The sequence below is a fragment of the Biomphalaria glabrata genome, chromosome 8 (genome assembly GCF_947242115.1).
Source record: "Biomphalaria glabrata chromosome 8, xgBioGlab47.1, whole genome shotgun sequence".
Lineage (NCBI taxonomy): Eukaryota > Metazoa > Mollusca > Gastropoda > Planorbidae > Biomphalaria > Biomphalaria glabrata.
Genome location: NC_074718.1, coordinates 29140123 through 29410845, shown reverse-complemented (window position 1 = coordinate 29410845; position 270723 = coordinate 29140123). Strand labels below are relative to the sequence as shown.

General features: G+C 37.5%; 1 protein-coding gene across 2 annotated transcripts; it reads right to left on the bottom strand.

Moving 5' to 3' along the window:
• Positions 1-45857: 45857 nt before the first annotated feature.
• Positions 45858-252375, bottom strand: LOC106074359 (protocadherin gamma-B2-like). 2 transcript variants are annotated; one of them, XM_056038028.1, is made up of 6 exons: positions 251915-252375; positions 189613-191075; positions 187487-187708; positions 182650-184434; positions 50714-50837; positions 45858-49768 (listed from the first exon to the last, which is right to left on the bottom strand). In XM_056038028.1, the coding sequence occupies exons 2-6, from the start codon at positions 190408-190410 to the stop codon at positions 49098-49100; spliced, it is 3600 nt and encodes a 1199-aa protein (XP_055894003.1). In that variant the 5' UTR covers positions 190411-191075; positions 251915-252375; the 3' UTR covers positions 45858-49097. The 2 variants fall into 2 exon arrangements, with proteins under 2 accessions (XP_055894003.1, XP_013090579.2); XM_013235125.2 differs by having other exon boundaries at positions 45858-49771; positions 251915-252374.
• Between the last annotated feature and the right edge of the window lie 18348 nt (positions 252376-270723).

The following is a 270723-nucleotide window of genomic DNA, read 5'->3' as shown; positions in this document are numbered from 1 at the left end:
GAGGGTTGAATGTTATCTCACTGCTACTTAGAGGGTTGAATGTTATCTCACTGCTACTTAGAGGGTTGAATGTTATCTCACTGCTACTTAGAGGGTTGAACGTTATCTCACTGCTACTTAGAGGGTTGAATGTTATCTCACTGCTACTTAGAGGGTTGAATGTTATCTCACTGCTACTTAAATGTTGAACGTTATCTCACTGCTACTTAGACATGTGTAGAGGGTTGAACGTTATCTCACTGCTACTTAGACATGTGTAGAGGGTTGAATGTTATCTCACTGCTACTTAGACATGTGTAGAGGGTTGAACGTTATCTCACTGCTACTTAGACATGTGTAGAGGGTTGAATGTTATCTCACTGCTACTTAGACATGTGTAGAGGGTTGAATGTTATCTCACTGCTACTTAGACATGTGTAGAGGGTTGAACGTTATCTCACTGCTACTTAGACATGTGTAGAGGGTTGAACGTTATCTCACTGCTACTTAGACATGTGTAGAGGGTTGAACGTTATCTCACTGCTACTTAGACATGTGTAGAGGGTTGAACGTTATCTCACTGCTACTTAGACATGTGTAGAGGGTTGAACGTTATCTCACTGCTACTTAGACATGTGTAGAGGGTTGAACGTTATCTCACTGCTACTTAGACATGTGTAGAGGGTTGAACGTTATCTCACTGCTACTTAGACATGTGTAGAGGGTTGAATGTTATCTCACTGCTACTTAGACATGTGTAGAGGGTTGAATGTTATCTCACTGCTACTTAGACATGTGTAGAGGGTTGAATGTTATCTCACTGCTACTTAGACATGTGTAGAGGGTTGAATGTTACCTCACTGCTACTTAGACATGTGTAGAGGGTTGAACGTTATCTCACTGCTACTTAGACATGTGTAGAGGGTTGAACGTTATCTCACTGCTACTTAGACATGTGTAGAGGGTTGAACGTTATCTCACTGCTACTTAGACATGTGTAGAGGGTTGAATGTTATCTCACTGCTACTTAGACATGTGTAGAGGGTTGAATGTTATCTCACTGCTACTTAGACATGTGTAGAGGGTTGAATGTTATCTCACTGCTACTTAGACATGTGTAGAGGGTTGAATGTTATCTCACTGCTACTTAGACATGTGTAGAGGGTTGAATGTTACCTCACTGCTACTTAGACATGTGTAGAGGGTTGAACGTTATCTCACTGCTACTTAGACATGTGTAGAGGGTTGAACGTTATCTCACTGCTACTTAGACATGTGTAGAGGGTTGAATGTTATCTCACTGCTACTTAGACATGTGTAGAGGGTTGAATGTTATCTCACTGCTACTTAGACATGTGTAGAGGGTTGAACGTTATCTCACTGCTACTTAGACATGTGTAGAGGGTTGAACGTTATCTCACTGCTACTTAGACATGTGTAGAGGGTTGAACGTTATCTCACTGCTACTTAGACATGTGTAGAGGGTTGAACGTTATCTCACTGCTACTTAGACATGTGTAGAGGGTTGAACGTTATCTCACTGATACTTAGACATGTGTAGAGGGTTGAACGTTATCTCACTGCTACTTAGACATGTGTAGAGGGTTGAACGTTATCTCACTGCTACTTAGACATGTGTAGAGGGTTGAACGTTATCTCACTGCTACTTAGACATGTGTAGAGGGTTGAACGTTATCTCACTGCTACTTAGACATGTGTAGAGGGTTGAATGTTATCTCACTGCTACTTAGACATGTGTAGAGGGTTGAATGTTATCTCACTGCTACTTAGACGTGTGTAGAGGGTTGAATGTTATCTCACTGCTACTTAGACGTGTGTAGAGGGTTGAATGTTATCTCACTGCTACTTAGACGTGTGTAGAGGGTTGAATGTTATCTCACTGCTACTTAGACGTGTGTAGAGGGTTGAATGTTATCTCACTGCTACTTAGACATGTGTAGAGGGTTGAATGTTATCTCACTGCTACTTAGACATGTGTAGAGGGTTGAATGTTATCTCACTGCTACTTAGACATGTGTAGAGGGTTGAATGTTATCTCACTGCTACTTAGACATGTGTAGAGGGTTGAACGTTATCTCACTGCTACTTAGACATGTGTAGAGGTTTGAATGTTATCTCACTGCTACTTAGACATGTGTAGAGGGTTGAATGTTATCTCACTGCTACTTAGACATGTGTAGAGGGTTGAATGTTATCTCACTGCTACTTAGACATGTGTAGAGGGTTGAACGTTATCTCACTGCTACTTAGACATGTGTAGAGGGTTGAATGTTATCTCACTGCTACTTAGACATGTGTAGAGGGTTGAATGTTATCTCACTGCTACTTAGACATGTGTAGAGGGTTGAACGTTATCTCACTGCTACTTAGACATGTGTAGAGGGTTGAATGTTATCTCACTGCTACTTAGACATGTGTAGAGGGTTGAACGTTATCTCACTGCTACTTAGACATGTGTAGAGGGTTGAACGTTATCTCACTGCTACTTAGAGGGTTGAACGTTATCTCACTGCTACTTAGAGGGTTGAACGTTACTCAAGCTTAACATCAGAGGGAGAACATTGCAGCGATGATAGCGCGCATCTGTCCATGATTCTATCTTCTTAGAACTAAAAAAAAATATGCAACTAAGTTTGATGAAGTCGGGCCCGTCAAGCTAAATGCGTTCAAACCTCTAGAGCGAACATGTTGTAGGTGGCTCGTTGTTGTCACCTTAAAGACTGCACATGCAAGGGCTCTCAGTCTCTCACTGGTCATATTTCGTGTTGCTGAGATCTCACTTAACTCCCCTTCTGGTACGTCTGCTATCAAGCAAACAGTCTTGTATAGTAATTTAACTTGAGAATCTTGCTGTAAATATGCTTTTTATCCAGCGGCTACGACCGTTATTTTTACAAATCTTAAATCAAATCACTCTTTCTGTATGTCTGTCTGACTGGTAAACGTTTGTACACAATATTTCTCCCACACCCAATTTCGGATCAAGTTGAAACATATAGACAAGATTCAAATCAAAAAAAAAAATGAACCAATTAGTCAATTAACTATTGGTAATTAATGATTTTGTTTGATATCGAATAAGGGAAATAACTTTTACACTATTTAAGAGATATAGTTTTAAGTACGGAGCTCTTTCCCTTAGATAAGCTTTGTTTTTTTAATGGATTTGACAACATTATGTTAATATTTGCTTTCAGGGGCGACACTCTATACACACACTAGCCCACTTTTCTTATTTACACCCGCGAGTAATGTAAGACTAAAACTGCTTTATTGATCCTTATGAAAATTTGTTGTGATTACAAGGACTCTTTTCTCATATAAAGACAACACAACAGAAAATACACATAAATGGAACAGACACAACATAAAGAGTTCATTCAACGACTACATACAGGCATCTTGGCACTTTTCATGTTCCCTGATCAACAAGTGGCGGTGATATAGTCTGACCGAGTGAGGTACGAACGAGTTTTTGTATCGCTCTGTTCTTGTTTTGATTGACAGCAGTCGCCCACTTCGCGATTTCTCTACACATTTTTTTTTATATAAAACTTCATTGGAAAATGTTTTGTCAAAAACGAGCACAAAAAGAACTGAACTTTGTACGAGGAAGGCTGGATCAGTTTAACCATTGCAACAAGACGGCTGTAGAGGCGGCCTTAGCAGTGTGCGAAACCCAGGGCGAGTGACATACGCGTGCCAGGGAGCTGTAAGCGTAGCCGTAGACTGTATACCGTAACAATGTAACACAACACCCTAAAGGCTTTTGTTATTGTTACAAAACTCTTACTTTTAAAGCTTTGTTATATATTAGTTTACGAAAAGTAATAGAATTGTTCTGCTTGTAAGATTTTGTCCCCATTACTCTAATAATCATTAAGTGACCTTTAATCAACGTAACTAATGATTCAGAAAGAATATTTTTGCTTGAAAATTAACAAATTAGATACTAATTTTTGATATCGTAGGTCACCACTTATGGCCAACTTTGTGACTTTGATTTTTAGATCTGTCATAGTGTCATACATTGTACAACGTCCAGGATAATTTCTGTGTGTATGAAAGTTAATAGTGGCAATGTCTCCAATGTCTCTAGTTTATATCTAGTGTCAAAATCAAAAGGTTATCATAGCAACAGCTGGAAATCATATCAACTTTCAGTTCTTTCACTATTTAATACAACATAGCACTATCCTTTGACCTTATCAAATGAAAAATAGATTAATTAAGTTAAGCAATCACCGAATGTAATATCAACCAGAAGTGGGCGTTCCGGGCCGCGGTCTCGAAGAGACATCGCTTTTCAACCCCCACGGGACGTCTGTAAATAATATTTTGTGCTTTAAATTGTAAAACTCTTATATGCGATCTATTGATCCTTCTTAAAGCTTGAAGATCTTATCTGTTCTTTGATGCCAATGTCTCCGAATATCAAGTCATTGTCTCCGAATAGCAAGTCAATGTCTCCGAATAGCAAGTCAATGTCTCCGAATAGAAAGTCAATGTCTCCGAATATCAAGTCATTGTCTCCGAATAGCAAGTCAATGTCTCCGAATAGAAAGTCAATGTCTCCGAATAGCAATTCAATGTCTCCGAATAGCAAGTCAATGTCTCCGAATATTTAAGCGGCCTCAGTTTTTCGCTTTATCAAGCATGTCAAGGACGTGGTAAGTTTATTAATAGGCTTTGTAATGATTGTCAGCCGCAGGTCCTGCGTATGCCATACGCCACTGCTGGGGTCAACTGACAACTAAACAACCCTGATAATAAATTTAGATAAACGGCTTCCTGGTTTTGACAGGACTTCGGACTATCGTCTTGGTAGTCCCGAGTTCGAATTCTACCAGTGTTCATCCTCTTTCTGTAGGCGGTTTGGAATGAGACATAATAATGTTCTTTTCTGAAGGAAATTCCGAAACTTGCAGAATAAACAAAGCGATTATGAAATTAAAGGTATTATCCCCCCTTTCTTTTGGAGCGGGGCAATGTAAATATATGATTGAATAAAATTGTTCTCGCTAAAAGTTATTATCTATGAGTGATCTATTAGCGACATATCATTCGTTAGGTGCACCTTATTAATTTTTAAATGGGATGAGTCGAATTTTCTTGGTACCAATGATGATGCCTCTCACAACATAGATACAGACTGAAATGGATTCTTTTTCAGAAAAGTTACTGCGTTACCGAACATCACTACACGATATTCCGTTTGATTCCTTCCTTATGATTGACAAGAAGCACATACTCTAGAACAGCGTTTCTCAAACTGGGTAGGGTGGGGATGTGCGACGAGCTAACAATGGGGAGGGGGAGCACTAATAATTTGTTTTTAAATTTTCGCGCGAATCGCAAGATCGATTCTTTTGCATAGACATAACAATGCGTCTTCTCCAATACTATTCAATATTATCCTGAGTTCTATTGAAAACTTTTGCGTGAAAGAAAAACAAACGTACACTAAAAGATTATTTGACTCCCATCTAGCCTATTAGGAACGTTCACACTTTGCTGCCAGGTCGCTCTTCAGTAGAGGCCTAAGCTTACAGCTTCTTAAGTCACGTGATCGGCTTTCTTTTTATTCAGTGTAGCAGAAACACGCCAGGAGAAGGAGTTTCTTCTGAGTGCAGGAAAACGTTTGGCGAAGTGGTTTCTGGAAGTCTGGAGGAGCTCATCGTGCTCAGACCTCCTAGCCGGCAAGATCGGGGGTTGTTGTTGCTGGTTGTTGACTTGTAGCACCAAACTGTCTCTAGACAATTAACACGTCCTAAGCGTTATGTATCTTAACTAATAAAACTTCTAATAACTTAATAACTTCCTTTTGTGAACAAACTAGACATAGCTTTATTTATAATATAGACAAAATCAACTTGTGATTATTGATATAATGTAGTAGACTTTAGTGATAATATTTCTAAACAAAATCTCACTAAAAACTCCCTACAATAATACAACCTTTCAGTCTCACGTTCAGAAGTCGTCTCCCTTAACTAAGACCAAGTGACGACACTGCAACCTATGTTGCATCATTCACAACCAATCGCTAACGTCTTCCCACCGTCGCCATATAAACACACACACACACACACACACATTCCATAACAGGGGTGGATGTTTGATGTGGGCTCATAAGTGAAATTCAAGAAACACGGTATTACCAGTGGCGTCACTGTGGGGTGCGGTCCGCATCTGGTGGCACCTACCAGAGGGTGACACCCAAGTCTGAAAAATGCACTTTTTCAAAATGCAACTTTAAAAAATAAAAATTACTTTTTCGAATTTCCCTCACAGTTTAGTATCAACATGTCACCAAACTTTTAAAAAATTTAATCCTTTTTGACTTGTAATCTTCCTATTATGAGAAAGATAATGCGTTGTAGACTCCAGGAGAAACAGTTTCTGAAACTCAGAAATGTAGAAAAACGCTTGGCGCACGGGGCTTGGCCCCGGACAACTCTGCATGAACATAAGGCGCTTCCCCAAACATCTTATCAGACCAGTTGAGTGGTGAACGTTGAACTCAATGTTTCTCAAATCAATAATTGTACATTTTAAATTTATGTAATCACTTTCGATAAAATGTCAAAAACAAAGACATTTAAGATTGTAATACAGTGTATAGCCAATCAATGAATTAGTTTAAAGTTTTATTGTTAAACATAAAGAAACAAAATAAAGAAGAGTTGTTTGTTTTTTTAGGGGATGATTATTTTTTCCTTGGGAGGGGTGACACCCTGAGCTTACCGCACCGGGTGACATCGACCATAGTGACGCCACTGGGTATTACCATATGTGTGAATAAACTTTGTCTTAATTAATAGTCATTGGTAAAAATAAAAAAAAAAAAAAACAACAACATTGGAAGGGCAGCAAGAAACTATATAAATTAATATAAAACTTGATACGCAAATAATTTAGCGTTTCAGCCTTAGCATTAGCGAGGTCACGGGTTCGACATTCGTTTTCTCTTCATTATCCGTCCAACAGTGCATTGTCTAATACCATTCAACTTCTGTGTGGGCTACATGTGTTTAGCTAGAGCGAATGTTTATTTATATCGTCACTGTCACCGCTGAGAAATAAAACGGCATTGAAATGAATGAAGTTCAGGCGAGAGACAAAAAAAAAAACGACTCCGGAAAAGTTGGAGCGGAGATTTATAGCGAAAGAAAACGGGGAAATGAAATGAGAGAAAGGGGGACAGAGAGAGAGAGAGAGAGACACAGAGAGAGAGAGAGAGAGAGAGAGAAAGAGAGAGAGAGACAGAGAGAGAGAGACATAGACAGAGAGAGAGAGAGAGACAGAGAGAAAGAGAGAGAGAGAAAGAGAGAGAGAGACAGAGAGAGAGAGACATAGACAGAGAGAGAGAGAGAGAGACAGAGAGAAAGAGAGAGAGAAAGAGAGAGAGAGACAGAGAGAGAGAGACATAGACAGAGAGAGAGAGAGAGAGAGAGAGAAAGAGAGAGTGAGATAGAGAGAGAGAGAGAGAGAGACAGAGAGAGAAAGAGAGAGAGACAGAGAGAGAGAGAGAGACAGAGACATAGAGAGAGAGAGAGAGAGAGAGAGAGAGAGAGAGAGAGTCAGACTGGTCAGATAGAGCAATCGAAAGAGTTCTTTTCTTTCATTAAAAACAAAAATCTGCTATTGCGGCAAAGTTCATGTCTAGTAATGAGCCAAGAGAAACAAAGTTCATGTCTAGTAATGAGCCAAGCGAAACAAAGTTATGTCTAGTGATGAGCCAAGTGAAACAAAGTTCATGTCTAGTAATGAGCCAAGCGAAACAAAGTTATGTCTAGTAATGAGCCAAGTGAAACAAAGCTCATGTCTAGTAATGAGCCAAGTGAAACAAAGTTATGTCTAGTAATGAGCAAAGCGAAACAAAGTTATGTCTAGTAATGAGCCAAGAGAAACAAAGTTCATGTCTAGTAATGAGCCAAGTGAAACAAAGCTCATGTCTAGTAATGAGCCAAGTGAAACAAAGTTATGTCTAGTAATGAGCCAAGCGAAACAAAGTTATGTCTAGTAATGAGCCAAGTAAAACAAAGTTATGTCTAGTAATGAGCCAAGTGAAACAAAGTTCATGTCTAGTAATGAGCCAAGCGAAACAAAGTTATGTCTAGTAATGAGCCAAGCGAAACAAAGTTCATGTCTAGTAATGAGCCAAGCGAAACAAAGTTCATGTCTAGTAATGAGCCAAGCGAAACAAAGTTATGTCTAGTGATGAGCCAAGCGAAACAAAGTTATGTCTAGTAATGAGCCAAGCGAAACAAAGTTCATGTCTAGTAATGAGCCAAGCGAAACAAAGTTCATGTCTAGTGATGAGCCAAGTGAAACAAAGTTATGTCTAGTGATGAGCCAAGTGAAACAAAGTTCATGTCTAGTGATGAGCCAAGTGAAACAAAGTTCATGTCTAGTGATGAGCCAAGTGAAATAAAGTTCATGTCTAGTAATGAGCCAAGTGAAACAAAGCTCATGTCTAGTAATGAGCCAAGTGAAACAAAGTTATGTCTAGTAATGAGCCAAGCGAAACAAAGTTATGTCTAGTAATGAGCCAAGAGAAACAAAGTTCATGTCTAGTGATGAGCCAAGAGAAACAAAGTTCATGTCTAGTAATGAGCCAAGAGAAACAAAGTTCATGTCTAGTGATGAGCCAAGAGAAACAAAGTTCATGTCTAGTGATGAGCCAAGAGAAACAAAGTTCATGTCTAGTGATGAGCCAAGCGAAACAAAGTTCATGTCTAGTAATGAGCCAAGAGAAACAAAGTTCATGTCTAGTGATGAGCCAAGAGAAACAAAGTTCATGTCTAGTAATGAGCCAAGAGAAACAAAGTTCATGTCTAGTGATGAGCCAAGAGAAACAAAGTTCATGTCTAGTAATGAGCCAAGAGAAACAAAGTTCATGTCTAGTAATGAGCCAAGAGAAACAAAGTTCATGTCTAGTAATGAGCCAAGTGAAACAACGTTCATGTCTAGTGATGAGTTTGATTTGCACTAAGAGACCCAGTTAACACTCACTGACCTAAACCTTTGTCGTGACATTGTTTATGTGTGCACATTACATTTGGTAATTGGGAACTGCAAGATACTCAGAGATGGTCGTGACAGATTCCCTTTACTCTGACCTTGGAGTCCTATTTCAATGTCATCCTAAAACGTTGTCTTTATATTCAATCAGCAGTAAAAAAAAACGCAAAATATTTTAAAAAATTACTTAAAAACCGCAGAGCGAAGAGTGAGTACCTCCCAATTGCAACCGTATCTCTCAATACTGTATGGTTTATCTTTTTTTTCTATATCAAAGAAATAATGAATTAACACTAGTTCATTAACTAATTTATTAATTTTTAAAATTGATTCATGGGTTGTCATCGAAAATGAATTATTGTGCAAGATTTCATTTTAACTTGAGCCGAGAATGGAGAGTGTGAGAAGAAATATGTACAAGAAAGTGACTTGACTTACTATTTCATTCAATCTATACATGGCGGCTGAGTGCTACAGATAGAGGGGTCTCGGAAGACTGTGATTTTCAACTTCGGGATTTTTGACGCCAGTACTACGATCAACCGTTTTACTTTTCTCCAACTATTGTAAGTTGGGTGGACTCAAGGGCGTCCTAAAAATCCAGAAAATCAAAATATCAGTCTTCACCGAGATTCGAACCCATAACCTCTCCGTTCAGATGCCAAGCGCTTCACCATTCAGCCACCAAGCCACATTACATCCTCTTTAACCGTTGGCTAGAGAAATAGATGAGCATCCCCTGCCACCCATAGATCGCAAGGCCTGGCCTCTTACCTTGATTAAAGCACACATTATTTGTGTAAATAGAAAATAAGTAGTGTTTTCTTTCTTCAGCTAGAGTTCACTATATGCATTGACTGTGGATTTTAGTTTCAAATCCGGAGGTCCCTCTCTACAAACAGAAAAATCCCTTCATAAGGCAGAGCGACTTATTTCTAACGAGGTGACTCGTGGGATACAGTTTCACACGAGGAGATAAATAGTGAAAGGGGGAAGAAGAAAATACATGGAATAATCAGGGCAGAGAAAGGCCCATCACTCTGCGAGATAGATCTTAGTTTATTACGTGCACAGCCATGTTTCATTGAGACAGCTTATTTAGGAGCTAATATGGCTGCCTTGAGGTGGGGCGGGGGCACAGCTTATTTAGGAGCTAATATGGCTGCCTTGAGGTGGGGGGGGGGGCCACATGTCAAACGTTTTCTCTTAGATAAACAAAAGAAAGGCTGTGGGAACAATATTAAAACAAACAATATCCAAGGTTGTATTAGATTGGCTGGGGGTGGGGGAAACCATTAGAGTTGCTTTCTAAAGACATTTATAAGTCGTCGGTTGATACTGTCACTATGTTATATAAGACATGTTTCATGTTATTGCTATTTGTATGTCTTCTAAAGACTTTATGCGACTTTTTACACAGCTTATATCAACTCATTGTGTCTGTCTGGTCAAAAGTTGTTCATGTTATTTCTCCCACATGCAATCTCGGATGAAGCTGAAACTTTGCACAATTGTTTCTTTTCCTGACAACACAAGAATAAAAAAAAAAATTAACCATATAGTTAATTAATTATTGGTAATTAATCATTTTGTTTGGTATGTCAAACAAGGCAAAGAATTTGTACTTGACTGAAGTGGTGGTATTAACTAAATTAATTCCCTTTATTGGTCGTTGTCTGAGTCTTAGTGAACATAACATGAAAAAAAAGGACCAGCGTATAGAAACAACAGATAACTATACAATCTTCTATGTTCATAAGCTCTCCAATAGCAGAGGGGTTACCGTGTAGGCTATTACAAATTTAACTACATGATTGAGCCAAACTAATTGATGGAACTAGGCTTAATATAAGCTTTGTTATTTTTTTATATTGTTTTTTTTAAATATTTTCTTGTTAATACGGCGGACAGATCCTTCACCACATAAACTACAGAGGTTACTTAAAAAGATAAGATAATTACGTGCTACGCATGTCAAAGGTCAATCTAGTCGTGCATGTTTATCAGTTACTTAAACTTTGCAAAGTCGTTGGTTACGCTGGCTGATTCAGGCAACCCGATCCATGCTCTAACGGCTCTAGGGAAGAAGAAGAACTTGTATACATTTATCCTAGCATATGGAATAAGAAGCCTGCATTAATCGTTTTTTTGAATAGAAATACACACTAGATTAATACTTAAATAAAGACACATTTATTATTCCATATGCTAAGACAAATTCATACAAGTGCTCCTTCTTCATTATTGCCATTGGAGCATGGAAAAGGTTGTCTGAACCAGTCTGGAAAACCAATGACTTAAAGTCTATAACAAGCTTGACTACATGAACGCATGGACACGAATAGGACGTAGTAATCTTCTCTTTGATGGAATGTCTGTATAAGATACTAGCCTGATAATACCCGCGGGCCTTGGTTTGTGTACTACCGATACATTCATATCAAATATGGGGATTTATAGTACGGATTTTACCCATTTGTTAAAAGTTTCTTTAAAAGAGATAAATTTAGTTATAAAAAAGGGTTTACCCGATTTGTAAAAAAAAAAAAAAAGGTACTTTAAAAGAGGTACAATTAAGTAATTTTTGTCTGTTTTTAGGGCCCTGGCCTTGCGGTTGTGGTGGTAACATTAAACGTACACTACGGCCAATTATGCCAAGTTTGATTTCTATGATAACATAATACTGTTGTTATATTGCATAACTACTAAGATGAAGAGTACAAATCTTGATATGTCAACTGAACATTTGTAAAATGTACTACATGCATTTCATATATAAATAATATTCGAATGCAATCTTATAGGGTAAGTTATGTCATAGAAAGGTAATGCATAAGTTAACACTATTGATATGTCATAGAAAGGTAATGCATAAGTTAACACTATTGATATGTCCTAGAAAGGTAATGCATAAGTTAACACTATTGATATGTCATAGAAAGGTAATGCATAAGTTAACACTATTGATATGTCATAGAAAGGTAATGCATAAGTTAACACTATTGATATGTCATAGAAAGGTAACGCATAAGTTAACACTATTGATATGCCATCTAAAGGTAATGCGTAATTTAATAGCCTTGATATCTCATCTAAATGTAATGTATAATTTAACATTAATTTGTGATCTAAGTATTTAGTCATAACGTAATGATATTGCGTCATCCAAGCAAATTCCAAAGTCAATACTGCTGAAGTGCTGCTGTCATTATTCTGTTAAACTATCTTCTAAAACCATAAGTCAAAGATTAATACTGTTGACAAGACTAATAATCTGTCTCTCATAACCAGTGGACCAACAAAAAGACTAAAATTACAGACCGGATCGCCCCCCGCGTTCAGAATTACTACGAAACGAAACGAACTTCCACTTAATTATATATACAATGTAACGAATGCCAAAAATGTATTTTTCGTCAATAAGTTTGGAATACCAATAGGTCTACTGTACTTTTCTTACAACTATTGATTTATATTCATTATTTAGGTTTAATGTAATTTAAATCAAAATGTGCTCATCAATCAATCTATGTGATAGATAGATAGATAGACATGAATATAGATAGATAAACAGATAGATAGATAGATAGATAGATAGATAGATAGATAGATAGATAGATAGATAGATAGATAGATAGATAGATAGATAGATAGATTGATGGATGGATGGATGGATGGATGGATGGATATATAGATATCACATTAAAAATAAAACACAAGAAATTGTACAACTTAATAAAATTATTGTCTTAGCATTTGAAATTTTATGAAGAAATTGTTAATAAAAAAATATAACGACAAACGAAATACGCAATAACAGGACATAACTTATGTTATGTAGCAATGTTTAGTAATTATACTAAAAATATGAAAAAGCCGACTTTGATCAAGCAAATACTTGTCTTTAAAAAATGACTTTAAAAAATTATTTTTTTTAACTTACCAAGAAAATCATTAAATTCTATACCTTGTATTTTTTTGAAAAAAAAAAAATTTTGAACGCTTAAACTTTATCTCTTAAAGTGACTGCATTGAAAATTAGATCTAACACATTAACTCCCAGGCTGAAATCCCTTCAGGACAACTAATACACGTAGTCGCTATGTCATGGCAACGCGTAACTAATATTATATTCGCTGCTTCTGCAAAAAAGGGGGGTACAACTGTGTCATCCAATCCCACCCGGAATCACCGTGCTGCTCGTTTCGCATTGGGAATACCCGCTGGGCACTGGACAATTACTTGATGATGACGTCGTAAACCCTGGACGCTAAAAGTGATTTTCCGAGACGTGAGAATTCCTTAGTCTTATCAAGTTAAGAGTGCTTAGAGCTTTGGAAAGAGGGTTAAAAGTCAGAGGGGAGGGGAGGGAATTGAAAGAAAGCAAATCAAAGGCTAATATAAAAAAAAATAGCGTCCAACTAAAAAAAAATTTTGTTGAAATTTCTTTTGTTTTTTACAAAGCTAATATCAACTTACTCTGTCTGGTAACAAAATTGTGTACACGTTATTTCTCCCACACCCATTCTCGGATCAAGAGACAATTTCGGACAATTGGCATAGACAAGACACGAATAAATTAAAAAAATTCAACAATAAATTACTTGTAATTCATTGTTTTTTAATAGCAACAATGGAAACTAATACCTCAGTATTCACAGATATGGCTAAATTTGTTGGGTTTAGTCCCCTTTAATAATTGTTAACTCTATTTCTCACTCACGCATTCTCTGATCAAGTAGATAATTTATAAAAATTATTGTACCTAACAAGTCACGAATCAATAAACAAAAAATCTCAATTAGTCAATTAATTATTGGTGTCTATTTTGTTTTATATCGAATAACGGAAATAACTTGTACATTATTGAAAGATTTTTAAGGACGGAACTCGTCCCCTTTAGCTTTTTTTTTTTTTTAAGATTTTTAAAAATATTTTGCTTGTTAAATATTGCACTTTTAACTATAAGTCACTAGCAGTCGTGTTGTTATTTTGTTTCATGACTCTTACAAGTCAATTCTGTGCTCTGTAAGCTGAACATCAGTGAAAGTTGCCATTGTGGTCAGCAGACAATGCCGACTATGACCGTCAAAAATGTTTTTTCCATCAAGATTCCCGAACAAGGCGTTGGCCCCCCAACACCACTATAGAAGAAAAACTTTATGTAGAGTTGCCAGATCAGGAAACCACTGCGCAATTCATCTCAGATATTGGTCTAGTCAACTGAACCCTTCAACATAATAATGAGAACGCAGAGGAAGTAAATCCGTATCAGGTCCAAACTAATTTAGATCTTTAGGAGAGAGTTTCGCCAAACCTGTGACTATCAAAAGGGTCCATATCATTGAATGTATCTCTTAAGCTGTAGATGAATTAAAGGTAAGGCACACTTGTGTAAGGATAAGGGTTAGTTGTGCTGTGACCTCTTATGTGGAAAACTAAACTATGTGGAGAAAACAAGTCTAATTGACTAAGTGACTTTGCAAAGTAAGTCTCTCTCTTTCTCTCTCTCTCTTTCTCTTGCTCAAAGTTTTAGGTCAAACAGATGCATTCACCATTCAGATGGTTTCAATCGGCAGAGCACAGTGGCACCCAGACAAAAAAAGCTTAACATTTTAAACTAATAATATACTAATAAAAATTTCTATTTTTAGGAGTACTTGAGTAGTTCAGTGGCTAAACACGTCGACCTTCCATCATGGAGGCTCGACTTGGAATTGAGACTTGAGTAACTTTTTAAACTGACTTGACAACTTCTAATAGTGCTCTCGGCTCAAGCATGAAAAGGTAAGGTCTACAGATAAACTGAACGGCTTATCCTTTTCGCACAAAAAACCTATATGGTATTAAATGCATTTGTTTTTAATCTAGTCATTTAAAATTAATTGATTGAAAATTGATTGAAAATTGATTGATGCTATTTCACTCGATATAAGCGATTTTTTTAAAAAAAAAAAGCTTATATCAACTCACTCTATGTTGCTGGCAAAAGTTTGTTCACGTTATTTCTCCCACAACCAATCTCGGATCAAGTTGGAAATTTGCACAATTGTACCTGCCTAAACAGAAATCAATAAGAAAAATCAACCAATTAGTTCATTAACTATTGGAAATTAATGTTTTTTTTGTTTGGTATCGAACAAGGGAAAGAAATTGTACTTAACTGATTTGTGGTACAAGTTGAACTAGTCCCCCTGAGGAGGCATGAGCCCTGATTTCGAATTCAACTCGTACAACCTTTTTTATAATGCATTTTAAAAGGGATCCTCATTCCGCCCCTCCCTTTACCAACTGGTCCAGACAAGTGATAGGATCATAGCGCACCAAGAAAGAATGAAATTGCCCTAAACAAAAACAGTTGGTAAAATATTTCTAATAGCAGAGATTTATCATTGTTAGATCTATTACACATTTAATTACATTTCTGATCCAAACTGTTTGATACAAACAGTAAAGTTCCTCTTCAGACCTAATGATCTATGGGGCAGATGATGTAAAGGTCATCTGTTTCTATATGGCCTACGGTTAACGAGGGTGCCATGTGAGCAACACGACGACTAACCGCAATAGAGCTGGGTGGACTCAGAGGCATCCTAAAGATCCCTTAGTAAAAAACCCAGTCTTCACCAGGATTCGATCCCGGGACCGACGGTTCGGAAGTCAAGTGCTTTACCTCTCAGTCACCGCGCATCCTACCACTTCATATACATTTTCTATCTATCTATCTATCTATCTATCTATCTATCTATCTATCTATCTATCTATCTATCTATCTATCTATCTATCTATCTATCTTTCTTTCTATCTAAATAAACAAATAAATAAATAATAAATAAACAAATATAGATTAAAAGATTGTTCACTGATACTGATACTTGTGTTGGTTTATATTTACATGCAGAAATCTGGACAACTGGATAACAGTTTAAATTATGAACTTTATCGAAATTGTGAATGGCCTAGAAATAAATGATTTCAAAAAGAGACAAATAAATGTCATGGCCGGTATCAATTACTGAGATTAATTTAGGGACTCTCTCCAAGCATAGAACATACACTTATATCATATTTCCTAGGAGTCATTCTACTAATGACAAATCGATGTTCTGTTTCGACATAGTGTTCTGTACATTCCAATTGGAAGACAACATCGTACACGTAATAAGAAAACCTAACTTCATTAGCCAGTTGAAAGTTCATGTGTGGTTGTGTACTTGAGAGAGTGGAACTAGACGTTACATTCAGTCACTCAGTGCCGGATCTAGACTTGATAAGGCCCTAAGCTATTTACTATATAGGTCCCTAACAGAAGGCCATTTATTTATTTGCCTTTTCTTCCAAACAATATTGGGGGGGGGGGGGGGGGGCAGGCCCTGGTTACATTAAATGATTAAATCGATCTCTGTTTTTTTTTGTTTTGAGTTAACGGTTTGTATCTTTTATTCACCAGCACTGTTACTATAATTTTGTTTAACTTTGTACTATCATTTGTACTTGTTTTTGTAGCCACTGTCGTAGATATTTTTAAATTTAATGTAAAAAAGAAATTGTGAACAGAGTTGAAATTATGACACTATTAAAAAAAAAAATAAAAGAACGCCAAGCCTGAAAAACGAAATCATTACAAGGCTCCTTCAAAGAGTAGCCAGCTTGAAGCCTACATGACATTGTTTAATGTTTTGACAGTAATCACCAAGAAAATTGTTGTACATTCTGATGGAAGGTTCTTTAATCACGTGATATTACGGTTGTGCCAGAATCAATAAGGACGCTGGGACTGTTGTCATTGAAATGTTTTGGTGACGTGGATAATTGAACTCTACATTAGGAACGTCTCGGAAATAGCACTTTGACTGTCCTAGCGTTTGTTCATATTTAAAAGACAAAATTAGCACTTTGACTGTCCTAGCGTTTGTTCATATTTAAAAGACAAAATTAGCACTTTGACTGTCCTAGCGTTTGTTCATATTTAAAAGACAAAATTAGCACTTTCTGAATATGCATGTTGTTGTTTTTTGAATCGATAACCCAGGGGTCTAGCTAGGATTTTCCCATCATTTGGGGACCCGGCGGGCTTGACCTCTTTGGGTGCCCCTGTATTTTGCATAATATTTAATATTTAATGTAAAAGACACTTCAGGGGGCCCGGGGAATTTTCAAATTATGCCCCCCCCCTCTTCTCACCCTACCCTAGCTATGCCAATGCGATAACCAATAATGTTATTAAGAAAACAAATTTTAAGTCTAGTCGATTTCCTTATCAGAACTGTAGTGTTTTTCTTAAAGCCAATTTACTCATGCTGTGAAAAAACAAAACATTTACTAAAGATAAACTATAGTTTTAATTTTGAAATGTATACTAAAATAATGACTATGTTATAATTTAATGATTTTTTAAAATAATAGTACAAGTATTTTCTTATAATGAAGGTAATATTCCTATCGCAATACATTTAAAACCTTGCTAAGAAATCATTTAAGCCTAGAGGAAATCAGTTAGTATACATTGTGCGTATGTTAATTAATGGCAATGTCTTCGATTCCAGTGTTCAAGGATGAGTGCAGTGTTTCACATGACCTCGCAAACCCTGTTGTGACCTGCATATTTTCCCGCATCTCGTGCAGACAAAGCTGTTGTACGCCGGCTATCTATTTAAGATTTCTTTCCGTCCTCTGCGCTTATCTTCAGTCAAGGCTTTCTATGGGTCTCAAATGTGGTGTCCGCAGTCTTTGTGAGAACTCTCGAACTGTCTCTTTCAGGGGCAATCATCTGCCAGCTACTTTTCTCTATGCCAGTGAGGGTGAAATGGCCTCTGAGTTAATATTTATAGTGCTTCTGGGGGTACTTCTGTTACGCCGTCTCCTTTTAAGCTCGTCAAAGAAGGTCGCCTCTAGCATATATAAATATAAAATGTAATTTCAATAAAATAATTAGATATAATCGGCCTCTGTGAGTTAGAATATTCACAAATTACACACAATTATACAACCATACTACAATCTTTACTAATACTGTATTAAAGTTATAAGTACATCATATGATATATTTAAAAGTTTCTAGTAAATTGTCAAAAGTAGTGTAAATCTTTGAAGTCATTGTAGATCTTTTTGCAGCTGATGAAACTATATCCTCAGGACATTCTATAACGTCTGATACGTCGGAGAGCTTATATATGAGAGAGAGAGAGAGAGAGAGAGAGAGAGAGGTCTCGGTAAGTTACCGCGTATAGACCTGTCGATAGTACTAGTCGATTGACAGCCCATTTAAGGATCCTCGCCCCCCTCCCCCCCCTCAGACCTATCTCCCGGCAGTCCCTCTCTGTCAAGTCCTTTCTCGCTCCAGACGACACGACTTGTGACAAATAGAAATAGACCAACAAGATCAGAGATGTAAACTTCTGTGTGTTCTGGTCATGTGCCGCGCTTACCCCCCTCCCCCCTTTTTCCGTTTTTTGTGTGTTCCGGTCACCTCGTAGTCTCCACAGAGAAAATGTGACCAGATCACTTCTGAGTTAGTGCTTGTGCGTGACGTCACTAGCTTTGTGGACGTCAGTGACTTTAGAAGAATCAGCCCTTGCTTACTCTGGGCTTGGTAGAGTCGTCCCTCTTGTTTTCTTTTCTTATCTCTTCTTCCTGTTCGCGCATAATTCCTTTCGGGAAATTGTATTTCTTATTGTAACAAATAAATACAAATGAGGGATGGTTTTTCTTTTTCATTTAAATGTCATAAATGTTGCCAGATTTGAAATGATGAGACTGTTAGGAAATCAATAAGAAATGCCAAGATTGAAAGAAAAAAAATCATTACTGGGCTCCTTTAGGACAGAGAGAGAGAGAAAGAGAGAGAGAGAGTGAGAGAGAGAGAGAGAGAGAGATTGAGAGACAGAGATTGAGAGAGAGAGGAGGGTGGGGGAGGAAAGAGGGAGTGCGTGTTAGATTATTATGATGAAAAAAAAACATCGATATTTTTCATTTCTACAACGATCTAGTTATTAATTACAAAATGAATAATGAATTTTTACCCTTTTTTAATTATTATTGTAAAAAGGCTATCGCACCTAATGAAATAGCTATTGTGAAATACATGTCCTGGCAGTCAAACAAAAGCTCCAGTTCAGAAACAAATACAGATGCTGCTCGAAATGTCTTGAAATTGATATAACACCCAGTGGTCTTGACGTCTTTCCATTTGAAGTGATAAAATGCGTTTCCTCTTTATATTTACCCCATGGCAAACACAACATCACACGGAGAACTTTTCAATTAGACATTTGTTTATTTGTGTTTCTGTCTGTCTACAAATTAGTAACGTTTTCTTTTTTTTGGAAACGACTTTTTTAGTATTAACTAGTTTCCAGTTAGAGATCATCGCTTGGCCGTGTAGCAGCTAAATAACTGTTAGTGAACTAAACTCTGAGACATTTTATTGTTCGGCTTTTGAAAGTTGAATGCGTTAAATAATAAGAGCGTTAAAGTCTCATTTCTCATTCCATATGCTAGCACATAAGTGCTTTTCCTTTCTTAATGTCATTTGAGCAAGGAATGAGCTGCCTAAATCAGACAGTATAAACCAATGACTTTGTAGAGTTAAAGTGTCTAATAAACTTATACTACTGGATTAACATATGAATGAGCGTAGGACGTAATTATCTTCTTTTAGAAGGAACATTTGTAATTTATTTGATAAGACAGCAGGTTTAATGAAGCATGAATCTGTAAAAAATGTTATTTCAACTCAGCGTTCCGTTTTTCTTTTTATACCAGTATATCGATGTCTTTATACCAGTGTATTAATGTCTTTATACCAGTGTATCAATGTCTTTATACCAGTGTATCAATGTCTTTATATCATTATATCAACGTCTTTATACCAGTGTATCAATGTCTTCATACCAGTGTATCAATGTCTTTATACCAACATATCAATGTAATAGGCAAGAAGCTTAAAAAGAGTATTGAAGCCTGAGTTATTTTCAATTAAATCTAAATTGCCTTCAAAATACAAAATAAAATAAAACAAGAACTGAGCTACAAACATTTTTTGTGTGTTAATTCCGTCCTATTTTATAGGCTCAGCACATGCCCGAATGACAGATGTGTGATAAAAGCTTTCAAACGGCAAGCTCTTATTAGCCCGGACAATCCCGACATGCAGCACTTCAAACTACTTTCACTTTGCCGTAACTACAGAAAAAAATTGAAACTAATGAATCGGAAATCTTCCATAATTACCAAGCAGCGTTCAAGTCCAGCTTTAGGTCAACCTGATCGCGAGGTCTGTCATACGATCAATAAGAAACCCTAAAGGCAAACTGATACGTCTAGAAAAACAAAATACCACGACTTGAAATTCCTTATTAAAATTCCTGCACGTTCAAATACTTAAAAATTGATAAATGCACCTAAAAGTACTCGAGTTATTTTTAGACTTGATATCATATAATATGCTGAATACTCGAAAGGCTGTAATTCCCTAATTATCTAATTATCCGATTACATTAAAGCACCACGCGATACGCCCTGTGGCAATTTTGTACAGAGATCGACAGGTATGAGCGGCATCGTTTCGTACGTGGACGAACTAGTATCGACCCGTTCCAATTTTGCTGTGCTCTAAGAACGAAAAAATCGATTTAAAACAAAATTGACTTTAAGGGGAAAAAATGCTTGTTTTTACTCATCTAATCTGATTGTGATCAGAAAGCAATGTTGAATTATGGGATAGTTTCAACGCGAGCTCATCTGTTCTGTTTAACCTTTTGAAGTTTTGAAATGACTTTTCTAAGCATAAGATTAAAGGCATCGCAAAAGAAAAGAAATCAAAGGATCCGGGACTAGTAACGTTACGGCAATTATTATTGTTATATTTTATTTTTTAATTTGAGTCCCATGTGACTATGTATTATTAATATATTTTTTTTTGAAGTGGCTACAATGTTAACAATCTGAAATGCTAATAAGTTCATGACGATGGATTAAAAGGTAAGTTTAAATATAATCCTTGAAGTAGTTACCTGGTGAGAGTCTTGCAAGAAACAAAATATCAAGATTTGATTTAATTAAACAGGCCGTAAGGTGTTACACTCATTAACAGGAGAAGGCTCAAAGGTGAACAACAGGTGCTTCAATCAGTAAGCTTCGGTCAGGAGGCGCTCGTTAGTCTTGGCTGGCTGTCCACCTAAGAGAAGGGAATATCTGAATCCAAACCCCTATCATAAGAAAGGCCTCGGGATTAGACCCTGGGGAAAAATTAAGAGCCAGCGACTCGTGGGCAGTTTACAGTACACAGGTCTACAACCTTGCAGAACTTACGAAGCCACTGATCTCAAACTGTATCGGCACCTACCGTTCCTTTTGAAACATCGGCTGCCTGGAGGGGGTGACATCGATCCGATCATAGCTAATGCCCAGCCGCGGTTCCATTGGACTCAAAAGCTGGAACAACCCAGTATTTGTACAATGCTTAATTAATTTATACATGTCGTAGGTCAACGATAGACTTTGAGCTGTCAGCCTTGATTTCACCTCCCCCACCCCATAAGCCTGCTCTGCCTGAGACATCATGTCACGCAAAAGGTCCTTGACATTCATACTTGGGTAAATGTCTCGTGCTTAACAGACCCACTATGTCATGACCCGACCCTTAGAGTTCTCGACTCAAACGTAATCATCTTTTGTCGGTCCTGATACACGGTAGCCCCCCTTGACTTTTTCTGCCCCTCACCCCTCCTCTCTCATCATTCTCTTTCTAGTCCTCCATTCTTTACATGCCGTGTTGGTCATCTCTGGTCAGCTGTTTCCAAGTCACGTGCCGACTGACCTCTTGTAGTCTGTCCAGGAGAGTAAAAGCTGAAATTTGATTGTGCTCGATCATACCGACATGCATTTCACGCGCTCCTACATTTGTTTCCACCCCTTCCCATGTTCCCCACCCTTTATAAATTGCTCACTTCCGGAGGCACTCACACTCTGGTTAGTTGACTCATCAAGCATGCCACCAAGAGGTCCTTGTCTTCGACCCGCCACCGCACCAGGCTCCCCATCACTGCCCACTGTTAAATGCCGTCGAAGCAGCTATAACCAATAAACGTCTCTCGGTGTTGACCAGCAAGCGGTGGTCATTTCATGATAGTCATGTGTCCAGTCCAAGTGTTAAGAGAAGAATTAATGAGGGTCGATTCATTATACGATGTAGGGCGAGACTCAGCTTGTTTCATTTATTGTCAAAGATCAAAAGTATAATACAACCTTTCAACTACAACCTTTCAACTACAACCTTTCAACTGTCTCAAACTAATAATACTACCAGTGGCGTAGCTAGGAATTAGCCATCATTTGAGGGGCGGAGGGTGATCTACATTCCCCCCCCCCTCAAATATGGGCCCGGGGGGACTTTTCAATTCTCCCCATCCCTTCTCTTACCCTAGCTACGTCTCTGAATACTGCTAATCATTATCTTCATTATCTGTTAGGAAATGTGTTCTACAATTGTGCATTACATATAACAATACATGTTAGAGAAAAAAAACCAATGTATACAATAGTAAACAAAACACACGCTCATAGCACAGTTTCTACTAAACATTAGAAATGAAACTTATAAAAGTAAGTTACAAAATGTTATGTTTTTATGCTTCAAATCTTTATAACTTACTAACTATTAACATCTATTTCAAACATGAAAGCTATACATAATGTAAGCATAAACAAACACTCTTTGTTTCATTATTTGAACATTTTACCCTCACATAGGCGATATAAGATACCGTTCACAAAACAAATAGACAGAAGAATTCCCTTGTTCTTTTAGCAATTGATGCATTTTGAATCAACTGAAACAAAATAAGACTGAAAAAAAAAAAAAAACAATCATTACTTAATTTTTGTTTGTATCAACTCTGTCTGTCTGTCTGTAAGTCTGGTTAAAAGTTTGTAGACGTTATTTCTCCGATAACCAATCTTGGATCAAGCTGAATTTTGTACAATTATTTCTTTTACCTGACAAATGGAGAATCGATAAAAAAAAAACAACAACAATAAGTTAGTAAACTATTTGTAATTAATTATAATGGTTGGTATCTTAAACAAGGGAATGAAATTATACTTGACTTAAAAGGTGGTGTTAGTTGAATTAGTCCCCTTTATACTTTGTAGAGAGAAAATTTGAAAATAACAACGGATAGCTATTAAACATTCTATTTTCATAAGCACTCCCCTGGCACAGTGGTTACCGTGCACTCAATAAGGCTGATGAGGCTTTGGCCATCGAATTCGAAATCAGGTCGTTCACCTTCAGCTTTTTTTTTTAAATTCTAAAGGCATTTAAAAAACGATCACCCAGATACTCACTTCTTTTTCCCCCCACACCTTTCCAACTGATCCAGACAAGTGATAGGATCAGAGCGTATTGAGAAAGCTAAAAGCATGAAATTGAGCTAGACAAAAAATATTTGTCATCGCGCAGATTTATTAAAGTTAGTCTAGATTTCTCTAGATCAATTACAGATTTAATTACATTACTAATCAAAACGAATTGATACAACTGCACGTAGTGTAAGCTTTTTTTTTTTTTGTTAAGTATTTTTATGTTTTTCTTGTTTTACTTCTAAAGATTCTATTCAAAAGTGTTTGCACTGAACATGGAACATAGTTCTGAAAATAATCTTTGATACCTAAAAAACCTAACCACCAGTAGGCCAGAGCATCTACATGTCCATTCATAAACCTATCTGCATGTCCATTCATAAACCTATGTGCATGTCCATTCATAAACCTATCTGCATGTCCATTCATAAACCTATCTACATGTCCATTCATAAACCTATCTACATGTCCATTCATAAACCTATCTGCATGTCCATTTCATAAACCTATCTGCATTTCCATTCATAAACCTATCTACATGTCCATTCATAAACCTATCTACATGTCCATTCATAAACCTATCTGCATGTCCATTCATAAACCTATCTACATGTCCATTCATAAACCTATGTGCATGTCCATTCATAAACCTATGTGCATGTCCATTCATAAACCTATCTGCATGTCCATTCATAAACCTATGTGCATGTCCATTCATAAACCTATCTACATGTCCATTCATAAACCTATCTACATGTCCATTCATAAACCTATCTGCATGTCCATTCATAAACCTATCTGCATGTCCATTCATAAACCTATCTGCATGTCCATTCATAAACCTATCTGCATGTTTATTCATAAACCTATCTACATGTCTATTCATAAACCTATCTGCATGTCCATTCATTCCTACTACTTTATAATTCTCCCCCCGTGCACATATTTGTTAAAGGCACTCTAAAGATAAATGAGCCACTACTTAATCTAATTAAAAGGGCTACACGAAATTAATAAAATTCAGGGGAAGAAAAAAATAGCTGAGAAGGGGAGGTCAGTGGTCAGAAACTCATCTCTCATCCCTTGAGCTCCTAAAATTAGCTCCCTTTGACATGCTCTCACATGTTATAATCTTTTCCATTTGCAGCGGTTGTTCAGCGTGACAGTACAGGACAAAGACTCACTAAATAAGGACTCGTCACACAAATGTGCAGTTAGTGGAATAATGCTGAAGTCTTGGGTGTCGCAAAATTTCAGTTTTTTTGTTTTTTTTTTTAAATATTATTGAATAAATTTTCCATTTCACATGGGAAGAATTTCGAACTTTTTCAGCAGATACAACAGTGTTATGAAATAAAGAATAAAATTTATTTTTTAACAGAAAAAAAAACAACAACAACGGACTACGAAGGACTGCTACGTTAAGATCTCAATACTTTAAAGCGCTATTGAAAATCTGAACATTTGCGGATACTGTGGCTTTTTAAATCAAACTATCTTAACATTCATGTACACCATTTTTAAATCACAATTTAAAATTCTTATATACATTGGTGATTTTAACATGTACACAGTACGATTACTCCACGCCATAGCATATGGTATGTTTCAATTATACAACAAGAGCCTCTAAGTCAGGTGTTCTCAACCTGTGGGTCCAGACCCCCTTGGGGGTCGGATGACGATCTGCCAGGGGTCGCCTAAGACCATTAAAATTATGGATTTTTATGTTCTAACGTCAGGAGACAGAGTTTTAATGAGCTCATTAATAGCAATGTGTTAGACAACATTGGATTAAGTGTTGTCAGTCATAGCCCGATTTGTCTGTGTTGCACCTTTTCTTACATTTCCAATAATATATTTTTGAGAACCATGACATTTAGAGCCTGTCAGTTATCAAGTCTAAATGCAGATCTTGCAAAGACTGCTCCGGGAAATATGTACGTATGTATCACATATCATGCTTTTTTTTTTAAATAGTCACATAAAAGTATGCAACATAAAAAGGTAAATAAGAAATAGAACAGTAAATAAATCTTTGTCAGAAAGATGCAATTTTATTTATTTATAATGTAATCATAATGAGGGCTATTTACTTCAAGACTAGAAGGACAATTGTTTCGTCATGAAGCCTCAAACTTTGGCAATGCAGATCAAATGTTGACATTAAGTGAACTGTTTTTGAACATTATGAAAAGCACAGTTACTTAGGCAATGTGATTTTAACAGTTGGGGGTCGCCGACTTGTAGCGAATCGTAAAAAGGGGCCGCCGACTTTAAAAGGTTGAGAACCGCTGCTCTAGGTGCTATATCATCCCTTGGACATCTGTAAACACGTTCACCTTCACATATTCCTTAGTCAGGTAAACTATTGGGGCACAACACATGATCTGTCAACCGTCTTTATCCATGCCTCTCTGTCGTTTGCCTTGGATAGATTCTCCTTCGCTGACAGGTCCACTATATTCCTTTATGTCGTTTTTTCCATCACTTTCTCTGTCTGCCTCTTCTTCTTTCTCCTGATATAATTCTCTGAATGAAGGTTTTAGCTAGTCCCGAGGACCCCCTTGATATGGTCTTAAAGCGCGTTATTTCATTAAAAATAAATAACCTACTATTTATATTGCATGCACCTAGATACAACTATTTTTTACCAGATGGTAGACCATCCGGTGGACATAATATATGCAGTAGTCGGTTTTAATGTTCGCTAACAGAATGCGTCCAGTAAATGGTTTAGTCCAAAGATAAGATTTCAACGTTGATAAATTGTTTCAATAACTTTAATACTATTTCTTCTATCAGCTTGCATTCTCTTTATGAAATAAAACAAGCAAAGAACTAATAACAAAACAACAACAAAGCTTATATTGAGTAAAAGGAGAGGACCGAGCAGTTGCTGCCATATCTCTAAGTATTGCATGTATTATCTTCCCTTTTTGTGTATAAAACAAAATTAATTAATCACCACTAATTGATTAACTGATCGGTATATTTTAAAAAATAGATTGATGTTTTGTCCTCGACAATTAATAATTATGAAAAATTTCAGCTTGATCTTCCTATATACAACGTATTTTGCTAATGAATGTTAGATTTTGAAAAATTACCCCCCCCCCTCTTTTTTCTTAGAAAAACTCCCGCTTTAGCAAATGTATAAATCTACTAGACTTAATAATATTTTAATAATAGGCCTTTAGAAGACGTAGAAGACAGTTGCGCAAAATGCTCTTGAACGTATATTAATTTATTAAACTCTTTCATGAATAGGGCCTTCGAATCACGAAAACGGCTCTAACGATTTTACTAAAAATATTACAATACAAAGGTGCTAGATAAAAAAAAAAGTGTGCAAGCTCCTATTCCTTTTTTTTTTCAAACTCTATTGAGTTGATAGCATCAGGGCCGGCCGTAACATTTGCGGAGCCCTATCCGAAACGGATTGCGCGGGGCCCAGTCTGGGTAGGGGTACAAATAATAAGTGAAAATTAAGATTTTGTATTAGAAAATAAATTCATCTTGGCATTTTATTCATTCTTTACTTAGCACAAAATCACGATCAAATTAACTTTCAAACCTTTTGTGTAGTCATAGTGTATATCATCAAACTTCTGTTTCCTACATAGATCAAGCTCAATAGCAATAGCGAGGATTGCCAAATGGTTCAATCTATCTTCGTGAATTGTTGACCTCAAGTAAATGAATGACACCCCAATATGAGAAATGTGTCTATTTTCAGGATATTTTTTTGTTTGTTTTCAGATTGCCATCTGCTTGTGTTATAAGTTATAATGGGGTATAATTTCATAATTTACACCAAGAATTAGAGCGGCGCCTATGAATGTGCGGGGCCTATGAAAGTGGTTGCAGTGGTCTAAGGATAGCATGAATATGAACTCAACATTGACCGACTGGTAATCAAGTGTTAAGCAATAACGACATTAATGAATCTGGAGAGAAAAAAAATGACCACATAATTATTTTTTCTTTAAATTAAAAATAAATATAAAAATTTAACATTACGAAAAAAAAAATACGCAGGCGAATCGCTCATCACCTCAGTGACCTTGAACTCTTCCAATCAACCCCTGGCTTATATCGGCACTCGACGAGGGAACACAAAAAAAGTGTAAATAGAGACACCCCCCTTCCCTGCTGACTGGAATTCCGATATTGTCATTAACTGGCGCCCCGCGCCCTCAGTCTAAGTGACAAAGAGCTGCTCACCACGAAACTCCTCAACTGACTCCCACCTTGCCCTCATCCTTACCCACAGTTATACGCCCTGGTGTGTGTGTGTGAATTGTTGTGTGTGTGTATATATGTGTTAAGGTTTGTGAGGGTGTTTTTGCTTTGTGCGTCGTGTTGAAAGATTTGCTAGGCAAATATTAGAAGCGGTTCCAGGACTTAGGGAAAAAAAGAAATTATAATCGTTATGTGTACATGGGCGGAGACAACCCTGCCCACCTTATTGAGTGAAAGAAGGATTATTGAGAGAGAGAGAGAGAGAGAGGAGGAGGAGGAGGAGAGTGTGAGTAGAAAGTGGAAATAGATTATTTCTGTAATTATTGTGTTAGAATTATTGACACGAACGTATCTATTCAAACCTGTTCTCGGGACGAATGTCTTTAATTGAGCATGCCGCGAGGGTCACGGAGAAAAGAAAAAAGAGAGAAACCGGAAGATGAAAAAAGGAAAGACTCTCTTTCGCCGTGCTGTACGCTGGGACTGTGGCTCCGAGTTCCACATAAAACATGAATACATATGGGCAGCGTTAGCATCCATTCCCTGGCGAGCCACGTACACAGACTGGCGTTACGTCGACACGTCATAATAACAAATGATGCTAAATAAGACATAAGAAATCTCATACCTTGCAACTTGCTGTTGATGTCAACATACAAACAGGATTCGCCCAAACAATAAATATACAATATTCTTCTAGAAACGTTTGTATCTATAATATCCGAATGGAATCTGATTCCTTGCAGAGCTAAGTCCATGCTTGAAAACGACTCATTATTTCTATGCTAGATTTCCCCGCCGGCATGGCCCGGAATTTCGATCCCGTAACATGTCAAATAAAGTGCTACATGGCTCAGTGCGAGCGAAAGAAAGCGAGGGAGACATGTGGCATGGCATAGAGTACTAAGTATATCTGCCTATTTCAGTTAATTAAATACATTAATATTTTTAAGTTGAAAAAAAAAACATTACTAGTAATTTAAAAAGAACAGCACATTTATATACTAATTTTTAACAGTTTGTAACAAATCTTAACTTTGCATGGGGATGGCTATATGCAAAAAGTATCAATACAATAATTTCATTATTATGATGTGATCTTCCTAAACTTTTAATAGAATGTGTTGTCAAGCAGCACAAGTTTATGTGGGAAATATTAGTTCAACAGGATAACACAAAGTTGTCGATTTTTCAATTTTTGTTGGTTTACTATGAGCAGAGTGTGAGACTCAGGTTGTTGGTTTGAAGTTGTGAAAACGTCAATATAAGTGACCCTATTATCCTCCTGGATGGTTGCGAGACTAAGAAAAATATTAGACAATAAAAAGAATTAAAAATCTTGGAATATTCGAATATTACAAAGTTAAACATTGCTGTGTTGAACATTACTAGTAAAAATATTGCAGGGTCAAACATTGTTGGGTAAGTTATTAATGTTTTGCGTAATGTTTTACTGCCATATTGTCAGTTTTTAGAATCATTTTGTTTTTCTAGAAAATATTTTTGGAGACACCGAATGGGAAAAGCCACTATACCATTTTTGTGTTTTGTATGCAGGGCCGGTCCTAACGAATGCGGGGCCCTATGCGAAACTGATTGCGCGGGGCCTAGTCTGTGTGGCAATAAGGATGATAAATAAAAATTAAGATTTTGTATTAGAAAAAAATCGACTTTGCATTTTATTCATTCTTTACTAAGTACAAAATAGCAATCAAATTAACTTTACTTTACGAACCTTGCAACCAATGGCAGATTTATAAGCCAATGACTATAAAAGTAAATAAGGTATTGGAACTTTCGGTTAAGGTGAAAATTCGTCCGATTATTACATTTTATTACATGAAAGCTGACAAAGCCTTTTTTTATCGCACGTAGGTTTGGCGTTTTCCTTAATAAATGACATCCACAAATGACAATTTTGTCTATTTTTCAGGAGATTTTTATAAATTATCAGGAGATTTTTATGAGTTTTCAGGAGATTTTAATAAATGCAGGACATTTCCATGAATTTTTCGTATAAATTTTGCAATTTAATATTTACACATAGAATTAGCGCGGGGCCTATGAAAGCGCGGGGCCCACTGCGACCGCATAGGTTGCAGTGGCCTAAGACCGGCCCTGTTTGTATGTCCCTCTGTCAGGTTCCAATCTATGAAACTAAAAAGCGTTGTTGAAAATCAGAAAATCTGCATATATTTTGTACTGTGCTTCAAATAGGTGCAACGGATACTGTAAGCCCTTAAGTCTTCTGAACACGAACATTTTTGTTGTATCAATTATGTAAACCTCATCATCATCATTCGATACATTTGTACTTTGACTTTATGTACACCTCATCATCATCATTCGATACATTTGTACTTTGACTTTATGTACACCTCATCATCATCATTCGATACATTTGTACTTTGACTTTATGTACACCTCATCATCATCATTCCATACATTTGTACTTTGACTTTCGTGGTAGGGGAGAAGGGAGCTGTTGGTTGTTACAGTTCACTTAACAGAATTCCTTTACATCTAATAATAAACTGACAGGGTTGCAATGTTTAACAATAAAATACACTGTATGTGTGTATACATCTTGTGTGTGTGTGTTTGTATTAGGGTATTTGTGTGTATTTCGTACTAATGTAAAATCGTATTACGAGATTAAAAAAACAACTATTCAGTTCTAATCAATATAAAACTAGCATTAAGTTTTCATTATTTAATTAGAGCTTCTTCAAAATGACCCGAGGCAGTTGAAGTGACGCATTGAGCTAAAGCTATAGCGTTTGTAGATAGTTATAATAGAGCATTATATGTGTGTATGGTTGTCACGTGGATGTTTGCTTGTAGATCTACGTGTTTGTACAAGAGTGTCTCTCTTTCTTGCACTCTATTCATCCAACCATGCATTCGTGAGTTCATTCATTCATCCACTCTATCTATCTATCTATCTATCTATCTATCTATCTATCTATCTATCTATCTATCTATCTATCTATCTATCGGCCTATCTATTTATCTTTCGGCCTATCTATCTGTCTATCTCTCTGCCCATCTGTCCGTCTGTCATTCCGTCCGTCCATCCGACTGTCTTTCTATATCTATCTATCTATCTATCTATCTATCTATCTATCTATCTATCTATCTATCTATCTATCTATCTATCTATCTATCTATCTATCTATCTAATTATACAACTTTCAGGCTAAAGATCAACAAGGCAACATTTATCTATTGTTTACACCCCCATATTAACACGCCTGGTCTATTCGGTTCCACATTATTCCCCGGGTCATTTCTACTGCCCTAGTGGGAATCATCCAACAAGGACTAGAGACCAATACCACCATTGGACTAAAACAAACACACGGACCTAGGATTAGTAGGGATCAGACATCGGTTCGAGATGGCCATCACAGATGTTAGAGTCGTTAAAACTCCCCGCTCCCACCCCAGGCTATTTCCACCTCCAAACCACCCGCTCCCGCTGCATTTGTATCACCGATCATTACATTTCCAGTTAATGGCGCCCGATATGAAATAAAGCCAAGTGTCTTGCAAGACAGAGAGCTTGGACACTGTCCATCGGATTATTAAAATGATGACGAATCGACTTCAGATTACCCTCCTGCCTTTTTATTGAGATTCATATTCCTACCATTGTAGGCCTTTTCATTTTCTGTACTCCTTCCAATCTGTCTATCCATTCTCGCGAAGTCCATCTCAGCTCTAGCAGATTAATAATATACAGTAAAAAAAATATGATGGATCTTGTATATAACTGTAGGGCTGATTATGTGTGGCTGTATTTAATACGTATGGCCATTGCCTAGATGAATGGCGAAATCCTGCAGCCGCAATTGAAAAGGGGAAAAAAATATGTAGTTAGCATCAGGAAGCTCTTGGTTTCAGCAAATTATTGCGAAGGGGATAGGGAGGGGACTTCTCAAAAGTATTTCTTTCGGATGTTCTGCCTTAATGATTGTAATGGATTGTAGTGAATAGTGATTGATGCATGTACCCTGTCTTCCATAGTCAATGTGCACTGAACCGTGGCTTTACTCTCGCGTTGTCGCAAGTCAGAGAAAAATTAAAAGAAACAGACGCAAAATACTAGCGTGAAATTAATTACAAACAAATGTTCATGTTACAGCGTTCTACAACATCTGTATTTCAATAGCTCCTTAGAAACTACCATAATTTCTCCCCACGTCTAGGTGTCCCTGTGTTCAGCTGTAGTTACAAACAAACAACCTACTTAACAACTCGATCAAAATACAGAAACTTTATTTACCTTCATAACACATATCACACGTTGGTCTCTCTGTGCTCTAAAAAACTGCAACACACTTCCGGTCATTCGCGCATACGTTCCAACTGACATACATCTGTAAAAATAGATTATACACACATGCAGACATTCATCTGTGACAATTCACATTTTTAAAAATATATTTTAAGATTTCTTTAGAATCTACTTCAGTTTTTTTATGAGGAAAGAGTCCTTGTAATCACAACAAATTTCTATAAGGATCAATAAAGCAACCTTAGTCTTAGTACCGTTAGTGCATAGAGCTTGAAAAGGTATCAGTAATTACGTGTGGGAGAAGGTTGTGATCACAGAATAAAAGACAATATAATTTCCATCTATTTGGTGTTATTGTGTCTGTGTCTTGATAGAAAATTTAACCCTAAAGTTTCCACAAGTTGTTTTTTTTTTTTACATAATTTTTAGCCCCAATGTAGCTCCAAACTGGTTCAGTAGGCTGGCTATATGTAAGACTTTCATTTAAATTGCGTTCATTCTTACTTTAAGGAATGACACTCACGTCATTTATTACTGGATTTGTTTGTCTCCCTAGAGATTAAAGATTTATAAAACAAATTTACTGAAAAAAAAAAATTCTCATAATTTTTAAACTGAAGTTAGCAAAGAATTAACAAAACAACCCAGCTCCTCCTTTATGAAACTGATAGTGATCTCTAATTTCTCAATCTATTTTTTTTTCTGAATTCTTGAGTATTAAAAAGGAGTCTCTACATTTCAAGTTCTTCTATTGCAGTCCAGCTAATTTCTACATGCGCAAAATATACATGAGCGTCTATTGATTTTATTCATCTCTTTACTAAATACTAAGAGCTATTTCAGTCGAGTGTGGTAATACCCGCTAAAAGCGTGTTAAAAATTATAACGTCAAACCAGAGTTTTCTCTGTGTGGCCCAATCGGCTAGTAATTGTTTTTTTTCCAAAAATATATACATAAACTGTCCGATTTCTTGGGAAATCGTTAGAGCCGTTTTCAAAATCCGTGTCAACCCATTGTCCGCCCTGAAGAACTGTAAAAAAGTATTGAAAAGAAACTATAAAGCATTATTAAACTCTTCCAAAGAAAAATGAAAAGCATCAATTTCCAAAACAGTTACTTTTTCAAATAAATTCCTACTTCCTAACTTTATAAATCCGATTTCGTCATAGCATTTACTGTTGCTCGAAATAGATCTGAAGACTTCTAATGGCCAAGTGGGAATATATTTTTTAAAAATAATTAATAATTAAAAGTACATAAACGTTCTGTTACTATTATATCAAGCTGATTACATGACAACAATATTTAGCAACAGTTGATACACATTCCCTTAATCTCAAGCATCAGTTGATACACTCCTCCTTTATCTTTACCATCTCTAACATTAGTTTATGTACACATTCCCGAGCTGATCCATTAGTTAATACACATCTTCTTCATCTCTACCATCAGTTAATACATTACTCCTTCAGCTCTACCATCAGTTGATACATTACTCCTTCATCTCTACCATCAGTTAATACATTACTCCTTCAGCTTTACCATCAGTTGATACATTACTCCTTCAGCTTTACCATCAGTTGATACATTACTCCTTCAGCTTTACCATCAGTTGATACATTACTCCTTCAGCTCTACCATCAGTTGATACATTACTCCTTCATCTCTACCATCAGTTGATACATTACTCCTTCAGCTTTACCATCAGTTGATACATTACTCCTTCAGCTCTACCATCAGATGATACATTACTCCTTCATCTCTACCATCAGTTGATACATTACTCCTTCATCTCTACCATCAGTTGATACATTACTCCTTCAGCTCTACCATCAGTTGATACATTACTCCTTCATCTCTACCATCAGTTGATACATTACTCATTCAGCTCTACCATCAGTTGATACATTACTCCTTCATCTCTACCATCAGTTGATACATTACTCCTTCATCTCTACCATCAGGTGATACATTACTCCTTCATCTCTACCATCAGTTGATACATTACTCCTTCAGCTCTACCATCAGTTGATACATTACTCCTTCATCTCTACCATCAGTTGATACATTACTCCTTCAGCTTTACCATCAGTTGATACATTACTCCTTCAGCTTTACCATCAGTTGATACATTACTCCTTCAGCTTTACCATCAGTTGATACATTAATCTTTCAGCTCTACCATCAGTTGATACATTACTCCTTCAGCTTTACCATCAGTTGATACATTACTCCTTCAGCTCTACCATTAGTTGATACATTACTCCTTCATCTCTACCATCAATTGATACATTACTCCTTCAGCTTTACCATCAGTTGATACATTACTCCTTCAGCTCTACCATCAGTTGATACATTACTCCTTCAGCTTTACCATCAGTTGATACATTACTCCTTCAGCTTTACCACCAGTTGATACATTACTCCTTCAGCTTTACCATCAGTTGATACATTACTCCTTCAGCTCTACCATCAGTTGATACATTACTCCTTCATCTCTACCATCATTTGATACATTACTCCTTCAGCTTTACCATCAGTTGATACATTACTCCTTCAGCTCTACCATCAGTTGATACATTACTCCTTCATCTCTACCATCAGTTGATACATAACTCCTTCATATCTACCATCAGTTGATACATTACTCCTTCAACTCTACCATCAGTTGATACATTACTCCTTCAGCTCTACCATCAGTTGATACATTACTCCTTCAGCTCTACCATCAGTTAATACATTACTCCTTCATCTCTACCATCAGTTAATACATTACTCCTTCAGCTCTACCATCAGTTAATACATTACTCCTTCATCTCTACCATCAGTTGATACATTACTCCTTCAGCTCTAACATCAGTTGATACATTACTTCTTCATCTCTACCATCAGTTAATACATTACTCCTTCAGCTTTACCATCAGTTGATACATTACTCCTTCAGCTCTACCATCAGTTGATACATTACTCCTTCATCTCTACCATCAGTTGATACATTACTCCTTCAGCTTTCCCATCAGTTGATACATTACTCTTTCAGCTCTACCATCAGTTGATACATTACTCCTTCATCTCTACCATCAGTTGATACATTACTCCTTCATCTCTACCATCAGTTGATACATTACTCCTTCAGCTCTACCATCAGTTGATACATTACTCCTTCATCTCTACCATCAGTTGATACATTACTCATTCAGCTCTACCATCAGTTGATACATTACTCCTTCATCTCTACCATCAGTTGATACATTACTCCTTCATCTCTACCATCAGGTGATACATTACTCCTTCATCTCTACCATCAGTTGATACATTACTCCTTCAGCTCTACCATCAGTTGATACATTACTTCTTCATCTCTACCATCAGTTGATAAATTACTCCTTCAGCTCTACCATAAGTTGATACATTACTCCTTCATCTCTACCATCAGTTAATACATTACTCCTTCAGCTTTACCATCAGTTGATACATTACTCCTTCAGCTTTACCATCAGTTGATACATTACTCCTTCAGCTTTACCATCAGTTGATACATTACTCTTTCAGCTCTACCATCAGTTGATACATTACTCCTTCATCTTTACCATCAGTTGATACATTACTCCTTCAGCTCTACCATCAGTTGATACATTACTCCTTCATCTCTACCATCAATTGATACATTACTCCTTCAGCTTTACCATCAGTTGATACATTACTCCTTCATCTCTACCATCAATTGATACATTACTCCTTCAGCTTTACCATCAGTTGATACATTACTCCTTCAGCTCTACCATCAGTTGATACATTACTCCTTCAGCTTTACCATCAGTTGATACATTACTCCTTCAGCTTTACCATCAGTTGATACATTACTCCTTCAGCTTTACCATCAGTTGATACATTACTCCTTCAGCTCTACCATCAGTTGATACATTACTCCTTCATCTCTACCATCATTTGATACATTACTCCTTCAGCTTTACCATCAGTTGATACATTACTCCTTCAGCTCTACCATCAGTTGATACATTACTCCTTCATCTCTACCATCAGTTGATACATTACTCCTTCATCTCTACCATCAGTTGATACATTACTCCTTCAGCTCTACCATCAGTTGATACATTACTCCTTCAGCTCTACCATCAGTTGATACATTACTCTTTCAGCTCTACCATCAGTTGATACATTACTCCTTCAGCTCTACCATCAGTTGATACATTACTCCTTCATCTCTACCATCAGTTGATACATTACTCCTTCAGCTTTACCATCAGTTGATACATTACTCCTTCAGCTCTACCATCAGTTGATACATTACTCCTTCATCTCTACCATCAGTTGATACATTACTCCTTCAGCTTTTCCATCAGTTGATACATTACTCTTTCAGCTCTACCATCAGTTGATACATTACTCCTTCATCTCTACCATCAGTTGATACATTACTCCTTCATCTCTACCATCAGTTGATACATTACTCCTTCAGCTCTACCATCAGTTGATACATTACTCCTTCATCTCTACCATCAGTTGATACATTACTCATTCAGCTCTACCATCAGTTGATACATTACTCCTTCATCTCTACCATCAGTTGATACATTACTCCTTCATCTCTACCATCAGGTGATACATTACTCCTTCATCTCTACCATCAGTTGATACATTACTCCTTCAGCTCTACCATCAGTTGATACATTACTCCTTCATCTCTACCATCAGTTGATAAATTACTCCTTCAGCTCTACCATCAGTTGATACATTACTCCTTCATCTCTACCATCAGTTAATACATTACTCCTTCAGCTTTACCATCAGTTGATACATTACTCCTTCAGCTTTACCATCAGTTGATACATTACTCCTTCAGCTTTACCATCAGTTGATACATTACTCTTTCAGCTCTACCATCAGTTGATACATTACTCCTTCATCTTTACCATCAGTTGATACATTACTCCTTCAGCTCTACCATCAGTTGATACATTACTCCTTCATCTCTACCATCAATTGATACATTACTCCTTCAGCTTTACCATCAGTTGATACATTACTCCTTCATCTCTACCATCAATTGATACATTACTCCTTCAGCTTTACCATCAGTTGATACATTACTCCTTCAGCTCTACCATCAGTTGATACATTACTCCTTCAGCTTTACCATCAGTTGATACATTACTCCTTCAGCTTTACCATCAGTTGATACATTACTCCTTCAGCTTTACCATCAGTTGATACATTACTCCTTCAGCTCTACCATCAGTTGATACATTACTCCTTCATCTCTACCATCATTTGATACATTACTCCTTCAGCTTTACCATCAGTTGATACATTACTCCTTCAGCTCTACCATCAGTTGATACATTACTCCTTCATCTCTACCATCAGTTGATACATTACTCCTTCATCTCTACCATCAGTTGATACATTACTCCTTCATCTCTACCATCAGTTGATACATTACTCCTTTAGCTCTACCATCAGTTGATACATTACTCCTTCAGCTCTACCATCAGTTGATACATTACTCCTTCATCTCTACCATCAGTTAATACATTACTCCTTCAGCTCTACCATCAGTTGATACATTACTCTTTCATCTCTACCATCAGTTAATACATTACTCCTTCATCTCTACCATCAGTTGATACATTACTCCTTCAGCTCTACCATCAGTTGATATATTACTCCTTCAGCTTTACCATCAGTTGATACATTACTCCTTCAGCTCTACCATCAGTTGATACATTACTCCTTCAGCTCTACCATCAGTTGATACATTACTCCTTCATCTCTACCTTCAGTTAATACATTACTCCTTCAGCTTTACCATCAGTTGATACATTACTCCTTCATCTCTACCATCAGTTGATACATTACTCCTTCAGCTCTACCATCAGTTGATACATATCCATATCTCCTTAGCTCTGACATTAGATAATATACACATTCTCGAGCTTCTTTATTTGTAAATACACATCACCTCTACCATCAGTCAATACACATCCTCTTCATCTCTACCATCAGTTAGTACACTGCGCCTTCAGCTTTACCATCAGTTGATACTCATCTTTCCGATCACAAACATCAGCGGATACTCAGCACTTTACTCTTGACTCTGTAACTATGAACGCATTTGAACGTCAATGTTGGACGCAAGCCACGCCCATTGAAGAGCTCAAATGTCAGTACAAAGAAATCTAGAAGTAGCAAACATGTAAACAAACAAAAAACAAAAAGACATTCTTTCTCACAGACGCACACACAGACACACACACACACACTAGTCACCCAAAACGCTCACTTCAGAGATTGATCTAGATCTTGTAATGTGATGACCCGACACGTGAGTCAGCAAGATTGGCCACGTCCATCTTAACCGGTCAGCTAGCTCCTGTCCATCTGGGCAGGCGGCCGGACAGTAAAGTGACCATCTTTATGACAGTTTTATCTGACGGGGTCGTGAAATGCAAGATAACAGTGTATGATCAATGGCCACAAAATGGTGGCCGTAAAAAACACACCACCAGCTCTATCACTCCACACACACACACGCGCTCTATCACTCATCTCTCCACACACACACACGCTCTATCACTCATCTCTCCACACACACACACACGCTCGCGAGTGCTCACACAGTCCGCGAAATCTCGACGTCTGATCGTTCCGCTCCCACCGCTTCGGACACAAAAGCACCGCGTGGACTATAATAAATACTGACCAGACTTGGCCACTGGTCAAGTGATTTTACTAAATGAAGGTTAGAAAAAAAAACTGCACTCAATAACCTTTTTTTTAAAGGCGTAAGAGTGTTCTGAGCGGTCGAGGGTTTGAATTTCTCGTCATTTTTGGCAAGATTGAGGGACCTTTAAAAATGTGTACAGTTGAAGAGTTTCTGACGCCACATTTGGAGATAAGGGTCAGGAAAGTGTGTCTATAAAAACCATTCTTCAGTAAAGGTATACAATATATAGATCTAGCACCCTTCTCGTACTCCTGCAAAGACTCAGGGGACGAGGTTGTATTTCAAGTATCTTCAAAACTTATATTTGACATTTAGTAAATTATGTATATTTTTTTTTAAATGTATATCAGTAAAAAGAAACACAACAACCACATAGGATTTTAAATGGCTCAGGGAGGCAAATATGTTGGACAAGAGATATGGGAAATCAGTTACACTTAAAATTGTAATCTAATATATAAAGCAGAATGTTTGGCCTATGTATGTATGTATGTATGTATGTATGTATGTATGTATGTATGTATGTATGTATGTATGTATGTATGTATGTATGTATGTGTCACAACGTGTGTTGTGGTGCCGGGGATTTCGCTTGGATTAAAATAGTTGAATAAATGACGATCTAGGATTCACAATAAAAGATTCTTTGTTAAAACACAACTCTGGAACTTTATTTAAATATAAAACGTAAGTACAGCTTATGTACAAGTTACAGATCAACAAGCACAAATAACATTACAAAGGCTTTAAATCAGAGCTCTTAGAAAACGCGACTGTCTACTAGGAAATTCTTTCATCGACTGGCGTTCTTTCTACTCTCGTCAATTCTCTGGCGCTAAAATGTCTTTATTTATTTTCAAATCAACCAATAGATTTGCAACATCGTAATTACGTCTCGGGTAAAACCTGAGGCGCTGTCAAGGATCTAGATTTGTGGGGTAATTCCTGAGGCCCAGTCAAGGGTTTATATTTCTATTTACACATAAGCTTTTAAATGTGAAATATACAAATAAATCTATAATGGCATCTGTGACAGTATGTATGTATGTATGTATGTATGTATGTATGTATGTATGTATGTATGTATGTATGTATATATGTATGTATGTATGTATGTATGTATGTATGTGTGTATGTATGTATGTATGTATGTATGTATGTGTGTATGTAGGTATGTATGTATGTATGTCCCCGTATAGAAATAAAAATCGCTTGACTAATCTTGAAAAAACTTGGCAGAAATGTTCCTTGGGTACCAACTTAGACCGTAGTGTATGTATTGTAGCCCTAAAACAAACTTAAGACCCTCAAAAAAAAAGTTGACAGGCTCTATTAAAGCTATAGTATTTTATGGATCTAGGTCATGTTTACAATGTTGACATGAGAAAAGATCGAAAGGATTTTGATCTAGATCTAATTTTAAGAACTAAACTTTGCACGCAGTGGCGTAACTAAGGGGGGGGGATGGGGGGGGAGAATTTTAAAATCCCCCCGGGCCCCTACCTAGGGGGGGGGGCCCAAATGGGTGTCCGAAATTTATTTGTAAATACATAAATTAATATACTTGATTGACAAATAGTGTCAACGGGTGTCTTTTTTTAACAACATTTATGGATTAAATTTATCACAAAGACTAAACCTAAATATTTTAAAAATATTTTTGCCGCAGAGATCAATTTTTTAATACGGGTGTCTGTTTCTATTTTAAACTTTGTTGCCACGAATAAAACTGCATGATATACAGCGAATTCCAGGTATCTTGTTACCTTTACTAATAATAGATCTAAATGGCTACACTAATTAACATTGAAGCAAAATTTACAGAATCGAGTATAACTAAAAGTTATTCTTAACAATGCTAAAATTGTCCATTATTCGGGTTTGGCGTCTATAATTTCAGAATTAAACTTCACACTCGAGTTATTACCCCTTTATTCATCTTTTCTCAATCCAATGGAAACTCTCTTTTTATTTACATCTAATGATCTAATCCTTTTGCTTTCGCACAAAACATAAACAAAAAATAATGACGTAATATCATATAATATTAATACATCCTTCCTATTGAAGTTATTATCACACCTTCCTTTTAAAGTTTTTTGATAGTGATATCTACTAGCAGGGCCGGCCCTAGCATTTGCGGGGCCCTATGCGAAACGGATCGCGCGAGCCTAGTCTGGGTAGGGATAAGCATAATGTCAAAATTATTTTTTTTTTATTAGAAAATAGGCCTACTTTCGTCTTTGCAATAAATTTTTATCAAATGAAAGCTCGCAATGCCACTTTTTATTTATTGGCACCCCAAAATGTCAATTTCGTCTATTCTTTAGGAGATTTGAATAAATTCAAAAAAAGTTCAGGACTTTATCGTATATTTTGCCTTTTCATGAGATTTCCTGGAGGCCCTGAAAAATCAGGAGGTCGCGAAAACCCTGTTATTTTATATACGTTATAATTGTTTAATTTAATAATGTACACTTGGAATTAGCGCGGGGCCTATGAAAGCGCGGCGCCCACTGCGACCGGCACTGTCTACTAGGAACTTTAACAATTCTTCCACTTCTGGTTGTCTTGACTGAACAAGTTCTCTAGACGTTGGTCTATAACTGTCTGTTTCGTTTGTTGCAACTGTTTGCAGTTCATTGTCTTCATCGGTATCATAGTACCCAGAGATGTCTTCATCGAAACTCTTATTTAAAAAGCGTTGATTTCTTCTGTATGTTTTTCCATTGTTTGTCTTTATGATGTAAGATCTGGGTGCTTAAATTTTTTTTATGACAACTGCTTTCTGCCATGTTTGACCTAGACGAACTCTCCGACAGAAAAATCTTTAGGTAGTCTTGCTTTTGCATCGTATTTCACTTAGCTTTTCATCTGTCGTTCGTTGAGTAATGTCTCTGCATTTTCAGCTACCAATGGTTTCAATAGTTTGTGATCAGTTGGAATGATTCCCTGAGTCTTCTACTCGTCACCAGTTGTGATGGTGAATACGGCAGTCCACTTATCGGAGTATTTCTATACTCGAGCATAACGAGATATGGATCTTTCCCACTTTTGTATACTCTGAATCCTTTTGCTTTCGCACAAAACATAAACAACCAACAATGACGTAATGCCATATAATATTAGCACAGAATCTTCTTCATGCAGTGGAAAATTAAGAATTTTTTGCCTATCTGGAATTCTGGTCAAAGCTCCTGTGCCCAATTAATATAGTTAGGAAGAAACTACAAAAGTCTGGACTGCATATACGGGAATCTGCTCAAGAAATTAGTACTTTCATGCTTTCTGCAAAATGATGAGAAACTGACAAAAACCCAATCCACCGAAAAAGCAAAAGAAGGTAGTGAATACTATGGATTCCCTGTAATCAAAACAACCATATGAAAGAAAAGACTTGATGGGAAGTTGAGTTCTAATGTAGGAGTGTCAATACAACTGCAATTCAAACGTGCTGTGACAGAAGTGCTGGACAGATTTCATATGGAGATGAAGGGCAGATTCCAAAGGCTGGAAAGAAAATGGATACCTTTGGGTTTCTTCTTGAACCAAGACACCTGTTAGATGAAGACACGCTTGTGAAAAATGTGCTACTTTTCCTGTTTGTATGATGAAATAAATGGAAAATCGCTTTTTCAATTATGTCATTGATGCACGAGCACTTTTCATCAACAAACAGTAATACAATAACCAATAGACATATTGAGGAAACAGGCTTCATATGGTAATTACGTGTGCTCAGACTTTGCAAACTCCTCCAAATACCGCTAACTCAGGCCACTTCCATTACGTCATGTGAGAGATCATTCTCAAAGCTCAAGCTCATCAAAAAGTATCTCAGGAGCACACTGACGCAAGAAAGGCTTATCATGGTTTTAATGTCAGTGAAGTCACAAATACTAGAAAGTATCGATGTAGTTGATGTTATAGATGTCTTTGCTGCACAGAATGCACGACGTGAAGCGATATCAATTTAGATTTGTCACTTGTGCATTATTTAACTTATAAACAAAGGTATTATTCATTAAAAGAGTCTTGATGATTACTTTTTGTTAAGTTTACTGATATACTGAACCAATTTGATTTGTGGCTTATATATTTTTGCGTACATTATCTCATGTCATATGTCGAATGTCAAAATGCAAGGGGCCCCCAAAGAGGTCAATCCCCCCGGGCCCCCAAATCCCTAGTTACGCCCCTGTTTGCACGTATAGTTTTTTTTTTTTTTGGACACATGAAAATACAAAATATAGTTTATTGATTTCATTATTTAATAAAATTAACCTTCAAATTTGTGTTTCAAAAGCATTTTTACATTAATTCGTTATTTATATCTGCGAATTTAGATATCCCGATGCAAATTCTTTCATTAGACATTACCAAATGGTTACACATTAACACATCTCTCTACTGAGTCTATTCCTAGGTCTAGGTCTAAAACTCTAATTCAACTCTAAGATGATAGAACTTCTCTTCGCAAAGATAGTTTTATACTTTAACACATGAACAAACTAACTATAGTCCCTTCATTTCATATTTTAATCAAATTAACATTCAAATTTGTTTTTCTAAAGCATTTTTAGTACATTCGTTCGCTGTTCGCTAAAGCTGCGTAGCCGTGTTGAGATAGTCCTATATTCATTCATGAAAAAAGGTCACGCATGTGCAGAGCAAAGCCTTCACGCAACACAGAATAAACTCTAAAAAAGCCAATTTTTAACTCTAGATTAGTCTAGATCTAGATCTATGTCTACCTCAAGATCTAATTTATACTTTAACACATGAACATACAAAATTAAGTCTATTCATTTCAAATTTTAATCAAATATATGTAGGCCTACAAGCAAATGTTTTAATTTGACAAAATGGATTTAAGTAGATTAGCTATTTTGATTTGATGGCTTCATTCATACTATTTTTACATTTACACATTCGCTTTATTTATTACATTATTATTTCATTTAAATGTTTTAAAAACACTCTCAGTGACTATATCGACAGTAATACGCAAATAAAGACCCGCGTGTCGTGGGTAAAATATGTCTAGTTGTATTATATTTAAGGGGGACGTGTGATTAATATAGAGTCGTAGGTGTGTAAAGAAACATTTGACTTGTGTTAATCCTGTTATAAGTAACATAATTACAGTCAATTGTTGCGCTGTGAATAAAGTTTTATGTCTGTAAAGACAATCATTTATAAGTTTAATCATACAATATAGCGTTAGCATAATGGTGTCAGAGGAGGACACATACAGAGGTCTAGCGCAAAGTTTTTATTGTATTAGAGATGTGGCCGACGACTTATAAGAATGATGAGTTTCTGGATGAGTGGCAAACGTGCTTGGCTACCAAACAGACTAGAGCTCACACTCCGAGCTAAGAAACTTTCTCCCAGATATCCCCCTCCCCCACATGTCCACAACAGTAATTGGACCACAGCGCACTGAGAACGCTACAGGTATGTAAGACACGCTATACAAAAGCATTAAAAACAGACAATGATCATCTCCGACTAAGATATTGACTCAAATGTCATGCTTCTATCATACAATAAAAACGTGCTGTATGTGCGTTAAAGTTATTATGTGTGTGTTTATTCTTTAAAAAAATGTGCTTCCGTAACGAGGCTGATAAGCGTTGTTTGAAGAAGGTGTCCAACAGTTAAAATAATCGTTTTGACTTGTTCCCCTCTTGTTAACTGTGATACTCCAGGCATACGCTTGAAGGGATTTGACAAATAAAATGTAAAAAGAAAACCGTAAAAATTACGTAAAGAAAGCAACAAAGCTTATTGGTTGTATCAATTAGTTTGTATTGGCCATTCTATTGTGCTGAAGCATTGTCTACACATAATAAATCTGTGCGATTAGAAATATTTTTTAACAAATGTTTTTGTTTAGCTTTTGGCTTTCTCAATGCGCTATGATCCTATCACTTATCTGAACCAGTCGGGAAAAGGAGAGGGAAATAGGGGGTATCTTCCACTCAAGGCTCGAGTCCCCAAGGGGATTAGATCAACTTATACCACCACATCTATCAAGTACGATTTCTATTCCTTGTTCAAAATTACCAAACAAAATTATTAATTACCAACAGTTAATTAAGTAATTTTTAAAAATTGATTCTTGTGTTGTCAGGTAAAGGAAATTATCGCGCAAAATTTTAGCTTAATCCGAGATTGGGTGTGGGAGAAATAACGTATACAAACTTTTTATCATACAGAGTGAGTTGATATAAGCTTTGTAATAAAAGTAATAAAAAAACAAAGCGTATCTAAGGGAAATAAATCCACACTTGCAACTATAAATACAAAGATCTTTGAGATATCCAACATATGGTCGCTATCGAATAAAGCATTTTTATCAATTATAAATGTGAGAATTATTAAACTCTATCCTGGTTTACATTGAACCATATCTTTATATTATTTAATTCATTAAATATATACGAAAAACAACAATACAGCAATAACAATAATATATAGGGTAGGGTGTTGTTGTTGATAGTTTGAAGTTTATAGTTTCTGATATTCTAGAATTATTCTAGATGTATGTACCTGCCTTTTTACCTACCTGAGTGAACCACTTGGAGGACCGCTTCTGATTGTGTGATTTCACACAAACTATTTTTGAAATCTTGAATTTCTGTTGTGTCTTGGGACAGAATCTAAGACGTCAGTTTTCTCTTGAGATTTGAATCTACAGAGGTAGCAACAATTAAGTTAAACACAAAAAACAATAAAAAAAAATCCCAGCAATAAAGTACTTGAATTTCTTCAATATATATTGTCTCTCTATATGCAATTCGTTGAGCAATCTAATAAGCAGTGAAGCTTCCAAAAATATATCAAACGTTTAGAAATAAATCCAAGTTCCAAAACTCTTACCGTCTAAGTGTATTGATCCTAACCAGGATTTTAATATATATTTGAATATTTTATTGAAAAAAGTAAATTATTCTATAGAGCAAATATTTGAACAAGTCTCTTAACGTTAAATAGACGTTGCAGTATTTTCCTGTAATGCGTTGTAAATAACACCTTTAGCAACATCAACATGTTCATTATAATTACTCTGTAATGTCTTCTATCTTCCTATTTGGTTTTGTAAACATATTTTAATAAAAAATTGAAATACAAAGAAAAAAAAAACGATAAAAAACAAGAGTGGATTAAAGTTTTTCTTTTTCTTTATTATTTCATTCAATCAGAAATTGAAATCAGACCACACACACACACACTTTGTTAAACTCTGGTTTTGTTTAATAGACATCAGTTGGAACATAAAATAATAGACATGTTTTATAGTTAATACGTTTGCTTGTTTGTTGATGAAGATTTTTGGGAGTGTTTCCATTTGATCAGTGCTTGATTTAGCTATATGCAACATAAACTATAGCTTAGAGCCCCCAGCCCCCTCTCTTGCTTGGGGGAGAGGAGGCGAACATTGTTTTTAACACAAAGCATATATCCATATTTAATCCGTCATACTGTTTTAGGGGTTACTCTTGTGAGCATTAATTTTGCGTAGAGCCTATTGACAAAGGCAGTGGTGGAAAAACCCATTTTTGATTCAACTAAATAATCTAGAGATTAACTAATGGGAAACAAAAACCAATCTTGGAGTGACGCCAATGCTTTCAGATTACCTTGTGGTGGACAAAGACCCATCTTTGGGTGACGACACTGCTTTCAGCTTACCTAGTGGTGGACAAACCTATCTTTGAGTGAGCTAAATAATCTAGAGATTAACTAGTGTGGGGGACAAAAACGCCACTGTTTCAGCTTAATTCGTGATAACCCATATTTGAGAGACGGCCACTATTTAGAGCTTACCTGGAGGGGGGGGGGGAGAAACCCATATTTGAGTGACTCCACTGCTTTGAGTTTATGAAGTTGGGGACGAACATATCTTTGAGAGACGCCACTGTGTTGGGTGACTCATCTGTCATTGGGAATGAAATTTTTCATTTTTTTTCCTTGGCATGTGTGTGTGCTTGTGTGTGTGCTTGTGTGTGTGAGTGCAATTTGATACAAGTCATTAGAGCGATTTTTTTTTTAAACATGAATAATTAGGATCAGGTGGGATAGTGATATTTAGCCAAATCAAATTTATCACACTGACAGCTTATACAAAACCATTCAGCTCCACAGACACTCAGACAAACATTCAGCTCCACAGACACTCAGACAAACATTCAACTCTACAGACACTCAGACAAACATTCAGCTCTACAGAGGAACAGACAAACAAAAACACAGACATCAAAAATAAAATCCCCCATTAGACCTTGACCTCGAATATGACATAACTGTTTTTACAGAGAACAATGATGTCTCGTCTGGTCTTCATTAGACATAGACATTTGCTATAACAAAGAGCATAGAAATTATAATGTTATAAAAACAAATCCTGAACTGACAAGACTAGTCATTATCTAGTCATTATCTAGTCATTATCTAGTCATTATCTAGTCATTATCTACACAATAAGAATAAGAAAGAATCACATTTCCTAATTACGACATGTATAATTTAGCCAATTAGTAAGAAGCATTGTTTTTCTTGTATTTTTCATAATGATTAACTGTGTAGATGCCCACATCCCCATACGATATTCAAATACCAAATGTAATACATTAATTGAAATGTATATTTGTATTCAAAATTCAACACTATCTCACAAAAGTTAATGGCACATTAGAGGAGGGTCACAAAAGAATGAATACCGACACTAGAACTATTAGTGGTCATTACAACTTCAAATATTTCCACTCATGGCACATTCCAGAACGGACGTGCTTCATCCATTACTCTAATTAATATTTTTGTTTTGATGGAATAGAATGATATCAGATTAATTGAGTGATACAGCGAGAACACTTTGAAGTGAAAGTTCATTATTCTTTCATTGTGAGCAATTTATTTTTCAAACCACAGACTCTCACTCCGCAGACTAAACACGAAGGTGAGGAATTGAAGAATTCTTGACTAGAAGTTGAATGATAGAAGGGCAACTAAACTCTAGGACCAATAAAGACAACAATGGTGAGAACTAGGGTTGACTATTTGACATGGACCCAATGTGGCCTGGCTAAATTATGCTTTTAGTTTTCTTTGTCAACTATGCTTCACGTTCTGAATTAGACTCTGGCTTCCGAACCAATCTCTGACATGTTCATAAATAGAACCCTACATGATAACATTACTCCGCACTTAGAACCATCTTGTACACTTAGATTTCTGAATTAAACAGCAATTTGCCATCAAGAGTCCGCAATTATATCTATTCACTTCACTTTTAACTAGACTCCACTTTTGACTAGACTCCACTTTTAACTAGACTCCACTTTTAACTAGACTCCACTTTTTAGACGCCACTTTTTTTTTTTTATTAAACACCACTTGTCAACCTCCACTTTGGTAACTTGGCCAACATAGAAATTATGACTTTGATATTTTAACCCTTAAAATGCTGAACTTTTTTACAAGAGTGCATACACAATGGAATAACAATTCTTGAGTTAAGAGACTAAAACTACCAGACGCGTCTAAAGGGTTAAAAAACGTTTGTTTCAAAGCTAATTTAATTAAAGGAAATTGAATTATTTGTTTATTGTTTGGTAACGCATCCCCTACATTCATAGCCAAGTGGTGTATGTACCAAGTGAAGAGAGAGAGAGAGAGAGAGAGAGAGTGCGACTGGGGAGTGGAGAGACAGAGGGGGTTCATTTTACAATCACTTATTATTATACAATGAACGCAAGTACACAGAAATCATACCCTAGGCAGACCATTATGTCATATATCGTGTTTTGAAATAAAGCAATCAAAATATTCTAGGTGAAAAGAAAATCAATAATTAGTTCACATGTTTGAACAAAATTTTCAAAAATATTTTTTTTTTTAGAAAAATCTTATAATAATTACACATTTATCTCAAAATATGTGAATTTGTATTTATCTCACGATATGATTGAGTCGACTTTCTTGTTGACTCGGTAGAGATTAAGCAAGCATATACACTGAAGAAAACAATGAATACATTAAAGTATGTCATGTCAGGAGTTCAAGGCCACACAATATACGTCATATTTATTTTTTTCCACCTTCAGATGAAAATTTTTTTTATAAAAGGTTCACGCCAAAACTATTTCGGCTGGGTGGAATCAAAAGTCACCTTGACATTTGAATATTTTATTGTATTTGATGTTATATTTTTTTTAACTCGAGTTCCATCAGCGAGGTTTAAAAAACATAAGTGGGATATTGACGAAACGGAAGCTGTCTTGTATTTATTTTGTTTTGTTACATGTGTGTTCCTTGCAAATGATGATCGTAATAGTTTTTAAGAAAATCAGTGATGACGAGAACATTTTAAAAAATATATATTTGTTTTGTTTCGCAATTTTTTAGGCAACTGAAAAACTTGGTACAGGAAGTCCATCATCGAAATCATTCTCTGGATTTATTGTGTAACTTCCGGAAGTTGTTGTATTGTCGTCATCATCCTGACTTTTTGGACGGGCGCCGTACGGACGCTGGTGGCTAGTGGTGCTACTGGTGTAGCCGCTGGGAACGCTTCTGGTTGAGGAGAGTTCTGGCTGGAGGTTCATCTTCTGGGCCAGGTCCCAGGTCTTCAGATTCTGGGTGGTGAGACCGGTCTGGAATGTGACCTTCTTGCCCGATCCGGGCTCACTCCTCTCTGGGATGTCGTCCGGGTAGTGGCCCGGCCCGAAACTGGATGCGGTGGAAGGCTGCGACCAGTAACTGTCATTGGACAGATTCTTCTGCTGCGCAGGATGATGCGGAGACCCCTGGAGGCTCTGGGGGCCTTGAGGATAACCCGTATGCCGACCGTGGCGCAACTTATCGTTGAGCGGCCGACCTGCGTGGGCCATTGTCTGAACCTCGCGGCCTCCGTACACGCCTTTGTCCCGGCGATCGCTGACCGGAAGTGTTCTAGGAGAAAACGTTTCAAAGGCGATGACTTCTCTGTCACCATAGTCTGCGTAGTCAGACTGGATGAAGCGTGAGTCTTTTAGTCCCGCCCCTGGATTCCTGAAGATCATTCTTGAAGTGTCTTCTGAAAATAATGGCAAAGAATTAACTCAAAACACACTAACCAAAACAATTGATTTTAGAGAGAACTATTTAGAGCTCTCTTTTAGTGTATCTGGAGTACAGTATATAGGATATATCTATATCCCTCAATCATGTAAAAGTTGTTTCTTTTTCAATATCAAACTAAATAATTAACTAACAAAAATTAATGGAATAATTGATTAATTTATTAAAAATTGACTCATGTTTTGTTAGGTACAATAAATAATTGTTTAAATTTTAAACTTGATCCAAGAATGGGTATGGCAGAAATAACATATAATCATCAAAGGGTATAAAACCCGACATGTTAAGCAATATATGTGAAAACTGAAGGATTCATTTCACTTGTTGGTATCAAACAAAGTAATATCAAGCGTGGGAAGCGTGGTCGAGAGGCTAAGTGCGCTTGAACTTAGCTTGGCTCGAGGTTCGACACCCAACTCGGGCAGAGTTGTGTTTACTGAGCGCCTAAAGGCAGCACGGAAAAACCTTCTCCTAGATACCCCCCTTTTCCCACCCCCAACTAGTCCACAACTAAGATTGGACCAATGCGCTCTGAGCATGCTATAAGCATGAAAGTAGGGCTATATAAAAGCCATAATTTAATTTAATTATATTAGCCCATACTTAATTGACTAATTGTTTAATTTTTTGTTATTGATTTAAGTATTCTCTACTCTACGCCTATGAATAATGGTGGAAGTTTCAACCTGATCCGAGAATGGGTTCGGGTGGGGGTGTTCAAACTTTTTACCAGACAGACAGAGTTGATATAAGCTATGTAAACAAGTGATAAAACTCAGTGTATTACTACTTATTATTAGATCAGTGTTATTTTACAATATTTTTGTTGAGGTTCTTTGTTTCAAAGTTATGCTACGCTACGACAATAGATAATAAGTTAAAATAGCTGGGAACTGACCGGTTAATTCAGGCAACGGTGGCAATTGAATGTCCTCCTCACTTCCGCCACGCCCACTGTCACTGGTAGTGGTCTCCCCTGAAGTGTCGCTCTGATGGTCATCTGTTGGAGCTCTCAAAGCACACTGTTGATGAAACGAAAGGAACTCAGTTCAAATCTTTGAGACTTTAAAATTTTGTTTTTTACTAAATGTATTAATTATTATTATTAATTATTATTATTATTTACTAAATGTATTGCTCATGCTTCAAAATCTAATAACATTGAAACAGTAGGCCTATAATGGTGATTAGATTAGTTTTTAAGCAGCTGAGATTTTCCAAAATGGTCACCAAACATACAAAATATCTGGCTACCAATTATATTCAGTTTTTTTTCAAATATTGTTATCGAAATTTCAACCATTTTATTTTCTTTATATGTAAATTAATCCAATAATAACTGTCGGCCTGCGGCCTTAGTTTGAATATACTGTTGTACTGGATTTGATTTAGATCTAGAACAAACATGAAGAATGTTCCCTCCACATTTTTTATTTGGCCAAGACACTAAAAAAAAAAATGGTTTACCAGTTTAGCCGACTTATTCATATCAAATATAAAATACTGGGAATATGGATTTACCGGATTTGTTAAAAAAGTTTCGTTCTTTTAATAGAGATAACATCATCATTATTATTATTATTATTTATTTATAGGACCCTTCGGTTGCGGTAGGGACATCAAACATACACTAAGGTCATAGCCATGATCTAAGAAACATTTATGCCAAGAAGTTTCAAGATTGGTCAATCAGTTTTGATTTGTATTCGGGACATACACCCTTACATACATACACACACCTTACATTTAATTATATATATTTTATTTATTCTTAACATTGTGACTATATGCATATAGTGAATAGCAGTTTTGACACAATTGTAAATTAAGATCTTCTTAGAGATTCGGGTTAGAGTGACCTCATCACCTCCGTATTACACTTAATTTTTGTCTCCACCTATTCCTCTGATAAGAAAAAAGTAAAATCTGTTGCTAAACACATACATAAGGTTATATACAGACACTTACAGGACATGCCAGCTAGAGAGAGAGAGAGAGAAAGAGAGAGAGAGAGAGAGAGACATAGCAAGAAAGACGTCATACATCTAATGAATCTCCCCCTCCTCTCTCTCTCCTCAATCTATTGGATAATGCCTTGGTGGGTTATTTTGCCCTCCGGGGACAGATTTCTCGTCAGCTCAGCGGTGGTACTATTTAACAGGTCCTACTAGTGTCGCAGTACTGCAGAGATCAATGAAGAGGGTATCAGCAGCAACAGTTACTTCACGAAGGGTTATAGTTTACCTTTACATAACTGTAATGCGCTCAGCTTTGTAAAGGCCAAGCGTAGACCTTTACTCTAGACACAATACTATAGACAAATTAGTTAAGGCTAGTATCAGAGTCAATTTACTATGATATTTTTTATTCCACATTTTAGGACGAACACTTACAAGTACCATTAGAGCTTGAGACGGGTTGCCTGAGTCAGACAAGAAAACCAAATAGAATTTAAGTCTATAATTATCGTTACTAATAGATACAATTAGGGTGAAATTATATTCGTATTTGTACAAACGTCTGTAATTTATAAGATAAGATTAGATTGAAAAGAATGTCTCTTTCTGTTCCATAACTTTCATATATACACACATAGAAAGAGAGAGAGAAAGAAATAGAGAAAGAGAAAGAGAGAAGGAGAAAGAGAGAGAGAAAAAGAGAGAGAGAAAAGAGAGAGAGAAAGAGTGAGAGAAAAAGAGAGAGAGAGAAAAGAGAGAGAGAAAGAGTGAGAGAGAAAGAGTGAGAGAGAAAGAGAGAGAAAGAGAGAGATAGTTATCAATTATCAAAACCCTGCACGAACACACAAACGTACAGACTTGAACGTCATTTCAAAAGAGCTGGTCGAACATTCGCTTTTTATTCTGTCGATCTGCGCGCGCACTCTTAACGAGTTCCGCCACATAGCCGCAAGGCTTTTTAATTGCCAGCCAATTGGAGACCAAACTAGGAAATGCATTAGTTCTAACAGGGGAGAGCCCACAGACTTTCTCATCAGACACCAGAAGCGGCGCTTCAGTTTCAGGATAAAAAGATCGGATATATTCTTGTATATATGTCAGCTTAAGTGTTAACATTGAGATCTCAAGATCTGAGAACCATCGAAAGGCATTTCATGTAAGAACCTATTGATTCGATTAATACTGGGCATATGAATAAGTACCGCCAGACCTCTCTTTGCATGAGCATCTAAATTCTAAATAGACCTTAGAGGTTCCAAATCGAAATCCTATTGATAAAAGGCGACAGACATCACATTTCTAAGTGACTCAAGATTTGAGAACCACCGTGAGGCATTTGATGTAAGAACCTATTGATTCCATTAATGCTGGTCCTATGAATTAGTACCACCAGACGTCTCTATGCATGAGCATCTAAATAAACCAACTGTATCGTGCGAAGCGATTTAAAAAAAAACAACAACCCAGAAAACCACCAAACAACAAAAGGTCTTATTTCTGGAACTACCGGATTACAAGGGAGATAAATTTACCGCACCAGATAATCTACAAAGGTTTACAGTAGCACTCATCCCGCGGCTCGATAATGCACCGGATAACAGAGGTGTGAAATAGCAACAGGACTCGTCGATACGAAACACTGTGCGGTAAACCTTTTTTTTGTTTCATTTGCAAGTTCTGAGTAGTGATTTGACCAGGTCACGCTACACTTACCTGCGAGTGCTGACGAAAGTATAATGGATAAGGGAGTGGTGCTGGCTGGAGGAATTCAAGAGAATTGGATCGGGTTAAGGTGGTTGACATGGGAGGGGGGGGGGGAATGGATTTATCACAATGTAGAATTTTTATTTTAAATTCTCAACCATCATATCCTGCGTACAGAAATGTCACTTACTTATTATAATAGAAGTGAAAGTTGAAAGGTCAAAGTTTATGATTGTTTCAAAAGGCACACGATGAGACAATGTCAATCTTTCGATTTCATTTACACTTCAAAAGTATTCGGTTACATACACTGCACCACACGCGCTGCATCACACATATATATATACACGCTGTGCCACACACATACACAATGTACCACACACAGGGGAAAAAAACAACAATAACAAAAAAATAATAATAACCCTAACCCAACTTTCATCTGTATTGAACATCTAGATCTTCAATTCTAACCTTAGATTCGCCTCTGACTAAAACTTTTCATCTCCGACTTTTATAAATACCTTTAAGTCTAAGCTCTTTAGAGATAAGAAAAGTCTCAGCTCGAAGATTAGATACGCATGATTGATTCCGAAAATAGGAAATTAATAAAGTGGAAGAAAAAAAGGGAAAAAGCCGAAAAACGCGGGCGGGGGAGGAGTAAGAAGTGTCACTCTCTTTGTAACCTCTCTCTCTCTCCCTCTCTCTCTCTCTCTCCCTCTTTCTCTCTCTATCTGCGCTCTTTCTCGCTAGCTTTCTCACTTGTTGTCTCTTCCATACACTCTCTCTCTCTCTCTCCCTTCTGCTCTCACTCCTTTGCTCCCCTCTTTCTCTCTTTTTGCTCCTCCCCCTCTGTGTTTCCCTCTTTCTCTCTCTCTCTCTCCACCCTTGCGATGTCTTCTCAACACAATCCTAATGTTTCCCTATCATTTGTGTGTATACATTCTACTCTCTATAACTATAACAGATGTACTTCAAAACCGAAGGGCACGCTACTCTCTTAAATTTCAATGCGACTAGCCTTGCACTCATTACCTCCACTTGCTTTCCCACCGATCCCCCCCCCCCCTTCCTACCATTCACACCAACGTTGCTCTCGAGACACGCACGTACTCTGCGTTCACGTGAAAAGCGATCAAAAAAAATTAAAAAATCGTGAAAATCGCGAGCTCCGTGCTGCAGACGAGGTTAATGGGTCTAAATTTGATTCATTGAAATTTCGGCGCAAAGGATTAAAAAAAAAAAGCACGAACCAAAAAAAAAATGAAAATAAATTTAAAAGATCTTTGGATAATAGGTTGGCGTGAGAGAAGCGAGAAACAGAAAAAGAAACAGCGATGATTGGTGATCTCCCTTTGGGATTTCAAGATCTTCGATTGTCATGCACGAGTTGCCTCTATTGCTTTAGAAGCATTTATTGCCCTTAGTACTCCTTTAGAAACGCACACATTTCTAAGTTGAGTTAGATGTTCGGTTTTATATAGAGAGATTTATGTATGTTTTGTAAACATATTTCACAAACTCCATTCCTGTTTTTTTTCTTCTAATTTATACCAAGCACTAGACTTTAGGTCAATAATTTGCAATATTAAGTTATATTATCTTTAACAAACGTAGCATTAAATTGACTGATAGTGAAAGATACATGATGAGTGCCATACAGAGTGCCATAAAATGGAGAAGGGGGGATTATGTGGGCCTAGTAGGAGGGAAGAGAAGTAGAAATAAGAGGCAAGCAATTAAGACTGTTGGAGGAAGAGATAAATTAGAGTGAGAGAATGTGAAGAGAGAGACAGAGAGAGAGATTTTTTAAAAAAAAGGTCTAAACAAAAATTGACAGACAGAAAGACAGACAGACAACTAATAAGAATAAACGACAGTTACATTTTAGTTGAGTTTGAAGAACTATAAAAACTAAAGGGAGTTAGTGTCATAACAACAGACTTTACTTCTAGGGTTGTCAATGTCTCAATGTTAGAAACACAGAATGGCTTATACAGGGAAATAACACCATGGATCATACATCATAGAGAAGGAAACTTGAAAAGGGATAAAAAAAAAATACAAATTTAAAGAGCATTAAATCTGGATTTACTGAAGCGTGACAGTGTGAGGTGATCAGATTAGCAAGCTATGGATCAATGGCTATGGTCACGGTTGATTGCTCTCCAGAACCAAAAGGGGCTCCGATAATTGATCGCTTGAGCCAGGGTGGGGTGCAATTTTTCAATGTCCGACCTACCGCCTCGTCGATAAAACATCTAGTTTACAGTATGTCAGAGCATTAAGACTCTGGGTGTGTGTCCTACTTCTGTGAGCCAGTGAAGCATGGCAGTTCGAATATTCTTCTATACAGAAATATATATATATATATATGTGTGTGTGTGCGCGCGCAACGTTTACATCACGTCACGTGGTATCGAACTTATACTAAAAGTACTAAAAATAGTGTTCTTTTAAACGGTTCCTTTAGAAATGAAATAAAAAATCTTTTAATTATTTTCACAAAGAACTTAAAAAGGACGTGGTGGCCTAGAGGTAGTTCGCGTGTGATGAGCTTACAGATATCAGGGTCGAGTCCTGGTGGTACTCGTGATTTGAAAAGTTGTATTTCAAACATTTGCCTGGCGTCTAAAAGGGAAATATAAAACGACACAAGCCCGAAGTAAACACGGTAAACTGGTGTAGTTAAAACTGGTGTAGTGACCACTGGTGTAGTGAGAAGTAGTGTAGTGACCACTAATGTAGTGACCACTAGTGTAGTGAGAAGTAGTGTAGTGACCACTAGTGTAGTGACCACTAGTGTAGTGAGAAGTAGTGTAGTGACCACTAGTGTAGTGACCACTGGTGTAGTGAGAAGTAGTGTAGGTGACCACTAGTGTAGTGACCACTAGTGTAGTGAGAAGTAGTGTAGTGACCACTAGTGTAGTGACCACTCGTGTAGAGACCACTGGTGTAGTGAGAAGTAGTGTAGTGACCACTAATGTAGTGACCACTAGTGTAGTGAGAAGTAGTGTAGGTGACCACTAGTGTAGTGACCACTGGTGTAGTGACCACTGATGTAGTCAGAAATAGTGTAGTGACCACTAGTGTAGTGACCTCTGGTGTAGTGACCACTGGTGTAGTGACCATTGGTGTAGTGACCATTCTGTAAATGGCATGGATAAAACTCTGGTCGTCCAACGTTCATTGTCTTCTACATTATAGCTTTATTCATTTTTCTTTACTATCAGCTCTATTTAGGAATGTCTCTATTCAATTCTCTCTCTCTCTCTCTCTCTCTCTCTCTCTCTCTCTCTCTCTCTCTCTCTCTTAGACACACAAAGAAGCTTAGTACGTTTTATTTCCTTTTCCTGCTCATTAAAACTTAAGACGATTAACCAAAAAGAAAAAAAAACAAAAACTAAAAACAAAACAAAAAAAGACAGTAAAATTAAAAAAACAAAACAAAACAAAAAGACTTGAAGATTAAAACAAAAAGAACTCTGAGAATTCGTTCTGTTTTATTAATATTTCATAACCTCAGACCATTTTGTTTTCTTTTCCCTTGACATCTTCTATCTTTCTATCTTCAGTTTCTACTTTTCTGTTCCTAGTTCTCTTCCAAACATTGTCTCTTTTGTCACACGGCACGCACATCAGGAAAACTTAAGAGTGTTGCAATCTTTGATGTGACCCGACCAGTGTACATTTACTCACTAGCGAGTGTGCCTGTGTGTGTGAGTGGGGGGGGTGGATTGTGCTCAGGTACTATCGACATTGCTTCACTCAACCACTTGACTCCCCACCCTTTTCGGCTCCAGCCTCCTCTCACTCACCCCTTGGTCCATTGCTCCCCTTTACCTCCCCCCCCCCTCTTCTAGTTTTCTTTACTATCTTCTTACGTCAAATAACAAAAAAATGTCTGACTCCCTCGCCTAGTGTCTCGGTGATTAAAAATCTTGGTGAAAAACTCACGTTCTGCGTCTTGTGTGTCCTCAGAGGACGTGATTTTTCTGGCCCGAGTAGCAATCGAGGGTAATTTGAGGGAAGTTATTGTTTGTGATGTATTTCTTTCTTTTTTTCTGTATTACTATTTTAGTTTTACTTGTACAAGTACAGTTAGGACTCTGCTGATCTCTATCATCTCTCTAGGAATTATAAGAATATCAAAAGGAACTTCTAACAAACGAAAAATGTAGGAATAGTGAGGCAGGTCAGAGGAAAAAATCTGGCTTGGAGTTCACGTAGGCAGGAAGACAATAGTATAGTCAATGTTCCTCGGCAGAGCAGGACCTACGTATAGGTTAGAGCAGCTCTAGCTTAGGGATTCTACTTTCTTGAGGGCCCCGCAGAAAATTGTCATAATGAGTTTGTTATGAATACTTATAATTTTCAGTTAATGATGTATGGTGGGTGGGTGGGGGGGGGGGGCGAGTGCTTCCGAACCCGGGGGCCTGGGTTCCAGTCTCGGTGAAGACTGGGATTTTGAATTTCTCTTATAGGTAATCAACTTTAGTTGGGGAAAGTAAAGGAGGTTGGTCGTTGTGCTGGCCACATGTCACCCTGCTCGTTAACCGTTACTTCCTAAATTAACCCTCTTCGTATCTTGAAATCATATTTGACGCTGCAGTTTAATACCTGGAACTTTAAAGGGCCTCATATGTCAAATGGGTCATTCTTACTACTCTAAATCCGGTCCTATTCCTTGGAAAACTGCTGCTACAGTCGACCCTTCATTGGTGTCGTGTTCCATTTCTTTGGAACCCGTCCGCTTGAAGAGATGCAAGTGTTGGGCACCAATGTCCACAAAACTTGAGCGCCAAAGCTTTCACCCCAGCAATGGAAAGGTAACACATGGAACAAAGATCGCATTACAAGACCTTGTTACACGAGATTGTTTGGTGATGACAAACAGCCACTTTAGAACAATTAAAAAATTACAAATCAACTCCTACTTTATTTTTAAATAATATAGTAAACAATATCATATTTTATTTGTCATTGAAAAATAAAGAGAGAAAAAAAAGTGTGGATCAAACCCACGACATTCGCGTGACGCTCTGTCAACCTAGCTGTCCAGCCATGCTACTACTACCTGCGGAATCATGCGCTTGAAACAAAAAAGGTTAACTTTTACTTGTGCTTTTTATCACATTCCAAATTTTGATCAGAAATGACCTACTTTTGACCTTCTTTTGACTATGAATACAGTGTGAGCTTATAGAAGAAATTGAAAAAAAAACTAAATGTGTTAGATCATTATTAACAAGAATGTCGGTTTCTCGTAATGACATAGTGCTTGAAGTAGTGTAGATGTCTAGACTGTTCTAATGATTAAACTAATTATCCAAGGATTTTTCTCGATTACAGGCTTCGTGTATTGCTGGACTAGCTCCCTGTGTTCCTGTCACAGATGTCTGGCATTACATAAAGACTGGACATTCGTAAGTGGAAAGAGACAGAGATCAAAAGAAAGAATGACAGAGAGACGGGAAAAAAATGAGAGAGAGAGAGAGAGAGGGAGAGAGAGACAGACGGAGAGAATGAGAGAGAAAAGGAGAGAATGGGAGATGTAAACAAAAAGAAAAAGAAAGACATGTTTCTTGAGTCCAGTCGGATGTCCAGTCTGATGATTACATCGAGTTATTTATAACAGGGGAGAAAGTGGGGGGCTCTGGGCACATACGAGATTGTCCACGCTCACCCACCACTCCTACAAACACAGACATCCCTGACCTACATTCCATTGTTTGAGAGTAAAATAGCGGTGCGGACAGGAGGGTCTGACAGTAACAAGACCAAGACCAAAATTACTGATGTAATATATTACAGCGGATCTCAAAGTGTGGTTTCACCTCGTCTGTGGCAGGAGCTTTCTTAAAATCTCTATTTCTAGTGCTTCAGGTCGAGGTCCTCGACTTCAATTAATAACTTTAAAGTGGTCTCTGATTCTCAAATGTTGATAACCACATTTATGCCTTGCCTGACTTGGCGTAAGCATCTCCTTTCCTATTTCCCACAATGCACCCCAAGCTCACAAACTCACCTATTGTGGTCAAGAACAAATGTCACCGAAAGTTCAGAAATTCATAAGAGGAAAACCCATCTAACTAATTGGAGATGTACCAAACGGTTTTGAAGGATAGTAGAAAAAAATAAAATAATATAATAATAATAATAAAACAATTAAGTAAAATAATTTGACACATAAAACATGTATTTGATAAACAAAAGTGAAGGAACAAAAGAATGTGAAAACAAACAATAAAAAAAAAAAGAATACTTTTAAAAAAGAAAGCTTAGCTAGGGGAAGGAACCGCTAATTACTGTGTTTATCTGAATATTACGGGGTTTACCTCCCTTTCTGCTATATAAAACAAAATTAATTAATTAGCACTAAATGATTAACTAATTGGTTAATTTTTGGATTTATTCGAGTATTGTTATCGACTATGAATAATAATGCAAAATTTCAACTTGATCTGAGAATGGGAAGTGGGAAACCAAATGTGTGAAAACGTAATGAGGTGACACAATCCATATATAAATCCAGATCTCTCATTAAGTTGCATTTATTTCCTTTATTTCGAAATCAAACAAAATAATTAATTACCAACAATTAATTAACTCATTGTTTTTGTTTATTGCTTCACGTCTTGTCAGGTTTAATGAATAATTGTGAAAAGTTTTAACTTGATCCGAGAATGGGAAGTGGGAGAAAAAAACATGTTCAAACGTTCTACCAGACAGACAGACAGACAGAAAGAGAGTTGATATAAGCTTTGTAAAAAGCAGTTCAGAAACTGGAGTCAGGAAATAGTAGATTTTTAAACCGACAGCGATAGAGAAAGAAAGAGATAAGAATAAGAAAGCCAAGAGAGAGGGAGAGAGAGGGAGAGAGAGGGAGTGAGAGAGGGAGAGAGATATAAAGAAAGAGAGGGAAAAGATAAATATAAAGAGAGAAATAAACTTCTAGAAGAATGACAATGGAGGAACTATTATCTACATTTTATTTTTCAGTTTGATTTTCTTAGAACGCCTGAATAATGATGCCACAGTAGCTCAACTTCTTCAACGAACTCTCAAGCAAAACCTAAGCCCAACTACGTCTACCAGAATTTTCATTGACCAGCAGTTGAAGAAAATATTTATCCAGAACAATGGTTTAAAACGTTTGAGCAGAGGAATCCCAATCTATTTCCGATAAGCCAAAACATAAGTGTCCGCCCTATCAGTTTTCCTTCGACTAAACTATAATTGAAAAGAACAAGTCTCCCTAAAACAAAGAGAAATCAATATACAATTGTGCTAATTTGAGCCTGATTCTAAAGCTAACAATTTCTTGGGTCTTGCGTGAGAGGACATGAGGGGAGAGGGGAAGGATGAAGAGTGAAGCATCTACCGAAGAAACACGGAATCTCAAATACCGAGATAGATCACCCTATTAGCATACAAAATAAATAAATGCTGGTTTAATAATAGACTAAAGAAGCTTTGTAAACAGAAGGAAAACCTATATAGAAAATTTAAAGAAACTAATGCAGAAAGAGTTTACAAAAAGTATATAAAAATTAAACACTTAACCCAAAAAGTAAGCAGACAGCTGCAGAGTGAATACATAAACAATGTAATATCTAAAGACAACAACAAAAACGTATGGTCATACATTAAGTCTAAGAAAATGGAAACAACAGGCGTAGCGCCATTAAAAGATGAACATAACATAATACATAATGATAATGAAACTAAAGCAAACATTCTAAACAAACACTTTGCATCAGCATTCTCAGCCCCAGGAGACAAAGACATATTACTGAATTTGAACCAAGTAGACAACATAGAAGATATAGTAGTACAAGAAAATGGAATTCAAAAACTATTAGCCAACACCAAACCAAATAAAGCTTCTGGACCTGATGGTATTCCAGCTAGATTACTCAAAGAACTAAGTAATGAGCTAGCCCCAGTGTTCAAAATACTCTTTCAGGCTTCACTTAACCAGGGCAGAGTACCAAAGGACTGGAAAGAAGCTAATGTCACCCCCCTATTTAAAAAAGGAGAAAAATCTGACCCAGGAAACTACAGACCAGTATCACTTACCAGCATTACATGTAAAATCCTAGAACACATAATATGTAGCAACATCATAAACCACTTAGACAAACATAATGTCCTCACACCATACCAACATGGCTTTAGGAAATATAGATCATGTGAAACACAACTAATAGGACTAATTGATGATTTTTCAAAAGGTTTAGATAATAGTGAACAAATAGATGCTATCTTACTAGATTTTTCTAAGGCTTTTGACAAAGTTCACCACCATAGTTTGCTTAAAAAATTAAAATATTTCGGCATTAATGGTCCACTGCATCAGTGGATTAAAGACTTTCTGATAGGGAGAGAACAAACTGTAATAATAAATGGCTCTAAATCAACACCGATAACAGTAAACTCAGGTGTACCTCAAGGAACAGTCTTGGGTCCACTACTATTTTTAATTTACATAAATGATTTACCAAATTGCATTACTTCAGGAACAAAAGTCAGATTATTTGCAGACGATTGCATAATATATAGAACAATAAAAACAACACAAGACACAGATATTTTACAAAGAGAATTAGATGAATTACAGAAATGGGAATCAAATTGGAGCATGTCTTTCCACCCAGAAAAATGTCAGTTGTTAAGAGTAACAAAAAAACTAAAACAAATTAATTCCACTTATCTTATTCATGGCAAACCAGTAACACAGACTAAAAACGCAAAATACCTAGGTGTTATAATAAATGAAAAACTGTCATAGAATCCACATATTGATGAAACTACAAAAAAATCAAACAAAGTATTAGGATTTATTAAAAGAAATTTCTATAAATCAAATAAGAACATAAAACTAAAATGTTATTTAACCTTGGTTAGGCCAATAATAGAATATGCATCCTCTGTTTGGGACCCCTCAACTCAAGAAAACATTAAGAAACTAGAACAGACACAAAATAGAGCAGTGCGATTCATAACAAACGAATATTCACATTTGACTAGAGTAACACCTTTAGTAAAATCACTAAATTTAGAAAGCCTTCAGGACAGAAGGCTCAAAAGTAAAGTAGCAATAATACATAAAACACTGAACCATAATCTTCAAATACAAAAACAAAATTTAATAAAATACTCTGAAAGACACAAAGATAAAGGCACATTACTCGTCCCATATGCTAGGACAAATTTGTACAAATACTCCTTCTTCCCTAGTGCTATTAGAGCATGGAATGGGTTGCCTGAGCTAGCCAGGAAAATCAGTGACTTGGCAGAATTTAAGTCATTGGTTAATATGCATGACTAAATGCATGACGCGTAGGACGTAATCATCTTCTTTTTTGAAGTAACGTCTGTATTATATAAGATAAGATAAGATAAGACGTGTGCATCTTTCCACTTCAAACTTAACTTTAACAAGAATAAAAAAAAATCAATTTTAAATGCATTCTAAATACTGCGATTAACGAACCGCCTAGCTCTCGATTTTAGTGGGAAGCTGTAGACGTCGAATCGCAAACAGTCGTACTTTTTGTGTGTGCTCTATTTGCACAAATCTCGGCTTGTATGTTTGCACAGGTTTTTGGCGCCCTAGGGGACAGGGCTTAGGATATGAGGGTTTGATTGGGGGAGGCGCGCGAAGGTTCTTTACTCTGCCTTTGGGGACAAGATGGACCGAGCATTATTCTTTATTACCAACGATGGATAGTTAATCTACGGTTGTATCTGTTTGTTATCCCCCTTTGTTTAGTATGAGTTGTCCACTCTTGAAGATATTTTAAAAGAATTTTTTTTTAAGGAGAGTGATTTCCCCGGAAGTATGATTTGTCTGTGTTAGAGTCCCCTTATCGTCTGTACCTCAACCCTAATCTTGCCGCGGGATGACATTTTGGATTCGGTTGTCTCATTATTCATTGGCACATCCTGGGCTCAGATATCGACATGGTTGTCGTTAGCTCGTTACTGGGGCGCCCGCACCCACACACACACACCCAAACGCAGCCCTCCCTCCCCGCTCCGTTTACATGTATAAACAGATCAACAAGAAAACATGAAAGGGAGGGGGTGATGTGATGATGGAAATGAAAGGAGGAAACTATTAGATCTTTAAACAATGGCTTAGACAAAGGACGATAACCTAATCTTTATTTGTTTTATTTGGGTTGTTTCCCTTTGTTTTACCCCACTTCCTTATTTGCCTCTTATCTGTCACATGAGTTGTTTTCTTGCTATTATTTGATAGGCTTATAACTATGGCAGTATGGTGTTGACGATTAGGTGTTTGTTCTTTCTTTAATAATTCACTAGCCGGATATGACCCGCGGCCTGTAGGGCTTAGTTTAGCTATTATTGATCTACTGGATTGAATTTAGATCTATGTTTAAACTTGAAGAATGTTCCTTTCACATTTTTTTTTTATTTTGCCACGAAAATAAATAAGTATGGAAATGGGTTTACCCGTTCTGCCGACATATTTATATCAAGTAGGCCTATAAAATATTGTGAAAACGGGTTTACCCGATTTGTTAAAAAGTTTCGTTCTTTAATAGAAATGCAAATAGGTACTTTTGTCTATTTTTAGGGTCTTCTGATTATGACAGGGATATTTAACATACAGCACGGTCTCCGCCATGATCTAAGATACTTTTATGCCAAGTTTTATCAAGATTAGTCAAAAGGTTTAGATTTTTATTCGGGACATACACACATCATACATACATACATACACATTTCTTTCTGCTTTATATATTAGATTGCAGCTGTATATCAAGGATTGGCCTCTTTAGTCACACAAGAAGTTGTAAAGGGAAAAGATCGTCTCTCGAGAAGTAAAATGCCACAGTGGAAGGGTGAAAAATACACGTTAGATGAAAGAGTGTGTTTTTTTTTTGACGGAATAATCAATCATCTGAATAATGGAAAACGAATCGAATCTTAAATTATAACTTACAGACGTTTCTTCAAGGAAAAAAAAAGAACATAATTATGTCTTACAAGTATCTGTTTATCTAGTCGAAATCTTCTAAGCCATTTTTTTTAAATTATTATTCAGGAATTCCGTTCCATGCTCTAACGGCCTTTGGAAGAAAGAGCACCTATAAGAATTTGTCCTGGCATGTGGGACAAGAAATGGCACCTTTATCTTTGTGTCTAAGTACTTTTATTCGGTTATGTTCCTCGTGTTTCTGTTTACTGTCACGGGTCTACCGAGCAAATATGAAATGATCAGACTGTATGTGAAGTCATGCACGTGTAGAGCCATAATCCAAATATAGTTCAATTTTTGTTTATGTTTTAGGTAATAACGAAACATTAGGAACTCCTCGAAAAGATATTTAGTGAATAAATATGCGGGTCAGTGAAAAAGAGAAAATTTTAACTAATGGTAAAGAATGACACACTCCAAGGCGGATAGCTCGCGATGCGTGACGTGGCATCTCTGTTTTAGTTTGAACAGACGTGACCTACTTGATTTTTTAGCACAGTAATTATAGTCTTTTAAACTATTTATTTTACACTTCATGACTCAACGCTGAAATACTCAAACCAACCAACCAACAAACAGGCATATTGACGGCGAGATAGAAAACGCTTTTCACATATGCGTCTGGATCTATTTTCCCGTTAGAAGCAAACGTGCCTCCACAGTCTGTTAGCCTCGCCCCTACAGCGACCCCCGGGGGTCAAGCACATACTATTTGCTCACGTATCATTGAGAGAGAAAAGTAAAGGGGTGGGCGGGGCACTATTAAAGATGAGTGAATAAAAAAAGTATTTAGAGAAAAAAAAAACAATCTCAATGAACTAAAGCAAATTGTGAACTAAGATACAAAACAAAACAACCAGGCCGGGAAATAAATGATTGGGGCGGGAAATTGGAAATTGAGGCAAGGTTCAAGCCGGTACGAACCCACCCGGAGATCAAGCACTTTTTGTTGTGTTTTTCGCGGTAATGTTCGCGGGCGTATAGATCGGGTGCTCACCACTGTTCTCTTTTATTTGCTCTCCTGGCGCCCTCCCTTCCCTACCTCTCGTTTAGAATCTAGCGGTGGAGAGAAGTATAAACAGACCCGGCTCGTTTAAAGCAACAATTAAAACGCATTAAACCATTGAGTGCATAAGAAGAGAGAGAGGGAGGGGGGGGGAGAGCTTTTAGTTTAAGCTATAGAGGGAGGGATGGTTCGTCGTTAATAGTCGCTTGAGGGGCGGGGGACTTATCATTCAGCGACACATGGCAGTGTGATTAGGAAGAAAGAAAAAAACACACAAAAAAAAAGAATCCCTCGTGGTACCTGGAGGTAGGTATCGAACGATCTCATCGAAGTCCGATAAGTGCACGGCACACTACTTTAAGCAGAGAGACAGTACACGGCACACTACTTTAAGCAGAGAGACAGTACACGGCACACTACTTGAAGCAGAGAGACAGTACACGGCACACTACTTGAAGCAGAGAGACAGTACACGGCACACTACTTGAAGCAGAGAGACAGTACACGGCACACTACTTGAAGCAGAGAGACAGTACACGGCACACTACTTGAAGCAGAGAGACAGTACACGGCACACTACTTGAAGCAGAGAGACAGTACACGGCACACTACTTGAAGCAGAGAGACAGTACACGGCACACTACTTGAAGCAGAGAGACAGTACACGGCACACTACTTGAAGCAGAGAGACAGTACACGGCACACTACTTGAAGCAGAGAGACAGTACACGGCACACTACTTGAAGCAGAGAGACAGTACACGGCACACTACTTGAAGCAGAGAGACAGTACACGGCACACTACTTGAAGCAGAGAGACAGTACACGGCACACTACTTGAAGCAGAGAGACAGTACACGGCACACTACTTGAAGCAGAGAGACAGTACACGGCACACTACTTGAAGCAGAGAGACAGTACACGGCACACTACTTGAAGCAGAGAGACAGTACACGGCACACTACTTGAAGCAGAGAGACAGTACACGGCACACTACTTGAAGCAGAGAGACAGTACACGGCACACTACTTGAAGCAGAGAGACAGTACACGGCACACTACTTGAAGCAGAGAGACAGTACACGGCACACTACTTGAAGCAGAGAGACAGTACACGGCACACTACTTGAAGCAGAGAGACAGTACACGGCACACTACTTGAAGCAGAGAGACAGTACACGGCACACTACTTGAAGCAGAGAGACAGTACACGGCACACTACTTGAAGCAGAGAGACAGTACACGGCACACTACTTGAAGCAGAGAGACAGTACACGGCACACTACTTGAAGCAGAGAGACAGTACACGGCACACTACTTGAAGCAGAGAGACAGTACACGGCACACTACTTGAAGCAGAGAGACAGTACACGGCACACTACTTGAAGCAGAGAGACAGTACACGGCACACTACTTGAAGCAGAGAGACAGTACACGGCACACTACTTGAAGCAGAGAGACAGTACACGGCACACTACTTGAAGCAGAGAGACAGTACACGGCACACTACTTGAAGCAGAGAGACAGTACACGGCACACTACTTGAAGCAGAGAGACAGTACACGGCACACTACTTGAAGCAGAGAGACAGTACACGGCACACTACTTGAAGCAGAGAGACAGTACACGGCACACTACTTGAAGCAGAGAGACAGTACACGGCACACTACTTGAAGCAGAGAGACAGTACACGGCACACTACTTGAAGCAGAGAGACAGTACACGGCACACTACTTGAAGCAGAGAGACAGTACACGGCACACTACTTGAAGCAGAGAGACAGTACACGGCACACTACTTGAAGCAGAGAGACAGTACACGGCACACTACTTGAAGCAGAGAGACAGTACACGGCACACTACTTGAAGCAGAGAGACAGTACACGGCACACTACTTGAAGCAGAGAGACAGTACACGGCACACTACTTGAAGCAGAGAGACAGTACACGGCACACTACTTGAAGCAGAGAGACAGTACACGGCACACTACTTGAAGCAGAGAGACAGTACACGGCACACTACTTGAAGCAGAGAGACAGTACACGGCACACTACTTGAAGCAGAGAGACAGTACACGGCACACTACTTGAAGCAGAGAGACAGTACACGGCACACTACTTGAAGCAGAGAGACAGTACACGGCACACTACTTGAAGCAGAGAGACAGTACACGGCACACTACTTGAAGCAGAGAGACAGTACACGGCACACTACTTGAAGCAGAGAGACAGTACACGGCACACTACTTGAAGCAGAGAGACAGTACACGGCACACTACTTGAAGCAGAGAGACAGTACACGGCACACTACTTGAAGCAGAGAGACAGTACACGGCACACTACTTGAAGCAGAGAGACAGTACACGGCACACTACTTGAAGCAGAGAGACAGTACACGGCACACTACTTGAAGCAGAGAGACAGTACACGGCACACTACTTGAAGCAGAGAGACAGTACACGGCACACTACTTGAAGCAGAGAGACAGTACACGGCACACTACTTGAAGCAGAGAGACAGTACACGGCACACTACTTGAAGCAGAGAGACAGTACACGGCACACTACTTGAAGCAGAGAGACAGTACACGGCACACTACTTGAAGCAGAGAGACAGTACACGGCACACTACTTGAAGCAGAGAGACAGTACACGGCACACTACTTGAAGCAGAGAGACAGTACACGGCACACTACTTGAAGCAGAGAGACAGTACACGGCACACTACTTGAAGCAGAGAGACAGTACACGGCACACTACTTGAAGCAGAGAGACAGTACACGGCACACTACTTGAAGCAGAGAGACAGTACACGGCACACTACTTGAAGCAGAGAGACAGTACACGGCACACTACTTGAAGCAGAGAGACAGTACACGGCACACTACTTGAAGCAGAGAGACAGTACACGGCACACTACTTGAAGCAGAGAGACAGTACACGGCACACTACTTGAAGCAGAGAGACAGTACACGGCACACTACTTGAAGCAGAGAGACAGTACACGGCACACTACTTGAAGCAGAGAGACAGTACACGGCACACTACTTGAAGCAGAGAGACAGTACACGGCACACTACTTGAAGCAGAGAGACAGTACACGGCACACTACTTGAAGCAGAGAGACAGTACACGGCACACTACTTGAAGCAGAGAGACAGTACACGGCACACTACTTGAAGCAGAGAGACAGTACACGGCACACTACTTGAAGCAGAGAGACAGTACACGGCACACTACTTGAAGCAGAGAGACAGTACACGGCACACTACTTGAAGCAGAGAGACAGTACACGGCACACTACTTGAAGCAGAGAGACAGTACACGGCACACTACTTGAAGCAGAGAGACAGTACACGGCACACTACTTGAAGCAGAGAGACAGTACACGGCACACTACTTGAAGCAGAGAGACAGTACACGGCACACTACTTGAAGCAGAGAGACAGTACACGGCACACTACTTGAAGCAGAGAGACAGTACACGGCACACTACTTGAAGCAGAGAGACAGTACACGGCACACTACTTGAAGCAGAGAGACAGTACACGGCACACTACTTGAAGCAGAGAGACAGTACACGGCACACTACTTGAAGCAGAGAGACAGTACACGGCACACTACTTGAAGCAGAGAGACAGTACACGGCACACTACTTGAAGCAGAGAGACAGTACACGGCACACTACTTGAAGCAGAGAGACAGTACACGGCACACTACTTGAAGCAGAGAGACAGTACACGGCACACTACTTGAAGCAGAGAGACAGTACACGGCACACTACTTGAAGCAGAGAGACAGTACACGGCACACTACTTGAAGCAGAGAGACAGTACACGGCACACTACTTGAAGCAGAGAGACAGTACACGGCACACTACTTGAAGCAGAGAGACAGTACACGGCACACTACTTGAAGCAGAGAGACAGTACACGGCACACTACTTGAAGCAGAGAGACAGTACACGGCACACTACTTGAAGCAGAGAGACAGTACACGGCACACTACTTGAAGCAGAGAGACAGTACACGGCACACTACTTGAAGCAGAGAGACAGTACACGGCACACTACTTGAAGCAGAGAGACAGTACACGGCACACTACTTGAAGCAGAGAGACAGTACACGGCACACTACTTGAAGCAGAGAGACAGTACACGGCACACTACTTGAAGCAGAGAGACAGTACACGGCACACTACTTGAAGCAGAGAGACAGTACACGGCACACTACTTGAAGCAGAGAGACAGTACACGGCACACTACTTGAAGCAGAGAGACAGTACACGGCACACTACTTGAAGCAGAGAGACAGTACACGGCACACTACTTGAAGCAGAGAGACAGTACACGGCACACTACTTGAAGCAGAGAGACAGTACACGGCACACTACTTGAAGCAGAGAGACAGTACACGGCACACTACTTGAAGCAGAGAGACAGTACACGGCACACTACTTGAAGCAGAGAGACAGTACACGGCACACTACTTGAAGCAGAGAGACAGTACACGGCACACTACTTGAAGCAGAGAGACAGTACACGGCACACTACTTGAAGCAGAGAGACAGTACACGGCACACTACTTGAAGCAGAGAGACAGTACACGGCACACTACTTGAAGCAGAGAGACAGTACACGGCACACTACTTGAAGCAGAGAGACAGTACACGGCACACTACTTGAAGCAGAGAGACAGTACACGGCACACTACTTGAAGCAGAGAGACAGTACACGGCACACTACTTGAAGCAGAGAGACAGTACACGGCACACTACTTGAAGCAGAGAGACAGTACACGGCACACTACTTGAAGCAGAGAGACAGTACACGGCACACTACTTGAAGCAGAGAGACAGTACACGGCACACTACTTGAAGCAGAGAGACAGTACACGGCACACTACTTGAAGCAGAGAGACAGTACACGGCACACTACTTGAAGCAGAGAGACAGTACACGGCACACTACTTGAAGCAGAGAGACAGTACACGGCACACTACTTGAAGCAGAGAGACAGTACACGGCACACTACTTGAAGCAGAGAGACAGTACACGGCACACTACTTGAAGCAGAGAGACAGTACACGGCACACTACTTGAAGCAGAGAGACAGTACACGGCACACTACTTGAAGCAGAGAGACAGTACACGGCACACTACTTGAAGCAGAGAGACAGTACACGGCACACTACTTGAAGCAGAGAGACAGTACACGGCACACTACTTGAAGCAGAGAGACAGTACACGGCACACTACTTGAAGCAGAGAGACAGTACACGGCACACTACTTGAAGCAGAGAGACAGTACACGGCACACTACTTGAAGCAGAGAGACAGTACACGGCACACTACTTGAAGCAGAGAGACAGTACACGGCACACTACTTGAAGCAGAGAGACAGTACACGGCACACTACTTGAAGCAGAGAGACAGTACACGGCACACTACTTGAAGCAGAGAGACAGTACACGGCACACTACTTGAAGCAGAGAGACAGTACACGGCACACTACTTGAAGCAGAGAGACAGTACACGGCACACTACTTGAAGCAGAGAGACAGTACACGGCACACTACTTGAAGCAGAGAGACAGTACACGGCACACTACTTGAAGCAGAGAGACAGTACACGGCACACTACTTGAAGCAGAGAGACAGTACACGGCACACTACTTGAAGCAGAGAGACAGTACACGGCACACTACTTGAAGCAGAGAGACAGTACACGGCACACTACTTGAAGCAGAGAGACAGTACACGGCACACTACTTGAAGCAGAGAGACAGTACACGGCACACTACTTGAAGCAGAGAGACAGTACACGGCACACTACTTGAAGCAGAGAGACAGTACACGGCACACTACTTGAAGCAGAGAGACAGTACACGGCACACTACTTGAAGCAGAGAGACAGTACACGGCACACTACTTGAAGCAGAGAGACAGTACACGGCACACTACTTGAAGCAGAGAGACAGTACACGGCACACTACTTGAAGCAGAGAGACAGTACACGGCACACTACTTGAAGCAGAGAGACAGTACACGGCACACTACTTGAAGCAGAGAGACAGTACACGGCACACTACTTGAAGCAGAGAGACAGTACACGGCACACTACTTGAAGCAGAGAGACAGTACACGGCACACTACTTGAAGCAGAGAGACAGTACACGGCACACTACTTGAAGCAGAGAGACAGTCTCAAAATACAATTTCACCAGGTCGACGTAGTTGTCTGCTTTACTAAACGGGTGGAACAATTAGCTCGAGTTGGCAATCAAAGTGTAGACACAATCAGTTCAATTCATTGGAATCAAGGTGTCACCAGTGAAGCTTTTGGACACCCCCCTCCTTTTTATTCCATTACAGTGCCGGATTTAACTTGATAAAGCCAAACGAAATATGGGTCCTTCTGTAATCAACATAAGGAAATGAAGGAAAATATCATTAAAACCATTTGGGGGGAGGGGCAAGAAGGTTGGGGCACTGCATGCAAAGCTGTGTAAAAGGAAAAGAATTTGCTTTGCAAGATAAAACAAAATGTCTTCTGCTGATGTTTGTGTGCTAGATGGCAATGTGTTCAACGGGGCATCACTTACATGATTCACAAACCTACCAGTTACATTTACCTCTATTCTCTGGACATAGACAAATATCGATTTTTCTTTAAAAAAAAAAGATTTGAAAAATATAATATGCGCGCAAATACTGTGAGATACAAAGTGGTATGTAATATTGTATGCAAAGGAGATTCTGGATGTCTAGTACATGTGCTTCATTGATTGACTGAGAGACTGAATAAGTGTGTGTGTGTGAAAGTCTGTGTGAGTTAGTGAGTGAAAGTGAATGAGTGTGTGAGTGAATAAGTGCGTGAGTCAATGAGTGATTAGATATTTTAAAAACAAACAAAAATCGAACACATACTGATCCGTGCCGCAGATTAACTAAAAAGAAATCATTGTTTTAAATAGAGTTTAAAGTTAGAAATGACTGACTAATAGCACCAATAACACCAGCAGCATCTAACGCACTCATTATTCAACGTATCTCTCCAGATCAACACAGACTTATATTATGAGTAAGCCCATATCATGATAGACATCTACTATTAACAAACTCAGATTAACACATACTATAAATGAACACGAATAACACAAACCTTCAGTATTAACGAAAAACCTACTTTGTGTAGCGAAATGTGAGTCAGTGACATATTGGCAGGTGTACAAAGCCCCATGTTAGTCCTGTAACTAGACAGGGCTTAATATGGTGCTTAAGAAAATTAAAATAAAATAGTTTATTTTATGCAGATACTAGACATATGTTACCCGCGACCCGCGGGTCTTTATTTGCGCATTACTTTCGATATAGTCACTGAGAGTGTTTTGTAAACAATTAAACGAAATAATAATGTAATAAGTAAAGCAAATGTGTCAATGTAAAAATAGTGTGAATGAAGCTATCAAATCAAAATAGCTAATAGGCTTAAATCCATTTTTTTTTTCAACTTAAAACATTTGCTTGTAGGCCTACATTTATTTGATTAAAATTTGAGATGAATAGACTAAATTTTGTATGTTCATGTGTATAAAGTATAAAGTAGATCTTGAGGTAGACATAGATCTAAATCTACACTAATCTAAATCTACACTAATCTAGAGTTAAAAATTGGCTTTTATAGAGTTCATTCTGTGCTGCGCATGCGTGAACTTTTTTTCATGAATGAATATAGGCCTATCTCAACACGGCTACGCAGCTTTAGCGAACAGCGAACGAATGTATTAAAAATGCTTTAGAAAAACAAATTTGAATGTTAATTTGATTAAAATATGAAATGAATGGACAATAATTAGTATGTTTATGTGTTAAAGCATACAACTATCTTTGCGAAAAGAAGTTTTATCATCTTAGAGTTCAATAAGAGTTTTAGACCTAGGCCTAGGAATAGACTCAGTAGAGAGATGTGTTAATGTGTAACCATTTGGTAATGTCTAATAAAAGAATGTTCGCCAGGAAATCTGTAGTCACAGATATCAGGAACTAATTTATGTAAAAAATGCTTTTAAATAATCTAGTGGATTGAATTTAGATGTATGTTAAACGTAGCTAATGATCCTTTCACGTTATTTCTCTTTCGCTACGAAAATAAAATTAGTTTTGCGAAAATGGGTTTACCCGAAGTCGATACATTCTTATCTATTAAAAACGAAAAGAGCGATAACTTTGTTCAATGAATGGGATTATAAAGTGAACAATTAAACGAAATAATTTTTAGTACGCGATTCATGAATGAATATAGATCTGTGCCTATCTCAACTCGGCTTCGCAGCTTTCGTAAACGAATGTAGCTTTAGAAAACCAAATTTGAATGTTTATTTGATCAAAATATGAAATGAATGGACTTTAATTAATGTGTTAAAGTATAAAACTATCTGTGCGAAGAGAAGTTTTATCATCTTAGAGTTGAATTAGAGTTTTAGATCTAGGGATGGGATTATAAAGTAAACAATTAAACGAATTAATATTTAGTACGCGATTCATTACGCTATTGTCTAATGAAAGAATGTTCGTCAGGAAATCTGTAGTCACAGATATTAGGAACTAATTTATGTAAAAAAATGGTTTTGAAACACAAATTTGAAGGTTAATTTTATTTTACAATGAAATCAATGGACTTCTTTTGTATTTTCATGTGTCAAAGTAAAAAACTATCTGCGCAAAGTTAATTCCTTAAAATTAGATCTAGATCTAAATCCTTTCGATCTTTTCTCGTGTCAACATTGTAGACATGGCCTAGATCCATAAAATACTATAGCTGTAATAGAGTCGGACAACTTTATCCTTTTTTTTTAGGGTTTTACTTTGTTTTAGGGCTACAATACATAAACTACGGTCTAAGTTTGTACCCAAGAAACATTCCTGCCAAGTTTTATCAAGATTGGTCAAGCGGTTTTGATGTCTATAAGTAGCATACATACATACACCTTACATTCTACTTTATAATATAGATATAAAAGTTCTAACTTTCTAAAGCAATGAGATATAGAGACGTCATAGCCGACGTTTAGGGTGTACACTCCACAATAGGAAGACAAAGGAGATAAAGATACAGTTAAATGATACAAAGATGGTTAACCAACCAACAATACCAAATAAAATAAATACCATCTTGGAAAAGAAATTATAAAAAAACAATCAACATAGAGAACACTAAGTCTAGAGAGTCAAAGAAAAGCATAAACTATTGAATTATGCAACATTTATTTTAGGATTACAATGTTACTTTAATAGTGAAAAAATATTTTTAAAAAAGGGGTGGGGGAGAATGCGTATCTAAGTGATCTAAGAGGCCTGAGAACTGGGGGAGGGGAGGGGGAGAGAATGCATATCTAAGTGATCTTAGAGGTCTGAGAACACAGTGCAAGTGTACCGCCTTAACCACCAAGACATCTCACTCCAGTTCCAGGCACTTCCAGCTATTACAGCACGGGTAACCCATGGTCACCTCCAGGACATTCAGTGTCCCCATCTCTGTCATCACTTAGCCATCTGATAGCTCCTTTCGACCTCTCTCTCTCTCTCTCTCACTCCTTCTCTCTTTGACCGTATTCCTCGTTTATCCCTGTTCATCGTCTTTCTGTTTGTCTGACCTCTCTCTCTCTCTATTTCATTCTCTCTCTATTTCACTCCCTCTCACTCTCTCTCTTATTCACTCCTCCCAGTCGCCTCTACCAAATGAAAAGATCACTAAGAAGACATAGCCTCGGGGTGGATCTTGGCGGAAGTGACGTAATTGCGTCTGCCTCACATATTCTGTTTCTTTTCGGGTCTCTAAACGTACTTTTATTTTCACTATCTCACTAACCTCCCCCTCCCTTCTCTATCTCACTTTCACTCTTTCATCCACTAAAGCAAACACACACACACCTCCAACACGTACAATTTGATGGTGCTAGCAATAAACTAAAACGCGTCTCCCAAGAGAATCTTCAACATAAAAGCTTCCGTCCAATGTCCCATGTTCCCAAGCTGTCCTCTTGTCCTAAAGTGTTCTATTTCCACGAACTGTCCCCGCTCCCCCAAAATCTGTGTTTACGTTGGTAATAATACGCTTTGATATATATTTTTTTATATATCAGCCTGACTCAGAATTAAAAGCATGTAGGTGTCACACGAATAAAATACTATATATGACCTCACACTAATCAAAGATTGTGTATGGATTTACATTAATAAAGGACTATGAATGACTTCTAATTAATCAAATACTACGTATGACATCATATTAATCAAAGATTATGTATGACATCATATTAATCAAAGACTATATGACGTCAAATTAACCAAAGACTATGTATGACATCATATTAATCAAAGACTGTATATGACGTCACACTAATCAAAGACTATATATGACGTCAAATTAATCAAAGAATATCTATGGCATCATATTAATTAAAAAAACTAAGGTTAAGAGAGAAAGAGAGAGAGAGAGAGAGAGAGAGAGAAGAAGAAGAAGAAGAAGAAATATAATACATGAACATAAATATTTTATTCAGTGTGAAGTAAGGACTCATTACCAACAAGAACAGAGCATCAATATTTATTCAATCGTTGGATTCAATTTTTATTTTAAATAGTAAAACTTAACTGAGCTCATACGTATATGTATACATCGAATTTTATCAATTGAAGGCCTCAAATGTGTTCGATAACCAAATAAGATCTAGTCAACAGCACTTCTTTCTAAAACCTTTCCATAATATCACCAACCCACTTCCTTTATTATTGTATTTAAGAAGACTTTTACTTGATAGCACCCCATTTTGTCATTCAACTTTACATCTCTTTTCAGCTTCTTTACGCCCTGGCATGTTTCCATCTCTTTACATGATGGCATGTTTCCATCTCTAAACATCCTGTCATGTTTCCATCTCTTTACGTCTTGTCATGTTTCAATCTCTTTACGTCATGTCATGTTTCCATCTCCTTACGTCATGTCATGTTTCCATCTCCTTACGTCATGTCATGTTTCCATCTCTTTACACCCTGTCATGTTTCCATCTCTTTACATCCTGTCATGTTTCCATCTCTTTACATCATGTCATGTTTCCATCTCTTTACATCATGTCATGTTTCCATCTCTTTACATCCTGTCATGTTTCCATCTCTTTACATCATGTCATGTTTCCATCTCTTTACATCATGTCATGTTTCCATCTCTTTACGTCATGTCATGTTTCCATCTCTTTACATCATGTCATGTTTCCATCTCTTTACGTCATGTCATGTTTCGATCTCTTTACGTCATGTCATGTTTCTATCTATTTACGTCATGTCATGTTTCCATCTCTTTACATCATGTCATGTTTCCATCTCTTTACGTCATGTCATGTTTCCATCTCTTTACGTCATGTCATGTTTCCATCTCTTGACATCATGTCAAGTTTCCATCTCTTTACATCATGTCAAGTTTCCATCTCTTTACGTCATGTCATGTTTCCATCTCTTTACGTCATGTCATGTTTCCATCTCTTTACATCATGTCATGTTTCCATCTCTTTACGTCATATCATGTTTCCATCTCTAAACATCATGTTTCCATCTCTTTACATGATGGCATGTTTCCATCTCTAAACATCCTGTCATGTTTCCATCTCTTTACATCATGTCATGTTTCCATCTCTTTACGTCATGTCATGTTTCCATCTCTTTACATCCTGTCATGTTTCCATCTCTAAACATCATGTCATGTTTCCATCTCTAAACATCCTGTCATGTTTCCATCTCTTTACGCCATGTCATGTTTCCATCTCTTTACATCATTTCATGTTTCCATCTCTTTACATCCTGTCATGTTTTCATCTCTTTACACCCTGTCATGTTTCCGTCTCTTTACGTCATGTCATGTTTCCATCTCTTTACATCATGTCATGTTTCCTTCTCTTTACATCATGTCATGTTTCCATCTCTTTATGTCATGTCAAGTTTTTCATCTCTTTACATCCTGTCATGTTTCTATCTCTTTACATGCTGTCATGTTTCCATCTCTTTACATGCTGTCATGTTTCCATCTCTTTACATGCTGTCATGTTTCCATCTCTTTACGTCATGTCATGTTTTCATCTCTTTATGTCATGTCTTTTTTAAACTTTGCCTTTACCTCCAGTCACCCACCAGCACCTGTATGCTTTAGAGTACTCTTTCTTTGTGTTCAGAGCCTTGAACTCTTCACTCAATTTAAACACAATGAGCCCTTTAGAATCAATACCTCTGTGCACGTGCTGTTGAGAGAGGTTCCTTATTTGGATACCACCTCAGACACACCCAATTCAAAATGGCACGTACAGCAGACGATTCCCTTTTGAGGCGCTACCTACAGACAAGAGGAGGAAACATTTTCAAATATCAAGTTCAGAAAGATACGACTGCGTGGGAACCTGGGTAATGGAAGGGGACTGAACTGCCTAGACCAGTGATGGGCAAACTAGTTTAGGAGCGGGCCAAAAACTTTAAATAAAAATTGGCGGGCTATAATTTTTTTTTTATTGGAGATTTTAACCTCAATGTTGCCAATTAAACTCAAATAGAGCTAAAATTCTAAGAGTAATTATTAAATGTTTTTGGTTCGATATTTAGTCATTTTATTTGTTTGTCATTTGATTAGAAGTAAAAATACTCATTAGATAAGATATGAATCAAATTGTTTCGTGCTTCAACACAAAGTTTGGACAATGTAGATCAGATACTAAACATACAATTACGATTTAATAACTTTATTAAAAGTAGTTACTTAGGCTTAGGAGCGGAAATAATTTTAAGGTTGAGGGTCGCTGCACAGTGAGGAACTGTCACAAGGGGTCGCCGAGCTAGAAAAGGTTGAGAACCATGCCTGAACCAAACTGATACAATAACACTTCGTATAAACTTTACTTTTTTTTTTTTAAAAGAAGTTTTTTTATTACGTTGTCTTGTTTTCAATCACAAAGTGAAAAGTTCAATGCATGCTTTCAAACGTTCGCGAGACAGAGCAGGGTATTTCCAGTGAGATTTTTTGTGTTTCCATAATCAGATCGCCTTGATTTATTTACGATGTCCAACATGTCAGTCAATTGATAAATCTGAATTGGGAACACAATGTTCAGCAGCGTTTTCAAACATTCTAATAATAACTTTTTTTTTGTTTGGTTCTCATGACACTGAATGAAAAACAATCGTTAAAAAGGGAAAAAAAAAAAGAAAGAAATTAATTCTTTTTCCACCCTTTTTTTCTAATGTAATCTCGTCACTTCCGGCGCGTGACGTGTCAATGCAGGAAAATTCTTGGGTCTCTTTTACAAGAAAAACCCAGATTTAAGCTCCACTTTAACTCAGCGATCCTTTTTTTTTTTATGTTTCCATTCTGCTTTTTTTTTTCATTCAAGCTTCCTTTGGATATCTCACGAATTCTTTGAATATCATATAATCGTTTGAAGCTATTGTAGACAAGTGAAATATGTGATGCGACTGGAAGCAGTCTAGATTAGCTCTTGTATAAATGATAGAAGTTTTGACTTTCTCAGAAATTAACATTGAAATGTTTAGAAGAAAGAAGAAACCTTTGAAATAAATTCCTCCCGTTCCACAGTGACGGAGTGATAGGGCTACCAATGAAAAGCAAGCTAGATGTTTTTATAATGTGTTATTAGTGTGGCACCAGAACAATTCTTTGTCATAACTAATGTCTTTTTACCTCAAAAGCAAAGACTTTAGTCTATTTACAATGGTTGCTGTATTTACTATAAAATAAGGAATCGATATAGACAGCAACAAGAGTCCTTATTTACACTGTTTGATGTATTTACTGGAAACTATGGAGTCGATATAAACAGTAATGTAAGTCCTTATTTACACTCTTTGATGTATTTACCTGAAAAAAAGGAATTAATATAACAAGTAATAAAAGTCCTAAATGCTGCTTGTAAAGTCATTGGCAAAAAACAAACCCAATTTGGGCAGCTATTTGAAACAAGCATCCATAAAAATAAGAATCTAAAAAGATTCTAAATCACCCTTTTGGTTATGATTTTGTGATTTTACTTTCACAAAAGAGATACAAGACACAGACAGCGAAGACAAACAGACACAAACACTAATTTGTTCATCTGGCAATCAAATCATGAAATAGAAACAATCAGATATAAACTTTCACATGTAAATTATGAGTGAGTCTGGAGTGAATGTACATTTTTTAAATAGATATATTGTTGTTTTTTTTGGTGGAATGCACAAATTGTAAGACAAAAGAGAACATGTCCATTACGGACAATAAAGATTATTACAATTAGTATTACATTGGTTGATGTATTTACTGAAAAATATGGCATCGATATAATACAAAAACACCATTAGTAAAAACAACAATACCAATTTAGTATTGATATTATATTGTGTTAGACACCTTATTTATATAGATTAGTTATTTAGCGACGCACCAAAGAAGACGCATATTGAACGGGACTAGTGACGTTTGGGATATGTTGGGTTAGAGACCGGAAAATCAGTTAGCGATATAATCCTCCAGGGTAACGACGTGTTTAGTGACAGAGACATTTACTGTGGCCTTTTCTTAGAATAAATACATGTTACATTGTTCTTCAGCGTTGACTACATCTCTTTACTAGTTAAAACCGATGTGTTTGTTTTGTCTGGATTGTTGATCAACTACACAGAATACACCCGAACAATAACACCCAAACGCTTGCAGAGTAATTGGTTGAAATTCAACAGTCATCCATAGTTGACCTCAAGACAGCCTGAACAAGCAACATCACAATTGATGGGTAACATTTCTTTTAAAGAAAAAAAAGCCTTTCTATTTCAAAGACTTTACCAGAAGAAAAACTATTTTTTAACCTGGCAACCGGTTAACCGGTTCAAATAAAGAAACACTAGAAAGTCAAATATTGGAGGCGCGGTGTCTGAGCGGTAAAGCGCTTTGCCTCTGAACCGGATGTCCCCGGTTCGAATCCTGATGAAGACTTGGTTTTTTGCATTTCGGGATCTTTGGGGGCCTCTGAGTAGACTCAGCTCTAATGACATTAGTTGGGGAAAAGTAAAGGCGGTTGGTTCTTTGCTGGCCTCATGACACTCGATAATCGTAGGCCACAGAAACAGATGACCTTTACATCATCTGCCCTATAAACCACAAGTTCTGAAAGGGGAACTTGACTAGAAACTCCAATCTACACTTATCCTTCTTTGTTTTCTATTTCTGTTTCAAGTAGATTTAAATAAAAGGCTCAGAACAGAAGTGAGGACAATGCAAATGTTGCAATATCTCGTATCTAGCAGTCTCAGTATCATAGTTGTGTTACGTCACCTTTTCAAATTGCTTTATTATTCCCGTGAGCTGTTGTTTACATAGCATGCAGCCCACATGTGTTCCAATATTATTTGTCTTGTCCTTCTTTTAGTGTCTTTATCCTCATCCTAGTTAAATCCCTTTAGAACAAAGGATTTGCACTATTTTATTTCAAGAACATCCAGGCCATTTGTTATCTGGTCTAACTTGAGATACAATATAATTTTGTATCAACATTCACGGCTGAAAGGGGGATAACTGTACAACAAATATCAATAAATATCACCTACAGTAATAGCAGACGCAGCAGTCGATTTTAAAAAAGTCTTAGGGATAAAAAAGGTTTCTCTAAAATCTCCATGTCATTCTAAATGTAGTGGTTCAACATTTATTCACTATTTATTACAATATTTTTTTATCTTTAAAGATGTTAAACCATTATGATAGTGTTTAGCAGCAATAGAAAAACGTTTAAATCAGTTGTATATAGCCCTCAATTAAAGGTGTATATCCCACCACACGGTACCTCATATCTATCTATCTATCTAACTATCCATTTATCTAATAAATCTATCTATCATCTATCTATCTATCTATCTATCAGTTTATTTCTCTCTGTATAGTATATTCCTTTTTTTCTTCAATCGATCTCCTAATAATCGATAAGATCGTCTTGTGATATATCGACCTGTCTGGAACATACACTGTATCTATTTACTCTTCCCGCTACCACTATTTACAATATGATATTTTAATTTCCACACATATATCTTCGTAAATGTGTTCAGTGGCGTAGCAAGGTACTAGTTGCAAAGAGGAGGGCGGGCTTGAGGTTGAAAAGACCCTTTTCAATTAAAACTTAAGCAAATACAGTTACCAAATTCCATGATTTAGCTTACTTTTTTGTGTGTGTTTACTCCCCCCCCCCCTTTTTCTATATGGTTTAAGTTAAGAAAAACAAACTAAAGCTAACTATAGTTACCAAAGTCCGAGAGCATAGTCAAGGTTTTGAGTTTAAGACACCCCCGCAATAGATTTTTAGTTTGAAACCAGTATCAATGGGTGTTTGAGGTTAAACACCCCAATTTCTCAAACGAAAACTTAAAAAAAATAATTAAAATAAAAAAAAGGACAGGTACCAAAAACAATGACCGTAGTCATGGGTTGAGGAGGAGTTGAAAACCCCTCGCCATTCTATGGCTCCTCTTGTCTCGGAAGACAATGGTCGAGTCACTGGCTTTGGAAAACTAAAGTTATTTGGCTCCTCTTGTCTCGGAAGACAATGGTCGAGTCACTGGCTTTGGAAAACTACAGTTATATGGCTCCTCTTGTCTCGGAAGACAATTGTCGAGTCACTGGCTTTGGAAAACAACAGTTATATGGCTCCTCATGTCTCGTAAGACAATGGGTGAGTCACTGGCTTTGGAAAACTACAGTAACCATATTGTATAATGCTAAGACTCTAAATCTTATGCAAAGTCATCATGTTATTGGTCAACCATGTAATTTGCCAGGAGTCTCCACGCGGAATCATCAGATATTCTGAATATGTATAGCTCGTCATAAATCTGAGAACCTGAAGACACTGTCCTAACGAGCCCAGGACAACAAGGTGTAATTGTCATGACGAAATGTTTGACATCAATTTCAAGAGATCAAAGTTTTGAAGAACCTTCATTAAGATCGTTGTTTAACCTACTCGCTAGAGTCTATTGCTGTTTCCTAGGTCAGCCTATTACCGAACTAGGTAATGTTTGAGCTTAGAAATCAGTTGAAAATAGAGGATAGAAAAATCGGTTCAATCATATGTCTTGTTGATTTTTTTTGCGCTATTCAATTTTAGCTTTATCATCATATGTGTATTTTTTTTTTCTGATTTTTTTTTCCACTTTATTTCCAAAATATACATTGCAAATAAAATAGGAGAATTTTACGGTGTCACAACAAATGTGTATTGAAACATAATACCAGATTCGAAACAAACAAAATATCATACTGTCAAAATGTAATATTAATTCATGTACAATTATTGGTGAATATATACCGAATTATTACAGGAATTATTAAAGGAAGAAATAATAAATTAAACAAAAACAAAGTTTAATATAAAACGTCCACATTTTTTAATAAAAAGTTTGTATTATTATTGTTATCATTTTTTTTTAAATCATTACTAGAATTATTAACATTATTATTATTCTAAAAAATCTTAATCGCTAGAACTTAATGAAACGCGCTACTATTTCTATAAAGATTACTTTCCTTTCATCGAATTTCTCTTTTGTGCTTTTGGTAAATGTAGAAGAACTTTACTTCAAGAAGAATAAATATACGATGTTTACAATAACATACCGTGAGAATTGGAAACATTAAAATTTAGCCAATACCATTTTTCCACCTGTGTTGGTCGTAGGTCTACAAGCAAGGAAAATTTCGCACCATGGTTGCTAAACCACTGGATGTGTTAAGATTGATACAGTTCAGTTCTTTTCACTAAGCGACTGTTAAGAAATGAATTACATCCAAGTTTTGTCCCACCCCAAGGGACAGTAACAAACTGTAACACTGAAGACCCGAATAAAGAACGTTTAGTTCTATAGTAGGTATAGTGTCCAGGTCGAAACAATGGAGAGTTTTACCTCCTCCACCTTTTTTTTTCTCCCGCAGGATGGCTGCGTGGTCGCGTGGTATGCGCTCTGAACTGTCGTCTCGATAGTTCCAGGGTCTAACCCTACCCACTGCCATAGCCCGATGTCCCGAGGGATGTCTGGATGTAAAATCTTCCAATCTGCAGGAACATTTGAAACATGTAAAACAAAGCTAATGCGATACATTTTCCGGAACGTAACGAAAGTCGTATTTTTGAAGGCTCCCTCCACCACATAGCGCCCCATCACCCTGTCATCTCCTTCTCTTGCGCCTTTTATAACATCAGCTCATCATATTTAATCATTTGTCTTCCATCCTCCCCCTCCTCCTTATTCCAAAGTACATAGTGTATGTGACTAGAGTTTCACTTGCCCATCTGGTCTCCTCCATTATTTAAAGAGAGTCAAACAAAGTTAATTTCTAATTCATAATGTTTTCAGCATAGAACACTGAAGAAATCTGGCCAGCGTCTAAGTTTGCATTCAATAGAGTCTGGAATGTCGAATTCCGAGAGATGTATAACAAAGAGAAGAGAGTTCGTTGCCTCCGCGATGTATCATTTGGACTTTTGGTTCCCGCTGGGAGATTCTGGTGACAATAAGGTTGGATATCTTTTCTTTGTTAACTTCAGAGCTGGTTAAAGAGCACAGCTCGATGGTTGAAGTTGAGATGCATGAGTGATAATAGAGGCGGCTGAATATAGATCTATGAAAGGCACATTAGAACATCCAATAAAGGTTTAGCGTGGGACACCTTTTGTTTCGTTTCTAGTGGGGGTGAATGGGGAGGGAGACACACACTGACAGATACAGAGACGGAAATAGAGAGAGACAGAGAGACACAGAGAGAGAGACAGAAAGAGAGAGAGAGAGACAGAGAGACACAGAGAGACAGAGAGAGAGACAAAAAAAGACAGAGACACACAGACAGAGAGAGAGACAGAAAGAGACAGATAAAGATAGAGAGACATAGAGAGACATAGAAACGGAGAGAGTGAGAGAGAGAGAGAGAGAGCAATCAATGCCCCGCATCTAAAGTGGCAAGGCTTATAACCCTATTTTCAATGTCCTGCTACATAGATCTTTCTTGTGCTGGCATTCTTAAATCCCACAATTCTATTCTCTCAAAGTCCCTACTCTCCTGTTTCTGTAAATTCATATCAGACTACAGGAAAGAAAATGGACGATACACCCTGCACATAAAGTTCTTGCGTGATTTGATTGGGCCGCGTTTCCACTAGATATGTAGTTTAGGTCAGAGTAAGATAATTGTTCATTTCCCAATGGATCACCCACATACACGCGCTTTTTTTTTTTATCTGACCTAGCCTAATAACTAGATAATTGCACTGTCACAATTATCTTCCTCTGTGTCATTACGTTTGTGGGGAAGAGAGGCGGCCTTGACCGCGTGCCCTTCGGGTTATTACGGAGACGAAAAGCTCGTGTTATGTCACTGTAACACCAATCATCTACTTAACATTGGTAGCAGCAAGCGGGCACTGAACGAATAATAGTAGATAGAGATTAGAGTGGTTGTTGGGGGGGGGGGGGGGCGGCGAATTTTTAACTGTATGAACTATTAAGATATTACTTTAGGACTTTACATGACGACCAACTTTCTGATGTAAAATTCACAAGTAACTTTTGATTGAGCTGTGGTATGAATATGCAATGCATTAAATATTAAGTTAATGTTTTCTTATGTGTTATGCACAATTGTAAGGCACATTCCTCAAAGATAAGAGATAAATTATTTTATAATTCTACAATTTCATTATTATTAGTAGTATCGCTCACGCCTGGGTGTAAATGTGTGTACATACAGATTATAAACTATTAGCATAAAAATGCTTGACTGAGAATATTTTGAGTAAAAGAAATTCCATTCAGCTTGAGTTTAGAGATTAAAGCAAACTATTCAGTGGAAACAAAAGACGGCTGCTTTTATTGATTGGATCGCTCGACCAATGTGTTACATTCATTACACTAATGCACGATCACTAACTAAATGAGAACCTTTTCAGAAGAGTCATTTCTTTCTACCTTTTACTCGCTCGATTTAACAAAAAACATTTTCACCTTTTCTTTAATCTCCAACGGTATGTCTCAGCCAACAGTCCTTTGAATCTTTCGCCTAAATTTAACTCTAAAGACTTAATAGGATTAAATCTATTATAATGTCATTGAGCTGAACACTTCTCCAGTGCACCAACTGTGCTGCTGCTTCTACTTTTAATTCCATTTTCTTCCCTTTCACTTTCTCGGAGAATTAAAAAAAAAAAAAGAAGAAAAGATTCAACCAGCGCCATTCTAGAGCGCTCGCGACCTTTTGTCGTTGCCCGCAATAGCCGCAACCTGGACAATAGCGTGTAGGTGATCGGTGTGAAGTAGAATGAGGGAGAGGGGAAATGACCAGTAAGCCCAAAGGTGGATCAAAGTCGAAATACGTCAAGGTGAATGGACACCAGGGAACGGAAACGGCAGTAGCTTTCAACTTCTAGGCGTCTGGTAGAAGTTAGTCTTTTTGTTTTACTTCCTTTATCCAGGGGAATTAATAAGCAAGAAACAATGGAAGGTTGTAGATTTTTTAAGTTAATTGAACCGGGTGAGAATAGCATATAGAGATGGCAGTAGACTCCAGGATGGCCCTACAACTTGCTGCTTGAATATAGAAAGTTTTTATTTTCAACTGGTTTCTTTTGCTCTTTTATCTTCTTGATGCTTAGTCTTGCACCTTAATGAAACGAACATTTGTTGTAGATCTATTTCTTTGTTTTTTTGTTTAGGATTAATTAAGTTTATCAAAGAGTTTTAGGGAAATGAATCCAAAATAGAACTAGGCAAAGGGGAAGGGGTAGTATGCCTGTATACATAAATGTTCGGAGTTCTAAATATGTTTTATTGTTTTGTATTTTTAAGTTTTTAGAAGAAACAATGTAACAGTGTAACAATGTAACCATGGAACCATTGTTTTGTTTTGTTTTTTACGTTCTATTTTGATATTGAAACATTTTGAAGTAGAATGTAAGTCACAAGCATGATGAATACAAGAATGGAGAAGTCGGGAGAGAGAAAGGAGACAGTAGGGGAGAAGTCGGGAGAGAGAAACGTGGGGAAAATAAAAAAGGAGAGACTCGGAGAAGAATGGTCACGAAAAGAAAGGAGAAAGAAGGAGTGGGATGCGAAGAGAGAAGTGAGGGAGGTGAAGAGCAATGAGAGCATACAAGAAAATAAAGAGAAACAAGAGAGCAAAATAGAGAGATGAGAGAAAGACAAGGGAAACAGAGAGAAAAGACAGACATAGAAAAAGAGATTGAGTAGAAAGTAAAGTGAATGACAATACGGTTAATTTTCCTCCATAACTTGAGGTTAATCATAAAAGAACGAGTCAGAGTCATTCTTATCCCGAGAGTCAGTGTCATTCAGTGTCATTCTTATCTTGAGAGTCAGTATCATTCTTATCTTGAGAGTCAGTGCTGTTCTAATATTTTACTCATATTTGTAGTTCTAGTTCCTCCCTAAATATTTTGTTTCTCTTCACCTCCTGTGTGTCCCACTAAGCTCTAGAAACATATCGTCCCCTTCCCGGTCTATCTTTAAGCCAACAATTTGAAGTTATCTTGTGGTCAGAGGGTTTTCTCCAGGACAGCAGATGCTGCCAATGACAAGTCACTGACAGGTCACTGACACTGTGATGTTTCTCGCTTGTCAGACACGCTTTTGTCAGTGCGACGCCTTCGCGTGCTGTCCCAGATGAAATAAAATTGCAATTCTTAAAAGCTGTAATACCGAGTGACAAGTGACACGATAGCCCCAGACCCTCAGAGTCTAACATGTCTACCAGGGGATATTGACTACAAATAAGGATTGTTTTTTACATACTTCCAACTTTGTAAGTTTTAACTGTTTGTATTAAATCTTCTGACGACATATTCTAACGAATCTCAAAAACATCAACTGACGTATTGAGTACATGTCAAATGACGCACAATTCAATGATTCTCAAAAAATATGTATATTGACACCCAAATTAATTCTTTTCCTAGAGTAATCTGACATCACATTATATGGCGTGCAAGAATATTCGAGAATGTATCTCTGTCTATTGTAATATGCTCAAGTGTACTCTCTAGAGATAAAACAATCTGCTTCTGAATTTCAAGTTCATGTCAAGAATTCTCTGAAGTGAACTTTTACAAGATTTCTTACATTTTACAATGACAAGAATGCAATAATTAACTTCTTTTTTATCTTATGTATGTATTTTTTTTTAAATCAGTAGAAAATTACATTGCCAAAAGCACACTAGACTGTGACTAGACTGTGGCTAGACTGTGACTAGACTGTGGCTAGACTGTGGCTAGACTGTGACTAGACTGTGGCTAGACTGTGACTAGACTGTGGCTAGACTGTGACTAGACTGTGGCTAGACTGTGACTAGACTGTGGCTAGACTGTGGCTAGACAAAACAGTACATTTCCTGTTCTCACAACGATTACAGTTAAAACATTGTTCAGAAATTGTTCAAACTTCATGATCATATAGATTGTCCATTGTTTTCTTTTGTAGACACATGTAAGTACACATGTAAGTACACATGTAAGTAAGTACACATGTAAGTACACATGTAAGTACACATGTAAGTACACATGTATTATACATGTGTACATATCCAAACCGAACGAAGTCCTTGAACTTGGGATTTTTTTTTAAAGTAACTATTTTTAGTTTCTATGGAAGAATAAAAATCCGAGAAACGTAACGATAAATGTTTTTGTTTGAGTGTTAACTAGCTGAAAGATCAGCATGAAATTCTCTAAATACTTTAAAAAAAAGAAGGGGTTATTAGCTATTTTTATTACTGTAGTTTTTTTTTTTATTTGCATAAATCTCTTTTTCAAACTCGTCATTCAGAATCACTACACTTCAGAACATTAATTGTGATAGTTCTATCTCTCTTTGACATCAAACACATCAATGAGATTCTTCTTTGTCATTTATTTAACTATAAATCAAGCAATGAATTATTTCTGTACAGTTACTACTGGCTGTATGATGGACTTAAGAAGTGCAAATTGCTTTTTTTTTGTTTTCAAGTGGCGATCGAAATATATTTTTAAGTATACAGTCTACTAGTTTTGTTTTTGGTTTGACTAAGATCATCATCATCATCATCATCATCATCATCATCGTCATCATCATCATCATCATCATCATCATCATCATCATCATCATCATCATCATCATCATCATCATCATCATCATCATCATCATCATCATCATCATCATATGTCCTCGGTCTCTTGCTAATCTTTCATTGCTTCCCAGCTGTTTCCTGTCCTTAGCGTCCTCTAGTACGTACAGTGCTTAGGTCATAACATGAGCGCCAAACCTTGTATCTCGAGTCTTTTGAGACATTCTACGAAACTTGGATAGCGCAATAACTTGCAAGACATGAACGTAATCTATTACGATGACGTCCCATACACATGCAGTCATGCAGAGGATATCATTGATTGTACAACATACATGGTAAGTGTAACAAGACAGACAGAGATTCTGATCAGTTTGTGAATGCCCCTTTGTTAGTGTCTTCTTTTAGTCTGACAGTACAAACTGAGGCGGACTAGGTTGACAGTTAAAACCATTGTGTCACAGTAGCCCAGGTCGATGAGAGATGATCTTATGATCTTTTGATCTACTATCACATCGACTTCATTGTTAGTTTAAGTCAATGTGCTTCCCTTAATAAGTACTTGTTTATAAGGAATACTTTTAATAGGCGTACATTTAATATTACTTAATTCAGTATTCATGTTTCTTTACTATATAGCCTCGCCTTATAGCCTAGCCGTATAGCCTCGCCGTATAGCCTATCTTCTCTAGTAATACATAGTTGGTCGTTAGCCTAGTGTATATGCTCTAGAAATTAATGAGATAATGGTTGACCCCCGTGCTATTTAAGCTATTGACAGTTTGGTCCCTAGCCTAGCTGATGCTACTTTAGCCAAGGATTTTCGAGTTAACCAAAGGAATTTTGTTTTAATTGACTTTAAAGGCCATTTAGTGGTCTTGTCTCAGTGGCCATATCTCAGTGGTCATGGCTCAGTGGTCATGGCTCAGTGGTCATGTCTCAGTGGCTATGTCTCAGTGACTATGTCTAAGTGGTCATGTCCCAGTGGTCATGTCTCAGTGGCCATGTCTAAGTGGCTATGTCTCAATGGTCATGTCTCGGTGGCTATGTCTCAGTGGCTATGTCTCAGTGGTCATGTCTCAGTGGCTATGTCTCAGTGGTCATGTCTCAGTGGTCATGTCTCAGTGGTCATGTCTCAGTGGTCATGTCTCAGTTGCTATGTCTCAGTGGCTATGTCTCAGTGGTCATGTCTCAGTGGCTATGTCTCAGTGGCTATGTCTCAGTGGCTATGTCTCAGTGGCTATGTCTCAGTGGCCATGTCTCAGTGGTCATGCCTCAGTGGCTATGTCTCAGTGGCTATGTCTCAGTGGCTATGTCTCAGTTGCTATGTCTCAGTGGTCATGTCTCAGTGGTCATGTCTCAGTGGCTATGTCTCAGTTGCTATGTCTCAGTTGCTATGTCTCAGTGGCTATGTCTCAGTTGCTATGTCTCAGTTGCTATGTCTCAGTGGTCATGGCTCAGTGGTCATGTCTCAGTTGCTATGTCTCAGTTGCTATGTCTCAGTTGCTATGTCTCAGTGGCTATGTCTCAGTGGCTATGTCTCAGTGGTCATGTCTCAGTGGCTATGTCTCAGTGGCTATGTCTCAGTTGCTATGTCTCAGTGGCCATGTCTCAGTGGTCATGTCTCAGTTGCTATGTCTCAGTGGCTATGTCTCAGTGGCTATGTCTCAGTGGCTATGTCTCAGTGGCTATGTCTCAGTGGTCATGTCTCAGTGGTCATGTCTCAGTTGCTATGTCTCAGTGGCTATGTCTCAGTGGTCATGTCTCAGTTGCTATGTCTCAGTGGTCATGTCTCAGTGGTCATGTCTCAGTGGCTATGTCTCAGTTGCTATGTCTCAGTTGCTATGTCTCAGTGGCTATGTCTCAGTTGCTATGTCTCAGTTGCTATGTCTCAGTGGTCATGGCTCAGTGGTCATGTCTCAGTTGCTATGTCTCAGTTGCTATGTCTCAGTTGCTATGTCTCAGTGGCTATGTCTCAGTGGCTATGTCTCAGTGGTCATGTCTCAGTGGCTATGTCTCAGTGGCTATGTCTCAGTTGCTATGTCTCAGTGGTCATGTCTCAGTTGCTATGTCTCAGTTGCTATGTCTCAGTTGCTATGTCTCAGTTGCTATGTCTCAGTTGCTATGTCTCAGTGGCTATGTCTCAGTGGCTATGTCTCAGTTGCTATGTCTCAGTGGTCATGTCTCAGTGGTCATGTCTCAGTGGCTATGTCTCAGTTGCTATGTCTCAGTTGCTATGTCTCAGTGGCTATGTCTCAGTTGCTATGTCTCAGTGGCTATGTCTCAGTGGCTATGTCTCAGTGGTCATGTCTCAGTGGTCATGTCTCAGTGGCTATGTCTCAGTGGCTATGTCTCAGTTGCTATGTCTCAGTGGTCATGTCTCAGTTGCTATGTCTCAGTTGCTATGTCTCAGTGGTCATGTCTCAGTTGCTATGTCTCAGTTGCTATGTCTCAGTTGCTATGTCTCAGTGGTCATGTCTCAGTGGTCATGTCTCAGTTGCTATGTCTCAGTTGCTATGTCTCAGTTGCTATGTCTCAGTGGTCATGTCTCAGTTGCTATGTCTCAGTGGCTATGTCTCAGTGGCCATGTCTCAGTGGTCATGTCTCAGTGGTCATGTCTCAGTGGTCATGTCTCAGTGGTCATGTCTCAGTGGCCATGTCTCAGTGGCTATGTCTCAGTGGTCATGTCTCAGTGGTCATGTCTCAGTGGTCATGTCTCAGTTGCTATGTCTCAGTTGCTATGTCTCAGTGGCTATGTCTCAGTTGCTATGTCTCAGTTGCTATGTCTCAGTTGCTATGTCTCAGAGGCTATGTCTCAGTGGTCATGTCTCAGTGGTCATGGCTCAGTGGTCATGGCTCAGGGGCTATGTCTCAGTTGCTATGTCTCAGTGGTCATGGCTCAGTGGTCATGTCTCAGTGGTCATGTCTCAGTGGTCATGTCTCAGTGGTCATGTCTCAATGGTCATGTCTCGCTACTCCAGCTATACGTTTACAGTTACAACCAAAATTTCCAGTCAAGAGTGAGTGTTCCAACATAGAAGAGGATTCAAGTCTAAACCACTCACGCGTACTCTCGATCTGTTCTTGGCAACAATCTTAGTTAGTTTCTATGCAGATATAAACACACACAGATACACACACGCATATATATATATATGTATGTGTGTGTGTGTGTGTGTATTTGGTTTGTCTTAGTCAACTAAAAATTGACGAGACGTTATGAGCCTTAACTTGATGCCTTTGAGTGAATCATTGTGTCGTTCAACTTTAGCGTTCAAAAATATATCTCAACGGCAATGGTTGCAAACCAGAGAACAAACTCAGGATACCGGAACCTAGGTAAAGTTTTACTTTGCGATACAGATTTCCTAGATCGCTAGACATTAAGAAGAACTAGTGTAACACGCGAATAACTAGACATAAATAAAATTTAAAAACCACAATCTAAGAGACTTTTTAGTCTTTGAGAACAATGAACTAACCAGATAAACTACTCAGATAGACTCTACTGTTGTGATCAGAAAATAAGCGGAAGACCAACACTTCTAAAACCACTTAATTCAATTTAAAAAGGTACAGAACTGGTTGAAAATAGTAATAACACATATATTTAAAAGAAACACTTTATTTTCGTTACAAAGTTATAATGCGAGTTCTTTCCCTTACAGTCAGGTAACACCTAGTTACCAGCTAACAACAAGCTTAAACGATTATGATGCGCATGCTCGAGATACAAGAACAAGGTTGAAAAAACAACAGATAATGAGATTGAAAATGACGGTGTTATTAAAATTACCAACAGAGTCGAAGCAAAGTCGCTGCCACCGTCAAAATATTCATCGAATCGAGTGGATAATCCACCACATAGCTTGTTGTCACGTCACAGAGTGTCTACTGTAATAACGTGTCATTAAAGTGGCACATCAATTGTTTGTGTCTTTATGTCTCTCTCTGATCATGCCTGGACCATTACCTACGTCTTAATCAATTCCACACAGACTCGAGCTCCAGCAGAAGTTACAACTTTAACGTGCACACACAAAAACTATTCCGAAAAGCTAAAAATTTTCTTTACCAAAACTACAACAAATGCATTTTTATTTTGAAACTCAACATACCACTAAGTTTTTACATGGATTATGTAAACATCTGTCTGGTCAAAAGTTTATAGACATAGTACACTCCTCAATATTCACAAACAAGCTGAAATGTTTACCCAGTTATTTCTTTGACCTGACGAAACAAGATTCAATTAAAAAGCTAACCAACTAGTTAATTAACTATTGGTAATTAATTATTTTTTTGGCATCAAACAATGGAAAGAAATTGTACTCGACTGCTGTGGTGGTCTAAAACAATAGATGCATTTCTCTAGCACAGTGGTTAGTCTGTTGGACTTCGAGTTCATATCCAGGTCGTTCAACTTAAAAAATTATTTTTTTTTATAAATGCTTTTACAAAGCGATCACCCAAATACCCCCTTCTTTCTCAGAGATTTATTTTTACCAAGCTTAATAGATCTAATCGAAAGCATAGCATTTTATATATAGGTATTATATCAATTTTTAAGAGGGGAAATTCTAGGTGTCAAACCTACTAGAAACACCTTAGGAATGAAGTGATCAACACACTCACAATTAAAAAAACACACATATACACATATTATACATACCACTAACTGGGCACTAACACACACACACACACACACACACCAAGACCAACGTTAAAACATAGAGTAACTTTCAAGCTGAACAAATAGAATAATCTTAGTTGAATGCATACAATGGAGACACTTTTTGTCTCTACTATAATAAATAAGATTAATAAGATTAATATGATCAATAATAATATGAAAGAAAAACGCGATTCCAATAGTGTGGATATTATCATTTTTAATACCAACAACGACATCTTAATGTCCATGCTTGTGTAACTTGACAATACTTTGTGTGTGTGTCCTCTAGCGGTTTCTAGACAGTGAGATGAGCGCGTCCCAAGGGAGTCTACTCTTGCTTTTGCAAGGGACGCAACATCTTTTTTTTAAAAAGATTTTTTAAAAAGTGAAACGGTGTTAAGTAAGACAAAAAAAAAAAAACAACTAAAAAAAAAAAACAACCTGTTTGTAGCCATAATAGTCTGCTGAGCGTGAGTGCATGCATTATGAAGATAAGAGCTGGTATAGTGTGAGTAACATTACAATGTCAGACAATGAGGGACAGGATCGAATGTGAGCAACAAGAGGGTAAATGGACATTTTGTGACAAGAAAAATTAGAATGTAGTTACGTCTACACACCAGACTGTGTGAAAATGACATGATTATTTGATATTACATGATTATAATTTTCAATTTTACGATACAGAATAACAAAACGTGAAATTGCTTTCAGTAGAAATGCGCCCTTCGAAAAATTATCAAATTCAAACTTTGAATGTTAGAGTTTTAAAACGCTACTATATTATCTTTTACACGCCGTCGATATCCGACATTCGTTTCTAAATTGATCATTCAATTCATTCTCAAAGCTAGAAGAAAAATAAAATTGCGTATCCTTAACAGATATAGAAATCCCCCCCCCCCCCAAAACTCATTGAGCAAGTCTTTAAGCCCAAGTGAACAGATAACAGATCATGTAAATACAATTTCAGACTTTCTACTATCTGTACAATCTTGCTATTAGGTTTATTTCTTTAATTAATGTTATCAAATGAAGGTCAGACGGATTTCTCTTTTCTATGGTAGATTCTTTAGAAGAAGGGAAAAAAAATGAACAAATAGGAAGGAAGAAAAAGAAAGAACGGGCTGGGGAGGGGGGAGATGTGTCTGGCAGAGTCTTACATACAACCTTTGAACTACACGAACATTTCAATGTCCTAAACATTGTACATGATATAGACACTGCTGGTAGGGGTGCGTTGGCTAAGTGGTTAAGCCCTTGGCTTCCGAACCTGGCGTCCTGGGTTTGAATCTCCGTGAAGATTGAGATTTCGAATTTGGATTTGTAAGGGCGTCCCTGAGTTCACCCAGCTCTAAAAGGTACCTGACTTTAATTGGGGAAAGTAATGGCGGTTGGTCGTTGTGCATGACACCCTGCTTGTTAACCAGTAGCCCTATAGATCGCAAGGTCTGAAAGAGGAACGGACTCTCTGGTGCATCCAACATTGGTCGGTGTTACACAGGTAAGTCACTATCCTATGTGTGTTTGATATACGCTGCCCTATCGTTCAAACAGTGTATCCTTTAATTTCTCAACTGACAACGTCCGTCTCAATCTTGTTTTAATCCAATTAGCACAGGACAATAATAAATCCATAGAAAATGAGAACGTCTATAACATGAGCATATAATTAATTATTATTAGGTCCAAAAAAATAGTGACTGGTGTTTCCCATCTTTTTGTCTATCTGGCTAGAATACTAGCTAGTTCTCTATAACGTTTAATGCACTTTGGATGTGTATTTGTGCATGTGTGTGTGAGTGTGCATATGTGTGTGTGTGTGTGTGTAGGATCGTCTCCGTTATCTCCATCTATTCTGTCCTGGCAGCGTGTCTGAAGAGCCATGAGAAACCACAAGGTGTCTTTCTTATCGATTAGCCTCCCTTTGATAGGCCGTCACTGATTGACCCCCTCCCTCAACTCTTCGGTTTCTCTCTCTCTCTCTCTCTCTCTCTGTCTTCCTCTCTCATTCTCTCTGTCTGTCTCCTTTTCTCTCTTCTATCGCCAATGTTTGCGTGTGTATGTGTGCGCGCTGCTTAGCGTGCATCTGTTTGCGTCCGTGTGTTCTCCTGAGAGATGGGGCGGGCAGAAAGGGTCAAGACTCCCAGACAAGGTTGACAATGGAAGACACCAGGGTGGCAGTAGCGATGACTGCGTCATAGCAGAAGTGATATGTAAAGAGATATAACAGAGGCTCTTTGGTCTTAAGAACAAAAAAAAATTGTCTTGGGTAAAGTTGATAAGTATGGAAAATTTTAGCAGCCAGTAATTTGGTGTCAGAAGTGTAGTAAACGAATATGTCTAGCACGACGTCATAAAAAAAACAAAAAAAAATTGTATGGAATTATTTTATATGACTGTGTGGACAGTAGATATTGTTTACAAATATTGAAATATTTTATTTTTGTTGTAGTATGTATTAAATATTAGTTTACTGCATAAGGTTTCGATCTGTTCGGCAGAGTTGCTCAATAACATCATTACATCATGCAATCAATACATCACATCAATTACATCATCCAATCAATCAATAAGTTACATTAATTACATCATCAAATAACTCAACTAATCAATAAATGCCATCGATTACATTATCCAATCAATCTATTGCATCAAATTAATCAGTTAATCACTAGTGCGTAGCAATAAATCAACTATCAATGAATGAATCACCAGCAATCAATCAATCAATCAAATAACAATGAAATCAGTCAGAAGACTGTGTATATCTTCAATCAATCAAATAACAATGAAATCAGTCAGAAGACTGTGTATATCTTCAATCAATCAAATAACAATGAAATCAGTCAGAAGACTGTGTATATCTTCAATCAATCAAATAACAATGAAATCAGTCAGAAGACTGTGTATATCTTCAATCAATCAAATAACAATGAAATCAGTCAGAAGACTGTGTATATCTTCAATCAATCAAATAACAATGAAATCAGTCAGAAGACTGTGTATATCTTCAATCAATCAAATAACAATGAAATCAGTCAGAAGACTGTGTATATCTTCAATCAATCAAATAACAATGAAATCAGTCAGAACACTGTGTATATCTTCAATCAATCAAATAACAATGAAATCAGTCAGAAGACTGTGTATATCTTCAATCAATCAAATAACAATGAAATCAGTCAGAAGACTGTGTATATCTTCAATCAATCAAATAACAATGAAATCAGTCAGAAGACTGTGTATATCTTCAATCAATCAAATAACAATGAAATCAGTCAGAAGACTGTGTATATCTTCAATCAATCAAATAACAATGAAATCAGTCAGAAGACTGTGTATATCTTCAATCAATCAAATAACAATGAAATCAGTCAGAAGACTGTGTATATCTTCAATCAATCAAATAACAATGAAATCAGTCAGACGACTGTGTATATCTTCAATCAATCAAATAACAATGAAATCAGTCAGAAGACTGTGTATATCTTCAATCAATCAAATAACAATGAAATCAGAAGACTGTGTATATCTTCAATCAATCAAATAACAATGAAATCAGTCAGAAGACTGTGTATATCTTCAATCAATCAAATAACAATGAAATCAGTCAGAAGACTGTGTATATCTTCAATCAATCAAATAACAATGAAATCAGTCAGAAGACTGTGTATATCTTCAATCAATCAAATAACAATGAAATCAGTCAGAACACTGTGTATATCTTCAATCAATCAAATAACAATGAAATCAGTCAGAAGACTGTGTATATCTTCAATCAATCAAATAACAATGAAATCAGTCAGAAGACTGTGTATATCTTCAATCAATCAAATAACAATGAAATCAGTCAGAAGACTGTGTATATCTTCAATCAATCAAATAACAATGAAATCAGTCAGAAGACTGTGTATATCTTCAATCAATCAAATAACAATGAAATCAGTCAGACGACTGTGTATATCTTCAATCAATCAAATAACAATGAAATCAGTCAGAAGACTGTGTATATCTTCAATCAATCAAATAACAATGAAATCAGAAGACTGTGTATATCTTCAATCAATCAAATAACAATGAAATCAGTCAGAAGACTGTGTATATCTTCAATCAATCAAATAACAATGAAATCAGAAGACTGTGTATATCTTCAATCAATCAAATAACAATGAAATCAGTCAGAAGACTGTGTATATCTTCAATCAATCAAATAACAATGAAATCAGTCAGAAGACTGTGTATATCTTCAATCAATCAAATAACAATGAAATCAGTCAGAAGACTGTGTATATCTTCAATCAATCAAATAACAATGAAATCAGAAGACTGTGTATATCTTCAATCAATCAAATAACAATGAAATCAGTCAGAAGACTGTGTATATCTTCAATCAATCAAATAACAATGAAATCAGTCAGAAGACTGTGTATATCTTCAATCAATCAAATAACAATGAAATCAGTCAGAAGACTGTGTATATCTTAAATCAATCAAATAACAATGAAATCAGTCAGAAGACTGTGTATATCTTAGTTGTGCATCATAGCTCTTCTCAAGCATGCATCTATCATTGGAAGAATCTATGCATCTCTTGAGAGGACGTGGAATCAAGATTTAGCTCTCTATGTTTCCATTTCTGGAAATGGTAGTTAAGTTTTACTTGATCTTCGAGGCCTTCCATCCCCTTTTCCTTTATTAATGTTAGTACCAAGGAACACAACTCTTCCTATCATCTCCATCCCCAACCCCCTTTTCCCCCCTAAAACATTAAAACACCAGCACTACCATATAACATACTTCAGCGTCCCCATAAGCTGCTGGCACATTCGCTATTACCAGAAGCTCTCCCCTGATCTCTTATTTACATTGTCTAGCATCAGTGCATCAGCTCCCTTACCTAAAACATACACCCCCCCCCTTTTACCCTTCCCAGAACTCAGTTTCCCCGTTCCCTCCACTGTGGCTTCACACTTAACACCCCCCCCCCCTTTTCCCTCTTTTCCATCATAGGACAAGCATTGTTTTAGGAAACATTAGCACCCGGCGATTAGTTTTTGGCGCCTGCCGTACAAATAGCAGATTGTGTATTTGTGGTAAGTGCGTGCCAATTGCCCGGCTACATTTGCGTATGTTCTCATAACGTCACGGAACAGTGTCCTCGTGTTACAGAGTAAATGTTACATGTTACCAACAAAGCAAATAGTCTCTCAGATTCAGGCAATATACACACTGGCACTAATCCAAGCAGACCAGGTTAACACTGCTTCACATGTGTGACAGTAACTCATCTAGGCCCTGGAGAGTCTATATACTATAGGTGCAGCCATGCTATAGCATTACTAGCATCATCCGGTATTGCTCAACAATTTGCACCTTTTGTTTACCCTTCAAAGTTGGATTTATGTTACGTAGCTTTTTTTTTTTTTGACGTTCGACTATAAAACCTTAAGGAACTGAGTTTGAATCCCGTTAGCAAAGGAGATTTTTTTCTGTCATCTGGAATTTTTTTTATGCGCTCCCTGAGTCATCCAAGCTCTAGCTGGCCATTTGTTTAGTAAAGTGATAACTGCCGGTCATTATGCTGGTTTCGTAACATTCTCGTAGTCTAATTATCGAAATAAGTTAAGGATACTGTTCCTGCCCTGTAGATCTGAAAATAGTTTTTTGCTGTTGTTGAGAATTTAATCTGCATCAACACTACTGAAAGATTACACCTGATTACACCATCAGCTAATATGCACACACATTTCATAACAGTTAATCCATTAAAATAGACACACACACACCAGAAACTTATAACTGACATTATAAAAACACACTAATGATCAAATGTAAGCTATAATTATTATTATTACCATTATTATTTAATATATTCTGTACTGTAATTTGGTAAACAAGATTCTCTGGTCAATACATCTTGCCAGACTTCTTCACAGACATCGAGCGACACTGCTATTTCAAACTAAATTTCATCTCATTAAATTGTCTGTCTACGTGAAGAAAGTTGTTAAATTTTTACCAAAAGAACAATTATACATTGACACAGAGCATAATTTGTACTTTCTGACATTCAAGTACATGAAATCATTCTCAATCGTTACATTGCAGAGGGGGAAAGGTTAAGGTTGCAATATAGAGTTAAAATGTGTATCCTAGTCTAACTATGAAGCATAGATATTTCTTGCTAAACTATCACCATCTTAGTTGGCTATAGATTTGTATCTTTCTTTTTTTTTTTCAAATCAATAGATTCTCTTTTGTTTATTTCAGTTTATATATATATATATCTTGAATATAATAGTAGATTATCGTCTATGTGGGTAACAAACACGTAGATACGTGTGCAGAATCAAACACCCGAGTTGTAACTTGTTTGTGAATATATATCTTTATATCTATATATATCTATATCTCTCTCTCTATATATATATATATAGAGAGAGAGAGATTTACTTCTTTTCTTAACTAAACTTTTTAAACACCAGTGCTGGGCTAATTGATACGTCATTCAATGCATAAATGTTATTCTGACCATGAAGACTATTATATATTAGATATTCAAAGAAATAAATATGTTTGACTAAGAAGTTTGACACATCAGCGATAATTCAATGTATTAAAATATTATAAAACCTCACAAGGATGCAACGCCAGATATACGCGTGTCTTTCGTTGTGCTATGGTCTGGTTTTGGTTCTCCCCTTTGTTCTTTAAACCAGCTTTGTTTGTAAGAAAAAGGGTTAAGAAATATATGAATATATTATATTTAGGCGTTCATAAATGGCCAAAAAATTACATTCATAGCACTGAACATTTATTTGGAAAGCATATCCATAGATATAAATAGAGAAGGCAGTCAGGATCTATAGGGGGGATGCGAAACGTAACCTTGAGAGCGAGAAGAGAGACTTGGAATCGTGGTATGCAACGCTATCAATAGTCATCCACCGCCACATTAAGTCAAAACACAGTGTTTAGTCTTGGTGTTACCCTTTTGTTTTGTTTTGTATGTGGCGACGACCTAGTCTAACTTATTGATGGAGTTAAGCATTTCAGAATGAAGGCATCGTCCTCTCAGCAGACGTGAGCAGTTAAGTTCTCACTTTAAAAAAAAAAATCACTTCTTGCAGCATACTCTCCGTTACAAAAAAGTAGAACAGAAATACAAGACAACTCTGTAGTCAATTGAGGGGAGATAATTGTTTGTTTCCTTTGGTTGGTAGTGTCGTCTGGAATGAATGGTTTTACATGCAGCTCCGGTTCAGAAATGAATATTCGTTGTAAGACTTTGTGACATTTCGATTTGTATCTATAACCATATATCTGTGAAAGGAAACGTTTTTCTTATATCTCTTTTGTTTATCTAATATAGTTACGTTGATAAAGGGAACCTACTGAGAATTATTTTTTAGTTCTTTGGTATCTTAATGTACTTCAATACTAAACAAGTTATAGATATGAAAAATAAGTTTATTTTCGTAGCAAACTCATACTCTCGTAGAGCTACACATTTGAACATTTCCTTTTTAGTTTAGCAATATTAACATAATTGTCTAGTACTAATCTAAACAACAAACCAGTTACACAAATTGACATCCCTTTGTTAGGAAATGATGAAGAAATTAACCATTGCTTCAAACTCCGCCATCACTTTGCAAATGAAAATCAAATGCTATTTTACCTTTGTTAGACTAATACTACATTATACTTACAGATTAAAAAACAGGCGCAAAATAGAGCCGCGATGAATAATGAATTTTGACTAGTTTTATCATGAGTAAAATCACTTAACTTAGAGATTCTCCAGGACAGATGACTAAAAAGTAAAGCAGCTCTAAGACATATTACACTGAACCATAACAAATACAAAAACACAACATAATAAATAGAAAGACTCAAAGATAAAGATACATTTCTTATTCTTTATGCTAGGGCAAAGTCTAATGAGTATTCGTTTTTTTCTTGGAACAGATCGCATGAATCAGCCAAGAAAACCATCGACTACTTTAAAACAAAGATCAGTATTTGATCAACAAGTCCTCCCCACAATCGCTGAAGTATAAATGGATATTAATTTAAATTGTCAAACAGTGGCGTAGCTAGAGCGGGTCTAAATTTGAAAGTCCTTCCGGGACTCCACTTGAGTGGGGCCCCGAAATGAATGTCCTGTTTTGTTTTTTACATTAAATATTACGCTATTATGACTTTTAACTTATTCGGTGTGTTGTTTTGAAATTGAAGAGGTTCCAATGAAGTAATTTTCAATAGTTTCAGATATTTTTGTTGAATGTTTAGAAGAAAAAACGAATACAAATAAAAATACTATTTAATGTTTACAAATATGGCAGTAAATTTGAGAATCAAGCTAATATTGTTTGGCTTCAATATTGTAGTAAGCCGTCCTGGCAAGGAAAAGCGCCATGAAAGAATGGAGACACTTTATTTCTGTGACTAATGAAAACAAACTCGTGACTAAAAAAAAAGTTTCAGAATATTGTTCCGTATAATAATATTGATGGACTAAGATATGTGACAGTCTTTTTTAACGGCCAAGAAAAGTCTAGCAATGGCCTGTACAAGATTTGAACTGAAGATTATCTCTGGATTGAATTTCAAGACGTCGATCAGTCGTGTGAGTACTACTAGTGTCAACATGACGTGATGGCTAATCCTGCTTTGAGTAGTCCACGAGAAGCTAAGCGCAGTGCTTGCCTGTCCCACGTGCGAAGAAGGAAAAAAAAAAGGGGGGGGGGTATTATGAAAACATTGACCATTCAAACGGACAAGTTATCCGGGTCTGATTACACCGGACGTCGTCTTTGAAGACCGGCGCCCATTTTCTGTTCAACGAGAACCCGGGCGACACTAAAAGAGATATTTGGTGGACAGATGAAGGGCCCTCCTTACAGGCACCCTAAACCTACAGTCGGGTGTTCTTAAACTAATCTAACCTCATTGTAATTTGCCCCTCCCCCCTCCCCATCTCTGTGGCCAACTCATTGTTGAGTTTGTTCGTGTGTGTGTGTGTTTGGTGTTGATATAAAAAAAAGGGTATAATGGTAGGCCCTCTTTCTCTGCCAGATTTTTCCTAAATGTTGACAAAGGGCTCCTGAGGGCCGAGTGGACGCGCTTGGACAAGGGAGTGAGACGGGTAAATAGCGGACACTCACGCCCTATCGCTCACACCAGCCACTCTCCAGTTTGGGCTAAAGAGACTGGTGATAAACTCTGTCGAAATCTTCGGACACTCGAGAGATTAGATGGACAAGTGTTGTCCGACCTGGCGACATGATAAAAAGATTATTTAGCACACACACACACACATAGACACACACACAGATGTACCGCAACGTTGTAGAATTGACAGGCACAGACACGCACATACACTCACAATCACTCACACAAAACATACAAATACACATACACTAACAATGTACCGATGGCTGTTACCACGATACCTATCGTTTAAGTAGGCCTCAATACTGACCTGTGACGTGGCAACCTGTGGGAAGGGGAGACCAATAGTTCGTTTCCACGTCTTACAAACCTGTGAATATTAAAAGTGCTGGCCATTGTTCTGTCTGGACAAGAAACTCGTAGACAAGTAATTAAAGCATCAAGAGCGTTTGAGTTTTTAACGAGAACTTTAATGAAAATGTATTTGAATTTTTAGTCTAATTTCTTAACTATCCCGCAAGTTAGTAACCTATGTTTCGGAAAAAAAGGCCTTTGTCGAAGACATGCGCTGAAGTTATTTTTTTTTTCATAAATAGACCTCGCCGGACAACGGATCTGTCTTTTTTAATGTGATAAATTTTGCATGTCGCAAGTGAGTCTGCGTAGACAGATAAAACACTGCATTCTTCCTTGTGTATCGGAATCGAAGAGTAAATTTGAGTTTCTTAAGGTTTTGATATTTCTTGTTATTGGTTGTGATTTGTAGATAAACAAGTGATATGTAAAATTCATGTAATTCTTTTAATTATTTGTTTCTTCTTTCAAAACAAACATTTGTCAAGAAATATCAATCAAACCTACACTTACTTTAGTTATCATTTGTTTTTCAAGTTTGAAATAAAATAAAAATTTCTATTTCAGTTTGGCGTCATGTTATTTTACATAGCACATTACGTCGGAAAGTTCGTCTCCTTGACCTTCAGCTATTCAACAAATGACACCACAAACTCCAGTTGTTTGCCTGGGGGCACCATACATATTCTTCCACAAATAGCCCTTCCACTGTCCGCCAACATCATCTTCCTAGATCAGTCTCCCGTCTCTCTCCATCTCTCTCTCTCTCTCTCTCTCTCTCTTATTTCTCATTCTCCAAGCCAAAATCCTTATCATTTAATTATCAATTATTTTTTTCTTCTATATCAGAGGCTAATTTCTAAAGCCCATAAAAAGATGAGAAGGTCATGGCTACCTCCCTCCTTCCATGTTCTCCAACCGGCCATACTTCCATGTTTAGCCAGCCCATTAGCCGCCCCCCTCCCTCCTCCTAGCCCACTCCATACTCTTCAAGCGGGTTTTGCACATGTATTCATTTTCTTAGTTTATTGGGTGGAAGGGAGGGGGAAAATAAGAAAAAAAAACAATTTCTGGCCGTAATGCATTTGATGGACGATGCATGTTTCGGCTGATAACAAATGATAAGACGATCTGAGAGTTACTGTAGTGTCAAGACATCTTCCCTACAGGAATAGAACGTAGAGCCCTATATGGAATAGGATGTCAAGCTACGTTTGGAGATTTAAAAAAAAAATTCTATATGGTTGTCAAAATACATGTCTACAAGTTTGTTCACTGTTTGGGCTACGCTGACAAGAACAAAACGTCTCCAAACATTTGGTTTGACCATGCTGTGAAACGTGTGTGTTTGTACGTTACTTGATGTGTGTGTGTTTGTGTGTGTTTGTATGTATGTCTGTGTGTTTCTGTTGTTGTGTTACTGATCCCGTCCATTGCCTTTAATTGCTCTAATCCGATTTTGCTTTTTAAAGCGAGAAGTGGAAAAGGGCTCGAGAGAAAGAAAGAAAAAAAAAAGTGTGTGTGAGAGAGAGAGAGAGAGAGAGAGAATAGAGGGTCAACCAGTGTGAGTAGATTTTTACCCACTTTCTACTTGAAGAGAAAACAGAGAACTGGAATTATTAATTCATTTATTTTGGAAGTTATCAATGGGATTTTGGATTCAGTTAATTTATAATTAAAGGCCATTAATAATATTACATCAAAGATGGTCATTTGTAGTAAAAACTACGGTAATTAAGAACACAATGGTATCAAGATATACCGACACAGAATATTTAACTTTATCTCGTTAAAGCTAATTTTTATTCGATTTTCGTCATTAAACGAAGAAGTTTTAACAATGAAGTTTGTAACTTTGAAAACGTAATGAGCTGGTACACATGTAGATCTCAAAATGAAGGAAATGAAATGTATAGAATCCCAGAATGAAACCATTTCAACATAGAGCGACTATTTCATTCTAGTACAATAAATAACAACGATGGCCATGTAAGGAAAACAAATTAACTTGATCGTCACTAGATACACAGCTTGGCTCACTAAAACATATCCATCCATCCATCCATTCCAGTGGCACTACAGCCCATCGAGGGCCCTGGCCTGCTCTAGCATATACAATGAAATGAAATCACTTAATCATGAACTTTGTATTACAATAAAGCAATGTGTATGTTTTGTGTATGTGTGAATTTACGTTTCAGTTGCTACTGTTGCAGTAGGGACCGTAGATGCGTATCTGAGATTGGCTTCTATAGTCACATGAGAAATTGCAAAGAGACAGGTTGTACATTGTTTGGAGACGTGAAATGCTACAAACAGATAGATAGTAGTACTAGAGAGGTGGTGGCTGAGCGGTAAAGCGTTTGGCTTCTGAACCGAGGTTCGGGGTTCAAAACCTGGTGGAAATATAGGATTTTTAATTCTGGGATCTTGGGTGCCTCTGAGTCCAGCCAGCTCTAATGGGTGACATTAGTTGGGGAAAGTAAAGGTGGTTGGTCGTTGCGCTGGCTACATGGCACCCTCTTAAAACCGTGGGCCACAGAAACAGATGACCTATAGATGGCAAGGTCTGAAAGGGAAACTTTACTTTTACTTTAACGAAAGTCAAGGGACAGATGATGATGATGACAAAAAATTCACACCTATTAACTCTCTCTCTCCGTAATTATTTTTCTACGTTTCGACGGATTTCTTCATTTCGCTCACTACTATTTCACTAAACCTGTTATCTTCAATAGCTATGTCGTTTGTTATCAGAAAATGTTTTATTTGGTATAGAGTTAAATTGGAATCCATGCTCTTTTTATAAAACACAAAATAATGTTTATGAATTTAAACATTAATTTAATTTAATAAGGTCAAATCAACGATGGTGTCGTCAATTAGGAGTGAAAGAGTTAATGCTTATAGTCTATGTATTTCATAACCTTCTGTCTTTAAAACGAATATTCTCAATCATATTAATTACCATGTTTGACTAGGTCTACTAAATAAGAAAATAAAAGATAAAAGGAAGTCAGCCATCCTTATTAAAACAATGATGTTATTCTTTTCCCAGTAAAACCCAAGTGTCTACGCTTTATTTAACACAGATTAACTTGAAAAAAAAAAACAACAACCCATGCTCTCCCACCTTCTATTCTCGGCACTTCACTTCTGGCGAGCTAAATTAAAAAAGCAAAAATCGATGAAGAAACAATTAAACTGGTCTGCCATCATTAGTCAGCCTCTGAATGTGTACTGATAATTACCTGTCACACGATTTGTCTCCCTTGCCGGCATTGTCGAGCAGGATTATCTCTCTTTGTTTGGCGGTGTTTGCAAATACAGCAGACACACACAGAACTGACCGCCCAGGTGAATGCCAGGAGTAAACATGCCTGTTTGTCATTGAGGGGTAAAAAAAAAAAGGCATGGGCGTTGCCGATGGGTATCGTGGGAGGTGAATGAACGGGAATGCCAGAAGGAGATGGATGAGGCTGGATTGTTCCACAAAGAATGCCGTTTCTTTAAAAAAAAATGTAGTCTTTGGCAGTCATCACTTCGCATGAAAGGCCAGTCGACACAAGAAATGCATTGTCCGCATATGGAAGGATGTAAATCTGTGATGTTCAAACTTCGGCACGTGGGTCACATCCGGCCCCTCGAACTGATCAGTTCTACAGGACACAACGTTTTTTTTTTCAGTCTCATATGCTTTGGCAATGTATGTGGCTCCCGACAAAGGTTGGGTACCAATGATGTCGATGATTCAGCCCCTTCTCTATACAGAAATAAACAAGTAACGGTGCTGGATTAAGATTTTAAAGGCATCATTTGGAAACAAAGTCATGTACACGACACGTCGAATTGCTGCAGTAGATACAAGGTTTTCAGGGAAAGAACTAAGAAAAAAAAGGAAACGTGCAGGCCAGCCTTGACCAGTGAACAAACACAAATATTATATTAAAAATAAAAGTCTTACAGGAACAAAATATAGCGCACTGATAGATGCACGAATCACAGTTCTTAACATCCAATTTAGAATAATCTTTCATTCTATATCTTTGTCAAAGTCCAAGAATGCCGGGATTTTTTGAGCATATAAACATTTAAAATACGTACTTTTTACTTTTATTTAAAAAAACATGCTGCTTTTTTTTTTCTTTTAAAAAGTTTGATGAATCAATTCTCAGCTTGTTCTCAGCGAAAAATAAAATCTACATCGTTCAGAACAGAAATTCTAAGAAAATTTTGATATTTCGCTTGTGAGATATATTTGAACATTCTTGTTTCAAAATAACTTACTACTGTTCTCAGGATTCTGGAGGTAAAAAGAATATACCTTGCTTAATCTGATTATCTAACGTGATTGAAACAACCTTGACATTGTACTATTATTTCCCGCCTTTTTCCCCACATGGTTTAAAATTACTTAAAATGACAAGAAGCTTTCTGTTTCCATATTTGCTATAACCAGTAATAGTTTTGCAAAAATTTCTTGGTAAGTTTGTTTTGTTCGCAAGGGAGCGTACATTTTGATTTACCGCCACTCGTTTGCTTGAAATGATAAGAAGATTGTTGGAATTTAAACAAATACTTCCGAAATGTCAGGCAGCAAGCTGTTTGATACGTCTTTGCTTTCCCGTCAAGCTGAGTAATACATCACAAAACAACAAAGGCATACATTTTCTCTGTCATGAACTGTATTTTTGGAGTTGTCATAGCCATAATGCAAACAACCAAGGCTTTCCACTTAAGCTTTTTAAACGCCACCCAATATCAAGTCAAATACGTGCCATTATAGTTTATTTATTTAATTATTGAATTGCTTTTGTTTAGGGCATCTATCATGTTATAGCAGGCTCAATGTCCTTTGGTCCAAACTCTTTGGTGGACATCTGGGAAACGGTTCCGAACTCGAGTCATCAATTTTTGACCACTCAGCAGAACCTACTTTTAATGCTCACGAGGTGGATTGCCTTATGAAAGGACTTCACTCCTGTGTGAATTGTCTTACTCCTGTGTGAATTGTCTTACTCCTGTGTGAATTGTCTTACTCCTGTTTGAGTTATCTTACTCCTGTGTGAATTGTCTTACTCCTGTGTGAATTGTCTCACTCTTGTGTGAATTGTCTCACTCCTGTGTGAATTGTCTCACTCTTGTGTGAATTGTCTTACTCCTGTGTGAATTGTCTTACTCCTGTGTGAATTGTCTCACTCCTGTGTGAATTGTCTCACTCTTGTGTGAATTGTCTTACTCCTGTGTGAATTGTCTCACTCCTGTGTGAATTGTCTCACACCCTGTGTGAATTGTCTCACTCCTGTGTGAATTGTCTCACTCCTGTGTGAATTGTCTTACTCCTGTGTGAATTGTCTTACTCCTGTGTGAATTATCTTACTCCTGTGTGAATTGTCTTACTCCTGTTTGAGTTATCTTACTCCTGTGTGAATTGTCTTACTCCTGTGTGAATTGTCTTACTCCTGTGTGAATTGTCTCACTCTTGTGTGAATTGTCTTACTCCTGTGTGAATTGTCTCACTCCTGTGTGAATTGTCTCACTCCTGTTTGAGTTATCTTACTCCTGTGTGAATTGTCTCACTCCTGTGTGAATTGTCTCACTCCTGTGTGAATTGTCTCACTCCTGTTTGAGTTATCTTACTCCTGTGTGAATTGTCTCACTCCTGTGTGAATTGTCTCACTCCTGTGTGAATTGTCTTTCTCCTGTTTGAGTTATCTTACTCCTGTGTGAATTGTCTTACTCCTGTTTGAGTTATCTTACTCCTGTGTGAATTGTCTTACTCCTGTTTGAGTTATCTTACTCCTGTGTGAATTGTCTTACTCCTGTTTGAGTTATCTTACTCTTGTTTGAGTTGACTTTATCTACAACAATGACAGCCATACTTAAATATTAAATTACAAATCTCGCTTTTTGGTAGAATGGCTGTTAGACTGCTAAAGAGGAAAAACGATCATGTGACCTGCTGCTAGGTAACGCATTACACCAACAGAGCTGCCGCTTGTTCATACTTAGGCTAGTTATTTCATTAGATAGTGTCTCGCTTACAGAGTGCATGAATACGTAAAACACCATTACACTAGTTACAATGTACTCAAAGGAAACATACATTGCAGAATCGGGTGTTTTTAATGAGCTGAGTAATGACTTAAGAATATTGAAATTAATCTTAGTAATGTGAGTAGTTGAATAACGACTGGAACAACTTAACTTAATGTTTTACAAGTAGAAATTATGAAAATATGGAACACAGACCTTTAATTCACAATATAATTTAATTTCAATAATAAATTCACATTTGAAAACGTAGAAACATTTAATTATAGAGGAAGTATGGTACATAAAAAAAAATAACCCTATGACAAAAGTAAAAGAAAAAAAAACTCTAGGGGTAGGCAACAGAGCTACACACAACACATACTTAAAAGCAAATTTATATCAAAGAAAACAAAGAAAACTATCTACAAAACAATCAAAAAGACCAGTTGTTATGTATACAAGTGAAACCTGGATGCTGAGAAAAACAACAGAAAATCTGCTTAATACCTGGGAAAGGAAAATCCTCATAAAAATGTATGGTGCCACACACGAGGAAACGGGATGAAGAATTCGAACCGATTAAGAAATATAACAGCTATATGAAGACCTCTCCATAGTAATAGAAATAAAAAGGAACAGATCACGTAGGGCAGGCCACCTCCAAAGAATACCAGAGAACAGAGGAGCAAAGATTGTTCACCACCAAAAACCCAAAGGAGGGCGCCCCAAAGGCAGACCACGAGCACGGTGGCTTGATGACGTAGAGGCAGATCTACAACAGCTAAAGGTCCGGGCACGAAGACGTAAAGCCCAGGATAGAGCATGCTAGGGCTGTAGTGCCACTGGGATGGATGGATGAACACACTCACAAAAGTAAACTCAACATGAAGCTTGCAACTTATTGACTAACCCCGCTTATAGTCTTCCCTTGTATATATTAATTTCTCCAATTGAAAGGAAAGAACTAAAATCTTCGACTGAAAAAATTCATTCTCCTTTAAATATTTTAAACTCTTTTGGAAAATTAATGTTGTTTTTCGAAATGTAAAAATGTTGTTTATAGTTTATACAATTAAAACAATGCTGAAACTTATTATTACGTGACTATTGGTATTTTTAATGAGACGATGATGTCAGCGAGCGGGGGTGAGTGGGGGGGGGGCGGGGCGTGAGAATAATGAGAGTCTGAAAAAAGAGAAAACACGCTTAGAAGAGAATCATTCTAGGAACAGCAAGATGATCACGACAAAGGCTGTCTTCAATGAACAGACCTAATAGACTCGTGCAATAGTTAACATCCGTGAGAGTAGGACACCTGAGATTTTAATAGATTGATATTAATTTGAGATTTTCTTTAAAATTCTCTCTCTCCCTCTCTCTCTCTTACTCTCTCTCTCCCTCTCTCTCTCCCTCTCTCTCTCTTACTCTCTCTCTCTCCCTCTCTCTCTCTTACTCTCTCTCTCCCTCTCTCTATCTCTCTCTCCCTCTCTCTCTCTCTCCCTCTCCCTCTCTCTCTCTTACTCTCTCTCTCCCTCTCTCTATCTATCTCTCCCTCTCTCTCTCTTACTCTCTCTCTCTCCTTAAGTTTTGTTTTTCTCTATCGTTTACAATACTTGATATAAATGACTCTCTATTCTCTAAATATAAATATACTGTAAAGGTTTTACAATTCAAAACTACAATAATATTATCTGTGGATATATTAACAATCTAGTTCAACAAATATAAGCGAGTTCTAACATCTTGTAGCACCACAGTACGACCCATCAACACAAATTATTTTTTAAAAATCTAACAAAAAAAAAATCTCACGACTTCATGTATTTTTTAAAGTCATTAAAATAATTTCAGGAGTCAAACCCTTTCCTTCTTGAAACAAATTCAGCTACTTTTCCAGCTCCACCATAATGAGTTATTATTGTCTGCAAATTAGCTAGTTGTCTCTCTGTATGCTTGACTCAAACATGACAATCTGCACTTTATCATGAGTATTACAGAGTCATGAAATCAGAATGGTTGGTTCAATAAAAAATGTCTTTGTTGCATCAAGGTTGGTGAGGTTTGGCCAACGGTTGGCGCCCAAGTAAATGCGTTGAATAGAGAACCAACTTCCTACAACTTTGACGACTTCCTACAACTTTGACGACTTCCTACAACTTTGACGACTTCTAACAACTTTGATCAACAATAATGTAATAAGAAAAACAATTCTAAAGCTGTTCTCACAATATTTTTTAATATTAACCTAGCAACTTTAAAAAACTTTCTTGAATGAAACATTAAAAGCTGCGTGATAAGAAACCTATTAGATGAACTAAAAGCACTGTGATAACAAAGTCATTGGATGTACTATGTAAAAGACACTTTATATTCTTATAGACATGTGTCTTTGGAATGTCTCAGATATCTATATGAATATAAGGATCTTTCTTGAAAAACGGAAATACCCGTAGAGGTGTCTGCTCAAGCTAAAGATTTTCAAGACCAAATTAAATTTCAGAAAATATTGTAAATTATAACGATCAAATTAGAGTTTTCCTAGTGTGGCCAATTAACTAGTAATTCTATTCTCAAAGATATACATCAACTGTCAAATTTCTAGGAAAATCGTTAGACTTGTTTTTTAGAACAGTGTCCAGGTTTATCCACCCATGAAGAAGTTTCAAGCTGAAAAGAAGAAATGTACTAAAATTATTGTTGGACTGTCCAGTGCAAGGGTTCTCAACCTGTGGGTGCGACCCCTTTGGGGGGGGGGGTCGATTGACGATTTGCCAGGGGTCGCCTAAGACCATCAAAAATATGGCTTGTTATTGTCTATTCTTCTAATGCTGTATGTGTGTGTGTTGGGGGGGGGTCGCTGCAGAGTGGGGGATTGTAAAAAGGGTCGCCGAGCATAAAAGGTTGAGAACCGCTGGTCCAGTGGGACCTCACGAAACGGCTTGTCATTATACGTTACGTTCTTTCATTAATTGTTTCTTGACTGTGTTGTTCTTTATCCTGCAGTGATTGGTCATTATCTGAAGTCCTTAAAGCTAACTACAACCTGCTGAAATAAGACTCATTGAAATGAAATGAATGCCTGGGCATTAGCTGTGGTCGGAACGATGTCGGGAATTAGACATCTAGGGGAGATGAACATTTACACTTGAGCAGAGAATAAATGCTTAAACAAAAGATATTTCATCCAGGGCAATCAAGGCTATACCGTTCATAATGTATGTTCTGTACAAACTATTTAGTACAATCTAAAACCGCTTAGCCTTGTCGACAAAACGTCTGCACCGTAATGCCATGCTTCGCCGCTGTAACCCGCGTGCTCTATAATACTAAGTGTACTGTAATACTAAGTGTACTGTAATACTAAGTGTACAAAAGACATCTCGTACATCATTTATCACAGACACAGCCCGCCATGACACTAAAGGGACTACTAACATCCGAGTTGAAAGAGAAATAAATATGAATTCATTTGTTTGTTTGCTTTCGTCTTCTCCCCAGGGGCGGAGATAGCAGACAGGGGCGGAGATAACCGGCCAGAAAATGTATATTGGATATTTGTACTTAACGAGGTTTTATATTTGTTGTTATGTCTTTTGTGATCACCTCAAGGGACATAATACTTGTATTACAAATAACAAAATCTACATTTATATGTCGACTTATTAAGACTTGATTCAAATAATCAACTAATACAAACAATAACCTTATGATCTTCTTTATATGTGACACTCTCCATACTCATTCTAGTACATTTAATGGTTCTCAAATTTTCACACAGTGCACTAAAAATAAAAAGTTTCGATAATCTTGCTATTATTATTACTTTTTAAAATATTATAATTGTTCATGACACACTACGCTATACATATTTTTATTTTCTATATATTTACTATTACCGTCTTTATCCTTATTACTATTAACACTATTAACACTCCCAGTCATAGTACTTTCAATATATGTATTATTTTAACCTCATTAGGGTCAAGGTTCGATAATGTGAAATACAGTTTATTGCGGTTGCAGCTTCTGGCAAGTCTGCAGCAGTATGGCCCTCTGACAGGTAATGAGAATCTTCTTCAGCTAAACAGTTCTACAAGATGAACTAAAAAGACAAGATGGAGAATGAGATGGAATGTAGACCTACTTTTGGGTTTTCCTACTCTGGCATTCAGTTATATATTGTTTTGAAATCTTTAAAAGAATGTAGGGGCAGAGACAAAAATTCTGCCCAGGTTCTCCACTTAAATCCGGCACTGATGTAAATATCGTTCAGATGGCTGCCTGGTCATGACACATACGCCTTAGACTGTCAATCAGTAGTCTAGATGGGCCAAGGTTCAGTCCCTGCGTGCATCCATTCCCCCGTCGTCCTGCGGGACGTTTGGACTAGGAAGTAGATTATCTTCAGCCCTGAAGGAACATCCGAAACAAGTAAAACATCCGAAACATGTAAGACATTTTACAAACATTTTACAATTTTGCTTTTTCGGTGCTAGCCAATCATATCTCGTCGATTGAAATTCTCCTTCTTTTACTAGTATCGAAAAATGAAACCACCAGCCCGATTCAGGATTACGCAGATGAATGCACATTTAGAAGGATAGATGGGCACGTTGCTGAATTACATAAAGAAATTCGCACATTGACAACAGCAGAGTCAGTAGTTAGGAATGACTAAAATAAGCATCAGAATCGATATCGATTACTTTTAAGAAAGATACGCCTCATAATCTATTGAACATTTTTTTTGTGTGCAAATTTCTGTTAAATTATACACTTGTGCTAAAACATCTCGGATTGTTAAAACAGTGTGTCGAAATGTTGGTGAGACTGGATGACATCTACAGGAAGTTACGTCATTTGGACCTCTACGTTAGTAAATACCATATTTAATCACTCTCTCTCTCTGTCTCTGTCTGTCCCTTTTTACCTCTCTTATCTCTCTCTCTCTCTGTGACTCTCTGTCTCTGTCTCCCTCTCCCATCTCTCTCTTTCTCTCTCTGCCTCTTTATCTGTCTCTCTCTGTCTCCCTCTCTCTGTCCCTTTCCCTCCTCCCTGTCTCTCTCTCTGCCTCTTTATCTGTCTCTCTCTGTCTCCCTCTCTCTGTCCCTTTCCCTCCTCCCTGTCTCTCTCTCTGCCTCTTTATCTGTCTCTCTCTGCCTCTACAAATCTTTAAGGTCAATGTCAATCAGTTCTCCTAATCTATTTGTTCTTTAAAACAAAAGCGTAGCATTTCTCTTAAAAAAGGACACCTTTTGTTTTTAAACATAGAATATAATGCGAAAAACTTTTCCTGTTTCTGTGTTTTCCTAAGTTTTGATTGTAATATTTGTAAAACTTTTCCTGTTTCTATGTTTTCCTAAGTTTTGATTGTAATATTTGTAAAACTTTTTCTGTTTTTATGTTTTCCTAAGTTTTGATTGTAATATTTGTAAAACTTTTCCTGTTTCTATATTTTCCTAAGTGTTGGATTGTAATATTTGTAAACCTTTTCTTGTTTCTAGGTTTTCCTAAGTGCTGGATTGTAATATTTGTTTTCTCAAACATGTAAGAGTTTCAGAGCTACCGTGATGATAAGAATCTTCATCCCATTTTGATAGCGGCATTAAAGTTTGGTCACTGAGCATTTGAACTGGAAATGTTTATTCTGGAGAACCTTGGTTTCATTACTCACCATCTCTGTTACCTGATTTCACATTGGATCTAGTCAACGATAAAGGTTAATCGATTGTCGCTTATCTCTCTATTCGAGTTCCTCCTCCTGTCTCACCCCCCTCCTCCCCAAACTTGTCTAGCCCGATACCAAACTCATCCATAGATTAGCAGTATCAATTCAGGTGACATATTTTATCCGGGCGTATTATCTCTCATGATCACCGCGTAATTCAATCACGAACGAAGTTTTATTAGCAACATCAGTTCCCCACTCCTCCCGAGGTAGTGCTTCAGTTTTATTGTCTCTCCAACAGTCCAACTAGAGATAACAACAACAACAAAAAAAAAAAAGAAGTACCCGAAGGTATGGGTGTTCTAGGGTTGGCAATTCATACCACGGAAATAACACGATTGATCGTCAGGTAGAATTTTGAATAGAGTTAGAGATTTAAAAAAAAAAAATATCAAAATCTCTTTCCTCCGTCGCCTTACCCCTTCCCTTGACTCTTAGACAATGATAACGCATTACTAAAACTAACTAACAAAAAAATAATTCCAAACTGAAAAATGGCATTTAAAATCAATGTGTTGAAAGGTGAACTAAATCAAGCTGACCATACCTCACATACTTACACTATGTAACAGGGTCATTCAGAAAGTGAGACATGAAAGTAAAAGTAGATGAAAGAATTAGAACCTCTTACCCTAACCTATTTTTTCCTCCTTTCAAACAAAAAATAATAGATACAGTCACACTGACAACATTAATATAACAGAAGCACACACATGCACACACACTGATTACACAATATAACAGACGCACACAAGCTGAATACACAATATAACAGACACCAACGAATAAAAACAACAGAAAAAAAAAAGTTTCCCTAAAATAGAGTAGACTTTCAAACAAAAATAAAGGAAAAACTACAGCAACTCTCTCACACAAACAAACACAATAGGCAACAACTCACTATAACGAGCAAAATGAATTTGTAATAAACGTATTTCAATATTTTATTCCCGGCTCCTTGTTACTGAAACTATGTACAAACTTTTACATTTCTTTCTGCTCATTAAGATTGTCAGATTACAAAAAAAAAATTGCTGAGATAATTAACAGTCTTTTTTTTTCTGTTTATAATCTTGATTGATGATAAATACAAAAACAGACATCATTAATTGTCATTTCTGCTAGGTTCTATCTTTATTTTTACAAAGCAGAATCAGATCAAATTTTGTAACTCTGTATTCTATTGGTCGCCTTTTTCAAACCAATGACAACGACGCACAGAAATTTAATCTGGGTTGTTCGTAACAATCTGACAAGCAGACGTCTTTAATACCCATCCCCTGCCAGGTTTCTATTTGCAAAAGGATATGACGTTGATGGTAAAATGGTTGGATACATAGTTGGGGTTGGGGGCTTTTCTTCCTTTTTTAAAGTGAGGTTTTCTTTCTCTTTTAAGTGAGCTTTTCTTTCTGTCGGTGTTGTGTTTCTTTCCTCTTATCAAACATTTTTCTATCTTTTTTTTTTTAAACTGGGAAATATATTTCAATTGATTTTCTCGCTTCCCCGCTAGTCTGGATACGGAAACGGCAATGACGGAAGCATGCCGGGAATGTTTGCTGAGACAAACAGCTATTAGCGATATTTGAACATCTGATGGTTTCATTACAGATACATGCAGAAGTAACCGAAACAAATCAGACCATCTCCAGTAACGACAGGTTTTAAACTGCCCAAACATCTTTCGTTCTAGGATGCCGCTAGGCCGTCGTCCAATAAAACGAGGAGTAAAGAAAAAAGAAAAGAAAAAAGACATTTCTGGGACAGTTTGTCAACCTAGTGAGGCTAAAGGCTGTCGTAGTTTATTTGTTAAAATGTTCTCTATTTATTTAGAATACTAGCCGGATGAGACCCTCGGCCTACTGGATTGAATTTCGATCTATTTTTCGAAGGGGCTTGTAATGTTATGTTAATTTTTTAAATATTATTTATCTGTCGAGTTAGAGTTCTGAAAATGCGTACTTAAGGATTTTGAACTTTTATGCATTCTGAGATCTTCACAAAGAACTAGCTAATAGATCTACTGGGGATTTTTACAACAAACAAAATAGTGTCAAGGACGCTCAATTAAACTTCAAAGTGGCCAACTAATTTTAAAAATAAATGAGCCTCAATCGGAAAGGCTTAAAAAAAATATGATTCTGCCGAGCTATGAATGAATGTGAAATCAACGTACACTCTATAAGTATTATATAAACATGTAACAGAGCATATGAACCATTTCTTGATTCTGTACACCGGATACACCAATGAGCGAGCTATTTATAGTTTTTGTTCCGCCATAGATCTCTAGCATGTAGTAGCATGCATGGTGGCGGAAGTCACGTCTACTCGATTACTGTCTTAACTTATGGTTTCTAACCATGAAGGGTAATTTAGAACCAGATAGGAAAGAAAAAATGACGTCATAAGTCGTTCTCGACACCTTAAGATCATGATTTGAGAACCTTCGTCACATTTATATATATCGATACCACTTCTCGGTCGACTTACTATTCAGTACTGAGGAAAAAAAACCCAGTAAAATAGAAACGAAAAAGGAAACCTGCTTGCGATTATCGATACTGTTTTGTACTCGGGTACATCGGCCCTGCCGGCGTCGTCATCCTGTTTTAAACGAGAAATCGAATACGCGAGCAGGGAGCACGGCTTACGTGAGTGTGTCAACACTACCGGGTATCGATCTCTGGTGAACCTGTCGTCGTTACAAGCATCTTCTGACATAGCCCTAACGGTTTCCTGTGCCCGAGGTCCCCAGGTGTAAGATGTTCCCTTGGGGCTTGAGTCGATTACTGGATTGGACCAGCTGAAGACAGGCGGGGATAAATGTACAAACATGGGATGGAGGACGAAGATGTAGTATAGGGTTGTCGTTGTTTTTAAAGCTTTCTTTCCTAGTTCTGTCTTTTCCTTTCTTTATTCTTCTTAGGATAGATCTTTCTGTATGGTATTATTTCCTCATGGACTCTTTTAGTTTGACCTTTTTTTTTCTATTTCTTTCTTTTTTTTTTTCTTAATTTTTTTTTTCCTTCTATTCTTTGCACTTTTGCCTTATCTAACATTTTTTTTCTCTCTCACACTTTCCTACAGCTATCCCCCATTATTTTCTCTCTCTCTCTCTCTAACTCTCTCACTCTCTCACTATCTATCTATATCTTTCTCTCTCCCTCTTAATTATTTTTTTTTTCTTCTGCTCCTAATTCTTCCCCCTTTTCTTTATTTTTATGATTATCTCTCTCATCGTCTGTTTCTTTCTCTAGTTTTTTTCTTTTCTTCTTTCTGTCTTATCTGTGAGCTAATCAGAACCAAGCGGATAAAAAGTATCACGGAATGCATGAATTACTCTAAAAAAAAATGTCATTATGACCTATATTTTTGAAAGTCCTTCGAATGCGTGTGACTACAGAACTAGTCCTATGGAATAGACTAAATAATTCAGAATACCAAAGACTCCAGATTAAATAGGTTGCAACGCTATACTAAATAGATCACAAAATAAAGCGTGCTTAATGAATTATTCGATTCCATGCTGTTCTAGTCAATGTAGAACTTGAGGTCTCTCTTCTTGTCATTACTAATTGTCTTTCACCAGAAAGACTTCAGTCTTATCTCTGTAAAGACTGCTGTCTTATCTTTCGCTAGCATTTATTTCACAGGAAGAGCTTCTAGTAAATGTCTCATACAGTTTTCCAAATTAAAAAGTGACTATTTCATCAGGATTTGATCCCAGGACGCTCCACCTTTTTGATTATTACATTAAAGCATTGAAAACTGTTGCATAGAGATTTAGTGACACAAAGCATGTCAAACAGTAATTAATCAATCAGGGTAAAGAATTTACGTTTTAAGACTATCTTTAAAATTCCATACTCCTTCCTTCGAAGTGAAATTAGTTATTCATAGAGTCGTTGTTATTATAGAAAAACATTTCCCCACGTCTTTATTGTCAACAAATGTAAACAAAGCATTATCTATGTCCGGTAACTCCCAAACCAAAGAAATCTGTATATGTAATTCTCTACGTCGCCCAACCATGCGAGACACCCACACCGACTCTCGAACCATCCTCCCGATCTAAACACACTATGATAGGACAGGCTACATGAGGTTCTATATGGGGGATATTAAATATACTTAAATACGATAATTAATTAGTGTCTTGAGCCCTTGAATTCGCTCTAATAAAAGTAGGTCTACATCTATTATAATATTATCTAGACTCTAGATCTAGACCTAAATACATGTAGGCCTACAAGCAAAAGTTTTTATAAAAAAAAACGAACTTAGGTCGATTAGCTATCTTGATAGCTCCATTCATACTATTTTTACATTCACGATGTCGCTTTCTTATAACATTATTTCGTTTAATTGTTTCCAAAACACATTCAGTGACTATATTGACAGTGATACACAAATTAATAACCACGCGTCGCGGTTAATATATGGCTAGTAACTAATATTCCTTCTATTTTTTTTCTAGAAGATACTATATATAATACTACTCTACCATATAACCAAAACAGTTATGGCATTGTTAACTTATATATTTAACAGTATCTTGCACACACATGAAAAACAGAACCCTATGCTACAATGAAGTACGTGACAAGTGTCAACAAAATTGTCACACAAAGACTACATTTTAGGAAGAATGACTTTTGTCCGTAGTTTTAACTCTCGAAAGCAACATCCAAAACGATATCGCAAGAAGGGAAAGGTCTCAAGAACGAAATCCTAGGAATGATGTCACAAGAATAATTTTGCAAGGGAAAGGTCTCAAGAACGAAATCCTAGGAATGATGTCACAAGAATAATTTTGCAAGGGAAAGGTCTCAAGAACGAAATCCTAGGAATGATGTCACAAGAATAATTTTGCAAGGGAAAGGTCTCAAGAACGAAATCCTAGGAATGATGTCACAAGAATAATTTTGCAAGGGAAAGGTCTCAAGAACGAAATCCTAGGAATGATGTCACAAGAATAATGTCTCAAGGCAGACATCTCTCAAGAACTGAATAGCTGCGCGGGAAAGTTGATTCGATCCAAAAACAAGCGGGAAAAGGAATGCAAAAGAACTGCACGGGAGAATCTGATTGTATTTCCCGGTGTCTCTTTCTCCAATTTGGGAAAGTTTTGGAAGAAAGCTATTATCACTCCCGACCCAACCCAGCTCCTACTTTGTTATGGCGCTTATGTGGACGTGAAATATTCCCATCTACATCCGCGACGAATGAAACGTTTGGTCCAGGTGTAGATAAATGATGGGCTGGGTGAAATCAGAGACAGCGTTGATGAATAGATGGCGCAATAGAGAGAGAGATTGGTCTATTGCACAAGAAGTGAACATGATGGACTTTTTTTTTCTTTTATTAGCAACTTTCAAAGCTCTTTTTTTTTACTCTCTGTCTCTTTCTTTTCACTTTCGTTCTCTCTCTCTTTCTTTCTTTCTACTCTCTTTCTATATTTCTTTTTTTCTCTGCCTCTCTTTCTCTCTCTCATTCTCTTTCACTATTGTTATCTCTCTCTCTATCTCTTTTTCTTTTCCCTATCTTTCATTTTCTCTTTTTCTCTGCCTCTCTTTCTCTCTCTCATTCTATTTCACTATTGTTATCTCTCTATATATATATCTATCTCTCTTTCTTTTCCCTCCCTTTCATTTTCTCTTTTTCTCTGTCTCTCTTTTACTCTCTTTCTAAGTCCTGTCTCTCCGTCTCTTTTGATCTCAACTCCATTAGAGAATCTACTCATTTCTTAGATTCTATTTCATTCTGGTTTATATTTTATTGTGTTCTCTGTTTCATTCTGTTTTCTGTTTCATTCTGTTTTCTGTTTCATTCTGTTTTCTGTTTCAATCTGTTTTCTCTGATTTTTCTATTTCATTACGTTTTCTGTGTTGTTCTCTGTTTCAGTGTGTTTTCTGTTCTTCAGTCTAGAAATATCTTTCCATAAAAATCACGCTTGGAGCGTTGATTCACATTTCAGCGAGTAGTCTACTCTTGCTTCAAAACTGGATGCTGCAACGTGAGCAGTTGGCATGGAGATCAGTGTGGAAAAAGCAAAATACTAATTTGTGGTGGAGAAGTTGACACATTTAAATACCTAGGGTCAAACATAGTAAAAGATGGGGGATCAACAAAATAGATTTTTAAAAATCTGTTTAAGCTTGGCATACGCTGTCATGAGCGAATTTTGGAAAATCTGGAAGAGTAACACCAGCATTAAAGTAAAATTAAAACTAAATTCTTTGTAAGTGGTTTCTGACAGTCTTTGTACTTTTATAGGATTGTGAAAGTTTTGACACTGAACGCTGAGGCTGATAGAAGATATCAATACTTTAAGAGTAAATGCTACGGAGAAATACTGGGTATCAGATACAAGGAATAGAAGACAAGCGAGCTTGTACTGTTACAAGTCAAAGTATCAAAAAGGAGGGACTCTTCAGTCAGGGAGACGAAAGCTGAGCTGGTTTGGTCATATTGTAAGACATGACTCACTGTCTAAAGTCATCCTTCAAGTTCAAGGTAGAGTGGAGTGAGCATGAAGAAAGGGTCGTCAGAAGAAAAGCTGGATGAACAATGTAAAAGAATGGACCTGGCTCTCTCTTGATATTCTACTAAGAACAACTGCTGAACGGGAAAAGTGGCGGGATTTGGTTTGGTGAACTGTCACATGACGCCTACGACGAAAGTCAAGGTACAGATGAGAGAGACTCTGTGTAAAATAAACGTTCTCTACATTTCTGAAGACCTTAATCCTTTCCAACTGAGAACATTCTAGAAATCTGTGCAGTATTTGCATGTTGTCCGAAACAAGCACAAGAAGATGTTCCTAATTATCAAATACTTTTTTTTTCTTTTTAAACTCGAAGACATTTTTTGTTGTTAGCCGATGCTCATTAGTTTGAAGGGAAAAATTAATAAAAGAGTTTAATAAAAAAAAAATTAAATTACGTAATTCTATTTTTAACTTTCGTCATCGCGTGTTCGCATTGTTCATGGGGACAGTGGCAATGTTAAAGATACGAGTCGTCAATTATAGGGTATGTGGCTAGAACATCAATAGACTGACTGCAGGGTGGGGGTTCAGATTGTCTCCGTAAACACGAGCTAAGATAAGTGTGGATAGAAACTATTGAATGATAAGTTTTAAATTTAAGTATAGCTTTGCTGTTCGCTACAGATTATGGCTGTCTCATTGAATTTCCAGATGTCTGGGCTTGGCTGTGAACGTTTTTTAGGCTGATCCAAGAAAGAAAATGTCAAGGTCAAATCTGATTCAAAGTAAAATAAAAATAAAATTTTCTACTTGTTTTAAAAGACGTTTGAAGAATTCTGTATCTAAAACTCTTCATGGTAAATGGTGGTGTAAATAGTAAATGATGGAGTAAATGGTAAATGATGGGGGTAACTGATAACTGGTTGAGTAAATGGTAAATGACGTGGTAAATGGTAACTGTTTTGGTAAATGGTAAATGAGGGAGTAATTGGTAGATAAGGGGTAAATGGTAAATGAGGTGGTAAATGGTAAATGAGGGGGTAAATGGTAACTGGTTGAGTAAATGGTAAATGAGGGGGTAAATTGTAGATAATGGGTAAATGGTAAATGAGGGGTAAATGGTAACTGTTTGGGTAAATCGAAAATGAGGGGTAAATGGTAAATGAGGGGGTAAATGGTAACTGGTTGAGTAAATGGTAAATGAGGGGGTAAATGGTAGATAAGGGGTAAATGGTAGATAAGGGGTAAATGGTAAATGGTAACTGGTTGGGTAAATGGTAAGTGAGAGAGTAAATGATAACTGGTTGGGTAAATGGTAACTGGTTGAGAAATGGTAGCTGGTTGTGTAAATGATAACTGGTTGGGTAAATGGTAAATGAGGGGGTAAATGGTAAATAAGGGGTAAATGGTAAATGAGGGGGTAAATGGTAACTGGTTGGGTAAATGATAACTGGTTGAGTAAATGGTAAATGAGGGGGTAAATGGTAAATGAGGGGGTAAATGGTAAATGAGGGGGTAAATAGTAAATGAGGGGTAAATGGTAACTGGTTGGGTAAATGATAACTGGTTGAGTAAATGGTAAATGAGGGGGTAAATGGTAAATGAGGGGGTAAATGGTAAATGAGGGGGTAAATAGTAAATGAGGGGTAAATGGTAACTGGTTGGGTAAATGATAACTGGTTGAGTAAATGGTAAATGAGGGGGTAAATGGTAAATGAGGGGGTAAATAGTAAATGAGGGAGTAAATGGTAACTGGTTGGGTAAATGGTAAATGAGGTGGTAAATGGTGAATCATAGTTGTGTCTTTGTCTAATATGCTTCTCTTTCTTGTATACATCTTACTAAATGGAATTTTATTTTTTCAAATGTATGAACTGGAACTTCATGTTCAACTGAAACTTCATGTTCAACTGAAACTTCATGTTCAACTGAAACTTCATGTTCAACTGAAACTTCATGTTCAACTGAAACTTCATGTTCAACTGAAACTTCATGTTCAACTAAAACTTCACACACAGCTACTTCTGACCAACTGGCCTACAAGTTAGTATAAGTTCATGTCCAATTAAGAGTCTCTCTAAGTTTTGTGCCATCTTTGTGTATGTCATGAAAGAAATGATTTTAACAAATAAATCCTAGTCTGTATTGTTCTGAATGACGAACATGTTCTCTTCTATATTTTGATTACGAATCTTCTGTTGTTTTTTTTTTTAATTAAACATTTCTCTGTTTTAGTAGCTATAAACCATTATAAAATATAAGCGCTACTTACACATAGGCTACAAGTAAGCCAAAATACTAGAAATGAACTTGCGAATTACGCATTCCTTGTTAAAAAATATTAATTGTTTCGGTATTTGTCAAATAAATTTAATTGTTTTTAAATTCTAATCTTACTTTCTAGGAACAACAACTTCTTTTACCTTAGAAATGGTTTAGGATTTGTCATTCTACAAGCATTGTGAAAATATATTCAAATACATGTAAATCTGAAACAATTTAAACTTTTAGTTTCTTTAAAATCCGAAATTTAGAACGTACTTGCTTGTATTATGCAATGGTAAGTATAACTAGACAATAACTATTAAAGATGGCAGATATCTAGGACAATAAGTTCACAATCAGGTGATGCATGGTAAGAGTTGCCAAATTGGCTACGCGCCGAAAACAAAGTCCAAGATAAAGAACGAAAGATTTAAAAAACAACAAAACAAGCTCTCCATGAGTTTCAGCTTGATGAGAAGATTCCTGGATATGACAATCCTTGAGAAGTGGTAAAAGTCAAACTTAACAGTTAAAGTATAAATTGTCCAAATAGAGTGAGGACTAATGAATAAAAGTTGTCTTTTTTTTGGGTGCGCTTCCTTTCCACTGGTGGAAAAGATAACAACCGATTTAAATTAAATATGATATGAAAATTTCTTTAAAAAAAATGTGGCGTTTCAAAATGTTTTGAAAAACACATGCATTCTTGGCACACAAACATTTTGTCTACAATTTGTATAAATTCCCCCTCTAGTCCGTGTCCACACTGGATCTAGTTGTGGCGCGTATTCCGTATCTTTATTTTGTATTTGGTTGTTAATTTGTTTCATTATGTAACACATACATGTACGACACTAACCAGAGGACAAAAAATATTAACAACTTTAAATGTGAGAGCAATCGTTTCTAAAAACTTTTGTTTTTTGGTTGCTACAAGTGACAAGGTGACAACTGACACTACGCCTTTATATTTTGTAACGTTTTGACAACGACAGTGTCAGGTGACACACTGGCATGTGGCACATTCGGGATGACAAGTTTGTGATCCCCAGTGTCAGCTCTCGCACTAAGCCATCTGTCTCCCTCTTCTCACACACGGCATCATTGGGGCTACCAGACACATACAGACATGTCCTCACGAATACACATACAGACATGTCGTCACGAACACACATACAGACATGTCGTCACGAACACACATACAGACATGTCCTCACGAACACACATGAGATCACTTACACAAGCAAGCCCACGTCATGGTGACATACATTATGAAACAGCGTGAAACAATAGCATCATGAGTAGCTTTAGAAATATACCTGATATTTTGGCTACCTTAAACATTCAGCTGTGTCTATACATTAATATATTATTGTCTATATATTTATTAATTTATTTAAAATTCTTTGTCATTTTGTCATGATGCTTCATTATATCAATATCTATAATATATATAACCACGTATATACTGATGCATCGTGATTTTGAAATACATTCTTAATGTGGCAAAACCAAGTTAAAACAGTCTATTATGATTTTATGTAAGCATATATTGACTAAAATGCAGAGCAATAACGGAACACTCATGTTTCAAAGGGATAATGTTCCATAAAATTGCAATGAAAGTAATTTTCTCTGTAAAGTGATGGCAGACTATATCAACGCCATTCGTTGATCAAGAAACATGAACAGAACCAAGATATATGTGTGTAGTCTCTGAATAAACTCTTTTTGTTGTGTCTGTTCTATTTATGTGAATGTTTTTTTGTTGTGTTGTCTTTATAGGATAAGGATCAATAAAGCAGTCTTAGTCTTGGTACTAGAAATAAAATTATTGATAACATTTCTCATCCAGCTTTTTTTAGGTGTCGAGAATAAAATCCATATCAAACAAAGTATGATGTTTGAGCTTTGAACTGCAGACGTCTGTCTTGCTATGAAAGAAGAAACGTGAGCGGCGTAACCAGAATACATCAACATTAAACAACCGTAGTTGCGCCACGGTTGTCTTACGAAACATCAAAGAGAAGTCACTGACAGCTATTACGTTGAGATGTTTCCATCGCGTATGAATCGGGCAGAATTCGTGACATGTAAGTTACTGGAGAGATCGAATGTTTCCACATATAAACACATTGTATTGAAGGGCATACAATTTTAAAGTATGAGTAAAAGCTCTTCAAAGGTAAGCGAATAGGCCTCCATTCAAAGAGCTTGCTGTTTTATTCATGTGAGGCCGAGAGGAAGATATACCTCTCAGCACACTTAAAAAACACTACGGCGTTAGGAAGAAAAAAAGTCGGTCAACAACTGCGGCCTGTACATTAACTCGACCACAGCTACTCTTCTATTGACATTTGTAAATACGATTGGTCAAATGAAAGTAAATCTCTAAATCCTTAATGCTTTGATTTTTTTCCAGCGTTACATGTGACATTGTAGTTGTGTATATTTTTTAATTACGCTCCTTGAAAAACAGAAATTGAACTGAAGTAATGTGCTCATCAATACAACCAGTGCTAGATTTACTGCTAGACTTAGGGCACTCACTTAGGAGCCCCACAAAAATGGTCCCATGGATATTTTCAATCTTGTCTGAATAAAGAATAAAGGTAAAATCGCTTTATGTTGATTACAAGGGGCCACATATCTCAAAATAGCTTAGGGCCTTATCAAGTCTAAATCCGGCCTTGAATACAATGTTATTAGCCTAACAACTCTCTTAAAATCAAAGAGCCATTTCTTTTCTTTTTTTTTTCTTTAGGCACAACTTCTTGTTAGGGCACTATACTAATTTCGAATCACTTGTTAGAAACATTGAATCTTTTTGTTTTTACAAAGCTTATATTAACTGACTCCGTTTGTCTGGGTACATTCTTTCAGACTTTAATTTTTGTGACCCACTTCCATTTTTCGAATCAAGTTGAAATTGCGCATAATTATTCATTGTCAATGACAGCACATGAATCTATCACAACACAATAACCATTTAGTTAATCAAAGAGTGGCAAATAATTTTGTTGTATAAAGAAAAAGGAGAGATAAAACTTGCACTATTGAGAGATTCGGCACTCAACATAAGCTTTTTGTTTTTAAGTTTTTAAAAAAATATCTTGCTTGTTTTATTCGCCGCGTCCTTCCCAGGCACAAAGGTCACGCACGTGTTACCTTCACACCCACACAAATGTCGAAATCTACTTTCAGATAAAAAGTCTAAAACTTTCATTCCAATTTTATTACATCCCGCAGGACGATGTGTGCTGGAGGGCAGAGGGCTAGGGTTCGAACCATTATTAATGTTGCTCTTTCGTAATTATTATTGAAAGTTTTAATTATATATTTTTTAATTTTACCTAACAATATTTTGAAACAACAAAACAACACACAAACAACCCCCCCCCCCAATAAAAAAAACAAAACAACCTGCTTTAATGTAAATTAAAAAAAAAAAAGTACAAACTCGTAGCTTGAAGATAAATAAGTAAAAGATATTCCCACGTGTTGACAATCCATCACTGGTTTTTAATCTAAATAAGAAAAACACATATCTTTATTTCTGTCGGCAATTATATTTCATGACGAGTTATAAGCAATTCTTTTTTTTCTGTTTTACATCCAATATTGTAAATGTCACATACACATGTTGAGATATTAAAAAAAAAAGTAAGAATATAGTTGAATGACAGCAGACATAAATACATTCTATAAAGATGTGAATAGTTTGTATTAATGTGATGTCCTAATCGTGTTGAAAGATGAGTATGCCAACAAGTTAAATCACTCAATACTATTGGGTTTGAAATTAGCTATTTGTAGAAAAAAAAAGTAGGGTCAAAAAGTAGAGAAAAACTAGATCTACATTGACAGTTTTAAAGAACATAGCCTCAAGGTATTAAATGTTCCAGAGGTTCTCATTCCTCTCTATTAGTAGACCCATAAGGCTGCGAGAGAAATGTAGAGCATATTTCAGTTCACTGACTGTGTTCATTTAATTTTATGTGACTTAAAAAGAATATGCAATAATAAGCAAACCATTTTTTTGTTTTGTAAATGTCTGAACATTAGCTTCTTAAGATAGAAAGATACAATCAATGCCACAAATACTCCCTGATGATATCAATGTCTCAGCCCCCCCCCCCCAAAAAAAAAAAAAAAAAAAAAGAAAAGCTTTATCTCCGTAGCTCTATAAGAATCTCCAGATTTCTTCTAATTTCCTTAAATCTCTTCAAGTACCTTAAGAATTCTTCCAATATATCCCCAGATATCCTTAGGAATCCCATACTTCAATATTTCTCACAATACCTCAATACTCAATAGGTATTACATTCTTCAATAGGTATTACATTCTTCAATAGGTATTACATTCTTCAATAGGTATTACATTCTTCAATAGGTGTAAACTACTTCCATGGAGCTTCAAAAACGTACTTGGATATCATGTACCTCCTTTGATCTTCAAGAATCCTCGTAAGTATTTAATACTTCCGTAAATCTACCCAATACTTTATTAGGTTTCCAATAGAATACCAGATCCCCAAATAGTTTTTAAAATCTCATGATTCCCTCCCTTCCCTCCTCGGCAAAGTGAGTCAATTCAACTTCAGACTTTCATTACTAAGTCCGAAGCGTCACTTCTTTATAGTGTCGGGCATTGACTACTGACCAGTAATGGAAAGTTGAGTCTTAAGGACTGGAACGAACGGTTAGTATACGTTTGGTGATCCAGCGGTGGACTTATTGAATACAAATGATGGAAGAGAGTACAGAAAAAAAAAATAAGGACCAGATTGAGGATGGGGGGGGGGTATGAGGACGCTTTTTAGAAGGTATGTGTCCGATATTCAGGCCACGTGCGACCAAACTGTTCACGCGGGGTGAGCAGTAGATCTCTCGAGTAGCCCCAAAGTGTCACGATGTGACAGTAGTGACATGTACTTGTGACAGGTCGGAATTGAGTTTAAGCACAACCGTGCGTGAGGACTATGTTCTGTGAATGTGGTGTCCTGAATGTCCGTCTCAGAATGACACTACAAGTGGCATTGGTCAGCGGGCCCTACAAGCGTCGTATCCTTTGACAATAACAAAGAAATACATCCCTCATGCCAGTGACTCTTAAGTTCTTCAGTACCTTACTTTGACTTCTTTAAGCGTTCCTAAACTTTTTAAAAGGGGAAAAAAAACTACTTAAAAATTAAAACAGAACAATAATAAACAATAATTCTCAAAAAAAAAAAGGGAAATCCAACTTGTGCACTAGTCAAGAAAAGAACGGTTAAAATTCATTAGTAGGTGAGAGAGAGAGAGAGAGAGAGAAAGGGAAATAGAGAGAAAGAGAGAACAAAGGGAAATAGAAAGAGAGAAAGAGAGAACAAAGGGAAATAGAAAGAGAGAAAGAGAGAAAAAAGGGAAAGAGAAAAAGAGAAAGAGAGAAAGTAAGTGAAAATACAAACAACGATATAAAGACTCTACATCTTGCCAATGTCAGTAAGCACATTTAGTCAATAAAACTACAGAGTTTGTATTCAGAAGTAAACTTGAATGTAATTTCGAGAATTAAAAAAAAACTTGAAAAAAACTGAAAAAAAAAACCCACACTATATATATAAACAAAACAAAAAACAATTCAAGACAGCCAGACTGCAATAACTTCAATAAGCTTATCAAGCTTATCAATAGGAAAAAAAAAATACTCCCAAAGCAGATCGCTGCATTATGAAAATATTTTTCCCCTTTGGAAACTTTTAAATCTTAGCATTATTTTGTTTCTGCTTATCTACATTTTTTTAGAATCCAAACAAAAGTGCATTTATCATAGAAGATTTAAAATTAAAAAATATTCTCAGCGTTCCATTTATTATTTAATTCCATGAGTGTCAATAAAACTACATGTCTCAATGTTAATGTTCAATACAAAGAAATTTACTTTGGAAATGTCATCAACAATTATTGACCAATAAGGACTTAGGAAAACAACAAATTAATGTATAGGCATTTTTTTTTCTGTTGTTGTTGTTGTTGTTTTGAAATGAAAAGATACTAAAAGTACATGTATGACATCAATGAGGTTCCTCAATAAATTCAAGTCAAGAATATTGTATATCATAACAAAATCACTAAGATGTAGCGAATTCAGGGCAACACTGCACTAATAGTCCATCAAGACATGATTCTGCTACATCTCTCTTGTCTACACTTCAGGTGCTTCCAGTGAATACGAGAATCGACTTTGTCATCAGATCATCTTCATCACAGATATGCCCTCGTACCTTGGTGAACTGATCACTCCTTATGTCTCTTAGATAGCGCTCCATCGACTCTTCTAGTAGTGCTACGTTTCTCACTCAAAAGTTACCTTCTGAGGGCTTTTCCACTGCAAAGGTTTGGAGCTCGTTCCCCATTGAGCTCAGACTAACAACTTGCTTCACTACATTCAAGAAGAACATTAAGACCCAAAAAAAACTTCCCCGGTCTCCACAAAACGTTAAAACTTTAACAACTGTTGGAAATGTGTTCCCTGGATCATTAGCCCTTTTGATACAAGACTGAATCCTTTTCACTAATTGAAAGCAGCGCTTGCATAATGATTCTAACTATAGCAGGACCACAACATCCTATAGAGTTTGGAGAAACACTTAATCTTCTCATTGCTATCATTAACTTGTAGCATAGAAATTCTTCTCGTGCGCTTCCCCCCCCCCCTTTTCAATTCTATGCTAAGCTCAATAGTAAGATCTTCGTTCCTACATACATACGGCCTACTGAGCCTAGAGTATATTGGATTAACCCTTCTAGTCCCAGTAGGCTTTAATTATTATCTTCCTCTGATATACCACCTCGTCTGCCCCTCTCTTCGTGAGGGGAAATATGTGTGTGGGGAGATGAAAAGGGGGGGGGGGAGGGAAGTCGCCGTGTTGAAAGCATCATTCCATATAATGCCAGGCGTGGTGGTGTGAGAGTAGTTCTTCCCTCGGTGTCTCCTGAGTTAATCTTGTTTTCCTTCTCAAGATCTACGCCTTTCTTTCACTGCTTTTCTCCCTTTGGTAGCTCTGGCAATGGCTTAACAAATCTCAGGAAAAGAAGAGTTACTGAACGAAACGAATATAAAAGAAAAATAAGGGAGGGGGAAAAAAAGCAGTAGGACCCCCCCCCCCATATACACACATACACACACACACACACCAAAATAAAAAAAAGGAAAGAAATAGAATCTCATTAGGTTCCGGTGCTGCGGCTCCCTAAATCTATCTCTGACTACTCTACTAAGCCAATATTCGAAACGTGGTTGGAGTGGATGGATGCCCAGTGCTGTTGGCCGACATCTCGCTTCACCAATATCTATTCGGGTGATCGGCTTCTATCGTGCAAGGTCATCCCTAATTAGCTGACCCTCAACCGGTCATAGCTTTTTTTTCCTTCACGAAAGAACGCTGACCATTTCTAAGACTTACGAATTTCTAAAAGTTGTTTTTTTTTCCTCCCTACAAAAACGTTCTGGACATCGGTCAAGGTAATAAAGACGGTACTTACGTGTGACCGATGTGTAACCAAGTCTAAATAAGCGAACACTAAAATTAGTCTGGGACTGAGATGTTTACAGCTGGCTGGCTCTACATTTCTACATATTGATCTCAGAAAGTGATGACGTCATTTGCAAGGATAATTTCACGTAACGCTCACAAAGAAAAAAAAAATAAAAATCGTAATCTTATTAAATGTTATCTGAACGCAGCCATCGTGGTACTAATCCGATTAATAGTACAATCTAGGTCTACTTAAGAATGGCAATTAGTGCACTATGGTTCAGCTTACTCCTGGCGTTGATATTTTGTGAATGAATAAAAGAAAGATATTGTTAAGTTTTATAAGCTATATTTGGAAATTTAAAACATAAAAAAGAATTGTAAAGTATTTTTCAGTAACATTTTCATTAAAAATGTTATATCAGCACTGTTCGGGTACATAGATCAGCACTGTCTGGTACATATATCAACTGTCTGGTACATATATCAGCACTGTCTGGTACATATATCAGCACTGTCTGATACATATATCAGCACTGCCTGGTACATATCAGCACTGTCTGATACATATATCAGCACTGTCTGGTACATATATCAGCACTGTCTGGTACTTTAATAAAAGAAAATAAATAAACAATTGACTAATCATTAGTGGTAATTAATTAATTTTGATTTATACAGAGCTTAGTTCTACAGTATTGAGATATATGGCAGTGATTTTGCGTTTCTTTCCCTTAGATAAGCTTTTTTTTTTAAAAAAAGATGTTAAATATTCTGCATGTTTCCACATGAGACTGAGACTTTTCTACTTTATTATGAACTTATTATGAACAGAGGGCAATTATTTCCAGCGTTACGGACCCGATGTGACCCGCGGGCCTTAGTTTGGGCATGACTAAGTTAGAACATTCATCTTTCCTCTCCACCCTTATTCCGAATGAGATGGCGACCTCTACTTTCCCGCTTACTTTATCTACGACGGACGAGTGCAGTCTAACTCAGCCATAAATCTCATATCAGCACTCAACATTACGACAGCCATCATCGAGTCACTAAACATTTCTACCAGCGATCTTTTATTCTCATTTCATTCTCGTCAACACACGACCCATTGGGTAATACCAGAAGAGAGAATGTACTACTACACAAATCAAAGGCCTTTCATCAACCAACAGTGGTAGTGGCGGACAACTTGTTTTGACCTTGGGGCCTAACACATCATTAACACGTATGTTAACGGACCTGAGGACTGAGTGGTGAAACGCTTGGCTTCCGAACCGAGGGATCTAGGGCTCGAATCCCAATGAAGACAGTGATTTTGGATTTTGAGATATTTTTTTTTATGTCGCCCCTGAGTTCACCAAATTCTAATGGGTACATCAGTTGGGGTGGGGGGTATTAAGGATGTTGGTCGTAGTGCTGTCCACATGGCACGCTCGTGGGCCACAGAAAAAAAAATGAACTTTACATCATCTGCCCTATAGCTTGTAAGGTCTGAAAGGAATACATGCCAAGGGACGTACAGCCGCAGAAAATTTGTCGGGTCGAGTGTAACTGAGCATCTGCAATCTACACTGTAGACGGGATATTCAAAGTCAGAGCCAAGTAGTAATCGTCAAGGCCCAGATGTGGCCCGCAGGTAGTAGTTTGTGTTGCACTGGCTCAAGGTATTCTATTTTCTCGCCTTGGACTTTTTGGTCCATTAGGTACTTACAGAAGAGTTTCAATCGTGACCTATGCTACTACCTCTCTTGATTCCCTAGCCGCTTACCTCCCTCTCCCAAACCTACTGGTATACTGGACCTCATCGATCGTGAAACTCATTCATTAAAATCTCGTAGACACTTGGAGCAAACGCTGTGCGAGATTTTTCAAAGTAATTGACGAGTTTTGAGGTAAGGAATGACAAAACTTGTTTCCTGGTTTGTGTCCACGAGAAATGAGAGTCCAACTTTGTGTGTCAGCGAACTGGTTCTGATCCTCATTTGACCTTAGTAGCTTTGTCTTTTAACTTCTGGTCACTTTAAAAGTATAAGCTTGCTCTTTGCTTAACTCTGGTCACAATAACCTCGAATAATTGTTAAATTGCAGAAAAATGAGAATCGATAATTGGTTTTAGTTAGAATAATTAAATTTAAATGGGGGGGGGGATTTTTGACACACACAATATACAAATCCTAAAACACAGAAACATACAAACCACACTCAGATCAACACGCAGAAACACACACCCAGACACTCTAACACAGACACAAAAACACACTCAAACACATCAACAGAGACACAGTACAACACAAGAATTTGAAATCAATAGTACAGTGCTTTAAAAGTACGGAGAGTGTGTGAGTGTGTGATATTAAAAAAAACAACGTTTCCCTTCCTCTACGTTCTGTCCACGTATCATTTATTTAATTGGATCGAACTATTGATAAACTATTAGAGTTCACGGTAGATGTAACATTAATACCAATGTTTTGATGTTTTTTTAATGGCTCTGACATCGAGTTGTGAGTGTCGCGTTATTTGTGGATGTTTTTGTAATACGTTTTCATATCAAGACTGAAGTGACGCAACGTGGCGAGGTTACACAGTTTGAACAATCAAAAACTGGGGCCCAATTAAAATTAATGCAAACTGAGGACATGGCATGGCCAATTAGGAGTTAATGACTTTCTCGTTCTCTCTCTCATTGCCCCTTCCCCAGCTCCATTCCTAACTACCACCGCCCTCTTCTTCACCCTTTCTGTTTCTCTAACTCCATCTTCCTCTCTCTCCCACCTCTCTAGCTCCTAGTCTCCAACCCCGCCCCTTTTCTTTTCTCTCTATTTCGCTTCCTCTTCATTCTCTTTTCTTTCTGTACCTGTATAGCTTTCTTTGCAGGTTCTATTGTTTTACATTTTTACAGCTTTAACAGCACAGGACGTGACGTCAGACCCGTGACGTGGCAACGAGCTATTGGTCGAAACGGACCACAGGTTGCGACGTCGCAAGTCAGTGTCCAGGCTTTCTATAACAAATGGTCTCGGCCTAATCCATACTATGACATGATTAGGAATTAGGCGCGAAACGTTATTTGTTTTCTAAAAAGGGAAAGAGACAGTGACACAATCATTAAAAACAAAACTAGGATTGGAAGTGGAGAAAACATTGAGATGACTTTGGCAGCTTTAGAGTGAGGTCGGTTTTGGTTTCTGAAGTAGATATTTAGATGATACGACATTCGATGGTTCCCTTCATTAAGTATTATATGTTTTGTTCTACATCGTTCATCATATAGTGTTGGAGTGTTACGTCCGTTTTGACTTTTCTGCACTAGACACAGCGGCATGTGGGCCATATCTTGCCCTAGACTCTAGACGATGCTTCACTGCTAAAGACAATATGTCTTTACACTGTACATAATGGAGGCGCGGTAGCTGAGCGGTAAAGCGCTTGACTCCCGAACCGAAGGTCCCGGGTTCGAATCTAGGTAAAAACTGGGATTTTCATTTCGGGATCTTTGGGCTCCTTTGAGTCCACCCAGCTCTAAAAGGGTACCTGACATTAGTTGGGGAAAAGTAAAGGCGGTTGGTCGTTGTGCTGGCCACATGACACCCTCTTTAACCGTAGGCCACAGAAACAGGTGACCTTTACATCATCTGCCATATAGACCACAAGGTCTGAAAGGGGAACTTTACTTTACTGTACATAATAACACCAACGAATCTCAGTACTATAAAGCTTAAAGATTCATTAGAATTGCTGTTTGCGGAAATTTGTATGGCCTCAAAAGATGAAACAGCACTAGAGCCAGAACATGACGTAGTGTTTGTAGGACATGTTTTTATATGTTTCGGGTGTGTCCTTCAGAGTAGAAGATCTACTTTCTAGTCGAAATCTAGTCGCAAGATAACGGGGGATGGCAGGGGGATGGCTATGAACAGATGACCATCAAGATGTCCGAACGATAGTCGAGCGCACATACTGCAAGACCGGACAGCCGCAGTATTTAGAGAAGCCTGCAACTTGATTCCAGTTGCAATGTTATAATGGTCAATGAAGAAAATATCACTTGCGTCAATTTTCTTACATAATAGCAAGTTTGAAAAAAAACTTAAATCATTAACTTGACCAAACACAGAATCCGAATCCTCACTTATAAGCATTAATTTCACAGATGGGCTAATCGCATTGACTACCTCTTTGTTCCTACTTAGTGGTGGCCTAGTCTGGACAGATGTGCTCAACAAACTATAAAAATAAAACGCGGTTTCTCAAAATGTTATTACATTAAAATTTCGACATAATTTTACAAAAAATGTTTATGATTTCCTTTTCTTTTACTTGTTTGTTGGTTTTTATCGTCGTAGTCTGAATATTGTCTCATTATTGGATCACTTCACTTCAGTTTCTACTGTCTCATTAAAAAGGAGGTGGCGGGGCTTAAAAAAAAGAGCGGGAGAGAGGGAAGCAGATGATCAAACAAACAAAACTAATTTAGCATCACTTTAGGAAGAGGAAAAAGAGAAATCGCTTGACGTCCAATTCCAAGAGGCGATACACTGAAGGCGACAAACAGAGAAATGATTGCTTGTCGTCAGGACGCCTTTCAAGCGTAGCATAGAAACAGGGGAATGAACTAGTGAAATTAACATTAAATTATCTTTCCATAGACACGAATCTCAGTTTGCCTAAGAAAAAAGAAAACGAGGCAAGATGACGTATGAGTATAAAAACGAGAATTGACGAGATTTCAAAGTGTTGTTGAACAAAAGTTTGTGCAAGACAGAATGCATGCATGAGAGTGTATATGTTTGTGTATGAGGTGAGATGTGGGAAATCAAGAAAGAGATAAATGATGTAAAAAATGATAAAAGGCCAAGATAGGAAACAAAAAAAAAAGATATAAGGCCGTGACTGAAAAGACAAAAGGCCGAGACTCATAAAAAAATAAAAAATAAAAGGCCTTGACATAAAAAAAAGATAAAATGCCGTGACAGTGGAAAAATAGATCAAAAGGCATTGAAAAAAAAATGGCAGCAACAGAAGAAAAAGATAAAAGTCCGTGATGACAAAAAAAAAATGCCATGATGTTTTTTAACTCTCTCAATACTGTGAAGAGACGAAAGCTGAGCAAGTTCGGTCCGATAGTTCGACACGACTCACTGTCAAAAATGATCCTTCCAGGTACAGTGGAAGGAGAACGAACAAAGAATCCCCCAAAGTAAAGCTGGCTGGACAACGTGAACAAAATGGACAGGCCTCTCTTAATATTTTTAGGACCGCTGCTGTCCGAATATGGTGAAGGGATTTGGTGACGTGAATCGTCACAGCACCTTTACGACACAAAGCATGGGACTTAAGATGATGATGATGATGATTCAGTGACTTTGTATCTTCCAAGAATCTCACAAAAATCCTTCCAATAATTAAAATAAGACATTGTCATCGAGTCCCAGAATTAAAGAAGAACGCAATAGAGACTTACATTATATATAGTCACAACTGACGCAGTCAGATAATGAGGCAGGGAACTTTCCTTTCTCTGTCTTCAGCGCTAGATCGTCTTTGGGTCTAACATATCATGTAGGATTAAGACACTCGGTACAATTTATTTACTTTTTGATTACATATTATATTTTCACCCTTCGATCAAGCCCGTCGCGACTTCACTAAAATAGCAATAAATGGAGTATTTTACGCACGCATCCACTCTTTCAGTAAGGGACTTAATGAAGTTGGTTTAGAACCCAAACTGTCCTCTCCACACTGTGGTGCTCTAACATTGCAGCTAAAGGCACATCATAACGCGGCTCAAAGACAAATATACTCTGCATCGCTCGGACACCCTCAGATGTTTGCATTACATCCTGTCCGACAATATTTTGATGGCTTCAAATGATGATAAGTTTCCATTACCCGATGGTTAAAGAGTTGGGGGGGGGGGGGAGGGGGCGAATGCGCTCGGACTGGGCAGAACGGCAAACTGATGTCTGTAGCCAGAGTGTATTGACTCGGTGTCATAATCAATATTATCTTGGGAATTCATTGACTGGGGGGAGGGGGGTTGCGGGTGCAGAGAGTGAGCAGTCTTTCTGCAAGTGTGCGTTTACGTGCAGGGTTTACATGTGTGAGAGAGAGAAGGAGAGAAAGAGAGGATGTGAGAAAAAGAGAAAGAGTTCTAGAAGAAGAAGAGGGACAAATAAAGAGGGATCGTGAAAAGCTATCCAGTAAATGAAATGAAATAAATTGTTCTCCGGAATGCCGGATACCCATAAATCCAAGGGCAGATCAACCTGAAGTGTTTTCTCCCCTTGTTATTTCATGGCAGGCTATTTTAATGCTTTGTACAAACTAGAGATTTAAGAGTTTCCTCCCCTGTCTTAAACAATATAGTTTAATGCGTTTTTTTTTTAAATTACCAAGAGGAGGCGCCCCAGTGTTACAGCCCTCATTAATATCTTTGAAAGTCTCCCGCCCCCCTCCATCCCTGCCCCCTTCTCATCGTCCTTCATACGCACATCATCAATTTTCGAAGGTCGAGCGATAGGGCTGCACGGGTTCCAATTACATGGGTGCAGGTTTAAGACTTATTGCAGAGCAAGGATTTTTACTCGTGCGATTGTAACTTTGACCTTTTTGGTCATTTACTACAGTGTTAGTTTATCAGGCGTAAGTGTATTACCAGTGCTCCACTACATTCTGGGCAGAATGGACCTAAGGAAACCTTTTTTTTTTCTGCGAATGATAGATAATGCCCAGTTTGAAAATATCTTGGTGAAACCTGCAGATGATGTCAAGTTTAAAGTTGAGATCCATTGGTGAAAGCTGTAGATGAGGTCGAGACCCTGTTGAGCTTAAAGTTGAGATCTATTGGTGAAAGCTGCAGATAAGGTCGAGACCCTGTTGAGTTCAAAGTTGAGATCTATTGGTGTAAGCTGCAGATGAATGTATCGGTATATAATAAGTTCCGTTATATCCGGGGGGCTATGGCTGGCACAAGAAATCTCTGCTCTCACAACTAAATTTCCCCCTACAAATAAAGTTGAGTGGACAAACAGTTGTTTCAAAACTTTTAGCATTTCAATGTTTCTTAGTTCTGTTTACTAGTCGCCTCTTTGCTTATAATCTGAGATATATATATATTTTACCTAATCTATCCTTTTTATAAACGCTTTATACATGTAGCTATTTGTTACATACTATCGTAAATATGATATTACAGTTACACTGCTAAGTATCACACGTGTTGGATTATAGTAATGCAACAATTTAATGAATGGCAACCAATAACAACTGTTGACTCATTTCATTATTGAACAGGAAGTAGCTAAACACCGAACAAAAACTAGGACTTACACGAACATAGACATATAATAAGATTGACTAATAAGCCAAAGCACGTCTAGTCTAGACTTCATGTGTGTTCTACACGAACATAGACATATAATAAGATTGACTAATAAGCCAAAGCACGTCTAGTCTAGACTTAATGTGTGTTCTACACGAACATAGACATATAATAAGATTGACTAATAAGCCAAAGCACGTCTAGTCTAGACTTAATGTGTGTTCTACACGAACATAGACATATAATAAGATTGACTAATAAGCCAAAGCACGTCTAGTCTAGAGAGTCTAGACTTAATGTGTGTTCTACACGAACATAGACATATAATAAGATTGACTAATAAGCCAAAGCACGTCTAGTCTAGACTTCATGTGTGTTCTCGACTTCTCATGGCTCATGGGCTCATCTGACTTTCTACTGGTCCCAAGCCGTTCGGTCTATCCCACAATAATCACTTATCACAAGGTTTAAAAAAAAATTAAGATACAATTTATCTTTTTTTTTTTTCCACGACCCTTTAAGGAAAGTAGTATTTAATTACTTGTCCTCCAGTGACCAATTTCCACCCCATCGCCCCACCCCATTTCTTAACAGTCATTCCCGGTCAAAACGGTTCTGTGGTCAGATAGATGACCCTTACCATTTTTTTTCTTTCTTGTCCGGGCCTAGATAAATGGACAGTTTATACTCCCGGTCGTACTCTTGAGAGTCGGACCAGGGAGGCTAGGGACACCCTTGAAACCTGCCCAAAGTCATAAATCGTTTTATTGAATGGTTACTGGGGGAACGGGGGGGTGTATCAAGATGGATGGTGTAATGACGAAACACAAGGTCTTCAATCATTAAGTAGTGGGTTCAAAGGAACATAGGACGGGTTGCCTGAATCAGCCAGGAAAACCTATGACTTAGAAGAGTTTATATACCTAATTAGCATGCACTACTATTGTAACAAGAGACTAAAAGGAAGCAACCAATTCATACATGAGTGCGTGAGTGTTGTTTCAATAAGCATACAAACATAGGAAGTCAGCTATGACTCTCTTCTAGTCTTCTTGTCTGTACTACCAAGAGCAGACAGAATGAACAAAGTACCAAGGGAGATCAATCTCGAGTACGATGTGTTTAAAAAAAAAATCCCACACAATAAACCCAGAAGATTAATAGACACAAAAAGAAAGGGGACTTAAATGTGAAAAAAAAAAGGGAGATAAGACAGATGACTTCAAGTCCTTCATCAGCACGTAAGATATTCATCCCATGGCGCGGGTGAAGAAATACAACTAATGGTCGTAATTGGTGCTATTAACTCGTATTTAAAAAAAAAATTGAAGTCAGCAAAGATTTTTCAGGATTTTGTAAGGAATGAAACCATGTGGATTAAACCAGGCATGTAAGTGTTGCACATTTACATAGAAACAGAACTTATCTATAATTCTCTACATGGCCCAACCATGCAGGACACCAAAATGAAAAAGTCATGGAAAGATAACTCTTTTTTTTCTGCAAGTCGGACTAGAGTTACCCCATGTAATTTTTATGATGACAGAGAGCGACGCTCAGAAAAAAAAGAAGAGGGGGGCGTATGCTACGCGCGGGTCGGCTCGTTGCAATTATTAAGAGGAATATGAAAGATCGAAAGCTTTTTTGAATTTATAATCTCGTGTGTATTCCTTCGTGTGCTTATGCTTAACAGTAAATATAATACAAAGTTTCCAGACCTTGTGATCTATATGGCAGATGATATTAAGGTCATCTGTTTCTGTGGCCAACGGTTAACGAGTGTGTCATGCGGCCATCACACCTAACTTTATTTTTACCCAACTAATGTCAGTACCCAATAGAGCTGGGTGAACTCGGAGGCTCCCTAAGGCTCCCGAAATTCAAATTCCCAGTCTACACCGAGATTCAAACCCGGACCCCAGATTCTGAAGCCAAGTGCTTTACCACTAAGCCACTAAGCCTCCTCTTGTGTTTTATATCAATGAATGAATCAATCAATCAATCAACCAGACAGTCAATTAATTAATTACTAAAGCCAGACAGTGAATCAAACACGCAGTCAATCTATGAATCATTCATTCAATCAACCAGACAGTCCATTTATCAACCACACAGTCAATCAATCGATCAGTCAGTCAGTCAAATCAATCAATTAATCCCTTGATCAATTAAATACATCAATGGAAAGATCAATCAATCGATCAATCAATCAATCAGGCAACAGGCAGAAAATCAATCAGACAGTCGATCAATCAATCAATCAATGGACATGCCTTTCTGATGTAACGTTGGTCTTCCTGAATGACGTGAAGTTAAAATTAATTAGTACCTAAAGGAAGAAAGAAAAAAAAATATTTTAAAATATATAAGAAAAGACAAAGAAAAAAAGTTGCAGCCATAATTCTCCACCCGCCCACCATATAAAGCCGCCCTACAAGCAAAGCCGCCCAGCATCAAACAAACAGAGACGATGTCATATTAAAACCATTTTTAGACCCCCCGAAGACATAAGCGGCAATATCTTAAAACCAGCATCAAATATTAAATTGACAGGGGAAGATAATTACGGCATCAAAAAAAAAAAAAAAAAAATTACTCATACATGAAGTGGAGGGGGATACAACTCAATCAAGGGGCAGACAATTCATTGCGGCACTAATGAGCTGTGTACTCAACAATAAATAAAAATGACTCACTCCGTCCTCTATGTTTATGAAACTAAGGAGGCGATCACACTGGGCGGGAAGGCGGATATTCCATGAGAGAAACAAAGGTTTAAATGTGTATTGAAAAAAAGGGGCGGGAAGAAAGAAATGTAATCATTGTGATATCTTGTATGCGTCAATTTATTTTGTCGAATTTTTTAATTCAAATGTACCAAACCGAAAATAAAAAAACAAAATAATTATTTAATAACAAAATAAACATGTTGTTCTTTGTTGCAACCTTTCCATCCTTTAATTATAAAATGAAATACAATTTCGAAAAATACTAAGTCTACAATATCCATTGGTAACTATATTGGCATTTGTTATCCAACTTAACATTGAACTGATAGAAGCCAGCCCCCTCCACACAAATGTGATTGAAATATCAGTTTTAGTTTCTTATGGACATGTTCGACACGATTATGACATTAAAATGTCTTAGAACGAAATTTACTTCTAGTCGACCGGCGGCGTAGCATACGGCGCTATTTTGCAGGGCCGGCCTTAGGCCAATGCAATGCGACCGCAGTGTTAATCTAAAAATTCTTGAATATGATCACAAATTACGTTAACATCATATTTTCCAATTCTCTTCCTATCCATCCCTTCCGGCTTCCACCTTTTTAATCCCACTTTCATTCAATATCCAAATTCGCACCATTTTCATTCACACCATGCTGCGCTACGACCGTAACACAGAAATAAGAGAGTGATCTTTCCTTTACTTTTTCTTCTCGTTCAAACTCTTGAGGGAAGAGGAGAATTATATAGATAGATAAGACTACATATAGAGACAATGAAGAAAAACCACTAAATAGTGCAGTATCTAATTTGTTTATAGACATAGAGTCCTAAGAGTGATTGGCAGAGAATGGGAAACTATAAGCGAGCTGAAAAACAAAAGGAAAGAGATGAAAGAAGAAAAAGAACAGAGAATTATGTCAACAGAACAACTCAGACTTCCTAGTCAGACATAAACAAACTCAAAGGAATGATGCGCACTGAAGAGACAAGCCACTTAACAAAAGCAATGCCAGTATCTAAAAAAATATCCACCCACCCATGCGCCCTTCAAATCTGCCATTACGCTCTGCAACTGTGCCACTGCGTCCTTCAACTCTGCCTCTACGTCCTTCAACCCTGCCTCTACGTCCTTCAACTCTGCCTCTACGTCTTTCAACCCTGCCTCTACGTCCTTCAACCCTGCCTCTACGTCCTTAAACTCTGTCTCTACGTCCTTAAACTCTGCCTCTACGTCCTTCAACCCTGCCTCTACTTCCTTCAACCTGCCTCTACGTCCTTCAACTCTGCCTCTACGTCCTTCAACTCTGCCTCTACGTCCTTCAACTCTGCCTCTACGTCTTTCAACCCTGTCTCTACGTCCTTCAACTCGGCCTCTAGGTCTTTCAACTCGGCCTCTAGGTCCTTTAACCCTGCCTCTACGTCCTTCAACTCGGCCTCTAGGTCCTTTAACCCTGCCTCTACGTCCTTCAACTCGGCCTCTAGGTCCTTTAACTCTGCCTTTACATCCTTCAACCCTACCTTTGCGTCCTTCAAGCCTGCCAGGACGCCTTCAATCCAGTCATTACATCCCTTATCCCTGTCACTTAGCACACCCCGCTAAATTAATGTAAGCCACAGGTCCGAACGAACAAGTTCATGCAACATTTGAAACTCCCTTTTATCTGAGCCCGCCTCTCAAGCTACTAAACAAATCTCTACATTTCTCAGTACAAATGTCTGTCTAGATGCCAACATCTCATGCTAAAAGTGTCATGCCTAATGTTAGACACCTTATTTATATAGGTTAGTTATTTTAGTTATTTAGCGACGCACCATAGTAGACGCATATTGAACGGGACTAGTGACGTTTGGGATATGTTGGGTTAGAGACCGGAAAATCAGTTAGCGATAGAATATTCCAGGGTAACGACGTGTTTAGTGACAGAGACTTCTACTGTGGCCTTTTATCAGAATAAATCCATATAAACTTGTTCATCATCGTTGACTACATCTCTTCACTTGTTAAAACAGGTGTTGTATGGTTCTTGTTTGTGTTGTTGGTCAACTACACGTAATACACCCGAACAATTACACCCAAACGATTGCAGAGTAATTGGTTGACTTCAAGACAGCCTGAACTAGCAACATCACAGTGGCGACCCCGAACCTCGAAGCCGGACCCCTGATGAAGCCGAACATCGAACCGGACCTCGAAGCAGAACGTTTACTCAGGTGAGGGTCGTGCACTCGAAGATATAAGATTTCATCGGAGTACGGCTGAACACAGCATCATCGCAGAGTGACTTTGTTCTAGATCTACATGTTCTTGATCGCACGTTCAACGAGCCGTTAACTCAGGGTGACCTTCGTCAGGACCGTAATCATCGCAACGTCTGGTCTACTTAACCAGTATATTATCAAAGCCTGATCTTCATATGCTGAATCGACCTACAACCAGAGAAACCGTTCATTCATAACGGGTGAGAGATCGTTAGTGAACCTGTTGGACATATTTTTTCTTCGTCATAGGAGCCACATCGAGTATCAAGTTTTACCTCGTCAGTTTCGAGAAGGACAGTTTGCCCGCTGTCAGAAGTATTGTGAGTACTACAAGTTTGGTAGCTAACTAAATCGCTCTGTCGTCTTACCCTTGGAGAGATTCTTGTAGAGCAGTTTGCTTATTGAACCGGTTGCTTGCCACGTTTATAACGGTCACTGTGTTTAACCTTTGGAAGGTTAGTGAAGTAATCTTTATCAGTACTGAACATTGATATATCTAGTATTCGTCGGTCTAGACCATACCTAGACTTGTTAGCAGTGAAGTTGTGGAAACAGCTACACCCACTTAATTTCGTTGAAAACCGTTAATCGTCTAACGGAACGTCGTCGGAGGTGACCTTGGTCTCACCTAGTCTACATTGGACAGTTTGGTCTAGTGAAGCAGAGTACAACAGCAAACTTCGTCGTACTACCAGAGTAGCAGCAGAAGCAGTGAACTATTTTAGAGAACCGTTATTCGTCAGCCCAGCTCAAGTCATCGTCAAGAAAGTCGTTATTCGTCAGCCCAGCTCAAGTCATCGTCAAGAAAGTCGTTATTCGTCAACCCAGATCAAGTCATCGTCAAGAAATTCGTTATTCGTCAGTCGTCCAGATCAAGTTGCCGTCAAGAGACTGTTATTTGTCAGTAGTCGTCTACACAAGTCAAGTCATCGCCAGAAGAACCGTTAACCTATTCGTCAGTAACTGTGTACACAAAGTCGTCGGAACTACACATACGGTCATCAACAGTCGTCAAAGAAACTGGAACATTTTGCTGTGGCATATCAGGACATCTGTGGCATTACGTGGGATACTGGTAGCACCGGAGAACAGAGTCAGAACTGGAAGAGAGGCAGTGGAATTTGTTGTGATCTAGCATATTCGGGAGTCCGAACAAAGGGATCTTTCTTATCAAAAGCTAAGTGCCATTTTTCTTATTAGTATATGTTTAGATTGCCCTTAGAAATAGATTTTGTCTAAATTTGGTATGTTAGCCTGAGTAAAATCAGGTGGTGCTGAAGCCTTAAACCCGTTCGGGGTAAAGACATAATTTAGATGAAAAACTATATTATACGTTTAGGGTTGTAATTTGTTTTGTTTGTATAAACGTCATATCCGTTGTTGCCTGGTTACTTCGTGACGTTATCATTGTGTGCCATATTGTCACATCCCAACCCATAGTGATAGTCTCATTTAATTATTTCATTTGTTTATATTATTTTTAAATTATTTATTTTTATTAATTTAATTAGATCTGTATTTTTTTTCACTTAATGATAGAAAGTGCGGGTAGGATTCTTTTACTGTGAATCAGACTAAAATAATTTTAGTTTGAGCGGTTAAAATCAAATATGATTTTGCCATGAGAATAATGCCGAAACTGGCTATGTAGTCAAACACTGTCGTCTGGCTAAATTTAGATCTGCAAATTGTTGTACATCTCTTTGGTACAATTTGATTATCTAGACTCTAATTTGAAATATTATTAATTGAAAAATGAATGAAGGTAGTACATTCTAGATATATATATCTTGTTGAAGATATATTTGACATTGTATACATATATTTATTTCGTATGGTTAAATAGAACCATAATCTACTCTAGTCTCGAGATCTAGACAGTCTTTGAATTTACTCTAGACACTTCAGTCACATCAAATTTTAAAATTGATCATAATTATTCATACTAGATCTAATAGTCATAGTGCTCTTGATAACTATAGATCTAAATGGTATTATTATACATACTATAATATACTAGATTTAAATTTGTGTGATACTAGACCTAATATACAGATTTGAATATAACCATAATAACTCAGACTAGATTTACACATTTACTAAATCTATAGATAGAGACATAACACTTAAAACTGGTATAAAAGTGTGTAAAAACCTAAATATAAAATAAATTTAAAGTATAGCCATAACCAATATAGGCTAAGTAAAAAAATATATAAATTTGAGTGAAAATAACATACAATGGCTACATCATCATATGTGGACCTTAAGGAGGTTAAGGAAACAGCTATGCAGGATGGAAAGGCCATGGAGTTAAAAGGAAAGGACTTAGCAGCTTATGTACAGCAAGTTGTGAGGGAAGAAACGGAACGTCAAAGACAGAAAGAAGAGATAGAAAGGCAAGACAAAGAAAGAGAAAAAATTAGAGAGCATGAAGCTAAAATGGAGAAGATGAGATTGGATGCAGCACAAGCCAGAGCTCAAATTGAACAAGGAAATAACACAAATAACTCAAATAATATTACCACACAAAGAGACAACCCTAATTCGCAAACATGGCTAAAGAGAAAAATACAAAGTTTTGATGAACAGAAGGATGACATTGGTGATTTTCTGAAAAGATATGAGGCAAAAATGTCTACATTTAATATGCCTGAAGAAGAATGGTCTGAAATACTGATAGACTTTGTTCATGGTCAAGCTCTAACAATATGCCAAAATCATGACCATCATATTGATGATAGCTATCAGGTTTTAAAAAGAGAGTTATTGAATGCCTATGGTCATAATGCTACAACTTTTAGAAAGAAATACTTTGACAATATACCATCATTAGGAATAGAACCCCAAACTACCATTAATATGGAAAAGGATTTTTTCAATAAGTGGGTAAAATTAGAAAAAGTGACAAACTCTTATGAGGGATTAAAAAATTTTATTTTAGTGGACAACTTTGTAAATAAATGTGATCCTCAATTACAATCTTTTATTAGAGAAAGAAACCCAAAAACTATAGATGAAATAACAGAAATAATGAGAGTATACAAAAATGCATATCCAAATAAACCATTTTCTGATAGGGATAAGAGCAAAGTAGATTTAATAGGATACACCAAAGAAAATGTTGATAGAAGTAGAAATAGAAACAGATCAAGTAGTGGAAATAGAAAATATAGTGAAATAACCTGTTTTAAATGTCAAGGAAAAGGTCATATAGCAGCTAACTGTAGAAGAGGGAATAGTAGGTCTGGAAGTAGAAATAGATACAATGAACAAAATAACAGTAGCTATAGGAGTAGAGATAGGAATGACAGGGGAAATTATAGAAATAGGAGTTACAGTAGGGAATACAAAAATAAAGGTACAGATAGGATATATTTCATGGAAGGAAATAGGAACAATTTTGCAGTGTACCCAGGGTTTGTAGATAGAATTCCGGTGGAATTAATCAGGGATTCAGGTTGTAACACTTTGGCAGTAAAAACTAAATTTGTCAAACCTCATTGGTATAAAGGGTTTACTAAGAAAGTAGAATTAGCAGATGGAACTGTAAGAGAATTTAAAGCTATAAGGGTGTACATTGAAACTCCATTTTTCACTGGTTATTGTGATGGCATTGCAATACCAGAAATGAGATATGATATGTTAGTAGGAAACATAAAAGGAGTTAAAGAATGTTCAAGAAAAGAATTAGAAGACTGGCAAAACAAATACAAAACCATAAGACAAAATCATGAAAACATAGAAACACAAAATATAACAAGTATGATAATAACAAGATCAATGGATAAAAAAAATGAGAAACAGGAAAATACAATAAATGTAATAAGTAATGATGAAGAAGAAGAAACCAGTAATGTAATACAAATAGAAAATACAGATAGTAGACGCATATTGAACGGGACTAGTGACGTTTGGGATATGTTGGGTTAGAGACCGGAAAATCAGTTAGCGATAGAATATTCCAGGGTAACGACGTGTTTAGTGACAGAGACTTCTACTGTGGCCTTTTATCAGAATAAATCCATATAAACTTGTTCATCATCGTTGACTACATCTCTTCACTTGTTAAAACAGGTGTTGTATGGTTCTTGTTTGTGTTGTTGGTCAACTACACGTAATACACCCGAACAATTACACCCAAACGATTGCAGAGTAATTGGTTGACTTCAAGACAGCCTGAACTAGCAACATCACACTAAACAACATGCCTAAAAGCTATGCCTAAACACCATGCCTAAACACCATGCCTAAACACCATGCCTAAAAGCTATGCCTAAACACCATGCCTAAACACCATGCCTAAACACCATGCCTAAAAGCTATGCCTAAACACCATGCCTAAACACCATGCCTAAACACCATGCCTAAAAGCTATGCCTAAACGCCGTCAAAAGGTACACCCAAAAGAGTAGCATATGACAGAAGAGACAAGCCACTTAACAAAAGCAATGCCAGTATCTAAAAAATATCCACCCACCCATGCGCCCTTCAAATCTGCCATTACACTCAGCAACTGTGCCACTGTCCTTCAACCCTGATACTACGTCCTTCAAGGGTAGGCAGACGATTGATATTGTTGTTATTGTAAAAGTAATTGTAGCACATATTAAACTATATGTCTTTCGAAACGAATGAAGCGAAAGTTTGTGTATTTCACTTTCAATTAATTGTTCATTCTGACCCTTCTCCCTCAGGTCATAGCATTTGGTAGGTCAAAGTGTCCCACATTTTACAGTTGCAGACATGAATCGTCGTCACCCAAAGGTCAGACGATGTGTCGGCTTTTAATCACTCCCATGATGCACTGGGCTCATTCTATTTATGTATAGCTGGTCAGGGTTGAGGCAAGTGGCCAGTCCGCGGACATTTGTGTTGGGGAGGGGGATAAATAAAGGACGATGGACAGATGGACACTCGACCATGCGGGGGGAGAGAGAAAGGAAGAAAAAGAGGAGGAGAGAGAAGGGACTAGATGTTATTAGTAAAAAAAAAATAATTAACAACGGTAATAAATTGTTATTAATATCTTTCAATGGAACTTGAGTGGGTCCCTTCCGCACCCCTAGCCTACCCAGCTCAGCACTTCAATAAGATGAACAATACCACTGACCAAGGCGGTCGCCCATTTATGAGTAACCTTTCCAAAGGCAATGGGGCATTTGGGGGATCGTTCAATTCAATATTTAGCTGTGCTTTAAATCAGCCGTACTGAGTAACATGTGACAGACTATATGAAGAAAGCCTTTTGAACAAACACACAGAAGTATGAAGAGATTTATAGATATTGCGGAAAGCTATAAAAAGCTAGCCATTGAGTGTATCCGGTGTACAGAATAAAGGAAGTGATGATAAACTAGGTTTTTTAAGAGGTATATGTTGTTGTTTTTTTTAGTTGGCAACATGGTCGTTTAATTTAGCGACCTTGACATTGTTTAGCCTATTGCGAAAATTCCCCAATGTGATCGAAAGTCTGAACTCTGCCTTATACATCTTTGTGCTTCAACCAATCGTTAGTGTAGGACTCAACACTGACCTGCAACGTGAGAACCAGCTATTGGTCTTCTCTGCCCTCAGGTTGTGACGTTGCAGCTCAATGTTGAGGCCTTCTATGACAATCGGTCTCGATTGTACACGCAGAAATTATTTTAAAAAATCAAAAGTTGAACCAAATGAATTAAATACATTGTGTTCGGATGAAATTTTCGAAATAATAATTCACAGTCTCAATGTGATATATATTATAACTAAATGGTAAATGATACTGACAGTTGAGACCCTTGCATCCATTTGAGAACCCCTGTTTGGAAAACGGTATTTATTCAAACAAAATTTCGTATTGTCACAGAAACATTTAAACAGTTGAATAAGTAGATCGAAGATTTGTAACTGAAGCTTCACACCAGGCCTGGCTTTTTGAGACTTATGTTACACGGGACCAGCAAAGTCCTATTGATTGAGCTGTGTTTTTTTTTCCCCCGAACTTTGTGTGTGTTCATGTATGTATGTGTGCTTGTATGATTGTGTTTGTGTATTTATCGGTGCATTTTTCTGTACGCGTGTGTGCTTGTATTCTACTCTATTATTGAGCCAGTTATTCCTTTGTAGGGTCCTTACAACAGGGAAACAAACAGAAATATTTTCAGCAGGTTAGCACAAGAAATTTGAACAAGCGGATAAATAAGAACATTATGTACCTTGTGGTGGAGTGGAAAAGAGCTTGGCCTCCGTACCTAGACGCCTCGAGTTAGAATCACGCTAAAGACTGAACTTTGCTGTTTAGGACGCCCCAGATTCCGAACAACTCGAATGAGTACCTGATATACCTGACATACGGTGGGGATACCTGACATACGGTGGGGATACCTGACATACGCTGGGGATACCTGACATACGCTGGGGATACCTGACATACGCTGGGGATACCTGACATACGCTGGGGATACCTGACATACGCTGGGGATACCTGACATACGCTGGGGATACCTGACATACGCTGGGGATACCTGACATACGCTGGGGATACCTGACATACGCTGGGGATACCTGACACGCGTTGGGGAAGTAATGGCAATTTTATCATTGTGCTGGCTACATGATACCCTCGTTAACACTTGGACACGGAATCAGATGAGCTTTACATCATCTGCCTCACAGATTGCTAAATCTTAAAGCGTCACCCATAAAAAAGGAACAAATGTATACCTTAAAATAAATTTGTTCCCTTTATAGATCAAACCAATCATTGATTCTTTACACTCTTTAGCGCTCGTCAATCTGAAATCTGAAATTTTAAAATATAAAAATGTATAGCAATTATTGTGGGGAAAAATAAAACTAAACATAATTAGACTGATTAGACCGGTCTAAAGATTCTGTTCATGTCAGGAAAAGAAATGCGAGCTTCATAGTTTCTAAAATTGGCCAGCGGTGCCTTTAAAGACCGGGCTTCAGGTTAACGCAATATGTCATTGTAAGGCCATTGTTCCTTACTTCATATGTCAAACCATTCGCAAGCAATGAAAATGAAACTTGGCGAGATGGTAATTAACTTTTTATATATAGAGTTTACTATAGACGGAGGCGGAGTGGTCGTGCGGTAAACCCAGACCTTTCGGTAAAGAAGGCCTCAACACTGACCTGCAACGTCATAACCTGTGCGCAGTTTAGACCAATACTCGTTGTCACGTCGTACAGACCTGTGACCGAGGGGTATCGAGCTCTGTTTCCAGTGAAGACTGAGATTTTGAGCCTCAAAATATATACAACCTCCCTGGCTACATGACACCCTCGTTAACCGTGGGCCATAGAAACAGTTACCATTTACCTCATCTGCCTCTATAGATCGCAAGGTCTGATAGGAGTACATTCACTTTTTTTTTTCAAACTTTATTTTTCTTCCAAATTTTATTTTTCACCTTACCACGATATCCTTGAATTTCCCTAATTTCCTATTCATTAAATCCAAAAGCTCGGAGAAAGGAAACATGAAAGATCTATTACATAAAGCCCAGAACCACTGGACCTTGGAGTGGGTCTAGATGAAAGAGAAGGCGAAGTGGGAAATGGGACGGGGGAGGGGGGAGCTGGGGTAAAAGAAAAAGCAATTAAATTTGTTGCAGGAACAAATGGGCACGTTCCTCCTCATCCCCTCTATGTCGTATAAAGCCCGGCGTCCCTCGTAGCATATGTTTAGATAAAGGATGGGGTAATTACATTGCCCGAGGAGGGAGAGTGGGGAACTATTACACCAGGATTCCATTATTTAAAAAAAAAGAGATTCCAATTTGTGACAATAGGCATTCTGAAACCGAATGATAATATACAAATTAAGTTGAGTTCTAGATTTTTCTACACAATGGATACTTGATCCTACTCAAATGCACATTTACAGTTAGAATAATTAAGATGAGTAATATATAGCGACTTCAGGACAAACAAGACACCCGAGACACAGAAGACATATTATATTTTATGCAGAATCAAGTTTCGTTGAAAAAGATTTTTCTCATCCGAACTGTACTATGTTGAAAATTAACAATGTACTTTTGTAAAACATATCACACTAATATCCTATACAATACAAACATGTCTTACAAGTATGACTAAGAAACATGTCCTACAAACATTATCTCAAACATACTAAATCAACAAGCCTTACAAATTTGCCCGACAAGCATATCATACAAACATGTCAGATAAAAACATCATATAAACATGTACAGTTACACAGAAATGTCATACACACATGTCATTCAAACTTGTCATTCAAACATACCTTACATAGATGTCTTATAGAGGATACAACCCATGCTAACACTTTCTATTTTTTTAATAAGTAAAAATTCACAAATAGTATTGAAGTCTTTGCATTGCTTTTGATAACTCCTTGCGAATTGTCTCTAATTTCATGTTTTATTGTTCTTAGATTGAAAGCCTAAACATGTTTATTTGGTCAGGCTCCCTGGTATTGACTTTAATATAGTCCTGTATAATAGGACACTTAACACAAATAGATCGGACACCTCAGACTTAAAGTTTCAAGATATACAGTTTTCCATTGTCTCCTTCTTTCTCTTTTCACAGATCATAAGCAACCAATTTATTTCTATCGCAGCTCCTACACTCTTGCACCCACCACACACCCCGCTAACACACCCCTGACTACCCACACCCCGCTAACACACCTCTGACTACCCACATACGCTTCTTTTCCCTCCCTCCTCTTCCATGGCACCACACACTTTTGTGTTTCCTCATTTCAAACCTCACATGGATGCAATTGTTCAACTACACGCCACTCCCCACTAACTCACACACACACACACACATAGCTAGTCACCCACACATCTAAGCTCAAACGTATTGTTACAAGAAAGCGATACACACACACATATATTTTTTGTTTGTTTCGGAACGTTTCGTTTCTTTATTTTGTGTTTCGCTTTTTGTTTTATGGATGTTATTAAATTATGAGAAGACAATGCGTCTCGTTGGCTTGATTCAAATGACCTGATTTAGTTTCTGTCTTTCCATTTCAGCTTTTGTTTATCATTCCTTTGTTCTTAGATACATGTTGTTTGTAGTGTCGTCATGTCTGTTCTTCCCATCTCACAATACTCTCTCCTCTCCTCTCTCTCTCTCTCTCTCTCAGTCTCTGTGTAACTTTTCAAACAAATCTAACATTCCTGCCTCTCTCTGTCTCTCTCTTTCTCTGGCTCAATATATTCTATGCTCTTTCTCTCACATTTTTTTATTCTCTCTCTCTCTTTCTTTCTGTTTGCCTCTCACCATCTTTCTCTTTGCTTGCTGCCAGGCCCTCTCTCACTCTCACGACTTTCACTTTTCTGTCCTCTCTGTCTTCCTCCCTCACACTATCGCTGTCCTTCCGTCTGTTCGTCTCTCAATTCCTTTTACGTATTCATTTGTTCATAATTAGCTTCCTGACCTATTCTTACTCGACTCGGTGTTTTCCGAGACTTCCCAGATTCCCGTGGAGCAAGAACATGGTCCACAAGTTTGTTCGGAATCTCTGAAAATAATGGGTATATGTTTTAGTGTACTTGTGTGCATCGGAGCATCTTAAGATTTTTTTTTTATGAAACTCACTTCTTGTTTTCTTCTCTCTGTGAGCAAGAATGACCTTTATACCGGAGGTCGCGACCTGATTTCTTGACCTCCGATTTGATACATTCAGTGAGTCCGGGACGTTGATTGGAGTTTACTGAGAGACAACGCCGCCTGGTGGGAAGTTGGGTTGGGGAGAAGGTCACGTGGGGGCAGTATGGGGACTTTGTGGTTTCCAGGTGACTGGAGGATGTTCCAGGAAATGCCGAACATATTAAATATGTGAAGTTTCAGTCTGTGGGAGCGGCACATGAACACGTGACTTGACAACTGGCTACCGAGGCAGTCAAGCAGACACAGAATAGTGGATTCAATAAAATCTCCAGAAAGTTCTTGTATACTTTAGCGCAGATAAAGACAGTTACTGGAGGAGCGGCGGTTGAGTGGTAAAGCACATAGCTTCCGAACCGGGGATCCCGTGTTTGAATCCTGGGATCTTCAGATGACATTTACAACACCTGAACACCTACTGTTTAGATAGAAAAGATAAAAAAGGTCTGGAAGGGGAACTTCACTTACTTTACAGACAGTGGTATAGCAACCATAGCCCTAAGGGTTCATTGAACCAGGGCTCATGATTAATAAGGTCCCAAAAGGTGCATAGAAAGGTGGTTTATTTTATTACTTTCAAGAAGACGCACAATAACTGATTGTAGTGGGACTTGCAAGATGTCACGGAGTGTAAGCCCATTAGGAAGTATTCAATGTCTAGTGATACATTTAGGATGATTTGATTTGTTGTTGTTTTGTTACACTCAAACTTTTAGTTTCATAGAAGGGGAGGTGAAATCATACTCTTGAACATGGGTCATACAGTCGGGCACCTAACTAGGCCACTAGATGTAAAGACAGGAAAACTCCATATCCTTTAATCATACTCTTGAACATGGGTCATACAGTCGGGCACCTTACTAGGCCACTAGATGTAAAGACAGGAAAACTCCATATCCTTGAACGAAAATTTGGTTTTAAATGCTCGACTTGTTTGTTTTATTTGTAGCTGACGACGGCCACGTAACCCAAACATCTTTTGTTTTGATTGAGGAACACTTGGGCTTCAGATATCGAAGTTTTATTTATGTCAACGCCCGAACACACATGTTAGAGAAAGAAATAGACGAGAAACAGTGTAACTATTATTGGACCTAATCCATTTATTCCTGGCATAGGATAAAGATACTTCTCAGCAGTGGGCTAATTATTTGAGATTTGTATTCATCATACTGACAGGAATGAGATCAAAACGTTCTTTTGTTTCCGAGAATTCTCTGCGAGTGTAATGCGCTCCTGGGCGCCATCTGGCACTCCCAGTGAGTTTGCGCGAGAGCCAGTGTCTTTCTGAGAACTCGTATTACGAGCGCCATGGCGAGTGGTGTCCCTTCCTCGCAGTCATTTCCCATTATTATACATTTCCTCAATTACCGACAACTCTGTCGGGGAAATCAAAGAAACGAGACGCGAACGAAAAAAAAAAAAGAAAGTAAAAATAACAAGCAGTGGGAAGTGCGCGAGGAGGGGAAGGAAGAGGTTGGGGAAACACAACGCCACAAGTGACTGACCCCTGACTGCACCGGGAGATAGTAATGTAACCGCACCCTACGTCGAGCTTCAATATTATATTAATAACAGATTGTTTTCCTTTGTTTGATAGGAAGATAGAATTAAGGGTGTAAAAGGGGAGGGGGGCAGAGTACAGAAATAAAAAGATGGAAGATGGAAGAAAGAATTATGTGTGTATTCATTGTATAGGGTAGCGAGCTTACCGAAAATGAAACTAATAACCCGAGGAGGTGGTAGAGGCTAGCAGAATGGTGATAGAATGAATGACCTGCCAGGAACGTCGCAGAACGTCCCGGTGTTTCAATGTGGTAAGCGTTGCTCGTAATGTCGGTGGGTAGGAGGAGGTAGGCGAGCAGCTTTTGTCTTCCCCTGTATCAAACATTAGTCATGCAGACAGCAGGGGGTGGCCCGACTTCTTTTCGGATCTGTCGGACATCATTTCTGACATATGTGCCGCAGACCGTGTCATCGGAAAAAAATCGTAGAGTCCATATGTTGGTTTTATTATGCCATGTGGGCAGGAAATTTCAATGGGTTGGGTAGCACAGCGCCACGAGTTAGATATGGTCCGAGGGTAGTAGTTTGAGCATAACTGTGCTGCAATAACATCAGAGCGTCTTTGTCTGGTTTTTTAAAAAATGACTTTGGACCTTTGATTTGATCAGACGACTCTGGGATCTGGTAAGATCAGATATACAGAATGTGCTGATCTATGAGTTGGTTAAACAAGATACATAATTATGATAAAAATAGGTAGAGAACAGTTTGAATCTTTCATTTCTTAAGTTTAATCGTGTGATCTACGTGCACTAAACATCATGATATTTATGTTGTTTGGTTAAACAAGAAAGATAATTATGATAAAAATTGGTAAAGAACAGTTTGAATGTTTTATTTCTTAAATTTAATTTGAAGAAAGACATGAGAACGCTAAAAATCAATTAAACAGAACTGATTCAGTCATCTTTTTCACACCACTTTCATGTCATTTTGAATAAAATTTCCGGCATTTGGTTACTTCCACTTTGTCCCTGAATCTAGTCTACAGTTGATGGTTTTGCTAAAATTAGACAAAATAACATTAACATGCATGCCGCATGTTAGCTATCAATCAATTAGCAATGAAGGTGTGTGTAATAAATTAAGAATGGTAACATTATATTCCATTATGAGCTGGAGTCAATTTATCTGATGTAATTTCAATGTAAATAAATAAGGATGTATTCATCCTAATAAACTGAATTGAATGTCTTGATGGCTGCCCGATTGAATGAAATGTACTTCATCTGTGGTCACTATGGTCTCGAATAGGAATCCTGCTCGCTGTCTCTACCCCCCCCCCCAACACCCCTGTCGTCTGGCGGATGTTTGAATTATGAGGTACATACAAAACTTATAAAACAATACAAACGAACAAAATAAGAGTTGGCGGTTCTCCGGGAATGTCATACAAAATTGACAATGTTGGCAACAAGTACTCTAGAACACTCGATAGGTTATCACCTAGTTTGATGCGTTTTCTATGTAATCTTTATTAGCTGCTAACCATTGGTTACTTTCAAATCGGAAATCAACCAATTACAAATCAGCCAAGTCTCACGTGACAAGGCGTAGTTATGGCTCGGTCGGAGGCTATTATTTTCTCTTCTAATGAAAAGACGTGGACGAGTATGAAGAAAATAACTGACCAAAGTCATGTCGGCAACTGACAGATGACCACATAGCTTGTCCAGTCTATCGGGGTAAAAACAGGCCAGCTCATCAGCAGCAAGCGGCAAACTAGCACCTGCCTTGCATCCTGGCGCACACACACGGTAGTGACAAGGTAATTACCTGCGGGGGGGGGGGGGGATCTGGAGGCGAAACGAGACGAGGCTTAGGGGTACGAAGGGATATTGAGCTCACGGATGGATGACGTAGATGAAGCTTGTCTCTGTGGATGGAGAAGGAGGGGTGTGTCACCTCCGACAGTACAGACAAGCAATTAGTGCTCGCAGTCGGATCTCTCTCTCTCATTAGATCACCGGCTTTTTTTTTTTTCTCTTTCCCTTTAGTCTCTAGTTATTCGTCAATCAAGCGAGAAGTTGAGAGTTTGAAAGCTATGGTTAGACTGTCAGCGTAACGATCTGCAGACATGGGAGGGGGGGGGGGAGATGGAGTAGTTGAAGATGCATGGATAGCATTCGACTATGTTGTCAACTTTCTTTTCCATAATGGATCTAACCACTTTAAAAAAGGACGCAACATCCGGTTTAATAAACTTTTGATTTCGTGTAAGATTTATCGAAAAATAAAACCTTGAACTATAAGGTTATTCATAGAATGAATTATATTTCATATATCACTATAGCTACCCAAAAAATGCAGAGCCGACATAAGTTTTTCTATACTATTGGAGTTTTGTATACATGCAGGAAAAAAACTTAAATAGTAAGATTTGTGGTGTATCCGGTGTGTTTATTGGTGTATCTGGTGTACAAAATTAGGGCCGTGTTTTTTAAAAGGCATATGATAGTTTTTGGAGCATTAACTTTGCCCAAAATGAAGAGTTTTTTTAAAGTAGATCAATAACTATATCTTTGTATAGAGCAAAATGAAGCCGAATGAGACCCAGTACAGTGATATCACAATATGATTATGGCGCAGGATAAATTAGCGTGCTCATCATCTAGTTGTATGTTTGTAACTCTCCTCACCATTGACCAACGTCATCTTAAACAAAAATTAAATTTTTAAAATAAAGTTTTTTTTTCAGTTGCCACAATAGTGACGTCCTGTTCTGGCTATATTCCAATTAACCCAACTCTAAAATGATTGCCTAAGAAAGTCTAATGGAACAGAATTTCAATTCTACCTCCATTCTTTTTGTTATTGAGTTGGCGTGAAGTTTAATCTCGCGTCCTTGACATTGTCTAGTTGATCATGAAATCTCCAGCAGTTTCTAGGAGTGTGATATTGTAAAGTAGATCGAAGTCAAGTGATAGTTGGAGTTTTCAATATAAATATTTAAAGGGTGGTACTTAGACAAAGAAACACCATATCAATGGCTACACTATGATGGAAGGGAGGCGCGGTGGCTGAGCGGTAAAGCACTTGGCTTCCGAACCGGGGTCCGGGGCTCGAATCCTGGTGAAGACTGGGATTTTTAATTTCGGGATCTTTGGGCGCCTCTGACTAATGGGTACCTGACGTTAGTTGGGGAAACGTAAAGGCGGTAGGTCGTTGTGCTGGCCACATGACACCCTCATTAATCGTAAGCCACAGAAACGGATGACCTTTACATCATCTGCCCTATAGACCACAAGGTCTGAAATGGGAACTTTACTATGATGGAAGACCAAATAGCACAGAACTATATGGAGAAATAACAGTCTAACAATACCGTACACATCTCACTTTAGGCACTTTATGTATACGTGTTACAATGTTTGATTTACTGACATGTTTCATGAAGGCAATGGTAAGCCCTAGCTTCAAAGTATACTGTTCTCATCTGGATGCCCTCCTCCTTGGTGATTCTTTGGGCACACATAGTTCTGGTAACAATTTTCTGATCTCGCCATGTAGCATAGGTCAATGGAGGTATCTTTCAGTTGGAAATAAACTAGATAGGAATCAACTTGTGATTTATTTTTTTTAGTAAAACTTTTTGGGTTTCAGGAATCTATTTATAGGGTATAATCTTTGAATTCCCGGTGACGCTTTGAAATACATTCGTTCGATTTCCTTGTTTAGTAGTGTTACGTCCGCCTGGCTAACTAAGGCAAGACTTTGATAGGGGCGATGGCACGTGCGACTAAGGGTTCGTGCTCACCAAATAATGGACGTTTAACCTAAATGTGAGGCCATTTCTTTGAGCGTAATCGATACATAAAAAGGGTGAGGGGGGGGGTGCGCTTTTCTTGTTTTCTTCGTGTTCCTTTTTCTCAGAGATTTTGACCAGGCGATTTGAGAGTGACGGGAAAGGAAATGTGACCATGGGTCAATGGACAGGAGCGTGAAAGGAAGGGCACAACTTTTAGATTCTCTTTTCTTATCCTTCCTCCATCACTCTCTTTCACCCTCTCTCCCTCTCTTTCTTTCTCTTTCTCTATCTCACAATCTCTTTCTCTCTAAATTTCTCTCTGTCTCTCTCAATCACTAATCTCTTTCTCTCTCACTGTCTATCTCTTTTCTTTGTCCTTCCTCTATCTCTCTCTTTCACCCTCCCTCCCTCTCTTTTTTTCCCACTTTCACTTTCTCTATCTAACTATCTATCACTATCTCTTTCTCTACCTATTTCTCTTTCTCTCTCACTATCACTATCTCTTTCTTTCTCAATTTCTCTCTCTCTTCTCTCTTTATTTTTGCCTCTCTGTCACCCTTTCTCTCACAATCTCTCTTTCTCTCTCTCTCTCACTCTTTCTTTCCTTCTCTCTCTCTATCTCTCCCACTGTCTCTCTCTTTTTGCGTTTAACTTTTGCTTTTTGGGGAAAGCGTGCGTCGTCAACACTCATGCGGCATGCATCTGACAAACATGTGTTCGACATACTTGTGTCGGCGGTCACCCCTGTGTACACCCGGGGCAGCGCCTTCAATTGTAATTCCTTTCCATATCATTTGCTTCAAGGCAGGCTCACTTCCTTTCTTTCTTCCCGCCTTTTTGCCTGTTATTCGATCCCAAAGTTATTGCAACACAAATGTACTTTCAAGAAGAAGTAGGATTGCATGATTTCACATCAGTCCACCTGACGTAGGACAAAAGGAACACACACACACACATGCACACACACACATGACGCATGCGATGTTCACATGACGCAGCACATGATCCGCACTCGAGGCACGTGCGCTACGCCTCTGGCACGTCACACACGTCTGCCAGAATCACCTATGACACTGCTCCAAAAGTAAACCTCGCAACCTATTTCCAACACGTAACCGGATTCCCGCCCGTTGCGATGCATCCCCGCCAAAATCAAATCTCCTCTTCCAGAAACGAAGTCAGGGGCGATAATTTACGCTCCTGGAACCGCTAATTATCTCCTCCCCACTTCTCGCTGTGCCGGAGAATACAATAATCAATATCAATTTTCCTACTCACCCCCCTCCCATGTCCCTATCTTTCACTTATTTTTTTTTTATTAAATTTCCGTATTTTTTAATGAGATTTTCTACACACTAACTCTTTTTTTAAATCTGTAACAATAGCGAAATACGGAAACTTTGAAGTTCACATGTTTATTATCTCGCTTGGAATTAATGTATAAAGAAAGATAAATGATCTGTCATGGTGTTGAAGAAAGGAGAGCTCCGAGAGTATATACATTTTGAGATGAAGACATTTGAACGTCAGGATTACATTGTTGTTCATGTATGCGGTGTTTTAAAGCGGAAGCGGAACTCCCTAGTGCCTCGACCGCCATCTTGGGAGGGAGTCACTGTTTCGGTGTGTCGTGTCAGACAATTCTTTCCGCAGCGATGAACTCCAGACACTTAAATGGTCTGAGTTTTGGGAAGGTGGCGGAACTAAGTTCTAAAAATGAAGTATTTTCATTTTCTGAGATACTTGAGTCCCCTTAAGTACGATAATCTCCCCCATGAAATGGGTAAAACTGTTGAAAGTAGCGAACCAATGTCTTTAGCTTGGTTGAACAAAACTGTTACATTTTTAATAGATCTTTTTAGTCGTATGGAACTGGGGTGGACTGGGTGTAAGGGTTAGTGCACTAAGACAGAAAAGTATTATTTTAGTTCAACCAGTGTAATCACCCGAGTCAATACAGCTTTTTTTTTTATTACTTAGCTCTGATAAGAAATATTTAGGTGGCTAGTGCTATAGTGCTTTAGCATCCGAACCGTGTGGGGTTTGATTTCGATTCTCGGTGAAAACTTGGTGATTGATTGTGCTGGCCAAATGACGCCCTCGTTAACCTACTGTATAGAACCTAGAGAAACAGATGACCAAAGGTGACATTTGCCACTACCTAATAACATCAACAGCCACGGGATATACTACATTCCTCACAGATCCTCGGACTGGAAGACACCCCTTAGTATTATAACATCAACGCAGTCTAGCATTACACTTGAGATATTATTTGTAGTTGCTCTACGCCAAAGTCGAAATAACTGAATTTCATTTCATGTTTATATTCTAAAACTTGAATAACTCTCCCCTAAAGTCTGATAACAATTTCACTAGTAAACATTCAATGTTTATGATAGAAGAAAAAAAAAAGATTGACAGAAAAAAAAAAACAAGTATTTAAAAAAATAAGAAAACATAGAAAACTAAAGCGGAGACCAAAAAACAACCACAAAAAAAAAACAAGAGAATCTATTATTGAACTTAATAGCCAATAACAGCTGAAAATGGGTTCCGGTGTTAGAAATAAATTCTCAGGGTCAAGGAACTTCTTGGATAAATAACGTTCCAGTCAAAGTGATAGATGTCTTAGGATGTGTGTGTGTGCGTGCGTGCTGGGGTGGCGGTGTCAATGTTCAAGTCACGCCATCTTTACTTCTGTATTCGTCGCTCAAGATTTGTTTTAGGACATTCTTCTTCATTACCAGCATGTCTTTGAATTTCTCTCTCATTATTTCTCTCTCTCTCTCTCTGTCTTTCTTTCTCTCTTCCTCCCTCTTTCTGTCTCTGTTTCTCGCCCTCTGTCTCTCTCTCCCTCTCCCCGTGTCTCTCCCTCCCTCTTTCTCTCTCTCTTATCACTTCACTCCCCCACATTGTCTTGAAACTTTAGTTTCTCTTACTCCTCTGTTCATCATTAGATCATTACATCCCTCCTACATGCCCAGACCTCCAGAAGGGCGACAGGATTCGAACTCGGGATCATTGTGACGACATTCAGAGGTGACAACATACAACCAGATAGTCAGGCAGAAGCCAGGAGAAAAAAAGAACATAATGATGTTCAAAAACTGCATTATTTGAATAGTCTAGTTTTTTTAAATAATTAGTTTTGTATAGAGAAATTTTTCATGTCATGATCAGAGCGCTCGGGTCCAATGTCTTTTGTGGTCAAGTGGGATGGAGGGAGGGGGGGGGCAAAGAGGAATCTGGGAGAAGGTTTCCGTGCTGACTTTATTCACAATTCAGCTCGTGTTTGGTTTCGAACTCAAGCCCCTTTGATAGGTGGCCAAGCGGTTTAAGCCTCTCAGCCACTAACTTCACGTGATTTAAGACAGGCCATGTACATGAACACTATCAGGCCCCTTAAAAATGTATCATCAGGCCCCAACGACTAGGATCGACCGGTAATTTAGATGTGTATGTTTTACGTTAAACATTCTTCGGGACGTCAGGACATGGAGGCGAGCAAAGTCTTAAGGGAAGCAGTGTCTCAACGATATTGTGAAGTGTCTACCACACGACCTATAGGAATAAGTATAAGCAGAGATATGTGAGTGTTAAAAAGTACATCTAGTCTTTTTCTGTCTACAGAACAAGATGATCTAATGACCTGATCGCCACCGGCAGATAGCGCACTAGTTTTAGACCTCAAGATTTGACTCACGAAACTTAGTCAAAAAGAAAGGGCTCCCTGGGTTTTAGTAGTCCTATCAATAATAAATATTTCATTATCAGACTTTATTCAGTTTAAAATATAAAAAAAAGTTTCACTTATTCTCCTCAAATTTGCAAGAGGTTGAAAACTGCGAACGTTTCCACTTTAAGTCATCGCGACCCTCTATTGTGAGATTGAAAACGAGGGCAAGCCTGATCCGGAAGTGGTGGATGGAAGGCGCGACAAATGCCGCATTATAAACATCACGCGCGAACCGGAAGAACGCCTTTCAGCTAACGTGGCCCAGAAGTCATTCCCCACTCTCCACTGACTGAAGGGCGAAAAGTGCAAAGATGAAAAACGAGTCTGAAGTAAAAGAAGTATTCAAGAAAACGAAACAATAGAGTTAAACTATTAAATACAATCTAGCTCCTAGAACCTAAGCAATGTTGGAGATATATTAAACAGGAAAACTAAAAGTTTAGTGCGAAGTTAGCGACTTATATCATTAACAGTATGTCTGCAGGATTCGCGGCATTTCTGAAGTTACCAGAATCCTATTCATCAAAAGAATGTGTGCTTTTTAACTCTGGTCAATCAATAGAACCTAACTAGCACACATTGGAACGCAACTTATTCTCGCGATTACGCAAACCTATCCTATTATTACGTAAGTCTACTAGTGGGCTATTGGACATGTTCAGACTTAAGGCCATTTACCGTAATCAGCTCTTTTAATGTTTACACTTGGATTGTTTTTTTGTTTTAAATGTAGCGTGCGAAAAAAAAAGCATTAAAATTAGTATCTGGTTTTAAAAATGTAATTGTTAATCAATACATCCGTATTTTGTGGCCATGACATACACAAAAAAGCTTGCAATTTATAAATTAGCCTTCCTTTTGTGAACTCCAATCTTTCTTTCTTTCAATCTTACTTTCTTGCAATCTTTCTTTTTATCTTTCTTTCTTTTCTTTTAATTTCTTTTAAATTTCTTCTGGATACCATTGCACTCACAATACTTATTGTAACCTATTTCTTGACTCTGACTTTAAATCAAAGATTCGCTACAAGGTTTTGAGTCTCCGGTGCGGACTATATCGATGAGGATATTTACATTAAACTTCAAACAAGACATAATAGTAAGTTTCATAGGCTGAAGCTCAACATCTGGTCCATTGAACTGAGCACACAAACACCCCATCGCTCTCACACACACGCATACATCTTGAACCTCTAGTAAATATAATCACGTGTTTTCTGCCATCTTTTGAATTGGATGTTGAATTAGAAAGTGAATCTGTGTGTCGAAGTGTACGCCAAAGTCTGTGTTATAGCTCATGTGAGATAGTATGTGTGCCTATATGTGTGTTTTTCGAGACTGTCTGTGCTAATGACCGGATACATTCAAAGAACCTAAAAATAAAATACCAAGTTTAAAATTCACCACAATTAACTTAAAAGAAAAAAAAAATAAACGTCAAAGCTTCTTCCAAGGATTGCCCCCCCCCCTCCCCGCTTTTCCCGAGTTCCTCCTCTGGTCCTTGTGTATCGATCGACGCCATCAAAATCCCATTCTTTCATGTCAGACTTTCACCATATTTTTTTTTAAACATCTAAAAATTTAATACTTAAAAAATAAAGAAAAATAAAAGCTATACATTGGACTTAAAGGGGGAAAAAAAAAGTCTCTATGCGCTGTGAAAGAAAAAAAAAGTATGTAACGGGGAGAATAAAAGAAAGGGGGGGGGGTAGATTGTTGTATGGTTTCTGAGCTGAATGTCAAAGAAAAGATGGTGGCCATCATTTTGTCTTTTAAATTAAAACGATTTGAGCCTGGCATTATTTGTATCTTGGATTCATCTCGCTCTAGACATGAACGTGACGTCTTATAATCTACAACGTTTTCAGCCTGGCGGACGTATACAAGCGAAATAAGATGCTCCTTATAAGACTATTAGTTTGAGACCCTGAGAGACTTTACAATCATATCTGTGTGTACATCATTATAAGTGGGTGTAAGAGAAGTTAAAACCAACAATAGCAAAAAAAAAAAAAAAAACAAGGTTACTTAGTTCAATCCTGCTAAAATTTGGTTCATAAGAAAATGAAAATGTGAAATGGATTCCTGGCGGGATAATTCTAGACTAATCTAGACACTGGCGGCGTTGACTCCCCCCTCCCCTCTTCTCCTGGTTACAAAATGAAAGAAAAGCAAGACTAACGGAGTGAAGGAGGAGCAAGACAAACGGAGTGAAGGAGGAGCAAGACAAACGGAGTGAAGGAGGAGCAAGGCTTTTGTTTTTTAAATAACAACTGTTTCCAAATGTAATTGTCAAGTTTCCATTTTTACAAGCTCTTTAGATAAACAAAAAACGTGTCGGCAAATAGTCTGCGTCAGTTGAATGACCCAACACCTTTCAACCCGAAAACCTACAGCAGAGTTACCGAAATAACTGTAATGGTGATAGACTGATAGATGTCTGGTGCCGATACACCTTTAACAATGCCTGGTTTGTTTCGTTAAGTAGACTCTACACTCGTTACACACTTTTTTCTACCTTGCCTTTTTTTTAAGGTTGAAGCTAATTTATAACTATGAATAAATCAAGTGTTCATTCATAATCACTTGTAAGTAATGCTCTAATCTGAAGGACCCTAAATGTACATGTTTACATGTCGATTATCTAGTTCGGTGACAGGGAAGGAAATAACACCAAAAAAAAACAACAAAAATATACAAGGTTACAAAAGACAGTTTGTGTGGAAACACAAACTCAAAATAGGCCCCCGAAGACCCTGGCAGGCTTCAATATTTTCAGAAAGAACATCCAAATGAAATTATATCAAAGACAAATGAGAGATAAGAATGGAGAAAGAAGGTTAACAGATCTTGTGTAGTGCCCCAACGGTCCCGCAGATCAAAGGATAGGTGTAAGTGAATGTAAAGTTAGATGTGAACCTGGCCTAACTAGTTCCCCTTTTAGACCTTGTGGTCTATAGGGCAGATGATATAAAGTTCATCTGTTTTTGTTGCCTACGGTTAGCGAGGGTGTCATGTAGCCAGCACAACGACCAACCGCCTTTACTTTTCCCCAACTAATGTCAGTTACCCATTAGAGCTGAGTGAACTCAGAGGCGCCCAAAGATTCCAAAGTTGAAAATCCCAGTCTTCACCAGGATTCGAACCCGGGACCCCCGGTTCGGAAGCCAAGCGCTTTACCGCTCAGCCACCGCGCCTCCCCTGGCCTAACTGATGTCTTATAATTGATCTAATTGTTTTGAAAAGGCTCAATCTCTTATTCGAATCCTCAAAAAAAAAAAAAAAATTTCCGCAATAAAAAAAAATGTTCAGAAAAATGAAGTTTATAAAATCACTATTAATTTTTAAATTAGGTTTAACTTATAATGCATACTAATTAGCATTTTCTCTTTAAAAAACTGCTTGCATAACTGATTTTAAAAATTAGATTTTTCGCTTTCAGAAAAAAAAAAGTAGCCGTTGCATCAGAACTTTGAATGGTCTAAAATATTGTGATGTCGGATTTTCAATATCTTTTCTAGTTTACGAGATCTAAACGGGACGGACGGACAGACGGACAGACGGACGGACAGACGGACAGACATTTCGTACAAAACTAATAGCGTCTTTTCCCCTTTCGGGGGCCGCTAAAAAAGGCAATCTCTGTGAACTTCGTTACCGAATTTTTTCAATATTCAATTTTTGCCAGCTTCTAACATAAAATGCGTCACCCAACTAAGAAGACATTCGACAGATCTAGACCTACGCCTTGTAAGACTTCAACATGTTTGAAGTGATGGCTAAACATAGTCGAGGAGGTATAGTGGCTCCATTTGTTCAACCATTTTATCATCCGTGAAGCCATTTTGTCATCTGTTTAATCGTTTTGTTCGCCAAAAAAATGACTCATTAGTTGTGTCCAAAAAAAGGTAAGGTTGATGTAACAGTGTCCACTCCCTAACTCCAAAGCTTGACTAAACAAAGCTTACATTTCGAAAAATCGAACATTAAGTATTTAAAAAAAAAGATAAAATTAAATCTATAGCGCAAATGTGTGTCTGAGTTACAGAAATCAACACAAACTCTAATGAAGTTTTGCTTTTCTTCTTGTCAAAGTACTTGAGACAGGTCCTCCAGTCCAGACCGCCGACAATCTCGCCCATATGAGTTCAACCCCACCCCCTTCCCACCTTGCCTTCAATGTTCAGATCATAAAACTTGACTATTCTAGGGGCCATCATGAAGATAATTGCTGCCTTCTTGATGAAGTTCTGTGTTTCTTGACATCCGGTTTTTCAAAGACTTTAAAAATAAAAAAAAAATAACTACAATAAAAAATCTTGGAGATGGTTGGCCCGGGAAAGCAAGGGAAAAGGGGGAGGGGTGAAATTGTTGATAATTTAGTGCCGAAGTCACCAGGAAGTATTGAACGTAATGTTCTTGAGTATCCTGGGGCTTCTCGTGCTGGGGCTTCTCAGAGTAAAAAGGAAAAGAATGAGACAACTAGAAGGCTTCTAATAGGAAGTACTTTACTTGCCTTTCTTATTGACGGCCTTTTGTGGGCAAGTTTTTTTTTGTTTGTGGTTGCGAATGTAAACTGCATACACATTAATTAAAAATATCAAATACACAGACAGAAACTGCATCTAGAATCTAAGACGTTAAAAACAATAATTTGGTTTTGAGTGAAAAAATAATGCACTCAGGAACTATTTGATAACAGTATCACACATTGATATTAAAAACAGTCACACTAAGTGGGACAATAACACGTGTGACTATAACAAACAGTCACACTAAGTAGGACAATAGCAAATAAAGTCATACTAAGTATGACAATAACAGTGTCACAATAAGTAGGCAAAAGCAAACAATGTCAAACTAAGTAGGGCAATAGCAAACAATGTCAAACTAAGTAGGACAATAGCAAACAATGTCAAACTAAGTAGGACAATAGCAAGCAGTGTCAAACTAAGTAGGACAACAACAGTGTCAAACTAAGTAAGACAATAGCAAACAGTGTCACACTAAGTAGGACAATAGCAAACAGTGTCAAACTAAGTAGGACAATAGCAAACAGTGTCAAACTAAGTAGGACAAAAGCAAACAGTGTCAAACTAAGTAGGACAATAGCAAACAGTGTCACACTAGGTAGGATTGAGGAGGACAGTGAGTCACAATATGTGAAATGTGAATTAACATTAATATACTGTAACGCTTATGAAGTTTTCATAAAAATGCCAGAAATACAAGAAATACAAGATAGAAAGACTAGGTCTGTAAGGTACATTGACAGTGGCTCGATGACCAGCTGACGATTTCATGGCCACCTACTTTTGTACTGAACCACTTTTGGTTGTACCCAACTGATGCTAAGTTTTTGTGTTTGAATGCTTGGGAGATGTAATGTCTGGGTTAAACACCAAACAGAAATTGACGAGACCACGTGATGATATCGGAAGGAGGCTTAATCCCATGCCAATTTACAAAGAAAAATGGCTTTTTTTGGAATCTAGTAAAAATGTCAAACAAAATTAGAGTCAGACTCATAATATTAAAAGGGAAAGTTTTAAGTTTATCATCTCAGACACGCCTTCAGCCGAGACATGCCTCTCACCAAGACACGCCTCCTTGTTAGTCACGCCTCTTTTTTTTTTGTTTTATTTCTTTTACACTAAACAGAAATTCGATAGTTGAGGGCGTATCTAACCAATGTTATGTTATGTTGTCCGTGAGCAGACATTGTGTTTGATAACAAAGCTAAATCAATAAATTTATTAGTAGTTTATACGAATATATTGGTGCTGATGACATTTGATAACCCCATACGCCTTTAATGTTCTTATGCGTCTGTATTATCTTTCTTCTATTCAGTTGCATTAATAGTGATAAATTATTATGTAATTTAAAACTAGAATAGTCATTCTTGAAATAACAAGATTATATAACTCGATGTAATTTTTCTATCTTTCTCTTCTCTTTTTTTCTTTGCTTCTCTCTCTCTCTCTCTCTCTCTCTCTCTGTCTCTCTCTTTATTCTTATACATCAATCCTTTCAGGAGAGAAAAAAAAAATGGATTCGTTGCCGCTTTCATTCAAAGCTAATGTTTCACAGTTCTTTCCCTTTGACTCCTCACCGGAAGTAACGTTTCTCGTCCCTCGGAATGTTACGAAAAGTTTATGGGTAAATCTTCCGTATTGGCTCCTCGTCCGTGCACTGGGGTGACAAGCCCCCCCCCTCCGCCTTTTTAAATCTCACACTAATGGCCAACACCATTACAGGAATGAACGGCTAAAGGAGGGTGGGGGTGGGGGAGGATTTGAGAAAGACAGAAGAGAGAAATAAAAGAGGGTATAAGGGAAGAATATATATCGGAAAGATGAAAGTAGGACAAGCTAGAAGACGGGACAGTTTGGAAATGAGGTCGTTAGGACTTACGATAGGACAGGAGAAGCTCTTAGATTTGATCATAGATTTTTTTCCCTGTGCATTGCACTTCTATATTATCTATGATGATGTGGTTCGACTGACCCGGGGAGGGGTTGGAGGAGGAGATAAATTGGGGTAATAGAATCGGGAGGGTGGGGGGGGGTTGCAGTGATGGAGTGTGGACAGCTCAGGGAAGTAGATTATGATGACATTTTGATCTGGAAGATTTCAGCCCATGTCCCAAGTTTGGGCTTTCCTTAAAATTCCACCCACTAACTTTTCCAGTTTCTTTTGTAATGGAATACAGCATTTCAAGAATCAAGAAGTTTTTTGCTGTAGATTCAAAGATTTAGTGTAGCGTCTTTTTTTTTGTTTTCAATTGTGAAGATTTATATGTTTTACATATCAATTTATCTATCTATCTATCTATCTATCTATCTATCTATCTATCTATCTATCTATCTATCTATCTATCTATCTATCTATCTATCTATCTATCTATCTATCTATCTATCTATCTATCTATCTATCTCAGATGCTACAAATCTATTTGTTAGTTTCTTTATCTTTTTTTTTAACATACATATTTGTCAATAAAATTTGCCCCATCTTTAAAATCTCTAATTCCTCTCTCTCTCTCTCTTTCTCTCTCTCATTCTGACACTACAAATTTCTTTCTCTCCTATAAACTACCTCTACATATTAGAATCTCATCGTGTTTACCTTTCCAAGCCACTGTTTTCTATCACCAGCTTTTCACAGTTTTTTCTTTTTATTGGCATACGACATTTTTCAGAAATCAAGAAAATGTTGATGTTGTGGACTCTTCCGATTTTTTTTGCTTTCTCCATGCAGTGGTCCAGAGATTTTATTTCTACACTAGTTTTGGTATGTGTGTTTGAATATGTTTCTAATGTTTTTGTCTTCTTAATATGATAGTGTGTGATAATTAAAACAACAACAACAACAACATAATAGGCTTAAGTTCTAGAAGTATAAAAGGCATGGGTAACGACGATAATTCTCCTTTCCTTTTCTTTCACTCTCTCGCTTCATCTCCTTACTCTCAATTCCTCCCGCCCCCCCCCCCAAGTCCTTTTATTCCTTTGTCCCTCCCGCACGCTCCCATCACTTGGTCTCTCCACTCTTCAATGTCAGTGACACTAGCGCTGACAGTGACGCTATTTGTAGCTCTATAGAACAACTCTGCCGTGAATAATGAAATTTTTTTTTTCGGCCTCTTCGGATTTTTTTGTCTTTTTTTCTTGCGCAGATATCACAAGAGTTCAATTCTTCTATCCTCTTTCCACCATAACAAGTTTCTTTTGATGGGAGTGAACTAGAGGTGGTGGGAGGATGAAAGACGGCGCCTTTGGGAGGGTTGCCCTAATAACGTTAACACTATTAGATGCAGATAAAAACATGGGTGTTTGGAGAAAGGGCGCTCTACTTCTCGTAGTGGCCAAAAAATATACGCTGACCGTAGTGAGCAGGGAGAGAATTAGAGATTTTCTTTTCGCGATAATGTGGTTATCTCCCCTCCTCCCATCGTCGGCTCCTCCATTACGCTAATCTTGTTAATGATCCGCCACTTCTTCCCCACATAGGCGTAACCAAGAAGAAAAGAGGAGAAAAGGAAGTATAACCAGTTCAAGTATTCACTAACCACTTTTTGTCAAAGACTGAAATGTTTCAGTGTTTCGCCTGTCTATATGAGTGACATTGACCCATTTTCAATTGAGACTTATCACGAGACCAGTGCATCTTAAACTATATAACGTGCGTCTCCTTATCTGGAGGTTGAACTTAGTATGCGTTTATATCAGTGGCGCAGAGGCGCAGCAGGGTCCTCGTGAGTTCGGGTAAGAGAATAAGATAATAGCCTCTCCACCCCCCACCCCCTTTTAGTTGAGTGTGACAGAATCAATCCATGTTATAGTGTATTAGCATTTAGTATATATATATATAAAGGGCTTTTATAGTGACCCTTGTGTTATTACTGCTAGAGGCTAATTGACCTCTGCGATAATTATTTAATAGTTTATGTAGTATGTTGATGATTGAGGTAGTGTCGTTAATCATTATAAATATTATTATTTATTACTATTATTATTATTATTATTATCATTAATATTATTATTATTACGTTAAAAACGAAATAATGTTCATTCTCTGGCACTGGTGATGTGGCAGCTCTGCAGCAGTACCGCCCGCTGACAGGCAACGAAAATTTTCTCAGGGATGTTAAGGGCCTTGAAAGTTATTAATAATATTATTATTTTACTATGTAAACTGTGCATAAAATTAGGAACACAGGATGTTAGAGAGTGAGTAAGACGGTGAGAAGGAGAGGAAAAGAAGGAGAGACAGAGAGAGAGAGAGGGAGAGATAAAGAGAGGCAGAGATAGAGATTGAGGGAAAGATAGGATAGAGGGAGAGACCGAATAAGAAAAAAATAGAAAATAGAAATAGGTTAGTATGTTTAATGATTAGCTTTATTTGTGTATAATTTTATTTGTAACTTTGCAGCATTTGTGCTTTAGGACAAAATAAAAGAAAGTAAATTGTTAAACTGTTGTCAAATTGTTCATGGACAAATTGTTCATGCCTATTCTGGTCTGTGGGTTGAAACACCCAACGAAATAGTAGACTAAACAATGACAGTAGCCTATAAATAAAAATATCTTTCTTTAGTGAAGTACATATCTTCAATTATAAAGTTACGATGCATTGTTACAGAAAAGAAATCTCCATTTGTACTTCAAGTGTGGTCTTCAAGACAGAATACAAAACACTAATTACAATATCGATTTATAGAAAAGGACAAGACTATCGAGGTCACATATTATGCCATAGAAGCTCTGTAACTGGTAAATGAAATGCGTTCTCAACAGACATAGCGTCATGGATTCCTGTCGCGCACAACTACCATACTCTCTAGCCCATCCATCTGTTTAGACGCCTAGGGAAAAAAAAAACACAACACAATTACGTCATGACATACTCTCCAATCTCAAAACGTTTGCAAATGTGGTTCCATTATACGTGACAAAGACATGCTCTTAAAGGCATGCGCACAGGACGCCTATACATGTATTGACACAGAATGACTGGTAGGGAGAAACAAAATGTAAAATGTTTGAACAAAAAACGTGAACAAAAAGGAACGGCGCATAATAACATGGGTTTGTATTAATTTAACTGCCGTCTTTAATTGATAAAACCTTCTTTTTATGCTCCCTCCTGCTAAGCATTTGATGAATTTCTCATTCTGTGCGTTAAAATTACACTATAGTTATTTATATAGGGGCTACATCATGGTCTTTCTTCTTTTGTTTAAACAAAAAAATCTGGAAATATTTCTGCACTCTCAGGATTCCAACAAGGCTGCCATTCTATCGTGAGACGGAGACGATAATTAAAAAATACAAGGTCGGGCATCTTGTTTGACCTCACCACGCCACCCCCTCCTTCCAAGGCAGTGTCTTGTCTTCAATACGTCATTCAACATCCGCCAGTCACATGACCCGGACAGCCTTACATCATAGCTTCAGCTTCCGGTGAAGAGCATTATGGAGACACGCATTGCTTTGGGTGCAGCTATGTGGAAAAGCTTTTTACGGTATCGGCAACGCCTTGGGAGGTAGGGATTAAGAGGAGGGGGGTAAAAGATAGGGACGAAAAGGGGGGGGGTCTGTTTAAAGAAGCCAAGACGTGACGATATCAATGACTCGAAAAACCAAACTTGTCATAATATAGAAGTTGAGTCAGGCTTCATTTTCTAAATACAATTTTTTAGCATCGTAAGTCTTTCAATACCGTTTTTTTTCCTTCTGTTCATTCTTTCACACTCTCTTTTTGTATCCTCCTTCCTTTCCCCTGACATGCGCACTCAGCCTTACCGTCCAATAGAACCCCACTCTTTTAAGAAATGTCGACCGGATAAAGGGGGTGGGGGAAAGAGGTTTTCAGCAATTTGATTTAGAAATGACAACTCGTCTTTAAGTCTCGGGATGTGATCCGACTGCACGTGTCGAGGTGTAACACTTCATTAACTTCCGGTAAGTCTTATGACTTGCGCAACGTTATGGCTGCGATGTCAGATTGTCTTTCCCTGAACACACACACACTCACGCACACTCATACTCATCATGGTGTCGGGTTAGGTGGAAATAGGCTTCCAATTTTGTAAAACCTATGACACACAAAGTGTTGAGAAAAGGGGAAGAAACATGGAAAATGTATTATAAAATAGACAGAGAAAGAGAGAGTGAATTGAGAGAGACAGAGAGTGAATTGAGAGAGAGAGAGAGAGAGAGAGAGAGAGAGAGAGTAAAAGTAGTAAAAATAGCAATATCTATTTTCCAGATGAGTTATTTCATTAAAATGAGCCATAAAAGACATCAATTAGTGAAACTTGTCCTTATATTGACCTTTCATCGACAAGCAAGCATACAACATTTCGCATATACAAATATATCAGATCACTAGCATTTATACAACTTAAGTTATCATATTACATATGTAACGTCTATACAACATATACCATTATACTAGATCAATAGCGCCCATTAAGTATATACTAGATCGCCATACAGTATATACCATTATACTAGATCTATGGTGCCCATACTACATATACCTTTATACTTGACTCATGGCGCCATAGAGTACATACCATCTATAGTAGCCTACAAATATACCAATATACTAAATGACTGACGTCATTACGTCATAAACCATCTATACTATAAAGTAGAATGTGAGGTGTATGTATGTTACTTATAGACATCAAAACCGCTTGACCAATCTTGATAAAACTTGGCAGGAATGTTTCTTGGGTACCAACTTAGAACTTAGTGTATGTATTGTAGCCCTAAAACAAACTTAAGACCCTAAAAAAAAATAAAGTTGTCCGACTCTATTACAGCTATAGTATTTTATGGATCTAGGCCAGTGATTCCCAAAGTGGTCTATATAGACCCCCAGGGGTCTACAAAGGCTTCCAAGGGGTCTACGAAAGTGAAAAAAAGAATTGGGGGTCTATGACATGTAAATGGGGGTCCACGAGAGTGGATTTCATTTGAGAAGGTTGTGATTTTAATTTTGATTTCACATCAATGAAATTAACAATAATCTATAACTTCTCATAGTTAATCCTCTAATTTTGAATCCTATTATTCCAACGGTAGACTACTGTACATTTTAATACCTCGTGTAAATTACTTATTTTAGCCTACAGTTAACTAATATTTAGTATGGCCGAATCTAAATATAAAATGTAGACAGTAGTGCAATTTTGTTTTAAATTTGGCTTTTTCCTTGTTGAACTTATATTGCCTCTGAGTATTTTATGTAACAAAGTTTATGTAATGAGTAGTAATGACACTATAAAACCACCCTAAGCTGGAGAATCCTTTGAGACGATGCCACCCTGATAACATGTATTAAGATTTGAAATACTTTTAAACAGTCAATGATAAAGTTGAGAAAAAACTAAAAATGGACAAGTCTCTGCTTTCACATCAAAAAGAGAAGATAATGGTTTGCAAGTGTCTTAAAGTATCTTTTACTTGTGAAATTTGGAAAACATCACCCAATAAGCGAGAAAAAGAGAATGATTTTGCCAGCAGCTGAAGTTTTAAAAACTATTTTGTACACAAACCTTCATCTGATATTATTAAAGAATTCAACTAAGCAATAACACAGTTAAAAGGCCAATTGATGAAATGAATAGTGACATTGAAAGCTTCTAATGTAATTATTTGCTAACGACTTATTTCTTTATACAAGTGGACGAACCAACCCTAATGAAGCATTTTCATTTGCATATGTTCATAAATCCAAGAAAAACTTCTTTTGGTGAAAACGGATAACCGCGTATGAATATTTGATGTTTGAAGGACTACTTTAAAGAGAAAGCAATCAAGTATAATATCAACAGCAACCTTTCATGGTTGAGTCCTACTGTGGATAGTGTACCTGGATTGTTAGTAATACCGTGGGTAATCCATCGAAAGCTAAAGATCTGAGTAGTGGATTGCATGAACATCTTTAATTCGTTAGCACCGCAGTTGACCGAAGCAACTTTTACAGGTTTAATACACAAATCAAAGCTCAAATGTGTTCAGAAAATGAGGATAACTTTTACCCATTCCTTCTTCACACTAAAGTTTGTTGGTTGTCAAAAAGCTTTTGTTAGACAATTTTTTTTCTTTTTGACACTGTATCGGAGTTCTCGAACGTTAATTTTAAAATGAAATTTAATCGAGAGGAAATTGGACATCGCCTATTGACCAGACTTGTTTCATACAATCTCTGAGATTGTTAATTGACATAATGTGATTTTTTTTTTCAGTCTCACATTACTAAGTTAGAAATCAGTGAAAAATACATTTGAAGTTCATGAATCAGAGAATATTAGCAAAGCAGGGGGTCTACCGAATAACGGAAAACATTGCAAGGGGTCTACGAGCCAAAAAAGTTTGGGAACCACTGATCTAGGCCATGTCTACAATGTTGACATGAGAAAAGATCGAAAGGATTTAGACCTAGATCTAATTTTAATAAATACACTTTGCGCAGATAGTTCTTTACTTTGACACATGAAAATACAAAAGAAGATCCATTGATTTCATTATATAATAAAATTAACCTTCAATTTTGTGTTTCAAAAGCATTTTTTTCATTAGTTAGTTCGTTATATCTGTGACTACAGAATTCCTGGCGAACATTCTTTCATTAGACAATACCGTAATGAATCGCGTACTAAAAATTAATTCGTTTAATTGTTTACTTTATAATCCCATCCCTAGATCTAAAACTTTAATTAACTCTAATATGATAAAACTTCTCTTCGCACAGATAGTTTTATACTTTAACACATGAACATACTAATTAAAGTCCATTCATTTCATATTTTGATCAAATAAACATTCAAATTTGGTTTTCTAAAGCATTATTTTTAGGAGACTACATTCGTTTACAAAAGCTGCGAAAACGAGTTGAGATAGGCCTAGATCTATATTCATTCATGAATCGCGTACTAATCGTTTACTTTATAATCCCATTCATTTAACAAAGCTATCGCTCTTTTCGTTTTTAATAGATATGAATGTATTGGCTTCGGGTAAACCCATTTTCGCAACACTAATTTTATTTTCGTAGCAAAAGAGAAATAACGTGAAAGGATCATTAGCTAAGTTTAACATACATCTAAATCCAATCCACTACATTAGTAAACACAAACTTAGACCCGCAGGCCGCGTGTAATGCCAGGCTAGTACTACATAAACCATTATATTACATGTACTTTATAAGCAGTCCATTCAACATGTCTATATATTAACCACTAAGGTCCATACAACATATGTCATTGATATTTGCTCACCACTAAAATGCTTTCTCATAACAGTCCAACAGCACTCACTTCACCCCCCCCCCCCTTATATCAAGCCTCATGGTCCGTCACATCACTCGCCTGGTCCACGTTCATATATCAAAACCCAATCGGGTGTGGGCAGTTTCTGATCGAATTAGTGACCATCTTTAGCCACGGCTAGCAAGTTATCGACCACAGGATGGAAAGACCGAAGGAAAAGAAAGCAGAAGACGTAACAGAATAAGCAGAAGAGAGAGTGTGAGAGAGAGAGAGAGAGAGAACGAAACACGAAAGAGAGGCTCTGTGAAGCGATTTCGTTGAGAAGATCATAAGAGAGAGGGGGGGGGCGGATAGAGAGAGGGCATGAAACACACAGGCCTGGGAGTTCTTGGAATGAATGACTTTTGAAAGTGAAAGACAGACAGATAGTAGCAGATGTCAAACAGTACACTGACACATACATACAGACTTAATTGGAACACCGCATACAAGAAAAAAAGATAGGATGTTGGGAGAAAGAGAGAGAGAGAGAGAGAGAGCGAGAGTCAGTTGGGCTGGAAAGGATATTGAAGGTTTAAGAGTGACCAACAAGAGCGAGGGGGAAATGAAAGGCTGACTTGGTTTGTATTTTTTTTTTGATAGTTTTTTTTTCTTTAGGCAAGGAGCAATAGCATTGCTGGTCTGACCATGGCGAGTTCAAAGGTTTATGAATAGTGGACTGTCAACAATGTCATGTATACTGATGGTAGAGAGTAAAGATAGAGAGAGGGAGGGGAGAAACATTTTTGAACTCACTGTGGCTCAAATTATTTAATTAATCGCCTATTGTCGCCTTGACTGGGTGGCCCTTGAGTCCGGACTGCGAGGGGGGGGGGTGCCTTCAATTCAAACGAATGACATGAAAGGAAAGTTGGTTCGCCCCACAAAGGTGAGCGCTGGTTGATGGTCAAGTGGACGGGGCTGGACTAAAGAGGTTAACCGAGGAATAAAAGCTCGAGGTGACAGGAGGACTGTATAAAGTGACCTGTTCCTCTGACTAAGGGGTTCAGCTCTACTTCGGAAGCTTTTACTTTGCTAATGTCTGAAATAGACTGAGGACAAGAAGTGAGCTCTGAAAGTCGAAGAACCCAAAAGCTCTTCCTGTGGACATTTCCGAAGCTGTGATTGACTTCTACTTAAAGTACATTTAAGTCTCTCTTGTCTAAAGAAGCGATTACAGACATTTTGTGCCATGTACTTTTTTGGTATCCTCAAGAGATCTGGCCAAATTTCTCAACTTTTTTCTCTACATTTACCAAAGCCAAGATATTTGGACATCAACTTTTAAATGTGTACGACGACACACTAATGTACTTAAAGTAACTCCAATTTTCATCCATCAATCTCGAAAAAAAAAATCTTTATAAATAAAAATAAAAATACGCTACTAAAAGTTCACACTATACACTTATAACAGACAATAAATATTTATGATAGATTTTTTCGTCAAAAGTAAATATATACACAAAATATCCAAAATGTCATTGAAAGAGATTCTATCCTAGGCTAACGACAGAGAGGAATGGAAAAAAAAAAGACGGTCAATAGATTCTGTGTGGTTCCCCAACGGTCAAACAGACTCAGGGATAGGTGAAGGTGAAATGTGTTGACCTTTTGGCAACGATGACACGTATATTCGAAATTTATTTGGCCCCCCAAACTGCAAAAATATAGCTTGGTCAACACTATTGCATATTATTGTTTTATTTACATTTTGTGTGTGCACATTGCAAAAAAAAATTATGGTTTTTACCTTAGCAGACGACATGTTGGAGCAGACAACAGCTCATAGAAGGAAGGAAGAAAAAAGAAAGCTACAACTAAAACATTAAACGAAAGCCAAAACTTAACAAATTAAAAGAGGGTGAAATGAGATTGCATGTAAAGCCACGAATGCTGAGGCAAAGACCAGCGGGGCTGTGAGGAATCAATGTTTAACAGAAGGTGACAAATTGGACCAAGTCTCGGCTCCACGCAGAGAAACGAGAAACCACGAGATTATGTCAAGGGAATTTCGGTAATGTATTGTTTCCTTTTGTTGGCCATGGTAATATGGCTTTGTCCTCCCAGTCAGTACTTGTTGAAAACGTACAGCGGCGTCAACTTAAAGAAGCAGAGGGCACCCCATTGGGATCATCCGTTCAATGATAGAAAAGATTGAAGGAGGTATTTCTCAAGTTTTTATAGATACCTTTTTTTTTAAAAATGAGGTCAATATCGTTGATTGAATTCAAAACATTTCTATAAACAACGTGCAGAAAGCAATATGATGTTAAAGTCGTTTTTTTTTTAAGAGCTATAGCAAAGTCGTTTATGAAACTCCGATCTAAGTATTAATGTTGAATTGTATTGCACACATTTCGTTCTTCTAGAGCACGCTCACTGCTCTGGTTTTATCTCTTAACATGGTGGAGAGAGAGAGAGAGAGTGTATCTGCGAGAAGGTTTCCGTGCTGCCTCTCGGTGTCCAGCAAACAGAAATTAGCTCCAGGTGCATCTGTAACTATGTGTATTCTAAAAATATGTAAAGAACAGTCGATAGATAGAAATGTTATCTAGAATGTTCTGACATAATGTAACAATGAACAGAAAGAAATGTTGATGGTAATGTCTTAGCAGTGATCAAATCAACCTGTCATAAACACGATATTTACTTCCTTGACTTAAACGCGAAGAATTTCGAACTTATCGATCGCGGTCGTAAAATATTCCCTCGTAACTCTTCCTCGGACAATTACTGCCTCCGGAGTTCCCTCCCTCTTTCCCTCTCGCCGCCTTATTGTTTTATTTATTGAACTGCTTGCCGATCATCGAGGTGTCCACTCAAGTCCAGGGCTTAGGCTAGTTTATGTGGTCATCACCGGAGAAGCACGTGGTTTTAGCATAAACTATTGCCTTTAAATGGTGTGGTCAAAGAGACGGAAAGAGAGAGAGAGAAAAAAAACTATTAAAATGTATTTAGAAAAAGAAAAAGAAAGTAGTCTGGTCAATTTTTTTTCCTTCAGGTTTTGAATTCCTAAAGGACTTTTTTTTTTGTTTGTAATTTCTGGTCTATCAAGGAGCAGGGGGAAGCAGGCGGTATGACGCCAGTGATGGGAAGGGATGGGTTAAATGAGATTAGGAAGAACTGTCCACAAGGTTTCAGTTAGTCTGACTCTAGTCTCTCATTAAATCTCACGTAGTTTCTTTTTTTGGTTATACTCTAAACGGTCTCTGACGATGGCCTGTGATTGGAGTTTCAGGTCACGTGGGGAGGTGAAAGTTTAATAGAGGAAGAGGGGGGGGGGGACGAGGGCGTATGGTTTCAACGGTGTTATTTTTTGGTGGACTTCAATACTAGTACTCTCACACAATAACAAAGCACACACACACACACACAAGACACAGCATGTCACTAATGTAGTTAAATTGTAGGTTTCTCCTGTCTACAGAGTGCTATGTACGTCACCCTGACACAAATGACCAAAGCATGTTATATATAACTCCCTCTTATATTGAAGGGAAAATATTTTCCAAGTATAGATCTACATCACCTACTTTTTTATTTTCAGTTTTGCTGGAAGAAATATAGGGCGTTGATTTGATGCTAGATATAGGGCAGTGACGTGATATTAGATATAGGACAGTGACATGATATTATATGTAGCGCAGTGATGTGATGTTAGATATCTATCTATCTATCTATCTATCTATCTATCTATCTATCTATCTATCTATCTATCTATCTATCTATCTATCTATCTATCTATCTATTTATCTATCTATCTATTTATTTATTTCTCTATCTATCTATCTATCTATCTATCTATCTATCTATCTATCTATCTATCTATCTATCTATCTATCTATCTATCTATATCTATCTATCTATCTATCTATCTATCTATCTATCTATCTATCTATCTATCTATCTATCTATCTATCCATCCATCCATCCATCCATCCATCCATCTATCCATCCATCCATCCATCCATCTATCTATCTATCTATCTATCTATCTATCTATCTATCTATCTATCTATCTATCTATCTATCTATCTATCTATCTATCTATCTATCTATCTATCTATTTATCTATCTATTTATCTCTCTCTCTCTCTCTCTCACTATATATATATATATATGCTTGGTTTTCACTTTGCTTGAAACAACTACAATTTCTTGCACCTCTTGACAAGTAAATTCCAACTGACGTCAATTATATTTGACTTAAGTACTTGAGAACATTACCCAGGACTTCTGACTAAACAGAAAATGACCCCAAAGATGAGGGAAAAAAAATCTTTTTGAATAACCAACCAGCGTCTACTTCTACCAACCCGGAAGTTGTAATGAGGTCGGGAGGTGTGTCACTGACGGAGATGGATCTGGGTTTTTTTTATCTTGTGGATATAATTGGATTGAAGATCACGATATCAACTTGATGTGAAGTAGGGACAAACAACGTCTTTCAATAAGAGCTTTATGGGCAAGCAGCTTTGTCTAAAGAGGTTACAGATTATCATATACAATGACGTTTTTTTTTAGCCCAGGTCACAAAGTCAGTTCCAATGAGTGACCTATATAGTTACATCACTTAGTTACATTTGACACTTTATTTTCTTATTTTCCTAAGCTTGACAAATCAATGACAAAACGAACTAAGTGTGTATATAATATACAGTTGTGCCATAAGTTCCAAGACAATTAAGATTACAATATGTATATTATAAAAACTATAATTTTTACTGTCATGTAGGTTTACAAAAAATAATACTGTCAAGTAGGTTTACAAAGCATAGCTCATTAGGTAATATACCCGATTTTTATATTAGCTGACCTCACAGATATTTTCAAGGCCCTAAATGTTCCTAGGAGGTTTCTCTTTGCCTGTCAGAGGGCGGTACTGCTGCAGACCTGCCACATCATCTGAAAATTTCTCAGAGGAAACTGATAATGGGACTATAATGAATTTTGTTTCTCTTTAACGAAACTTGACCCTGGCAGTGCCAGAGAAGGAAAACTTGTTCGTTTCTAACATAATACTTATTGATTTTATTATCTGGCAATGCCATGGTCAAATGTTCTTTTAGGTCAATTGTCACAATCCCCTCGGTTGATATAGCATATTAATATTATTAATTATTTTTTTTGCTTGATCGAATTAAAATCTTCTATCAAAGACAAAACTTCAGTTTCACTCTGAACTGAATATGATCCGATAAAGCTTCTATTTTAGTAGTGAGACAGGGCCCCAGTACATCCCATTCTGGACACAATTATTGGTCAATCGAAATTCAAAAATCTTTTCTTGGACAAGGTTTTTGCTGCCCCCAACTCAAAGTTGATTTTCTATTGTGAATATTCCTGTTGTTTCTACTTCGTGTCAGATTAATCATATTCCTACAAGTTCGTAGAATTCCTTACACTCGGTAATGAAATGTCACTAAATCCCAAAGGTGTGTTGATTAAAACTGTAGATATAGACCTATTAATTAACCTTGCAGATCTATGTACACTTAAGTAAGCTTGCCTAATGACTTCTGATTGCAATATGACATCAACAATGTTTAGCTGTCAACAGTTTAAACACATTTAATCATCCTAGGGGGAAAAAAAGTAGGTCAAATAAAACACCAGCTCATTAGCTGAAGCATTCATAAGTCGCTGGAACAGAAAGGGGCTGGCTATTTCCGTCTTTAGTCATTAGGTCACGTGTCTTCAGTTTCATTAAAAACAATAACTATTGGCTGAAGAGATGGAATGTAATAGTAGACTAGTTTCTTCAAATTAAATTTTAAAAAGTTCAAAGAGGTCAATAAAATAACAGAACAAAGCTAAAACAATGTAGATAAATTACAAAGACAAAAAGGATGTTTCTGCTTCGGAAGTTTTAAAAAGAATTCGGAAGTGAATTATCCTGACAATTAAACTTCTGATAGTGACAACGTCACAGACAATAAACGTTTTGTTTCAAGTTTCAGCCAAAAGTGAAGATTTTTGTGTTTGTTTCAATGAGTTAAACATTTGATTTCATTTGCTCATTCTCTCACACACTGGCAGTAAGCTGTCTGCTTAAAGACTACCTTCTAGTTAACCCTTTCAGAAACAAGATGTATGATTTGAAATCAAGATATCGAATTATAGATATGTTACCGTAGACAAAGAGAATGAAGTAATCTAGATGTGGAAGTAGAAGACTATAAGATAGTCTGGGAGAGCCGAGTTAATCTCCGTCTAACGAAAACGTTTGATACTTGTCCTGAAGGCACAGTGAAGGAGAAACACTAACGTTGACCAAACAAAATAAACAAACGTTTAGGCCACTATTTTTTATAGTAGAACTTTTTCTTGTCCATAAGGGAAGTAATCAGCTTTTAAAAAAAAGGAATAAACAACTATTTAGTAAAAAAAAAAAGATCTGCAGTTGTTTCATGAGTAGAACTAAAGTGCAATGTTGCCAGTAATATTTTTTTTTGTAAGATTACTTTTTTTATTTATATAACCAATAACCTTTTAACCTTCAATTTTGACATTTAACAATGTACGTCATCTGTCCCTATAGAAAAGTAACTAATTATATGTGTTTAAAAATCACAAAAATGTATACAGCAGTGGGTTACAAAAGAACACAGCATAATTCGTAAGACGATATAATATATTTCTTCAGTCTATGGAAAGAAATGTACATACAAAACAAAACATTATTCAACCTTGATCCATGCAATAATATTATAATATAAAAGCGTTCACGTAATAAATGTGATCGGGACTCACTGGTTCGATCTGGGACCTCCATCATTACAATATTCAAAACAACGTATTAGTTTCGAGGAAAGAGATAACGGAAATATTTTTCTTACCTTTCTGAAGGTGTATAGTTGAGGTTGACATTGGAAGGGCTCAGGACCGTGCTTTTTACTGTACGGGTCTATAAGGTCATGGTTTCCTTTCGGACCCATGCCTCCGTTACTTGATTTGTGCTCAAAGTCTGGTCCTCCACCTTTCAGGGACATAGTTCCCAGTTTCTTCTCCTCCACCTCCGTAGGCGTGACGTCGTCCACAGGCACGCTCTGCCACATCTGTTTGTCGAACTGGCGTCCGTCGCCCTGCTCCTGGACGCCGGTCAGCCCAGAGGTTCGGTTGTTGTTGTCCGGGCGCCTAAGCCGCAGGATGATGGTGACTATGATGATGGAGATGACCACGGTGACGCCCCCTACCACGCCGGCGATGATGATGTACTTGATGTCGTCGTCCCCAAACATGAAGGTGGAGTTACCTTTGCCACTCTCCCTCGACCTGCTGAGAACGTGGCCCTCAGTGTAGTCTACTAGGATGGTCAACACCGCGTGGGCTTCACGAGACGGAATTCCGAGGTCATGGACCGTAACATTCATCTTGAATACGTTCTCGTGGACAAGCGACAGGTCTCTGTTCACGATAATCTCGCCTGTCTCGTGAGATTTGAGAACAAAGGCGTTCTCGAGGTTGCCTGGAAACAGCGTATACCTCAGCTTTCCGTTGATGCCTTTGTCGGCATCCGTGGCCATCAGCCTCGCAGCAACGGATCCTAGCGCAGCGTCTGATCTCAATTTCACTGTGTGGTTGCTGCGTGAAGGGAATGTGAACACCGGGGTGTGGTCATTGGAATCCACCACGAGAATGGTCACCGTTGCAGTGGCGCTTAGAGGTGGATGACCTCTGTCTTTGACCATAACTGGAAATTTGTAAGTATCCTGCTTGTCCTTCTTCAGAACGTTGACTGTACGGATGACCCCATCGGGAATTACGACAAAAGGCACGGGAGGCTCATTGCCTTTGAAGTGATTTTCAGAAATTTCGAAGAACACTTCCGCGTTTTGACCGAAATCGTTGTCTCTTGCCAGGAGCGTGTCCACCTTTGTGCCGGCAGGTAGGTTCTCTGCAATCTGGAACGCCAGGGACGAAATGAAGTAAGGCTTGTTGTCGTTCACGTCGACTATGTCGACGACGACAGAGGCGTTGCCAGTGCGCTTTCCTCCGTCGGTGACCATGACCATGAAAGAGACCTGTGATATGGTCTCCCTGTCAAACTCCTGACCCGCGGTGATCTGCCCGGTGAGGTTGTCGATGACGAAGGAGGACTTTGCGGCTTCCATGGAGATCGAGTAGTGAAGCCTGGCGTTCTCACCAATGTCCGGGTCAGAGGCGGAGACGTAAAGGACGTGAACCCCAACCTTGTTCTTCTCCGTCAGGTTTGCGCGGTAGATAGGCGTACTGAACATTGGGTCATTGTCATTGACGTCCAGCAGCTTCACGATAAACCAGCCGTACGCCGCCAGCCTCGGTGTCCCGCGGTCCTCACAGACAATGGTTACATTGATCTCGCCCACTTTTTCCCTATCCAGCGCTTCCTTGATGTCTACCAGGTAACTTACGGAATCAAAGGGGCGGACCCTGAACTGGGGCGCCAAACTGCTGCAGTCCACAATGCCGTTATTTCCTTCATCCCTGTCGTCGGTCCTGACGTGGGCAACGACTGTCTCAACGAGAGATGATTCCGGGATGCTTAAAACATTACCGTCTGGGTTAGGTACTGGATTAATGTTTATCCTCGGAGGAGTGTTTCCAACATCTAAGATTTTTAGAATAAGGACTGCTTGCGATACCTATAAAAGAAATCATTGAATTAACATGCAATAATGTTGAGGAATAGATAATAAGGTCGAAATTAAATAAAGATCTTGGCTGAGTAGTGAAGCGCTAGGCTTCAGAACCTGGGGTCATGTGTTCAAATCTCCTTGAAGACTGGGATTTTGAATTTTTGGATTTTTAGGGCGCCCCTTGGTCGTTGTGCTGACCACATGACACCCTGCTCGTTAACCATTCGCCATACAAACAGATGACCTTAACATCATCTGCCCCATATATCGTAAGGTTTAAAAGGGAAACTTAATTTTTTTACTCTGTTCAATAGTATGAACATACGCAATTATAAAGTTTGTCATAAAGTTATGGGTAATAGGATAACTTAAGTTATTTTGTTTCTTTGAAACAATACAGAGATCTAGTAATTAATTTTAAGAGAGATATGGCTAATTGTATTTACATCCTACTGCAATAGATTACTTGGCTGACCAACTAGCCACCATGAGATGTCTAAAAGTAGCTCTTTTTTTTTGGCTTGCAAGTTTTAGCTTTGCTTTTAGAGATAAAAATGTCTACTTCCTAGTCTAAAAAAAATACTTCAGGGCAGCGAAAGATGAAGGGGGGCAAATCTCGAACTTGGGACCGTCGTGACAATTACGATGCGCTAATTTTACGACCAGGCCGCCGTCTCGTGCGTGTGTCCGGCCATGCTGAAAGTTCATGTGTTTGACTTACACCAGATCGTGACACCACGTGACATGGCTCTCTAATCTTCTCATCACGAAACAAATATCTACTCATTGATTTGTACGCTTTAAACTAGACAAACAATAAATATCAAGCAGAAAATTAAAAAGTATAACGTAATAGAATATAGTAACCACCAACAAAAACGAAACAACTTGACAGGAACAAAAACAAAACAGAAAGCTCATTCTGCAATTTATCAGACTCACACACACATACATATACATCAGCACACACTGACAAACGTACATCACCAGACACATATATATATATATATATATATAAGGACACAGTCACAAACATACATCAGTACACTCACAGAAACATAGGACTTCATCAGCACACACAGACACAATGGGCAAATACCACTGTCATTGTACACCAGACAAAGAAACACTGGATGAAGTATTAGCAGTAGACTGGGGTGTCAAATGTAATGGAGACAGATCGAATTGATGCCCGGGTGTCCGCTCTGTGTGTTGTCCGCTTTAAGTCTTAAGCTACAAAAACTCAATGTCAGGTCGGTGAGCAGAGTTTGTTGTTTTGATATTCGCTACACTCTCAATGGCTGCATCCAACAATTTGATGTGAACTTAGACACACTTTGAGTAGGAGCTCAACACTCACACACATACACAATCTCTACTAGCGGGCTATGGCAAAAAAATTATAAGGAGATTACATCTAACAATAATTTAAAAGTGGTGATTATATCTAACAATAATTTAAAAGAGGTAATTATATCTAACAATAATTTAAAAGAGGTAATTATATCTAATAATAATTTAAAAGCCTCGCTATTAGGTGAATGTCCGTCCGTCCCGTTTGGATCTCATAATCTAAAAAAGGTAGGGAAAATCCGACATCATGATATTTTTAGATCTTTCAAAGTTATGATGCAAAGGTTAGTTTTTTTTTCTTTTTTGAAAATCAACTATGCATAACATGAAAATAAATAAAAATATATCTTATTAGAACTACATGTATTCACAATTAAAAGTAAGGTATTTAATTAGGAAAGTGATTATTTAGCATATTTTTAACACTTTTATGCACACGTTTGAGATTTTTTGTAAAAAAAAAAAATGTTTTTAAAATTTTCTATTATCAAATTAAGTACTTTCTCTAATGCTAGCTACTTAAATAAAAAAATGTTTACTTATAAAAAAAAAAAAAGAAAAAAAAATCTATTTTGTTTGCATTTAAGTCTAAATTAATTTAAAACAATTAAAGTATTTCATAATATACAAGTGAAATGCAAATGCACAGTAAGCATTCTTAAAATATAGCTAAAGATAAAAGTTTCTTTGTTGGGGCATTGAGTAAGGTTTTTACAAAACGAAACAATTAGATAATCTTTCAATAAGATCAGTTAGGCCAGGTTCACTATATCTTCGTTATTGTCAGTTCATTGAATACGTATGAATATAAGCAATGTGGTATGAAGTCTTTAGTCAGAACGAACAATACAATGGTATCAGTAACATGACACGAGCACGTCTCTTCTTCTTATATCGACCGAAATAGTTTCTGATTTTTTTTTTCTGAAAATATTAAACCTATTTTTTTACCTGCTTGGGAGAGTCACTTTGAGCGCCGAATTTAAGTTAGTGTTTCTATACAAACTTTGTAACCTTTTTACGATATATAATGAAGAGAATCCAATGGTAGTGTTTAGTTTATCCTTCTGTCCCTTGACATTTCGTTGTAGGAGTGCTGTCACAGTTGACGTTACAAAACAATAGGCCCATCACTCTTGCTGGTCTATGGTAGTTGTTTGATAGGAATTGAATAATAGTTAATCGTAGTGGTTTATAAGGTGGCATTAGATAGTCCATTGTAGTGATTTTAAGGGGATTTAATAATCCCGTTGGTTTCTAGGGGGTTGAACGGCATACTGATGTGTTAAGAAGAGGGCTTCAATAGTATATTGTAGTGGTTTGTAGGGTGTTAGAATCATTTTTAGAGGGATTGAGTAATCTATTGTAATGGCTTTAACTTATAAATTATAAAGCCTTCTACTATTGCAGAAACAAGGCTTATATTTCATAGTTTATTTTCATACTTCCAATTCTATAGGTAGAAGTCAAAGTTTTCTAGTGTCCTGTCCTATAGAACTAGTACAAATAGTAGAACTAGAATGCACTATTGTGTCTAGTTGTAGAGGTGGAGAATAACCAACATTTGTTCCTCTCATTGGCGCCTGTACAGCCCGTAATAGGCCTAGATCTGTTCTAACACATTTTTCTGCTGAGCCTATTGTTGCAATGCCAGAATACACGGCTATACCATCAGAGCTTAATTATGGTCAAGATAATTTCATACCTTTGGAGGGTTGCCTCTATCCCGAGCCTCCACAATGGTCTCAAAGTTACGCCCTGACTCGTACTGAAGGTCCTTCTTGACCATGATCTCCCCACTATTGGAGTCGATGTAGAAGAGGGCGTCCATCTCAGGGCTGATGGTTTTGCTGAAGCGGTAGGTAACAGCCGCGTTGTCTCCGAGGTCAGCGTCGGTGGCCACCACGAGACCGATAGGGGATCCAACCTGAGGACGAAAAGTGACAAGATCCTTAACAGAATAGAAATAATTGAATTCATTAATAAACTTCTTATTCAAGACTAGTGAGTTCAAGGGGGATGTCAGCCGGTTAAGGTTTTTAAAAGATCCTGTCTCCTACTAAAGTAACATTCGACAAGTTATTTTTCACTTGCTCTTGACTATGCTATAGTGGGCCCAGCAGCAATCTCGTTTTGGGGTATCTTGGTGAAGGTATCAGTGATGCTTACTAAACCGTCTGTGAAGAAACAAGTCCTTTTACGTTTACAGAGCCTTTTGGAACATTTTAACAAAACATATATACACGGCAACGTTATATACAGATCTCATACTTCACTCGCTGACTTCCTCTCTTCTAGTTTACACACTCGTCACTTCCCCCAAGTCCCCTAACTCTCGGTACCCAACACTTGACCGTGTGTCACGGTTGACCACACAGTAACAGTGTCCCAACACCGTCACGTGATTACTCAGCTCATTCAGCATTTCCTGGTCTACATCGGGTTTGAACTCCAGCCCTCTTTTTTGGTAGTCAGTCATATCACTTGCTCACACATCCCACACTCTGACTAAATAAATTTAAAACAGTCATAGGTCAAAAAGTTCTGGCGATGAAAAAATTATCTGATGATAAAAATATTCTACTACATGTAATTGTAAAACAGACGTAAGGATTGTGGGGTCTGGAGAACGGGGCCATTGGAAGAGATATACTACATATTGAAACTAACATTGTACTTGTGATAAAAAAAACATTCAAGAAGGGAACTTAACAACAGTTTGAAACTTCAGAAACATAGAGAGGACAGTAAGCAGGCCGAGTAGTTTTTCCTTCTTTGAATGATTTTGAAAACAAAACTGAATGTACGAGCCAGATTGAAAGTTTGTTGAACAAAAGTGAAAACCATTTCCCCTGATTACACTTTTACTATTTAATAGATACTTGGATGAAGAGAAAAAGAAAACATTTCTAGTAAACATCGCCTCTTGAACGCAGTCAACTCGGCCAGACAAAGTGGCTTTCAGAACTCTCAGACAAGCGATTGTTGTTCCGTTTCTGGAAATGCTTTTTACAGAAGACAAAAAAAAAGTCTGCGTAGATCTAGTCTTTGAACTGATTGGCTTCAGGAATTCGCGCGCGTGCCTTGCTACTTAATGTCGTCAGCTCATTGTTTGTACGTTTTACTTACATCTCCACCAAGATGCAGCTAATGGCTTTGTCGTCAAGTTGTATTGTTAGGGAAGATTTTAGATTTTGTAACGAGGTAAGTTTCATTAGATAGGAACGTTTTCTTACATATTTCAATCTCAGATAAGAGAAAGTCAAATATAATAGGAATGTGATTGAAGTGTATTATTAACCGACATATTGATATTGTCAGGTTTCTAGATAATAAATAGTTAGGAGATTATGAGATCACACAAGAGACTCAAGAGAAGTTTGACCTAAAGATACGACATCAGAAAGATGTCTAACACTCTAAAACTCAAGTCTGCTAGATTTTTATAATTTACAACTAGGAAAAAACAAAAACAAAAGAAAATCGATTTTAAAACTGATCATTAGTATTTTACTAGCTGGACATAACTGAAGAAGTTCTGGAAGATATGAAAGTTTGTTACAATCTGTCAGCGGAGCATCATCTCCGTCGTCTCATTAACCTACCATCTTCAAACATTTAGGAAGAAAGGGGGCAATACTCAAACACGTTTTAGTAATAGAGAGTTAATGTTCTTGGACCAAAGTTCTAAAAACCAAGTTCTAATTACTCCATTAGATAATGGTCTACTTTTTCACTGTCATCCTTAAGAGACAATAAACACACACACACACAAAAGCAGAGAATTATATACTTTATGTCATTGTGACATTTTAGAATTTTTTGTCTTACCTGTGCTGTCTCTTTCAATGTAATTTCATAGGTGTTCTGGGAAAAGACAGGTGGGTTGTCATTGACGTCTCCTATGTTTATGATGACCGTGACGTTGCCGAACTTGGGAGGTTCTCCGCTGTCCAGGGCCAGAACGTGAAGTACGTAGCGGTCTTTCTTCTCCCTGTCTAGCGGCTGCATGTTGACGATGAAGACCTCCCAAGAGCCGTCCAGCTTCATCTCGGACTTGAGCTCAAACATGTCGTTGTAGTCCGATCTCATCTCGTACCTGGTCACCGTGTAGCGCTCGTCTCGGTCCGTGGCCCCGTCGATCATGAAGGTGGTCCTGGTGTCCGTCTCGGACACGATCAGCGTGATCTCGTCCCTCGGGAACCTCGGGGCGTTGTCGTTGATATCCTCCACGATGATGCGGACGTTGACGAACTCAAAGAACCTCGCCTGGGCGTACGAGGTCACAGTGACGTCAAACTCTATGACGCAATCTTTCTGAGACTGACAGATGCTCTCGCGGTCGATGTTCACCATGGTGTAGATTGAGCCGGTGTCCCCGTTGATGGCGAACAGGGAGGCAGCGATGGGGGATTTGCTGTTCATCAGCTTGTAGTTCAATGAAGATTCCGTGGGCAATGTCCTGCTGTGTACTTTATCCCTGATGTTGCCCACTAACGTGCCCTGAGGCTTTTGTTCCTGGATGCGGAATTCCACCTTGTTGTTGGACTGGCAGACAACTCCACGAAGTACAAAAGCTACCAGAAATCCAATCATGGATGTTGTCGGAAAAAGTCTTGTTTGGGACATAGTTGTTCAGGGTTCTAAATATATACTGCTGTCGTAAATAGTTTTAATTGTTATTCCAACATTATTAATGACTCTGTACAAAGGTAATTTAAATAGAAGCTCTGGCCAATGTAATGGGATTATTTTAACGTAGAAAATAAATATCCAAGTAATTATTTTTTTTTCTCAAGACCTTATTTTTATTCTGACTTATTTTTGGCAGTTCAAAATGTGGATGAACTAAATAAATTTCTTTTTCTTACACTGATTTTCTTTCTAAAACACATTCTCTGAGGGCGGGAAAAAGATCAAATAAAGACGCAAACAAAGGGGAGAGAATCCAAAGCTTTTCACTAGTTGAAGCAGCAGACAATTTGGACTGTCCTCTCTCTCTGACCAAAACAGCAACCAACGTTGAATAATTGATGAGTTGACCTCTGTTTGTGAAATAAGTCTCTCGTCCCTCTCTTTTTCAACACTTTTAAAGAAAAAAAAAAGTTAATTTCCCAGAAGGCTCAGTGCTACGTACAGGAACATACATGGTCTGTAAGAGAATGTGTGTTGATTTGTTGTCTTCTATTCTTCTAATTTAAAAATAGTTGTTTTGTTTTTTTGTCTCTAGTGGTCTAATGTGTTTGATCTTCAGACATTGATGAATCACTGCTTGGAAGTCATCTGTCTGTAATCTGAAACAAATAGAAATAGTCTATAAGTATAATGGCTTATTATGTTCTAAATTTGTTTTGTTTCTATTTTCTATACATAATTTTAATTTTACTTTTATACAGACACTTTGTAACATCCAGCCAGTTTCAAATCCGTTGAAAGGATTTATATTTAAAGCGTATCTCACACACGGATATCTACAATGTTCTCTTTCTCTCTTTCTACCTCTCTCTCTTCTCTCACTCTCTTTCTCTTTTTTTTTCTCTCCCTATTTCTCTCACTTGATCTTTATATATTTTTTTCTCTCTCTTTCTCTCTTTTTCTTTTTTTTTCACTTTCTCTCTTTCTTTCTCTCTTTCTAACTCTTTTTCTCTATATCTTGCTATCTCTTTCTTCCTCACTCTCGCGCCTTCAGTCACAATTATTAAAATTGATACATTTCACAAAACTGTTGTATCGTCCATTTAAATCTTGAAACCAAAATATGTAATCGATATGTTATTGTAATCGTCTATAAACCTACTGACCACTAACTATCATAAATACATAAAATATACACATTGAAATGTCCAACGATCCTCATAGATTCATTGTGTACATTCCAGATTTATTCTTAAAAGCTGTCCAGAAAAAGTTCCATATTGAAACTTAATGAAATTCCTTCTTTTTTATGGTTTTATGAAATTATACTTTTTTTTCTCATTATCATTTTGATTTTTTCAATCATTTCAAAATGTTTTCTTACTAAATGTATCTCACAGGTGGAGGTGAAAGAGGTGAAACATATTAATCACATCTCGCTATTTCATGTTCAAGTTTCAACTTATTGACCGAGTTGAGTAATCAGGAGGAGAGTCACATTAAACATTAAAGAATTAATTAATGGATTAAAGATACCTTGACCTAGTCAGTGCATTGAAAAAAGTAACCGGAAGTAGGTCGAATTAGGTCAAGTCAAAGACTTCATATCGAAATTAGATTTTTTTTTAAACTTTTTTTTATACAAATTGAAAATTAAATTACATTTTTACCACGCGATTGAATGGATATTTGATAGTGTGTGTGTGTGAATGTGTGCGTGTGTGTGAATGTGTGTGCTTATGAGTGTGAGTTTGAGAGTGAATGTGTCCTAGGCATCAATAACATGAATTATTTTTGTTAAATCTCAGATTTTCTAATTATATAATTCACGATATCGGACGAAAGATTGACGCTATGTCTAGAGGTGTACATTAGACAGAGGGATTGAAAGAGTTGGAAAATGTGAAATACATAGATGAGAGAGAGAGACAGAGAGAAAGGGGCATAGAAAAGAGAATTAGAGAAAGAGAGAGAGAGAGGATTGGGGAGAGAAAAAGAATCAGAGAAAGAGAGAAAGAGAGAATAAGAGAAAGATAGTAGAAGAGGTAGAGAAAAAGAGAGAAAGGGGGAGAGTAAGAGAATTAGAGAAATAGAGAGAGGGAGAGACAGAATTGGAGAGAGAAAAATAATTAGAGAAAGAGAGAGAGAGACAGACAGAAAAAGAGAGAGAAGTTAACACATAATTTAATCATGTGTATGCATTGTTTTTTTTTTTTTGTTGTTTTTAAAAGAAAAAAAAGAAAGAAAAAAATATGGATGAATGTGGCAAAATATGTAGGTCACAGCTGGGGCTGCGCAGCCACGGGAAATACTGCAGTCCTCACTGATTTTCGGACTTGAAGTCAAGTCTTATACATTGTTTACTCCCCTCCAACCCACCCCCTCACCAGCCTTCTTTTTGAGTGTATATTTTACCATTAATGTTCCGCCATCGGCTCTTAAGCCAGCGTAGTCCAAACAACCCTTGACTCGAGTCAGTTGATTGAAGCCAAGGATAAGGTTAAGGTTAACAGAATATACTTCATCATTACACAGACTGAGCGAAATAGAAAACAAGAAGTGGGGGGGGGGGGAGTGAAAAGTCTCTTAATTAAGTCGGAGTGGTCGAATCCGGGAATTATGTCCAAACGGCCAGAAATTGACTGGAATTAGCATTATTTATACAGGGTATTAACTTTATTTTTACCATCTCATGAATAGCTAGTCTTTGATGAAGACTATATTCTATAAATAAAAAAACAAACAAAAAAACAAAGGAGAATTAGGTCAGTGAAGGACATACATTCTCTACCCCCTCCCCCGCATACTCCCCATCTACTTCTGCTCATTAAGTACTGTTACTCACGCGTTGTTGCACTGACGCTGGTGAGCTTGCTAGTTAACTGGCGTGCATGGATGGCAGCAGTGACGTTTTTTTTACGCATGAGAAAGCAGGACTTGTGTGGCGGTGGGGTGACGTGGGGGGGGGGGGCATATATCTAGATCTTATGTTTCTGTAATTCTATCAACTGGGTTGGCTAATCAATGAAGCGACAATCCACCATAAGGTTGTGCCTGCCAAGATTGGTGGATGTGAACTGTTGAGCATTTATAACTTGTGCAAGACACACGTTTTCAAAAATTAAGATCCAAGCCGCACGCTCCCAGCAATGATTTATTTTGTTTCCTTGGCAATAAGTGACCCTGAACTTCTGAAGCGACTCTTTGGAACCTAAATAATACTGATGTTGATATTGGTTTTTAGGACAAAAATATAAACAAGCAAAAAAGAACAAATCCAAATGTAAGGAAAGCAAAAGAAACACTCATCTATACCATCTAAAAAACAAACAGTAGATACACCTTTGCTCGTATTTCATACACATTTACTCACGGTATATACACTTTTTCTCACTAATTCTACTATCTTCTGAAAGTTAAACAGACACACTGAATCCCATCATTTCAGATCTAAGACTCCACTCCCACCCCCTTCCTTTGTACTTCAACTCCCCAGGCCAACAGTTTCAACAAGACTTTTCATTCCCTATGATATCGAGCCGCATAGGCCATCACCGTCAGCACGTGCTCTGGATGTAATAGCTCACTGTCTTTCCTCCCCCATGTCTCCAGCACCCCTAATACGCCCTCACCATCTCCACCCCCTGTCTCTCTCTGTCTCTCTCTCATCTCTCTGAGCCCACATTTCTCTTCGTAACTGTAAGTTGACTTTGTCGTACTTCAAGTCGTCGCTTCAAGATTTAACTTGCACATCTTGTGGCGTCATTCATGTTGAGACCTTTCTGAATCATTCGCTTTTCTTTTCCTCTTCAACATTTATGAACAAACAAAGTTCAATTTTAAAATGTTTAGATGAAATTAGAGGCAATAATACAAAGCATCAATCTTACTATTGTTATTATTATTATGTTAGAAACGAACGAGTATTCCATCTCTGGCGCTGCCAGGGTCGAGTTTCGCTAAAGAAAAACAAAATTCATTGTTGTCCCTTTATTAGTGTCCACTGAGGAATTTTCTGGTGATATGGCTGGTCTGCAGCAGTACCACCCTCTGACTGGTAACGAGAATCTTCTTAGTAATGTTTAGGGCCTTATTGACACCTGTAAGGTCAGTTGTCATTATCCCTCGGTTGATATAACAATTATTATTATTATTATTATTATTATTATTATTATTATTATTATGGTTGCCTTCGTAGAAATGATTGCGTAATTGTCTAACTTAAATATGATTCGTCTGAAAATACAATTATTACATCCTGCTTGAACAGCTTAAAAAGAAATGTGCACTGGCCTATACAAGATATCGAGCGCACTGGTTATTATATGAAAGGTTTCATGAGATAAAATATTGAACAGTGCTGGTAAAGGCGATTAGCGTGATGTTCGATATGTGTCCAGTAATATATATCATTTTTTTTTCACTTTTGAGATATTTATAAATACAAAAAAGTTTTTTTTAAACTTATTTCAATCTACTTTTGTGGTTAATACTGTGCTTGGATTTCACGTTTCACGGAGAGAGAGAGAGAGGGATAGAGAGATAGAGACAGACAAGGTGAGACAGAGGCACACAGACAGAGACAGAGAATGTACAAATATTCTGAGAGAAAGCCAGAGGCCAGATAAAGACAGACACTGAGGAAGAGATAGACAGAGACAGAGAACAAGAGAGAAACAGTTAGAGAGTGTAAATATTTTTTAGCAAGATTGTGATTGTATAGAAAGAGTAAGAGAAGAGAAAGAAAGAGAAGAGAGCAGTGGTGTAGAGTAAATGCTTTAAGGAAAGATTGTTGTCTATGTTTGAGAGAGAGAGAGAGAGAGAAAGAGCAGGAGAGAATCTATCCCCTAAATCTATTTATTCTTTCACAGTATTTAAGTTCTAGAGAAATCTAATTAAATAAACCGCGTGAGCTGTTTGTTTTGTCTTAACAGGATAAAAAAAATGGCAAAAAAAAAAACGAAACCTAATTAAAATGTTTTATAAACATCGGCCACTATATCGGATGTATAGGTTACAACACCAGACACTTCATCGATTAAAAAATATGACTTGATTGTGTCTATACAGCCACATATAATATTCGTTGGATAATACGTCGTCAATGTAAACTATAAATAGAAGTAGAATTATACATAAAAACTGAACTAAAACGTACAAATACAAAAACACAGCCTAATAAAATATTCAGAAAGACATAAAGATTGAGATATTTTTTTTGTATTGTATATGCTGGGAAACATTCATACAGTTTACACCTTGCCCCTTGTGTCATTAGACCATGCAACGAGTCTCCTGAATCAATCATGAAAAAACCAATGCCTTAGTGGAGTGCAGATCTAGAAATTTACAAGTACGACCAGATTTGCACATGTTTTGAAGAAACGTCTCTAATTTATAAGACAAGATAAGAACTGATACTGTCCTTAATGCATCATCGACAATACTGAGCCTAAGCTACCGTTGAGTCATGCAAGATCTTAAAACTAAAGGTTAACATGTCACAAATGTTCTTTCTTGTTTACATAGGTCCAGTCAAATGGATTAAAACGTACAAAAAAAAAAGGTTATGTAATGGTTAAATTGGGATTTTGAATTTCGGGATTTTTAAGCCGCACCTGAATCCACCCAACTGTAATGGGCTCCTAACATTAGTTGGGGGAAATTATAGGAGTATGGTCGCTATGCTGGCAATATGAAACATTCGTTGACCGTGTGCCACTGAAATAAATGATTTGCACATCATCTACCTCATAGATCGCAAAGTCTGATAAACATTTTGAACACGTTATTTCTCCCATACCCATTCTCGAATCAAATTGAAACTTTGCACAATAAAAAAAAATCAAGTATTCAGAGATATGGCTAAATATTTTGGGTTTTGTCCCCTGAGATAATTGTATACGTTATTTCTCCCACACCTGTAAGATCAAGTTGAAACTTTTAAACAATTTTTTATTGAACCTAACAAAACATGGGTCAATTTAAAAAATTAAACAGTAATTCAATTAAATATTGGTAACTAATTATTTTTAAAATAAAGAAGAGAATAACTTCTACATTATCGAGATACATAGCTGTAAATGTGAAGTTCTTCCCTTAAATATTTTTTTAAAACTTTTTTTTATGAGAACAATAAGTGGTAGATCTATAACACTCTCCGGTACGTGACGTTTTGGCGCCGCCGTTTTGGCGACGCCGTTTTGGCGACTGGACGTTTTGGCGCGAGCCTTTTTGGCGACGGGACGTTTTGGCGCGAGATATCATTTGACGATAATTTAATAATCACGTAGCTTTTATAACAATGTTTATTTCACTCTACCATAATATTTTATGTATAGTATGCATGGGCGTAGCCAGGATTTTTTTTCGGGGAGGGTTTTTTTGGGGGGGATTCCCCCTCCCCCCCCCCCCGTGGAAAAAAATTACATATATATGTGTGTGTGTACATAATTAATCTTTATTACATTCTGACCCTTTCGGAAGACGTTTATTGTTTATTGTAGACTTCCCGCCCTTGCCAGCAAGGGGGTCTGGGGGAGCTCGCAGCGCTCCCCCAGCGCGGGGCGAAGCCCCGCCGCCGAGCACTATTTCTGGTATTGAAAGCCAACAAAATGCATATTCTGAGGTATCTACAGTGCATTATCTTGCTATTAAAAAGTTTTATTTCAAAAACCTAATGTGCTATTTTTACTGACTTAGACCCTCTCGCGCCGTTCGGCGCATTTTCCGGCAAGCTGTTTCCGCAACTCTTATTTTACGTAATTCATTTTGTCGGAGAACATGTCCCGCAAAACCTCATGCGACGCTCTGTCACAACCTTACTAAGGATTCGACTCACAGTTCGGCATATGATTTCTTTGATTTAGACCCGATCTCAATAACTGACTCCTAAAATCTGTCTTTGTTGAGCCAAATTTAATGTTTTTCAATTTCGGCAGAAGACTATTCACACTTTAGGCCTATTAATGGAGCCCAAGCCACTGGTAGAAATTTGTAACCTTTCTTGACTACGCTCTTGGAATTACATGCCTGTATTTCGCTTTAGATTTTATATTGAAAAGGAAAGTTTTTTCGTCAAATCATCTGTTGAGGGGTTTTAAAATAAAAAATCTTGGAGTTTTTTTTGTTGTTTTTTTAATTCAAAACCCCATTTAGCTACGATCATAGAATTTGGTGACTGTAGTTTGCTTTAAAATAATATTGAAGAGAGAGGTTTTCAACTCTAAACGCTCTGTAGGGGAATTTTAAACTCAAAACCATCTGGAGGGGTTTTAAACTTTAAAGAAAAAAACATCAACTCGAAACCCCTTTGGCTACGCTCATAGATTTTATAGTGTGTAATTTGCTTTTTTTTTATATTGAAGAGGTAGGCTACTTTTTAGTTTCAAACCTCAACTGGAGGGGGGGGGGGGCTAAACTCAAAACCCCTTTGGCTACGCTCATAGAATTTTAAATGTGTAATTTGCTTTTTTTATATTGAAGAGGGGGTTTATCGTAAATTTTGGAGGGGGTTTTAAAATCAAAATCTTCCTTAACTGTGCTGTTGGAATTTGGGGATTGTTGTTTGCATTTTTTTTTGTTTTGTTTTATAGAAGAGGGGGATTTAACTGCAAAAACCTCTGGTAGGGGGTTTAAAACTCAAAACCCCCTGTAGGGGGTTTTAAACTCAAAGCTCCTGGTAGGGGGGTTTAAACTCAAAACCCCCTGGTAGAGGGATTTGTATCTCAAAACCCCCTGATAGTTTTTTTTTAAATTTCAAAACCCCCTGGTAGGGGGGTTTAAACTCAAAACCCCCTGGTAGGGGGTTTTTAACTCAAAATCCCCTCGGCTGTGCTGTGGTAAGTGATGATTTAGTATTAAAATCTCACCTAAAATAAACAAAATGAAAGCAAAAATCAGTCACTTAATTCCGTTACCCCCCCCCCCCCTGCAGGGGGGGGGATTTCATTTCGGGGGGGGGGGGGTTTGAACCCCAAGAACCCCCCCCTGGCTACGCCCATGATAGTATGAATTCTAACACCGTTCAGCGAATTGTTTTTTTTTTTTTTTAATTATAAAGGTTTTGCCTATTTCATGAATATAGGCCTATAATAAGTCAGATTCCTGAATGGTAATGACATGCTATATGTGAGTTCTGCTAATCGCACTGGATGACATTTTGGATTTCTTTCCAAAAGATTTTTTTTTATTTGACATTAGTGTAATATACGAACTAGCTAAGTGTCACACTTAAATATAACAAAAACCATGTTAACATCTAAAGCTCTATTACGCTGAATGACGACAATAACTCCACACATAGTAAAGATCAAGACACGGAATGTGGTAAGTACAAACTCTAACGTGAAAAGATATATTTTGAGAAATTGGGTAGGGATGATTTGGGTGACACATCTCGCATTGACGCAGGTAGAGTTAAACAAATGAAGACAAGACCAGCTCCGAGCACTGGTCGTTGGCGTCATGCGTCTGGCGATCACCTCCTTGGGAATGGTCATTACATGTGACACCTATCCCGCCCCCTCTCTTCTGCTAACATTTCACTCCTTGCATATACTCTTTCCTCCACCCCTCCCCTCTCTCACGCGATTTTTGTTTTTAATTTTAAAGTAATATCTTTAAAAACTTTTTTGAAAATAAAAGTGTGCCTCTTAATAAGCACACATACACAAGCCAAAATGTTTAAGAAAATGATGTGAAAAACAAACACACATTTACATTTAGTACGTGAAAAATATGTCTTAACACAAACACTCATGTAAAACATAGATATGAATAATTCTTTTAAAAGAAATAATACAATAAACGTACATAATGTATTTCGCGCCAAAACGTCCCGTCGCCAAAACGGCTCGCGCCAAAACGACCTTCGCGCCAAAACGGCGGGGCCAAAACGGCGTCGCCAAAACGTCCTGCTTCGAACACTCTCTTACGTTCAAGCTAATATATAAAACAATAGCTTAATCTTTTTAAATATTTGCTTTGTTTCGTGTAACTATGTGAATAAGATCTGAGTCTTACAATTACTTACATTTCAGCTCTGTTCTGTCTAGATAATGTATTTCAGCAGGTCAGTATGCAGGACATTTTGCTTAGCGAATTGCGCTCTAAGCACATCCACAGTCTTCGTCTTTCTTACCTAAAAAGGGAAGAAACTAACGGGACCCTCTTAATTCACAATGATGAGGTCTCCATTGCCTATTGACAACATTTCCAAAATCCAGTGTGCTGCTTTTTATATTAGAAAATTGATGCACAATGAAAACAAATAGAAGCAATCCAGAATCTTTGTTTTTAGCGTTACTTTAGCTGCACAGTAAATGTACACAATTGACAACAAATAGGGATTTAAAAAGGGACAATGGTGCTAACAAAAAAAATGAGAATCGCTTTGTATCTCGTCTAAGCCTATCTCACAGCTGTTAAACACAGGGACCCAGAACCGGACGAAAAACCCAGCGGATTGTTGTTTATAGCCCATACCTAGCCTTTAAAAAAAAAAAGGGAGTCCCCAAACGAATTTGTTGACACTGAAATTGTTTTACATCAGTGATAATATATGTGTTAGCGTGTGTGTGTGTGAATCGGAAAGTATCCATCACGCAACCACTATCAATTGTCTTGCATGGCGCAGACACAAAATCTAATGAGATGAAACAAAATGAAAAGCACATCTGAAAAAAAAGGCATAATAGTGAACCAAATACTGAAATACATTTTCCAAGGTCAAGGTAGCCGAGACTTAGCAAGTGACATATTTCAATTAAGAGATGGGAAGTGATTAGGAAAGATTAGTCCGATGTGGGGATCCAACAAAGCCCGTCTCCCTTTGCGATCTCTGCTCACTTACGTAACACGTTAAAGCTCTTAGCGGTACTTGCCCTGAGAAGGATCAGCGGCCAGGCCCAGGCTTAATTTTACCCAATGTCTGATCTACGAAATAGATATACAACTCGCCTGCACGCTACTGCGAACAGAAATAAAAATGTCTTTTGTAAAGGTGGCCAGTGGTGCGTGAGTGTGTGTGTTATGTTTTATTCGAGCGTGGGTGTACATTTGAAATAGTCTGTTACAAATTAGACACACCCACTTAAATAGCATAATGCTCGTAAAACAGAGCATTCATCATTGCTCAATCACGAGATGCTCAAATTATTGTTTAGGTTACTCACATTTGGTAGCTAGTATTTGTACACAATTATCAATCTTACTGACGAGTAGAAGCCGTGCTATTTTAGAACAGATCAACGGTCACGTGTTCCTGCCCTTGAACTACTGACCTGGTGGAGATACACGATATACTTGCCCATTCTGTAAACGTTTCATTACATACCAGCAAAATGCAATGAACTCGGTACCATAGGAAATTCTAGCGAAGACATTTTTTTTAGTTTGCTGCTAGTTTATCCACGTACTCTCTAAGAATTCACCCCTCCCATTTTCCACACATGCTGAGGCCAAGAAACATCTTTGGGATCATTTTATCAAAACTGGCGAATACTTATGAATGTCATTGTACTTCAGAACAGTCCAGGCACATAGTCAGCTACTATTTTAATCAGGATCAGTCGCCTCGAGCCAATAAAAATGCCACTTACAATTGGTTAGAAAATGTCACTTTTAAGGGCGTGTCATCATATATAAGTGGGAGAAATAGCATGTACACGGCTTGTAGCAGGCAGATAGACTTAGTGAGTTGATATAAGTTTTGTACTAAAAATAAGTAAGATTTCAAGTCCGTTGTAGTGTTCGGCACTTACTCATCGAGTGCCATGGAGCCTAAAGTCTGACAAATACACTCCGCAGGACATGTCTCTTCGGCTCTTAATCGGGTCATTCCTTATACCTTCCTGTACATTTGTGACCTCATGATTTCCTTGTTATTAGAATGTCTATATGGGCTTGAATACTCTAGATCTATAAATCTTGAATTCAGTGAAAAAAAACACATGACTAATTGATATGATTATTTTAGTAGATCTACTAGATCTAGGCCTAAATCTAAAATATCTAGATGTAGATCTGTATCTAATAATAGGAAAATATAGCTATTATTCTCTATGTAAGACCATAACCACGTGACATAGTTTAAAGTAGGTCAGAGATACGAAACAAACTCTCTCATGGAGGGTGGGCGGACATTGATCTTAAAAATGGCTCTAACGGTTTTTCTAGAATTTTACTAGAAATTTAACGGTTTATGTATATCTTTGAGAAAAAAAAAACTAGCTTCTTGGCCAAATGGGGAAAACTCTAGTGTGACTTTTATAATTTTTCAAAGTAAAAAAAAATAAATGTAAATTTGGCTAGAGACTAAATCTAGGTCTTGATCCAACATCGGTTTTGAAAGGACTATCGCGTTCTTAAATGGACTATCGCGTTCGGGAATTTCCGAATACTGGGCTTTATTGATTCAAGAGTTTAATAAATATATGTTCAGGAAAATTTTGCGTATTGTCTTCAAATCTAAATGCTTATCACTAGAATACTAAAAGGTGTACAAGATCTATACATTCTCTTAACAAGGATTATTTCTCGGAGAGGAGGTGAAGGGGTTAAATAAAACAAAAATTAGCTTTAACATTCGTCATTTTGAAGAGGCTGAATAAGTTACATAAAGGAGGAATTGTCTTTTTTTTTTTCTTTTAAAGTGTTTTTTTTTTTTTTATGATTTTCATGTTTCCTCTAAAATCAAGAACATAGTTTTCTTTAAGAAGTGCTTACAATGAAATAGTTTAACACCATTTGCTTTGCAAAAGAGAATCGCTGGTGAATTTGTTGGGCATGTAATTGAACAAAATAAGTAAGAAGAAACAAAATATTTGCGTTCAAATTTCACAATCTTTTGTTAATCTTATACATAACAGAAATGTGCAACTTCCAACTGATATAATAATATAAAGTATTGTTTAGTCTTTGTATGAAGAACAGATGGCATAATAGAACAAGTTACGAAACAGTTGCTTGACCGCTTTCCTAATTCCCACCCCCTCTGCACGACATCTGTTACATCACCTTATTCTTTTCAAGCGGTTCGGGGGGGGGGGGGCAGGGTTCCAAAAGTTTAAAGAGGTGCAGCCCATTTCCTTCCATATATTGAACAAATATATTTCTTGCTGTACACCTGATCCAGCTGCTAATATTCAAGTTTGGTGGGTGGGTGCACAACAGAACTATAGGTTTTAAATATCAATTTTTTTAAATTACATCGTTAATTAATTATAGGAATCTGAGCATTCTGAAGCCGAGCCGGAGTTATTTTTGAAGAGCGGCTCCTGGGAGGGCTGCCACGTTGGTCCTCCCCAAAGGAAAACACTGCAGTACGCATTGCTTGGTGAAGACCGCCCAACGCATTGAGCGGCTGGGCATCACGTAAACTGTACTGTCCACACACTTTAAAATATCCTGGATTCTGGGCTGATGCTATGGGACAAGACTTTAAAATGCTAGGAGAAAATTCTGCATTCTGCATGGATACTATGGAACAAGACCCACTAATGAATTCTGCATTGATTAGTTGGGAAAAGGCGAATAAATGAATTCTGCCTTCTGCACAGAGGAAATTGGAAAAGACGCACCAAAAAAACCTGGCAGATCAGAACCAGCTCCAAAGGTATAGTTTCTCCTCTAGGTCCTCCCTTCAAGGCGGCTGACTCGTGTGTTTGAACTGGGACACCCAAGGCTTCGAATAATGCTCTAGTGACTCATGCTTTTTAAAAATCTACATATATCCGTGTATGTATTGCGTGTGTGGTATGAGTGTATGGTACTTGTGTGTGTGTGTGAGTGACATCTACTGACAGACATACAGTGGCCATACAGCAGGGAGGTAATAACGTTGTGTTTCAACATGAATTATTCACGCTACACGGGACAGACGTTGTACACGTTATATGAGTTGCACTTTGACTAAGACGAACTTGGCTCATTTTGTTGACACACTGCATGCAAACAGAACTAATCCATTGACATGCTTGGAATTATGTTGTCGAAATGTAGACAAACTAGACATAATTGTTTACACTCAAAAAATAGACATGATCAATAACTAAATACGTTGTCAACCGGAATACATCGTTGAGAGATTTCCATGAACTTGTTAACGCCCAGGGGGGACGAGGGTGTACATTTATTTTTGTAAAAATAATAATGAAATAAAAAACAAAGAAAAAAAAAACATTTTTATGAGTTGCTGCTCTCTTTGCGTAACAAGATCTAAAATAGATAGTGGGGGTGTGTGTTTGTGTGTGTGTGTGTGTGTGTTTTGTTTTTGCAGCACACTTAAGAAAAAATCTTTACTGGTTACGTGCTGCTCGTATAAGCATTTAGATTGCACTAGACTTACTAAAAGCGATTATTGAAAAATCGTATTTCTTTAAGGGTGGACTGGATTTTAAAACCGGCCCTTGGCAGAACAATACGCTCGGGCCCAAACACAGAGTTATGTGATGGGTACCCGTTCGTATCTGTTATTATAATATGTAAAATTTGATAATGCATAGAGAACTAAGCGCATACATTTACATTATGTATAATATGTGTACATGTTAATAGGAATGGATCATAGGCCTTATGTAATCTTCATAATTACACGCATTTCTTTAGAAAGCAACAAAAGCATAGTTAGTCGCTTGTAAATGTGTGTATAATTTATATCTTCATCTATGTTCCGTTAAAATGCTGATCTCAGCGGCTATCTTTTCTATAATGAAATAAATACATAGTTACATAATTGTTTTTCAATTTAAATATTCTTTTCATTTAATATATGTTGGTAGGGCAATTGGGGCCACGACGGCGAGGGATAGGTGCAATGCAATCATTGGCAATGTTTGAGTTATTGTCTCCAATTAAGCCCTTTATAGGAACTTCAGGATTATTTCCACTTAAAGGAAACGCATGTAGATAGATCAAATGTTGTTAGTAAGTGCTTCCGAAAACAAAGAAAGAGAAATGTAGAGCAGGGCCTAGAAATGTCTGATCGCTATTTGAAAGAAAAAAAAAATAACCACGCGATGCTTACGTACCAGTGTACTCAAGTACTGTACATCAAAAGTACTACGTGCTCTGAGACATTTCCTGGAGAAATTTGAAAAGTAATGAAATAGTTGATTACGAGTATCAAGTCCATTGCAGTAGCTAAAGCTAGTTACCATCACTAATTGCAACTATTTCTTAATGAATTACACAGCGAGTATAACGCTCTTCAGTTGAACAAGAAAGCTATATTTGTTATCAGAAAGAAATGTTTTACCGAAAAAAAAAAATTTCTTTTTTTAAGAATAGTGTTTGCTAAGCAGAGATACTAGACGATTGGTGGATCCATTCATTGTATTTTGTGGTGGAGGTTACTCCTCTTCAAGTTCAACTCAATCGGAATATACAAGGAAAACAAACATTTTTTTTTTCGAAGTTAGAAGTGATTTCAGAAAAAAAAAAAAACAAGGTTACAAAGACAGCTTGTGTGAAAACACAAACTCAAAATCGGCCCCCGAGTTGGTCCACTCAGGCAGGTAAAAATGCTTGTTTCAATATTTTCAGAATAGGAAATTCTATCAAAGGCAAATGACAGAATAATGTAGAAAGAAGGTTGGTGCCCCAACGGTTCAGCAGACCAGGGGAAAGGTGAAAGTAAATGTAAAGTTAGATATAAACATGGCGTAACTAATGTCTTATAATGAGTATCTAATTGATCTAATTGCTTTGTAAAGAGTCAATCTCTTATTAAAAGCCTCAAAAAAAAAATTTCCGTAAAAAAAATAAAATTCCTTTATTTATGTGTTACATTGCGTTAGTGCAGCTCTGCCGTTCTGGACATAATATGAGAAACTACTTATTAATTGTTGTTTTAAATTATGTTCCACTTATATGCATACTAAATAGATTTTTTTCAGCAAAGATGTAAATGAAGCAGCGGATGCAGTTTCATGTTTAGATCTTTTTCCGTGGAACCTACTCTCCTCGTGGGTTCATTCTGAGAACTATTCTAACTGGCCTTTAGTTTCGAAAACAAGTCTAACTGGCCTTTAGTTTCGAAAACAATTCTAACTGGCCTTTAGTTTCGAAAGCAATGAAACATTACACCAAAAAGCGATAAGTCAATTGGATCACTATAGCCTGCGGTGACTTTCATCACTGTTCTGCTTAGTAAGTGGTGTTTTAGGGTTTTAATTGGGGTCCCCCGGGCTGGAGAATTAGAACACACGACAGGTAGGACCGGGCTGTTTTATCAGTTCTAGTAATCACTTACGCCCGACTTGTCCCATTATGACGCGTGCATTACTAATGTGGTCAATCAGTGGACCATGAAGGCTCATCTTGTTTGCATTAACTGCTCTCTCTCTTTCCACATCTCACCCTCTCTCTCTCTCTCTCTCTCTCTCTCTCTCAGCCTCCCATTGTTTTGATTTCCTTTGGGTGTCGTTTCTACCTTCATATCCCACAAACCGTGCGCCACCTTCGCAGTCGTTTTAAGGGACAATAAAAGCGCCCTCGGCATAGCCAATGGACGCCCAGCACCAGTAGACCTCATCTCACTCATCCTCCCACCCCGCCCCCAGCTGGTCGTAAAAATAACGCTTCCTAAATGCTGCCTAGAAGTTGCCGTGGGTGAGAGAGAGATAGAGAGAGAGACAGAGATAGAGAGAGAGAGGGGGAGAGACTTGGTGATAGGAAGCTTATGAAAATTTGACAACACTGTAACGGCCCGGGGGGCGGGGGAGAACGCACACAGAGAACATACGTGAGTCTGCTACACCCAACCACCATTTCGTGTGTTTATGAGCAGTTCAGTACTTGTGAGTTAGTGTGTGTGTGTGTGTGAAAGAGAAAGAGAGAGAAGAAGACAGAGAGGGGGGAGTGAAACCATCCAGAACAAAACTTTCATATCTTGCTAATTGCTAAAAGGAAACATGACATGTCCTGTTGGTCAGATATTGTTATGTCGTTCGTATCTCTCTAACTCAATGTTTCTTAAATGAGTTCACGTTTACACATGTCTTTAGACATGTCACGTGTCTTATTTGTCTCTAATTTCTTTTTTCCCCTTTTTATTTCCTTTTGTTCTCCTTCCTCTATTGATGTATTTTTAGTTCGGACTTTTCCTTTTACTTATCTATTTAGTCGTCATTTTCTTTCGTCTCTTTGTTTAACATTTGTTTTTACTTTCGTTCGTCGTTTTTTTTTTTCTTTTACACAACTTTTTAATGTTTATCTCTCTTATTTATCTGTAATATTAACCTTTCTCTCTCTCCCTCTCTCTCTCTTTTCCCTCTCTGTATTCTCTCCTTCTCTCTGCCTTTCACTTTCTCATTCTTTATTTCTCTCCCTCTCTCCTTTTCGGTCTCTCTCTCTGTTGTCATTTTGACTTTTTCTGAACTCTTTCCAGTCTTTCAGACCCGCATTCCCCGCTTTCCCTGTTCCCTCTCTCTCTCTCTCTCTCTCTGTCTCTCTCTCTCTCTCTCTCTTATCCTATCTGCACACATTCGGGTTTCTCTTTGAAGTCCTTTTTTATGCTCGCTAATGACGAGCTTTGGCTAAGGGGATAAATGACTCGAGAGCAAATGACTGCTCAGCCTCGCCGTGACACGGCTTCCATAACAATCATCTTCATTCGCAGACACTGGAGGAGATGAATATTTTACATGGCCAAGTTTTATGGCATACCCTGTCGCCACGGAAGCATCAACCGACAGGACAATGGTGGGCTTGGTGTGGTAGATATCGAGATGTACTTATAAAACAATCAACATTTGTGTTTTAGTGGTGTAAAAACAAGTGAATATCAAGTCTTATTTTACAAGGCTATGTTTCATGCTTTATTAATAGGTCACATTTTCTTCTAAGTCAAAGCCACAAGACTTAAAAACTCAAAGGCATAAGTATATCAAGAGAATATTTTTTTAAACATCTAATTTGATATATTTGTACCAATAGTGTTTGTTTCGCGCAATTTCATGCTTTTAGTTTTCTGGCTACGCTATGATCCTAGCGCTTGTCTCGACCAGGTGAGAAAGTCGGGAAGAGGAGAAAGAAGATGGTATCCTCTGAACTCTGAATCATACCGTGATCACTTTTTGAATGCATATCATATTAAAAAAACGTTGAACAACCAGAATTTGGATTCAATGACTCTGTTCTGCTAACAATAATACGATAATCAGTGTGCCTATGAATATAGACGATGTACAGCTATCTATTGAAAGTTTCAAACTGCGACCCATTTCTCACATACAGTATACAGGGACTAATTCAACGTATACCACCATATTAGTCAAGTAAAGATTCTGTCCCTTGTCTGATACCAAACAAAATAATTAATTACTAATTGTTAATTAAATACTTGATTAATATTTTTATTGATTCATGTTTTGTCAGGCACTAGAAATAATTGTGCACAATTTCAGCTTGATCCGAGATGGGGTGAGGGAGAAGTACGTTTTAAAAACCTTTTACCAGACAGAGTGAGTTCCAATATAACCTTTTTAAAAACGTTCAATCATTTATTGTAAGCCAGATTTTTTACACATAGTAGTATTTTAAAGAAGTAAAGATGTTGGGTTGTCATGGGCTTCACGATTATTATAATAGTTTAGAAGTTTTCATTCTTAGCATTTTGTTTTGTCACATTGTTCTATTTCAGAGTTTGTCACAGAAACAGAATGAAACGATTTTTTTCAATCTTTTCTTTAAATGTGATTCACTGTCTTCCCACACACCTAACCAAAGCCTTAAAAATCCAAAATAAATAGACAAAAAATACATGTGTGTGTGAGCTAAACGAAAAGAAAAGAAAAATCCAATTTGTAAAGAGGCATTGTCAGATCGTAAAGCGGGAATTGAGAAATAAATAGAATCTATGTATTTCTTCTGCACTCATCACACTGTGGCTGGGTTTTTTTTTACTCGACTCAACTAACTTTATTTAAGGGCACTCGTGAGAATGAGGGCGGGCGCGCTCGTGTGGTGGGGAGTCTATTGTAATGACGCCCAGGCTAAACAATTTGTGCACAGACAAAATTAAATTGAGACTTTTATTCATTTCTTTTAATTGCATTGAACAACAAGGTAACAGAAGGAGACTACATGGACCACAAAGGAGTGGGTTCAATTCCAATATGGTTAGGGCTTTTTTTTTAAATCATAGTTAATCAAATTATCAAACTGTAAAGGACAAAAAAGTACTAGTTGAATGGCTACCTTGATTGCTACCCAGACTATTAATGGCTTATTGATAATAGCTACCTAATCTATCAATGCTACAACGCATGGATTAGCCATTTAGGCGTGATTTACACTGAGCAGGCTGATCGAAATATAAGGACATTGTAAGGACATTGTAAGGACATTATAAGGACATTTCGTTTTCGTTACAAAACCAAAAGTTAAAGTTAATTTTTTTTTAATTGTTTTCAAAAGTTACAAATTATGGACATGATAATTCTTTTTAAATGTAAAGAAAGATTTTAAGTGAAAACAATTTAAAAAACAAGAGAAAAAGGAAAATCTTTTATTAAAGATGATTAAATGGTCGGAGGGGGGAGGGTAAGCTGAGTGGAAAAGCCCTTGACCTTTGACACAGTTGGTCTCAGGTTCGAATCAGAATAAAGAATGGGTTTTGGACGTCCCTGAGTCTACCTAACTCTAACGGTTACCTGACATCAGCTGAAGTAAGTACAATCGTAGTACCCAATTCTAATGGTTACCTGACATCAGCTGAAGTAAGTACAATCGTAGTACCCAATTCTAATGGTTACCTGACATCAGCTGAAGTAAGTACAATCGTAGTACCCATCTCTAATGGGTACCTGACATCAGCTGAAGTAAGTACACTCGTAGTACCCAACTCTAATGGGTACCTGACATCAGCTGAAATAAGTACAATCGTAGTACCCAACTCTATTGGGTACCTGACATCAGCTGAAATAAGTGCAATCGTAGTACCCAACTCTATTGGGTACCTGACATCAGCTGAAGTAAGTGCAATCGTAGTACCCAACTCTATTGGGTACCTGACATCAGCTGAAGTAAGTGCAATCGTAGTACCCAACTCTATTGGGTACCTGACATCAGCTGAAGTAAGTGCAATCGTAGTACCCAACTCTATTGGGTACCTGACATCAGCTGAAGTAAGTGCAATCGTAGTACCCAACTCTATTGGGTACCTGACATCAGCTGAAATAAGTGCAATCGTAGTACCCAACTCTAATGGGTACCTGACATCAGCTGAAGTAAGTACAATCGTAGTACCCAACTCTATTGGGTACCTGACATCAGCTGAAGTAAGTACAATCGTAGTACCCAACTCTATTGGGTACCTGACATCAGAAGTAAGTACAATCGTAGTACCCAACTCTAATGGGTACCTGACATCAGCTGAAGTAAGTACAATCGTAGTACCAAACTCTAATGGGTACCTGACATCAGCTGAAGTAAGTACAATCGTAGTACCCAACTCTAATGGGTACCTGACATCAGCTGAAGTAAGTACAATCGTAGTACCCAACTCTAATGGGTACCTGACATCAGCTGAAGTAAGTGCAATCGTAGCACCCAACTCTAATGGGTACCTGACATCAGCTGAAGTAAGTGCAATCGTAGTACCCAACTCTAATGGGTACCTGACATCAGCTGAAGTAAGTGCAATCGTAGTACCCAACTCTAATGGGTACCTGACATCAGCTGAAGTAAGTGCAATCGTAGTACCCAACTCTAATGGGTACCTGACATCAGCTGAAGTAAGTACAATCGTAGTACCCATCTCTAATTGGTACCTGACATCAGCTGAAGTAAGTACAATCGTAGTACCCAACTCTAATGGGTACCTGACATCAGCTGAAGTAAGTACAATCGTAGTACCCAACTCTAATGGGTACCTGACATCAGCTGAAGTAAGTGCAATCGTAGTACCCAACTCTAAAGGGTACCTGACATCAGCTGAAGTAAGTGCAATCGTAGTACCCAACTCTAATGGGTACCTGACATCAGCTGAAGTAAGTGCAATCGTAGTACCCAACTCTAATGGGTACCTGACATCAGCTGAAGTAAGTGCAATCGTAGTACCCAACTCTAATGGGTACCTGACATCAGCTGAAGTAAGTACAATCGTAGTACCCAACTCTAATGGGTACCTGACATCAGCTGAAGTAAGTACAATCGTAGTACCCAACTCTAATGGGTACCTGACATCAGCCAGTCATAGAAAAAAAGACAATATCAAAATGTCTGAAAAAATGACGTCAGCCCAGCTGTATTTATATCACATTAAAAATGTATACCTTTAGCTTCTAACTATATCCTTGTGTTTTATTTCAACTGCTAAATAAAATAATCAATTCATTATTGTCAATTATTATCATCAAATCCAACATATTTCTCTCCGACCTTGCAACGTCGAAAAACAAGACTATTGCTCTGTAGGCGTGGAATCTGATGCCTATGTCCAAAGACTTGTAGATCTATTTTAAGTGGTTCTTACAAAAGAAGAGGTAAATGGCGTTTTTCTATAACTAGGGCCGTTTTCCATTAACCTTTGACCCGGAAACGATGTCCCAAAAAAATACTGGAGCCTGCGTCTATCAGACGACAGAGATAGCCAATGACAAGGGGACAAGTGGATGAGGTATCTTACTTGCTTTTAGAGCACATATAGAATAACAAATCTTGCTTCTCTCTTTAAGACTCTATTTCTTTCTTTCTTTCTTTTTCATTCTTTTCATCTTTCCCACTCACTGGAGAATATTTTGCCAACGCTTCCCTGGCGCCATTGCTGAAGTTCAATCGTAACATGGAGTCTATGGAAGAGTCTCGTTTCTTAGTTAATGAACAGAGATGTTGAAAGAGTGACCGGGTCGTACAAAGTAGGTTTATGGGTTCAGTTTTATTACGAGTGCCAGAGAGAGAGAGAGAGAGAGAGAGAGAGAGAGAGAGAGAGAGAGAGAAAGAGAAAGAGTATGTTTGTGAATATGTTTTTGAAAGTGCGTGTGTGTGTATGCGTAAGCGATGCCACGTAGAAGCCGCCCGCAAACTTGTGTGTAACACACTAATTATTTAATTTGAAAAGGAAATTGCTTTAAGTACTAACTCTATCAACATATCAATAACACAAATCAGATGTTTATTTAAAGGGGAAGAATTCCGCCTTTTAAAATCTATGTATCAATAATTTGTAAACGTTATTTCCCTTATTCGATTCAAAAGAATTAATTACTAATAATTAATTGTCCTATTGAGCATTTTTGTTTAATGATTTATGTTTTGTTAGGTGCAATAAATAATTGTTTAAAGTATCAACTTGATCGGGTATTGTGTGTGGGGGGAGAAATGGCGCTAATAATAATAATAATAATAATAATGATAATAATAATAATTTAAGGGGACTAAACCCAACATATTTAGCCCTAACTGTGAATACTGAAGTATTAGTTTCGATTGTTGGTACAGAACAAACTAATTAATTACTAGTAATTAATTATCTAAGTGGTTACTTTTTTTTTTTATTATCAATTCAGGTCTTGTCTATGCCAATAATTAATTGTGCGAAGTTTCAACTAGATCCGAGACTGGGTGTGTGAGAAATTACGTGTACACATCACACTTTTGACCAGACAGACAGACAGAGTGAGTTGATATAATCTCTGTAATGAAATAGAGACTCCAACTAACATTACCGCACCATTCCAACCAGTACATCTGGGTTTTAGGCTGGCAGGACGTGGGTAGAGATATAATTGTTAGTTAGCAGTAACGTTTGCATGCCACGTCATAATCCCATTGGATGCCTAACAGTAGGGCAAGCGCACCACCCCCCTCTCCCTCTCTCTCCCTACAGCTTCCGCTTTTCATGGCGTGTCTGGTAATTGTAAGGTTATTTTTCTACTAGCAATATCATAAAACACGAGCAGACAAAGAGACAGACTAGGAATCTAGGATACAACAAAAAGACAAAAAAAAATGCATGCTTAGATAGACAGATAAACAGATAGATAGATAGATAGATAGATAGATAGATAGATAGACAGATAAACAGATAGATAGATAGATAGATAGATAGATAGATAGATAGATAGATAGATAGATAGATAGATAGATAGATAGATAGATAGATAGATATTAATATTATCCTCCCCAAAAGATAACTACCAGAGATCATGAAACCCTAATCGTCTTTACGCAATAAAGCATTAGACAGACAGTAATAAGATCCGGTTCGCCCGACTAATGAAGTGTTGTTGTTTTTTTCCCTCATACAATCAATATATCTTGATTGTGTAACACCGCCCCTCTCCCCAATCAGTCTTGTTGTTTCCAGGTCAAGGCAAACAAACGTTTAGAGGCCAGAGAGTGGGGAAGAGTTCTGTCTCGAATGTACTTTGAGCTCATTAGGTTGGTCTCCTGGACTCGCCCTGCTCTCGCGTGCATAAAAGCCATTAGCAAGAACTCTTGTCAAAAGGAAATCTGTGATAGTCTCATGGAGTCTTTTTGGTTACTTCCTCCATAGGTTAACGTCATGCCAGTGTGTCTTGTCTTCTGTCGTGTGTCTTTGCCGAGTATGAAATCATTGCACTTTGTCCTTTCTTCTGTCACTTTTCTTCGCCGAGTATGAAATCCTTGCACTGTGTCTTGTCTTCTGTCGTGTGTCTTTGCCGAGTATGAAATCATTGCACTGTGTTCTGTCTTCTGTCGTGTGTCTTTGCCGAGTATGAAATCATTGCACTGTGTCTTGTCTTCTGTCACGTGTCTTTGCCGAGTATGAAATCATTGCACTGTGTCTTGTCTTCTGTCGCGTATCTTTGCCGAGTACGAAATTATTGCACTGTGTCCTGTCTTCTGTGGCGTGTCTTTGCCGAGTACGAAATTATTGCACTGTGTCCTGCCTTCTATCACGTGTCTTTGCCGAGTATAAAATCCTTGCAATGTGTCCTGTCTTCTGTCGCGTATCTTTGCCGAGTATTAAATCATTGCACTGTGTCCTATGTTCTGCCGCGTGTCTTGTATCTTTACTGAATTCGAACTCGCGAATTTGTGTCTAATTACCCCGGGCGATGCTTCTCAGTCTCAACGAGGCTCTCGGATGAATACGATCGTTAGAAGGACGGTTAGACAAATAAGGAAGCAAAAACAGAGCCCCCCAGTGGGTGCCTAAGGACCAAGTCCATAGTCAATATTCACACACCAATGCTTAAGTTGCCGTTTTTATGGTGGACACTTGCACGGCTGAGGTTGCGCAGAGAAGGAAGATGAAGTTTTTCCGATGTGCTAAACCTTTGGCCTTGCTTCTAACCAAAGCGTCTTGGGATAAGAGCCATCGGTAATAGGAATGTAAAACCGTACATCTGCTTGGATCTTTCCCAGACAGAACAGAAGTTTGTTCAGACAGGCAGATAGATGGAGGCAGGCTTCTAAAAACCTAGACTTCCAAGTGTCTAAGACTCTTAGGACAATTACGAAGAAGAAGAAAAAGTGTCTTAGAGCCCTTTTGGTCTGTGAAGCTTAAGTTTTGAAAAGCAATTTCTATGTCACGTTCACAATAAACGGACAAATATATATATTGATAGATAGATAGATAGATAGATAGATAGATAGATAGATAGATAGATAGATAGATAGATAGATAGATAGATAGATAGATACTAAAAAAATTTGAAAAACGTATACGAAATGTAAGTGTATCAACTAATTCAGCGTATACTACCATTTCAGTCAAGTACAATTTTTTCCCTTGTTCGAGGTAACCAAACAAAATAATTAATTACCATTAGTTAATAGGGTTTGTTGCTGAACATAAAAATTATATATGTGTCAGACGCGAATAGCCCAATTTTCAGTAAAAGAAATTACAAAAGTCATATCTCTATAGAAGAAGTTACGAAGGCTATATAAAATACAACCACAGACCTATATATACTACAATAAATATAGGTTTTTGATTGCTAGTTACGATTTATTTAGGTAGGTGCTGTTTTACTATTACATACCAAGTGTTAGAGTTTAGAAAAACCCAGGTTTGTTTCTTGTGCAACGCTATTAGCTAACACCTCATATCATCTCTCCATTAGTATATTTAGATCTATAATCTAATTCTAGTCTAGATCTATATATAAAAATCGAATAGATCTAGTAATAGTATAGATTCTATCTTGAGACTAGATTGCCGAGTGTAGCCTATATATAATATGCTATGCCTATAGTCAGTTTTTATTAGAAAAAAAGTCTAGATATTAATAAAGACTAAAGTTTTTTAATTATTAGATTATTAGATATAGACATAAGACATAGATCTAATAATACTGTAATACGTTTACTATACTCTATACTAAATCTACTAAACTAGAGATCTATCTATAGATCTATCTATAATCTAGTCAATCTAGATCTATACAATATTCATTATAATACTTCTACTTATAATGACTTATTTAATAAGTTAGTACTTAGACTTAGATCTATTATAGTTTATTAATAGATTTACTTTTCAATGCCTAGACCTAATAATAAAATTGCGAATGATGTCTATAATGACATTATTTTTTTTTTTTTTTATAATAATAGGCCTACTATATCTAGGTCTAGACTCTATTTAAATCTAGTCTAAAATAATGACTGTCTAAGACTCTAGATGATTGAGAAGTTCACATAGAGGTGTTTTTAATAATACGGCATGTCGGCTGAAAGTATATAAAGTGCTTTTTTTTTTTGTAAAAATAAAAAAGAGGCTCTGGTACTCAGTGATAGATTGCCTAACTTTCAACTAATAATAAATTAACAATTAACGTTGAATTAAAAGAAAAGTAATCATTTTTCCCGACATTGAAAAAAGGTGCCGGTACCCCGTACCGATGCGTACCGTCACAAAAATATATGTATATCTCAATCTTCTTTCATTTAATTTTTTTGCGGGGTTATTGCTACTTAATACATTGATACCGGATCGATTTAAATAGGGCCTAAGTATACAAGCAGGATTTCGAACATTGGATAAATTTATTTTTTAAGTACAAAGTTTTATGGAAGAGCCAATATATTAGTTGTTTGAAGTTTGTAACTTCTTAAATTCAGGCTAAAAATATCGAAGCCTACATTTTTACACTCATTTCTAAACAATTAGAAGAGATGGACTGACTCATAGTGTACCTTGTGTACATCTGCAAAAAAACAAACTCAGTTAGACTTTCAAAACTATTAAAAGAAAAACTTAGTGATTATTTTTACTGTATAATTCTATTATTATTCCTTTTTAGAATTAGGATATAAACAAAAATTTGCCATACGACTTTATCTAACAGAAAAAAAAATTAAACTTACGTCTATTTATGCGGTTATTTATAGTTACCTAGTAATATAAAATATATTGAACTAACACGTACATTCATCATAATGCAGCCATGCGATTTTTCGTTTATAAACATAGCATTATTTAGGACCAAATTATTTTACAAAGGCTGCTTGGAGAAAAATAGATATACCCATTAGGAGAAAAACGACCCCTTTACTCAAGAAAAATTTAAGAAACTAGAACAGACACAAAATAAACTATGACATTCATAACAAAAGAATATTCAAAATTGATTAGAGTAACACCTTTTTAAGTAATCATTTAAAGTTTAAAATCACTACAATTTTTTTCAACAATTATTTTGATATGAAATTGTGTATCGGAAAATGCCGGGTACATGAAATAAGCTAGTCTTAAAAAAACAACACAGATCTTGGGTAAAATACTCATCAAATAAAGTACTGTAAATGTGTAGTTTCACGCGCTAGTTTCAGGTCTTTTCTTTTTATAGCCTCTATCGGGTTATATCCCAACTACCCGTATTTTTGTGCAGAATTTTTTCTCTATCAGGTACACTTAAAATTATAGCATAATAATGTCAGTTTTATTTAAAAAGAGAACTGGAAAATACAAAGATATATAGGGAAAAAAGCGACTTCCGGCCCAATACTTTTTAATCAAAGAAACGAAACGGACTAGTCCAACAAACCCTATTTTAGATTCTTGTGTTGTTAGGTAAAAGAATTAATTGTGCAAACTTTCAGCTTGATCCGAGATCGAATTTGGGAGAAATAGCGTGTAAAAAAGCTTATCTTATATATTACAGACGTTACTTCAAAAAATAAGATAATTACGTCCTACGCAATTCATGTGTCAATCTAGTCATGCATATGTTTTTCCAGACAGACAGACAGACAGAGTGAACAGCTATAAACTTTGTATACAAATATCACGAATAAGTTTTCGAATCATAATTTTAAACATTGAACTTTGAATATATTATGAACTCAAATTGTAAATAAAAAAAAATTCGTAGAGAAAGAGAGAAAAATATTGAGAGAGAGAGTGGTAGAGATATAGCCTAATAGAGAGAGTGATGAAGATATAGCCTAATAGAGAGAGGGATGGAGATATAGCCTAATAGAGAGAGGGATGGAAAGAGTAATGGAGTGAGAGAGTAAAACAGAGAGTGGGATATAATGTGACGAAGTGATAGAGATAGACAGAGAGAGAGAGAGAGAGAGAGAAAGTAAAAGAAATAGAGTTACAGAAAGTAGTAGAGAGAGTGGAGAAAGTGATTTATATTTAGAGTAATACCGAGAAAGTTTGATAAGGCGTGATAGAATGTATAGAGGGAGAGCATTGGAAAGTGTGATAAAAGTAGAGAAGGCTAGATAGAGATATACTAGACAGAGATGAAGAGAGATATGAAGAGAAAAATGAATAGAGAGAAACAGAGAGAAAGGAAATGTCATCATTAACAACACTGTATTAGAAAAAAAAAGAAACACACACACACTCACACGCAGCAATCAAGAGACAACGATTGTGTGGGAAACAATGTGTGTGTATGTATGTGTGTGTCTCCTAATGAGTGATGCGAAAATGAAAAGAAAATAATCATAGAAGAAAAAAGGCAGGTGGTTCTAGAGAAAGATGTCGCCATGAAGCGATGGAAGCCTGGCTGTGACTGAAGGGAGAGGCTGATACAGAACTTGAAAGTGTTGGCAATCAAGTGCTGCTTACAAATGTTCAGCAGGAACAAAACAATCTTTCCCTATCAGGCTTCGGCAGTGGTTCTTCGTCTGTAGTCAGGAGACTGGTTCTTCGTCTGTAATCAGTAGAGTGGTTCTTCGTCTGTAATCAGTAGGGTTGTTCTTCGTCTGTAGTCAGGAGACTGGTTCTTCGTCTGTAGTCAGGAGACTGGTTCTTCGTCTGTAGTCAGTAGAGTGGTTCTTCGTCTGTAATCAGTAGAGTTGTTCTTCGTCTGTAGTCAGGAGACTGGTTCTTCGTCTGTAGTCAGTAGAGTGGTTCTTCGTCTGTAATCAGTAGAGTTGTTCTTCGTCTGTGGTCAGTAGAGTGGTTCTTCGTCTGTGGTCAGTAGAGTGGTTCTTCGTCTGTGGTCAGTAGAGTGGTTCTTCGTCTGTGGTCAGTAGAGTGGTTCTTCGTCTTTCTCTCCCTTATTTCTTGTAAGAAATCAAAAAAAAAACTGGGACTTCTTTCTTGTGATCTGAAATTATCACTAGATGACTGCAGCTTGAATACATCAACATGAAATCATTTTCTAAACAGCTCTTTATATAAGAACAAAAGTTTTCTCTCTACGCGAGGAAACGTCTTTTCGTTGTAGTAGCGTCCAATGTGTATTTCCTTTGTGTCACCACCTCAAAGTTGGTGCCATAGAGTAGAAACCCTAATTCTATATTGCAAATGTTAATTCAATATAGTGAATCTTATTCACAACTCATGTTGCCCTAGGGTGAACACTTTTGACCTTAGGTGAACCAGAGAGTTAAAGGCAGTCAGTCAACATAGAGATCTTGTAGCAAGCACTTGATTGAGTCACTTAATATATAAGCAGTAGAGTTAGATGTTTAAAGTAGTTGGTTATAGAATAGTTACTAAGTTGTTATATTGGTGATATTTCTGTTGGATTAATACTGACCATTGTATATCGTATTCACCATGTGATGTTATATTAAAATTATTGTGTCTGCTACACCCAGCGTCATTTCATTATTCTGTGATTTATAACATGAACCCAATGTCACCACCACGCCTACATTGATAAACCGACAATAGTAGCACAGCATCAAACATAACCACAGTGACATTTTAGATATCTAAAATACAGAGGTGACACTTTGTTTACAAACAAGATATATCTAGACTTTGACATAGATCTAGTTGAGGGTTATCTCACCTACATTCATTGCAGGAAGAGCATATCGTTTCCTTGTTGTAGTAAATATTTCTTTTAAAGTATACGGACATATGAATATATATGGATCAATATTTTTTTTCCTGAAAATTTCTCAATATAGCTTTGTTGCAATATCAAGAATATTGCCGCGAGGATCTGTTCACGTGACCATTTCAACGAACCCATTCTAATGTCACTTCTAGATTGATCGCGTCATCAGTTTCTGTTCTATACACAACCATCAACCGTCAATATCTTAAAGTACATATTCTAATCTACTAGCATCGTACCCTTCCATTTATAAACAAGTTTTACTGAAACAAACCTAACAAAATGATTGGCTCATTGTAACACTTCCCATAGCCTTCCCCATAAATGTGTCGCCTCCCTAGGCAGTTGCTAAAAGTTTCAATGTTATAAACACAACACTAAACATTATTACATTAGATCAGTTGAGCTCAAGCTCCGCTTTGCATAAATGTGAAGATTGAATGCAGAGCTAAGGAGAAAAGAAAATCCTCGCTGCAGTCAGAATAGATTGAATTTGTAAGGGAGATAGCGTTCATACCTCTCTAGGGGGGACATTAGATCTACTCGGCGAACCATCTTTCGTTATTGAAGCATAATATACACTAAACACAATATATGGAAGTTGTATATAACTTCTCGTGATATGAACCTCCCCCCCCCTTCCTCACCACCCAAAAAAAAAAAATAGACCGCCTCACTATAGATGAAGATTTTATGGAGCTTAAAGTGCTTGAAGCCAAAAATTTTGAATAAATTTACCTTTTCGCAAGCCTGCTTCAACGTGGAAAGGTAAGCCCTCAACTGCAGCCATCAACTGCAACCCTCAACTGCAACCCTCAACTGGAAGAGAAATAGGAGACAGCCCAGGAATGCATGGCGCCGAGATTGGGATGCAGATACCAAACAGATGGGCAAGACGCGGAACAGTTGGAGAGACTCGCCCAGAACCGAGACGGAGCAAACTGGTTGGTGATCTTTAAAAACACTTACAAGCTTCTTTTGGAAGAGTTCTTGTAGTTTTTGTGTTTTTAAGATACATTCGATTCCTATCAATTGGACCTCATCGTAAAGCGATCATTTAAGCCAGTAATCTGCTGGTCCAATTATACTTACTTGTGTTCTACTTTAGGATTTGATCTGAATAACGTGAAAGTGGCTGGTCCGATTTACCAGAATCGATTGTATTATGATTTGATATTGTTAATGCTTAGTGCTGAACGAAACTGCTAGTAGTAGGTGTCCGCAACAAAATAACAACTAAAACAACTATACCAACCCTAACAACGTAATCAACTCTGTTTGATATTTTTCATGTTGAAAAGCTGAGACAACAATTTCTATAAATTTCAACAATTAAAAAAATAAAAAAACACAACACGTTTCCAATGACCAAGGTTGTTAAAGATTTTCTTTCACTACTGACTTCTGACATTTCATTCAAAAAAGTCACACCGGTGTGTAAAATGTCTTCAGCCGACGACAAAACGTCATCTTAAATTCAGTCGTTAATTAATTAGACATTGATTCTTCCCTTAGACATCTTACCCCCCCCCTCTCCCTCTATCTCGTAGCCAGCGAGTGTCTCGTAACGCTTATCTCATTTCAGCAGATTTCGATTCAGATTCGTCAAAGTTGTAGCTCTTTGTAAGGTCCAGTAACTCTCTTGTCATTTCGATGTTGCATTCACTTGATCTGGGGGGAGTTTTACGTAGACCAATGACACTAATTGGCAACGAAAGAGTGATGGCCTAGTGAAGCAATACAGGAGAAAACTCGACAGATGTGGCCTTTGCAACTCTTGACAAAACTTAGAAGTAACCACTCTCTAAGACTTGCAATGAAGAGTATGCAGAGAATTTGGTAAATTTCCAGGATTAATATAAAAAGTTAAAGGTCGTACTGATGACCTTGATCAGCGTCTTGTTTTACGTGTTTCGACTGTTCAGAATTGAAAGGTTATTACATCCTAGCTCAGGCGTCCCGCAATAAGGAGGGCGTGGGGTTAGGTTGGAACCCTAACCTTCGAGACGACAGCCCCAGTGCACATACCATACGACCAGGCAGCATCCTTTGTTTGTGTTGTTTGTTTATTTCTCGATTGATATGGCTCCTAAAGTTTAGTTCATTCTTCGATATATGGCCTCCTTCAATCGCGAAGTGACTATGGACTATGTCATATGGATCATGTCATATGGATCACCTCATATGGATCATCTCATATGGATCACCTCATATGGATCATATCATATGGATCACCTCATATGGATCATCTCATGGATAATGAGATGCCAGGGCATTACCGTCAGATTCCCCCCATTCAATGTTATGACATGATAAGGATTTAGTATTTGTTTCGGGAATAGGGGGAAAATTTTACTTATCGACAAGTGACTTGACAGATCTTTAAAAAACAAGAACGCTCTAAGTGATGCTACAAACAAGACGTTTTGTGTAGAACAGTAGGAATAACAAAATAATAGATAAAGGACAATGGACGGATCCCTTCTTAAGTATTAAAGTGTTTATGATTGTTTGATACTAGCGTTGACTACTTATATTGATTGTTTGGCATTTCGCCAGTGTTCCTGATTTAGTTGAAGGTTACCTCCTGTTTGTATTTGACACGGCGGAAGAGCCATAACATACACGCAGCTGATGTATCCAAAGGAACGACCTTTTTCCATGATTGGGTATAGCTGCACGGAAGAAGGAAAACTCTGAATTCAAACCTCTACTGCCTTGAAGCTATTCTTTGATATTGTGTTTAGTTTAAAAAATGTTTAATCTGTTATTCTGTTTTGAAATAAATCAGTGTACAACACATAAAGAAGCTCTACATCAATAGCTATAGAGTGGAAGTCAAAAAATGTCAAAAGCTATTCCATTGGGAATTTCACCAGTGTTGTTAGTTTTTTTTAACTTTTGACATTTTCTGTAAGTCCATAAAAATCATTACAATTTTTTTAATTGCAGTCGTTTCTTTGGATTTGTTTTGGCCTGGTCGGGCTAATAATTAAATTGTATTTTTTTTTATAAATGCGAATCGAACTTAGTAGGACATCGAAAAAGCTAGAATTTTTTCCCAATTGTTACATTAAAAATGAAATGGCTTTTTTTCCAACACCTAAGGTAGCATAATGAACGGTTCAATACTAAAAAATGTAACAAAATGTTTATTGCTACATATTACATGATATTGCGCATAGTACCCTTTCAGCCCTATAGTTCGCAAGGTCTGAATGTTTATCTTTATTTTAAAAAAAAATATTTAATTAAGTAATTTGTTAATTTTTATTGATTAATGTCTTGCTGGGAACAATAAATAATTTGATCCAAAAATATAAAGTGGTAGAAATTATGTGTTCAAGATTTGTGCCAGACAGACAGACGGAGTTAATATAAATTTTGTAATAAAAATCATTTTCTACACATACACACACATACACAATAATCCAGTATTATCTGTTTTCGTTGATAAATACAATATAGACAAAAATATATTTAAAAAAAAAAAGGATTGTTTCGTCGCCACAAGGATAGCAATCACATTTTTATGTACAAAAGTTTACCAAAAAAAATGATTTAAAAAAATCCCGCACTTTTCAATTCATATTTCATTGCGTTTGTTTTGAATGTCGATGTCTTTCTAAGTTCCATCGCGCTACGCCATGTTTGCTGGGTGATCACCCGCTACCATTTGGATATCTCAATGATGCATCCATCTCAGCCTAACCTCTGACCTTAGGTACCGTTTGTAACCTCGTCGGCCGTACTGTCTGTCGCGCGCAGTTTTGAGAGTGTGTTTGTGTGTGTGTATATAATGTGCGTATGTGTGTTGGCGTGTGAGTGGCTAGGATGTGCCTGCTGGTAAATGTGAGTCAATTTTTGGTTTGTGTAGAATGACATGATTTTGTGACAAGTGACTTTTTATTTTATGAGCTTAAAACTCGGGGTATGATTTGCTTCTATTTTTGTGACTGGGGTAGGGGAGGGTCCGAGAGCCGATGTGGAGGAAGAGGCAGGAGGATATTGTTAGTTTGAACATTTGAAGCAAGTACATAATAAGAACTAATAACTATTTTACATTTAAACACACTTGTTCTAGATTAACTTGTCTCCCACATAGACTTTTGACCCTTGAATTCTATTATGCTATTAGATAGCTATAAAGTGGTTAAGAGTGAAAGTCTCGTACCTCCTATCTATGGGAAACTAATTTTTGTTACCATTGAAATAGCTTAGAAACTGTGATTCTCCGGGGCTGAAAAGTGCACATCATATACCATTAAAGAAGCAGAGCTTATTAACAAGTACACCTGATACACCAAATAGCTAGTGATTTATAGTTTTACCGCCATAAATGACAAACTCGAATAATTAAAACAACAACAACATATGATACTATGGTAGATACTGTATTTAAAAAAGTAAAACTTAGAATGATAATTTGTGACAAAATGTATTTTGTCGCAAATGATACTCAAACACAATGTTGTAAGTTTAAGCTTTAAATGACTATCGCTACTACATAGGATGCCACTATTTAGCGGTTTTGCAAGAATGGAAATTTCCATTCACTCACATTCGAGATTTTTGTTTTAACTTTTATACATAAAAAATGTGATTGCTATCCTTGTGTCGACGAAACAAATCCTTTTTTTAAAATATATTTTTTTTATTAAATTTTATTTATCAACAAAAACAGATAATACTGGGTTATTGTGTATGTGTGTGTGTGTGTGTGTGTGTGTGTGTGTGTGTGTATAAATGTCAAGGACGTTAAACTGAGCTTCAGTGTTGCCAACTAAATAAAAAGAATAGAGATTATACTTTTTTTTTTAAACACATATCCCAATGCGTGGGAGTTGATATTTGTATTAAGTCTCCTCTATTGCCATTAAAAGTTTGTTGCTATTTGTCTTTCTTTACAAATTTGAAAACGGGCTCAGAAAAATATCCCGGTAGCTTTTAAAAACCAACTGTCAACACTTCTTTCACATCTGCACACCAGATACACCAACAAGTGAGCTATTTATAGATGTCTTCCCCCCCCCCCCCCATAAATGATAATCTCCGTAAGAGCGATCAAGAACTATAGCAAATCTATAAACATACAAAAGATAAAAAGTAGATCTATAAACAGAGACAGAAGGAAACATGAAAAGTGGCAAGTACATATTTAGTCACATTGGTACACTCATGTTGTGCTCTGACAGAAGGTCAAGGCTTTGCTGTTCACCTATTTGTATTTTCTTCCAACTCTTCATTTCGTTTCTGCAGATATACTCGCCCTTCACCTTCAAGAGGATATATCGACTGAAGATTGCTTGCTTAAAACCATCACATTATGACTTGACTCACACTAACACACAAACACACACACACACGCAGGCATATACACATACACAGAAACAGAACCCATCTAAGCGACCTTCTTGTTTTCCCAAATGGCTATCATTATTTACTTCGCCCGGTTCAGATTGACCGGTTTGGATAGACCGGACCAGTCAATGCACCAATTTAAATGACGTACCGCCCCCGCTTTCCCGCCTCTCAGCATTCGTTTTTTTTTTTTGGGGGGGGGGGGGGCGTTCTCACAAAATGATTGATTCTATTTCTCTCCCCCTTCCATAATGTCTCTTGATGCTAGACCCAAAGTCTATTCGTGGCTCTCTCCATGTCCAAGTCACCTCTCCACCCCCCTCTCGTCTTTCAAAGAAGCAAACAGTGGTTTTAATGTAGCATGGGTGGATATGAAATCATTTCAATTGACCAGTTAGTGGACCTTCAAGGTCTTTTGAACTAGTCAAACAGCGAAATGGCTGTGTTGATTTCTCTGAGTCACATCGACTCACATGGAGTGTTAGAAGTAAGGATAGATAGATAGATAGATAGATAGATAGATAGATAGATAGATAGATAGATAGATAGATAGATAGATAGATAGATAGACAGACATGTAGATAGATAGACATGTAGATAGATAGACATGTAGATAGATAGATAGATAGATAGATAGATAGATACCCCTTTAAAGAAGCTACATTGTATATTGTCTTAACAAAAATGTATACATTACCAATCGATAATATAATGTGGTACAACAATCGGAAAAATTTCGACGATTCTGACTAAAAAAAAAAGTCAAGAAGAATCACATTAGCGGAGACATTTAGAAATGTCTTCAAAAAGTTTTGAGTCAAATGACATCATACAGAGTCTTATTAGAATACAAAACCACGTTTCTAACTTTAAATATTTTAACTTCAATAAAAAATGATACTAATGTTTTTTTTTACTTGGTTAATATTCAAACATCGATTGATAACTACATAATTATCTTTTTCCCCCTTTTTTTTTCAGTACGTAGCGCCCTCGTTGAGAGGAAATCGCATCCGCTGCGCCCCACTGTTATGGAAACGTTATTTAAATGTGTTCTAAAACATCCGTTGAAGTAGTCTTCTGCTAGGGTAGACTAAACCAGAGAGCAGATTATGTAGTTCAGAGAGACTAAACCAGAGAGCAGATAATGTAGTTCAGAGAGACTAAACCAGAGAGCAGATAATGTAGTTCAGAGAGACTAAACCAGAGAGCAGATAATGTAGTTCAGAGAGACTAAACCAGAGAGCAGATAATGTAGTTCAGAGAGACTAAACCAGAGAGCAGATAATGTAGTTCAGAGAGACTAAACCAGAGAGCAGATAATGTAGTTCAGATAGACTAAACCAGAGAGCAGATAATGTAGTTCAGATAGACTAAACCAGAAAACAGATAATGTAGTTCAGATAGACTAAACCAGAGAGCAGATAATGTAGTTAAGATAGACTAAACCAGAGAGCAGATAATGTAGTTCAGAGAGACTAAACCAGAAAACAGATAATGTAGTTCAGATAGACTAAACCAGAGAGCAGATAATGTAGTTCAGAGAGACTAAACCAGAGAGCAGATAATGTAGTTCAGATAGACTAAACCAGAGAGCAGATAATGTAGTTCAGATAGACTAAACCAGAAAACAGATAATGTAGTTCAGATAGACTAAACCAGAGAGCAGATAATGTAGTTCAGATAGACTAAACCAGAAAACAGATAATGTAGTTCAGATAGACTAAACCAGAGAGCAGATAATGTAGTTCAGATAGACTAAACCAGAAAACAGATAATGTAGTTCAGATAGACTAAACCAGAGAGCAGATAATGTAGTTCAGATAGACTAAACCAGAAAACAGATAATGTAGTTCAGATAGACTAAACCAGAGAGCAGATAATGTAGTTCAGATATACTAAACCAGAAAACAGATAATGTAGTTCAGATAGACTAAACCAGAGAGCAGATAATGTAGTTCAGAGAGACTAAACCAGAGAGCAGATAATGTAGTTCAGATAGACTAAACCAGAAAACAGATAATGTAGTTCAGATAGACTAAACCAGAGAGCAGATAATGTAGTTCAGAGAGACTAAACCAGAAAACAGATAATGTAGTTCAGAGAGACTAAACCAGAGAGCAGATAATGTAGTTCAGATAGACTAAACCAGAAAACAGATAATGTAGTTCAGAGAGACAAAACCAGAGAGCAGATAATGTAGTTCAGATAGACTAAACCAGAAAACAGATAATGTAGTTCAGAGAGACTAAACCAGAGAGCAGATAATGTAGTTCAGATAGACTAAACCAGAAAACAGATAATGTAGTTCAGATAGACTAAACCAGAGAGCAGATAATGTAGTTCAGATAGACTAAACCAGAAAACAGATAATGTAGTTCAGATAGACTAAACCAGAGAGCAGATTATGTAGTTCAGATAGACTAAACCCAAGGGAGTTCACTTCAATCTACTTGTAGAAAATATGATAAAAAACAAAAAGGTTGCTTCGAAAATTTTTTTGGTTGGATTCTAAAAACTTTCTTTTATAACAGAATGTCAATGTCGTGTAAGATTGATGTCTTATTGATTTAATAAGAAGGATTCCATTGTTATTACTGTCGGATCATCTGATAAAAACATTCGTAAAAGAATACCAATTTATTTTGGATGTTTCACTTATCTGCCCTTGGAACCGAGGGATTCTATTACTTATAACTGTGCTTCTACCTTCATAAAAATTCTATCCTCTTCCTTGTGTCCGTGTCCGGACACTTTGGCCATTATCTCTAGTAGATGAACTGGAGAAAGATTTCATTTATTGTAATTATGTAAATTTTTGTAGCGGATAAAACGTGCTAAAATTGTATATTTGTAATTGGACACATTAAAGTGATATCATTTTTGATAAAGCATAAGAAAATATTTATTGTGTAATCTTATTCGGAAATTTTATACATGTTTATTTGTTTGAAAATGCTTAATTTTTCTATCTACTTTTTATTTGCTTTTTTTTTTTATTATTATTTATTTTTGTCTATGATTTATATTTTATTTTAGACGTACTCTTCCGTTTCTTCGTGAAGTGTGTACACAGCTTGTAACAGCTCCCTCTGTCGTCTCTTAGTGTCAAGTCTTGTACACGTCATTCACCCACACACACTTGCCTTTCTCTGAGTAAACTGAAACTTGGCAAAATTATCCACAGTTGAATTCATGACAAACAAAAAACCAATTAGCTAATCAACTAGTACTTCATTAATTGTATTTATGTATGTATGTATGTATGTATGTCCCGCATAGAAATCAAAACCGTTTGACCTACTTGGCATAAAAGTTCCTTAGATCATGGCGGAGACTTTAGTGTATGTTTAATGTCCCTCCCACAACTGGAGGGCCCTAAAAATAGACACAAAGTACCTAAGTGTATCTCTACTAAAGAACGAGACTTTGTAACATTGTATTAATATTGGATATGAATATGTCGGCTGAACGAGTAAGCTCAGTTTCAAATTCTATTTTTATTTTCGTGCAAAATATTTAAAAAATGTGAAGACAACATTCTCCAAGTTTGATATAGATCTACATTCAATCCAGTAGATCAGTAATACCCAAACTAAGGCCCGCAGGCCGCGGGTCATATCCGGCTACGTGTCTAAGTACCTTCTTACTTAGAGTTATAGTAATGACCTTAAAAGTTTTATAAGTACACTCTTTGGTCAAGTCTAACAGTCTCTCAGAATTATACTCACCGTACTTCTCCCATGTCCTCTGTATGACATGCCCTCTACCTCAGTTCTCCTCTTGTCATCTCCCCATGTTCTCTGTATGACATGCCCTCTACCTCAGTTCTCCTCTTGTCATGTCCCCATGTTCTCTGTATGACATGCCCTCTACCTCAGTTCTTCTCTTGTCATCTCCCCATGTTCTCTGTATGACATGCCCTCTACCTCAGTTCTCCTCTTGTCATGTCCCCGTGTTCTCTGTATGACATGCCCTCTACCTCAGTTCTCCTCTTGTCATCTCCCCATGTTCTCTGTATGACATGCCCTCTACCTCAGTTCTCCTCTTGTCATCTCCCCATGTTCTCTGTATGACATGACCTCTACCTCAGTTCTCCTCTTGTCATCTCCCCATGTTCTCTGTATGACATGACCTCTACCTCAGTTCTCCTCTTGTCATGTCCCCGTGTTCTCTGTATGACATGCCCTCTAGCTCAGTTCTCCTCTTGTCATCTCCCCATGTCCTCTGTATGACATGCCCTCTACCTCAGTTCTCTTCTTGTCATCTCCCCGTAATACCTCATCGGGCCGCCAGAGGGGCAAGAACTAATAACTAATCGCTTAACAACATGTCCAGAAAATCGGCCTACATGGCGGCCAAGAAGTCAAAAATTGAGTGGACTGAAATAGTGTGCCAGTGTGAATTTGCCTTGGAGGCGAAAGTACCGAAAACACAACCTCACACACACACACACACACACACCACAGAGTGGTGCCTCCTCCATTAGTGCTAATTGATCAAAATTGCTTTGTAATGATGCAGGATGGTGAGTAAAAAGGGGCCAACGTAATGGTGCTCGGAAGCTCACATTCAGCTCCAACGTCACTGCGGTGATACAGAACTGAGGACACGTGACCTGCGCTTTACTTCTGCTACTCGTCAGCAAGAATATCAACAGGTGTGCACTGTCATAAGTCTCACTCTAGTCATCTCAGAATAGCTACTAGCTACTGCTCTACTCTTCGATGGCTGAGCTCCTAACTTCCGAACCTGGTGTCCCGGGTTCGTATCCTACCGAAGACTGGGATTTCTAATTTCGGGATCTTTGGGTGCCTCTGAGTCCACTCAGCTCTATTGGGTACTTGAAATTAGTTGGGGAAACGTATAGGCATTTGGTCGTTGTGCTGGTAAGGTAACATGACATCCTCGTTAACCGCAGGCCACAGAAACAGATGACCTTACATGATACTTACATCATCTGACCCATAGATCAAGCCCCAATACCAAATGAAGGGCTTCAAAGTCTAACTGTTAAGTTTGCACACGTTACTGTTCCATTTACTACCCAAGGAACATTTTTGCCAAGTTTAATCAAGATTGGTCAAACGGTTTTGATTTCTATGCGGGACATACAAACATACATACATACATACAAACATACAAACATACATACATACATACATACATACATACATACATACATACATACATACATACAAACATACATACATACATACATACATACATACATACGCCTTTCTGCTATATATATATATACTAGACATATGTTACCCGCGACCCGCGGGTCTTTATTTGCGCATTACTGTTGATATAGTCACTGAGAGTGTTTTGTAAACAATTAAACGAAATAATAATGTAATAAGTAAAGCGAATGTGTCAATGTAAAAATAGTGTGAATGAAACTATCAAATCAAAATAGCTAATAGGCTTAATTAAATCCATTTTTTTTCAAATTAAAACATTTGCTTGAAGCCCTACGTATATTTGATTAAAATTTGAGATGAATATACTAAATTTTGTATGTTCATGTGTATAAAGTATAAAGTAGATCTTGAGGTAGACGTAGATCTAAATCTACACTAATTTAGAGTTCTGTGCTGCGCATGCGTGAACTTTTTTTCATGAATGAATATAGGCCTATCTCAACACGGCTACGCAGCTTTAGCGAACAGCGAACGAATGTATTAGAAATGCTTTAGAAAAACAAATTTGAATGTTAATTTGATTAAAATATCAAATGAATGGACAATAATTAGTATGTTTATGTGTTAAAGCATAAAACTATCTTTGCGAAAAGAAGTTTTATCATCTTAGAGTTCAGTAAGAGTTTTAGACCTAGGCCTAGGAATAGACTCAGACCTCAGAAGAGAGATGTGTTAATGTGTAACCATTTGGTAATGTCTAATGAAAGAATGTTCGCCAGGAAATCTGTAGATATCAGGAACTAATTTATGTAAAAAATGCTTTTGGATAATCTAGTGGATTGGATTTAGATGTATGTTAAACGTAGCTAATGATCCTTTCACGTTATTTCTGTTTCGCTACGAAAATAAAATTAGTTTTGAGAAAATGGGTTTACCCGAAGGAAGTCGATACATTCTTATCTATTAAAAACGAAAAGAGCGATAGCTTTGTTAAATGAATGGGATTATAAAGTGAATAATTAAACGAAATAATGTTTAGTACGCGATTCATGAATGAATATAGATCTAGGCCTATCTCAACTCGGCTTCGCAGCTTTCGTAAACGAATGTAGCTTTAGAAAACCAAATTTGAATGTTTATTTGATCAAAATATGAAATGAATGGACTTTAATTAATATGTTTATGTGTTAAAGTATAAAACTATCTGTTCGAAGAGAAGTTTTATCATCTTAGAGTTGAATTAGAGTTTTAGATCTAGGGATGGGATTATAAAGTAAACAATTAAACGAATTAATATTTAGTACGCGATTCATTACGGAATTGTCTAATGAAAGAATGTTCGTCAGGAAATCTGTAATCACAGATATAAGGAACTAATTAATGTAAAAAATGCTTTTGAAACACAAAATTGAAGGTTAATTTTATTATATAATGAAATCAATGGATTTTCTTTTGTATTTTCATGTGTCAAAGTAAAAAACTATCTGCGCAAAGTGTATTTCTTAAAATTAGATCTAGGTCTAAATCCTTTCTATCTTTTCTCATGTCAACATTGTAGACATGGCCTAGATCCATAAAATACTATAGCTGTAATAGAGTCGGACAACTTTATTTTTTTTAAGGGTCTTAAGTTTGTTTTAGGGCTACAATACATACACTACGGTCTAAATTGGTACCCAAGGAACATTCCTGCCTAGTTTTATCAAGATTGGTCAAGCGGTTTTGATGTCTATAAGTAACATACATACATACATACATACATACATACATACTCCACACATTCTACTTTATAATATAGATATTAGATAATGGTGAGCCTATTTCAGGCCCCTGGCTAGAGACCAAGTGAGGTCGCACACTTTTCAAATCCCTGAATGCGGCCCTGCTCAACGTTCCTACTACGGTACTGTAAAACTAAGGTCATACAACTGTTAACTCTAAGGTGCATCCACTGAAAAATGAAAAAAACAGTAACAGTGTTTGTATATATACTTTCTGAAATGTAGTGCCAACTTTCAAATGACAAAATAGAAAATTCAATGATGTTTTACCTAACCCATTTCATCTTATTTGTCGTCATAGTGAAACAGGTCCCACATTGCAATGCTTGGACAAGTTTGAACTACTGCGACTTTATTCATCTCTTTGAGAGATGTTCACGAAACAGTCAAGTCCGCATAGACACTACATGCAAGAAGGACGACATTCAAAGAGGAATCGCTAATAAGTTATCAATCAAACATTGAATTCTATGAACCGTCAAAACCTCACATCTAAAGGCCAACTGAGACACGCCATTATTCAATTTTTCTACATTATGTATGTTAGATAGTATGTGCTACATTGTGTATGTTACAGTTATATGTAAAATTGTGTCAGCTAGAGAATAATAATAAAGAATAATGAAACATTATACGTAGATATGCAGACACAGTTTTGACTCAGATAACTGATAATTTCTGACCCAGACATGTTTAAGCATTCCCAAAAATCACACGCACAATTTTTGTTTAACCAGTCGAGTATATAAAACGTTAACTTTCGAGATAAACCAGGGAATATTTCGTCCAAAAGACAGGCTCTCCAGTAGGAGTTTATGCAGAATTTAAATCTTCTCTCTTCTCAATACATTAGTGCATTCTGCCTTAGATAAAGGTGGCCTAAACTTTTTGTTTGCTCAGTGTATTTTTAGTTACATCAATATCTTATAAACAACAAAAGGACAACAAAATTAAAGCGATAAAGACTTCTGAGGGCGCGTCTTATTATTTTAAGTTACAGTACTTTATAGATCGGCTTAATATTCAAGTTAATTAAACCTTCCTTTCTTGAAGCCCCAGTCTTATTGCGTCATGTCTTTGCCAGTACTGACTTTTGTCTTAGCTGTACCGCGTACTTTCTGTTGTCACTTCTTTCTTTGCTTACGACCTGTTGTTTGATCTCTTACACACCAGGTCTGGCAAGTCTGTATTTTGGCTCAAATGTTTAACTTTATCAAGATTGTCGTAAATCAAAGCCATGCCTGTGGCCGCCCCCAAAGTGTGTTTTAAACACAAAACAGAACACAATATATCCCGTAGTTGTGTAAAACTATTGCAATTTATCACTTTATGTTGTTGTTTTTTCTTGACACACTTCTCTCATACAGGGCAACATGATGCTTTGGATAAAAGATTAATTTTTTTAAATCTTGTTTATTAAAATGCTTTAGCCTATTGGAATATATTATGCATATTAATAATAATAAGGCTTGTCTGCGAGTCCGAAGATCAATGAGGAATGCATACATAGTCCTTGGCTCGAATAAAAAAAATCCCAAATAAATAGATCTAGCTGCACTAAGGAACATATACTTAAAATAAACATTTGACACTCATTTCTAAATGCCAAAGTTATCAGTTAGACTAATAACTTTCTTTGAAGCCCTTCATTTGGTATTGGGGCTTGTACTACTTGAAGGCTTAAATTATAAGGTATAGATTTTTTATCTTTTTTTAAAGCTTACACCAGCCGAGAGTATCTCGCACCAAGTGAACTCTTCTGACTGTCTGATACACATTTTGTGCACATTATTGATTAAGTTGAAACCATAGACGTATATATAGTATGTCTAGACTGGACATGGAGATCTTGTAACACTACACAAAATTTGATTTTTTTTTTTTAAAGTTGAATCAAGGCGTTGTTTTGTAAAGTAGTTAAAAGAAGTAGAGATGATTATGTTTTTTTCAACCCTGACCTATGTAATATATAATTTAATTTTTTGATTTAGATCTAGTAATTGAACATCAAGAGTACTCTCGTCTGATAATTATTATTTTGCAATTTTTAGATACATAATCATGCAAGATCTAGGTAATCAATCTATTTAAATGTAGGCCTACATAAGAGGATTTAAATCAACAGACATCAATTATCAAAAACTAGGATTTTTGAAACATTATCTCAATGGAAACTAACAGGAAATGGCTTTGTTTCATATATTAGCGTGAATATATAGTTCTGTGGTTAATAGCCCATTCTAAAGAAAATTCGAGAAATGATTTTGCATTATTTCTAAACTTTGAAAACTAAAGATCATTACTTTTCTAAGACAGAAAAGATTGATTGGAGCGACTTCCCTAAGAGCTTGAAAAAGAGTTACGTACATAAAAATCTAAATATATATAGGTCTGTGAATCGATCAATCGCGGATGAGAATTTGTTTCCGGTTTCCAGTCTAGATATAATATATTTAAGTCTTTGGTTGAAACTTTGCAGATGAATACGTTGTCGACTACAATACATGTATCAATATAAAAATTAACTAATAAGTAGTCAATTAATTAGTGTTAAGAATTAATTGCATTATGAAGATAAAAGTTGCAGTATTGAGAGTTGTGGTAGAAATTGTGCGATTTTTCCCCATAGAGAAGCTATATTTTTTAGGAAATAAAGTAATTTTTATATTCTGCTTGTTTAATTGTGTTTTTCTTTCTGTTGTTGATTTTAGAGAATACAAATCTACCTGTCGAGAGTTCCGTTGGTCTTGGAATGTAATAAACGCCTCAGAGATGCACTTTGAGCCATAAAAGGTGATAGACACTTTCAAGAGTCACTTTAGGCAATCATTATCATTATCAAACTTCATTTGAGTGAGGTCTTGAGAGGCTCAAATCCTCTCTTGCAAAAGCCCTGGACAGAAACCCTGCTGTTTTGCGTAGTGCATACATGTCGCCATACAGGTCGAGAATTTGTGGTTTCCCAGAGACCTGTGGAGACTTTGTGGTTTCCCAGACCTGTACAGACTTTGTGGTTTCCCAGACCAGTGGAGACTTTGTGGTTTCCCAGAGACCTGTGGAGACTTTGTGGTTTCCCAGACCTGTACAGACTTTGTGGTTTCCCAGACCTGTGGAGACTTTGTGGTTTCCCAGACCTGTGGAGACTTTGTGGTTTCCCAGACCTGTACAGACTTTGTGGTTTCCCAGACCTGTGGAGACTTTGTGGTTTCCCAGACCTGTACAGACTTTGTGGTTTCCCAGACCTGTGCAGACTTTGTGGTTTCCCAGACCTGTGGAGACTTTGTGGTTTCCCAGACCTATGGAGACTTTGTGGTTTCCCAGACCTGTACAGACTTTGTGGTTTCCCAGACCTGTGCAGACTTTGTGGTTTCCCAGACCTGTGGAGACTTTGTGGTTTCCCAGACCTGTGGAGACTTTGTGGTTTCCCAGACCAGTGGAGACTTTGTGGTTTCCCAGACCTGTGGAGACTTTGTGGTTTCCCAGACCTGTGGAGACTTTGTGGTTTCCCAGACCTGTGCAGACTTTGTGGTTTCCCAGACCTGTCGAGTCTATGGCAGTCAAAAAGAAGGTGAGACACGGTTCCTCTCCTTCCCCGTAGCGGTGGTACCGTGAGTCAAAGTTTGGCCATAGCTGTTAGAAATATGAGCCAACAGGACAGTGGCCTATCCTGCATTTTGCTATAATAGCTTACTCTGGCCTGGACAGCCTCCACCACTGCGCTCTCAGACTCCGCAGGCTTTTTGGGGCTTGTTTCAGCACTCAAACCCCTTTTTCATTTCTTAAGGCCATAGAGTCACTTGTGTCTTTGAATGTAATAGGCGCCCCAGAGGGTCACTTGTGTCTTTGAATGTAATAGGCGCCCCAGAGGGTCACTTGTGTCTTGGAATGTAATAGACGCCCCAGAGGGTCACTTGTGTCTTAAATGTAATAGGCGCCCCAGAGGGTCAATTGTGTCTTGGAATGTAACAGACGCCTCACTTTCACACTTTCTGTTTACGAACGTTGTGCCATTTTCCCCGCGGATGCTGCGCCATTCTCTATGCTGTTCATTTGACCAAAGCCCTGACTCCGAGCCGCCTGCTGCTGTCAATGTGATTACTTGATGTGAACATATCCACTGCGATATTATCTATTAATGAGCTCGCCTTTCACGTGGCGCGCGGGCTAGAACAATCGTCATCGGACGTGTCGTGCTATTAGCAACGCATCTTTGGTTACGCCATTTTTTTGTTTCGTTTTGTTTTGTTTTTAATATGGAGAGAAATATCAATAGTCGATCTGAACATAGTGTTACTGTTGGCTTGTAACATTCACAATCACAATGTATCTTTATACATACCGAGCTCAACGATGGCGTTGAGACGTTACGGTCAATATTTTATACATGCACCGACACCTATTTCTTTGTTCATAGTCTAAATATAGTTTAAAATCAGTGATACCCAAACTACGACCCGCGGGTCACCTCCGTCTGTTTCACGGTGCTATTGAAACTTTTGCCCACATGCGTAATGAAGTCATAGATGTTGACTTTTAATGAATCTGTGATTATTTTTATAGTGACGTATCCCTAGACACGCTTTTTTTTATTTGCAATTTCTATGACTCCAGACCTAAAAGGCATAACAGAATAGGATCTTGTTACATTTTTTATTGTATGGACGTCTTCATGGTTTAATGATCGATGACTTTGGGTGCACTTTAAAGGGAAAAACAACGAATATATTATCAGATGTCAACAAGGAAATGCCTTACATTGCTTTCAGTTTGAAGATAATTTTAAATAACGCATGAAATAGAATTTGATAAGATGATTCAATAGATTGATATGTCTCACACTCATTTCGAGTCAACTCGCAGTCATATTTCAGTCATCTCGAGTCATCTTGCAGCCATATAGTAGTCAGCTGGTAGTCAGGTCGCAGTCATTTCGCATTCATCTCGCAGTCGTTTTGTGAACAAATTTATTGAAATTTTATTCAACTAACTTAATAAAATGGTTTCTATAACTGCACAATTTGTCAATGATGCACAAACTGAGGCCAGCGGTCGATTTCCGGTCCGTAACGCAATGTTATCCGCTTTTGAAACGATTGTCCATAGTGTAGTTGAATGAGGGAGAGAGAGCGAGAGAGAGAGAGAGAGAGAGAGAGAAGGAAAGAAAGAGCGCAAAAGAAAGAGAGAGCAAGATAAAAGAGAGGGGAAATCAACAAGAAAGAAAATAAGAGAGAGAGAGAGAGAGATTTTTATTAACCGACTCCCCCCTACAAACAAGAACTAGAAAGTTAGTTAATGTGATATTGAAACTATTTTCTCATTTTTCATCCCATTTTATTTGGTCATTGTTATAAATATTTTTAACTTACACACAGTATACAACACACCATCACACATACACACACACACGGACACTACTTCTTACTACTATTATCCATATCATTCTGTGCTCTTTCATTTCATCGTCTTCCATACGGGTACTTCATGGTCCTCCATACGGGTACTTCATGGTCCTCCATACGGGTACTTCATGGTCCTCCATACGGGTATTTTAGTAGAAGTTTGAAGTCAACAACCATGTACCAAGGACACAGAATGTGTGGCAATCAATAGACCAGTCAGTACGCAGGTCTGAACCCTGGCGTGACAGATGATGACTTCACGTTTAGTCGCTTCACTGGAATCGCTCTCTTAATATGCATGTAATTTGTAGTGGTTTTGTCAACTGGGAAAAAAAAATCGGAGGGGGGGGGAGGATATGTCTCGCAGTCCTATTTATAGACTGTCTTCATTAGGTTGGAACGAAAGCAAGGTTTAAATTTATATATATGTCAGCGTTCGATTTCGGTAAAAATATTAAGACATACAACAGACAATACAACATATAAATTAAAATGTAATAACTACAAACACAAACACATTTTCTAATTGATATTTTTTTTACATTATCAATTAAAGCAAGAAACTTAAATAACATTTTTTTAAATTTCACTTTGTTTCCTGAACAACCGCATCTCCTGCCTCTTTGCTTATTTATCTTTACATATTCAAAAAAACAACAACCCCAGAAAACAAAAAAAAAAGTTCATTTCCTGTCTTGCACCTTCCCAGACATAACATTTCGCTGCGCTTCTGATGGCTTTTGTAATAGATCTATGTATTGATTTTTGTTTTCTCTTATCAGTCTCAATGTTAGTATTGTATCAACGCACCTAACCTGATACTAGATACGGTACCTTCGGTTTGAGCATCTGGGTTGAATGTGTTGCCATCGAAGTACTCGTGTTTCTCTAAGTCTTCTTTATATAATACATTTTTTTTTGTTTTTGTTTTGGTATTTAATGATAATAATCATTACTATTAACTTTATTTATTTCTGTGGCATTTCACGTCTCGAGAGACGATCTTTTCCCTTTGCAACTTCTTGTGTGACTAAAGAGGCCAATTCTTGATACACAGCTGCGATCGCAGGTTGGGCATATATAATCACCAGGCGCCGTTGCATTTTCACCCTTCTTTCTGCTTCTGTTGTGTATGACATCTGCAATCTGTGACCATTCCTTTCTGCTTCTGTTCTGTATGACATCTGCAATCTGTGACCCTTCCTTTCTGCTCTCTCTCCATTTATATAGTGCTGTTAACAAACATAATGTAGGCTCAAAAAACTCGCTAACCGTCAGGGTGCAGGATGATACGTAGCGCAACTAGAAGCGCGAGGGCTCTCTGGGGGCTCTCTTTGGGGGCTCTCTGGGGGCTCTCTCAAGAACGTATTGAGTGATCAGTTCACTAAGGTACAAGGGCATTTCTTTGCTGTGGACGCACATTGACAGAGTGTGGCCACCTTGTTGTTGATTCTTTCATTTCAACAATGTTTGTAGGTTTGAATTGGGGCATTTTTCTAATATGTTCTTACCATCTTACACTTCATCCTGACTTAGATTAATCTGATACTTTTCCATCCTAAACCAGCAACAACACAATTAATAATATCATTTCTTAGTTATTTAATCTGGTTAAAAAACAAAACAAAAAATATCCTTGACATTAATTTCCAGATGACACTGTTCTACGGTAGATGTCACTAGAGTTATCTCTAGATTATATATTACGAATAGGAAATAGATATTTGACATAATAAACTTGTGAAACACTGGAAGATAATGTCAACCATTTGCTTATTAGTGCTCGCTATACCTAAAACAATTTACTTGAAATAATGTTTTAGACTATCAAATGTTAATGCCGCCATCTTGTATGTGTCACTCACAGTCAGTAATCTTCGAATTAGATCTAAATGTCTAGTCTAATAAACCTGACACATATAGGACACAGAAAGTTTAGGTAATGAAGCGAACAAATGTTCGTATCCAATAATCATATCGGATAAACTTAAATATTCTACCAGCGCAAAATGTCAAGTACCACTGCTACCCGGAGGATGGAGTCTAGTCACTCGGCCATCTTGCCGCAAATTATCTCCCATGGATACCGAGTTCCACAATTTGAAGCATTTTGTAAAAGTTCATGACAGTGTAGCCTCAGAAATTGGTTTATCGTTTACCTTGTACTTGTGACTTAGCAACGGTGAGTGACTTATAAGACTTAGTCGTCACATTGACAGAGCTATCAAGTTGTCATTTATTGTCATACTGAGATAAATTTAGTCAGCCAAGCAAAATAGACTTTAATTCTATCGCCTCCAGAGCTTAAATAATTATCCTACAGTCTCCTTGGTTTATCGATTATTTCGTTGCTGGAATAGCAGGAAATATATCTTCTTTTTTTCACATTGCTATCCAAACGAAAGACAATGTTACGTTTGAATATAAAAGTACATTTTGTTCGGGGTTTCCCGGTCGTTTTTAAGCAATACACAATTTTATATATGAATATAGAAGTATATTGGGCTATTATTATTATTTTCCTAGTGTTCCCCAGAGTGTAATGATATGTGTTTAGAATACGCTGCTAAGTAAATATCTAATTGATAATATTCTCCTCAGGAGCCCTACTGCATTTCGCATACTCAAAGTCTGAAGACTTCGGGGTAAAACAAATGAAGCGTCACAAGAGGGGAGAGGGGACCGCCGCCTCGGGCACTAGAGCGTAGGGGCGCCATAATGGGTATCAAAACACCTACATTACGTTCACTTCATGTCTATGTAAGTCTTATGTTGCTCACTTGCAACTGTTCTTATGCAAATATGAATTACGTAGACTTTGGGAGACAGGCATTGCTACCTTGGACGCCCAGTGCACCTGGCACCCTCGTTACGCCACTGAGAAAAGGTAATTTTTCACTAAAAAAGTTCATTAAAAAACTATTAGAACCATTAGGCTATTCATGGTATTATCTGCATCTCCTTACTATCAAGAGAGTAAATGAAGTAACCCGCTACACAAGCGTTACTTCCAGTGACTTTAGAATACAAGCCTTGTTGTTACTGCTTGCACTCCACCCCCCCCCCTTTTCTAACTTTTTTAATTGTAAGCAAGTCACATGAGTAAAAAAAAATAAATTAGGCATAGATTAACACGTGGTTTCTAACCAGCGACACCTCCTGACACCTTACGGAAGAGAACGATTTGCTTATATTTTTTCCCACATCTTTTCATGCAATCGATATTGTATCTACTTTATATGACGGTAAAGATAATTAAAGGTTAGACACAATTTTTCTGTGAATCACTTCTCTACCTTTAAACCAATGCCGGTCTTCCGCCATCATGTGTTGTAGGATATTTATGTATACCGTTGGATAGATGTACATTGCAATATTAGCTGATCCCGTTTGAAAATATCAAGGAATTGATTTTTCCAAATAATTCTCTGGTTTAGTCTCACAACCAGTTTAAATCATGCACTGGCCTAGATATACTTGGATATACTGCACGGCGACAGCAGAAAGACTACTGTGTATATTCACTGTATATCATACACTGGCCTAGATATACTTGGACATACTGCACGGCGACAGCAGAAAGACTACTGTGTATATTCACTGTATATCATACACTGGCCTAGATATACTTGGACATACTGCACGGAGACAGCAGAAAGACTACTGTGTATATTCACTGTATATCATACACAGGCTTAGATATACGGACATACTGCACGGCGACAGCAGCAAGACTACTGTGTATATTCACTGTATATCATACACTGGCCTAGATATACTTGGACATATTGCACGGAGACAGCAGAAAGACTACTGTCTATATTCACTGTATATCACCACAAAAAGGTTTATAAGGAACCTCGAGAATTTCTATTCAGATGTGAATTACCTTTAGTTTTGTCTTTGCAGATGAATCATGAATGTGCTGTCAAATGGAAGCCGCAGTTTTTAGTTTTCAGCCCTTTGGTTAAAGAAGTCGACTTTGATTATTTCTCGACTAACAAGCAAAATGATACGAAAAAGATCTCAAAATATTTGCTTTGGGAGTTGAGATCAAACTTAATAAGTAATTTGAAACATGTTTACATTACAGTGATGTTAAAAGTGAAACCTTGCTTTTAAATATCAAACTTAATTTGCTAAATATAAAATAAAACCATTTCTTTCCAACTTTTATGTAGTAGTTTTACTTTTTTTTTTTGTTAGCACTCATGCGCAAATATGACTATTGGACTGATGAAGGCGTAGTTTTGTAAATACATTTTTAAAAAGGTGGACAAAGTTTGGAATATTATATTAATTTATCACCAGGTTTCTTCTTTAGAGTTAGTTAAAACATTTAGCCCTAATTGATTTCCTGAAGGAAGACTTTGGGTTAAGACAGATGGCAAGGAGTTGTGCCTAAAGGATCAACTCTTTCCCTGTGTTGTTATTAAAGAAATGGATAAATACTCTTTAGCTCAGGACTACAGTATAAATTGTATAGTCTCTAGCATTCAAACCGGAGACGTTCAGAAACGTTCCTTTTTTTCACCAACTTGACAATGTTCTAACACAAAATACAACCTTTTAAGTTTTAATGGAATAATTGGTTATATTCTGGTACATCGTTAGGACATTTTAAAATAGCCCCTTAGGCGAGTTCAACGCTCCACTTTGCAGATAGCCGCCTTGTTGCATCGACACAATGTTTCTCTCCGACATAGTCGAACAAAGAGAAAAACTTATACAAGAAAACAAAGAGACATGATGATCTAGAAAGTAGTATAGCACGCCTATAGTTCACAATCTTTTCCAATTCAGTCAGTTCTTTCTCTTTAGAATTTCCTGAAGCGAATGACTTTTGTTTCCCTTCTTTATGCTGTGAGGCAGAGGCAGCCAGAGGTAAGAAAGTCATTCATTATGCAAGACGTCATAAAAAAAAACGCATCATCAATATTAATTTCATTTAGAAAAAAAGGTGAGCTTGTCCTTTTGTTATCATTGTTTCGTAAAACTCCACGCTTCTTGATTTTTAATGAAATCTTGTAACTTTGAAAATGTTGATTTTTAAGAACAATGCATTCTTTTTGAATTGACACGTTGAAAGGCAGACAAGAAGCATTTCCAGGGTAGAGACATACATGCATGAGCCTATTTAGTCATAAGACGACACTAGCTCATCGCTTATATCATTTCTTATTGTGGCAATAAACTCCAATGTTAGAGCGGCATTTTCGCCCGCATACTTCGTATGTGCGTTGTAGGATCCAGACTTTTTTCCCTACGGCTCGCCTTTGACAACTGAGATACGTCCTGAAGCCGTGACTATTTATGTCCTTTAGCCGTGACTATGTACGTCATGTAGCCTTGACTATGTACGTCCTGTAGCCGTGACTATGTACGTCCTGTAGCCGTGACTATGTACGTCCTTTAGCCGTGACTATGTACGTCCTTTAGCCGTGACTATTTACGTCCTTTAGCCGTGACTATGTACGTCATGTAGCCGTGACTATATACGTCCTTTAGCCGTGACTATTTATGTCTGTAACCGTGACTATGTACGTCCTTTAGCCGTGACTATGTACGTCCTTTAGCCGTGACTATGTACGTCCTTTAACCGTGACTATGTATGTCCTTTAGCCGTGACTATGTACGTCATGTAGCCTTGACTATGTACGTCCTGTAGCCGTGACTATGTACGTCCTGTAACCGTGACTATGTACGTCCTTTAGCCGTGACTATGTATGTCCTTTAGCCGTGACTATTTACGTCCTTTAGCTGTGACTATGTACGTCATGTAGCCGTGACTATGTACGTCCTTTAGCCGTGACTATTTACGTCTGTAACCGTGACTATGTACGTCCTTTAGCCGTGACTATGTACGTCCTTTAACCGTGACTATGTACGTCCTTTAGCCGTGACTATGTACGTCATGTAGCCGTGACTATGTACGTCCTTTAGCCGTGACTATTTACGTCCTGTAACCGTGACTATGTACGCCCTTTAGCCGTGACTATGTACGTCCTGTAGCCGTGACTATGTACGTCCTTTAGCCGTGACTATGTACGTCCTTTAGCCGTGACTATGTACGTCCTTTAACCGTGACTATGTATGTCATTTAGCCGTGACTATGTACGTCCTTTAGCCGTGACTATGTACGTCCTGTAACCGTGACTATGTACGTCCTTTAGCCTTGACTGTTTACGTCCTGTAGCCGTGACTATGTACGTCCTTTAGCCGTGACTATGTACGTCCTTTAGCCGTGACTATGTACGTCCTTTAACCGTGACTATGTATGTCATTTAGCCGTGACTATGTACGTCCTTTAGCCGTGACTATGTACGTCCTGTAACCGTGACTATGTACGTCCTTTAGCCTTGACTGTTTACGTCCTGTAGCCGTGACTTTTTACGTCCTTTAGCCGTGACTGTTTATAGGTTTTCTCAAATGTGGCTCCATCGCTGAAATGTCTAAAAACTCTTAAGCCAGTACCTTGAAACTCCCGAGACAAGATTTGTTCCGGAAGCTAATAATCGGGACTAGAGAAACCTGCCCTTGCGGAGCATCACCAGAGGATGCCGACCCTTCAAAGCTGCATACTCTATCGAGAGACCCGAACAAGACTATTTCCCCGAAAAACTGTATGGAGAACTTCTTGCTCTGGAAACCACTGCACAGTTCATCTCAAATGTATGATTACTCAACTGAACTTTCCAACATAAAAATGGGAACGCAGAAGAAGAAAAATAGTATGGTGTCTTGTGTCTTATAGAATGTCTTGGGCATTGTCTGCGTATAAGATAATATAATGACTTTTGTGAATAATACAATGTTTATAAAATGCCTTAGACATAAAGTATTTGGAAATGTCTACTCTCTGAAATGTAATGTACCTTTTACCTTTACCTATCCCTTAGTCTATTGAACTCTGTTGGATCGTTGGGGCACCATGCAAGACTCGTCGACCGTCTTTCTCCATTACTCTCTGTCTTTTGCTGAAGTTAAAACCTAATGTAATGTCTATAAAAATGTTTAATGTTTTTTTATAGTATCTATAACAGTTGTTTCTGAAAATGAATTAAAAAAACAGTATTCACTTTGTCAAAGATCGTACCAGGCCACAGATGTTAACAAGCAAAAAAAATTATTATTTAGTGTAAATGAAATGAAAATATATACACAGATATCTAGGTCTATAATTATACTTAGATGTCTTTTTATTCACACAGATATCTTGAACGGGCTTGCCATTGAAAGATGCTCTAACTAAGACAAAAGACAGAGAGGAATGGAGAAAGACGGCGAAATATCTTGCATGGTGCCCCATCAGTCCAACAGACTAAGGGGTAGTCGAGTAATATAAACTTGGTCTATTCATACAGAAATCGAAGTTTATGTGATATCCATTATAGGGCCTAGACAGAGGTCTAATTCAGAAGGATGCAGATGCAGAAACTCTGCCCATAATGCAACAGGTTCAATGACTAAATGAACTGATGCATATATAATGGGGGTAGAGCTTTATGTCAAGTCTGTATGTTGGGATCCCATAAGAGAAACTGAGGATTGAGGGTTGAGCGATCCTAGTGGGAGGGCAACAAGGTCGAAGCAATAGAGTTAGAATTTGAAAAGGGAACGTAACTTGGGCGCATGCGTAAACACGAACATTAAAAGCACGTGATCAATACAAGCAAACGATGTCGAGATGATACAGCGTCAGAGTCCAAGCTTGGTAGACTCTTTGACCCGATTTTTGTAAAGAGTCTTGACTTTTTCTCGTGTTGTTATTCCCTCTCTCTCTCACTCTCTCTCGGTCCCTCTGTCTCTCTCCGTCTCGTGCGTCTGTCGCCTGATTTCTCTTGAAAACTGATTCTGTGACGTCACCTCTATTGACACACTATAACCACATTTTTTTGTGTGTGTCCAGGGCTTTGAAATAAGAATTTCATATTTCTTTGTGAAGTCTCGTCAGGGGAGGTTATTTACAATCAAATGGGTGTAGATGAAAAGGAAGAGCGAGAGAGAGAACGAGGCATAGAGCGAGAGAGAGAAAGGGAGAGAAGAAGAAGGAGGATGCTATAAGGAACAACTTGAAGAGGTGCCGGCTTCAAACAATAAAAAGTAGAAATTACGAATAAAAATCGTCTTTGGTCAATTTAAACTCTGCTATTTCGATGGTGAAAAACTGAGTTGTTCGGGACACAAGGTAAGTAAAAACAGGTTAATTTTTATTTTTTTTGTTATCGTCCACAGCAAATGGAAGAACTTTGCGCTTATATTATAGATAGATTGAACTCAAATGTAGTCAACCTTGACACAATAATCACACATTTTGTTTCGTTCATTCTATAAAGCATTTTTGTTTTCAAATATTGATTTCTTCGTTTGTCGTAGTTCACCTAGAAGAAACCCGCGAGCGACATAATATTTCTTAATTAATTAAACTCATAAATTACAACGTTCACCAGCTCCAGCAGACGATTTGAATAAGCAGACGACATCTTTTTCACTTTATCATTATCTTTATTTTTCTCTCTCTTTCTCTCTCTCTCTCTCTGCCACTCACTATTTGTATCTTCTTGTCACACTGAGACACTGTCATTCTCTCTCTCTCTCTCTCTCTGTTTCTATTCTAAAAAACAAACAAACCCAAAAAGTGATGTTGTAATTAATTATAGCACATGTTAACATTTTTACTTGTAGCGATAATTAATAGGAATTGTTTTTTTCTTCTTCTGTGTGTCATTCCTCCCCTTCCAATTGGCGCCACGTTTAATGTCGACATGTGTAGAGAGTAGGCAGCAGCAGAAGTAAGGATAGTGTGGTCTCTTATTAAGTTTAGCAAAGCTCTGTTAGGAGCTACATTTTGTTAGGAGCTTGGTTCTGTAAGGGGCTAAGTTCTGTTAGGAGCAAAATTTTGTTAGGAGCTAAGTTTTCGTTAGGAGTTAAGCTCTGTTAGGAGCTAAGTTCTGTTGTGAGCTAAGTTCTGTTAGGACTAAGTTCTGTTAAGGGCTAAGTTCTGTTAAGAGCTAAGTTTTGTTAGGAGCTGTCACGGGTCACTCAATGGTGTTGATGTCACAATCTAAGATGACGCTACTGTCACGATCAGACTTGAACTATATTGCACCATCAATGACCGTGATTGCCGAGGATCTTGAAATGATCTTTCGATAAGATGATCGTATAGAAGTAGACAGATCTATGTTTATGATACGATAATACAGAATGTTGCCAATTGATAAGAGGATCATCTAGGTCTAGGAGTTACAACTTGACAAATATGATCTAAGTACGATCTAAATTCAATGAAGAAACTTCTCTTCGTTCAAAAACAATTACTTTAATTAATAACTTGAAAACACTATACACAAATAGTTACAATGGTTAAAATGTACTTGAATAACTGATCTATTCAATAATATATATGAGTCTTGATATGAATAAAATATATATTCTTAACTACATACAAGTTAGATCTTATCCCTACAAATCTTTACAACCGACTTTAGTACATCTTTACACTAACACATTCCGTACAAGACTGACTGGGAGCTACACGCTTCATCCGGGCTTTAGAGCGTCATCACGTGATCAACAACCTTCTCTTGCAAAACCAACCAATAAATGCAGCCCAACATAATAATTAACATTTTGAAACCAATGAAATTCATTTCGAAAATGAAACTAATACAAGTCTGGTTTTACCCGAGGTAGTTGACCTTGCCGGCAGACCTTGGCTGATACAGTGTACGTTACAGGAGCTATCCTCTGTTGGGAAAAGACTACTCTCCTTTGATGTACCATGGATGTTGTATGGAGATATTTTTACAAAGCTTACATCAGCTCGCTCTGTCTGTCTGTCTGGTAAAAAGTATAAGTCGACTTAGTTCCCTTTATTGTTTGTAGAAAGAAACGTTGGTAAATAATTATAAAACCTACTTCCATAAGCAGCTTCCTGGCCCAGTGGTTACTGTATTACATTCATCGGACTGGAAGATAAGTCTTATTATTATAATCAACACAAGTATTTTGATTCAGATCCAACCCTGTTAGATAATGAAATCATGCTCAAATAAAACCTGGAAATCTCTAATAGAAAAGTCTAGTAAATAGTTCTCTTTCTGTATGTACATTGAACATATTAAATCTACATTATTCCGTAACATTAAAAAATGAAAAGGCCGGGGTGAGAGGGAGTTAGATCACTATGCATTAAGAAAAACAGTTTTAAATTACAGAAGCACTTGAGTGTTCCCCCGACATCAAGTCTGCGCTTTATTCACTCGCGAGTTTTCTTTTTTCTCATTCGACATAATGCCCACATTTGTGTTTGTACTTTGAACGCCATTTGTAATAGCCTTTGTAAACCCTGGAAACACAATCAAAATTTAATAGACTAAGTGCTTGACGTGAGAGCAATAACACTCGTGATTCTCATGGCGAAAATCATTTCCAGACCCGGCACAGAAATAGGATTTATTTCTCCCCAAAGAAACAAAATTTATCGTTCAGATTAGAAACGTTTTTGTTGGGTTTTTTTTTGGAATAAAGTTACATCATTCTGTGTGAAATGTTTTGTTTTTTATTCTTGTTGTTTAATCCTGATATGGAGATATAGTTTTGACTCATCTGGTTTTGATATTGTTGGTTTATAATTAAATGAACTGAAATTGTATTTCATATATTTGTATTCTAACATTACCCGCCGGATACGCCCATTGATTCGCTCCTAGGCTATATATTGTTTATTTTGTCTAGAACCCCCCCCACACACACACACCTGTTTTTTTCTTCTTTTTTTGTCTCTTTCAATAAAACACCATGGAATTGAACTATCTTTTACAGCCATTTGGCCAGTGAATTCAAGTATCTGTTACTTTAACTTAGAATGGCCCGCCTTTTAACGCCCCCCCCCAAACACGTACTTTTGGACGGAGAATTCTAGTATCACTTAACTTCCCCCCCCCCATGGTATTACTATTACTCAGTTATTTATCGAAATATTTGATACGCCTATAATGCTTTTTTTCACCGGAAATCCCCACAGCTCCCCCTTTTTGGGGGGAATTCTGATCCTGTTCATTGTAACACTCTCCCATATAGAAATTTTGACCAGATGCCTCTCACCCACAGTTTTTTTTTCCCTATACAATTTTCACGTTCCCCAATCAAATATTTGAAACCCGTAAATTATATCATCTATTTCGCTTTATAACACCCTAACACACACACACACACTTTTGGTCGTGAATTCTAGTATTACTCATCTCCACCCGCCCTCCCCCACACACTTTTGGTCGTGAATACTAGTATTACTCATCTCCACCCGCCCTCCCCCCTCCCTCCCAAAAATAGTACTACATGCAATCTCAGACTATTCTTCGGCTACTTCGTATTAAGCTCTATATCCACATTTTCGATAGCCATTTTTGGCTAGACGCTACACCCACCCCCCCAAGTTTTTTTTTTTTTTTTGCATTGCACTTCCTCTTTAACTCTTCTCAACGTATTTGGCCAATGACATCACTAGCTCTTAGCTCCACCCTCCAACAACAACAACAACAAAAAAGGCATCAATAAAGTTTATTTACATTCTATAATTGTACCCATTAGCACGGATTTAAGTAGCAATGTCGTATAGGGAAAAAAAGAAATGAATTGACTTGCGTACGAGTACTTAAAAAAGGAAAGAATATTTTGTCTGCTCATAAACATTTATATTTATATTTTATACAAAGCAAATTAAATACATAGTTTTAATTAAAACATTTTGTCGCGAATTTCCAAACATACATTGCGAATCTATCAAGACCGTTTCTTAGTGAGCAACTAACAGATAAAAGGATCTTGGATATACAGACGTTCATGAAAATGCGTTCGTCGGATCTCGTCATCGCGTGATAGATGAAAGAATGCCTGGTATTTCACGCTTTATATATACTTTATGTTCATTTTTTAAGTTTCATTAATAAAACCTGTGTCTGTACAAAGGAATCCCTTAAGTATTTTGTCATTGAAAAAAAGAGTTTAATTAGTATTCTGTCACAGGCTTTATTTTTTTGTCTGGAATATGTTATCTATGTTGAGGGTCTGGGTTGGTGTGTGCATTATCCCTTTTTAAGATTAAAACATATTTGTTTTGCTTTTTGTGGTATTAGAAAAGGTAATTATTTTATTATTATAGCCCATATAGAAAAAAATTGTTCGATACATAAAACATCAAATAAAATAAACGACAACAAGTATTTGAAAGTAATTAAAAAGATTTTTTGTTATTGAAAGAATTATTTATTTTTATAATGTTCTCATTAATCTCGGCTGTGAATATCGTCTGAATTACTTCCCTTTACTTCCTACTTGCCTGACCCCGGCCCACTTTTGTTTGATCAATAGAATGTGAATGGGGCACGGTGGCTAAGTGGTTAAGCGCTTGTCTTCCAAACCCGGGATCCTGGGTTCGAATATCGGTGAAGAATGGGATTTTGATTTTGGGTTTTTAGGGCGCCTCTGAGTACACCCAGCTCTAATGTATCTTTAGTTAGGGAAAGTAAAGGCGGTTGGTCGTTGTGCTGGCCACAAGACACCCTCGTTAACCGTTAGCCAAAGAAACAGGTGACCTTAACATCATCTGCCCTATAGATAGCAAGGTCTGAAAGGGGAACTAATAGAGCGTTAGATTTTTTTTACAAAGACGATCGACATTGCGTTGACCATCAAACATAACCATCAGAGATGATAGCTAAATAAACCAGGTGTGTTAGTTACCAAATTAGGGAGTCCAGTGATATCTTTATAAATTCGATTCAGTTAGTTCAATTAGTTATAAGCCTAATATATTATGGTGCGTGTTAATTTCTTCCTATGTATTGCATCTATAAAATGTCTGGGCCTAGCTGTACAGCAATTAATTCTAATTAGGTCTATTTCATTAGTTGATTCTTTTGAACTATTTAACTATTGTTCTCAAACCGCCTAACACACACGGCCGGATTTATATCCTTTTTAAAATACCTTAAATAGAATAAAATAAATTAATCTTATGTAATGACAAATTGGAGTAGGCATTTATGTGACTTTAATGTTGTTTTCTGATTGTTTTATTTGCATATGATTTCAGTTTTTACATTTTTGAGTCTGTGGAGGCTTCTATTTGACGGTGAGGCCCTGTGCAGCTGTACTGTCTACACTGCTGTAAATCAGTCAGGGACTCTCTCACCAACTTCAAAATTGATGCATAGAACTATTTAAAAACAAGTTAGATAGAACTGGTACATAATATGAGTAAAAAAAAGATTTAAATAAAAGAATATTTCTCTTGGTATTAATAAGGCCATATTGAACAAAATAATTGGAGCTAAACATTTCTAGAGCTCTTTTATATCCTAATATGGCCCACACATCAGTTCCCCCTTTTCCACACAGCTGATATATCCAAAGAAACGGCAAGTGCCGATACAGTTTGGCGTCAGCGGCGTCGCAGACTCTGCCAGGGCAAACTGCCTAAGGGTCGCCGGCTCCTGGTTTTTTTTTTCTCAGTGTTGACTTTCGAAGCCTTTTCCATTTTTTTGGTATAGCTGCAAGGCAGCAGAGGTTTGAATTCAGAGTTTTCCTTCTCAAGGTGGGTAGCCAGCAATGGCTAACGGGCCCCTCGATAAGAACATACAATGTTTATCTTTTATTTTAGAGAAACTACAATAATATCTCTTATCTTAGAGAATCTACAATGATATCTCTTATCTTAGAGAATCTACAATGATATCTCTTATCTTAGAGAATCTACAATGATATCTCTTATCTTAGAGAATCTACAATGATATCACTTATCTTAGAGAATCTACAATGATATCACTTATCTTAGAGAATCTACAATGATACTTATCTTAGAGAAACATCAATGATATCTCTTATCTTAGAGAAAGTACAATGATATCTCTTATCTTAGAGAAAGTACAATGATATCTCTTATCTTAGAGAAACTACAATGATATCTCTTATCTTAGAGAATCTACAATGATATCACTTATCTTAGAGAAACATCAATGATATCTCTTATCTTAGAGAAAGTACAATGATATCTCTTATCTTAGAGAAACTACAATGATATCTCTTATCTTAGAGAATCTACAATGATACTTATCTTAGAGAAACATTAATGATAACTCTCATCTTAGAGAAAGTACAATGATATCTCTTATCTTAGAGAAACTACAATGATATCTCTTATCTTAGAGAATCTACAATGATACTTATCTTAGAGAAACATCAATGATAACTCTTATCTTAGAGAAAGTACAATGATATCTCTTATCTTAGAGAATCTACAATGATATCTCTTATCTTAGAGAAAGTACAATGATATCTCTTATCTTAGAGAAACTACAATGATATCTCTTATCTTAGAGAATCTACAATGATACTTATCTTAGAGAAACATCAATGATATCTCTTATCTTAGAGCTAATCAGTTGACTAGAATGTTAAGGGAGACAAATACCAAAGAAAGTCAGCAAACCGATGTTTCAGCACAGTTAGACTCTGGTTCGAATCTCACAGTATTATCCCACGGTTCCTAATAATTTATTGCTCATCACTACCCTAGAACTTGCGAGAAAGTAAAAAAAAAAAGGGGGGGTGCGGAGCAAAAGAGAGAGAAAGAAAGAGATAGAGAGATGGAAACAAAGAGAAAAGTGTGGTGAAAAAAAAAGATAAGAGAGAGATAGGGCGACAGGGAGAAAGTGTGTTAGAGAGGGAAAGGGGAGAAAGTCGTATCATTGTACTCTTGCTACTAATAGCTAATGACTATTTGATCTATTAAATCTTATCGATTCTCATCAGTTGTCGGCGGATGTCATCACTTGTCATTTTTAAAAATATTTGATTCCTTCTTAATTTACCCTCAGATATAATCGAGAAATCTTCCACTCTAACTATTATTCATTCTAATCAATGTGTGCGATAAAAGTCTAATAGGTTGTAGAACTAGGGAAGTGCAGAAGGAGATTTCATTTTTTTTTAAAGTGAATGTCTTCAGGCAGAAGTGAAATTGATAATAGGTCCAGAAAATACACACCACTATAATACAGTGTACATGTATATTGGAATGGGACGTTCAAATTAAGCTTCCACTGTTTTGTACACAAAAGTTTTGTATCGCAATTTTTGTTTTAAATTTTTTTTAAGCGAGTCGCTTTTAGAGACGCGCTGGTTTCAAGTAAAGAACATTAAAGTCATATTAAAGTCATATATTTTAAATGTAGACTCTAAAATAGTGGACTCGCAGGTCGCTATTATGTAGAATGAGTGTATCAATAAATTCGTAAATAAGCTTTTGATCTCTCTATAAAAAGACAACAACTATTGACGGTGTTCAATTACCTTCAGCTTTTTTTTTTTTAATGAACAAAATAGGAAAATGAAAGCTGAAGAGACGACAACTCCAGGTGTGCCGATGATACAGCTATACATTTATAGACCTCTCATACATGTTTGCAATTAGTCACCTAGATCTATACAAATAAACTACAAAATTAAATCAAACTCCATGAAAAAAAACACACAAAAAGCACATCGCCACTTACGGGGAAGATAAGATAATCCAAATGATATATCCGACATGAAGGTAGATAATCCGTGGAGCTGTCCCACAGAAATCACACTTGTCCACCCACAGGTATTCACAATGATCAACTTGGTTTCGCTTCTCTTATTGCCCTGATACCCCCATACTCCCAGTCAACCTGTGTATCGAAGGAGCAGCGCCAACCGGAAACAGCGCGCCGGCGTGATAAACTTTTGATGGGGAGAGTGCGGGCTTGAGGGGGAGAGCAAAGGACACAAGCGAGGAAAAGAAAAAAAAAGAGCGAGTGGGGGGGGGGGGAGTAGAAACGCGAGCGAGTGTGGCTAGAGGTGTTGGAGAGGGTGGAAGGGAGGGTGGGGGTTAAATCGTACCGTGGCTCTCGCGTTCCTCTCGCGCAAGTCTGCCTCTGACGCTGGTAGCTGAGTATGGCAGCACGCTCACGTCTGGGTACAGACTCTGAGGACAAGGAGAGGAGATGGAGTTGACAAGACAGGCCTGGCAAGAGGGGGGAGACTACGGGAGGGAGGGGGGATGGAGACAGACACGAGAGAGAGAGAGAGAGGGTTACAACTAGAGAGTTAAAGGAGGAGGGGGGAATATCTTGTACAGAGGCGCGCGTACAATCATGATACCGCTGTAGCGCGAGCCACTGGGCTATGTGGATCTGTTGACAAGATTGTGTGTGCTGAAGTCCTGCCATGCTGGACGCTGAGCGAGACAATATTTCTCGTGTTCCCTTGTGATAGCTGCGATGTGATACATTGTAATGTCCCCTTGTCATATCTAGTATATTAAATGCATCTACCGCTCACTTATCGTGGTTGGTATTACGTATAAGTTGAATGAATCTTGTCACGACAAAAGATACAGAGGCATACAGGAAATACGCAAGTCATGCTCCATTACTCTAGCTTGACTAGTAAATGGGAGTTTGTTCTTATCGTTGAGCCAAAGGTCAGACACTCTACTACCAGTATACGCCCACGACTTTTGTTTGACTCGAGACATTAGGTTAAAGTCGATTATTTAATATTATTAATTTTTTGTTGTTGTCTATATCTAGATTTAAGATGGATGATTCTACGGGGAAAGGACATCGTTTCACTTTTTAATTCACCCCCCCCCCTTCCCCCACCTTGGTAGGTATCATAATTCACAATGTGGGTTGACATCGCTCATGACTCAGCCTACACTGCATGGTGTAGCACCACCGTACACTAACATTCCGGCATCTACTCTCTCGGAATCCACAATAATTTTTGTGTTATGCATTTGACATTTTCGACAAGGCGGCCATTTTGAAATTCCCGCCCATTCCCCCTCCCCCTTTTTTTTTTAAATGATGTCATTTGTATCTATTGGTCATTTTTAAAACCTTAGATCTCGAACCTTAGACCTTAAACTTTAGACCTTGAACCTTAGGCCTTGAACCTTAGACCTTGAACCTTGGGCCTTGAACCTTATACCTCGAACCTTAGACCTTCAATGTGTAATATGACCTCGTTTGTGATAAATGTTTATGTAAAATGCATGTACAATGAAAGTAACGAAAGACTTGGACACACACAAATATTCTAGCAAGGATCCCTTCTATTACAACACGGGCTGGTTAGGTGCAGATTGTAAACATTTCTTTTGTTACAACGGGAAAAAAAAAAGAAAGTAGTTTCTGATATTTATAAACATCAATTCATTGTTGAATCCCACAGGCTTTCATAGTTTGTAAAAACACAGATCTTAGTCCTTATTTTAGGTGTGGATGTGATTGCGGCAAAAAAAAAAAAAATCGAAACAAAGTCAATTTGGAGCTGGAAAATGTCCTGTCAAATCTGGAAAAGGCTAATTTAGTATTTGATTGACCAACCAGTGTAAAAGCTTTCTTTGGCTTTAATTGAAGTCAGTTCATAAATGGCATGGAAGCATTGGACAAAGTGAGAATGTTTTTTTTTTTTTTAAAGACTTTTTGGTTGCTTTTTAAACAATGCCTCTATGTGTTTAGTAATCAATGTAGATACATTATATACTTATCCATGGTTGGCTACATGTACATATGGGGTACACCTTCCAATTTAAAAAAAATGTCTTTGAAAGTAAAGGCGCCAATATTGTTTATAATTTATATATATATATATATATATATAAATGTATGTATATATATATATATATATATATATATATATATATATATATATATATATATATATATATATATATATATATATATATCAACGCCATTCCTTGATCAGGAAACATGATCAGGACCAAGATGCCTGTGTGTAGTCACTGAATGAACTTTCTATGTTGTGTCTGTTGTATTTATGTGTATGTTTCTGTTGTGTTGTCTTTACATGAGAAAAAGAGTCCTTGTAATGACAGTAAATTTCCATAAGGATCAATAAAGCAGTCTTAGTCTTAGTCTTTGTAATCAAACAGACTGCAACACAACTCTGAGCTTTTTAACTCTTAACATCTTAAACAGACAGACAAACACAACAATGGCTAAATCCTTTAGCTGCAAAGAAACACTCCAGTAAAATGTTATTTCTAAAATGACTCTATTACCATTTTGCTTGTTGTCATTTTGCTTAGCGAAGAGTCGTGTCCTCCTTGAGGAGATGGGGAGAGAGAAAAAAATCACTTTCTATTGCTCTGTAACAATTGCAAATGAATTCCTTCCATAAATATGGATGAAGCCTATGCCAACTGTATACCAACATGCTTGTGCGTCAATTTATTGTCTGCACTGTTTAGAAAGCTTATGAAGTTTTCATTCGTTGTTCCCATTGTGTGCTTTTTGTGTTGGGTAAGTTGACGAGGAAACAGCTCCAGGGCACTGTGGTGGAAATGAATGACTCGAGTTTAAAGCTTCTCCCAGACCCACTTCCCCAACCACTCTTGATTCATACCATTGTCCAGCATTAATAGTGAATAATAGCCACATTGGCAGTTATCTTGTCTTATTAGTTTCTGTTCATATTTCGGTGTACAACTGTGTATTCCATGGTTTTACTAGAAGATTGTTTAGTCAATAACATTTCCTTATAAAACCTTTTTTTTTAATGTTTTGAATAGAATCAATGGAAAGATATAAAATACATTCATATATGAATAAGTCTCTTTATGTATATTTCAAACTCAGAATAAATTAACAGATACATTATAAAACACAAGGAGAGAGAAGAATGTCGCCATTTGAAGGCTAATGGCTTGGCCATTCTGAATAGGAGCATAGGAAATGTTCAATGAATATTGGCAGAGACGCTCAGAATGGAAACATGTCTCCCTCATATGGCTTCTGGTCAACTCGTTTCAACAGTGAATGAAACATGTTGTTTTTTTTGCGAATACAATTTGTGAACTTAAAGGTTGTAGAAAATAAAAAGGAAATGTACATTTAAATAAATGTGTCGTATTTGTTGTGTGTGTGTTCTGTATTGAATGGTGAATAGATGATGAATTGTGAATAAACTGAACAGAAGAATGAAAGTGTTATTTTATTTCTCGTGCGTCATTTGCAAATTTAAATACAAGATCGAGTTATCGCACTTAGGATGGAGAAAAAAAGAACAAAGCTAAAAAAATCAGAAATGTAGACAACAAAGTCTCAGAGTTTTGTTGAAATGACGAGAGGACATTTTGTACGCTATAAAGATATGGTTTTACTCCAATGTGAGAACCTCAACTGTTTTTACCTTAAAGGAATGATATTAAGCCTTATATATTTCTAGTTTCATACAACAACAACAACAATAAGACATTCAATACGTTGAGTTTGCGGAGGGAGTCAAACCCTACAGAGATGTCTGCAAGCGAGACATGAGAACCACAGGCATCAACGAAAGTATTTGGGAGGAGATAGCCCAAGACAGGACAACATTGAAACTGCCCTATCAGCTAGCCCTAAAACAGATGAATATACACGCATGAACTGTGACATACTCTGAAGCTTTAGAATTGGCTTGATCAGTTATTCCAGATTCTGCTGCGTCTCGAGACGAAACCAAAGCCAGTAACTCATCTGGGCGCATCCATTGTCTTCCGATGCAAAAGGAGCCATATAGATACAACAACAAAAAAGTAAAAAAAAAATACAAACAGTGAACTATCGAAATACAAAAATTCTACCTATGACGAAAATAGTGAACTTCTTGGTGAATCCGATGTAGTGAATAAAAGAAGTCGTTATGTTTTTGTTTTTTTTTAAGTCTATTGTAATGTCTTCACTTGATAACAGTGTAGAATTAAATGTTTCAAGTTCTTCCGTCTGTAGCTAAACTTCTTTATTTTGAGGACAACATTGAAGTTAAATGTACCATCCTTGACATTGCTTTGTTCAGTGTTTCCCAAACTGTGCTCCGCGGAACCTAGTGTTCCGTGAGACCTGAATAGGTGTTCCACGAACTACTGGAATAATAAAATAGCAGGCCACCACATGTTTACATCTCTCTAAGAAAACACTAAGCAACGTTTTCCGCTAAATAGTTTGGGAAACACTGGCTAAGTTTCTCATAAAAATCCTCAACGTTTCAGAATGAGAACATGTCGCGTTACTTTTACTTTGTCATTTTTAACGAAACAAAACGAAATCCAAACCAAAATATTTTCGAGCCAGATAGTGGTCTAAAGTGAAAGATATTTCCGTAGTTTCGTGACAATGTACAGGAGTTCTGGGTCCTTAAACAGCCGACAGACAATAAAACAGCATATACTTTTGTGACCAATTTATTATTGGGCAGTTGGTGTCACTATGCATTTTTTAATCATCTGTGGTTATGGAGTGGAGTGTTTATAATGTACCACGAGAAACAGTTTACCTATAGGCAACATAAGGTTGTCCCCAAAAATGGTTACAGATAAAGAGGGAACAAAAACAAATTCCCTAAGATTTTATAGCCACTATAAAGTATAAATCCGGCCTGAAGAGGAAAGGAGAGCGGCTGTTTTGGTTGTGTAGGTTGTAGGGTTTTTGATAAAATCACGATTCAGTCTGTCCTAACTGTATTTAATTTAAAAAAAAAAAACTGGTCTAAAAGTTGAAGGGGAGATAAGCAAGTGACGTGAGACAGAAAAACGTGCCTTTTTAGTGAATTATCTTTTGTTTCAATTACCATTTCATTTTGTTTCCACATACATCTACTTTCAAGTTCAAGCTGTGTATATTTATGAATAAAATTTATATTTAAGTTTGTTTTTAAAAGAAGTCTGTTCTAGCTTATTTCAAGTTTGTTTGTTTTTTTTTTCAATAAGAATTTAATACAACTACATCGGTTAATTGTACTGACAGCATGGAATTATAGATCAGAGAACAGGTATGAACTACTATCAACAAATGAATGTATCGATGTTCAAAGACTGACCAAATATTAGAACGATTCCTGCATTACACTTGGACATGTTTTGTAGATCGGTATGGAACAATAAGGAATTAGTTGTTTGTTTCATGAACAAAGAAAGTTTGACTTGACAAATACTAGATTAGGTTTTGGGGAAGAATAGCGAAAAGTAAACTGAATACTTTTGAAGGCTTTAGAGGCAGTGTTATGGACATCGACATTTATTATTGAACGACATTCATTACCACCTTATATTTTTCGCTTTTCGCATGTGAAAAAAATGTGTTATTGGATTTCGTTGAGTGTTACCTCCGTTTGATTTATCTGCAAAAGACACAGCCTAACAAGTTTTAACCTGTCTGACGGTAAAGGGAAAACGAGGATCAGAGGCGGCCCTTGCGGTACTGTTAGTCCATACGCGAGTGTCATATTTGCGAGGCATGACCCGAACTCCAGCACAAATATCTTGCTAAGAACTGTGATGCTTATTGCAGGAAAGGTCTCAGCAATATTGAGCTATACATAGAAAACTGACTTCCTGGCAGGGATTCTGTATATGTGCATGATGGGCAGATGGAGACAAGAATTTCGCTTTCGCGTGTCTCTCTTCAGGCAGGCATGGGACCTTCAGCAAAGTCTAAAGTCCACGTCAGCGAGAATTTGAAGTGATCAGTCTAACTATCCTTTGGAAATTTTTCTTTTTCCTCATCAGGTTGAGAATCACTGAAATTTCAGTTGAGAAAATTGGAAACGTAAGAAAATATCAACATATCACAAGCTATTGTTCCCTTTATGAACAGGTGGACTCAACTTTGACCTCGATGTCCAACCACTCCCCCCCCCCCTCTTTCACTTTTGTGAGACGACACGATGGAATGTCAAAGTTTTTTTGTTGTTTTTTTTAAACTAGATCCCTTTCCAAACAAGGTACAAATCTGTACATGACTAGAAGACAACCTCCTGGGGACATCCAGGTAAAATTACACGTACCTGAGGATTGTGTGTGTGTGTGTGTGAAGTGTTAACGAGACAAGGAGAGATAACTCACACCTTTCTCTGGGTATCACATTGCTTGCTGGTCAGTGGACGCCAAGTGGCAATCTTTTTTTTGTGTTGGGGGCGGGGGGGGGGCAGTTATGTTTATTTAAAGTCCTAACGCAGCGTGAAGTTCGTTTGTTTACTAGTTTTTCCAGGCTGTTATCCTGACTAATCGTGACTATGGTGGAGAGTGATAACTGACCTCCCCCCCCCCTTTTTTTTTTTGATAGAGCGGACAGCAGTGATTGATTAAACGCAGGGGGAGACAATTCATAACTCAAACCAAGACAAGTTGTTTGTGCTTGTCTCAAAGTACCAGTGACTCTATGCTACCTCATTGGCAAATATATCTTCCTGTAGTAGTCTGTCTACACGAGAGGGTGTGACAGGTGATAGTGCGATAGAGTGAAAATATGTCAGGAATTTTAATATAGTGGAAGCTTTCGCGAATTCAATAAGTCCTTACGTTCATTTAATCATCTTTCGATGACCCACGTAGAAAAAAAAAAAAAACCAACTACTTCCAATGGCTATTTTTAATTTTCTAAACTCTACCATTTTGATTTTGAAGGTTGTTATGTCTATTACTTGTATGTAAGCCAGGTCATGACTCGTAGTGTACATTTTCCAAATGCTAAATGCGTTATTGACAATGTATCCCGCACTTTACATACTGAAATCAAGAACAATAATTCACAAAGGATTTTATTGATCAAGTTTTAAATATTGCAACTCTAGACCTAAGAAGGCTTCCTTGAAACTATTGTTCTCTTTGGAAGGAATCCATGCAAATATAAATTTGTCACATCCCAATTACTGTTGACTCTTATCACAGGAGCCTCGGATTGGAGGCAAGGTCGAGGGCCGAGCACACCAGGAAGCTCTCCAATATATTTCTTCTCTATGCCACATCAGCTGTGCGTGTGTCCGCAATGAAACGGCCATTTGAGGAACAAAGTTTACCAAAGGATGCTCACCATTATTTTTTAATAAAAATATTTACCGCCTTTCGTTGATGCTCGATCACTCTTAAGAATGCGCTTGTGGTGTAAGTAGAAACAGCGTCCTAGCATTTATCAAATCTGTATTTTTATTAGTAACTCATCACCTTTGTTTCATACATGTTGTCTATAATGGATAGGGCTACTGGGAACGTGATAGTCTTCTAGTTTTCAAAATATGTTTTTGATGTAAGACACTACCATTGCTGCATGTTATTAAATAAATGAAAAATTTGCTAGTATTTATATATTTCATTGTTTGTTCTTTTCCGAGTATCTAATTTCTCTTTACAAGATTTACACGTTCAACAATAATTCGCTTTAAAATTATTATTATTATTTTTTTTGCTACAAATACGCCGCCATGAAATCACAGCCAGTGGTTCCTTTTTTTTTTTTTCTAGAAAATTATTTTGCACCGTGTGACCTGATCACAAACTAGAATTCATTTTTGATCTTCTAATGACTGCACTCTAGTTACTGTCACAGATCTCCGATATCCACGATGGACCCAAGATCAAACACATTTGTAAACAAAATCGCAATTTATTATCACAAAAACAGCAAAATTTTTTTGAAATAATAGTAAAATATTATCTTCGAAGTTTTTATTTAAAGATTTGGCGAAGGCTTCATCACCTCTCAAGGATAAGTAATCTTAGTCATCCCTTAAGGATAAGTAGACTTAGTCAACTCTCCAAGGTAAGTAGACTTTTTCACTTGTCTATGATTGTAGATGAGACTTAGTCCCCTTCCTCCCCGCCCTTTTAATTATGAGAAGGTAGTCCTAATAAAAAGTTAGTAAATTGAATGAACTTTCAATGATAATCACATACAGTTGGTCAACGTAAGCAAGTACGCTTATCCATCTTTCAATGTAATTTTTTATCCACCTTTCAATGTAATTTTTTATCCACCTCTCAATCTAAACTTATCCATCTCTCAGTTTAAACCTAATCATCTTTTAATAATAAGCAAGATGACTTAATTACCGTAATGACACTTGGTTACCTATTAATTTTATGTTAGTAGACCTACTCCCCTTTCAATAATAAGCTAAAGGGAAAGTAGATCTAGTCAACACTCAATTTTTAGCTAGTTGAATGATCAGCTAATATATGTGTTGGTCAGCTAGTAGACCAAATGATCAAATAGTAGACCGAATCACCTCTCAATAATCAGCTAGTAGTCATAATCACCTCTCAATAATCAGCTCGTAGATATAATCACCTCTCTACAACCAGATAGTAGACCTAATCACCTCTCAATAGTAATCTAGTAGATCTAATCACATCTCTATAATCAGCTAGTAGACCTAATCACCTCTCAATAATCAGCTAGTAGACCTAATCACCTCTCAATAATCAGCTAGTAGACCTAATCACCTCTCAATAATCAGCTAGTAGACCTAATCAACTCTCAATAATCAGCTCGTAGATATAATCACCTCTCTACAACCAGCTAGTAGACCTAATCAACTCTCAATAATCAGCTAGTAGACCTAATCAACTCTCAATAACCAGCTAGTAGACCTAATCAACTCTCAATAATCAGCTAGTAGACATAATCAACTCTCAATAATCAGCTCGTAGATATAATCACCTCTCTACAACCAGCTAGTAGACCTAATCAACTCTCAATAATCAGCTAGTAGACCTAATCACCTCTCAATATGACCTAATTATTAGTATATCTAATCAACTCTCAATAATCAGCTAGTAGACCTAATCACCTCTCAATAATCAGCTAGTAGACCTAATCACCTCTCAATAATCAGCTAGTAGACCTAATCAACTCTCAATAATCAGCTAGTAGACCTAATCAACTCTCAATAATCAGCTAGTAGACCTAATCACTACAATAACCAGTTAGTAGACCTAATCAACTCTCAATAATCAGCTAGTAGACCTAATCACCTCTCAATAATCAGCTAATAGATCTAATCACTACAATAATCAGCTAGTAGACCTAATCACTATAATAATCAGCTAGTAGACCTAATCACTATAATAATCAGCTAGTAGACCTAATCAACTCTCAATAATCAGCTAGTAGACCTAATCAACTCTCAATAATCAGCTAGTAGACCTAATCACTATAATAATCAGCTAGTAGACCTAATCAACTCTCAATAATCAGCTAGTAGACCTAATCACTATAATAATCAGCTAGTAGACCTAATCAACTCTCAATAATCAGCTAGTAGACCTAATCAACTCTCAATAATCAGCTAGTAGACCTAATCAACTCTCAATAATCAGCTAGTAGACCTAATCACTACAATAACCAGTTAGTAGACCTAATCACCTCTCAATAATCAGCTAGTAGACCTAATCGCTATAATAATCAGCTAGTAGACCTAATCAACTCTCAATAATCAGCTAGTAGACCTAATCACTATAATAATCAGCTAATAGACCTAATCAACTCTCAATAATCAGCTAGTAGACCTAATCACTACAATAATCAGCCAGTAGACCTAATCACCTCTCAATAATCAGCTAGTAGACCTAATCACTACAATAATCAGCTAGTAGACCTAATCACTATAATAATCAGCTCGTAGACCTAATCACTACAATAATCAGCTAGTAGACCTAATCACTACAATAATCAGCTAGTAGACCTAATCACTAAAACATTCATTTCTTTCATTAAAGAGACCAAAAAACAAGATCGACAACTGTACAAAACTAGAAACAATTCTTAAAGAGGTCTGAACTTTGGAAATGTAAAATGTAGAAAGAAAGATTCTATTCAAATGTCTGGCAATGTTTTAGCGTTGCGTCTCACACAACTATGTTAAGAATGTCTTGTCCAGTTGGCCAAATGGAAACTTGTTGTTCAGACCTCAATGAATGATGAATGTGTGCATAAGTCAGTGCCATCCCGGATGTGCGGGAGTGTAACTGGAAAAACAAAGAATCTAAAAATAGCCTTTGTCTCTCTGGAAAGTTAGCCTTTTACCTCCATCACACCCCTGTGTGTCAAATGTTATTGTTGTCTGCTTCAGTTCAACAACAATATCTAAATATCTATAGTTTATTTCCTACAACACTATGTGACCTTCTTAAGACCTATTTGAACTTGTTCTAGCCAACGTCATGAGCATGTACTTTGTTCACAACCAACATTATAACATTTATTTTGTAGTTATACACATATTCATTTTTTATGTGTACACAACCATACATCATATGCGTTATACATTATATTGTATATGAATGGTGTTTGTATCCTATTTTTATTTATTGTGTGGAGGCGCTGTGGCTAGGTAAAGTAGGGGTCCCGGGTTCGAGTCCTGGAGAAGACTGGGATTTTTAATTTCGGGATCCTTGGGCGCCTCTGAGTCCACCCAGCTCTAATGGGTACCTGACATTAGTTGGGGAAAAGTAAAGGTGGTTGGTCGTTGCGCTGGCCACATGACACCCTCGTTAACCGTAGGCTTCATAAATAGATGACCTTTACATCATCTACCCTATAGACCACAAGGTCTGAAAGGGACGTTGACTTTTTTTTTCTTTTTATCCACTGTGTAATACTTTATATCCAAAGTTCCCCTTTATTCTTGAGCAAAAAAATTAAAATCTAAACACATTTTTTCCATTACACCTGTTTCTCAACTTGCGCTCACTGGAGATATTCGCAAGTTTTTGGTCGTGTTTTGGGTCGTGTCGTACATACGCTTTCATCACGATGATCCCAAGTTCAAGTCCTGCACGGGGCCACCCCCCTTCCTCACATTTTGCAGGAGGTTTTGCTAGGACCTGATCATCTTTTGTTTTTTAAAAGTCAAGTTCGTAATGTATAACATTAAAGAAATAGATGATTGATCCTAAAACATTTCACAACATCACTTCTTTTTGTTAGGACTTAATTCATCAGCTAGGTCATACACTAACATACAAAAGCTATGAAAATAATTTTGTAAGCACAAAGTGAAATATATGTACTAAAAATGGGAACCAATAGAAGTACCTCGGAACTGTTCTAGAAAATTGATGAAATTATTATTATTATGTTAAAAACGAACGAGTGTTCATTCTCTGGCGCTGCCAGGGTCGAGTGTCGTTAAAGAGAAACAAAATTCATCCTAGTCCCTCTATCAGTTTCCACTGAATATTATTAAAACTGATTTTAAGCTTTGTTGTAATGTTTCTTATGTTATTAAGAATAAAATATTTTGATTTTTAATGTTAAAGCTTTACACATTCTTTGTGTAGCAGATATGTTTTAGTTTTTTATTTCATGTTTAGTTCAATAAGAAAGGAGAAAGAGAGATGAAGAGAGATAAAGAAAAAAAAAAGAAAGAAAGAGAGGGAGAAAAAGAGAAATACAGATAGAGAGAAAGTTTGAGTGAGGTTGTGCGTCGGCATGGGCTAAATGAGGGATTTCAAAATCATAGCTTGTATTTGTCTGAAATGAAAACATGACATCATAGACAAGTCCCGCAAACTTCCTTCCAATAATCTTTCTTGAACCCCGGGATGAGTTGCAGCGCCAATGTTTCTACAGCTGTTCACGTGCGATGTTTGGCTGTAGAACAGGTTCAAAGAAACAACGTAAACACCAGCTACATGTAACCAGTAAGTCAGCTGGAGCGTGAGGCGTCTGCTACATCACGTGACCGTACACGATGCATTTTTTTTTCCCTAATCACCGGTGATGAGGTGTTTTAATTACAAGCGAGTAGTTAGATTCTAGATTCTTCTAAATCCTTTCTTGGCTTGAATTCAATGCTGGTGGAAAGAAGAAATTGCTACATGGACTCGGACTTAATATAGAGAGTCTTGTATTACTTCAGTAAGGACAACAGTCAACTTGAAGCCTAGCTTACGTTCGTTGCATCTTATTGCATTTGATGAAGGCCTGGTGGCCTAAACCTCAAGTATGTTGACTTTTGTTCACTAGTGTCTAAAAGTCATTTCTCTATTGTAGTTTTCAATACTTCAGAAATAAGTAGCACATTTTACACCTAACTGTAATAATAACAACAACAATAGCAGCAATGAAGAAAAGAATTCACTTTAGTCTTCTTTATTCTAAAGCACTAATATTAACACTTCAGTGTTGTAACACTTTAACATTAACACTTCAGTATTGTAACTCTTTAATATTAACACTTCAGTATTGTAACTCTTTAACATTAACACTTCAGTATTGTAACTCTTTAATATTAACACTTCAGTATTGTAACTCTTTAACATTAACACTTCAGTATTGTAACTCTTTAACATTAACACTTCAGTGTTGTAACTCTTTAACATTAACACTTCAGTGTTGTAACTCTTTAACATTAACACTTCAGTATTGTAACTCTTTAATATTAACACTTCAGTATTGTAACTCTTTAACATTAACACTTCAGTATTGTAACTCTTTAACATTAACACTTCAGTGTTGTAACTCTTTAACATTAACACTTCAGTATTGTAACTCTTTAACATTAACACTTCAGTGTTGTAACTCTTTAACATTAACACTTCAGTGTTGTAACACTTTAACATTAACACTTCAGTATTGTAACACTTTAACATTAACACTTCAGTATTGTAACTCTTTAACATTAACACTTCAGTATTGTAACTCTTTAATATTAACACTTCAGTATTGTAACTCTTTAACATTAACACTTCAGTATTGTAACTCTTTAACATTAACACTTCAGTGTTGTAACTCTTTAACATTAACACTTCAGTGTTGTAACTCTTTAACATTAACACTTCAGTGTTGTAACTCTTTAACATTAACACTTCAGTGTTGTAACACTTTAACATTAACACTTCAGTATCATCAGATGTTATTTCGCTTTGAGGCTTTTACTCAACGTACTTGCAAGTCTCCAAGAAAGGTCAAGGCTAAACGCGGCTCTACACGAGACCAACCGTTATAGAAGGCATGCGATGTCGCAACGTGTGGGCAGTTTGGACCAATAGCTCGTTGCCACGTCACAGGTCTTGCGATGGCTGAGAAGGATTGTTGGAATAACATACAGAGATCATGTCGCGAACAAAGAAATATTTTCCTGTTCGGACACTCGTCCCCTAGGAGAAGTGGTGGCCGAGTGTCATATGAAACTCGCGGGACATCTCCTTAGACAAGACGAAAAACGTTGACTAAAATTAACATGGAGGCCTAAGAGTGGAAAGCGAAAACAGGAAAGCCCACGTCCAACACGGCGTAGTACCTTCGTTAAGACCTAAAAACCGTAGGCTCTAGCTCTGCATAGGCTGTGGAGTTACCTGCGACCAGTCTCTTTGGAGACAGCTTGCGCCTAAGCGCCGAACGGCGCGGGAGGATCTTAAGACTTACGACTCACAACAGTGGAAGAGATAAACATATTTGTAATGCAGCTGATTAACTTCCCCTTGTAGATTCAGTTTAAGAAACGATACGTCAGAGAAAGTGAACAGAAAACGATCCACACAAAAAGCACAACTAAACACACGGAATGGGAATCCTGTTTCCTATCAGAATACGTCTTCGTGATAATTCTGTCTAGCTTACATTACAAAAGGAAATCAGACCTGGTATCTAGTCTAGATTGTAGCAGATTGTGTAATAAAAAAAAGGTTTATCTTGCTACATAGGCCATGTACATCATATCTCAACTGATGTCGTTCAGCTTGTGGGCTAATCTGGAGACGTCCCCAATCGCCATATACAACATAAATCTGTGTCTGAGAATAAGCTCACGTATATCTACAGATAAACTTATTTGTTTATTTCTTTGTTGTTGTTTTCTTTTCTGATGTCAGTTTCTGCATTTCTTTTTAAAACACAAACTGTTGTTATTTTTACCTAGGTCTGGACGTCTGGTATGAGATCTCCGTAGTGTCATAGCGACTGTAACGAAACCTCTCCCTCTATTTCCGAATGAACGTTTGATATAAATTTACAGAAGTCGAACTCAGGTCTCGTAAAGTTTTCTCGGGATATAGATCTAGTTATTAAGACAACCAGCTTGGACCCCAATTTAGTTTGTTTATTGGAAAACACTAGGAACAATTTTAACTATTCAAATATAAATGTCAAATGTCAGACCAGAATTTAAAAAAACAACTTGTTTTTCATAAGGCCAACATTTCTTTCTCATCTCTTTCTCTCTATTTCCTAATCTCCATTCTTTCTATCTCTCCCTTGCTCTCTCTATTTCCTAATCTCCATTCTTTCTATCTCTCCCTTGCTCTCTCTATTTCCTAATCTCCATTCTTTCTATCTCTCCCTTGCTCTCTCTATTTCCTAATCTCCATTCTTTCTATCTCTCCCTTGCTCTCTCTATTTCCTAATCTCCATTCTTTCTATCTCTCCCTTGCTCTCTCTATTTCCTAATCTCCATTCTTTCAATCTCTCCCTTGCTCTCTCTATTTCTTTTTCTTTTCAGTCTTACTCTCCCATTTCCTGTTTTTTTCTCGCTCTTTCACACTTTCTCTCTTTTCCTCTCGCTCTTTCTTTTCTCTTTCTCTCTTTCTCTCTCTCTCTCTCTTTTTACTCTAAATGTTCACTCTGTTTCTATTGTTTCTTTGTATACATGTATTTTCTGTGACAGAAGGATACACGAGTCGTTAGAGTTTATTATCTAACAGCCTACCAGCTTTGTACAAGTTATTCTTTAAAACAAGAGGTTTAAAACTAAATATTTTTAAAACAAATACTTTGGAGCTCAATTCATGAAGCGCTGGTTTTGTGAGTGTGTTTGAGAGAAAGAGACAGAGAGTGTTTGTCTGTTTATCTGTTTGTTTTCTTTTTCCTTGTTCATACGTTGTTTGCATTTGCTTCTATAGTGTTGTTGTTATAGAAGTAATATAGACAAACTAATTTTTTTTTTTTTAGTATTAATGAAATAATCCTATCTTATCTAATCTCATCTTAAAGAAACCCAGCGCGATGTTTAGGGGGAGTGAATTAATACACTCTGTTGGTAAAAAAGGTGTTGTTTTTTCTTCTTGCATTTTGTAGCATCAATCAGCCAATCAGAACGTAACATTTCAAACAGGCCTACATTTTTCTCAAACTGCGGATGATGTTCCAAAAAGTAGTTCGACATTATCGAGTTGCATTGTGTCGAAAAATTCATCCGCGGTTCTATGAAACATTTTGGATTTGATGATTCTTGAATGAAAATCTTTTGAAGCAAATAGGAACTTAACAGTAACATTTCTTTTAAGCTAACAGACTATTTACCATGGGCGTACTATAGTCTAGAGCTGTGTTTCCCAAACTTTTTCATTTACGGAACACTTCGCACATTCTGTGTATTTAGCGGACAACTTTGCTTGTTTTTTAAGAGAGGTTCATTCACGTGGTGGCCTAGTAGTTAATTATTCGGGCAGTTCGTGGGACACCTATTCAGGCTTCACGTAACACTATGGTACCGCGGAACACAGTTTGGGAAACACTGGACTCTAACAGTACGTCCATAAGAACGTATCTCCTTATTCAGGTTTCGCTTTAACAAGTAACCCGTTGGCCATAGAAACAGATGACCTTCACATCATCTCCCCTATAGATCGATCACAAGGTTTGAAAGGGGTACTTAACTTTTTTTTTATGACCTAACCTTAATCCTAATTAAAAATTTCTTGTTCTGGCTTTCTTTGGTGTTCTCTAATTCCTTTCGATCCCGGGATGCCATGCAAGTATTCGCCTGACTGTGTTTTATAACTTGGCCTAATATAAACCGTAGTTAGGCATTGGATTTCTATTTCCTAAGCGGATGACTGCAATTTATGTGCCGGAGTTCCAGCGTGCATCTCTGCTCGATGAGATTTAAACGCGCGGCTGAAGGCAAAGTCGTGTAAAAAGGTTATCCATGAATAAGTCTAATTATCGCAATTACATTCTTCTTATATTGAATAGCATAGGGAGGGACAATATAATGACAGGGATCAAGACGCAGACACTGGTACGTAGTACTTAGCTCGTATGGGTCATGGATCTAAACACGTACTATTGTAGGTAGTACGCAGCTAGTTTGGGTCATGGATCTAAACATGTACAATTGTAGGTAGTACTCAGCTAGTATGGGTCATGGATCTAAACACGTACTATTGTAGGTAGTACGCAGCTAGTTTGGGTCATGGATCTAAACATGTACAATTGTAGGTAGTACTCAGCTAGTATGGGTCATGGATCTAAACACGTACTATTGTAGGTAGTACGCAGCTAGTTTGGGTCATGGATCTAAACACGTACTATTGTAGGTAGTACGCAGCTAGTTTGGGTCATGGATCTAAACATGTACAATTGTAGGTAGTACTCAGATAGTATGGGTCATGGATCTAAACATGTACAATTGTAGGTAGTACTCAGCTCGTATGGGTCATGGATCTAAACACGTACTATTGTAGGTAGTACTCAGCTCGTATGGGTCATGGATCTAAACACGTACAATTGCAGGTAGTACTCAGATAGTATGGGTCATGGATCTAAACACGTACAATTGTAGGTAGTACTCAGCTAGTATGGGTCATGGATCTAAACACGTACTATTGTAAGTAGTACTCAGCTCGTATGGGTCATGGATATAAACACGTACTATTGTAAGTAGTACTCAGCTCGTATGGGTCATGGATCTAAACACGTACTATTGTAGGTAGTACTCAGATAGTATGGGTCATGGATCTAAACACGTACAATTGTAGGTAGTACTCAGCTCGTATGGGTCATGGATCTAAACACGTACTATTGTAGGTAGTACTCAGCTCGTATGGGTCATGGATCTAAACACGAACTATTGTACGTAGTACTCAGCTAGTATGGGTCATGGATCTAAACACGTACAATTGTAGGTAGTACTCAGCTCGTATGGGTCATGGATCTAAACACGTACTATTGTAGGTAGTACTCAGCTGGTTGTACTAAAAGCCTCGTTGCTTTGCTAGAGAGCCTGGTAGTTTATAAACAAGCGTGTTGGTGATGTGTTTGTAACATGTAGACTTACGACCTATAAAAAGGCTTGTCGCTGCGCCGGCCTTAGGTATATGAAAACTAGGCAGCCGCCTAGGACTACCGGTTGGTGGGGGCCTGGCACAGGACTCAAAGAAATTTTTTTAGAGAAAAAATTGCACAGCATGGATCAAATTTATAATATAGCAGAACGCTATGGCTCTATGTCTACTATCCTAGTTCCAAGTCTCTACTATGTATCAAGGTTTATTCACAAATGTTTAGATTTATTAGAAATGTCGAAACGTTATTTCTAGACTGGTGCTCATGAATCGTCCACGAAGCACATTAGTGCTATCGGTGCTATAAATTAATGTAATTTATTTGTTGATTTAATTGAGATATAGAGACAGGACCGTGTAGAATTAATTGCGGATGTTTTTGTTTTGTTTTCTATTTCGTTTGGGGCCACCTTATTCAATTCGCCTCTGCCTTCCCATTTTCTTCGCCTAAGGCCTCTACTAACCTAAGGCCTCTACTAACCTAAGACCTCTACTAACCTAACGCCTCTACTAACCTAAGGCCGGCCCTGCTTTAGTTGCTTTTATTTGCTACAATAATAAGTTATATTGAAATGTGTGGCGAGCGGCTGAAAGTAAGAACACATCATGCACAAAGTACTGTTACAATCGAATGCTTCAACGACATATTTTTTTAAACGTTTCAGGAACTTAATGGTCACGTGGTTAATGTGTGCTATGGTTTAGGGTTCAGGTTTTGTTGAAGGCACTTATTTTATTTTTTTGTGATTTAAAATAAACTTAACATTATCTGCCTTAAGGATCACTAGGGCTCGACCCAATAGATAAGTGTGGACAGGGCCGGTCCTACAGGTTGCGGGGCCCTATGCGAAACGGATTGCGCGGGGCCTAATTTGGATTGTGATAAGGGTAATAAGTGAAAATTAAGATTTTGTTATAGAAAATAAATTCGTCTTTGCATTGTATCCATACTTTACTAAGTACAAAATCTCTGTCAAATTAACTTTACGAGCCATCTACAGTAGATAGTAGTTTTCCAACAAAAAGCCGATAAACATTCAGATCTGCCTTTTAGATTTACGTTTGCATCGCGCGGGGCCTATGAAAGTGCGGGGCCCACTGCGGCCGCATAGGTTGCAGTGTCCTAAGACCGGCCCTGAGTGTGGAGGTGGGGACTGGAGCATGTGTGACAACATTCCGACCACAGTCCAGGTCTGAAAGTAGTCTCTCTCTCTCTCTCTCTCTCTCTCACACACACACACACACACACAGACAGAGAGAGACAGATAGACAGGCGGAGCAGTTCCCACCTCTCCACACATCTTGCTTAAAGCTCAAAAATATTTCATGTAATCTTTTTTTGTTTTCATATTTTTTGTTACAATACCTCGATTGACTGGTAACTTGGTTGAAACTTCTGGGTGGGTGGGTGAGACCTGGGTGGACCTGTGTGACAGTTGCTGAAGATTGCTGGGGAAAGAATTACTAGATGGTTGGGTGGACCTGTGT

Bases quoted from the DNA above. Each gene is read 5' to 3' on its own strand.
- LOC106074359 (XM_013235125.2), bottom strand. From the start codon at position 190,410: ATGTCCCAAACAAGACTTTTTCCGACAACATCCATGATTGGATTTCTG. The intron at 184,435-187,486 runs GTATGAAATTAT...TTTCTTTTATAG, and splicing joins ATAGAGGCAACCCTCCAAAG to GTATCGCAAGCAGTCCTTAT. The intron at 49,772-50,713 runs GTCAGTTCCCAG...CATTATTTTCAG, and splicing joins ACCGTTGCCTGAATTAACCG to AAGACACTTCAAGAATGATC.